Source organism: Thalassophryne amazonica, chromosome 6, assembly GCF_902500255.1.
Source record: "Thalassophryne amazonica chromosome 6, fThaAma1.1, whole genome shotgun sequence".
Lineage (NCBI taxonomy): Eukaryota > Metazoa > Chordata > Actinopteri > Batrachoidiformes > Batrachoididae > Thalassophryne > Thalassophryne amazonica.
In genome coordinates, this window is record NC_047108.1 from 127,991,184 (window position 1) to 128,243,307 (window position 252,124).

The window sequence follows — 252,124 nt, forward strand, 5'->3', positions numbered from 1 at the left end:
TCCTCACAGTCACCCAGTCGGCCTACTTTCCCGGCTGGATTTTCCAAGGTGCGGAGCCGAGTCTCCAATTCGCCCAGCCTGGCCTCCAAAGCTACGAATAAGCTACACTTATTACAAGTATCATTACTGCTAAAGGAGGCCGAGGAATAACTAAACATTTCACACCCAGAGCAGAAAAGTGCAGGAGAGACAGGAAAAGCCGCCATGCTAAACCGGCTAAGAGCTAGTAGCTACGCTAAGCTAGCGGATTCCTAAAAACACGCAAAGTGAATAATGTGTAAATAATTTAGAGGTGATTCAGCAGAAGGAGTGCTTTAGTTAAGGCACGTAAAGATTACACTGGGAAACAAATCGTAATCTAGATAACTAGATCAATCTAACTGCGCAGATTAAACAGCTAACAGATACAGAAAAAACACCGCTGTGCTCCGGAACAGGAAGTGATACAATACCGCAGTGAGAGCCAACCACCAGTGAACCACCAAGTCTCCTTGTTTTCCTTCTGCTGTCCAAATGTCACACCCAGTACTGTCCTAGTTGTCTTCCTCACCACATCTGCAGTACTTTTCCAGTTGTCCAAAATTGCTTCCCCTCCATCCAGTGGCTCTCTCACCTGCTCACTGAATTACACACAAGTCTTCCTCCTTCAGCTTCCACCATTGTTGAGCTCTCACTCTCTTCTTCTTCATTACTTCTAAAGTCATCCTACAAAGAACCATCTCATGTTGTCTAGCTACACTCTCTCCTGCCACCACCTTACAGTCTCTTTCTTTTTGCTTGCATACACAGAATGTAGTCCACCTGTGTGCACCTTCCTCCACTGTTATGTCACCCTGTGCTCCTCCCACTTGTTAAAGAACCTGTTCACCACAACCATTTCCATCCTTTTAGCAAAATCAACTATCTGTCCTCCCACATACCTGTCCTTGATACCATATCTACCCATTACTTCCTCATTACCTCTGTGCTCTTTGCCAACATGCCCATTGAAGTCTGTTGCTATATACGAGGGCTGTCAATAAAGCAACGGTCCTTTTTATTTTTTCAAAAACTATATGGATTTCATTCATATGTTTTTACGTCAGACATACTTGAACCCTCGTGCGCATGCGTGAGTTTTTCCACGCCTGTCGGTGACGTCATTCGCCTGTGAGCACTCCTTGTGGGAGGAGTCGTCCAGCCCCTCGTCGGAATTCCTTTGTCTGAGAAGTTGCTGAGAGACTGGCGCGTTGTTTGATCAAAATTTTTTCTAAACCTGTGAGACACATCGAAGTGGACATGGTTCGAAAAATTAAGCTGGTTTTCAGTGAAAATTTTAACGGCTGATGAGAGATTTTGAGGTGACACAGGTGAATGACGTCACCGACAGGCGTGGAAAAACTCACGCATGCGCACGAGGGTTCAAGCATGACTGACGTAAAACATATGATGAAATCCATATAGTTTTTGAAAAAAATAAAAAGGACCGTTACTTTATTGACAGCCCTCGTATATATATATATATAGAGAGAGAGAGAGAGAGAGAGAGAGAGGAGAGAGAGAGAGAGAGAGAGAGAGAGAGAGAGAGAGAGAGAGAGAGAGAGAGAGAGAGAGAGAGAGAGCACCCAAATGCAGAATGGTTGTTGTATATTAATAAATGAAATGAAGATGACCTCACAAAACATGAATTGTCTTGGGTTCATAGAATCTGCAGTGAAATAAAAGTAAAACTGAATTTAAGTTGTTGTTTTTGGTGGATTTTTTTTGTATTATTTGCATTTTCTATGCCACCCCAACCATTTGTAAGTTGGGGTTGTATGATTCATTGATTGGAAATGTCCTTGGTTTTCATTTCAGAAATCTAGTCAAATTATTGTTGGATCTGGTACCATCACAATCACTGGAATTTCTATCAAGATGATGCAAACAACTGTTTCTTCACCAAATTTAGAAGGGCTTCATCAACAAGAAAAATAGAATGAAAGAGAAAATTGTGCGCACACACACAGTGTACTGAAGGAGCAATTCCATGCCACAAAAAACCAAAGCTTGCAAGAATTTCCACTACATTCCGAATCAGTTTGTTATGTGTCTTTGCCAGTACATTGGCATCCTTTTGCTGTTGTATTAGACTGTTGGAAATCAATGTTTAGGTGCCATAATTATTAGCTATGATCAAAATTGCCAGTTTGATGCACTGGTATGATAATTTTTAAGGCTATAGCACCACCCTGTGGTGGTTGTATGGAGGCACAAATGAGTGACAAGGGGCTGCCAAGGCTCTGCTGTCATTGTAGCAGCAATAGTACCATCAACCCTCTTCCACCCAGCCCTTCTCCATCCCACCCTCCACTCAAAGCATTTGCAGTTTAGGTCAGATAACACAGGATGGTGCTGCAGATATCTGAAATGTAAACTCTTTTTGATACCTATGTTTCCTAAATGACTTCAGAGGTGCCTCAGTGAAGTCAATGTTAAAATGTGTTTGTTGTTGGCATTCAACACAATATGCTCTGTTATTGTTGTTATTCTGCTGATCTCTTCCGAGTGCATGATCAAACGTAGTCTTCAGTCTGTACTCAGTGATGCAAAGTACCCATTCACACTGAAGTGTTTTCAAAGTTTTTCCACAAACTGCAGGGTGTCGATCGGATTAATGTGGAAAACAAGAAGTAAGATGGATGCTTCTCTTGGTAATGGTGTATTATCTTTTTGTATCATGTGGCCCCCGAGCTGTCTCAAAATGATGGGATATAAGTTTAAGCAGGATCCAGAACATAGCTTTATTTTATCTTTCGGCAGGATCATCGCAATAATGTTATGGCACAAGGCAGGACTTCTCCATCCCCGGTCTATTTCTCCGCCTCTCTTAAATATAGAGCCCCTGCACTGACAGTATTGCAGCGCTGAAGGGAATTGTTAATTTGCTTTGCTTTGAAGTACAACGGCTGGCTTGCGAATAGCAAATGCACGTAGCAGCGAGTCTGTATACATTAACGGGTCCACAGGAAAGGAAAAAATGACAGCCTGAGTCAGTATCAGCTGGAGCAGATGTGGAGAAGTAAATGACTTTTGAAAACCAACAGCCAGAAGCAATTTGTTATTTCGCTGTTAATCAAGATTGTCTCATGTTCATCTAATCTTCAATAAATGGAAACGCCATAAACACAAAATCTAACCTTTTGCAGGAGAAGAGGTCGAAGAAAAGAGTCTCTGCTCCTAATGATCGAACTCATCTTGGAACAATAGCTCACCTGTATAGACGTGGCAATATTTATGCCTCGTTCCCGCTCCCTTCAAGGAAGGAATTAATCAGGATTCAGTTAAACTCAGTAGCACTTTCTAAGTAGACAGGCAGGAAATCATTCCTAACGCCTCAGTCGCCACACAGTTTATTGCTAAGATTGATGGTTAAGTGGTAACAACATAATTAAGACTTGAGATCATATAAGTTTTCATAATTGAAGATAAAAGTTCAAGTTAATAAGTGAAAAGCTTTGACTCCCCTCAGTCCATCAAAGGCTGAAGTGGTGTTGGCATCATGTTCGCTGCACATCTGTCCAGCCAGCTGTCCTTCCTCTTCTGCATATCTCCTGCAAGCTGGATTGACCAATCAATGCAGAGTTCTCAGGATATTTTGTGGCCAGTTTATCATTAAACCTTAATTATTTTGTGGTCAGAAGGTCAGTGGTGAAGGCTGCTTGAAACACGTTTTTCTTGTTGTGAGCAAAATACAAGTACATCTTCTTTACCATCTTGATTTTTGTCTAACTTGACCTATTATGAATCCAAAAACCCTATTGTGCAGCAAAATAAATTGCAGGGGTATGAAATGAGAGAAAGAAATTGTGTCTGTCTATTTTACCTTCCATCTGAAGACATTTTATCGATACCATTATTTATTAAGTCCCAAACTGACACCTGTTATGTTCGTTGGTCTGTCCGGCAAACAATTCGTCATTTTTTTCAGCTAACATGTAAAATTACCTGAAGATGTGTAATAAGAATTTTCAAAGCAAAATTGTAACTCAAAGTATGTTTCTGAAAAGCGCATTATGATCAGTGGTGTCAAAAGTACACACATTTGTTACTTAAGTAGAAGTATAGATACTGCAGTTTAAAAACACTCTGGTAAAAGTTGAAGTATCAACTTGACCTCATTACTCAAGTAAAGTGAAAAAGTATGTGCTCCAAAACCTACTTAAAGTATAAAAGTATAAAGTAACCTTTTAAAAAAAAAGGGAGATGCCACTATATGAATTGAAAGCTTAATTTAAAAACTGATTCGTTCTACATGTGGCCCAAGACCCAAACCCCAAATTACCCCCCAACACCACCTGCACGAAAATGTTTCAATTCTAGAAGCTCTGAAATGCAATCTGGGACTATTCCAGACAATAAACTGCAGTGAGTGCAGCATCCATTTAGTGAGAAAAAAACAACTGGATGAAGTGGAGGAGTAAGAGTCACTCGGTGTTCACAGGAAACATTTATGTATGTATTTATTTATGTATGTTCATTGTTAGTTGCTTTTATATTTTCTGTTGTGTTTCTATTCAGGTTATTTTTGTCTCTTTCTCTAAAATTGTATAATCATTAGATTATTAATATATAAACAAAAATAAATTTAAGAAATATTACAATTTGAAAACAAATGCACCCGAATGTGACGAGAGCTGCAACTGCTTAATGCTAAGTTTTAACATTGAAAATGCCATAGACATGCTAACGCGTTAGCATCGCTCCCGTTTTAAAGTTATAAAATACATCTATCAACTGTTTCAGAAGACCATAACAGGTCGGTTTAACATAGAAAAGGTAAATAATACTCACAGAAGTATGCTCTTTAGGGTTTTAGTGGGGGGAAATTAAGCGAAAGAAAGAAAGAATAGACGAAGCAATAGGTCGAAGCATTGCTTCAATCTGCGAACCACTGCTTCGATTGGTTCACGGTTTAAAGCAAAGCCGCGCTGCAGAAAAGTTGATTACAGGCGCACATATGATATATATATATATATATATATATATATATATATATATATATATATATATATATATATAAACATTAAACTGACGCCAAGAGTAACGAGGCTGTTTATTTTAAAAATGTAAATAGAAAGTAGAGATACTTGTGTGAAAATGTAATGAGTAGAAGTCAGAATTAGGCAGAAAAATAAGTAATGGAGTAAAGTATAGATACCTAAAAAGTGTACTTAAGTACAGTAACGAAGTATTTGTACTTCGTTACTTGACACCTCTGATTATGATTCCTGTTGCTCACAATGGAGGCACTCCGTTCATGCTAACATTAGCCCATTAGCTTTGCATTAGGTGACACTAGTGCATTTTCAAGACACATAAGCAAATAAATCCTGGAGGAATCACTGCTTTAAGGTGCTCCCCTCACTCAGGGCTCTGCCACCACAACTATGTCGTTTTTAAAGCACATTATAAAACCCGTTGCTCACAATGGAGGCACTCAGCTCATGCTAACATCAAGGTGCTGACATCACACCTAAGGCCAAGCTAGTGCCAAGCCAATTATATGACATATTATATAATGGCTATAACTTTACTAAAATAAATAAAGACACAGTGCTGCAATGGGATCATTTAACAATTATGAACTGTCAGTGGATTATATATATATATATATATATATATATATATATACACGAGGTCTGTCAATAAAGTAATGGTCCTTTTTATTTTTTTCAAAAACTATATGGATTTCATTCATATGTTTTTAGTTGGAACATGTCTATCTCGGCTTTCAGTGTTTACCAGTCCAGTAAGTATCAGAGAAATTGTGGAGAGCTGGGCTTGTCCTAACTTGTCCCATGACACGCCGAAACGGAGGTGTTCCTTTGTCTCGCTCAAACAGCGAATCGGTCGTTACGCACGAAGCCTCCGCTCGGCTTTCCATGACAAAATCTCTTGTTAAAAGTGAAATCTGCCGGAAAATGGCTGATGTCCAGCTCTTGTGATAACCAGAGAAAGTGCACACAACGGTCTCGTATCCACAGAGCCATCAGCTTAGAAATGATCTGGCGTTTTCTGCCTCATCATCGCAGCTCGGAGCGCAGTGTGCCGAGCGTCATTAAAGCCGTCCTTAAAGCTGTCCTTAAAGGTGTAGTAACAGTCCTTATTATCTGTGAAGCCCGTAAAATTTTCATCAAAAGCCAGATAAATTTTTCTAATGGTTTCCAGCTGCCAGTCTCTAACAGCTTCTGAAAAAATTCTGATGGAAAAAAAGTCCAAATCATTCCGCCATTTCCAGACAATGAAAAATCTGACGAGGGGGCGGGACCACTCCTTCCATGAGGCATGCTCACGGGCGAATGACGTCACCGACAGGCGTGGAAAAACTCACGCATATATATATGTATGTATGTATATGTATGTAGAGAGAAAGAGAGAGAGAGAACTTCAGAACATGGTTCCCAGTATTTTCCCAATAGGTGTTTGAAAGAAAGACTATGATTCAACAGATTACATCCATACTTATTGGCTATAATCATAATAATGTATATTTTATTCATCAACTCACATTCATAAATACAATGATGAAAGAAACTTGGTAAACGTGGTACTTGTGATTTGGGAGAATGAAAATGCTTCATTTATTTAATTTAATAAATTTACTGAAATCTATATTTTAAATATTTTACATTTTGCAAAATGCTTCTGTGTAGGCTCTCAGTTGTCCAGGTGGTTTCCATAGTAGAGAAGCTTGAATCTTCGACTGGACTGGGTTGCTTGACGCGAGGATGTTTTGCTTCAAATTGCAGAAGCTTCCTCAGCTAAAATTCTTGCTCTGGTAGTCTGACTTCTGTCTTGACTCTTGTAGAGAAGAATAAAGGAGAAGTTTATTCTTCTCTACTATTTTGTGAAATGTAATTATTGCGCATATCAATTCAATCAATCAATTTTTTTTTTTATATAGCGCCAAATCACAACAAACAGTTGCCCCAAGGCGCTTTATATTGTAAGGCAAGGCCATACAATAATGATGTAAAACCCCAACGGTCAAAACGACCCCCTGTGAGCAAGCACTTGGCTACAGTGGGAAGGAAAAACTCCCTTTTAACAGGAAGAAACCTCCAGCAGAACCAGGCTCAGGGAGGGGCAGTCTTCTGCTGGGACTGGTTGGGGCTGAGGGAGAGAACCAGGAAAAAGACATGCTGTGGAGGGGAGCAGAGATCGATCACTAATGATTAAATGCAGAGTGGTGCATACAGAGCAAAAAGAGAAAGAAACAGTGCATATGTAGTGCAACAATCCTACATATTAAACAAATATGTAGGACTGCTTTTTTGCATTTACGCAATATCTCTAAAATTACAAAGGTCTTGTCTCAGAGTGATGCTGAAAAACTAATTCATGCATTTATTTCCTCTAGGCTGGACTATTGTAATTCATTATTTTCAGGTTGTCCTAAAAGTTCCCTGAAAAGCCTTCAGTTAATTCAAAATGCTGCAGCTAGAGTACTGACGGGGACTAGAAGGAGAGAGCATATCTCACCCATATTGGCCTCTCTTCATTGGCTTCCTGTTAATTCTAGAATAGAATTTAAAATTCTTCTTCTTACTTATAAGGTTTTGAACAATCAGGTCCCATCTTATCTTAGGGACCTCATAGTACCATATCACCCCAATAGAGCGCTTCGCTCTCAGACTGCAGGCTTACTTGTAGTTCCTAGGGTTTGTAAGAGTAGAATGGGAGGCAGAGCCTTCAGCTTTCAGGCTCCTCTCCTGTGGAACCAGCTCCCAATTCAGATCAGGGAGACAGACACCCTCTCTACTTTTAAGATTAGGCTTAAAACTTTCCTTTTTGCTAAAGCTTATAGTTAGGGCTGGATCAGGTGACCCTGAACCATCCCTTAGTTATGCTGCTATAGACGTAGACTGCTGGGGGGTTCCCATGATGCACTGAGTGTTTCTTTCTCTTTTTGCTCTGTATGCACCACTCTGCATTTAATCATTAGTGATCGATCTCTGCTCCCCTCCACAGCATGTCTTTTTCCTGGTTCTCTCCCTCAGCCCCAACCAGTCCCAGCAGAAGACTGCCCCTCCCTGAGCCTGGTTCTGCTGGAGGTTTCTTCCTGTTAAAAGGGAGTTTTTCCTTCCCACTGTAGCCAAGTGCTTGCTCACAGGGGGTCGTTTTGACCGTTGGGGTTTTTACGTAATTATTGTATGGCCTTGCCTTACAATATAAAGCGCCTTGGGGCAACTGTTTGTTGTGATTTGTAGCGCTATATAAATAAAATTGATTGATTGATTGATTGATTAATTAGAATTAGATACCGATACACCCATAAGAAGTCCTTTTTAGTGAAACATGGCCTTTGGCCTTGGGTGACCTTGAAAGGTTAAATTTAGAAAGAGCATTTCCAGACATTGGCTGCAGACACCTATGGGGCAGCATGGTGACAATCAGGAGCAAATTGGGAGCAGCCAAAAGAAATGTACATCTATGGTCACCATTAAACACAAACTAGCATGTTGACCGTGGGGATCCATGGGCTCTAGATTGGGTAGTGTTTATAAAATCGGTAGCTCACATTTTTCAAGGCTGGTAATAAATTATGCAAAGTTTCTGCAATGAGATGGAATAGCATTTGAGCTGATAATGTTTTTTTAATGTTAATTTGCTGTCTTATTGTATTTATAAATTGTCTTGTCATATCATATATGTTGGGAAGGTGTCGTAGCACGGACCCACAACAGGGGGCGCAAATGAACGGACAATGAGTAAGCCAAAAGGTAACAATTTAATGTTGTGATATTACACAATGAAACGTGTCTTAATGTTCACAGTCAATAAACACCAGGTGACGTGTGGGCAGGCTCGAAGATAGAAGACGCCCGACGAGAGAGAAGCCGCGTCCCACACGGCCTCCACCACCAACGGCCTGAAGAACACCGGAGCCGCCAAGTCCCGAGTCCCCAGGTGGCCTCTGTCTTCGGCTGTCGACCCTGGTACTGCTGGCAGAAAACAGAAAGATAATGTGTGAGTGTGAGTCCGCACACTCAGTAATTAACAGTCCAGACACCGTTAGGAGGGAGCACCTCCACCTCCAAATCACACACACTCGTGCAGCTCCTGATCAACCACTTGTCTGGGACGGGGTGCGAGGTGAAGCCGTCACTGTCACACCAAAACGCCAATCCTCCAGACAAGGAAACACTTCAGGAAAACGGCTGCAACAGAAGTTCAGTTGGTTACACAATGTGTCAGTCAGCAGAGAAATTACCTTAGTACTGGTAGTCGATTTCTCGGCGGGGAGGTGGAGTTGCAGTCCGGCTTATATGGTGGTGTAGATGAGTGACAGCTGGAGTAATGAGTGACAGCTGTCACCTCCTCTGGGCCTGGCGCCCTCTTGTGCTTGGAGCCCGCACTCCAAGCAGGGCGCCCTCTGGTGGTAGTGGGCCAGCAGTACCTCCTCTTCAGCGGCCCACACAACAGGACCCCCCCCTCAACGGGCGCCTCCTGGCGCCCGACCAGGCTTGTCCGGGTGTCGTCTGTAGAAATCGGCCAGGAGGGCCGGGTCCAGGATGAAGCTCCTCTTCACCCAGGAGCGTTCCGCAGGTCCATACCCCTCCCAGTCCACCAGATATTGGAACCCCCGGCCCTTACGACGGACGTCCAGGAGCCTGCGGACCGTCCAAGCAGGCTCCCCGTCGATGAGCCGGGCAGGAGGCGGCGTAGGGCCAGGTGCACAGAGGGGCGAGGTGTGGTGTGGCTTGATACGGGACACGTGGAAAACAGGGTGGACCCGCAGTGAAGCCGGGAGTCGGAGCTTCACTGCGGCCGGGTTGATGATCTTGAGGATGGGGAATGGGCCGATGTATCTGTCCTTTAATTTGGGTGAGTCCACACAGAGGGGGATGTTCTTTGTTGACAGCCACACCTCCTGCCTGGGCTGGTATGTGGGGGCCGGGGAACGTCGGCGGTCCGCATGGGTTTTGGCCCTCGTCCGGGCCTTTAATAGGGCAGAGCGGGCGGTCCGCCACACCCGGCGGCACCTCCTGAGGTGGGCCTGGACCGAGGGCACACCGACCTCTCCCTCCACCAGCAGGAACAATGGGGGCTGGAACCCCAAACATGCCTCAAAAGGGGAGAGGCCGGTAGCAGACGAGATTTGGCTGTTATGGGCATACTCGATCCAGGCCAGATGGTGACTCCAGGCCACCGGGTGCGCGGAGGTGACGCAGCGAAGGGCCTGTTCCAACTCCTGGTTAGCCCGCTCTGCCTGGCCGTTGGTCTGGGGGTGGTACCCGGACGAGAGACTCACGGTGGCCCCCAGCTCCTTACAGAAACTCTTCCACACCTGTGAAGAGAACTGGGGACCACGATCTGAAACGATGTCCGATGGTATCCCATGCAGCCGCATGACGTGGTGGACCAGGAGGTCAGCCGTCTCCTGGGCCGTCGGGAGCTTCGGGAGGGCCACGAAGTGGGCCGCCTTGGAGAACCGGTCCACTATTGTGAGAATCACGGTGTTGCCCTGGGACGGCGGGAGGCCCGTGATGAAGTCCAGGCCGATGTGAGACCAGGGGCGATGAGGCACTGGCAGGGGTTGGAGGAGTCCCGTCGTCCTCCGATGGTTTGCCTTGCCCCTGGCGCAGATGGTACAGGCCTGGACGTAGTCCCGGACGTCGGTTTCCAGGGACGCCCACCAGAAGCGCTGCTGGACTACTGCCACGGTCCTACGCACTCCGTGATGACAGGAGAGCTTGGACCCGTGACAGAAGTCCAATACGGCAGCTCTTGCCTCTGGTGGGACGTACAGTCTGTTCTTGGGGCCAGTCCCCGGGTCCGGGCTCCTTGTCAGGGCCTCCCGGACGGTCTTCTCCACGTCCCAGGTGAGGGTGGCCACGACAGTGGACTCGGGGATGATGGTCTCGGTGGGGTTCGACAGCCCCGCTTTGGCTTCTTCTTCGTGCACCCGGGACAATGCATCTGGTTTTTGGTTCTTGGTCCCGGGGCGATACGTGATCTGGAAGTCAAAGCGCCCGAAGAACAGAGATCAGCGGGCTTGCCTGGGGTTTAGCCGCTTGGCGGTCCGGATGTACTCCAGGTTCCGATGGTCCGTGAAAACCGTGAAGGGCAACGATGCCCCCTCCAGCAGGTTTCTCCACTCTTCAAGAGCCTCCTTCACCGCAAGAAGTTCCCGATTGCCGACGTCATAGTTCCGTTCAGCTGGGGTCAACCTGCGGGAATAAAAGGCACAAGGATGGAGGACTTTATCAGCCTCCACGCTCTGGGACAGCACGGCTCCTATCCCTGAGTCAGAGGCGTCCACTTCTACTATGTACTGGCGATCAGGATCAGGCTGCACCAGAACTGGTGCAGTCGAGAACCGACGTTTCAACTCCTGGAATGCGGCTTCGCACCGATCCGACCAGGCGAAGGGGACCTTGGTGGAGGTCAGGGCAGTCAGGGGGCTAACTACCTGACTGTAACCTTTAATAAACCTCCTGTAGAAATTTGCAAAGCCTAGGAACTGCTGTAGTTTCCTGCGGCTTATCGGTTGGGGCCAATCTCTCACCGCCGCAACCTTAGCCGGATCAGGGGCGACGGAGTTGGAGGAGATGATGAACCCCAGGAAGGACAAAGAAGTGCGGTGGAACTCGCACTTCTCGCCCTTCACAAACAGCCGGTTCTCCAACAACCGCTGTAGGACCTGACGTACATGCTGGACATGGGTCTCAGGGTCCGGGGAAAAGATGAGTATATCGTCCAGATATACGAAGACGAACCGATGCAGGAAGTCCCGCAAGACGTCATTTACCAAAGCTTGGAACGTCGCAGGGGCGTTAGTGAGGCCGAACGGCATGACCAGGTACTCAAAATGACCTAACGGGGTGTTGAATGCCGTCTTCCATTCGTCTCCCTTCCGGACCCGAACCAGGTGGTACGCGTTTCTAAGATCCAATTTTGTGAATATTCGGGCTCCATGCAGGGGCGTGAACACTGAATCCAACAGAGGTAACGGGTATCGGTTGCGAACCGTGATCTCGTTCAGCCCTCTGTAATCAATGCATGGACGGAGTCCGCCGTCTTTCTTGCCCACAAAAAAGAACCAGCACCCATCGGGGAGGTGGAGTTCCGGATCAGCCCGGCAGCTAAGGAGTCCCGGATGTAGGTCTCCATTGATTCGCGTTCCGGACGTGAGAGGTTGTACAACCTACTGGACGGGTACTCAGCGCCCGGGACCAAATCGATGGCACAATCATACGGTCGGTGCGGGGGAAGAGTGAGTGCCAGATCTTTGCTGAAAACGTCAGCAAGATCGTGGTACTCCCTTGGCACCGCCGATAGATTGGGGGGAACTTTGACCTCCTCATTAGCCGTGGTGCCGGGAGGAACCGAGGATCCTAAGCACTCCCGGTGGCAGGTTTCGCTCCACTGCGTCACAACCCCAGACGGCCAATCAATCCGAGGATTGTGCTTCACCATCCATGGAAAGCCCAAAATCACTCGGGAGGTAGAAGGTGTTACATGGAACACTATCTCCTCCCTGTGATTCCCAGACACAACCAAAGTCACTGGTTGTGTCTGATGTGTGATTAATGGAAGCAGGGTGCCATCTAGTGCTCGCACCTGCAATGGTGCCGGCAGAGCCACCAGAGGGAGCCCTACTTCCTTTACCCATCTGCTGTCCAGCAGATTCCCTTCAGACCCTGTGTCTATCAGTGCTGGGGCATGAAGGGTTAAATCCCCACAAAGGATTGTTACTGGGATTCGTGCAGATTTGCGGGGTTTTCCCGCGTGCGTGTTATGACCCACCCTTAGCCCAGTTTCTAAGGACGGGCGTTGTAGATTGACCGTTTTAGGGCAGTCCTTCTGCATGTGCTCGCAAGAGCCGCAGACAAAACACTCCCCGCGGGCCAGCCTCCTTTGTCTGATTTTTGATCTTAATTTGGCCCTGCTCGTGTCCCTAGCCTCCTCAGCAGGGGGAGCCGTAGCCACACGGAGCTCTCTGGCAGTGAAGCGTGGGGACGACGTCACCTTGTCGGAACCGGAAGGGGGAGGGACGGCTCGTGCCCGGTCACGCCCCCCGGCCTGCTCCCGACGATGCTCATTTAAACGGTTGTCTAAACGTATAACCAAATCGATCAGCCCGTCGAATTCCCGCGGTTCATCCTTGGCCAGTAGGTGCTCCTTAAGGACCGGGGACAGTCCATTTACAAAGGCGGCGCGGAGCGCAACGTTATTCCAGCCGGACCTCGCTGCCGCGATGCGGAAGTCGACTGCATACTCGGCTGCGCTACGGCGCCCCTGTCTCATCGACATCGAAGCGGTCTCGCCTCTGTTGGGATGATCAAACACTTGTTTGAATTCCCGTACGAACCCAGTATAAGACGTTAGGAGCCGTGAATTCTGCTCCCAAAGCGCCGTAGCCCATGCGCGTGCCTTTCCTCGAAGCAAATTAATAACATAAGCTACCCGGCTAGCGTCTGATGCGTACATGACAGGGCGCTGTGAAAAGACGAGCGAACACTGCATGAGGAAGTCCGCGCACGTCTCGACACAGCCCCCGTACGGTTCCGGAGGGCTTATGTATGCTTCAGGGGACGGTGGGGGGGTTCGTTGAACGACCAGTGGAACGTCTAATACGGGCCCAGGACCAGCCAGAGGAGTGGCTGCAGCAGCGCCCTGATCGCGCGCTTCCACCCTGGCGGTGAGAGCCTCCACCCTCCGATTAAGGAGGACACTCTGCTCGGTCACAAATACTAACCGGGCCTTGAAGGCGGTTAAGATCTGCTGCAGCTCACTCAACCCGCCTCCCGCTGACGCCTGCGCTCCTGGCTCTTCCATTGGCCGTTCAAGCTGGAGTTGACGCCCCTCGGAGTCCATGACGATGGCCGAGAAATCCTGTTGGGAAGGTGTCGTAGCACGGACCCACAACAGGGGGCGCAAATGAACGGACAATGAGTAAGCCAAAAGGTAACAATTTAATGTTGTGATATTACACAACGAAACGTGTCTTAATGTTCACAGTCAATAAACACCAGGTGACGTGTGGGCAGGCTCGAAGATAGAAGACGCCCGACGAGAGAGAAGCCGCGTCCCACACGGCCTCCACCACCAACGGCCTGAAGAACACCGGAGCCGCCAAGTCCCGAGTCCCCAGGTGGCCTCTGTCTTCGGCTGTCGACCCTGGTACTGCTGGCAGAAAACAGAAAGATAATGTGTGAGTGTGAGTCCGCACACTCAGTAATTAACAGTCCAGACACCGTTAGGAGGGAGCACCTCCACCTCCAAATCACACACACTCGTGCAGCTCCTGATCAACCACTTGTCTGGGACGGGGTGCGAGGTGAAGCCGTCACTGTCACACCAAAACGCCAATCCTCCAGACAAGGAAACACTTCAGGAAAACGGCTGCAACAGAAGTTCAGTTGGTTACACAATGTGTCAGTCAGCAGAGAAATTACCTTAGTACTGGTAGTCGATTTCTCGGCGGGGAGGTGGAGTTGCAGTCCGGCTTATATGGTGGTGTAGATGAGTGACAGCTGGAGTAATGAGTGACAGCTGTCACCTCCTCTGGGTCTGGCGCCCTCTTGTGCTTGGAGCCCGCACTCCAAGCAGGGCGCCCTCTGGTGGTAGTGGGCCAGCAGTACCTCCTCTTCAGCGGCCCACACAACAATATACACACTATTATTATTATTATCATCATCACTATTATTATCATTATTGTCATTATTTCTGTTATTATTATCACTATTATTATTATTATTATTTTATTTTTACTTCTATTTTGTCATTAAATTTTTAAATGGACCATAATGGAAATAAGTGTTTTCACGTTCTTGTGTCATCCATGTATTTTTTATGTATTTGCATTTGTATTATGTACTTACATTGAACTTACTAAATAAAATCATGCATGCACGTACACATGCATGCACACACACACACACAGACACAGATTTTTGTCTTTTCTGCATTCTGCCACAAACAGGTGCTTTTATTTTTACACACCCACAAACAGAGATGGTGGCAGAAGACATCAAACGCACTACACGTCTCACTCATGGTAACAATAACATGACACTTAACTCACTCATGGTAATCGGAACATGACGCTTAACTAAATTGACTAAACCAATTCAACTACAAAGACGAATAAATCAATAACACTAAAAACACTGTTAAACTAACATGAACCACAATAACAACATTTAAAACCCCAAAACCCCTAACTCCCATGGTGCATTGCAGCACAACATCCATTGTTTACTGTTGTTAGCTAATGTCGCTACTTTCTCCAAAAATATTAGTCCTATCAACTTTACGTTTTTGCACCATTCATCCTTGACTCAAAATACATAAGTATACAAAACGGTAAATCTCAGCTCTCCCCAGTTTCCCCACAATCGAAGCCATACACATGCACGCACGCACGGATACAAGCAGAGAGGCCACTTGGCTGTTATAATATAGATGGTGATGCTGCTGCTTTCCTATTGATCAGATGACCTCTGTCCTTGGGTAACCTTGAAAGGCCAAACTGACTAGAATGTGTATTTTGAAGAGTTGGTTACAGTGTACCCAGTGTTATATCACTTTTATTTGGTCACATGACCCTTGTGCTTGGGTGACCTTAACAGGTCAAACTCATTTAGATGTCTACTTTGAGGAAATGGTTACCCCTACCTCCTATTAATATCCTGACTTCTATTGGTCACATGACCTTGAAATTGCAAATGATTTATCAAATCACTATTTTGAATGCTGTTTGGAGACTGGGTGTTGGGAAGGGTTGTGAAAAACAGCAGCTTTGGTGTCTTTGTTTGCGAGGAAAGATTTACTGACTTTGACTTTGTGGGTGATGGTGTGATCTTTGCAGAATCAATACTCCTTAATTGCAGCACTTGAAAAGTTGAGGGAAAAGCTGGAATGTCTGTGCTTGTGAATGTCCAGGATTAAGTCTAAGATCCAGGCTTTCAATGATGCATGTCTGTATGCGGTGAAACTGTCAAACACGTTGAGAGATTTAGATGTTCTCTGATATTCTCTTCGATGCAGACATGCTCATGTCTCTGATCCTGACTTTTGAGCTTGAGAGATGCTTGAGAAGAGTTCAGGGAGTGATGAGGTCAATGGACAGTAATACTTGGCGATGCCGATATCTTTTTCGGTGATTAAAGGTGCAAATCCTCATGGGTCTGGCTCCACATGAATGGGCTGTCAGAAGCTGTAGGGTGGTCGTAGGGACAAGCACCCACTGTCAGAGTCCAACTGCACGCCTACATGCGGTGGAGCTGTTAGTAACCAAAATAGAAGGGGAAATGGAGGGTCATTGCTGCCTTAAAACCACCTGCTCCAGGCAGACAGAGTGAATGGCAGCCTGTCTAGGAGCAGGAAAACTCTGACTTCAAACCTCTGCTGCCTTGTGGCCGAGGAACGACTTTGGGAGTATCGTTAAAATCAGGAGCTAGAGTCCCGAAGGCAGTCCATCAGCAAAACTCTTGTCTCCTTCCTGGTAACTCCCGCATCTCTCTGCAAGCTTCAGTTTGTCCTCAATTTTAATTCAATTTATTTTCATTTATATAGCGCCAAATCACAACAAAGTTGCCTCAAGGTGCCTCGCACAAGTAAGGTCTAACCTTACCAACCCCCAGAGCAAGAACTGTGACCCGCAGACTTCTTATTCACCTTAGGGACACAAAGTAGTCCTGCACCCTGAGAATGTAAAGCCCGGGCCGGTACTTAATTAGGTCAGCTCGGTAGGGAGGTGCCAGCCCATGAATAATTTTATAGACTAGTAGCAGAACCTTAAAAATCTGATCTCACTGGGACGGGAAGCCAGTGAAGAGACACCAAAATGGGTGTAATGTGGTCAAACTTTCTGCTTCCTGTCAAAAGTCTGGCTGCAGCATTTTGAACCAGTTGGAGAGCCCTAATGCTGGACTGCGGTAAACCAGAAAATAGAACATTGCAGTAGTTCAATCTAGAAGAGATAAACGCATGGATCAGGGTCTCAGCATCAGCCATAGACAGGATGGGATGAATCTTCGCTATATTTCGCAGGTGGAAGAAAACACGTAAGCCCTCACTGTCCTGAGTCACTTATGTCTCTGAAAACCCCAATTAAAAGAAGCAGTGGGAGTCGACTTCACTTAAAACAGCATTCCAGCACAAATCCATCCTTCTCAGACTCAGACATCCTCAGAGTCCTGGTGCTTCGAGATTTACTGTATATTTCTGAGAGTTGGACTTTAACCATTGACCAAAGATGATGACTCAAAGTCTTTGGTACTCAGTCATACCAGAAATGTCTTGAAGATGTGACCTTTCAATGGCAGCTAGAAGGCTACTTTTGGGCAGTGGACTGGTTGTCTGCTCGGGTTGTTGTCTTCCAGGACCCAAGGTGGTTCTGTGGTGTCATGTGCACACCCCCAGATTTAAATTTTTCCATTACTGCATCCTTTGAAGCTGTATAACCTGAAGTAAATATGTTCATATATTTATTTATGATAATTATCAGACACTATTTGATATGAGGAATTAATTTAATTGATTTCTGCAGAGATTTCCACAACTACAAGCTACAGCAGAGGCATCTGCTGTTGGAGGTGGGTTTACATTTAATGAGGTGGTTGCATTGTCCCAACAGATGCAGTGAAGCACTTTAATATCTTCATCCCCAGTGCTCAGACATTTACATCATCATCATCATCATCTACCTCGATGTGCAATCAACACGTCCCAGTATTTATAAGCAGCAATCTGAATGGACTCCGTGCAGTCAGATGTGATGTCTCTCACATCATTACATTTTGTAAACAGTCACTGATCACAAGGAGAGCCATGTGGGATTGTCACAGGGGGAGAGGTGAGACTTTGCAACTCACTGGCGGTTTGGTTTGAGAAATTTGATCACAGGAGACATTCTGACCTTGGGGACCGGCACAGTCGGTAGACCTGAGAAAAACAAGCCCAGTGGTCGTTAAAATGGTGTTTCAGCTTGTAGAGGAGGAGTTTTAGTGACATTACATGCAGGTCGAGGATTGGCAGCGTTGAACTGGAGTGTAGGGGAACCAGGGGGAGGGAAGGGGGTCAACTCTACCATAAAAGTGAAGCAACAAATCAGTTTGGAAGAACTGTAATTCAGTAACTGCACACATACATGATGCAGAATCCCTACAGTTTTTGACCCGTCTCACACCACATCCATCTTTAGTCAGGGTTTCACACACAAACAGAAAAGACACACACACACACAAACACATTTTTTTTTTGTGGAGAGAAGACTCAGCCGAGGAGGGAGCAAGTTGCCTTTATCTTGTGCATGCTCGGCTGCTGCTGCATGTGTGGGTGTGTTAGTCCCCTTGGATGAGTGCACACGGCCGAGGATGCATCAGGGAGCATGAGTTCTGACCGAGAGCAGCATGATATGATCTGTCAGAAAGCCGTGACCCTAATTGTTGATCTTTGTCTGCACAACAGCACAGTGCTGGATCAGGACACCTGTCAAGATTTCCTCTTGCTGCTGTCCGGCCAGACATCTGACCGCAAAGACCAGGGTAAGAACAATCATTCACACCTGAGCTCTGTTATAATTGTTACCTGTTAGTGATGACTGCAGCTTTGTGAGTGTTTTTTCTTAGTTTTTCTCATTTTAAAGGATTGAGAAAAAAAAAAAAATAGAACGATCCGCTGCCCTTTTGTTTATTGAACAGGTGGTTTTGCGTCTCCTTGCTTTTGTTTTCCACATCTGGTCACAGAAGGTTACTTGTGCATGGTTTGATTGAGTGTTCCAAGACTTTAATGCACTCTTAATGAATTTTTGTGACCCAAGGGGTAATAGGGAGCAGTCAACGCCTAAAACAAATTCACAGTGACTCCCCAGTTTGCTTCAGAGAATGGAACGTTTATACCAATAATAGACGAGCCTTAAGGCTGACGAATGCCAGCTGATGCTGTTCTGACCACTCAAGCCTAAAAAGAAAGGAGAGGATGGTAAAACAAGGCAACCTTTTCAGAAATGCATGTTGCAGTGCTCGGAGAATCACAAAGAGTGCACAGCTATAAAACTGTGCAGATGGAGCCGTCCTGTGCTGTTGATTTTCTCAGTAAACTTTCTTGACTTTGATAAGTTCATTAGTGATGATTTACACATCTCTTGCTTTGGAACGAGCAGATCATATTGCTGTTTTTAAAGGATTAATCGTCTCCACTCATATGACTGTGTCAGACCAGTACTGTATGTTTCAAGATCTGATATGTTGTTGTTGCTTCTGTTGGCAAATAAGATGATTTAGTGAAAGTCAAAGAATATTCATGTTTTCTGCACACTAGAAAACACTGACTTTTCACTAAATGATGGAGGAGAAGAACATTTATTAAAGCAGGCATGTCCCTGAACATTTACTCTGTAAAGATTAATAAACAGTTGAGCAAACATTAAAATGTTTCTATACTTCTTGAATGATTCCACTTTAGGGGAGAGTGGGGTTGGTTGTCACATTGTTGTACCCTTGTGTGAACTGGTCGTCATCAAAATATCATTCAGTAGTCATTTGCACATGAAATGAAAGCTTACGATCTTGCCTTACAACGTATTACAAGAAGAACCATCAAAGACAGGGTTGGTTGACTCTGTAGTTATCAACGGGGTGTTGATTAGATTTTTCAGATGGAAACATCAAATAAGTTTTGAAATTAGTACCATCTCTGTAATAGTACTCATCAATGTCCCTTGTGCTTAAACCATAAATTTGAATCAGGTGACTGATTATTTGTTTGAATAATCTTCAGTAATGAGAAGTAAAGCGAAGGGATTTGCAGTGTTGACAAAAGATTAGCCTTCATTAAAGCCACTGTTTCATAAAAAAACATATTCTGAAGAACATTAATTCATATTCACTGAACCACACATGTGACAAGCCCCAGACCACTGAGAAAACAATCCCCAGCTGACGCCTTGACAAACATTTTCATCCAGTTACCACATGGCTTTAGCAGGGGTGGTAGAAATGGACACAAACCAAAACTATTACCTTCAGTTTTTTAATGAGGCATTACAATGTTTGATTTTTCAACAATTCATAACGTACAAACTTTAATTTTTTAATACAACAAACAACACCAACATGAAACATGAACATGAAACAACATGAAACACCAACATAAAACTGGGAGATTTGATTATATAACACTTGATTTTTTTGCCAAGAGACAACCTCTGGTACAGTTCTTTGACTAGCATTGTGCAACCAGTAGGTGGTGCTGTGTAGTGAGTAAGCCTCGCTCCCCGATGTACGAGCGATAGATGCGACATCCTTTGGGTTCTAGAGCTGTTGTAAAACACTTGCCTCCTAACCTCATGACTGAGTTCAAGCCCAGTGAAGGTCACAACGCATGTTACACTGGCTCCAAAAGAAAGTCAGTCCCAGTTTTTACAGCAGAAATGAACATGACATGTTTCCAGCCTAATACACAAACTACTTTGGGTCTCTATAGCTGGTTCCCCCTCTTCATGACATCTGTACAAAATTTATACTTAGGAGCTTGTTCACTTTGACAGTCAGTGTGCCAGCTCAAGCGTCCTGCTGGCAGACGCTGCTGTGGACTCAAATTCATTGTGCTTTCTGAGCATTTTATTACAAATATCTGAGATAATAGAGCTTTCTGTGTGGTTAACCGTACTATATATATATATATATATATATATACAGATTAGCCTTCCTGTCCATCATTTACCTGTATTTTGGCATGCTTGGCACCAGAAAGTTATGTTGGATCCAAAGGGATCCAAAAAGGCTCGGACCAAAAGTTATATTGGATTGGTTCCCACTGACCAATAGCATTAGAGCTTACTGCCAACAGCTAGCCAATCAGAGCGTGGCATACAATTATTCATGAGATGACATCACTAATGGCGTAGCGGAGGTCAGGAACTAGCTGACAGACGCTGGTTGAAAAAATGGCAACAAACATGTCAACAACAGCAGAAAATCATCTGCCAGCGAGGTTTGCTGAGTTCACAGAGGAGGAACTGGTGGAAATATTGAACTCCAAGGATGCCAGAAACACTAAGAAGGTAGGCAAGCACGCTACTGATGTTTTAGAAGCATTCATATGCTGTTCACAACAAAATAAATTGATCTAATTTACTTGACTCTTTGTTGTTTGCTTAATTTGGGGGTGGGGGGGGGGCATAACAATTGATGGATGGATTGATGGATTTGGCTACGCCTCGTCCAATATAACTTTTCTTCATCCAATATTTCTCTATGTTGGACTCCTCACCATCCATTATTTATACTATATATATATATATATAAACACACAAACCTACAGTATTGCCCAAATATGCTGCGATGGTGTTGGGCTCATTTGCTTTCTTCACCTCCACTAGATTAGCAGATGGTCCAGCCGTTAGCTGGTAATCGGCTAATCAGAGCATGCGTTGCATCGCAGCCATATAATAAATTAATTAATTTATTGACTTGAACCTTTGGACTAGTGAGATGTTCCTCACCCAAGCCACCTCTTGTGTAAACCACTGCCCAGTGGTTTGGAAAAAAGTTTAGCCTGTTAGCTTTAGCTTGCTTGGTAACTCTGAGATAGGGAGATGCTCGGCCTTCATTCAACCGACACAGGCAGCGCTGGTCTTACCCCCGCTCCACCTCTGGCAAGCAGTTCGGTGGAGTCTGCCACTGCCAAGACAGTAACATTAGGAACCGCCCCATTTGTGCCTAAGCCAGCTCTTTAGAAAACGTATGGGTGACATCACAGATGGTTTGTTATATATGTATATGGACTATAGGTTTTTGTGTTGGCATATAAGGATTTAAATGGTTACATATCAACGTAGCCTACTGAACTTGGTAAGCCTTATGTGCCTTCTCGTGCTTTGCAGTCACAGGATGTTGGCTTGCTCTGTGTCCCCAGGGTTAAAAAGAAGTCAGCAGGTTTCACAGCCCACTGTGCTTCTGCTTTGGGGAACAGTTTGCCTGTTGCTAGAAAGTCCAGTTCCATTGAAACATTTAAGGCTAATCCATCCATTGTTGTTCTGAATTTAAAGCTAATCTTAAAGCTTATATTATATATTTTATGTATATTATATAGATATTATATGCTAGATTTATTTTTCTATTTTTTATCATTAGTGTTATCATTTTATATTTAATTTTATGTACTGTGTGTATGATTTATTTGCACTTGACATTAAATTGTAACTGTTCTTATGGTTATAGAATTTTGATATATTGTTTTGGTTTGATGTTTTATTATGTGGGGCACTTTGGAAATTTGTCCAATACTTCAAGTGCTATATAAACAAATTAGTATTATTACTTTCATATTAACAGCTAGATCTGTTAATGTGAACATACATATGCATAACAGAAGGACAGTAAAGATCACCACATGTCACATGGTTAAACTGTTACAATAATCTATGATTGATTGACTATTTTTGACTGTTCCCATCTTTGTTTGGGATTACCACAATGGATCCTGCACAGAACTGCACATTGATGTGGTACACATTTTATGTCAGACACCCTTCCTGACTCAACCCAATCAAGATTGAGGCACAGGTTAGGGAACTTCCAGTGCCATGCCCCCAAGCCCTTACCTTATTCTGTCCAAAATCAAAAATCAAGTGAAAAATAAAGCAGATTTTATTGCTGGTAAAGTATTTATTTTGGGAGTATTCCACAGCAAATATTGTGAGTTTTCTGCTTGACATTTTATAGACCACATGAAGATGGAAGTATAAGTACATGCACAATTTTTTGAAGTTTATGCTGCATTCAGTGAAAACTAGTAACTCAGAACTTTTACAGCTTAAAATACTCATGAAAGCTATGAAAAAACATTTCCATCCTGATTTATATTGGCAAACCACCAAGCATAAATGTAACAGTAGCTGGGTGATTCTTAGACTACGGGCACTTATTATGTCCTTTGATCATACAAGGGCTGTCCGTAAAGTATAGGTCCTTTTTATTTTTTTCAAAAACTATATGGATTTCATTCATATGTTTTTACGTCAGACATGCTTGAACCCTCGTGCGCATGCGTGAGTTTTTCCACGCCTGTCGGTGACGTCATTCACCTGTGAGCACTCCTTGTGGGAGGAGTCGTCCAGCCCCTCGTCGGAATTCCTTTGTCTGAGAAGTTGTTGAGAGACTGGCGCTTTGTTTGATCAAAATTTTTTCTAAACCTGTGAGACACATCGAAGTGGACACGGTTCGAAAAATTAAGCTGGTTTTCGTTGAAAATTTTAATGGCTGATGAAAGATTTTAAGGTGATACTGTCGCTTTAAGGACTTCCCACGGTGCGAGACGTCGTGCAGCGCTCTCAGGCACCGTCGTCAGCCTGTTTCAAGCTGAAAACCTCCACATTTCAGGCTCTATTGATCCAGGACGTCGTGAGAGAACAGAGAAGTTTCAGAAGAAGTCGGTTTCAGCATTTTATCCGGATATTCCACTGTTAAAGGAGATTTTTTTAATGAAAGACGTGCGGACGGGTCCGCGCATCGGGACGCAGCCGGCGCGGTGCGGCGGCACAGGAAAAACACCTCCGTGTTGATAACCATTTGTAAAATCCAGGCGGCTTTTGATGGCTTTCAGTGGAGTGAATATATGAGAAATTGTTTAACAGGCAGGACATGTTCCAACTTGTCCTTAAGGCTTCCAACAGAGGTGTTTTTCCTGTGGCGGAGCGTCGCGGCGGCTGCAACTTCTCAGACAAAGGAATTCCGACGAGGGGCTGGACGACTCCTCCCACAAGGAGTGCTCACAGGCGAATGACGTCACCGACAGGCGTGGAAAAACTCACGCATGCGCACGAGGGTTCAAGCATGTCTGACGTAAAAACATATGAATGGAATCCATATAGTTTTTGAAAAAATAAAAAGGACCTATACTTTATGGACAGCCCTCGTATTGTATGAAAAACAGAAAAAAGGGGAAATTTCACACTTTTATAGTTATCTTTACAATGAAAGTGTGTTAAGAAATTTGTTCTAGTAGTCTATGATGACTTTTTCACCTTTTTTCAGCGTCATTATATGCAAATATTGCCGTTTTGTGCTTGTCCCACACCCAGACTTTTGATCTTCAATGATAAAAATGAATGGTAAAGAAACGTTTTTTCTAATGTTTTAAAATATATCTCTGAATAAAATATCAGTAAAATAATCAAAACATAATTGGGGTATTCAGTGTCATACAACTGTTGTGATTTTTTTTAAACAAAATGTAGTTGTCCCACACTATTGCCGTAATTTCCACCACAACACTAATGTCCCTTTAAACAGTTTGTATGAATGATTGTTTGGGTAGTTTCTATGGAGATAAACAGTGACATCACAGCACATGTATATAGCGCCAAATCACAACAAACAGTTGCCCCAAGGCGCTTTATATTGTAAGGCAATGGTGTGGTGGAAATTACATTTACAAGGCCAATAGTACCCGTAGTTAAAGAATCACCCAGCTACATTAGTATTGACGAGTGCCAAAGTAAATCCCTGTGTGTTGACTTACCTGAGTCTAGCAAATATTCCACAAAACTTTCATGTGAAATTTGTCCTGATTTTTTTCAAAAGTTCTTCCCAGGAGGATGTTTGGTGTCCTGTTTATTGGCTGTGTCAGTCACCTTGTTTTGGTTTCCATTTTGCGTGATTAATGCATCAATTTGCATTAATGACAGAATCAGAATGTAATTACCAGAAGGGATGCGACACTAACGACATTGCCAATACATCGCCACAAATGTATTTTGAAAATGTTTTTAAGAACCGCCTTGATCACTTTTACAATGTTGTTTGAAATAGCTCGAGGAACTCATGCATTCAGAAATAACATGACATGTTTGGATAAAATTGGAATGTTATGTGCTGTGAATTTTTATTTTCATCCATATCCAATTTATTTGGGAGAAGTGTGGTTAATAATTTGCATTCCAACCCAGGCATTAGGGGGCAGTGCAGACATTTTGCTGTAACCTTTGAGCAGTTGTCTTACTGTACATCTTATTTACGGTCCACTGATGTCACTGAGTGCACGTCCTTGTCTTTTGAAGTGGCCGGAAGCCTGGTTTTGTGTGTGCTTACACATGTGGTGGTTTCCCCTGGTGGTCGTTAATTTGAAAGCTAATTGGAGTCTTCTGTCAGTCTCAGACACTGTGTCCATTCTTCTGTGACCCTTCTCATGAACAGGTTATTATCACCCACAGGTTACCTCTCAGTAGATGTTTCTGTAAATCCTTGACAATTTATTTATTTGTTGTTGTTTTTTTTTTAAGGGGGTGGAGGGAGGGTGGTTAAGGCGCTTGGTTTCAGTGCAGAAGGTTCCGGGTTCAAATCCCACCCCTGCCACATTTCTCCATGTAATGTGGAGTTGCGTCAGGAAGGGCATCCGGCGTAAAACCTGTGCCAATTCAACATGCAGATCCACCTTGGATTTGCTGTAGCGACCCCGAGTGCAAACAAGGGAGCAGCCGAAGGGACTTACAGTTGTTTTTTTTTTTTTTTTGCTCTGAAAATCAAATCCCTGCAGATTAGCAGAAATATTCAACTCACCTCCTCCGGTACCAACAATCATTTCAGCTTCCACCCATGCACATTTGCATTAAAAAACAGATGTAGGCGCCTATTCGAGCAGCTGAATAGGATTTTCAATCTCCTACACAGCATATATGCATAAATGTAAACGATGTGCATATTAAAACTCTTTGCACTACACATGGGTTCGTTTGTTGCACAGCCCTGAAGCTTTATATTTGACTGAGGGCTGATTCTTTGTCTCTGTGAGCAGGTGCCACACTTTGCAAAATCAATAAGATGATTCAACCTCCTTTTTTGACGGTCCGTGTTCACAGAGTGCATGTCACACCAGTCCTGACAAAATCCTGTCACTTCACATCAACCGCCGTGGATGAAGTGTACGTACATTGCCGTGCCACTGGCATCCAGTAGTGAGCTGTGGGCACATGACATGCCATCGGATATTATGTAACCCGTGATGCAAACTGTTTCTGCCACATGGAAGCTAAAGAAAAGCTGTTTTTCATGGCACTGGCATGCATGCAGCCTGGCACGGCTCTGTGAGGTGTGATGTATGTTGTTTTGTATGTATCCTCTGTGGTTTAAGGCGTAGCACCTGCAGAGAGAAACATGGCAGTTTGGAATGAGGCAGTTGTGCTTTTTGTGAACGTATGTTAGAGGTCATCAAACTTTATTACAGCAACAACCAACCAAATAGTTGCATTCTCCACCCAGGGTTGCCCAATTAGCACGAGATAGAATAGAAACGTGCACAACAGACAATCATTAGCTTCTATTCCCTGCAGCATGCTTTCAGGAAAAAGCGTCAAATTCGACTAAATGTTTTTTTAATCAACCTTTTACATTTTCATATAGTTGTAGATTCATATGTAGCATTTTCAAAGTCCCACAGGCCTATGACTGTGCACGTATAGTTTCACCTGCTATAAGCAAAATATCTCAGTGTCTTGTTCACAAATGGGGCCAAGCTGAAGCGTGAGATTGACAGACTGTCAGGTTGCATCTGAGGTTCTGCAGACGCTGCACTGGATTGCCGTGGTGAAGAAAGAGCTGAGCCAGAAAGCGAGGCTCTAGATTTATCAGTTGATTTACGCTCCTATACAAACTATTTTCATGAGCTTTGGGTAATGACTGAAGGAACAAGTTCAAGGACACAAGCAGTGGAAATGAGATTCCTCTGTAGGGTATCTGGACTTAGACTCAGGGACAGGGTGAGAAGCTTGAATATCTGGGAAGGACTTGGATCAGAGTTGTTGCTTCTTCACATTGAAAGGAGCCAGTTGAGGTGCTTTGGACATCTAGTGATGATGCTCCCTGGTCGATTCCCTTTGGAAGTCTTCTGGCCACACCCATCTGGGAGAAAGCCCTGACGAAGACCCAGGACATACTGAAAGGATTATATCTCACAGCTGGCTTGGGAACGCCTCAGAATCCCCTTGGAAGCATTACAGGACCTGGCCAAGGACAGGGAAATGTGGGATGAGCTAGTTGGTCTGCTGCCACTATAACTCAGACCGGGATAAGTGACAGAAAATGAATTATGAATGAATATAAACAAAATTTAGGCTTTAAAGTGGCCAGTCACTACAAGATAGTAATACTACATGGGATTGTTTCTTAGCAATGTAATGCAGCAAACATATTTCAGAAGAAATACAGAACACAAAACACAGTTTATGGTGCAGCATGTTTCTGTGACATGAAGGACAAGCAGGACTTGTGCAGCATTGACCCACCTGTGGCCAGTGCAGAGAGAAACAGAAATAAACATGTTATGAGGCCACGTATTATTCAGCAATGTAAATGTTACAGTGTGTCCTCAACGTATAATTGTTTCCCAAGTTTCATTAATTCCTTTGCACATAATAATTGTCTGTATTTTACCAAATTACTATGTGCACAGAGAATTCAGGTAGAAATTAACACCACGCTTGATAGACATTGTAAATGTTTATGTGGACCAAGGGCGTAGGTTTGGTCTCAGCTTTGGTAGGGACAATACCACCCCCCCACCCGGCCCCCCTGCCCACCACCACCCCCTAACCCACTCATACCATTAGACGCACAAGTACAGCATAATACATAACATATGACAACATAATGCTGAATAATTTAACACTTTATTTACAATATTAAGTGTGTAGGCAAACAAACAAATAGCTTAAATAACAAAATTGCACCCAATATCACGAATCTATTCTATAGGCCTACACCTGAGAGAACAAGACAACAACAACAACAAAAAAATACTTGTGGAGCTAATAAAAAAAAAAAAGTTTTTGCAACCAAGATGTATAATTTATTCTCTTCATCAATAATGCAGTTGTAGGTATCGCAACCTAATTTGCCAACAAAAAAAAGGGATTTCCAATGATATATATGGTGTATTACAGTAAACGTAAGCCTGTGATGTCATAACGCAGAGGAAAAACACGGAAATTTCACACTAGTGCGCCGCTGATTCTCATTACCGTAAGTTCTCATGTAAGCCCTCACTCTGAAAAATTTCAACACTGACAGCAAGCCAAGAACCCGTGCTCTCCAACAGTATGCTATATGTTGCATATATTACGGTAAAGTGCGTTCGGTGACTTTTGAAACGAGAGAAAAGTATGAAAAAGAGCGCAAAAGTGACAGAAAAGTACAGAGACAGACAGCAAACATAAATGTAGTAATTTTTTAGGAAAAGGCAGGGTGTTAGTGTCATTTGTGAAGGTGTGTGTGCGTGTTTGTGTGGGTGTGCAGTTTATTTTAAGTGTGGCGCACAGCATTGTTCACAAGCCCCCCCGCCCTTCTTGTTTTTCTGCACCTTAGCCACCCATCCTCTGCGCTCCGGGACCTCCCACTTTACAAATGAAGCACTGCCTGCCACCATGAGATGCGCTTTGTTTACGTCCATGTGAGAAGAACGTGAGCCAATGAAATTGCAACATGGGTAACCCTGTCACTCTGGCACGTCAAAAACACAAAACGTGACGACTAAAATTATAGTATCGAGTTCGCAAAAAAAAATAGTGAATGATTTTGTTATATAAAAAAAATGCTAAATATTGGTAGGGACTATTTTGCCATCCAAAAATATTGGTTGTGACTTGTCCCTATGGTCCATATGCAAACCTACGCCCCTGATGTGGACAATAACAAACATGGACATACATTTATTGAGGACACAATAAATTTAAACTTACTGTACATACAATAAATTTAAACTTACTGTACATGTGAGCCAACACATTGACTTGCACAGGTGGAAATGTGTGTGTAAATGCATTTATATTGCGCTTTTCCATCTGCATCAGACGCCTTAAAGTGCTGTACAAATAATCCCTCACATGCACCCTGATGTGAGGCTGCTGCCATACAAGGTGCTCACTACACACCAGGAGCAACTAGGGGATTAAGGACCTTGCCCAAGGGTCCTTAATGATTTTCTGGTCAGGCTGGGATTTGAACTGAGGAACTCTGAACTCTGGTTTTAAGCACAACGCTTAACCACTAGTGCAGGGGTGGCCAAGTTCGGTCCTCGAGAGCCACCTTCCTGACACTCTTAGTTGTCTCCCTGCTCCAACACACCTGAATCCAATGAAAGGCTCGTAATGAGCCTTTCATTGGATTCCTAAGAGTGTCAGGAAGGTGGCTCTCGAGGACCGAACTTGGCCACCCCTGCACTAGACTATCACCTCCCCCTCTGTGTGTGTGCACCCCGTATGTCTCTCTGCTTGTAATAGCATCTATGTAATGTCACACAGAACATGTTATGATGTAACAGGGGAAATATGGCACCGGGCCACTTTGCAGAAGTTTTGAATATTCTCAAACTGCTGCTGAGTAACAGTGGAATATGACTCTGTATCAAACAAATGGTTACTTAAGGCCAAGGGGGCCCCCGCACTTCACCTGGCTGAGGCAGATAGATGGTTACTTTCAAGAGGTGGAGATGGACAGGTGACACCAGCACACGCTCCCAGAGTTGACTTGAACTGCTGTGCTGCATTCACAGACAGAGCAAGATGCACATTTGTGATGCAGTTGCTCTATAGTATGCTGCCACACTATGTGCATTTCGATACATTTCTGGCAAAATTCACATTTGTATTGTGTCATCACGTAGCGAGTGACCGCATACGTAAATGGACTGTTTTATGCCTCTGTGACATATGTGGAGAGAAAGAGCAAATCTTTTTCAGGCCACAAGGCCCATAGGGCCGGTGATTTGGGGTCACTGTGCCCAAGGTTGATCAGTTTGGAGTTCACTGTCTAGCCCAAGGGTACTTCCGTTGGTTATTGCCTGTATCTGGTATGTGTCTGTGGACCCCCCTTGTGTACCTTGGGGCCTCAGCCACCACTTTGAATATTTAAAGGGGAACATTACACAGTGACAAATGCAAAACTTTCCTATAAGAAACATATCAAAGAGCTGATATTCCACACTTTTTACACTAGTCCCACAAGTACATACCTTTAACATTTGAACTTCGCGCTCTCCCGAGCGCTCCCAGGCCGCCATCTTTGTAGAATATCCAGGTATTTCCCGCTCGGTGCTGACGTCATTGATGAAAGACTGTACATACGCGCCAATGTCCACTGTTGGAATTACAATTTTGTACATGGCCCATGTCAAACAAGTGTTACTTCTGTACATTAACCCTCTGGGGTCTGAGGGCATTTTTTGGACAGTTCACTCACCTGTCATGAATGTTTCATTATTGTTGTTAACAGCTCTCCCTGCATCCCACAATCATGTTTTATGTCTCTTTTTTCAGGACAACCTGTACTTTCAGAATATATATGCTATAGTGGTGTTTTATAAGTGTAATAAAGGTTTACAATAAGAAATAAGAAAGGAAAAAGTAAAGCGGAAAATAATTTTCACGCATTTATTCAAAACACACAGCAAACTATAATAACTGTTTTGACACTTTATAAAGGTAATTTGGGGTCTTGTGTAAAAGACTGTACAACAAAAAGGTTCAAACAATAAACAAAAATGCACATTTTGAACAATATATACAAAATGGTCTATGCGTTTTGTTTGTCTTCATATCAAAGCAATTTCTGTCTGCTATTGCACAAACGTCACATCACAAACTTCTACTATGAAGTTGCCTTTGTTTTTGGAGTGTTCTGTCCTTACTTCCTTTTCTATCGTTATTTACATCATTGCTTTTGTCCATTCCATTACTTTTTGCTGTGTATTTCTTGTATTATTTTAAACCCTCACACACACATAACATCCCGGTCCCACTTTTTATACTCAGGTCGCCTGCTACGCTTGGCTACATTCAAACCAACGGTCCACAGCAGTATTCCTCTGCAGTATTTGCAAAACATCATGCTATCCTCATGCACTTGCCACGGAAAGATCTTAACCCAGTCTGATCTGAATTTATGAACTTTGCTAGTAGTTCTAGACAAGGGGTGGCCAAGTTCGGTACTCGAGAGCCACCTTCCTGATACTCTTAGTTGTCTCCCTGCTCCAACACACCTGAATCCAATGAAAGACTCGTTAGCAGACTTTTAATGAGTCTTTCATTGGATTCAGGTGTGTTGGAGCAGGGAGACAACTAAGAGTATCAGGAAGGTGGCTCTCGAGGACTGAACTTGGCCACCCCTGTTCTAGACCTACTGCCACTTACACTGCCTGTTGCCATCTCCTCCTGATCCTCCTCACCATTTTCCTCATCTCCCCAGGTTCCTTCCTCTGGTTCCTTGGGTTTCCTTTGAAAGTACGACAAAATCATTTTCTAGTCTCCTCACACACCTTTCGTTGTAAATGTAGCTGCTATGCTAGTGCTCGCTTATCTGACGGCACGAGCTAGTCGCAAGCCAAGACTCAGAGCATAGCGAATCAGTGCAGTGTGTGCGTTGAGATGTCACTGCATCATCACAAGAGCTCTACATTTCCCCGCTCGGTCACATTTTACAAGGGAAGGATAAAAAAGGAAATATTAAGTTGTAGACTTGTCGATTTGTACAGATGTGGGAATGGTTTTCTCTATGGGATATACAGTGGTCCCTCGTTTATCGTGGGAGTTACGTTCTAAAAATAGCCCGCGATAGGCGAAATCCGCGAAGTGGCCAGCGTTATTTTTTTACAATTATTAGACGTTTTAAGGCTGTAAAACCCCTCAATACACACTTTTCTCACTCAGGCTTGAACATTTTCTCACTTTTCTCTCGTGTGTAAACACTGTCAAAGTTCAAACCTGAGTAGAAAAATAAGACCAACCTGTTTTCAGGCCCAAACATTTGTTTGAGAAATAAAAATAGAACGTTCACACAAAATATAAACGCAACACTTTTGGTTTTGCTCCCATTTTGTATGAGATGAACTCAAAGATCTAAAACTTTTTCCACATACACAATATCACCATTTCCCTCAAATATTGTTCACAAACCAGTCTAAATCTGTGATAGTGAGCACTTCTCCTTTTCTGAGATAATCCATCCCACCTCACAGGTGTGGCATATCAAGATGCTGATTAGACACCATGATTAGTGCACAGGTGTGCCTTAGACTGTCCACAATAAAAGGCCACACTCACTGAAAGGTGCAGTTTTGTTTTATTGGGGGGGATACCAGTCAGTATCTGGTGTGACCACCATTTGCCTCATGCAGTGCAACACATCTCCTTCGCATAGAGTTGATCAGGTTGTCAATTGTGGCCTGTGGAATGTTGGTCCACTCCTCTTCAATGGCTGTGTGAAGTTGCTGGATATTGGCAGGAACTGGTACACGCTGTCGTATACGCCGGTCCAGAGCATCCCAAACATGCTCAATGGGTGACATGTCCGGTGAGTATGCCAGCCATGCAAGAACTGGGACATTTTCAGCTTCCAAGAATTGCGTACAGATCCTTGCAACATGAGGTGATGTTCTTGGATGTATGGCACAACAATGGGCCTCAGGATCTCGTCACGGTATCTCTGTGCATTCAAAATGCCATCAATAAAATGTACCTGTGTTCTTCGTCCATAACAGACGCCTGCCCATACCATAACCCCACCGCCACCATGGGCCACTCGATCCACAACATTGACATCAGAAAACCGCTCACCCACACGATGCCACACACGCTGTCTGCCATCTGCCCTGAACAGTGTGAACCGGGATTCATCCGTGAAGAGAACACCTCTCCAACGTGCTAAACGCCAGCAAATGTGAGCATTTGCCCACTCAAGTCGGTTACGACGACGAACTGGAGTCAGGTCGAGACCCCGTTGAGGACGACGAGCATGCAGATGAGCTTCCCTGAGATGGTTTCTGACAGTTTGTGCAGAAATTCTTTGGTTATGCAAACCGATTGTTTCAGCAGCTGTCCGAGTGGCTGGTCTCAGACGATCTTGGAGGTGAACATGCTGGATGTGGAGGTCCTGGGCTGGTGTGGTTACACGTGGTCTGTGGTTGTGAGGCTGGTTGGATGTACTGCCAAATTCTCTGAAACGCCTTTGGAGACGGCTTATGGTAGAGAAATGAACATTCAATACACGAGCAACAGCTCTGGTTGACATTCCTGCTGTCAGCATGCCAATTGCACGCTCCCTCAAATCTTGCGACATCTGTGGCATTGTGCTGTGTGATAAAACTGCACCTTTCAGAGTGGCCTTTTATTGTGGGCAGTCTAAGGCACACCTGTGCACTAATCATGGTGTCTAATCAGCATCTTGATATGGCACACCTGTGAGGTGGGATGGATTATCTCAGCAAAGGAGAAGTGCTCACTATCACAGATTTAGACTGGTTTGTGAACAATATTTGAGGGAAATGGTGATATTGTGTATGTGGAAAAAGTTTTAGATCTTTGAGTTCATCTCATACAAAATGGGAGCAAAACCAAAAGTGTTGCGTTTATATTTTTGTTGAGTGTAATTATAATGGCATTTAGAACTAACAAATTTAATTTTAAAGATCAACGTTATTAATTATTAATAGTAATTAATAGTATTAATAGTGACTGACCAGTATTTCACAGTTCCTCTGATTGCGCCTCTTCGTCCTGGTGCCGCTGCGCTGTCACGTTTTTTTCCACTGACTCACACCTTGCTGCAGGTGTCTTTTTCCGAGTGTAGAACACAGTTATGGGTAGTTGTTGGCGCTCTTTTTTTCTTCTGGGCGAGAAGATTCTTATAAACAGACAGGCAGAACACAATGCGCGTACTCTCCCTTCGTGGTGTCGTGAGCGGCTGCTTGATGAGGCCGCGGAACACAATGCACTGTAAAAAAAAGCATGCAAAATTGGACTAAAAAAAATCAGCGAAACAGCGAGGCCGTGAAAGGTGAACCGCGTTATAGCAAGGGACCACTGTATTTATTTTAGGATCAAAATGCGAATGAAAGTGTTGACATACATTCTCGCACACATGCACCCGTTTTATTTTTTTTCCTCGCACAATCAAATTTTAGGCGCAATATGCGAGCAAAACGCTCGCACTGTACAGCCCTGATACAACTTTTAACTTTGTGTTCTGTCTTCAAAATCGGTCTTTTGCGTGCTCTCCTTCTGTGTTGCCGCACAGCTTCTGCTCTGCTTTTAGCGGCTTCACTGGAGTTATTTCTTCCGTGGCTACACATCCACTTTCACGCAGTCACCCAAATTTTAACTTTGTGTTTGTCCAATATTGACTGAAAAATGACTCTTTTGTGAGCTGGCGTTCTGCCTAAATGCTCGTTTGAAGCGTGATGATGAGTCACTGCCTCAGTGCGCACACACAGCGGAGCTCATGTGATCCATTAACAATACATTAAATCAACATATTTTTACATACAACAGACATCAACATAGAACAGACATACTTTTACAGCTAGTAACTGTTTTATCAAGCTATAAAAACATTAAAGTCAGGCTTAAATCCAGAGGTGATAATGGCTTTTCTGTCGCAGCACCACGACTCTGGAACGATCTTCTGCTGACTGTCAGGTCCTCAGAGTCTGTGGGACAGTTAAGTCCAGACTGAAATCCCATCTCTTCTCTCTGGCTTTCAGCACTGGCTAAGTGGTGTATGCTTTGCTCTGCTATTTTGCTCTGTATTTTTAGATTTTTTAAAATTCTTTTCCTTTGTTAATATTTTACACTTTTGTATTGCTATTATTGTGATGCACTTTGGTCAGCTGCAGCTGTGTTTTAAATGTGCTATATGAATAAATTTGAATTTGAATTTGAATTAAAAATAGTTACCTTAAGCTGTTCCACATGGAGCAGGAAAGAGAGGAAAAAACAGTCCTCTGTGATTCCAGAAGTGATTAGAGGTGTTTTCAGCATCCAAGGTTTGGCAGAACAAGACTACAAAATAATTATTTTATATAGAGTCCAGCGCACAGAGCAGGTGGAATTTTGTGCACAAGAGGGCAGCCGCTCCAAAAACAGCCTCTCAGGTCCTGCGTAGCTTCCAGGCACACGGATAACGGGCTTTTAGCAGCCTCGTAAGCACCACGCACATGCCTCTAAGCCGTCGCAGTAACTCGTACACAAACTGCACCACGCTGTTGTTGCTAAATTTTGAACTTCTCGAAATTAGCGCCACGCTCAGAGAGGAGCCTCGTTAAGTGAAGATAATGTGTCTAAAAGCCACTCAGAGCCATGAAAGTCCCACGATAGTTGAAGAAACCCTCTGGTAGCAAAGAAAACATGCTGCGTGGCTCATTATTCATCCTTCATTATTCGGTGGGACCCAGGCTTTACACTCTGAGGAGCGCCCCCCCACTCCATTGATATGGTAAACAGTGTTTTACGCCGGAGCGAGAGAACTTGCCACAAGCTTATCCAATAATAATTAATAATAATTCACAGATAATGAGGAGTGGAGCATCTCTGAAAGTCACACACTCTGTGTTTGAGCACGTGAGAGTGTATGAGAGGCTGTCCATCTGCTCCCACTGCTCACTTTCACTGATCGCCGTGGGTAATGACGCAGGGCACATTTGGAGCCCAATAGTACATACTCAATGGAGCACCCAGGGGGCTATTCAAACAGGCCAACTAGTAACACATTACTGCTAGAAACAATCTTTGGTTTATCACATGAGCTAAAATTACCCTATGATTGGATATTGGAAAACCATGTGACGGTGAACCAATTCCGATTGGACACTCACATTGCGCACGTCATCACACAGCTTCCATGAGGAGTACAAAGATGGTGGACGGCTGGCCCGAAAGTCCACGGAGTTAACTTTTCAGCAAAAAAAGTAAGTTTCTATCTCATATCATTAAAAAGTTATTTATAATTTAGTAAAACTTGGTCTCAGCTGTCATATACGATGGCGTTGGCCCCAGAGGGTTAATTGAAGTCTCTGTTGCTGTGCTGTAAAACACAGGGCATGACGCGGGGTGTTTGTGGCCAATTAACAAGTGAAGCTTGAATTCAAGGTCCGTTTGCATGCATGTGAAACACACCATTGGCATCAGCCTAAAATTTCTGCATCTACACCGAAGAATGTTCTTCAGGTGCCAAGTTTCTGTCTCAGCATCTTTGCCATCCCAGACTTGAATCCAGTCGTCCATGCTCCTGGCTGGAATAGATTCCGGATCTACCAGAGGAGACTCGTTTATAGCGGGTGCAGTGGCGCCCCCCTCCCCACTTTCTTCGATCTGCTCATTCCTGTTTGTGGCGGCTGATGCGGCACCCGCTGCCTTCTGCCTGGTTATTTTTCCTCTTCTTCTTCTTGTCGTCAGACCACCTCAGCTGGTGACTATATGCTACGATGTCCCGAGGATTGGGATGATCCTCTGTCTCAAACTCGGCTTCCATGGATTCCAGTGTTTTCTGCACAATCACAGACCAGACCAGTTCATTTGTAACCACATGGGCCCGCGCGCTGCAAGAAGACTACAAAAAGATCAGCCTCGCAGTTCAGCGGAGTCAAAGAAAGACATATTGAAATGGTGCCTCAAACAAGAGAGATGACCCTCTGCCCCGTGACCTCTCCCACTTCCTTATTTGGTCACACCAGCTCATGTACAGTCTTTCATCAATGACATCAGCGCCGAGCAGGAAATACCCAGATATTCTACAAAGCTGGCGGCCCGGGGGCACTCGGGAGAGTGCGAAGTTCAAATGTTAAAGGTATGTACTTGCGGGACTAGTGTAAAAAGTGTGGAATATCAGCTCTTTGGTATGTTTCTTATAGGAAAGTATTGCATTTCTCACTGTGTAATGTTCCCCTTTAAACAAAAACAACATAAAGCATCGCATATGGCCCTGGTGTATAGTTTTATATTAGAGGTTGTAATGAAGTCTGGAAATTACCTCTACAGTGAAAGACTAGTGCTTTAAAGCTGCTATGTGGTCTATTTGGATAGCAAAAGATTACCATGTTACTATAGGTATGTGGTGTATTGACCTCGCTTTGCTTTACGATGTTCCTGTTTGTTCTGTGTCACCACAGCAGATCCAGCAGAGATCCACACTGGGTTAACATCAACATGAGAATGTTGGTGATAAACAAAATACAATCAACTTGGTCACAATAACACTGCACATGGTATAAAGTCTCAGGTACATTTAGTTTTGGAAACACAGGCATTCCGCAAAAGAATCCCATCTTGTAAACTACAGTGGAAGGTGTTCAAGGACGTCTGATGGGAAACAGAGTAGACCAGCTGCATGAAGTGTTCTTTACTTATTGGGCAGAAATGAAAATCAATAAGGCATCCATAATGGCCAGATTGAATAAAGACTGATGGCCATTTTTGAAAGGAACCTTGCTCGAGCATCTCCCAATATACCATCAACAAATGGTTTCAATCAGATGATACGCTCTTTAGTTACTGCACGGAAATGAAAATCAAGATGGTGCCTGAGATGACCATACTGGATGACCGATGATCCCCATTTTTGAAAGGCACCTTCCTGTAGCCTCCTTAAATTCATTACTAAGAAATGGTTTCAATCAAATGAGGTGTTCTTCAGACAATACTCAAAAATGAAAATCAAGATGGTGCCCAAGGTAGACAAACCGAATCATGGGGGACCCCTGTTTCTGAAAGGAACCTTACTCTAGCCTCCCCCAATGCAACCACAAAGAAAAGTTTCAGTTATTGAAGTCGTTCTTTAGTTATTGTGCGGAAACAAAAAGTTTACAGATGGACACCTGGACAGATGGATGCAAAGAGAACTCCCACTGAACCTCTTGCTGCCGTCTGAGTATCCTAAAAGTGGTTTCAAGTTGATTGTGATAAAATAAGAAGGACTAATTAGGAAGCATGGGACTTGAACTTCTCTGCCCTGATGCTGCTGAGCGATAATGAGCCTCTCTAGTTATCGCCCGATTTGTTAAATCTTGAGCTGGCTGATTGCTCCAATCAAGACTGAACGTGTGGCGGCGCAGAAGTCACCTGCGGCGTGCACGAACGGGACACACGGCTGATTCACTGAGATGAATGACTCCTCAGATCAGCTCTGCGCTGTCTGCTCGGAACATTTAGTGCTGATACACTGCCTGCCTGAGACGTACAGACCGATGTTCACTTCAGAGCACCGATACAAGTTACAGCACATCCTCACTGTACACAGCCTCATAACAAATTCATTGTCAGCTGCTGCTTCAGGTGTGTGGTCCAGAATTGATAAAGGTGGTTTTTGAAAACATTATTTCTCTCACATCACATCTGGAAGTTGGCAGCGAGCTCTGGCATCACCCGATCACTCATTCAGTTGCTGCTGGTCTGTTCCACTGTCTGTGGTCTTTGCAGGGACGGATGGTGCAATGCAGGTTGAATCCTAAACAGGAAAAAAACCCCAACATTAAATTAACTGCACTGTGGAGATTAGAACCTCAGCCGAACTACGGTGGCTTTCAATAATTCAGACCCTCTGTCTTTGTCTTGTTTCTTTTATTGATACAACATTTCACTGTAGACCAGAAAAACACCGGCGAGCGAGCAGGCTGTTACTGTTATGAAAGATAGCACAAAGAAGAATATCTGAGCTGCCACCACAGCACCAAAAGGCAGGTTTTGTAGTGTTATTAATCATTACAATAATAACATTATTTTATGTTTTTATGGCATCAGTGATGCAAAATGGGGAGGGAAAATATTTTAAGTTTTATGTGCTGTAATGTGGCCACATTTGCTCAGCAGCCTTTTGGCCTGATCTTAAATCAGCAGGTGGCACAATATGGCTGAGTTTAAAGGGGTCATTTTGTCCCAAAATTATTTTTTATTTATTTTTGCTTTTTCACACTGTACAAAAACAAGCAAACAAACTCCTGGAAGAAAAGAAAAAATAACTGTCAACTGTGGTTGCCAGAATAATTTCAGAATAAGTGCCAGATAATAATAATAATAATAATAATAATGTTAGAATAAAAACTCAGCCACATGGGGTGTGCAGCCAGTACATTCTGAGTGCCGGTCCCAAGCCCAGATAAATGAGGAGGGTTGCGTCAGGAAGGCCATCCGGCGTAAAACAAGCCAACCCAACTATGCAGACTAAGAATCGAGTTTCCATACCGGATCGGTCGCAGCCCGGGTTAACAACGTCCGCCACCAGTGCTGTTGCCCAACAGGGTGCCGGTGGAAATTGGGCTACTGCTGGGTGAAGATGACGAAGAAGAGGAGGAGAATGTTTCCACAAACAGTGGGAGAAGAAGAAAACTAGATGTTGGGCAAGTGTTGTGACACGGACCCACAACAGGGGGCGGTAATGAAAGGACAATGGATAAGCCAAAAAGGAACAATTTAATGTTGTGAATCGCACAACGAAGTACAGACAATAACAATATGGTGGAATGTCAATTATACACAAGGTGACGTGTGGGCAGGCTCGAAGATAGAAGACGTCTGGCGAGAGAAGAGCTGGATCCCACACAGCTTCCACCACCAACGGATCTGAAGAACACCGGAGCCGCCAAGCCCTGCGCCCCAGGTGGCCACTGTCTTCAGCAGTCAGACCCGGTACTGCTGGCAGAGAACAGAAACAGTATTGATGAGTGCGAGTTCACACACTCAGTAATCCCACAGTCTGTGTTCTTTAAGGAGGGAGCACCTCCACCTCCAATAACACACTCGTGCAGCTCCTGTCTAACCACTTATCTGGTTGGGGTGTGAAGCGAAGCCGTCGCTGTTCACACCAAACGCCAATCCCACAGATAAGGCAACACCACAGGAAAACGGCTGCAAAGAAGTTCAGACTATAAGTCAGTGTTTAGTTCAGCAGAGAAATTACCTGAATGGTAGCTGATTTCTCGGCGAGGAGGTGGAGTTGCAGTCCGGCCTTTATGGAGATGGTGATGAGTTGACTGAGTGACAGCTGGTGCTGATGAAGAGTGACAGCTGTCACTCCCAGTGGCTCCGGCGCCCTCTCGTGCTTGAAGCCCGCACTCCAAGCAGGGCGCCATCTGGTGGTGGTGGGCCAGCAGTACCTCCTCTTCAGCGGCCCACACAACAGGACCCCCCCCCCTCAACGGGCGCATCCTGGTGCCCGACCAGGCTCGTCTGGGTGCCGCTGGTAGAAGTCGGCCAGGAGGGCCGGGTCCAGGATGAAGCTCCTCTTCACCCAGGAGCGTTCTTCGGGTCCATACCCCTCCCAGTCCACCAAATACTGGAACTCCCGGCCCTTTCGACGGACATCCAGGAGCCTGCGCACGGTCCAGGCAGGCTCTCCATCTATGATCCGGGCAGGACGCGGCGCCGGTCCGGGGGTGCAGAGAGTCGACGTGTGGTAGGGTTTGATCCGTGAAATATGGACTGAGGACTTTGACTATGGCAAAAGGTCCTATGTACCTGTCCTTGAGCTTCTGGGATTCCACCTGCAGGGGGATGTCCTTTGTGGATAGCCAAACCTCCTGCCTGGGCTGGTATGCAGGGGCCGGGGAACGCCGGCGGTCTGCATGGGCCTTAGCCCTCGTCCGGGCTCTGAGCAGGGCAGAGTGGGCGGTACGCCACACCCGACGGCACTTCCTCAGATGGGCCTGGACCGAGGGCACCCCGACCTCTCCCTCCACTAGCGGAAACAATGGGGGCTGGTACCCCAAACACACCTCAAACGGGGAGAGGCCGGTGGCAGATGAAACTTGGCTATTATGAGCGTACTCGATCCAGGCCAGATGGTCACTCCAGGCCGTCGGGTGTGCGGAGGTCACGCAGCGGAGGGCCTGCTCCAGTTCCTGGTTCGTCCGCTCTGCCTGCCCGTTCGTCTGGGGGTGGTACCCAGACGAGAGACTGACGGTTGCCCCCAGTTCCCTGCAGAAACTCCTCCAGACCTGGGAGGAGAACTGAGGACCACGATCCGAGACAATGTCCGATGGAATCCCATGCAGACGCTCGACATGGTGGACCAGGAGGTCTGCAGTCTCCTGGGCCGTCGGGAGCTTCGGGAGGGCCACGAAGTGGGCCGCCTTGGAGAACCGGTCCACTATCGTGAGGATGGTAGTCATGCCCTGGGACGGCGGGAGGCCCGTGACAAAGTCCAGGCCGATGTGAGACCAGGGGCAATGAGGCACGGGCAGAGGCTGGAGGAGGCCTTGGGCCTTGTGGTGGTCGGCTTTGCCCCTGGCAAAAGGTGGTGCAGGCCTGGACATACTCCCGGATGTCGGCTTCCATAGACGCCCACCAGAAGCGCTGCAGGAACACTGCCACGGTCCTTCGCACCCCTGGATGACAGGAGAGCTTGGAACCGTGACAGAAGTCAAGGACCGCAGCCCTGGCCTCTGGTGGGATGTACAATTTGTCCTTTGGACCTGTCAGGGCCCTGTGTCAGGGCCTCCCGGACGGTCTTCTCCACGTCCCAGGTGAGGGTGGCCACGACAGTGGACTCGGGGATGATGGTTTCAGGGGGTCTGACAGCTTGGTCTTGACCTCCTCTTCATGCACCTGGGACAGGGCGTCAGATCGCTGGCTTTTCGTCCCGGGGCGGTAGGTGATCCGAAAGTCAAAACGCCCGAAGAACAGCGACCAGCGGGCTTGCCTGGGGTTCAGACGCCTGGCGGTCCGAATGTACTCCAGGTTCCGATGGTCCGTGAAAACCGTAAATGGTACCGATGCTCCCTCCAACAGGTGTCTCCACTCCTCAAGAGCCTCCTTCACTGCAAGAAGTTCCCTATTGCCGACGTCATAGTTCCTTTCAGCCGGGGTCAACCTGCGGGAAAAGTAGGCACATGGATGGAGAACCTTGTCGGACTCCCCGCTCTGGGATAGCACGGCTCCTATCCCTGAGTCAGAGGCGTCCACTTCAACTACAAACTGGCGATTGGGATCGGGCTGCACCAGTCGAGAACCGGCGTTTCAACTCCCTAAACGCGGCTTTGCACCGATCCGACCAGGTGAAGGGGACTTTTGTGGAGGTCAGGGCTGTCAGGGGGCTAACTACCTGACTGTAGCCCTTGATGAACCTCCGGTAGAAATTTGCAAAACCGAGGAACTGTTGCAGTTTCCTATGGTTTGTTGGTTGGGGCCAATCTCTCACCGCCGCAACCTTGGCCGGATCAGGGGCGACGTAGTTGCAGGAGATTATGAACCCCAGGAAGGACAAAGAAGTGCGGTGGAACTCACACTTCTCGCCCTTCACAAACAGCCAGTTCTCCAACAACCGCTGTAGGACCTGACGTACATGCTTGACATGGGTCTCAGGATCCGGAGAAAAGATGAGTATATCGTCTAGATATACGAAGACAAACCGATGCAGGAAGTCCCACAAGACGTCATTAACCAACGCTTGGAACGTCGCGGGCGCATTGGTGAGGCCGAACGGCATGACCAGGTACTCAAAGTGACCTAATGGGGTGTTAAATGCCGTCTTCCACTCGTCTCCCTCCCGGATCTGAACCAGGTGATAAGCATTCCTAAGATCCAATTTTGTGAAAATTTGGGCTCCATGCAGGGGCGTGAACACTGAATCCAACAGAGGTAGCGGGTATCGGTTGCGAACCGTGATCTCGTTCAGCCCTCTGTAATCAATGCATGGACGGAGTCCGCCGTCCTTCTTGCCCACAAAAAAGAAACCAGCACCCATCGGGGAGGTGGAGTTCCGGATCAACCCGGCAGCTAACCCGGCCAGATGTAGGTCTCCATTGATTCGCGTTCCGGACGTGAGAGGTTGTACAGCCTGCTGGACGGGTACTCAGCGCCCGGTATCAAATCAATGGCCTAAACACTCCCGGTGGCAGGTTTCGCTCCACTGAACCACAACCCCAGACGGCCAATCAATCCGGGGATTGTGTTTTAACACCCATGGAAAACCCAAAATCACTCGGGAGGTAGAAGGTGTTACATAAAACACAATCTCCTCCCTGTGATTCCCAGACACCACCAATGTCACTGGCTGTGTCTGGTGTGTGATTAGTGGAAGAACGGTGCCATCTAGTGCCCGCACCGACAATGGTGACGGTAAGGCCACTAGAGGGAGCCCAACCTCCTTTGCCCATCTGCTATCCAGCAGATTCCCCTCCAACCCCGTGTCCACCAGTGCTGGGGCGTGAAGGGTTAGATCCCCACTCAGGATCGTGACTGGGATTCGTGCAGATCTTCGGGGTTTCCCCGCGTGGGTGTTGTGACCCACCCTTAGCCCAGTCTCTAAGGACGAGTGCTGCTGTTTTGACCGTTTGGGGCATTCTCTCTGTGGGTGCTCGGTTGAGCTGCAGAGAAAACACTCTCCATGAATCAGCCTCCTTTGTCTCTGATCTGATCGCTTTTTGGCCCTGCTCATTTCCATAGCAACGTCAGCAGGGGGAGCTGTCGTCACGTGGAGAGCCCTGGCTGTGGAGCGTGGGGAAGTCGGCTCCCTTTCGGACCCGGGAGGAAGAGGGACGGCTTGTGCCTGACCACGCCCTTCGTCTCGCTCCCGTCGGTGTTCTGTTAATCGGTTGTCTAACCGTATAACCAGGTCGATAAGCCCGTCTAAATCCCGCGGCTCGTCCTTCGCCACCAGATGCTCCTTAAGAACCAGAGACAGTCCGTTTATAAAGGCGGCGCGGAGCGCAACAGCATTCCAGCCGGCTCGCGCTGCTGCGATGCGGAAGTCGACTGCATACTTCGCTGCGCTCCGACACCCCTGTCGTATCGACAGCAGCACGCTTGAAGCGGTCTTGCCTCTATGAGGGTGGTCGAACACCTGTCGGAACTCCCTCACAAACTCATTGTAAATTGCTAGGAGCCGTGAATTCTGCTCCCAGAGCGCCGTAGCCCAGGCGCGTGCCTCTCCTCGAAGCAAATTTATAAAGTAAGCCACCCGGCTAGCGTCTGACGCGTACATGACGGGACGCTGTGAAAAGACGAGCGAGCACTGCATCAAGAAGTCCGCGCACGTCTCCACACAGCCTCTGTACGGCTCTGGAGGGCTTATGTATGCTTCAGGGGAAGGTGGGGGGGTTCGTTGAACGACCAGTGGAATGTCTGTCTCTGGCATTCGGTCAGCAGGAGGAGGTGCTGCAGCAGCGCCCTGAGCATGCGCTTCCACCTGGGCGGTGAGAGCCTCCATCTTTCGATTGAGAACAATGCTCTGCTCGGTGACTAAGTCCAACCGAGCAGTAAAAGCGCTTAAGATGTGCTGCAGCTCACCTAACACGCCTCCTGCTGGCGCCTGTGCACCTCGCTCTTCCATTGGCTGTTCAAGCGATGGTTGACGCCCCTCGGGATCCATGACGATTGGCCGAGAAATCCTGTTGGGAATGTGTCATGACACGGACCCACAACAGGGGGCGGTAATGAACGGACAATGGACAAGCCAAAAAGTAACAATTTAATGTTGTGAATCGACAACGAAGTACAGACAATAACAATATGGTGGAATGTCAATTATACACAAGGTGACGTGTGGGCAGGCTCGAAGATAGAAGACGTCTGGCGAGAAAAGAGCCGGATCCCACACAGCTTCCACCACCAACGGATCTGAAGAACACCGGAGCCGCCAAGCCCTGCGCCCCAGGTGGCAACTGTCTTCAGCAGTCAGACCCAGTACTGCTGGCAGAGAACAGAAACAGTATTGATGAGTGCGAGTTCGCACACTCAGTAATCCCACAGTCTGTGTTCTTTAAGGAGGGAGCACCTCCACCTCCAATAACACACTTGTGCAGCTCCTGTCTAACCACTTATCTGGTTGGGGTGTGAAGCGAAGCCGTCGCTGTTCACACCAAACGCCAATCCCACAGATAAGGCAACACCACAGGAAAACGGCTGCAAAGAAGTTCAGACTATAAGTCAGTGTTTAGTTCAGCAGAGAAATTACCTGAATGGTAGCTGATTTCTCGGCGAGGAGGTGGAGTTGCAGTCCGGCCTTTATGGAGATGGTGATGAGTTGACTGAGTAACAGCTGGTGCTGATGAAGAGTGACAGCTGTCACTCCCAGTGGCTCCGGCGCCCTCTCGTGCTTGAAGCCCGCACTCCAAGCAGGGCGCCATCTGGTGGTGGTGGGCCAGCAGTACCTCCTCTTCAGCGGCCCACACAACACTAGAAGTGTGAAAATGAGAGTGGGGACTTTGAATGTTGGTAGTATGAGTGGTAAGGGGAGAGAGCTGGCTGATATGATGGAGAGAAGAAAAGTAGACATATTGTGTATGCAAGAGACCAAGTGGAAGGGAAGTAAGAGCAGGAGCATCGGCGGTGGGTACAAGTTGTTGTACCATGGTGAGGACAGGAAGAGAAAAGGTGTTGGGGTCATTTTAAAGGAAGAGTATGTTAAAAGTGTGTTGGAGGTTAAGTGAGTGTCTGACAGGGTGATGAGTGTGAAGTTGGAAATTGAAGGAGTGATGATGAATATCATCAGTGCATATGCCCCACAGGTAGGTTGTGAGATGAAGGAGAAAGAAAATTTCTGGATTGTGTTAGATGAGGTGGTGGAGAGTGTGCCCAAGCATGAAAGAGTGGTGATAGGAGCAGACTTCAATGGGCATGTTGGTGAAGGGAACAGAGGTGATGAGGAAGTAATGGGTAGATATGGTATCAAGGATAGGAATGGGGAAGGACAGATGGTAGTTGATTTTGCTAAAAGGATGGAAATGGCTGTGGTGAATACCTACTTTAAGAAAAGGGAGGAGCACAGGGTAACATATAAGAGTGGCGGAAGGTGCACACAGGTGGACTACATTCTTTATAGGAGATGCAAGCTAAAAAATCAGAGACTGTAAGGTGGTGGCAGGAGAGAGTGTTGTTAGACAGCATAGGATGGTTGTTTGTAGGATGAATTTAGAGGTAAAGAAGAAGAAGAGAGTGAGAGCTCAACAAAGGATCACATGGCGGAAGCTGAAGAAGGAAGACTGGGAAGCAATTTTGGACAACTGGAAAAGTACTGCAGATGTCGTGAGGGAGACAGCTAGGGCAGTACTGGGTATGACATCTGGACAGTGGAAGGAAGACAAGGAGACTTGGTGGTGGAATGAAGAGGTCCAGGAAAGCATAAGAAGAAAGAGGTTGGTGAAAAAGTTTTGGGATAGACAGAGAGATGAAGAAAGTAGACAGGAGTACAAGGAGATGTGACATAAGGTGAAAAGAGAAGTGGCAAAAGCGAAGGAAAAGGCATATTGTGAGCTGTACAAGATTGAATAGTAAGGAAGGAGAAAAGGACTTGTACCGATTGGCCCAACAAAGGGACAGAGCTGGAAAGGATGTGCAGCAGGTTAGGGTGGTAAAAGATATACATGGTAATGTGCTGACAAGTGAGGAGTATGTGCTGAGAAGGTGGAGGGAATATTTTGAAGAGCTGATGAATGAAGAAAATGAGCGAGAGAAAAGGCTGGATGATGTGGTGAGAGTAAATCAGGAAGTACAAGAGATTAGTAAGGAAGAAGTGAGGGCTGCTATGAAGAGGATGAAGAGTGGAAAGGCAGTTGGTCCAGATGACATTCCAGTGGAGGCAAGGAAATGTCTAGGAGAGATGGCAGTAGAGTTTCTAACCAGATTGTTTAATAAAATCTTGGAAAGTGAGATGATGCCTGAGGAGTGGAGACGAAGTGTGCTGGTTCCTATTTTTAAGAACAAGGGTGATGTGCAGAGCTGCAGTAATTACAGAGGCATAAAGCTGATCAGCCACAGCATGAAGTTATGGGAAAGAGTAGTAGAAGCTAGGCTTAGAAAACAGGTGAAGATCTGTGAGCAGCAATATGGTCTCATGCCGAGAAAGAGCACTACAGATGCAATGTTTGCTCAGAGAATCCTGTTGGAGAAGTACAGAGAAGGTCAGAAAGAGTTACATTGTGTGTTTGTGGATTTAGAAAAGGCTTATGATAGGGTGCCAAGAGAAGAGCTGTGGTATTGTATGAGGAAGTCTGGAGTGACAGAGAAGTATGTTAGGGTAGTGCAGGACATGTACAAGAATAGTGTGACAGCGGTGAGATGTGCAGTCGGAATGACAGACTCATTCAAGGTGGAGGTGGGATTACACCAAGGATCAGCTCTGAGTCCTTTCTTGTTTGCAGTGGTGATGGACAGGTTGACGGATGAGATCAGAGAGGAGGAGTCCCCATGGACTATGATGTTTGCAGATGATATTGTGATCTGCAGTGAGTGTAGAGAGCAAGTTGAGTCTAGTCTGGAGAGGTGGAGATATGCTTTGGAGAGAAGGGGAATGAAAGTCAGTAGAAGCAAGACTGAGTACATGTGTGTGAATGAGAGGGAGCCCAGTGGAATAGTGCAGTTACAAGGAGTAGAAGTGGTGAAAGTACATGAGTTTAAATATTTGGGGTCAACTGTTCAAAGTAATGGAGAGTGTGGTAGAGAGGTGAAGAAGAGAGTGCAGGCAGGGTGGAGTGGGTGGAGAAAGGTGGCAGGAGTGATTTGTGACTGAAGAATATCAGCAAGAGTGAAGGAGAAAGTTTACAAGACAGTAGTGAGACCAGCTATGTTGTATGGTTTAGAGACGGTGGCACTAACAAAAAGACAGGAGGCAGAGCTGAAGATGTTGAGATTCTCTTTGGGAGTGACAAGAATGGACAAGATTAGGAATGAATTTATCAGAGGGACAGCTCAGGTGGGACGGTTTGGAGACAAAGTTAGAGAGGTGAGATTGAGATGGTTTGGACATGTGCAGAGGAGGGACCCAGGATATATAGGGAGAAGGATGCTGAGGATGGAGCCACCAGGCAGGAGGAGAAGAGGGAGACCAAAGAGGAGGTTCATGGATGTGCTGAGAGAGGACATGCAGGTGGTTGGTGTGACAGAGGAAGATACAGAGGACAGGGTGAGATGGAAACGATTGATCTGCTGTGGCGACCCCTAACGGGAACAGCTGAAAGACAAAGAAGAAGAAGACGAAGAAGAATGTTAGAATAAATAATCATTATTATGGTTAAAATAAATACAGTTAATAAAGATGTTAATACCTTGATTGAACAACCTGTAAACTCACTGCAGTTGTTCTACAGTGAATCCCATTTGATGAGATTTTGTCAGCCTTCTCCCCTTTTGCTCTGGGTCACCACAGGGGGTTTGGTAATGGATTCACATGCTGATTTAGTTTTTCTTAGGGGTCCGCACACCGTGGGTTGTCATCCAGGACCCAGGGTGCATCTGTGGTGTTGTACACCAGCACATGCCCCAAGATTTGACTTGACGCTGAGGAAAAGTCAGATCTTTGTTGATGTTCATCCCACCACATGTTTGATCACAGATCATTTTAGTCTCTGAATATTGTTTGTTCAGGGAAAAGAATTTCTGGAATATTCATGCTGGTCACCATTTTGAATGCACAGTGCTAAGTGGGAGGGGCAGTTGTTTCACAGAGCAGGAATCTTTTGCATTAAACACGTAGTCTGTGGAGCCTTGAAAACAAGGAAAAGAAAAGCTCAGATGACAACACACACAGAAGGAGTGCTGCTTCACTGTCTGAGCAGGATGCTATTATGCAACTACATCTTTACATAGAAAACAGTTGTTGGCTGTTATAGGAATGATTAAAATGTCATTTATAGCACCTTTATTTTTGTTTTTTAAGGTACATGGTGACCTATGTTTACTTAATGAAAAGGTGCATTATATGACTCCTCTGAGGGCGTATGTATGAGGTCAGGAGTTGCAGTCGAACATGGACCCGAGAGTGGAATTGTCTAATTGGCTCAGGAGAAAAGGAAAATAATGACAGCCCAAGTAGAAGGCATTTTTCCATTCAAAGTGATGTGCCAAGATGAAAGTCAAGCAATGGCATGAATACAGATCAGTCAATCTGTAAGCGGTGCATGAAGAGCATTAGTACGTGAAGAACCTTTATCCCACTTTCTCTGATGGCTTCATGGCCTTTCCTCCCCTACACACTCATTTTGAACCTCAATAGCAACCGGACTATCCCCGAAGGTTCACATTTCAAGGCACGTTATGTGCTTTGCAGCTGAACGTCTGCGCTGCTGTTGTGAATGTGAATCTGTCTTTATGAATAATAAAAAATCCTTCTTCTTCTTCCACATCACAGGCACAGCATGCGGCGGTCCGTCTAAGCGATTGCAGTGCTCTTAGAGTGGTGTGGTTATGGCTCCGTCCAGGAAAATGCATCAATATCATAAGTGGTGAAAGTGTTCGGCGGAGGGGTGACGTTGGAACCTGCTTTATGTTGCAGCGACACACTGGGCAAAGGCCTCTGCTGGGTTATTCAGCGGCAACACTGGTTTATTGATCAAATAGTCAAGACCCCAGCAAGCACAGAAATGAGAGTGTGACAGAACCCCCCCCACCCCCACCCCCACCCCGCCCCATCGACCACGCTGGAGAATTACCTACTGCATTTGAAGAGGTGCAACAGTTCTTTTCGCGACTCGAGATTATTTTATACAAAAGAGAAATGCTTAAAATGTAATTTTATTTTCTTCGCCCTTCGTACTTTTCGCCTCCTTAACGTAACCTTCTTCAGCCTCCGTTTGACTGCTGTGTTTGCTTCTTGTAGCTGTTTTGTCGTTTGGACTCTTACTCCGTCTGTCACGCTGAAACACTTCGGCCTGTACTACTGACACGCTTGTCAAACTCACAGTGGGGTAGATGCACGCCTTGTTGGACAAAGTAATTTGCAGTAATCAAGGGTTGTATCATTAAATGGATGAATGCTGAAATATGATAATGTTTGAGCAGCCAATAACAAAAACATGATTTGGTTCTGCAAAGACAGAATCATTTGGACCCACAAATTGGCTTGATGTTGTTAGTGTCCTGTGCGTTTTGTCCGCTACACTCAGAAGCTCATCTTATGTAGTTTAGTCATGCTCCAGATAGAAAATTATACCATTATCCCAGGAAGTCTTCTTGTAGTGTCATAGTAATCTTTATAACGCCTATGACTGTTCTTGGAGTGAATAATGAGGAAGATCTGCTTAAGGGCTAAAGGCAACCTCGTGGAAAAGCGAAATAATAACAGAAAATAATATTGTGAAGCTCAGGGCTGCTGTGTGTATGTGTATTGGAGGTGTGTGAATGCTTCAATCTTGTGGTAATATGACATCCATCCATCCATCCATCCATCCATCCATCCATCCATCCATCCATCCATCCATCCATCCATCCATCCATCCATTTTCTTCCGCTTTATCCGGAGTAGGGTTGCGGGGGCAGCAGCTCAAGCAAAGCCGCCCAGACCTCCCAATCCACATACACCTCCCCCAGCTCCTCCGGGGGAACCCCAAGGCGTTCCCAAGCCAGCCGAGAGATGTAGTCCTTCCAGCGTGTCATGGGTCTTCCCCGGGGCCTCCTCCCAATGGGACGTGCCCGGAACACCTCTCCAGTGAGGCGTCCAGGGGGCATCCGGAAAAGATGCCCGAGCCACCTCAACTGACTCCTTTCGACGTGGAGGAGCAGCGGCTTGACTCCGAGCTCCTCCCAAGTGACCTATGACATACCGAACTATTTTTCGCAGAATAAAATTGTTTGCGATCCCTATGCTGAGAAAAGCTAAAAAGATAACAAAAGGCAGCAAAGGCCTGATGCAAATCCTGCAAACATGACTTCCCTTTATGACTTCATCGTGACACCACTAATACCAATCAATCACAAATATTTTGCTGATCAGTATAAACTTCAGATCATCTCTTTAACCCACTGGAAAATGGTAAATGTTAAGTCAACAGTGAAACCGGCAACACTAAAGTGAGATGCAGCGTGCACCTTGACAGCCCATGAGGTCAGTGACTATTTAGTGTGCAAATAACATGAAGGTTTTTAGCCATGCTAATGATCCCTAGAACCATTTACTGAAAAAAGTATGAAGGACCAAAATGAGATGGTGAGGACTTTCTAGGCACATGAGAGGCAAATAAAGAGAAATGCTTAAAATGGTGGTGGTGGTGGGGGTGGAAGAGGGCTGTAGTTGGGGGATCAGAGGGCAAAGCCCCACAGAAGCTGAAGGGTTTTAGCCATGCTAATGCTCCCCAGAAGCATTTACTGATAAAAGTCTGAAGAACCTAAATGACATGGTTAGATTGTGAGGAGCTTCCAGGCACATGCGAGGCAAATAAAGAAAAATGCTTAAAATGGTGGTGGTGGTGGAAGAGGGCTGTAGTTGGGGGAGTCTGAGGAAAAGCCCCCAGAAGCTGAAGGGTTTTAGCCATGCTAATGCTCCCCAAAACCATTTACTGAAAAAAAATGCTCATTCACATATGCATATTAACTTTTAAGACATTTTTAAATGCTACATAACACTTTCACAAATATGTACTTCTGACAAATTGTTCAGTCAGGTAATTTATAAATTAGAGGGCCTTTCTAGACCCCCATGACACAGAGCTGGGAGGCCAACTGACCCAGTTTCCACCCACACGTGGCACCCCTGGTGAGGGTAACAGAAGAATGACATTTCGTCTTGGTGGTCATAGATTAATCAGTTAATTAAGGGCACCACAGTCTCGTTTGAGGGCGGGCACTAAAGGGGTAAAATATGATGCATATGATGTAATTTCTCTACTTCCGTGGGACCAACCATGACATTTTCAGTGGGTTTTTGCGCAAATTACACGCAAAAAAAGTTGGAAATGCAAAGAAAAAATTATGATGCTTTGGGAAAGTGGACATGTGTTGCAGTTTGTTTATGACTGTTTCTGTGTAGGCTCTCAGTTGTCCAGGTGGTTTCCATAGTAGAGAAGCTCGAATCTTCGACTGGACTGGGTTGCTTGACGCGAGTTTATGACCCGGAGCACAAACGTGTCGAAGCGGTTTTGCAGACAAGAGAACGGAGCTACTCTGGTTAGCTGTGTAGGCTAACACTTACTGACACAACGTCTTTCATCTCCCTTTTCTTGTCCACTGGGAACTGAAAAAAAAAAAAAAAAAAATTGCAACTGCTTCGGTGATTGCACCTGAAAACAAAACAGTGCACCATTTATCTGTGTGGAGTTGTGCTGTTAATAGAGCGCAGGTCCCCATAAGTGGTCAAATCCCACGATATCACACAAGGTTCAGACGAGACTGCGGTGTCCCATTAAAACTTAATTTCTTACCTGTACAATGAGCAAACTAATGACTCCCAAAGTTCAATTTGACCTTTTTCATTACTCAAACATGGAGTTTGTTCTTTTTCCACACAAATAAATAAATAAATGTTATTTTCTTACACAAGTACTTTTAATTCATTCTTTCCCTCACACCAGTGTACTATAAAAGAACCACTCTGAAACTTTGCACTAATTAATTCCATAGCTCTAAACAAAATCATTAAGCAGCTAATCGTCTTCTACCTGCTCTCTTGGTTCCTGAATGAGCATTTCAGTCTTGTTTCATAGACGATATACTGAATGTTATTAAGACTTCTTTGCTTACTCGGTCTTTACCTCCTCTCTGAACGGTGCAAGTTTAGAAAATCAGTATACATCTACTTACAAATGAGATGTACCAAAAAACTCTTGGAGCTTACAGCGTCTGTAGTGTACAAGTACACATGTCTAACAGGCCCGGATCCAGCCCAGTTAAATTTTTTTATGCATCGTTCGTCATCGGTAAAAAAAAAAAAATCTTGAATAAATCAAATCAAATCAATTTTATTTATATAGCGCCAAATCACAACAAACAGTTGGCCCAAGGCACTTTATATTGTAAGGCAAAAGCCATACAATAACAAAAAACCCCAACGGTCAAAACGACCCCCTGTGAGCAAGCACTTGGCGACAGTGGGAAGGAAACAATATCCCAAATAGTGCCGAACGTGTCCCCGCGGTGAACACAGCTTTTCGGTGGTTTTCATGTCAACCTATAGTCCGTAAATTATACGGATTTTTCCGAGTTTCAGAGTCATGTGGACGTACAAATAAAGTCAGATATTCAGGGTTTGGTCTGCAGCGGCTCTGTAATCAACCGTTTCTGCAGCGTGTCTCCACTTTGAAGCCGTCAACCTTTGAAGCAATGCTTCGATCCACTAGCTCGTTGGTTCTTTGATTAGCTGCTCTTCAGAAAGTCCGCTTCTTAACCCCTCTCAAAGCCATTAAAATACCATGAGTCACTTTTGTGTGGATTAAAGTCACTAACTGGGACTCTTGTCTTGTTGCAGTCAACAAACGAGAATCGTCCTCCGTTCCGTCACAGCTCCAAACGCTGTGCGGTTCTGTGCTTCAAAATGAATTGCCGCTTTAAATAAAATGACACCTCTTACAAATGTTGTAATACAGACAAGAAACTACAATCGACTAAAACATTTTTTTTTCCTCCCAAAATGAGACGTGCTGTATTTCTTTTCAAATTACATCCTGACGTGCAGCACAGCAGCTGCAAGAGCTCAGCTCAGATATATGGAAACACATTCAGACCAATAATGTCTGAAAGGAAATGCAGTACAGATTTAGTTTATTCTTATTTATGCCCAGAGATCAAGGATCCACCATGTAGAGTTTATTATGTCCAACGTTTAAGGATCCAGTGACCAATTTCATATTTATTTAAGACTCAATAAAATGTTCAATTTCAGTTCAATCGGCTTATAAAGTGCCAAATCACAACAAAATCTAAAAATACTAAAACAAATACATCACAACTGTACACATATCACAATTGTAATATGTGTACAATTGTGATGTATTTGTTTTAGTATATTTAGTCATGGACATAATGAATACTGTGACCTGCTGGACTGTTTCCAATTTTGATTGGTATCAATGGAAAATGTCTTCTGTGAACTGTCTGTATCAATATATTATTATTAAGAATATATGCAGTTATATTTTTATTGATTTTATTTATTGAAAAAAAAACATAATTCATTTTATGTGTCGGACGCAGGACGGAGAACCGACCAGCGTTTGAAGGACCCAGTATAAAATAAGCAGAGCACGGTACAAAGGATAACTGACTTTAATAACATAACAGTGATGTGATAATACAAACAAATAAGTGCGCGGTCTGGCGTGGTGGAATGCCGGTGTGCTCCCAGCAGCACTAACGGTCCGGAGCCAGAAACAGTTCGGACCCAAGGACCCCGCCGACAACCCCCAGGTGGCCGCGACAAACCGAGTCTGTGAAAGAAGAAACCATCATGTGAGTCCACACTCCACACACAGAGAGACCACTCAAAGGTGTACACAAACAGCAAACACTTCCTGGCTTAATTACTAATCAGCTTCCCACCCTGCAGGCATGGAACACCCAGTTCACATTCTTCACTGCAGTGGAAGCTGAACAAACGACTAACATAACAGCTCAATATAATAAGGTGTGAGGGACACCACATTTATTGACTGTACTCATGTTAGTCACAAAACCTAACGTACCTCAGGAAGTGTGCTGACGAGCGTGAGACCTCACCCCCTCCTCTTTCACAGACCATGGCATCAAACCTGGACGTTCTCTGCATCCATAATGATGAGATGGCTCCCAAGACGACGATCTCACCCGTCTCGTCACAAGGTCGAGTCTCTGGCAAATACACACTGTGTACTCCAGACTTAAATGCCACTATGCTCCAATCCGTGTAGATGCACCACAGCTGTGAGTCCTGACGAGCTGCACATGATCAGCCTCAGGTGATCAGGGTGAGGTCCTGATAACTCAGCCACACAGCCACTCAGTCCTAAACGCGTGCCACCTGGAAGGAAAAACAAAAGACAGAAACAGAAGACAGAAACAAAAAGCAGCCAGGCACCCCCAACCATACAACAGCAACCCACCCTCACGGGAAGCCTCCCGGCGACCACACAAACCTGGCCCAGGAGAAACACCCCCCTCCAGGGACCATGGCTGGAAACCGTATCTGCATTCATCTTCCAACAGAATCTTCATCTGACAGAATGGTTGACGTCTTCTCCTCTGACTGCATCTTTGCCCTTGTTTCTGTCAGTCAATTTGCACAGGTGTGGCCAGGAGTTCTTGAACCTGTGCGGTCAGCCTTTGTCCAACTATGTTTACAGTCTGATTAGTCATAAAACAAAAAAGACAAACACAAACAACCAAACCACCCCCCCCCCCCCCTCCCCAGAGGACCGTTCCATCAAACCCCGGGAAGGGGAGAAAAGAAAAACAACCCAAACGTAAGCTTGCAAATAAAAATGCTAACACCCCCCCCCCCCCCGATGACATGTAGGGACCAACACCCCCCAGAGGACACCCTGCCAGCTCCAGGAGTAATAACCACAGCCGAGGTCCCTCTGGGATCCAAAGTCACCCACGGGGACTCCCGGCGCCTCCCAGAGGACTGTTCCATCAACCCCAGGAGACGCCCCCCCTCATGACCAACGGACCCAGCCCCGGCCGTCTATGGCTAGATGGACCCACAGCCCTTTCCCCCCCAGAGGACACCACAGTCAAACCCTGAGGGCGGAAACTAGGGGGAAAAACAAAAAAAAACATACAAACAAAACAACCCCAACCCCACCCCCTCGGCGCAGTGGAAACTGGAAGCACGTCCAGCGTCACCAACCATGACTATACCCCAGAAGTCAACCGGGAGGAGTGGAACAGCGGTTATGGCAGACGGCACAAAATGGCGCCGCCACCCCCGACTTCCAAACCAGCCACCAGCTGCGGGTATATTCCACTGCCCCAAACCTCAGCCATGCCGATGGCAGATGGCTCAAAGGCGCGCTGAAGCCGGAGGTGGAACAGGGAATCAACAAAAAAAAAAAAACACCCCGACCCCCCCCCCCCCCCCCCCAGGTGCAGAGGTTACCTGGGAAACGCCCAGCATAACCAAGCTGCACCACTCCAGCAACGCCGGCAACCTACGGCTCACACGGCTGGAGCCAGAGGAGAAGAGAGGGAATAAAAAGAAAATACCCCAACCCCCCCCCCCTCCCAGGTGCAGAGGTTACCTGGGAAATGCCCAGCATAACCAAACTGCACCACTCCAGCAACGCCGACACGTACGGCTCACACGGCTGGAGCCAGAGGAGAAGAGAGGGCATAACAAAAACAAAAAAAAGAAAAAAGAAAAAACAACCCCAATTACCCCCCCATCACCCCCCAGAGGACCGTCCCATCAAACCCTGGGAGGTGAAACCAAAAGAAATAAAAAGAAAGACCCAGTATAAAATAAGCAGAGCACGGTACAAAGGATAACTGACTTTAATAACATAAGTGATGTGATAATACAAACAAATAAGTGCGCGGTCTGGCGTGGTGGAATGCCGGTGTGCTCCCAGCAGCACTAACAGTCTGGAGCCAGAAACAGTTCGGACCCAAGGACCCCGCCGACACCGCCCAGGTGGCCGCGACAAACCGAGTCTGTGAAAGAAGAAACCATCATGTGAGTCCACACTCCACACACAGAGAGACCACTCAAAGGTGTACACAAACAGCAAACACTTCCTGGCTTAATTACTAATCAGCTTCCCACCCTGCAGGCATGGAACACCCAGTTCACATTCTTCACTGCAGTGGAAGCTGAACAAACGACTAACATAACAGCTCAATATAATAAGGTGTGAGGGACACCACATTTACTGACTGTACTCATGTTAGTCACAAAACCTAACGTACCTCAGGAAGTGTGCTGACGAGGGGGAGACCTCACCCCCTCCTCTTTCACAGACCATGGCATCAAACCTGGACGTTCTCTGCATCCATAATGATGAGATGGCTCCCAAGACGACGATCTCACCCGTCTGGTCACAAGGTTGAGTCTCTGGCAAATACACACTGTGTACTCCAGACTTAAATGCCACCATGCTCCAATCCGTGTAGATGCACCACAGCTGTGAGTCCTGACGAGCTGCACATGATCAGCCTCAGGTGATCAGGGTATAATTGAAAGATTCTGGCAATAAATTTGATCCTGTTTACAGTCAATTTTTGTTATAGTGTTGTTTTTTTAGGACATCATATTTATACAAATAAGAATGTTCACTATTGTCCATGAAGTATAAGAAATATATTAAAAGAAGTGTGACAGTGTATATTGCACACGAATAAAAGAATGAAGATGATTGAATAACAAGACGCGTATGATTTTTATTTTATCACTGGGCAAAAATGCATCTGTCAGATTTTCACTCTGGATCCAGCCCTGTCTAAGAAGGACTTGTCCCTCTGAAACAACTCAAAATAAATCATTTGATATAGTTCCTGATATACGAGGTCTATTAGAAAAGTATCCGACATTATTATTTTTTTCAATAACCATATGGTTTTGAATCACGTGTGACTGCGTCAGACAAGCTTGAACCCTCGTGCGCATGCGTGAGTTTTTCCACGCCTGTCGGTTGCATCATTTGCCTGTGAGCAGACTTTGAGTGAGGAGTGGTCCAGCCCCCGCGGCGGATTTTCATTGTCAGGAAATGGCGGAATGATTTGGGCTTTTTTTCCATCAGAATTTTTTCAGAAACTGTTAGAGACTGGCAGCTGGAAACCATTAGAAAAATTTATCTGGCTTTCGGTGAAAATTCTACAGGCTTCACAGAGAATAAGCAGTGTTACTACAGCTTTAAGGACGGCTTTAAGGACACTCAGCGCGCCGCGCTCCGTGCCGCCATCGAGAGCCACAAACCACCGGATCATTTCTAAACGGATGGCTCTGTGGAGCTGGGACTGTCGTGTGCACTTTCTCTGGTTATCACAAGAGCTGGACATCAACCATTTTCCGGCAGATTTCACTTTTAACAAGAGATTTTGTCATGGAAAGCCGAGCGGAGGCTTCGCGCGTCACGACCGATTTGCTGATGGAGCGAGACAAAGGAACACCTCCATTTTGGTCTCACAGGACGGCTTTGAGGTGGCTTTCAGACAGCTGTCTGAAAGCGCACAGCAATGCCGTGATGAAGCCTCACTGGACATGTTCTGGCATGTCCAGGCACATCCACAATTTCTCGGATAATCACTCGATGGAAAAACCACCGACAGCTGTCTGAACGCCATCTCAAAGCCGTCCTGTGAGACCAAAACGGAGGTGGTTTTGGCTCGTTCCAGTAGCGAATCCATCGTGATGCGCGAAGCCTCCGCTCGGCTTTCCATGACAAAATCTCTTGTTAAAAGTGAAATCTGCCGGAAAATGGTTGATGTCCAGCTCTTGTGATAACCAGAGAAATGGCACACGACGGTCCCGGCTCCACAGAGCCATCCATTTAGAAATGATCTGGTGGTTTGTGGCTCTCGATGGTGGCACGGAGCGTGGCGCACCGAGCGTCCTTGAAGCCGTCCTTAAAGCCGTCCTTAAAGCTGTAGTAACACTCCTTATTCTCTACCAAGCCCATAACATTTTCACCGAAAGCCAGATAAATTTTTCGAATGGTTTCCAGGCGCCAGTCTCTAACAGTTTCTGAAAAAATTCTGATGGAAAAAAAGCCCATTCCGCCATTTCCTGGCAATGAAACAACGCCGAGGGGGTGGACCACTCCTCACTCAAAGCCTGCTCACAGGCGAATGACGCAACCGACAGGCGTGGAAAAACTCACGCATGCGCACAACGGTTCAAGCTTGTCTGACGCAATCACACGTGATTCAAATCCATATGGTTTTTGAAACAAATAATAAGGTCCGATACTTTTCTAATAGACCTCGTATGTGAACGGAGAGACTTCAGCTTTCATTTGGCCTGTCAGTTCCTGCTCTGGACTTCACAGGAAAGTTTCTGCTGTTAAAGTAACATTGCAGCTGTTCAAAATCAGTTACATAAATTCTCAGTGTTAATTCAACTCCATCAAGTTGATTTAGTACCTCATTAGATTTGATTGAACACAATTAGAAGGTGTCTGTACGTGGTGAAAGTGTATCTGCAGAGAGAATCACTTATCATTCATATCTCTGGGTCCTCTGCCTTTGAGATCGACAGATGTCTGGGAAGAGCTCATGGAGTCAGGAGGGATTTTTGATCTTGATACCTTTGCCATGTTTTAGGGTCCTGGTGCTTCCTGTCTTACTCTATAGTTGTGAGACTTGGAATCACTGAAGGCAACAACTACATTTTTTAGTACTCTGGTCCTTTGGAGTGCTGCTGGAATAACTTTGTGTCAAACAAACGGTTACTTTGGGAGACTCACTTGCAGTGTGAATGAACATCAGCTATGAACGTCTGACAATGAGGCACGTTTTTGGGCATGGGCACGTGTCTCGATGTTGAGGACCTGAGCAACAGGGCAATGCCAGTGGATTGTCCACATTCCACCTGGCTGCAGCAGATATGTAGATGGTTGCCTTCAAGAGACGGGGATGGGCTGGTTGTCTGCCTGGGTGATCGCCATTCAGGTCTCAAGGTGGTTCTGTTGTCTGGTGGACGCGTCCGCACTAATTCATGTTAAGTCCCAAGTCTGTCTGTCTGTCTGTTATGAATTTATCCTAAGTGACTTGACACTGACTTTGGTTCACCTCTGGTTGGGGTTGTCACAGTGCTAGAATTTCAAACGCAGTACTGATACTCAGGAAATTACTTGGTACTCAGTACCATTTTGTTATTATGGGAGGGTAAAATGACAAAAACATTTAAAAAAAGATTAGAACAATATAAGCAATAACTTCAATGACAACACTAGTTTTAAATGCAAAACAGAAACACAGTAAAATAACTGATAAGTATTTTGTAGTATTTTATAGATGTAGAGCAAAAAATGTGAATATGTTACTGCTTGCATCCATATTGTAAGTAATTGAAGGTCATCTGTTCTTCTGAAATGCTCCCCTTTGTCATGGTTCTGGCCCGTCCTGGCGCCTGTTATGGTTATGTCCCCTTTCTTTCTGCACCAACCTTTGTTTAACTGTTGTTTTACTTTAATCACTGGTTTGATTTTCTGTTTCTCATACTTTTGCCATGTGTTGAGTTCCATTCTAGTTTCTGTCTTTATTGTCTTGATGTTAGCTTTTCATTTTTTTTCCCTTCGTTCTTTTCATATGGATGTTTTCTTTGACTTTTGGTTTTGCTGTCCGTGTTTTGGTATGTTTTGTTTGTTGCTGCTTTTAGGTCATGTTACCATCACAGTCACGCCCCTTTTGTCACTACGCTCTGACCAGTCTTTCCTCATCGCTGTTGCGTTCACCCACACCCCCGTTTCTGTTAGTGTCACTGTCACGCCCCCTTTGTCCAACAACCCTCTCTTGCACCAGTCTTCCCTCATCTTTGTTTTGTCCAACCACACTCCCTTCCTGAAGGTTCTCCACACCTGTGTCTCATTTCCCTTAATCACTTTATTTAAGCCTCCTGTGTTTTGTCAGTCTCTGCCAGTTCATTGATTCTCTAGTCCTCGTTCCAGCCTTTTGTCATTGCTCTGTTTTGCCTTGCTGTGTTTTGACCTTTGACCTTGATCTTACCTCAGCCCACGAACTTTGTCTTTGTATTGAACGGTGCTTGTTTTTTTTTTTTTTTTGACTGACACCTGCCTGTACATCTGTCCTCTGACTGTCAAACTGTGTACCAAACCCCAGTCTGATTCCCAGATAAAGCCTTTGATTACTCCATTGTTTGTGTCTCTGAGTTTGCATATGGGTCCATTAGACCTGTTCAAAATGTCAGTTACAAAATCTTTTGGGTTAAATATTCTTGTTCCACTAATAAAATAAAAGGTCTGTGCCAAATTTTATTGTAATCTAGGGTCCATCTACCTTCTGTGCCACAACTCCTCGAATCATGACACCCTTCAGGGGAACTTTTTTATATATATATTTTTTCTTGACAAAGTGAATTTTGATCATACTGGCAATGTTATATTATGAATCCCCTATTAAAATGTTAATATATAAAATTATAGTGGTGCCACAGAACATTGTTTTCATGACTTAAATCTTAAAAAGCATTGTGGCGATATCCTATGGCGAATGTGCACCAGTCAGATTAACATTTACGATAACTGTTTAATACTCCAGTGTCATTGAAATGGGAACTTTACTGACCTCTTCAAAATCTTCATGAAGAGTCTGTTTGTCTGTCTTTAACATGTTTTGCCAAGTTTTTGTATTACTCGACTTTGTTGCTAAGGATGTCGACTTCCTTCGTGTTTCCCTGGTCATTTGCTTCATACACAAAATATTTCCAAATGGCCCTTTTTGCTTTATTTTATTTTCAAGTAAAACTGGGTGAGGAGGCCCTTCATCAGCACCACTTGCCATCTTAAGCCAACTCAGAGCTGCAAACGTCAACTAGCGTTCATGTGTTCACCTGCTTGCTACTGAGGAGGAGGGGCTGTGTGAAGTTGCATGTCAACTGGAGAAGGTGCAAATGGAACTCTTGGTATTGACACTGTTGCAGATGAGTATCTCTTATTTTCCCTTTGGTATGGCTAGCACACTGGCATAGTAGGACACTATGCGTCATACCCCTTCAAATTAATTTTATTAGTAAATGGAGCGGGTCGCGCCCTCAACTTGATCTAAATTCTGGGTCTTTTAGTGAAGCTTAGGGCTAGTGGCTGGAGATCACCTTAGTATTTCTTCTGTTTTTCTTGTTGCTTAATGCTGACAAATGATACCATATTTGTCGTCTTTCTGTCACCTGATTCTGTTTTTTTTCCTCTCTGTCCGAGGTACGGCTCCATCCAGTGGGTGTCTTCTTCTGCAATGGTCATTTCCTATAGTATGCTAACAGAGTTACTTTAGATAGACACCAGTACACTCACACACTCACAGCTTCTGCTTCTACAGCTTAGCCTACTAACTATATTTGATTTTACTACTAGTCTACATACTAATTACCTTAACTGCAATCTTCTCCTGTGATGTCTTATCCTTCTTATGTCTTATTATTTATTATATTATATATACCTTTTTCTTGAGCTGCTTAGGTGTGTAGGGAGAGTTCCCATGGGATATAAAAGCTTTTCAACCTACCATCCCTGGTTGTCAAGACCAGGCACCTAAGTGGCTCTACTCTACTCTTTTATACTCTCCTATTTTACCTTCCATTTTAGATATTTAGATATACCTTTGTATACTGGCATAGTTCCACCTTAGAATTGGAATATAATATATAAGATATACCTTACTGAATTATCATGAAATAGACGGGATCTTGCTTCTGACGGATTGTTTGTTGTTGTGACGCCACTCTGAACTTCACACGGTTGTATACACTTCTTTTATTTCTGTTTAGCACTCTTCTGGTTATTAATTGTATCTACTCTGAACGTTATTTAACAGTCCTGTTGTGAATCACTAGCAGTTAGCATTCGCTAGCGGTTAGCTTTCGCTAGCTAGGTCGACCCCTTCCCCTCTGCATTGTTACTTTTTATAGCTGTTTCTTTTTTTTACCCGTTTAATACTTCTGTTCATTTTTCAATTGAACTGCTCTGAATTTTAAGTAATTATTTTACTCCTGTGTAAAATCTTAGGAGCGGCTAGCGTTTTTGCTAGTGGTTAGCTTGCGTTAGCTATTTCGGACCCCCGTCATCATTTTTTCATTGCATTTTTTTACACTCCTGTTAGTTAATTAACTGTTTAGTGTATTTTATAGCTTCTGCTTTTTTTTACCTGTTTAATATTTCTGTTAGTTTTTCAGTGTAACTGCTGTGAATTTTAATTCATTTATTTGCATCTGTGTGAGCCTTAGGAGTGGTTAGCTTATCCATTATTGGTTAGCTCATGTTTGCTTGGCTACATTCTCGAATTTCTTAGTGCACAAAGTACACTACTAATTCTACTTTACACCCTCCGTAAATCCTGCGTGATGTTGGAAGATAGGGTGGCTCTCTTAGAGAGCCGTGTCCATAAGTTAGAGCAGCTTCTTAACTCAATGGAGTTAGATGTTATGGGCACTCCAGATGAGGTTAGTGTTGGGCCAGCTAGCGAGCCCATTAGCATCAGCTTAGAAATGCCGGCTGTGGAGGACGGCTTTCGGACTGTGGCTAGGCGAAGGAAGCCCTGTAGGGCTTGGTGCCCGGTTGTGGCACCACGATCACACTCACCAGTGTGAACTGTGAATCGGTTCTCCCCCTTGGATTTGCCAGATGTAAATTCCCTGAGCCACTCGTGAGTCACTCGGGAGGAGCTCAGAGTCAAGCCGCTGCTCCTCCATGTCGAAAGGAGTCACTTGAGGGGGCTCGGGCATCTTTTTCGGATGCCCCCTGGACGCCTCGCTGGAGAGGTGTTCCGGGCACGTCCCATTGGGAGGAGGCCCCGGGGAAGACCCAGGACATGCTGGAGGGACTACATCTCTCGGCTGGCTTGGGAACGCCTTGGGGTTCCCCGGAGGACCTGGGGGAGGTGTGTGTGGATCAGGAGGTCTGGGCAGCTTTGCTTAAGCTGCTGCCCCCGCGACCCGACTCCGGATAAAGCGGAAGAAAATGGATGGATGGATGGATGGATGAATTCTCTGAGTCCACAAGTGACTTCCACTCCTGTCTCCAGGCCGAAACACCGGACTTTAGTGATAGGGGATTCTATCACCCGCAAAGTCAGGTTACAGACGCTGGCTGACGTTAAATGTATTCCTGGGGCCAGAGCTCCTGACACTGCATCTCATTTCAGGGTGCTGATGCTGCAGAAGGGAAGATAGACGAAGGAACATGACATGAGATATAGTCATATAGTTATTCACGTTAGCACTAATGATATCAGGATGAAGCACTCAGAGGTCACAAAAATGGACATAGAGAGGACTTGTGGCTTTGCCAGAAAGATGTGTCGGCATCGATTAATAGTTTCTGGTCCCCTCCCCTCCCGGGGTACTGATGAGGCGTTCAGCAGGCTGACATCGTTAAATAGGTGGCTGGCGCAGTTTTGTAGACAGCAAGGCTTTAGCTTTATTGATAACTGGCCTTCTTTCTGGGGCCGCCGTGGCTTGCTGATGCCGGACGACCTCCACCCTACTGGGGAAGGTGCTGCCATCTTGTCTGCGAACATAGATAGAGCTCTACAGGGAGGGTAACATTAGGAATCTACAGCAAGCCACGGAGCAGGTGATTAGAGATCCTGCAAGGCTTATGACAAATGTGGGTGTGGAATCCATTAGCTTAGCGGGAAATCCACTATGGTTTAAGTGCAGTTTATTTGCCAGGGAGGGAATTTCAACAAGTTGAGACTGTGGCCTGCTTCCATAGTCATGTCCATAAAAATCATAGAGGGATATGCTTTCCAAACTTAATAGCCATTACTATATTGGATGATGTTGAAATTGAGGATGGCCCAGTGGTTGTTCCAGCAATAGCAAAGATTTCGTGTCTGCTACCTACAACGCGCGTGGAATGTCTCAAACCTAAACCTACTGTTGTGTGGGCCGCCAGAAGAGGAGGTACTGCTGGCCCACCACCAGAGGGCGCCCTGCCTGAAGTGCGAGCTTCAGGCACGAGAGGGTGCTGCCGCCTCCAGGAACAGCCAAGGTGACAGCTGTCACCCATCAACCATGACAGCTGTCACTGATCATCTACATCACACCAGGAATAAAAGCAGGAAGACACCTCCACCACATTGCCGAGATATCAACTTCATTGATTCATTTTTCAGACCTTCTGTCTGACTTAGTGCTTAGCTCAGATAAGATACTTATAGTGGGCGATTTTAACATCCACACAGATGCTGAGAATGACAGCGTCAACACTGCATTTAATCTATTATTAGACTCTATTGGCTTTGCTCAAAAAGTAAATGAGTCCACCCACCACTTTAATCATATCTTAGATCTTGTTTTGACTTATGGTATGGAAATAGAAGACTTAACAGTATTCCCTGAAAACTCCCTTCTGTCTGATCATTTTTTAATAACATTTACATTTACCCTGATGGACTACCCTGCAGTGGGGAATAAGTTTCATTACACTAGAAGTCTTTCAGAAAGCGCTGTAACTAGGTTTAAGGATATGATTCCTTCTTTATGTTCTCTATTGTCATATACCAACACAGAGCAGAGTAGCTACCTAAACTCTGTAAGGGAGTTAGAGTATCTCGTCAATAGTTTTACATCCTCATTGAAGACAACTTTGGATGCTGTAGCTCCTCTGAAAAAGAGAGCTTTAAATCAGAAGTGTCTGACTCCGTGGTATAACTCACAAACTCGTAGCTTAAAGCAGATAACCCGTAAGTTGGAGAGGAAATGGCGTCTCACTAATTTAGAAGATCTTCACTTAGCCTGGAAAAAGAGTTTGTTGCTCTATAAAAAAGCCCTCCGTAAAGCTAGGACATCTTTCTACTCATCACTAATTGAAGAAAATAAGAACAACCCCAGGTTTCTTTTCAGCACTGTAGCCAGGCTGACAAAGAGTCAGAGCTCTATTGAGCTGAGTATTCCATTAACTTTAACTAGTAATGACTTCATGACTTTCTTTGCTAACAAAATTTTGACTATTAGAGAAAAAATTACTCATAACCATCCCAAAGATGTATCGTTATCTTTGGCTGCTTTCAGTGATGCCGGTATTTGGTTAGACTCTTTCTCTCCGATTGTTCTGTCTGAGTTATTTTCATTAGTTACTTCATCCAAACCATCAACATGTTTATTAGACCCCATTCCTACCAGGCTGCTCAAGGAAGTCCTACCATTATTTAATGCTTCAATCTTAAATATGATCAACTTATCTTTGTTAGTTGGCTATGTACCACAGGCTTTTAAGGTGGCAGTAATTAAACCATTACTTAAAAAGCCATCACTTGACCCAGCTATTTTAGCTAATTATAGGCCAATCTCCAACCTTCCTTTTCTCTCAAAGATTCTTGAGAGGGTAGTTGTAAAACAGCTAACTGATCACCTGCAGAGGAATGGTCTATTTGAAGAGGTTCAGTCAGGTTTTAGAATTCATCATAGTACAGAAACAGCATTAGTGAAGGTTACAAATGATCTTCTTATGGCTTCGGACAGTGGACTTATCTCTGTGCTTGTTCTGTTGGACCTCAGTGCTGCTTTTGATACTGTTGACCATAAAATTTTATTACAGAGATTAGAGCATGCCATAGGTATTAAAGGCACTGTGCTGCGGTGGTTTGAATCATATTTGTCTAATAGATTACAGTTTGTTCATGTAAATGGGGAATCTTCTTCACAGACTAAAGTTAATTATGGAGTTCCACAAGGTTCTGTGCTAGGACCAATTTTATTCACTTTATACATGCTTCCCTTAGGCAGTATTATTAGACGGTATTGCTTAAATTTTCATTGTTACGCAGATGATACCCAGCTTTATCTATCCATGAAGCTAGAGGACACACACCAATTAGCTAAACTGCAGGATTGTCTTACAGACATAAAGACATGGATGACCTCTAATTTCCTGCTTTTAAACTCAGATAAAACTGAAGTTATTGTACTTGGCCCCACAAATCTTAGAAGCATGGTGTCTAACCAGATCTTTACTCTGGATGGCATTTCCCTGACCTCTAGTAATACTGTGAGAAATCTTGGAGTCATTTTTGATCAGGATATGTCATTCAAAGCGCATATTAAACAAATATGTAGGACTGCCTTTTTGCATTTACGCAATATCTCTAAAATCAGAAAGGTCTTGTCTCAGAGTGATGCTGAAAAACTAATTCATGCATTTATTTCCTCTAGGCTGGACTATTGTAATTCTTTATTATCAGGTTGTCCTAAAAGTTCCCTAAAAAGCCTTCAGTTAATTCAAAATGCTGCAGCTAGAGTACTGACGGGGACTAGTAGGAGAGAGCATATCTCACCCGTGTTGGCCTCTCTTCATTGGCTTCCTGTTAATTCTAGAATAGAATTTAAAATTCTTCTTCTTACTTATAAGGTTTTGAATAATCAGGTCCCATCTTATCTTAGGGACCTCGTAGTACCATATCACCCTAATAGAGCGCTTCGCTCTCAGACTGCAGGCTTACTTGTAGTTCCTAGGGTTTGTAAGAGTAGAATGGGAGGCAGAGCCTTCAGCTTTCAGGCTCCTCTCCTGTGGAACCAGCTCCCAATTCAGATCAGGGAGACAGATACCCTCTCTACTTTTAAGATTAGGCTTAAAACTTTCCTTTTTGCTAAGGCTTATAGTTAGGGCTGGATCGGGTGACCCTGGACTATCCCTTGGTTATGCTGCTTTAGACGTAGACTGTGGGGGGTTCCCATGATGCACTGTTTCTTTCTCTTTTTGCTCTGTATGCATCACTCCGCATTTAATCATTAGTGATCGATCTCTGCCCCCCTCCACAGCATGTCTTTTTCCTGGTTCTTTCCCTCAGCCCCAACCAGTCTCAGCAGAAGACTGCCCCTCCCTGAGCCTGGTTCTGCTGGAGGTTTCTTCCTGTTAAGAGGGAGTTTTTCCTTCCCACTGTTGCCAAGTGCTTGCTCACAGGGGGTCGTTTTGACCGTTGGGGTTTTTCATAATTATTGTATGGCCTTGCCTTACAGTATAAAGCGCCTTGGGGCAACTGTTTGTTGTGATTTGGCGCTATATAAAAAAAAAGTTGATTGATTGATTGATTGAGAGGTAATATCCTCAGCCGTTTGTGTGGTACAATATAATCTGTATATTGTGAGTGTTTGCAGGAGTACCGGTCCCTCTGTCGGTGGAAGCTGAGTGAGTGCTGGACGGCACTCTTTTCCACTGAGGAATCACTGCGGTACTCTGCAAGATATTGAGTGAGAGGTGGAGGTGGAATTCCCACCATAATTGTTACTGGGTGTACACACACCCACACTAGACTGTCTTTGTTTTCCGCTAGCAGTACCAGATCCGACATGCCGAGACGGTGGCCACCTGGGGACTTCGGGACTTGGCGGCTCCAGTATCCCTCGGGTTCAGTGGCGGTGGAAATCGTGTGGTTCCGGTTCGTCTCCAGACGGGCGTCTCCTATCGTCGAACCTGCCCACACGACACCTTTATTGATTGACTTGTATTCATTCTGTAATCTGCTGTGTTTGGTTGTGGCATTCACAACAGTAAAGTGTTCTAATTTAACTCCTTCTATTGTCCGTTCATTTACGCCCCCTGTTGTGGGTCCGTGTCACTACACTTTCCCAACACCTACTTCTAGGCATCTTATATATGCTACTCTGGAACCACCCCTAAACCCAAACAGTTCAACAGTCAACCCCACTGAGGTCCTTAGACTGGGTCTCATTAACATAAGATCGCTGTCCTCAAAATCATTGTTGATCAATGATCTAATTATTGATCATCACTTAGATATGATTGGGCTATGTGAAACCTGGCTTAAACCTACAGCTGTCCTCCCCTTAAATGAGGCCTGCCCACCAGCATATACATTTAGTCACATCCCTCGTGATGCGAAGCAAGGCGGGGTTGTTGCTCTTATTTATAAATCTAGGTTTAGCTTATTAGCTGTTAGGGGTTACAAATATCACTCGTTTAAGCATCTGATTCTCCGCTCTGCTCAGGATATTACACATTGCCAAGGTCAGAAGAATAAAAATCAGTCGTATTACTTTGTCACTGTATATAGGCCTCCTGGCCCATATTCTGAATTCTTAGATGAATTTGGTGTGTTCATGTCTAACTTGTGAACTAGTGTAGATAACATTCTGATCATTGGTGACTTTAACATTCATATAAATAAGCCTTCTGATCCCCTCTGCAAATCATTTATGGAAATTGTGGATGCATTAGGATTTCGGCAATGCATTCGGGATTCGACGCACATTAATGGAAAATTGGAGCGGGCCACGGCCTCAACTTTACCCAAATTCTGGGTCTTTTAGTGAAGTTTAGGGCTAGTTTGGGAATCTTCTTCACAGACTAAAGTTAATTATGGAGTTCCACAAGGTTCTGTGCTAGGACCAATTTTATTCACTTTATACATGCTTCCCTTAGGCAGTATTATTAGACGGTATTGCTTAAATTTTCATTGTTACGCAGATGATACCCAGCTTTATCTATCCATGAAGCCAGAGGACACACACCAATTAGCTAAACTGCAGGATTGTCTTACAGACATAAAGACATGGATGACCTCTAATTTCCTGCTTTTAAACTCAGATAAAACTGAAGTTATTGTACTTGGCCCCACAAATCTTAGAAACTTGGTGTCTAACCAGATCCTTACTCTGGATGGCATTACCCTGACCTCTAGTAATACTGTGAGAAATCTTGGAGTCATTTTTGATCAGGATATGTCATTCAAAGCGCATATTAAACAAATATGTAGGACTGCTTTTTTGCATTTACGCAATATCTCTAAAATCAGAAAGGTCTTGTCTCAGAGTGATGCTGAAAAACTAATTCATGCATTTATTTCCTCTAGGCTGGACTATTGTAATTCATTATTATCAGGTTGTCCTAAAAGTTCCCTAAAAAGCCTTCAGTTAATTCAAAATGCTGCAGCTAGAGTACTGACGGGGACTAGAAGGAGAGAGCATATCTCACCCATATTGGCCTCTCTTCATTGGCTTCCTGTTAATTCTAGAATAGAATTTAAAATTCTTCTTCTTACTTATAAGGTTTTGAATAATCAGGTCCCATCTTATCTTAGGGACCTCGTAGTACCATATCACCCCAATAGAGCGCTTCGCTCTCAGACTGCAGGCTTACTTGTAGTTCCTAGGGTTTGTAAGAGTAGAATGGGAGGCAGAGCCTTCAGCTTTCAGGCTCCTCTCCTGTGGAACCAGCTCCCAATTCAGATGAGGGAGACAGACACCCTCTCTACTTTTAAGATTAGGCTTAAAACTTTCCTTTTTGCTAAAGCTTATAGTTAGGGCTGGATCAGGTGACCCTGAACCATCCCTTAGTTATGCTGCTATAGACGTAGACTGCTGGGGGGTTCCCATGATGCACTGTTTCTTTCTCTTTTTGCTCTGTATGCACCACTCTGCATTTAATCATTAGTGATCGATCTCTGCTCCCCTCCACAGCATGTCTTTTTCCTGGTTCTCTCCCTCAGCCCCAACCAGTCCCAGCAGAAGACTGCCCCTCCCTGAGCCTGGTTCTGCTGGAGGTTTCTTCCTGTTAAAAGGGAGTTTTTCCTTCCCACTGTAGCCAAGTGCTTGCTCACAGGGGGTCGTTTTGACCGTTGGGGTTTTACATAATTATTGTATGGCCTTGCCTTACAATATAAAGCGCCTTGGGGCAACTGTTTGTTGTGATTTGGCGCTATATAAAAAAATTGATTGATTGATTGATTGATTGATTGATAGTTTCTCTATTTTTCTTGTTGTTTAATGCTGGCAAATTATACAGTATTTTTTTTTTTGTCTTTCTGATGCCTGATTCTGTTTTTTCTCTCTGTTTAAGGTGCAGCTCCATCCAGAGATGGGAGTTGTATTCGTGTTGGCGATCCTCCTGTCCTGTGCGCCAATAGCATTTCTTGTATATTCGTCCGTGAATTGTTCTCTGAATTATGTTTGTATCATGGCCCAAGCAGAGGGTCACCCCTTTGAGTCTGGTCTGCTTGAGGTTTCTTCCTCAGAGGGAGTTTTTCCTTACCATTGTTGCTCTGGGGGTTGGTAAGGTTAGACCTTACCTGTGTGAAGTGCTCTCAACTCTGTTGTGATTTGGCGCTATATAAATGAAATAAAAAAAGATCTGTGGGTGTCAATTTTATTTATTTTTCGACAACCCTACGTCTGATAAATGAATAGTGGAAACAACTGCATGTCCAAAAGTATTTTCAAATGAATGTAGAGCAAATCAAGATATTTGTGGTACATAAACATAAAATAAATCACACGCTCTGCTGTTATCTCTGAGTTACAGTGAGTAAATGTGACACCAGTTGGAATCATTCTGTCATCTTCGTAAGAACAGTTGTAGGATTTATATGTCAGGCTGCTTCGTATACGCTGTTTTCAGATGGATTGGATGACTGTAATAATCTGTTTGCTGGATTACAAAAAGAAACATTCCACATGCAGAAACTGAATCCTGACAAACACTTGAAAAAGACAACAATGAAGTCCAAAGCGTCACTATCTCTTAGTGTAATGGAGAATCAGCTTCAAAAGTCTTTAAAGCTCTATATGCACTTGGCTCCTCTTTAGATTTCTTCTCTGGCTACAGTCCAGTCAGACCACTGGTCTCATCCAGTGTTGGTTTTGTGTCTCTACCAATAGATCCAGATCAGCTGAGGGAGCATTTACTTACTTTGGGCTCTCTCTGAAACCTGTCACTGCAGTAACTGCATTTAAAACAAACTCTACTCATTTATGTCTCCAAAGCTGGTGACTATAAATGGTTTGAGTATCGGGCTTTTAAATGATGTTGGGTCGAATTTGTGAAATTCCGCATGAAGTTCACACTTATAAAATGCAAATGTAAGATTGGTTTGCCAATTATATACCCGCTATCTGCCTGGGCAAGAGTAGCCTGCACAAATCAAACATGTGAGCAAAGATTTATTGTAGGATACGAGACAAAATAATGTTACCTATCAAACTGTTATCCACTGTTAGGTCCAGTGATAAATGAATGGACCAGTTGCATATACAACCTAGCGCATTACGAAAGTTAGATATGGGTGTTGCTCATTCATTACATGTACAAACCCAAATCAAAAAAAGTTGGGACAATATGGAAAAAAATACAATGCAGTGGTCCTTTGACTTCTATTTCATTGAAGACCATATGAACCCAACATATTTCATGTTTTTTTTGTGGTCAACTTCATTTCATTTGTGAGTCACCATGCATCTGGAAAGTATTCACAGCGCCTCACTTTTTCCACAATTTGTTATGTTACCACCTTATTCCAAAATGGAGTGAATTAATTTTTTCCATCAAAAATTGTGCTCACAACATCCCATAATGACAACATCAAAAAGTTTTTTTTTAATATTTGCAAAACTATTGAAAATAAAAAACTAAGAAATGACATGTTATTCTCAGACGTTGCTTAGTACTGTGCTGATGCACCTTTGGCAGCAATTACAGCTTCAAGTCTTCTTGAATATGATGCCACAAGCTTGGTGCACCAGTTCCTGCCGCTGACAAACATCCCCACAGCATGATGCTGCCACCACCATGCTTCACTGTAGGGATGGTGCCTGGTTTCCTCCAAACATGATGCCAAAGAGTTCAATCTTTGTCTCATCAGACCAGAGAATTTTGTTTCTCCTGGTCTGAGAGTCCTTCAGGTGCCTTTTGTCAAACACCAGGCGGGCTGCCATGTGCCTTTTACCAAGGAGTGGCTTCCGTCTGGCCACTCTACTATACAGGCCTGATTGGTGGATTGCTGCAGAGATGATTGTCCTTCTTGAAGGTTCTCCTCTCTCCACAGAGGAATGCTGGAGCTCTGACAGAGTGACCATTGGGTTCTTGGTCACCTCCCTGACTAAGGCCCTTTTCCCTCAGTTCATCACTCAGTTTAGATGGGCAGCCAGCTCTAGGAAAAGTCCTGGTAGATCCAAACTTCTGCCATTTACGGATGGTGGAGACCACTCTGCTCATTGGGATCTTCACGGCAGTAGAAATGTTTCTCTACCCTTCCCAGACTTGTGCCTCAAGATAATCCTGTCTCTGAGATCTACAGTTGACTGAAAGGGGAAAATGTGTTCAGAAAAGATGTACGAGCAAAAGGGATGACTGTGACCTTGAGAAGATTATCAAGCAAAGCTGATTCAAGAACTTGGGGAGTTTCACAACGAGTGGAATGAGCCTGGAGTCAGTGCATCAAGAACCGACATGTCCATGAAATGGACTCCAAGTGTTGCATTCCTACTCTCAAGCCACTCCTGAACCAGAGACAATGTCAGAACCTGAGCAAAGGAGTAAAAAGTACTGGACGGTTGCTCAATGTTCCAAAGTCCTCTTTTCCAATGAATGCAGCTTTTGTATTCCCGTTTACCTGTCTGGGACAAAGTAGATCCATCCAACCATCCATCCATTTTCTTCCGCTTTATCCGGAGTCGGGTCACGGGGGCAGTAGCTCAAGCAAAGTGGCCCAGACCTCCCGATCCACACACAACTCCCCCAGCTCCTCCGGGGGAACCCCAAGGTGTTCCCAAGCCAGCTGAGAGATGTAGTCCCTCCAGCATGTCCTGGGTCTTCCCCGGGGCCTCCTCCCAATGGGACGTGCCCGGAACACCTCTCCAGCGAGGTGTCCAGGGGACATCCGGAAGAGATGCCCGAGCCACCTCAACTGACTCCTTTCGATGTGGAGGAGCAGCGGCTCGACTCTGAGCTCCTCCCGAGTGACCGAGCTCCTCACCCTATCTCTAAGGGAGTGCCCAGCCACCCTGCGGAGGAAACTCTTCTTGGCTGCTTGTACTCGCGATCTCGTTCTTTGGGTCATGAGCCAAATCTCATGACCATAGGTGAGGATCAGAACACAGATCGATCAGTAAATCGAGAGCTTTGCCCCCCTACTCAGCTCTCTCTTCACCACGATGGTCCAATACAGTGACCGCATCACTGCAGATGCTGCACCGATCCGTCTATCGATCTCACGCTCCATCCGTCCCTCACTCGTGAACAAGACCCCAAGATACTTAAACTACTCCACTTGAGGCAAGGACACGCCACCGACCTGAAGAAGGCAAAGCACCTTTTTCCGGTCGAGAACCATGGCCTCGGATTTGGAGGTGCTGATTTTCATCCCACACGCTTCACACTCGGCTGCAAACAGCCCCAGTGCACGCTGAAGGTCCTAATTTGACGACGCCAACAGAACCACATCGTCCGCAAACAGCAGAGACGAGATTCTGTGGTTCCCAAACCAGACCCCCTCTACACCCTGACTGCGCCTAGAAATTCTGTCCATAAAAATAATGTCCAGAACCGGTGACAAAGGGCAGCCCTGGCGGAGGCCAACGTGCACTGGAAACAGGTTTGACTTACTGCCGGCAATGCGAACCAAGCTCCTGCTCTGGTCGTACAGGGACCAGATAGCCATTAGCAAAGGACCCCGGACCCCGTACTCCCGTAGCACCCCCCACAGGGCGTCCCGAGGGACACGGTCGAACGCCTTCTCCAGATCCAAAAACACATGTGGACTGGTTGGGCGAACTCCCATGAACCCTCGAACACCCGATGGAGTGTGTAGAGCTGGTCCAGTGTGCCGCGACCAGGACGAAAATCACACTGCTCCTCCTGAATCCGAGGTTCAACCATCGGTCGAATTCTCCTCTCCAGTACTCTGGAATAGACCTTACCGGGGAGGCTGAGGAGTGTGATCCCCCTATAGTTGGAACACACCCTCCGGTCCCCCTTCTTAAACAGAGGGACCACCACCCCGGTCTGCCAATCCAGAGGTACTGTCCCCGATTGCCACGCAAAGTGGCAGAGGCGTGTCAGCCAAGACAGTCCCACAACATCCAGAGACTTAAGGTAGTCAGGAGGGATTTCATCCACCCCAGGAGCCTTGCCACCGAGGAGCTTTCTAACCACCTCGGTGACTTCGGCCTGGGTAATCGATGAGTCCGCCTCTGAGTCCCCAGTCTCTGCTTCCTCTTTGGAAGACGTGACGATGGGATTGAGGAGATCCTCGAAGTATTCCTTCCACCGCCCGACAACATCCCCAGTCAGGCTCAACAGCTCCCCACCCACACTGTAAACAGTGCTGGTGGAGAGCTGCTTCCACCTCCTGAGGCGCCAGACGGTTTACCAGAATCTCTTCGAGGCCGACCGATAGTCTTCCTCCATGGCCTCCCCGAATTCCTCCCAGACCCGTGTTTTTGCCTCTGTGACCACACGGGCTGCGGCACGCTTGGCCTGTCGGTACCTGTCAGCTGCCTCTGGGGTCCCACCTACCAACAGAGATAAGTAGGACTCCTTCTTCAGCTTGACAGCTTCCCTTACTTCTGGCGTCCACCACCGGGTTCGGGGATTGCCGCCGCGACAGGCACCAGAGACCTTGTGACCACAGCTACGAGCGGCCGCATCAACAATGGAGGTGGAGAACATGGTCCACTCGGACTCCATGTCTCCAACCTCCCCCGGGATCTGGGAGAAGCTCTCCTGGAGGTGGGAGTTGAAGACCTCGCTGACAGAGGGTTCCGCCAGTCGTTCCCAGCAGACCCTCACGATACGTGTGGGCCTGTCAGGTCTGATCGGCTTCCTCCCCTCCCAGCGGATCCAACTCACCACCAGGTGGTGATCGGTCGACAGCTCTGCCCCTCTCTTCACTCGAGTGTCCGAGACACGTGGCCGAAGGTCAGATGATACGACTACAAAGTCGATCATCGACCTCCGGCTCAGGGTTTCCTGGTGCCACGTGCACTTATGGACACCCTTGTGCTCGAACATGGTGTTCGTGATGGACAAACTGTGACTAGCACAGAAGTCAGTGGTGTTCAGAACAACTGAACACCACTCGGGTTCAGATCGAGGCCGTGCTTCCCGATCACCCCCCTCCAGGTCTCACTGTCGCCGCCCACGTGGGCGTTGAAATCCTCCAGGAGAACAATGGACTCCCCAGTTGGAGCGCTATCTAGTACCCCTCCCAGGGACTCCAAGAAGGTTGGGTACTCTGCACTGCCACTCGGCCCGTAGGCTGAGACAACGGTGAGAGACCTGTGCCCAACCCGAAAGCGTAGGGACGCGACCCTCTCATTCACTGGAGTAAACTCCAACACATGGCGACTGAGCTGGGGAGCAATAAGCAATGCGACCCCAGCTCTCCGCCTCTCCCCGTGGGCAACACCAGAAAAATTAAGCGTCCAGCCCCTCTCCAGGAGTTGGGTACCACAGCCCAAGCTGTGAGTGGAGGTGAGCCTGACTATCTCTAGTCAGTATCTCTCAACCTCCCACACAAGCTCAGGCTCCTTCCCCCCCAGCGAGGTGACATTCCATGTCCCAACAGCCAGGGGCTGTGAGCACGGACCGGGCCGCCGGGCCACCCGCCCTCGACCGCCACCCAATCCTCTCTGCACCCGACCCCCATGGCCCCCTCTGCAGGTGGTGAACCCACAGGAGGGCGGGCCCACGTCGCTCTTTTGGGCTGAGCCCGGCCAGGCCCCATGGGCTAAGACCCGACCACCAGGCGCTCGCGTGCGAGCCCCAACCCCAGACAAAGTAGATGTTCTTTAATAATGATAATAATAAATCAATGAGTTATAACACAACTCCAAAAGTTGTAAAATGTGGCAAGTCAGCAAAATATAGAAACATTTTACAATCTCATAAATCACAATCTCATGCATTAATAACTTCAGTTTTGTTAAACTAAGACAAATTTCATTGTATATATGTACAATAAAGGATCTTCTTTTTCTTCTACAGACAATTCCTCTGACTTCATGCTTGGTTTGTGCTCTGACTGTCAACTGTGGGATCTTATATGTAGACAGGTGTGTGTCTTTCCAAATCATGTCCAATCAACTGAATTTACCCCAGGTGGACTCCAATAAGCCGTAGAAACATCTCAAGGATGATCAATGGAAACAGGAGGCACCTGAGCTCAATTTTGAGCTTCATGGCAAAGACTGTGAATTCTTATGTACATGTAATTTTAGTTTTTTTTGTAATAAACTTGCAAAAATCTAAAAAAAAAAGTTCTATCTGTAACACTGCCCATCACAAAGTACAAACTCAAACTATTCTGCACTTTAAAATGTATTCAAAGTCACAGTGAAAAAAATATCAGGCCAGGATTCTGTAGAACTTCTCTCACAGACGAGATCCGCCCTTACAGAATCCTGAACAATGGACACAAACAGTTTTTATAAAACATTTCATAGGTGTGACAGAGGCGGACCTTATTTTGCAAAATCCTTTCCTTATTGGCCCCCGTGCGCATTGGAGGGAGGGCCAGCCCCCTGACCAGGACCCGCGCATTAATGGAACATACAACTCCTGGCAAAAATGATGGAATCACCGACCTTGGAGGATGTTCATTCAGTTGTTTAATTTTGTAGAAAAAAAGCAGATCACAGACATGACACAAAACTAAAGTCATTTCAAATGGCAACTTTCTGGCTTTAAGAAACATTATAAGAAATCAGGAAAAAAAATTGTGGCAGTCAGTAACGGTTACTTTTTTAGACCAAGCAGAGGAAAAAAATATGGAATCACTCAATTCTGAGGAATAAATTATGGAATCATGAATCGTCACAGACGTTGACTCCAGTTTCCTCCCATTCGTTCCTCATTTGTTTTGTTGTGCATTTTCGATTTTTGAGACATATTGTTTTAAGTTTTCTGTCTTGATGCTTTGATGTCTTCCTTGGTCTACCAGTATGTTTGCCTTTAACAACCTTCCCATGTTGTTTGTATTTGGTCCAGAGTTTAGACACAGCTGACTGTGAACAACCAACATCTTTTGCAACATTGCGTGATGATTTACCCTCTTTTAAGAGTTTGATAATCCTCTCCTTTGTTTCAATTGACATCTCTCGTGTTGGAGCCATGATTCATGTCAGTCCACTTGGTGCAACAGCTCTCCAAGGTGTGATCACTCCTTTTTAGATGCAGACTAACGAGCAGATCTGATTTGATGGAGGTGTTAGTTTTGGGGATGAAAATTTACAGGGTGATTCCATAATTTATTCCTCAGAATTGAGTGATTCCATATTTTTTTCCCTCTGCTTGGTCTAAAAAAGTAACCGTTACTGACTGCCACAATTTTTTTTCCTGATTTCTTATAGTGTTTCTTAAAGTCAGAAAGTTGCCATTTGAAATGACTTTAGTTTTGTGTCATGTCTGTGATCTGCTTTTTTTCTACAAAATTAAACAACTGAATGAACATCCTGCGAGGCCAGTGATTCCATAATTTTTGCCAGGGGTTGTATATGATGTATAATGTAACCTAACTCTCTTTGTCCTAAATGGTAAAAAACTGGTTAAATCCGGTTTGACATGCACATACCAACAGAGAACAAAGGAACGTGAGAATAAGAGTGAAAACTAAGAATACAATCCTAAGTAAAATAACTAATACCAAAACGAGTACAGAAAACAAATAAAGAAAACCATAATTGAACACACAAATATATCTAACAATGCAGTATTTGCCTGCTGCATCCCCATTCACATCTTCATGTTAGAGTAGACAACGATTATAAAACAATAATACAGATCAAATCTCAGCCGGGGGTTTTCCCATATGCCTTCTGCCAAACGCCACCTAAAATGGTTCTTTTTCAAGAAAATCCTCCACTATATCACTTCACCCTGAAGTTGTATAACTGGTGATGCAACAGATAAAAGTTGCACCTCCAACCACAACAGACGTCTGTAACTCCTTCAGAGTTGTTTGGATGTAATAGAATAGAACAGAATGCTTTTTATTGTCATTATACACAAGGTACAACGAAATTAAAAGAGTCTGTAGAAAAAAGTCTGTATAAAAAATCTTAGTGTCTTTCCTCACGAGTCTTCTTCCAGCTTGCCAAGTTAACGCAGCTTTACCATATAGTACTGTACGGCTTGGATTTCTTAGTCACATTCAGTGACTTGGAAATGTTCATGTATCCAATTCCTGACTTGTCTCAACAAAACTGCCTTTAAAAGTGTTGATTTAATCAATAATATTTAGAATAAATTGCCCTTGTGCTAACTTATTTGGAATGTGTTGCAGGTCTAAAACTCAGGAATGGATGCATCTTCTACTATAAACAACAGGTTCATCATCGTGGTTCTTGAAATGGAACATTACCTCCACCTGGTGGACATTTACCATTAATGCAGGTACAATAGAATTTCACCAAGAGCTCTAGTATTAACAGCATTGGCAGCATGGTGGCTTAGTGGTTAGCACTGTTGTCTCACAGCAAGAAGGTTGTGGGATTGATTCCCACCTGTGGCCTTTCTGTGTGGAGTTTGCATGTTCTCCCTGTGTGTGTGTGTGTGTGTGTGTGTGTGTATGGGTTTCCTCCCACATTTAAAAGACATGCAGGTTAGGTGAATTGGAAACTTTATCATTTTCCAAGTCTCCCTTGCAAAAGAGATCTCGCTCACAATGGGACTAACGTGGTTAAATTAAGAAATTTAAAAAATGAACTAATAATAATAATAATAATAATAATTTTTATTTATAAAGCACCTTACATTTGGCAAGCAAATCTCAAGGCGCTACCATAAAAGCACAAAAAACACAGTAAAAAGAAAAAAAATTAAGAAAAAGCTTTTAAGAACAGGCATGTCTTTATGACATGAAATGAAGTTGACCACACAAAACATGGTCACTGCATTTTTTTTTAATTTTTTTTTCCCCATATAATAGCAGCCTTTTCTGATTTGGGGTTGTAATGTGCTGTATGGATTTTGTTTTTGTCTCTGTGGGTGGACAGCTTTAGGATGGAGTGTCACATGACCTACCTAGCAACTCAGCATGATGCTTTGTATTGGCACTGTAATGACCCACAGGCTCTGAGAAAATAATGAATAGTACATCTACCATATTAAAATTTTCATCCACGTATTACGTAGATCTGTGCAGCTGGTCTGCTCTGTGTCAGTCTGACCCCGTCAGATCTCAGAAGCTAAGCAGTGCAGGACCTGGTTAGTACTTGGATGGGAGATCTCTTTGGAACACCAGCGGCTGTGTGTGTTTCTCCAGGTAACACTGGAGTTGAGTCAGGAAGGACATCCAGTGTGAAACTTGTGCCAAACACCAATGTGGATCTGGTACTGTTGTCGTGCGTTACCTGTGCTGCTCCACAGCCTGTCTAGTGTCGGATTCCCTGTTTGGGAATCCGCTAGCTTAGCGTAGCTACTAGCTCTTAGCCGTTTTAGCATGGCGGCTTCTCCTGTCTCTCCCGTACTTTTCTGCTCTGGGTGTGAAATGTTTAGTTATTCCTCGGCCTCTTTTAGCAGTAACGGTACATGTAATAAGTGCAGCTTATTCGTAGCTTTGGAGGCCAGGCTGGGCGAATTGGAGGCTCGGCTCCGCACCGTGGAAAATTCTACAGCTAGCCAGGCCCCTGTAGTCGGTGCGGACCAAGGTAGCTTAGCCGCCGTTAGTTCCCCCCTGGCAGACCCCGTGCAGTCGGGAAGGCAGGCTGACTGGGTGACTGTGAGGAGGAAGCGTAGCCCTAAACAGAAGCCCCGTGTACACCGTCAACCCGTTCACATCTCTAACCGTTTTTCCCCACTCGACGATACACTCGCCGAGGATCAAACTCTGGTTATTGGCGACTCTGTTTTGAGAAATGTGAAGTTAGCGACACCAGCAACCATTGTCAATTGTCTTCCGGGGGCCAGAGCAGGCGACATCGAAGGACATTTGAAATTGCTGGCTAAGGCTAAGCGTAAATTTGGTAAGATTGTAATTCACGTCGGCAGTAATGACACTCGGTTACGCCAATCGGAGGTCACTAAAATTAACATTGAATCGGTGTGTAACTTTGCAAAAACAATGTCGGACTCTGTTGTTTTCTCTGGGCCCCTCCCCAATCAGACCGGGAGTGACATGTTTAGCCGCATGTTCTCCTTGAATTGCTGGCTGTCTGAGTGGTGTCCAAAAAATGAGGTGGGCTTCATTGATAATTGGCAAAGCTTCTGGGGAAAACCTGGTCTTGTTAGGAGAGACGGCATCCATCCCACTTTGGATGGAGCAGCTCTCATTTCTAGAAATCTGGCCAATTTTTTGGGATCCTCCAAACTGTGACTGTCTAGCGTTGGGACCAGGAAGCAGAGCTGTGGTCTTATACACCTCTCTGCAGCTTCTCTCCCCCTGCCATCCCCCTATTACCCCATCCCCGTAGAGACGGTGCCTGCTCCCAGACCACCAATAACTAGCAAAAATCTATTTAAGCATAAAAATTCAAAAAGAAAAAATAATATAGCACCTTCAATTGCACCACAGACTAAAACAGTTAAATGTGGTCTATTAAACATTAGGTCTCTTTCTTCTAAGTCCCTGTTGGTAAATGATATAATAATTGATCAACATATTGATTTATTCTGCCTAACAGAAACCTGGTTACAGCAGGATGAATATGTTAGTTTAAATGAGTCAACACCCCCGAGTCACACTAACTGTCAGAATGCTCGTAGCACGGGCCGGGGCGGAGGATTAGCAGCAATCTTCCATTCCAGCTTATTAATTAATCAAAAACCTAGACAGAGCTTTAATTCATTTGAAAGCTTGTCTCTTAGTCTTGTCCATCCAAATTGGAAGTCCCAAAAACCAGTTTTATTTGTTATTATCTATCGTCCACCTGGTCGTTACTGTGAGTTTCTCTGTGAATTTTCAGACCTTTTGTCTGACTTAGTGCTTAGCTCAGATAAGATAATTATAGTGGGCGATTTTAACATCCACACAGATGCTGAAAATGACAGCCTCAACACTGCATTTAATCTATTATTAGACTCTATCGGCTTTGCTCAAAAAGTAAATGAGTCCACCCACCACTTTAATCATATTTTAGATCTTGTTCTGACTTATGGTATGGAAATAGAAGACTTAACAGTATTCCCTGAAAACTCCCTTTTGTCTGATCATTTTTTAATAACATTTACCCTGATGGACTACCCTGCAGTGGGGAATAAGTTTCATTACACTAGAAGTCTTTCAGAAAGCGCTGTAACTAGGTTTAAGGATATGATTCCTTCTTTATGTTCTCTAATGTCATATACCAACACAGAGCAGAGTAGCTACCTAAACTCTGTAAGTGAGATAGAGTATCTCGTCAATAGTTTTACATCCTCATTGAAGACAACTTTGGATGCTGTAGCTCCTCTGAAAAAGAGAGCTTTAAATCAGAAGTGTCTGACTCCGTGGTATAACTCACAAACTCGTAGCTTAAAGCAGATAACCCGTAAGTTGGAGAGGAAATGGCGTCTCACTAATTTAGAAGATCTTCACTTAGCCTGGAAAAAGAGTTTGTTGCTCTATAAGAAAGCCCTTCATGAAGCTAGGACATCTTTCTACTCATCACTAATTGAAGAAAATAAGAACAACCCCAGGTTTCTTTTCAGCACTGTAGCCAGGCTGACAAAGAGTCAGAGCTCTATTGAGCTGAGTATTCCATTAACTTTAACTAGTAATGACTTCATGACTTTCTTTGCTAACAAAATTTTGACTATTAGAGAAAAAATTACTCATAACCATCCCAAAGATGTATCGTTATCTTTGGCTGCTTTCAGTGATGCCGGTATTTGGTTAGACTCTTTCTCTCCGATTGTTCTGTCTGAGTTATTTTCATTAGTTACTTCATCCAAACCATCAACATGCTTATTAGACCCCATTCCTGCCAGGCTGCTCAAGGAAGTCCTACCATTATTTAATGCTTCAATCTTAAATATGATCAATCTATCTTTGTTAGTTGGTTATGTACCACAGGCCTTTAAGGTGGCAGTAATTAAACCATTACTTAAAAAGCCATCACTTGACCCAGCTATCTTAGCTAATTATAGGCCAATCTCCAACCTTCCTTTTCTCTCAAAGATTCTTGAGAGGGTAGTTGTAAAACAGCTAACTGATCACCTGCAGAGGAATGGTCTATTTGAAGAGTTTCAGTCAGGTTTTAGAATTCATCAAGGTTCATGAAGGTTACAAATGATCTTCTTATGGCTTCGGACAGTGGACTTATCTCTGTGCTTGTTCTGTTAGACCTCAGTGCTGCTTTTGATACTGTTGACCATAAAATTTTATTACAGAGATTAGAGCATGTCATAGGTATTAAAGGCATTGCGCTGCGGTGGTTTGAATCATATTTGTCTAATAGATTACAGTTTGTTCATGTAAATGGGGAATCTTCTTCACAGACTAAAGTTAATTATGGAGTTCCACAAGGTTCTGTGCTAGGACCAATTTTATTCACTTTATACATGCTTCCCTTGGGCAGTATTATTAGACGGTATTGCTTAAATTTTCATTGTTACGCAGATGATACCCAGCTTTATCTATCCATGAAGCCAGAGGATACGCACCAATTAGCTAAACTGCAGGATTGTCTTACAGACATAAAGACATGGATGACCTCTAATTTCCTGCTTTTAAACTCAGATAAAACTGAAGTTATTGTACTTGGCCCCACAAATCTTAGAAGCATGGTGTCTAACCAGATCGTTACTCTGGATGGCATTTCCCTGATCTCTAGTAATACTGTGAGAAATCTTGGAGTTATTTTTGATCAGGATATGTCATTCAAAGCGCATATTAAACAAATATGTAGGACTGCCTTTTTGCATTTACGCAATATCTCTAAAATCAGAAAGGTCTTGTCTCAGAGTGATGCTGAAAAACTAATTCATGCATTTGTTTCCTCTAGGCTGGACTATTGTAATTCATTATTATCAGGTTGTCCTAAAAGTTCCCTAAAAAGCCTTCAGTTGGTTCAGAATGCTGCAGCTAGAGTACTGACGGGGACTAGCAGGAGAGAGCATATCTCACCCGTGTTGGCCTCCCTTCATTGGCTTCCTGTTAATGCTAGAATAGAATTTAAAATTCTTCTTCTTACTTATAAGGTTTTGAATAATCAGGTCCCATCTTATCTTAGGGACCTCATAGTACCATATTACCCCATTAGAGCGCTTCGCTCTCAGACTGCGGGCTTACTTGTAGTTCCTAGGGTTTGTAAGAGTAGAATGGGAGGCAGAGCCTTCAGCTTTCAGGCTCCTCTCCTGTGGAACCAGCTCCCAATTCAGATCAGGGAGACAGATACCCTCTCTACTTTTAAGATTAGGCTTAAAACTTTCCTTTTCGCTAAGGCTTATAGTTAGGGCTGGATCGGGTGACCCTGGACCATCCCTTGGTTATGTTGCTTTAGACGTAGACTGTGTTTCATAATTATTGTATGGCCTTGCCTTGCAATGTGGAGCGCCTTGGGGCAACTGTTTGTTGTGATTTGGCGCTATACAAGAAAAAAGTTGATTGATTGATTGAGTTGATGGTTGTATGAACGAAAAAAAAAAAACGGGAGCCGCTGAAAGGACAACAACATTAGTGAGAGCTGGAGGCTTACGGTGGCTGATAGATGACACACTTCACAATTAAATCAACAACAGCAAAAGCAGAAAATAATTACAAATGAAAAAAACCCCATCTGCATAAATTTAACAAGTAGTTGCACCAAAAACATCTTGCAAATTTCAAATGAATAATATATATATATATATATATATATATATATATATATATATAAACATACAAATTTTAATGTTTTTTTTTTCAGTGCACTAAAGAGTGCACGTCAGTTCAGGTCATCTGGACTTTCTTTTCTTAGTAGTTCCCTTGTGTTGTGAAACTTTGCAAAGTGTGTGTGTGTGTTTGTGTGTGTGTGTGTGCGTGTGTGTGTGTGTGTGTGTGTGTGTGTGTGTGTGTGTGTGTGTGAATCTGCAGCAGACACATGATCAATTTGTTGCAAGAGAGCTTTAAATCAGAAGTGTCTGACTCCGTGGTATAACTCACAAACTCGTAGCTTAAAGCAGATAACCCGTAAGTTGGAGAGGAAGTGGCGTCTCACTAATTTAGAAGATCTTCACTTAGCCTGGAAAAAGAGTTTGTTGCTCTATAAGAAAGCCCTTCGTGAAGCTAGGACATCTTTCTACTCATCACTAATTGAAGAAAATAAGAACAACCCCAGGTTTCTTTTCAGCACTGTAGCCAGGCTGACAAAGAGTCAGAGCTCTATTGAGCTGAGTATTCCATTAACTTTAACTAGTAATGACTTCATGACTTTCTTTGCTAACAAAATTTTGACTATTAGAGAAAAAATTACTCATAACCATCCCAAAGACGTATCGTTATCTTTGGCTGCTTTCAGTGATGCCGGTATTTGGTTAGACTCTTTCTCTCCGATTGTTCTGTCTGAGTTATTTTCATTAGTTACTTCATCCAAACCATCAACATGTTTATTAGACCCCATTCCTGCCAGGCTGCTCAAGGAAGTCCTACCATTATTTAATGCTTCAATCTTAAATATGATCAATCTATCTTTGTTAGTTGGTTATGTACCACAGGCCTTTAAGGTGGCAGTAATTAAACCATTACTTAAAAAGCCATCACTTGACCCAGCTATCTTAGCTAATTATAGGCCAATCTCCAACCTTCCTTTTCTCTCAAAGATTCTTGAGAGGGTAGTTGTAAAACAGCTAACTGATCACCTGCAGAGGAATGGTCTATTTGAAGAGTTTCAGTCAGGTTTTAGAATTCATCATAGTACAGAAACAGCATTAGTGAAGGTTACAAATGATCTTCTTATGGCTTCGGACAGTGGACTTATCTCTGTGCTTGTTCTGTTGGACCTCAGTGCTGCTTTTGATACTGTTGACCATAAAATTTTATTACAGAGATTAGAGCATGCCATAGGTATTAAAGGCATTGCGCTGCGGTGGTTTGAATCATATTTGTCTAATAGATTACAGTTTGTTCATGTAAATGGGGAATCTTCTTCACAGACTAAAGTTAATTATGGAGTTCCACAAGGTTCTGTGCTAGGACCAATTTTATTCACTTTATACATGCTTCCCTTGGGCAGTATTATTAGACGGTATTGCTTAAATTTTCATTGTTACGCAGATGATACCCAGCTTTATCTATCCATGAAGCCAGAGGATACACACCAATTAGCTAAACTGCAGGATTGTCTTACAGACATAAAGACATGGATGACCTCTAATTTCCTGCTTTTAAACTCAGATAAAACTGAAGTTATTGTACTTGGCCCCACAAATCTTAGAAGCATGGTGTCTAACCAGATCGTTACTCTGGATGGCATTTCCCTGATCTCTGGTAATACTGTGAGAAATCTTGGAGTTATTTTTGATCAGGATATGTCATTCAAAGCGCATATTAAACAAATATGTAGGACTGCCTTTTTGCATTTACGCAATATCTCTAAAATCAGAAAGGTCTTGTCTCAGAGTGATGCTGAAAAACTAATTCATGCATTTATTTCCTCTAGGCTGGACTATTGTAATTCATTATTATCAGGTTGTCCTAAAAGTTCCCTAAAAAGCCTTCAGTTGGTTCAGAATGCTGCAGCTAGAGTACTGACGGGGACTAGCAGGAGAGAGCATATCTCACCCGTGTTGGCCTCCCTTCATTGGCTTCCTGTTAATGCTAGAATAGAATTTCAAATTCTTCTTCTTACTTATAAGGTTTTGAATAATCAGGTCCCATCTTATCTTAGGGACCTCGTAGTACCATATTACCCCATTAGAGCGCTTCGCTCTCAGACTGCGGGCTTACTTGTAGTTGCTAGGGTTTGTAAGAGTAGAATGGGAGGCAGAGCCTTCAGCTTTCAGGCTCCTCTCCTGTGGAACCAGCTCCCAATTCAGATCAGGGAGACAGATACCCTCTCTACTTTTAAGATTAGGCTTAAAACTTTCCTTTTCGCTAAGGCTTATAGTTAGGGCTGGATCGGGTGACCCTGGACCATCCCTTGGTTATGTTGCTTTAGACGTAGACTGTGGGGGGGTTCCCATGATGCACTGTTTCTTTCTCTTTTTGCTCCGTATGCATCACTCTGCATTTAATCATTAGTGATCGATCTCTTTTTCCTGGTTCTTTCCCTCAGCCCCAACCAGTCTCAGCAGAAGACTGCCCCTCCCTGAGCCTGGTTCTGCTGGAGGTTTCTTCCTGTTAAAAGGGAGTTTTTCCTTCCCACTGTGGCCAAGTGCTTGCTCATAGGGGGTCGTTTTGACCGTTGGGGTTTTTCATAATTATTGTATGGCCTTGCCTTGCAATGTGGAGCGCCTTGGGGCAACTGTTTGTTGTGATTTGGCGCTATATAAGAAACAAGTTGATTGATTGATTGATTGATGTGCTGTAAGTTCTGTTTGTATTCTGTGTGTCTGCAGGTGTTTCTCAATGTGCAAATTGTTTTTGACACAACTACCTGGAGTTGAACAGGTGTTTTGTTTTTCTACATCTGAATGCTTTCTGCATTTTCTAGTGTCTAGTCTAGTGTTCTAGACATTTTGTCACCTCTATCGGCCTCTAAAAGAGCAACATTAAATGCAAATAATGAGCATTCATGTGTTCATCACTTGCACTGATGCTCTGTCGTGAAGCCTGTGTTACTGATAGAGGGAAAAATGGTTCCTTAAATTTCAAATAAAACAGCACAGACTCATTTTATTAGTATTTAAAACAGTCCATTATACAGTATTTTTTGTTTAAGGCTGGAACCTTTATTCACTAAATGCTGTTTGTATGAACATATGGTGCCTTATATCCGTTCAGACTATATCATTCCCATTTCCTGGAATCTTTGCTGCTTCCCTCTATATTTTATGTTTTCACTTACACTGCCATTAACAGTCCCCTGAGGACACATGGCCCAGAAGATGTACAATCAGTGAGATAGTGAATGGACAAATTGAATAACAACCTCCTGAAAAAAGACCAGGAGGCATACAGAAGTGTGTCTGTGCACACGTCTGTTACTTTGTGAATATGCATGGACTCACACACGAACCTGAGGCCTTTGTATATCAAGATCATCATGTTTCATTAAACATCAGAATTTGAATGTATTTGCCCTCCCTCCTTATGTGGAGTGGAAAGGATGGAGGGGGAGTCTGATGTTTTTGTTGTGACATTTCGTCCGCTGATTGTATTAGCGCTCTCTGCAACGCAGCCGGCATCTGGCAGCATGAGGTGATGTTACCTACGCTGACGGTTATTGATGAAATTACCTTACAGCTTTCGCAGCAACAGAAAATTGCTCCAAAAGTGGGAAATGTGAAAAATGCACATATCCATGTAGCATTTTTATGATACAGACACAAGGAAGTGGTGCAGGAGATGACAGAATACAGAGCAGAGTCCTTGCTGGGACCTCTAAAATTTGCAGGGAAAAAGACAAAAAACATCCCTTTGCAGCATGCAGCGATGTCGTCTTACTTTACTGTTGTTTTATGTGCATCCAAACAAGTACTTACTGTACTGTACCACCACTCATGAATAATTATTTTCCATTATTCATCAGAGCATTCATCTACATAGTTCTTGTGTTTTGCTCAACGCGGTGATAAATCTAAAGCTATAACTCGTCTTCGGCAGCAAAATTACTTGGCATTCATTAACTGTGTGACAAAGATATGAGATGCATGGAAAATGATTACAGGCTCTGTTTTGGGAAAAGTAAAGACAGTATTTTGTGATTGCAACATCACATTAAGAGCCAAATGAGTTCAAAATTGGAAAGCATTTTGTTGAAGTGTCTGCAGGATTTGGAACAAGTTTAATGTTACAGTGTGTAGGATTTAAGAGGGTTTATTCACAGAAATAGAACATAGCAGTCAGCAGCCTGTACCAATGAATCAGTGAGTTTTCATAAACGTAGAATGAGCTGTTCATATGCATATGGGAGCAGGCCCCCCCTCATGGAGGCCGCCAAGTTGCACTGCCATGTTGGTACAGTAGCCCAAAATGGGGAGGGGCCACTGGTCCTACCCTCTTGATAGTATTTGATGGCGTATATGACAACCCCAAACTGATTTTAAAGTTCACAAATAAATGTAATACTTTCAAATAGCTAACAAACCAGATCCAGTTTTGTTCATCACCACCAGATAACATTAAATCTGACACCAGTGGTGTCAAAAGTACACACATTTGTTACTTAGTAGAAGTATAGATACTGCAGTTTAAAAACACTCTGGTAATAGTTGAAGTATCAACTTGACCTCTTTACTCAAGTAAAAGTGAAAAAGTATGTGCTCCAAAACTTACTTAAAGTATAAAAGTATAAAGTAACCTTAAATATATATATATATATATATATATATATATATATATATATATATATATATATATATATATATATATATGAATTGAAAGCTTAATTTAAAAACTGATTCGTTCTACATGTGGCCCAAGACCCAAAACCCAAAATTACCCCCCAACACCACCTGCACGGAAATGTTTCAATTCTAGAAGCTCTGAAATGTAATCTGGGACTATTCCAGACAATAAACTGCAGTGAGTGCAGCATCCATTTAGTGAAGGAAAAAAAAAAAACTTTCCTTATTCAGATTCATTCCAGTAGTATTCTGCTCTTACTAGGATGCAGCAGTTTTCCAGTTTGTCAGATAGTTCTGGAGGAAATAACTGAAGAAATTAACACATTGAAAATATGGTTTGACTGAAACAAACTGTCATTAAATAAGACAGGGATGAAGTGGAGGAGTAAGAGTCACTCGGTGTTCACAGGAAACATTTATGTATGTATTTATTTATGTATGTTCATTGTTAGTTGCTTTTATATTTTCTGTTGTGTTTCTATTCAGGTTCTTTTTGTCTCTTTCTCTAAAATTGTATATAATAATCATTAGATTATTAATATATAAACAAAAATAAATTTAAGAAATATTACAATTTGAAAACAAATGCACCCGAATGTGACGAGAGCTGCAAATGCTTAATGCTAAGTTTTAACATTGAAAATGCCATAGACATGCTAACGCGTTAGCATCGCTCCCGTTTTAAAGTTATAAAATACATCTATCAACTGTTTCAGAAGACCATAACAGGTCGGTTTAACATAGAAAAGGTAAATAATACTCACGAAGTATGCTCTTTAGGGTTTTAGCGGGGGAAAATTAAGCGAAAGAAAGAAAGAATAAACGAAGCAATCGGTCGAAGCATTGCTTCAATCTGCAAACCACTGCTTCCATTGGTTCACGGTTCAAAGCAAAGCCGCGCTGCAGAAAAGTTGATCACAGGCGCACATGACGTGAAATATATATATATACGAGGTCTGTCCATAAAGTATAGGTCCTTTTTATTTTTTTCAAAAACTATATGGATTTCATTCATATTTTTTTACGTCAGACATGCTTGAACCCTCGTGCGCATGCGTGAGTTTTTCCACGCCTGTCGGTGACGTCATTCGCCTGTGAGCACTCCTTGTGGGAGGAGTCGTCCCGCCCCCTCATCGGAATTCCTTTGTCTGAGAAGTTGCTGAGAGACTGGTGCTTTGTTTGATCAAAATTTTTTCTAAACCTGTGAGACACATCGAAGTGGACACGGTTCGAAAAATTAAGCTGGTTTTCAGTGAAAATTTTAACGGTTGATGAGAGATTTTGAGGTGATACTGTCGCTTTAAGGACTTCCCACGGTGCGAGACGTCGCTCAGCGCTCTCAGCCGCCGTCGTCAGCCTGTTTCAAGCTGAAAACCTCCACATTTCAGGCTCTATTGATCCAGGACGTCGTGAGAGAACAGAGAAGTTTCAGAAGAAGTCGGTTTCAGCATTTTATCCGGATATTCCACTGTTAAAGGAGATTTTTTAATGAAAGACCCATCCGCACGTCGGGACGCAGCCGGCGCGGTGCGGCGGCACAGGAAAAACACCTCCGTGTTGATAACCATTTGTAAAATCCAGGCGGCTTTTGATGGCTTTCAGTGGAGTGAGTATATGAGAAATTGTTTAACAGCTGGACATGTTCCAACTTGTCCTTAAGGCTTCCAACGGAGGTGTTTTTCCTGTGGCGGAGCGTCGCAGCAGCTGCGAGCCGACACTGCAACGGAAAAACTCACACATGCGCACGAGGGTTCAAGCATGTCTGACGTAAAAACATGAATGAAATCCATATAGTTTTTGAAAAAAATAAAAGGACCTATACTTTATTGACAGACCTCGTATATATATATATATATATATATATATATATATAAACATTAAACTGAAGCCAAGAGTAACGAGGCTGTTTGTTTTAAAAATGTAAGGAATAGAAAGTACAGATACTTGTGTGAAAATGTAATGAGTAGAAGTCAGAAGTAGGCAGAAAAATAAGTAATTGAGTAAAGTATAAATACCTAAAAAGTGTACTTAAGTACAGTAACGAAGTATTTGTAGTTCGTTACTTGACACCTCTGTCTGACACAGTGTAGCTTTAAGAGAATGTTTACACCAGCTGTCTTTACATGGAGTCTGGAAAAGGCCTGTGAGCTGCTTTTCTTTTGTTTTGTTCATATCATAATGTTTCATTAAATACGGCCTGACTGATAACTTTCAGTGAGCACATGAAACCTGTAAAGATGTGGCCTTATATGTCGGATGTCTCTTATCCTCAGATGTATTGGATGTCTCATTTCCCCGGGTGTATTTCCGAGTGTTCCAGTAAGGTAATAGATCAAATTCAGGACAGCTGTATTGGTTTTTTTTTTAATGCCCATCTATAAATAGGCCCAAGATTGGTGATATAAAAATTACCTCCACCCGTGAGTGTGTAATTTAGTGGAAAAAGCTTTAAAATTTGGTACACTTACTGCAAACAGTCCTGTTGTTTTTTATTTTTGCTATTTTTTTTCAAACCAAGTTTCACTCTAGCACCACCAATAGGTCAAATTTGGAGGTATGTTTGTAATGATATGTGCTAACAAAGATATTACCTGTAGGTGGCAGTGTAACCTCAGCAGACCACTAAGAGAACCAGGGAATACCTGGGAAGGGTACACAGTTCAACATGCACAGTTCCTGAATAAACAGTAATTTCTTGTCCATGTGGTTATATCAGATATTGATGAATAACTGCTCATAATGCTCTGCTGCCTGAGGGATCGGAGATCACAAGTTTTACCTTAGCCTTGAGATCTTGTCCTCTATGTACTGAAATTCCTCCAGATTTCTTTATTATTATATACTGTAGAGGAAGAATTATGCAAATCCCATCCAATCTTTCTTTGAGGAACATTGTTTTAAGCCTTTCAATCATTTTCACATGCATTTGTTGACAGACTAGAGTTTGTCAATGTTTGTCAATGAATGCGTCAGCCTTGCGTGAATACTACGTTTGTGTCAGATCATGATTACAATCACCTGTTGACATTGCTTGATTGAAATCACATATTTACCATGAATAACATATTTATTTATTATAATAGCCCTAAATTGCTCATGTAGCAATTCTTTTTGGAACGTTTTACCCCAAAATTTAGCTTTGAATTTATAGAAGTGAACAAAGCAGTTGAATGCCATGTTACAAATTATGAACTGAGATGCACAAGTGTGCAAATTAGTGCTTTAACTTGGCTGTGATTGCCAAACAACATGAGGTAAAATTAATTCAGGGCGGCACAGTAGCTTAGTGGTTAGCACTGGTGCCTCACAGCATGAAGGTCATGGGATTGATTCCCGGCCTTTCTGTGTGAAGTTTGCATGTTCTCCCATGTCTGCGTGGGTTTCCTCTGGGCACTCCGGTTTCCTCCCACAATCAAATTGTGGCAGTCAGTAGCAGTTACTTTTTTAGACCAAGCAGAGGGAAAAAAATATGGAATCACTCAATTCTGAGGAATAAATTATGGAATCACCCTGTAAACTTTCATCCCCAAAACTAACACCTGCATCAAATCAGATTTGCTCATTAGTCTGCATCTAAAAAGGAGTGATCACACCTTGGAGAGCTGTTGCACCAAGTAGACTGACATGAATCATGGCTCCAACACGAGAGATATCAATTGAAACAAAGGAGAGGATTATCAAACTCTTAAAAGAGAGTAAATCATCATGCAATGTTGTAAAAGATGTTGGTTGTTCACAGTCAGCTGTGTCTAAACTCTGGACCAAATACAAACAACATGGGAAGGTTGTTAAAGGCAAACATACTGGTAGACCAAGGAAGACATCAAAGCGTCAAGACAGAAAACTTAAAGCAATATGTCTCAAAAATCGAAAAATGTACAACAAAACAAATGAGGAACAAATGGGAGGAAACTGGAGTCAACGTCTGTGACCGAACTGTAAGAAACCGCCTAAAGGAAATGGGATTTACATACAGAAAAGCTAAACGAAAGCCATCATTAACACCTAAACAGAAAAAAACAAGGTTACAATGGGCTAAGGAAAAGCAATCGTGGACTGTGGATGACTGGATGAAAGTCATATTCAGTGATGAATCTCGAATCTGCATTGGGCAAGGTGATGATGCTGGAACTTTTGTTTGGTGCCGTTCCAATGAGATTTATAAAGATGACTGCCTGAAGAGAACATGTAAATTTCCACAGTCATTGATGATATGGGGCTGCATGTCAGGTAAAGGCACTGGGGAGATGGCTGTCATTACATCATCAATAAATGCACAAGTTTACATTGATATTTTGGACACTTTTCTTATCCCATCAATTGAAAGGATGTTTGGGGATGATGAAATCATTTTTCAAGATGATAATGCATCTTGCCATAGAGCGAAAACTGTGAAAACATTCCTTGCAAAAAGACACATAGGGTCAGTGTTATGGCATAGGGTCAATGTCATGGCCTGCAAACAGTCCGGATCTTAATCCAATTGAAAATCTTTGGTGGAAGTTGAAGAAAATGGTCCATGACAAGGCTCCAACCTGCAAAGCTGATCTGGCAACAGCAATCAGAGAAAGTTGGAGCCAGATTGATGAAGAGTACTGTTTGTCACTCATTAAGTCCATGCCTCAGAGACTGCAAGCTGTTAGAAAAGCCAGAGGTGGTGCAACAAAATACTAGTGATGTGTTGGAGCGTTCTTTTGTTTTTCATGATTCCATCATTTTTTCCTCAGAATTGAGTGATTCCATATTTTTTTCCCTCTGCTTGGTCTAAAAAAGTAACCGTTACTGACTGCCACAATTTTTTTTCCTGATTTCTTATAGTGTTTCTTAAAGCCAGAAAGCTGCCATTTGAAATGACTTTAGTTTTGTGTCATGTCTGTGATCTGCTTTTTTTCTACAAAATTAAACAACTGAATGAACATCCTCCGAGGCCGGTGATTCCATCATTTTTGCCAGGGGTTGTATGTATATATGTGTGGGAAGGTCATGGGCTCAATTCCCACTTGTGGTCTTTCTGTATTGCGTTTGCATGATCTACCTGTGTTTGCCTGGGTTTCCTCCGGGTGCTCCAGTTTCCTCCCACATCCAAAGACATGCGGATTAGGTGGACTGGAGTCTTTAAATTGTCTGTAGGTGTGCGAGTGGGTGTGACTGTGTTTGTTTGTCTGTTTGTGACCCCGTGACAGACTGGCGTCCTGTCCTGGGTGTACCCCGCCTCGCGTTCTATGACTGTTGGGATAGGCTCCAGTCCCCCGCCACCCTTAATTGGACTAAGCGGTTGAAGATGAGTGTATGTGTGTGAGTCTATATGTGCGATGACAATAAAGGCTCTATTCTATTCTAAAAATGTTGTTTATTATTGTAACAAACTTTCTGATGTCTTTGCTTTATCTTTATTTCCTTTATTTACTGTGAGGCTGCACAGGGTTAATTTTGGCACTGTTGTGTTGCCGTACACAGGAGGTGAGGAGCGACGGGCTCCCGCTTGTGTGTATGTGCGTGCTGACAGGAACACGCAATGAAGGAGCCACGCTGTTGCTGAGCTTTAACGGTCCACAGTCGTCCCGTCTCCTTTTTAATATTTCATGCCTGCCAAGAACCCTCAATGCAGACGGCTACATTGGTGGCAGCGGTGGTCGCTTGTGTAGGTTGTCGCATGTTTGGCGTTTGTGCTGAACGATTATTTTGAGTTGTGACCGTGTTAGCTTAACTTTTTCAGTTTAGCTAGCCTGCTAACGAGTGCGGTGCTTTGGCGACATGTGGCATGGGGACGAGGACCCGTTGAAGCCTTACACGGCGTGGACCACCAGGAACTCACTTGGTGGAGAAGTTAGAGTCGACCTGCCTGCTCCTTTTATTGGTGATGGGAGCCAGAGGTTTTGCAGCTGGGTGCAGCAGCTGGAGGTTTCCGTCAGTGCGACATCTGTCGGCAGTGACTGCAATAATGAACTGGCACGCATTCTGCCTACTTGCCTCAGTAAGTCAGCCTTTCTGCTGTGGGACAGTTTTCCTGATGTGGTGAAGAGAGATTATTCTGCTGTTAAAGATAAACTCGGGGCGGCATTTGGGCAGAGACAGTTCATGGACCGCTTCAGGGACAGCCTTTCTGCTCATGTGCGTGCTCCGGGAGAGAGCTTGGAGATGTATGCAGCTGACGTGAGCCGGCTGGTGGTGGAGGCATTCCTGGACTACGGCAGCAATGCACAGCCAGAGGAGAAGTTTTGACATTTCCTGGCCAGCCTAGATCCAGCGTTGAAAGCTAAGTGCCTCGAACAGGACGCGACAGATGTTGATGAGGCCCTGGCTGTGGCTGAGCGCTGTGAGAACACCAAAGAGGCCCTTCAGAGAGACAGTGTGAGGTCATTCACAGGTGTTTACCTGGGTCAGAGTGCAGCTGTCCAGTCTGTGTCTGTTACAGATGGCCTTCAGAGGTCCATGGACAAATTAAATGAGGACATGTGTGCAATGAGAATGGAGATGAGGGAGTTGTATGGGGAGAACCAGATGCTGAGAGCCAGAGATGCTGACAGGAGGGATCGTGGCCTTCGCTCTACATCTAGGGGGCGCTGTGGCTGTGCTTGCGGGGAGTACGAATGTCAATCCAGAAGGTCTGATGACAGACACTCGGGACGCTCTCCCAGCCGCCCACCTCATGTCTATCCATGTGATAGAGGCTTCTCTCCAGCAGCCAAGCAGTCCTGGGGAAGGAGTCCCAGTCCTGGTTGGAGGTCTCGCAGCGAGGAGGAGCCAAGGAGACGCGGTGTGCGTTTCTTTCCACGACAGTTGTGTTGGACTGTGCGGCCGACAGCATCTGAGGAGGACCAAATTCAGGTGGTGCCTGAGCTCCTGCGACAGTTACATAGGGAGCCTACCGCGGCGCTCTTCTCAGCGGAGTGAGTGTAGGAGACGGCCAGACAGTCCTACTATTGGCCCTTCATGTTAAGAGACATTAAACACTGGTGCGAGCAGTTTGGGGGCTACCAGACCCGCTGGTGCCCTGTTCCCAGACTGAGAGCACCTATGGGGGGGGGTCTCAGGCGGCCCGTCCACTACAGATTGTGGCAGCGGACATTTTGGAGTTGTCTTTGACCTCCAGGGGAAACAGATACGTTCTAGTTGTGGAGGATTACTTCTCCAAATTTGCTCATCTGTATGCCCTGCCAAATCAGACAGCGCAGACAGTGGCTCACTGCATGTTTGAGGATTATGTGTTGGTGCATGGGGTCCCTGAAGTTTTTCACAGTGATCAGGGTTGCCAGTTTGAGGGAGAGGTGATTCAGAGCCTGTCTCAGCGATTGGGCATGAATAAAACATGCACCACCGCATATAACCCCAAGTCTAATGGCATGGTGGCTTTTGCCTACAACACCTGTAAGCATTCCAGTACCAGTTCACCCCCTACTTCCTCATGCATGGGCATGAAGTATGGGTTCCAGCTGACGTGCATGTGCCAGCGGGTATTCAAGACCACTGGGGCGTGGCGGAGTGGTTGAAGTCCGCATTCAGCATGGCTAGAATCAATTTGGCAGAATCTCATGATCAACAGAAACTGTACTATGACGACAGTTGCTGTCACTGCGTCTATGACGTGGGTGCACTGGTGTGACTGATAATGCCACTGAAAATGGCGCCAAGTTGGTGCCGCACTGTAGAGGCCCCTATCAGATCGCTCAGGTGTTGGCTTCAGGTGGGGAAGATGCCCTGACATACTGCATTGTAACCCTCTGGACTCTATGGAATGAGCCCAGGTTGTTCACCATGACAGACTCAAGCCGTACACTCTGCTGTTACCGACGCGTACGCCTCCTGCTGCTCCTCTTTCCTGCAGTCCCATCTGGCCAGCTGCCCGGGCTCCTGGGGTGAAGGGTCAGCCTCAGGCTGTGAGAGGAGATTATGAACTCTGGGGGGATTCGAGAGCATCGGTGCCCACTCAATCTCATGGGGGGAGAGTGGTGTGACCTCCGGTGCACCTCAAAGACTTTATTAGGTTTTGAGTCCGGTGCAGTGTGTTTGTTATGATTTTACAGTGTTTGATTGATGCTAATTAGATCTGGGTATTCGGGAGTCTGTTATGCTGTTTTCTGTTGTTTTGTTATGATATATGTGCTTTATTTACTGTGGCACCAGAAACGAGGATGTTTCATTTTGAGGGGGGCACGTGTGTAACAGACTTTCAGATGTCTTTGCTTTATCTTTATTTATTTGCTTTATTTACTGTGAGTCTGCACAGGGTTAATTTTGGCACTGTTGTGTTGCCATAGACAGGAAGGGGTGAAGTGTGTCGTCTCCTCTGTAAATCCGAGCCGCTGCTTTCAAAGAAAAACTCAGAAGCTTCGTTATTGAACAGAACTGTCATTCGTTTCCCTCCTTCTGTCTGGGATGTTTCTGTTTTGCACTTAACTACATCAGAGGAATTCCGAGAATTGCAGAGTGAGACGTTTTCCAGAAATGCACCTGTTACCTCGCTTCGGGAGAGGAATAAAAAACATCAGAAACCACTAATTATGAGCACATGTGTGCAGGGAGACTTACAATCATGAGTACTTTGATGTTGTGTTGCTAACTGGGACATTAAAAAGAATGCAACATGTCCTTTAAACAGTAAAGTTAACTTGGAATAGTTTCAGTTGTGTAGTCATGATGCAACAGTATCTGTTGAACAAGATGCTCCCGCAGGTGAACTGTTTAGGGAGCGAGCTTCATTTACAAGGTATCAGTAATGGCCTGCAGGTCACTTTTGGAGATCTTTGAATGTAAATACGTTTCACAGATGGTAATTCATCCCCTGGTATGCAATGACGCCCACTTTGGCAATCTAATCCCCAGCCAAGCATGTAATTAAGAACAATCAATCAATCAATCAACTTTTTTCTTGTATAGCGCCAAATCACAACAAACAGTTGCCCCAAGGCGCTCCACATTGCAAGGCAAGGCCATACAATAATTATGAAACACAGTCTACGTCTAAAGCAACATAACCAAGGGATGGTCCAGGGTCACCCGATCCAGCCCTAACTATAAGCCTTAGCGAAAAGGAAAGTTTTAAGCCTAATCTTAAAAGTAGAGAGGGTATCTGTCTCCCTGATCTGAATTGGGAGCTGGTTCCACAGGAGAGGAGCCTGAAAGCTGAAGGCTCTGCCTCCCATTCTACTCTTACAAACCCTAGGAACTACAAGTAAGCCCGCAGTCTGAGAGCGAAGCGCTCTAATGGGGTAATATGGTACTATGAGGTCCCTAAGATAAGATGTGACCTGATTATTCAAAACCTTATAAGTAAGAAGAAGAATTTTAAATTCTATTCTAGCATTAACAGGAAGCCAATGAAGGGAGGCCAACACGGGTGAGATATGCTCTCTCCTGCTAGTCCCCGTCAGTACTCTAGCTGCAGCATTCTGAACCAACTGAAGGCTTTTTAGGGAACTTTTAGGACAACCTGATAATAATGAATTACAATAGTCCAGCCTAGAGGAAACAAATGCATGAATTAGTTTTTCAGCATCACTCTGAGACAAGACCTTTCTGATTTTAGAGATATTGCGTAAATGCAAAAAGGCAGTCCTACATATTTGTTTAATATGCGCTTTGAATGACATATCCTGATCAAAAATAACTCCAAGATTTCTCACAGTATTACCAGAGATCAGGGAAATGCCATCCAGAGTAACGATCTGGTTAGACACCATGCTTCTAAGATTTGTGGGGCCAAGTACAATAACTTCAGTTTTATCTGAGTTTAAAAGCAGGAAATTAGAGGTCATCCATGTCTTTATGTCTGTAAGACAATCCTGCAGTTTAGCTAATTGGTGCGTATCCTCTGGCTTCATGGATAGATAAAGCTGGGTATCATCTGCGTAACAATGAAAATTTAAGCAATACCGTCTAATAATACTGCCCAAGGGAAGCATGTATAAAGTGAATAAAATTGGTCCTAGCACAGAACCTTGTGGAACTCCATAATTAACTTTAGTCTGTGAAGAAGATTCCCCATTTACATGAACAAACTGTAATCTATTAGACAAATATGATTCAAACCACCGCAGCGCAATGCCTTTAATACCTATGACATGCTCTAATCTCTGTAATAAAATTTTATGGTCAACAGTATCAAAAGCAGCACTGAGGTCCAACAGAACAAGCACAGAGATAAGTCCACTGTCCGAAGCCATAAGAAGATCATTTGTAACCTTCACTAATGCTGTTTCTGTACTATGATGAATTCTAAAACCTGACTGAAACTCTTCAAATAGACCATTCCTCTGCAGGTGATCAGTTAGCTGTTTTACAACTACCCTCTCAAGAATCTTTGAGAGAAAAGGAAGGTTGGAGATTGGCCTATAATTAGCTAAGATAGCTGGGTCAAGTGATGGCTTTTTAAGTAATGGTTTAATTACTGCCACCTTAAAGGCCTGTGGTACATAACCAACTAACAAAGATAGATTGATCATATTTAAGATTGAAGAATTAAATAATGGTAGGACTTCCTTGAGCAGCCTGGCAGGAATGGGGTCTAATAAGCATGTTGATGGTTTGGATGAAGTAACTAATGAAAATAACTCAGACAGAACAATCGGAGAGAAAGAGTCTAACCAAATACCGGCATCACTGAAAGCAGCCAAAGATAACGATACATCTTTGGGATGGTTATGAGTAATTTTTTCTCTAATAGTCAAAATTTTGTTAGCAAAGAAAGTCATGAAGTCATTACTAGTTAAAGTTAATGGAATACTCAGCTCAATAGAGCTCTGACTCTTTGTCAGCCTGGCTACAGTGCTGAAAAGAAACCTGGGGTTGTTCTTATTTTCTTCAATTAGTGATGAGTAGAAAGATGTCCTAGCTTCACGAAGGGCTTTCTTATAGAGCAACAAACTCTTTTTCCAGGCTAAGTGAAGATCTTCTAAATTAGTGAGACGCCATTTCCTCTCCAACTTACGGGTTATCTGCTTTAAGCTACGAGTTTGTGAGTTATACCACGGAGTCAGACACTTCTGATTTAAAGCTCTCTTTTTCAGAGGAGCTACAGCATCCAAAGTTGTCTTCAATGAGGATGTAAAACTATTGACAAGATACTCTAACTCCCTTACAGAGTTTAGGTAGCTACTCTGCTCTGTGTTGGTATATGACATTAGAGAACATAAAGAAGGAATCATATCCTTAAACCTAGTTACAGCGCTTTCTGAAAGACTTCTAGTGTAATGAAACTTATTCCCCACTGCAGGGTAGTCCATCAGGGTAAATGTAAATGTTATTAAAAAATGATCAGACAAAAGGGAGTTTTCAGGGAATACTGTTAAGTCTTCTATTTCCATACCATAAGTCAGAACAAGATCTAAAATATGATTAAAGTGGTGGGTGGACTCATTTACTTTTTGAGCAAAGCCGATAGAGTCTAATAATAGATTAAATGCAGTGTTGAGGCTGTCATTCTCAGCATCTGTGTGGATGTTAAAGTCGCCCACTATAATTATCTTATCTGAGCTAAGCACTAAGTCAGACAAAAGGTCTGAAAATTCACAGAGAAACTCACAGTAACGACCAGGTGGACGATAGATAATAACAAATAAAACTGGTTTTTGGGACTTCCAATTTGGATGGACAAGACTAAGATACAAGCTTTCAAATGAATTAAAGCTCTGTCTAGGTTTTTGATTAATTAATAAGCTGGAATGGAAGATTGCTGCTAATCCTCCGCCCCGGCCCGTGCTACGAGCATTCTGACAGTTAGTGTGACTCGGGGGTGTTGACTCATTTAAACTAACATATTCATCCTGCTGTAACCAAGTTTCTGTTAGGCAGAATAAATCAATACGTTGATCAATTATTATATCATTTACCAACAGGGACTTAGAAGAAAGAGACCTAATGTTTAATAGACCACATTTAACTGTTTTAGTCTGTGGTGCAATTGAAGGTGCTATATTATTTTTTCTTTTTGAATTTTTATGCTTAAATAGATTTTTGCTAGTTATTGGTGGTCTGGGAGCAGGCACCGTCTCTATGGGGATGGGGCAACGAGGGGATGGCAGGGGGAGAGAAGCTGCAGAGAGGTGTATAAGACCACAGCTCTGCCTCCTGGTCCCAACGCTAGACAGTCACAGTTTGGAGGATCCCAAAAAATTGGCCAGATTTCTAGAAATGAGAGCTGCTCCCTCTAAAGTGGGATGGATGCCGTCTCTCCTAACAAGACCAGGTTTTCCCCAGAAGCTTTGCCAATTATCAATGAAGCCCACCTCATTTTTTGGACACCACTCAGACAGCCAGCAATTCAAGGAGAACATGCGGCTAAACATGTCACTCCCGGTCTGATTGGGGAGGGGCCCAGAGAAAACAACAGAGTCCGACATTGTTTTTGCAAAGTTACACACCGATTCAATGTTAATTTTAGTGACCTCCGATTGGCGTAACCGAGTGTCATTACTGCCGACGTGAATTACAATTTTACCAAATTTACGCTTAGCCTTAGCCAGCAATTTCAAATGTCCTTCGATGTCGCCTGCTCTGGCCCCCGGAAGACAATTGACAATGGTTGCTGGTGTCGCTAACTTCACATTTCTCAAAACAGAGTCGCCAATAACCAGAGTTTGATCCTCGGCGAGTGTATCGTCGAGTGGGGAAAAACGGTTAGAGATGTGAACGGGTTGACGGTGTACACGGGGCTTCTGTTTAGGGCTACGCTTCCTCCTCACAGTCACCCAGTCAGCCTGCCTTCCCGACTGCACGGGGTCTGCCAGGGGGGAACTAACGGCGGCTAAGCTACCTTGGTCCGCACCGACTACAGGGGCCTGGTTAGCTGTAGAATTTTCCACGGTGCGGAGCCGAGCCTCCAATTCGCCCAGCCTGGCCTCCAAAGCTACGAATAAGCTGCACTTATTACAAGTACCGTTACTGCTAAAAGAGGCCGAGGAATAACTAAACATTTCACACCCAGAGCAGAAAAGTGCAGGGGAGACAGGAGAAGCCGCCATGCTAAAACGGCTAAGAGCTAGTAGCTATGCTAAGCTAGCGGATTCCCAAACAGGGAATCCGACACTAGACAGGCTGTGGAGCAGCACAGGTAACGCACAACAACAGTGCTAAAAAATAAAATAAAAATAAAAATCCACTGGACAGGCTGTGGAGCAGCACAGGCAACGCACGACAACAGTGCTAAAATAAAATAAAAATCCACTAGACAGGCTGTGGAGCAGCACAGGTAACGCACGACAACAGTGCTAAAATAAAATAAAAATCCACTAGACAGGCTGTGGAGCAGCACAGGTAACGCACAACAACAGTGCTAAAATAAAATAAAAATCCACTAGACAGGCTGTGGAGCAGCACAGGTAACGCACGACAACAGTGCTAAAATAAAATAAAAATCCACTAGACAGGCTGTGGAGCAGCACAGGTAACGCACGACAACAGTGCTAAAATAAAATAAAAATCCACTAGACAGGCTGTGGAGCAGCACAGGTAACGCACAACAACAGTGCTAAAAAATAAAATAAAATAAACAAGCCAGTGTGATGGAAATGCAATGCACGTCATGGCGGTGAAGCAATCAATCAATCAATTTTTTTTTATATAGCGCCAAATCACAACAAACAGTTGCCCCAAGGCGCTTTATATTGTAAGGCAAGGCCATACAATAATTATGTAAAACCCCAACGGTCAAAACGACCCCCTGTGAGCAAGCACTTGGCTACAGTGGGAAGGAAAAACTCCCTTTTAACAGGAAGAAACCTCCAGCAGAACCAGGCTCAGGGAGGGGCAGTCTTCTGCTGGGACTGGTTGGGGCTGAGGGAGAGAACCAGGAAAAAGACATGCTGTGGAGGGGAGCAGAGATCGATCACTAATGATTAAATGCAGAGTGGTGCATACAGAGCAAAAAGAGAAAGAAACAGTGCATCATGGGAACCCCCCAGCAGTCTACGTCTATAGCAGCATAACTAAGGGATGGTTCAGGGTCACCTGATCCAGCCCTAACTATAAGCTTTAGCAAAAAGGAAAGTTTTAAGCCTAATCTTAAAAGTAGAGAGGGTGTCTGTCTCCCTGATCTGAATTGGGAGCTGGTTCCACAGGAGAGGAGCCTGAAAGCTGAAGGCTCTGCCTCCCCTTCTACTCTTACAAACCCTAGGAACTACAAGTAAGCCTGCAGTCTGAGAGCGAAGCGCTCTATTAGGGTGATATGGTACTACGAGGTCCCTAAGATAAGATGGGACCTGATTATTCAAAACCTTATAAGTAAGAAGAAGAATTTTAAATTCTATTCTAGAATTAACAGGAAGCCAATGAAGAGAGGCCAATATGGGTGAGATATGCTCTCTCCTTCTAGTCCCCGTCAGTACTCTAGCTGCAGCATTTTGAATTAACTGAAGGCTTTTTTGGGAACTTTTAGGACAACCTGATAATAATGAATTACAATAGTCCAGCCTAGAGGAAATAAATGCATGAATTAGTTTTTCAGCATCACTCTGAGACAAGACCTTTCTGATTTTAGAGATATTGCGTAAATGCAAAAAAGCAGTCCTACATATTTGTTTAATATGCGCTTTGAATGACATATCCTGATCAAAAATGACTCCAAGATTTCTCACAGTATTACTAGAGGTCAGGGTAATGCCATCCAGAGTAAGGATCTGGTTAGACACCATGTTTCTAAGATTTGTGGGGCCAAGTACAATAACTTCAGTTTTATCTGAGTTTAAAAGCAGGAAATTAGAGGTCATCCATGTCTTTATGTCTGTAAGACAATCCTGCAGTTTAGCTAATTGGTGTGTGTCCTCTGGCTTCATGGATAGATAAAGCTGGGTATCATCTGCGTAACAATGAAAATTTAAGCAATACCGTCTAATAATACTGCCTAAGGGAAGCATGTATAAAGTGAATAAAATTGGTCCTAGCACAGAACCTTGTGGAACTCCATAATTAACTTTAGTCTGTGAAGAAGATTCCCCATTTACATGAACAAATTGTAATCTATTAGACAAATATGATTCAAACCACCGCAGCGCAGTGCCTTTAATACCTATGGCATGCTCTAATCTCTGTAATAAAATTTTATGGTCAACAGTATCAAAAGCAGCACTGAGGTCTAACAGAACAAGCACAGAGATGAGTCCACTGTCCGAGGCCATAAGAAGATCATTTGTAACCTTCACTAATGCTGTTTCTGTACTATGATGAATTCTAAAACCTGACTGAAACTCTTCAAATAGACCATTCCTCTGCAGATGATCAGTTAGCTGTTTTACAACTACCCTTTCAAGAATTTTTGAGAGAAAAGGAAGGTTGGAGATTGGCCTATAATTAGCTAAGATAGCTGGGTCAAGTGATGGCTTTTTAAGTAATGGTTTAATTACTGCCACCTTAAAAGCCTGTGGTACATAGCCAACTAACAAAGATAGATTGATCATATTTAAGATCGAAGCATTAAATAATGGTAGGGCTTCCTTGAGCAGCCTGGTAGGAATGGGGTCTAATAAACATGTTGATGGTTTGGATGAAGTAACTAATGAAAATAACTCAGACAGAACAATCGGAGAGAAAGAGTCTAACCAAATACAGGCATCACTGAAAGCAGCCAAAGATAACGATACGTCTTTGGGATGGTTATGAGTAATTTTTTCTCTAATAGTTAAAATTTTGTTAGCAAAGAAAGTCATGAAGTCATTACTAGTTAAAGTTAATGGAATACTCAGCTCAATAGAGCTCTGACTCTTTGTCAGCCTGGCTACAGTGCTGAAAAGAAACCTGGGGTTGTTCTTATTTTCTTCAATTAGTGATGAGTAGAAAGATGTCCTAGCTTTATGGAGGGCTTTTTTATAGAGCAACAGACTCTTTTTCCAGGCTAAGTGAAGATCTTCTAAATTAGTGAGACGCCATTTCCTGTCCAACTTACGGGTTATCTGCTTTAAGCTACGAGTTTGTGAGTTATACCACGGAGTCAGACACTTCTGATTTAAAGCTCTCTTTTTCAGAGGAGCTACAGCATCCAAAGTTGTCTTCAATGAGGATGTAAAACTATTGACGAGATACTCTATCTCACTTACAGAGTTTAGGTAGCTACTCTGCAGTGTGTTGGTATATGGCATTAGAGAACATAAAGAAGGAATCATATCCTTAAACCTAGTTACAGCGCTTTCTGAAAGACTTCTAGTGTAATGAAACTTATTCCCCACTGCTGGGTAGTCCATCAGAGTAAATGTAAATGTTATTAAGAAATGATCAGACAGAAGGGAGTTTTCAGGGAATACTGTTAAGTCTTCTATTTCCATACCATAAGTCAGAACAAGATCTAAGATATGATTAAAGTGGTGGGTGGACTCATTTACTTTTTGAGCAAAGCCAATAGAGTCTAATAATAGATTAAATGCAGTGTTGAGGCTGTCATTCTCAGCATCTGTGTGGATGTTAAAATCGCCCACTATAATTATCTTATCTGAGCTAAGCACTAAGTCAGACAAAAGGTCTGAAAATTCACAGAGAAACTCACAGTAACGACCAGGTGGACGATAGATAATAACAAATAAAACTGGTTTTTGGGACTTCCAATTTGGAGGGAAAAGACTAAGAGACAAGCTTTCAAATGAATTAAAGCTCTGTCTGGGTTTTTGATTAATTAATAAGCTGGAATGGAAGATTGCTGCTAATCCTCCGCCTCGGCCCGTGCTACGAGCATTCTGACAGTTAGTGTGACTCGTGGGTGTTGACTCATTTAAACTAACATATTCATCCTGCTGTAACCAGGTTTCTGTTAGGCAGAATAAATCAATATGTTGATCAATTATTATATCATTTACCAACAGGGACTTAGAAGAGAGAGACCTAATGTTTAATAGACCACATTTAACTGTTTTAGTCTGTGGTGCAGTAGAAGGTGCTATATTATTTTTTCTTTTTGAATTTTTTTGCTTAAATAGATTTTTGCTGGTTATTGGTGGTCTGGGAGCAGGCACCGTCTCTACGGGGATGGGGTAATGAGGGGATGGCAGGGGGAGAGAAGCTGCAGAGAGGTGTGTAAGACTACAACTCTGCTTCCTGGTCCCAACCCTGGATAGTCACGGTTTGGAGGATTTAAGAAAATTGGCCAGATTTCTAGAAATGAGAGCTGCTCCATCCAAAGTGGGATGGATGCCGTCTCTCCTAACAAGACCAGGTTTTCCCCAGAAGCTTTGCCAATTATCTATGAAGCCCACCTCATTTTTTGGACACCACTCAGACAGCCAGCAATTCAAGGAGAACATGCGGCTAAACATGTCACTCCCGGTCTGATTGGGGGGGGGGCCCAGAGAAAACTACAGAGTCCGACATTGTTTTTGCAAAGTTACACACCGATTTCATGTTAATTTTAGTGACCTCCGATTGGCGTAACCGGGTGTGTGCTGTCAGCGTGGTTACTAATCTCCTGTCATGGGTGACATTGACCAAAACATCACCAGTGCCCTCATTGTGCCACTTTTGACAAAGATATGGAAGGGAAGAATTACTAGGTAATAAATGGAGGTGTTTGTGTTATCATAAGTCATTATAACCTTTGACAGAAACGTCTTACACATACAGAAATTGTTTCATCTGCGCTGCACCAAAGCAATGAAATATGTTTCCACAGATTACATAAAGGTTCAGGGAATCATCCACTTTTGGACCCTCTGGCAAAACTAAAGAACTAAAGGAGAGCTAATCCTTCACTCAAACAGGCTCACTGCACGTACAGTGCATCTGGAAAGCATTCACTTTTTCCACATTTTATGTTACAGCCTTATTCCAAAATGGATGGAATACATTTGTTTCTCTCAAAATTCTACTCACAACACCCCATAATGACAAATGAAAAAAGTTCTTTTTTAAATTTTTTTTTATAAATTTATTAAAATAACAAACTCAGAAATCGCACGTACATAAGTATTCACGCCCTTTGCTCCTTTGGCAGCAATTCCAGCCTCAAGTCTTCTTGAATCTGATGCCACAAGATTGGTGCACCTATCTTTGGGCAGTCTGGTCCATTCCTCTTTGCAGCACCTCTCAAGCTCCATCAGGTTGGATGTGGAGCATCGGTGCACAGACATTTTCAGATCTCTCCAGAGATGTTCAGTCTGATTCAGGTCTGGGCTCTGGCTGGACCACTCAAGGACATTCACAGAGTTGTCCTGAAGACACTCCTTTGATATCTTGGCTGTGTGTTTAGGGTCATTGTCCTGCTGAAAGATGAACCGTCACCCCAGTCTGAGGTCAAGAACGCTCTGGAGCAGGTTTTTATCCAGGATGTCTCTGTATATTGCTAAATTCATCTTTCCCTCAATCCTGACTAGTCTCCCAGTTCCTGCTGCTGAAAAACATCCCCACAGCATGATGCTGCCACCACCATGCTTCACTGTAGATTAGATTAGACAGAACTTTGTTAATCCCTTGGGAAGACTCCCTCAGGGAAATTGAGGTTCCAACAGCATTGTATAGCAGCACAAAGGATAAGAAGCACACAGAGTATCAAAAGTGAAAGTAAAAAACAATTAGCAAATATAAATATAAATACTACTGCTGCTCTCTTTCCCATCCTCTGTCTTCCTGTTCCTCCTCCTCCCCCTGAGTGAGGAGTTGTACAGGCTGATGGCCTGAGGGACAAAGGAGTTTTTCAGTCTGTTGGTCCTGCACTTGGGAAGCAGCAGTCTGTGGCTGAAGAGGCTCCTCTGGTTGCTGATGACGGTGTGCAGAGGCTGACTGGCATTGTCCATAATGTCCAGCAGTTTGTCTGGTGTTCTCTCCTCTGCCACTGTCCCCAGAGAGTCCAGCTTCAGGCCAACCACAGAGCCAGCTCGCACGATTAGCTTGTCCAGCCTGGATGTGTCCTTTTTGGATGTGCTGCCACCCCAGCAGCACATCCATTTTTTCTTAAAGAAAAATTAACAGGTCTGTGTGAGCCAGAATTCTTGCTGGTTGGCAGGGGTTCAAATACTTATTTGCAGCAGTAACATACAAATAAATTATTAAAAAATCATACATTGTGATTTCCGGATTTTTTTAGATTATGTCTCTCACAGTGGACATGCACCTAAGATGAAAATTTCAGACCCTCCATGATTTCTAAGTGGGAGAACTTGCAAAACCGCAGGGTGTTCAAATACTTATTTTCCTCACTGTATGTATATATATATATATATATATATATATATGTATGTATATATATATATATATATATATGTATGTATATATATATATATATATATATATATATATATATATATATATATATATATATATATATATATATATATATATGTGTGTGTGTGTGTGTGTGTGTATGTACATATATATGTATATGTAAAGTTTTAACAAATTTGCAAAAATCTTAAAAAACATTTTTTTCACATTGTCATTATGGGGTATTGTGTGTCGAATTTTGAGGAAACAAATGAATTTCATCCATTTTGAAATAAGACTCTAACATAAAATGTGTAAAAAGTGAAGAGCTGTGAATACTTTCCGGATGCACTGTACGCGTGAGGAATCAGTTGCTGCATTTGGAAAGAGATGGCGCCTTGTTCAAGTTTGTTATTGTAATGCAGCAGAGTGTTGCAGTCATATAATCCATTTGAAAACAGAGCATGAAGCAGCCTGAGATATTCAGTAAATCCTACAACTGATTATCTTATGAATAGCTTTACTAATATGACAGAATGATTCCAAGGTTTCACAGTGACTGTAATTTGGAGACAATGCCATTAAGTGTCATTATTAATTAATTTATTATATTTATTCCTGCTATGTAGAAATATCTTCATTATTTGTAAAAATAATTTTTGCACACATGGTTGTTGTCACTATTTGTTTACCAGATGTTTCTTGAATCTTGGTACTAGAAGTCATACAACAAGCCCCAACTTCATGATAAATTCAAGACAGACAAACAGACTTGGGACATAACGTTGGACTTGTAGTGCAAAAATGTGAGAGGGCATTGATGTAGGGTTTGTGCTGTCACAGCAACACACCACTGACTCCACCTTGGAACCTGGATGGCAACCACCCAGGCAAACAACCAGTCCATCCCCACCTCTTGAAAGTTACCATCTACCTGCTGCAACGTTCCATTGTCCTCCTCCAGTTGCTGGGGTCCTCAACATTGAGGCACCTGCATGTTGGATCAGGCTCAGAAAGAGTGCCACAAGGCCACAATATCATCGCTGATCTTTCCTCACAATGCAAGTGAGTTTCCCTAAGTCACCATTCCACCTATACCCAATATATACGTGTTGCAAAATAATTGATAAAAACTTGTAATTTTAGTCTAAATTAAAGCTCCAATGCTTTAAACAGCTCTGACTGGGGACTCCATTGTTCTCCTGGGGGATTTCAATGCCCACGTAGGTGGCGACAGTGAGACCTAGAGGTGGTGATAGGGAGGCACGGCCTCTCCGATCTGAACCCGAGTGGTGTTCAGTTGTTCGACTTCTGTGCTAGTCACAGTTTGTCCATCACGAACACCATGTTCAAGCACAAGCGTGTCCATAAGTGCACGTGGCACCAGGACACCATGAGCCGGAGGTCAATGATCGACTTTGCAGTTGTATCATCTGACCTTCGGCCACGTGTCTCGGACACTCGGGTGAAGAGAGGGGCTGAGCTGTTGACCGATCACCATCTGGTGCTGAGTTGGATCCGCTGGGAGGGGAGTCAGTCCTGGCAGGACAAACGTATCATGAGGGTCTGCTGGGAACGACTGGTGGAACCCTGTGTCAGTGAGGTCTTCAACTCCCACCCCCGGCAGAGCTTCTCCCAGATCCCGGGGGAGGTTGGAGACATGGAGTCTGAGTGGACCATGTTCTCCACCTCCATTGTCGATGCGGCCGCTCGTAGCTGTGGTCACAAGGTCTCTGGTGCCTGTCGTGGTGGCAATCCCCGAACTCGGTGGTGGACGCCAGAAGTAAGGGATGCCGTCAAGCTAAAGAAGGAGTCCCACTTGTCTTTGTTGGTAAGTGGGACCCCGGAGGCAGTTGACAGGTACCGGCAGGCCGAGCGTGCTGCAGCCCATGCGGTCACAGAGGCAAAAACCCGATTCTGGGAGGAGTTCGGGGAGGCCATAGAGGAGGATTATCGGTCGGCCTCGAAGAAATTCTGGCAAACCCTCCGACGCCTCAGGAGGCAGAAGCAGCTCTCCACTGGCACTGTCTACTGTGCGGGTGGGGAGCTGTTGACCCTGATTGGGGATGTTGTCGGGCGGTGGAAGGAATGCTTTGAGGATCTCTTCAATCCCATTGTCACGTCTTCCGAAGAGGAAGCAGAGACTGGGGACTCAGAGGCGGACTCATCCATCACCCAGGCCGAAGTCACTGAGGTGGTCAGAAAGCTGCTCTGTGGCAAGGCTCCTGGGGTGGATGAAATCCGTCCTGAGTACCTTGTCTCTGGATGTTGTGTGACTGTCTTGGTTGACACGCCTCTGCAACATCGCGTGGCGGTCAGGGATAGTGCCTCTGGACTGGCAGACCGGGGTGGTGGTCCCTCTGTTTAAGAAGGCGGACCGGACGGTGTGTTTCAATTATAGGGGGATCACACTCCTCAGCCTCCCCGGTAAGGTCTATTCCAGAGTACTGGAGATGAGAATTCGACCTATAGTCGAACCTCTGAGTCAGGAGGAACAGTGTGGTTTTCATCCTGGTCGCGGCACACTGGACCAGCTCAGCGATTCATGGGAGTTCACCCAACCGGTCCACATGTGCTTTGTGGGTCTGGAGAAGGCGTTCGACCATGTCCCTTGGGGCACCCTGTGGGGGGGTGCTCCGGGAGTACGGGGTCCGGGGTCCTTTGCTAAGGGCTATCCTGTCCCTGTACAATTGCAGCAGGAGCTTGGTTCGCATTGCCGGTAGTAAGTCAAACCTGTTTCCAGTGCACGTTGGCCTCCGCCAGGGCTGCCCTTTGTCACCGGTTCTGCTCATTACCTTTATGGACAGAATTTCTAGGTGCAGCCAGGGTGTAGAAGTGGTCCGATTTGGGAACCACAGAATCTCATCTCTGCTGTTTGCGGACGATGTGGTTCTGTTGGCTTCGTCAAATCAGGACCTTCAGCGTGCACTGGCGTGGTTTGCAGCTGAGTGTGAAGCGTCTGGGATGAAGATCAGCACCTCCAAATCTGAGGCCATGGTTCTTGACCGGAAAAAGGTGCCTTGCCCTCTTCAGGTCAGTGGGGTGTCCTTGCCTCAGGTGGAGGAGTTTAAGTATCTCGGGGTCTTGTTCATGAGTGCGGGGCAGATGGAGCGTGAGATCGATAGACGGATCGGTGCAGTGTCTGCAGTGATGTGGTCGCTGTATCGGACCGTCGTGGTGAAGAGAGAGTTGAGCAGAGGGGCAAAGCTCTTGATTTACCGATCGATCTACGTTCTGGCCCTCACCTATGGTCATGTGATTTGGCTCATGACCAAAAGAACAAGATCACGAGTACAAGCGGCTGAGATGGGTTTCCTCCGCAGGGTGGCTGGGTGCTCCCTTAGAGATAGGGTGAGGAGCTCGGTCACTCGGGAGGAGCTCGGAGCCAAGCTGCTGCTCCTCCACATCTAAAGGAGCCAGCTGAGGTGGCTCGGGCATCTTTTTCGGATGCCCCCTGGACGCCTCGCTGGAGAGGTGTTCCGGGCAACGTCCCATCGGGAGAAGGCCCTGGGGGAGACCCAGGACACGCTGGAGGGACTACATCTCTCAGCTGGCTTGGGAACACCTTGGGGTTCCCCCGGAGGAGCTGGGGGAGGTGTGTGTGGATCGGGAGGTCTGGGCGGCTTTGCTTGAGCTGCTTCCCTCGCGACCCGACTCCGGATAAAGTGGAAGAAAATGGATGGATGGATGGATGCTCTAAACAGCTAAATGCCTTGTTCCATTTCTTGAACAGATTTAAGCATTTTTATTTGGCAGAGTACTTTGAAACAGTTTTTCATTGCTGAGAGTTTCTACTGGTTGAACCCCTTTTCAAGGGTACTCACTACCTGAATTCACTGTGCGCCAATCTCACGCTAAAAAGACCCATCACAATGAACAACAGGTTCTTCAAATGAACCTGCTGCCTCCGTCTTATACTGCATGAGGTTAATGCACATGAGCAGAAGGTATTCAGCCAAAACTGAAGAGAAAAGCTGGAGTGTTGGAGAGGTGTCATGGAGTCACAGTGGAGCAGGTCAATCTGTGAGGCAAAGTGGAACCTTTCTCATTACACAGACTACTCTGAGGAACATCCAAACTCTGCCTGATCGGACACTGATTTAATCCTTTGTAATTTAGCAAAGAACTACCCTATTAGATCAGCCTTATTTATTGATTTATTTTTGCTATAAATATCAAAATAAACCTAATTTTCTTGAATGTGTGTATAACTTTAACATTTAGCTGTCGGGTTGGGCAATTTCTCTCATGTTTTCCTTGTTTCTTATGTATCCAAATTAAGCAGTAACTTTCATCCTGACCAGGTCACGCAGGGTCTCGCCATTTATGGATTAGCTGGTACATGGGGAGGGTAAGCACTGCCAACACGATCTGGTCTGCTTGACGTTTCTTCCTCTAATTATCAGAGGGAGTTTTTCCTTACCACTGTCACCTTGATTTTACTGCCAGAGAAGAGTCAAATAAACCCAAAAAATACTACTTAAGTCACTGAAATAAAAAAAAGTGTAGACAATTTAAAAAAAGACTTGGTTAAATATCCAAATAGTTCTTTAATAGTTTAATCATTGCAGCTCTACTCATGAGCCCTAATGCGCTGTTAGCTTGGCATCAGAATTTTGGCTCTCTGATGGGAATGTTTACACAGAGACTGCTACCTGCTGCTTTGGACTTGAATTAACAGTCTTTTTCAAGACTTTTTTACTTTATTTTTTTTTTTTTTACTTTTTTACTGTGCTCCAACGCCTAAGGAAGACCTCTAACGGTCGAAACATCGCGACGGAGCACTTTTATCAGCTAACTTTCATCAGCGTTGGCAAGCTAACTAGCTTGCTAACGCTTTCGTTTTTATTTTTTTTATTTTATTTTTTTTTTTTCTCTTTTAGCACTGTTGTCGTGCGTTATCTGTGCTGCTCCACAGCGTGTTTAGTTGATTTTTATTTTATTTTAGCACCGTTGTCGTGCGTTCGCTGTTGTCGTGCGTTGCCTGTGCTGCTTCATGGCCTGTTTGGTGCCTTGATTGGGGCACTCCTTCTGCTGAATCACCTTTAAATTATTTACACATTATTCACTTTGCGTGTTTTTAGGAATCCGCTAGGTTGCGTAGCGACTAGCTCTTAGCCGATTTAGCATGGCGGCTTCTCCTGTCTCTCCCGTACTTTTCTGCTCTGGGTGTGAAATGTTTAGTTATTCCTCGGCCTCCTTTAGCAGTAACGGTACTTGTAATAAGTGTAGCTTATTCGTAGCTTTGGAGGCCAGGCTGGGCGAATTGGAGACTCGGCTCCGCACCGTGGAAAATTCTACAGCTAGCCAGGCCCCTATAGTCGGTGCGGACCAAGGTAGCTTAGCCTCCGTTAGTTCCCCCCTGGCAGATCCCGGGCAGTCGGGAAAGCAGGCTGACTGGGTGACTGTGAGGAGGAAGCGTAGTCCTAAACAGAAGCCCCGTGTACACCGTCAACCCGTTCACATCTCTAACCGTTTTTCCCCACTCGACGATACACTCGCCGAGGATCAAACTCTGGTTATTGGCGACTCTGTTTTGAGAAATGTGAAGTTAGCGACACCAGCAACCATTGTCAATTGTCTTCCGGGGGCCAGAGCAGGCGACATTGAAGGAAATTTGAAACTGCTGGTTAAGGCTAAGCGTAAATTTGGTAAGATTGTAATTCATGTCGGCAGTAATGACACTCGGTTACGCCAATCGGAGGTCACTAAAATTAACATTAAATCGGTGTGTAACTTTGCAAAAACAATGTCGGACTCTGTAGTTTTCTCTGGGCCCCTCCCCAATCAGACCGGGAGTGACATGTTTAGCCGCATGTTCTCCTTGAATTGCTGGCTGTCTGAGTGGTGTCCAAAAAATGAGGTGGGCTTCATTGATAATTGGCAAAGCTTCTGGGGAAAACCTGGTCTTGTTAGGAGAGACGGCATCCATCCCACTTTAGAGGGAGCAGCTCTCATTTCTAGAAATCTGGCCAATTTTCTTGGATCCTCCAAACTGTGACTGTCCAGCGTTGGGACCAGGAGGCAGAGCTGTGGTCTTATACACCTCGGAGACGGTGCCTGCTCCCAGACCACCAATAACCAGCAAAAATCTATTTAAGCATAAAAATTCAAAAAGAAAAAATAATATAGCACCTTCAACTGCACCACAGACTAAAACAGTTAAATGTGGTCTATTAAACATTAGGTCTCTCTCTTGTAAGTCCCTGTTGGTAAATGATATAATAATTGATCAACGTATTGATTTATTCTGCCTAACAGAAACCTGGTTACAGCAGGATGAATATGTTAGTTTAAATGAGTCAACACCCCCGAGTCACACTAACTGTCAGAATGCTCGTAGCACGGGCCGGGGCGGAGGATTAGCAGCAATCTTCCATTCCAGCTTATTAATTAATCAAAAACCCAGACAGAGCTTTAATTCATTTGAAAGCTTGTCTCTTAGTCTTGTCCATCCAAATTGGAAGTCCCAAAAACCAGTTTTATTTGTTATTATCTATCGTCCACCTGGTCGTTACTGTGAGTTTCTCTGTGAATTTTCAGACCTTTTGTCTGACTTAGTGCTTAGCTCAGATAAGATAATTATAGTGGGCGATTTTAACATCCACACAGATGCTGCGAATGACAGCCTCAACACTGCATTTAATCTATTATTAGACTCTATCGGCTTTGCTCAAAAAGTAAATGAGTCCACCTCGTAGTACCATATCACACCAATAGAGCGCTTCGCTCTCAGACTGCAGGCTTACTTGTAGTTGCTAGGGTTTGTAAGAGTAGAATGGGAGGCAGAGCCTTCAGCTTTCAGGCTCCTCTCCTGTGGAACCAGCTCCCAATTCAGATCAGGGAGACAGACACCCTCTCTACTTTTAAGATTAGGCCTAAAACTTTCCTTTTCGCTAAGGCTTATAGTTAGGGCTGGATCAGGTGACCCTGGACCATCCCTTGGTTATGCTGCTTTAGACGTAGATTGTGGGGGGTTCCCATGATGCACTGTTTCTTTCTCTTTTTGCTCCGTATGCATCACTCTGCATTTAATCATTAGTGATCGATCTCTGCTCCCCTCCACAGCATGTCTTTTTCCTGGTTCTCTCCCTCAGCCCCAACCAGTCTCAGCAGAAGACTGCCCCTCCCTGAGCCTGGTTCTGCTGGAGGTTTCTTCCTGTTAAAAGGGAGTTTTTCCTTCCCACTGTTGCCAAGTGCTTGCTCATAGGGGGTCGTTTTGACCGTTGGGGTTTTTCATAATTATTGTATGGCCTTGCCTTACAATATGGAGCGCCTTGGGGCAACTGTTTGTTGTGATTTGGCGCTATATAAGAAAAAAGTTGATTGATTGATTGATTGACCTGTGTGTTTGTTCTAGGGGTTAGTAAGGTTAGACCTTACTCATGTGAAGCACCTTGAGGCAGCTTTCTTGTGATTTGGCGCTATATAAATGAAATAAATTGAAATTAGTACACCATTTACAAATGAATGTGTTAGTACGAGGAGCTCTTGCTTTGTATTTAAGAGAATGTCAGAGTCATTTTGCAGTCAATATACTCACCATTTTCGTAGACTCATAGTGAGGAGAGCGTCGGGCCCCAGCTGAGACAGATGCCTAGAGCAGCAATTTATTGCCTTCAAATCGGCTCTTCTGGGTCTCTTCAGTTGACCTATGGGTGCCGTCATGCAGGGTTTGTCCGGTATCTAGAATATGGTTTTAACGGAAACTCCAGAACATAAACACAGCACTCTGACCAGTGAGGGGACAGTGTAGTTGCATGTGACTTTTGCTCACAGGGTTTGTTGGACTGAGAATCATTGCTGTGTGAAAGTAAACCCAATGGTGGGATAAGTACAACACTGTATCAATTTAATGCCTGGATAGGACCAAACAAACAAAATATGAGTTTGATTTTATCTTTTCCTACTTTTCTAGTGAAGATCTACTAGTCCATGGGTTTCTGGTACCACGTAAGGTGACGAAAGGACACTTAGAATCCAGCCTCAGTGTATCATGGCCTACACAAAAATGTATGATAACCATCCCAGGGTGGTGGCTGTCACCAGCGAGGGGTCAATGAAGAATTACACAGAGATCAAAATGTAAAAATGCTCCAATCATGTTAAAAACTATACCACATTATTTTTCTGATCATAACAATTCCAAAAAGGTATAGTTTGGACTATCTATGATGGAATGTTCTGGAGTTATGGGGTAAAAACAGCAACAATGGTGACAAAAGTCAGTTTCAGTTTGTACATACAGGGGTCAAAAGTTAAAGTCGCTCCAGTTTCAGTAAAAAAATGATGCAGATTATTGTTTGGGTTGTAGGGTTCTAAAAAGGAATAGTTTGCAGCATCTGTCATGTTTAGTTATCATGTCACAGGGTAACATATGTCACATGTCATTGAACCCAATAGATGTTGTCCTTGTTTGACCTTTACTTTGCGGACCAAACATTCAACACAGTCAAAACTACTTCATTTATTAGTCCTTTTATTTCAACCAAAAAATTGCATTTTTTTTAACTGAAATTGGAGCAACTTTAACGTTTGACCCCTGAATGTACAAACTGAAACTGACCTTTTGTTGTGAAAAGTGTAATGACACGGACCCACAACAGGGGGCGTGAATGAACGGTCAATGGAAATAAGAAGTAACACTTTAATGTTGTGAAAAGTGCACAACGGATACAGATACAATGCAATACTAAAGTCAATTATAAAGTTGGTGTCGTGTGGGCAGGCTCGAGGATAGGAGATGCCTGTCCAGAGAAGAGTCGGGACCCACACGATTTCCACCGCCAATGGATCTGGAACACTCCAGAGCGGCCAAGTCCCGAGTCACCAGGTGGCCACCGTCTCCAGCTGTCAGATCGGGTACTGCTGGCAGGGAACAGAAACAGTCAAGAGTGGGTGTGTGTGCACACACCCAGTAAACAGTCAGCTGAGTATTCCTGATACAGGGAGAAAACACCACCTCCTAATCCTACTACTTCCTCTGGTTATCTGTGCACTACACTCCACTACACAAGTATAAAAGTGAAGAGTGGAGAATGCCACCTCTTACCACTCCCTTCGACTCGGCAGACCGTGGAGAAGCTGCAAACTCAGAAGGCAAATTAACTACTAATACAGACGTGAAGGACGTCACAACTGAATAGTACGGCTGAGTGTCTACCTGAATGATTCAGACGATTTCTTGGCAGAGGTGTGGTGTCTTCTCCAGGCTTTTATGGGTGGCATGATGAGTTGATGGATGACAGCTGTCAGAGTCCCTGGTGCTCCTGGCGGCGACTGCGCCCTCTGGTGCCTGAAGCCTGACTACAGGCAGGGCACCCTCTGGTGTTGGGCCAGCAGTACCTCCTCTTCGGGCGGCCCACACAACACCTTTGTCACCATTTTTGCTGTTTTTACCCTATAACTCCAGAACAGTCAGTTACAGATTGTCCAAACTATACCTTAAATATTGTGATATAGTTTTCAACAAGACTGGAGCATTTTTAAATGCTTCAGCTACCACCCTGGGATGGTTATCATACATTTTTGTGTAGGCCATGATACACTGAGGATGGATTCTAAATGTCGTTTCGTCACCTTACGTGGTACTGATTAGGTCAACATTCTGCTTGCTAATTTAGAAACACCTGTTGATCTGCAAATTGAAAATAGATTCTTCAAAATAAAGGCACGCTAAGAGGTCCACATGACCCCTACTTTCCCTGTACCACGTCAATCCATGTTTTAAACCTTCCTGTCCTCTTATGCACTCTTCCAGGTCGGCCTCGGTTATGTGGGACATATAGGACCCCTCCCTCAACGGGCGCCTCCTGGCGCCCGACCAGGCTTGTCGGGATGTTGTTGGTAGAAATCGGCCAGGAGGGCCGAGTCCAGAATGAAGCTCCGCTTCACCCAGGAGCGTTCCTGGGGTCCGTACCCCTCCCAGTCCACCAGATATTAGAATTCCCGGCCCCGTCGACGAACGTCCAGAAGCCTGCGGACGGTCCACCCAGGCTCTCCATCGATGATCCGGGCAGGAGGCGGCGCTGGTCCGGGAGTGCAGAGGTTGGAGGAGTGACATGGTTTTATCCGGGGCACGTGAAAAACTGGATGTATCCACAGTGAAGCTGGCAGCCTCAGCTTTGGTGATTGGAAAAGGTCTGATATATCTGTCCTTCAGTTTTTGGAAGTCCACCTGCAGAGGGATGTCCTTGGTTGACAGCCAAACCTCCTGCCCAGGCTGGTATGCAGGGGCCGGGGTACGCCGGCGGTCTGCATGGTCCTTAGCCCTCGTCCGGGCTTTCGGAAGGGCAGAGTGTACAGTGCGCCACACCCGACGGCACCTTTTGAGGTGGGCCTGGACCGAGGGGACCTCGACCTCTCCCCCTACGGCTGGAAACAATGGAGGCTGGTACCCAAACATGCCTCAAAGGAGGAGAGGCCGGTGGCAGATGAGACTTGACTGTTGTGGGCGTATTCGATCCAGGCCAGATGTTGACTCCAGGCCGTCGGGTGTGCAGAGGTGACACACCGCAGGGCCTGCTCCAGGTCTTGGTTCGCCCGCTCTGCCTGTCCATTGGTCTGAGGGTGGTACCCTGACGAGAGGCTCACGGTGGCCCCCAGTTCCCTACAGAAACTCCTCCAGACTTGCGAGGAGAACTGGGGACCACGATCCGAGACTACGTTCGTGGGGATACCATGCAGACGCACGACATGGTGGACCAGGAGCTCTGCAGTCTCCTGTGCCGTCGGAAGCTTCGGGAGGGCCATGAAGTGGGCCGCCTTGGAGAACCGGTCCACTATCGTCAGGATGGTCGTCATACCCTGGGACGCAGGGAGACCCGTGACAAAGTCCAGGCCTATGTGTTACCAGGGGCGACGAGGCACCGGCAGCAGCTGGAGCAGTCCTTGGGCCTTCTTATGTTCTGCCTTGCCCCTGGCACAGGTGGTGCAGGCCTGGACGTACTCCCGGATGTCGGTTTCCATCCACGCCCACCAGAAACGCTGCCGGACCACTGCCACGGTTCTTCGCAACCCTGGGTGACAGGAGAGCTTAGAACCATGACAAAAGTCCAAGACCGGAGCCCTGGCTTCTGGTGGGATGTACATCCGGTTTTCAGGTCCATTTCCAGGGTCCGGGTGTCGAGTCAGGGCCTCCCGGACGGTCTTCTCCACGTCCCAGGTGAGGGTTGCGACGACAGTGGACTCGGGGATGATGGTGTCTGGTGGATCCGACAGCTCTGGCTTGACTTCCTCTTCATGCACCCGGGACAGTGCATCCGACCGTTGGTTTTTGGTCCCGGGGCGATACGTGATCCGGAAGTCAAACCGACCAAAGAACAGTGACCAACGGGCTTGCCTGGGGTTCAGACGCTTGGCGGTCCGGATGTATTCCAGGTTCCGATGGTCCGTAAAAACCGTGAAGGGAACCGTGGCTCCCTCCAGAAGGTGTCTCCACTCCTCAAGAGCCTCTTTCACTGCCAGAAGTTCCCGATTGCCGACATCATAGTTCCTTTCAGCCGGGGTCAACCTGCGGGAATAGTAGGCACAAGGATGGAGTACCTTATCGGACTCCCCACTCTGGGACAGCACTGCTCCTATCCCTGAGTCAGAGGCATCCACTTCGACAATAAACTGGCGATCAGGGTCAGGCTGCACCAGAACTGGTGCAGTCGAGAACTGACGTTTCAACTCCTTAAACGCGGCTTTGCACCGATCCAACCAAGTGAAGGGGACTTTAGTGGAGGTCAGGGCTGTCAGGGGGCTAACAACCTGACTGTAGCCCTTAATGAACCTCTGATAGAAATTCGCAAAACCGAGGAACTGTTGCAGCTTCCTACGGCTTGTTGGTTGGGGCCAATCTCTCACCACCGCAACCTTGGCTGGATCAGGGGCGACGGAGTTGGAGGAGATTATGAACCCCAGAAAGGACAAAGAAGCGCGGTGGAACTCACACTTCTCGCCCTTCACAAACAGCCGGTTCCCCAACAACCGCTGCAGGACCTGATGTACATGCTTAACATGGGTCTCAGGATCCGGGGAGAAGATGAGAATATCGTCCAGATATATGAAGACGAACCGATGCAGGAAGTCCCGCAGGACGTCATTAACAAGGCTTGGAACGTCGCGGGCGCATTGGTGAGACCGAACGGCATGACCAGGTACTCAAAATGACCTAAGGCGGTGTTAAATGCCGTCTTCCACTCGTCTCCCTTCCGGATCTGAACCAGGTGATACGCATTTCTAAGATCCAACTTTGTGAAAATTTGGGCTCCATGCAGGGGCGTGAACACTGAATCCAGCAGAGGTAACGGGTATCGGTTGCGAACCGTGATCTCGTTCAGCCCTCTGTAATCAATGCAATCAATGCATGGACAGAGTCCGCCATCCTTCTTACCCACAAAAAAGAAACCAGCCCCCATCGGGGATGTGGAATTCCAGATCAACCCCGCAGCTAAAGAGTCCTAGATGTAGGTCTCCATTGATTCGCGTTCCGGACGTGAGAGGTTGTACAACATGCTGGACGGGTACTCAGCGCCTGGTACCAAATCTATGGCACAATCGTATGGGCGGTGCGGGGGCAGCATGAGTGCCAGATCCTTGCTGAAGACGTCAGCAAGATCATGGTACTCGGCTGGCACCGCCGCGAGATTGGGGGGGACTTGGACCTCCTCCTTAGTTAGTACACCGGGTGGAACCGAGGATCCTAAACATTCCCGGTGGCATGTTTCGCTCCACTGCATTACAACCCCAGATGGCCAATCAATCCAGGGATTGTGTTTTACCATCCAGGGATAACCCAAAATCACCTGGGAGGTAGAAGGTGTTACACAAAACACAATCTCCTCCCTGTGATTCCCAGAGACGACCAATGTCAATGGCTGTGTCTGGTGTGTGATTAATGGGAGAAGGGTGCCATCTAGTGCCCGAACCGACAAAGGTGACGGTAAGGCCACTAGAGGGAGCCCTACCTCCCTAGCCCATCTGCTGTCCAGCAGATTCCCCTCCGACCCCGTGTCCACCAGTGCTGGGGTGTGAAGGGTGAGATCCCCACTCAGGATCATAACTGGGATTCGTGCGGATTTGCAAGATTTCCCCTTGTGAGTGTTATGGCCCACCCTTAGCCCAGTCTCTAATTGCGGGCGTGGTAGTTTGACCGTTTGGGGCAATTCCTCTGTATATGCTCACTCGAGCCGCAGAAAAAACACTCCCCGCGGGCCAGCCTCTGTTGTCTGTTTTCTGATTTTACTTTAGCCCTGCTCGTGTCCATAGCTTCGTCAGCAGGGGGAGCTGTTGCCTCACGGAGTGCTCTGGCAGTGGAGCGGGGGGATGACGACATCCGTTCGGACCCGGAAGGAAGAGGGACGGCTCGTGCCCGGCCACGCCCCTCGCCTCGCTCCCGGCAATGTTCTCTAGTTGGTTGTCTAGCGTATAACTAGATCGACAAGCCCATTGAAATCCCGCGGCTCGTCCTTCACCAGCAAATGCTCCTTCAGGATCGGAGACAGTCTATTTACGAAGGCGGCGCGGAGCGCAACGTTATTCCAGCCTGACCTTTCTGCCGTGATGCGGAAGTCGACCGCATATTCGGCTGCACTCCGACGCCCCTGTCTCATCGACAGCAGCACATTCGAAGCGGTCTCGCCTCTATTGGGGTGATCAAACACTTGTTTGAACTCCCGCACAAACCCAGTGTATGTAGTTAGGAGCCGTGAGTTCTGCTCCCAAAGCGCCGTAGCCCAGGCGCGTGCCTCTCCTCGAAGCAGATTTACCACATAAGCCACCCTGCTAGCATCAGACAAGTACATAACTGGACGCTGTGAAAAGACGAGCGAACACTGCATTAAAAAGTCAGCACATGTCTCGACACAGCCTCCGTACGGCTCTGGAGGGCTTATGTATGCTTCAGGGGACGGGGGGGGGGGTTCGTTGAACGGCCACTGGAATATCTGTGTCTGGTACTCGGGCAGCAGGAGGAGGTGCCGCAGCAGCGCCCTGCGCGTGCGCTTCCACCTGAGCGGTGAGAGCCTCCATCCTCCGATTGAGGATAACGTTCTGCTCGGTTACCAAGTCCAACCGAGCAGTGAAGGCGGTTAGGATTTGCTGCAGCTCACCTAGTATGCCTCCTGCTGGCCCCCGTGCACCCTGCGTTTCCATTGGTGGTTCACTCGATGGTTGACGCCCATTCAGGATCCATGACAATGGCCGAGAAATCCTGTTGTGAAAAGTGTAATGACACCGACCCACAACACGGGGCATAAATGAACGGTCAATGGAAATAAGAAGTAAGGTAGCTCTGCCAAATATTTACAAAAATGAAAGGACACCCAAATTTCCTCTGAACTAATGAAAACAACATTCCCGAGTGCAGTTTGAAAACAAATGCTGTTTCACCCCTTCAGGGTTGCCAAAAAGCACTCATGCCAAAGATATCAAAAATAGTATCAGATCCAGACACAGTCAGGTTTGCAACCCATGCCAAAAAAAAAAAAAAAGGCCAAAAAGGGAAGAATGGCTCTAATTTTGTAAATAAATTCTACACGGTTCAGGATAAAGACAAATGGTCCTATTGCCAGAACACATGGGACGCTGTTTTTTTGGCAGCCTCGAGGGGCGACTCAGCGGGATGAGGATGGTGTTTGAATTGGGTAAGGACGGCGCTGAATGTGACAAACCAAATCACCTCTGCTTCTATCCATTTTAAGGCACAATACACTTCATGTTTCATGTCACACTGACATTTTTCTGAAATGTGCTTTAAAAAAAACAGTTCCCAGTTCGAATATTTAGGCTCGGACCAGTCGTTTTCTTTTGACTAATGTGACAAGCATTTCCTTCCTTTAGTCGACTGTTGCAGTGTAGGTCGGAGCTATCATTTAATCTATGTCCCCTTGGATACAGATCTATAGCTGCTGACCCTTAATCAGTGTTAATCTCTTTACACAGCACCACAGGTGATGCCTTTCATTATCGCTTAGTGAGATCAATTTCATCCGCTGCTCTTGGATCAGCATGTTCTGTCACGGCTACATTACCTTACAGGCAGAATGACACACTCACCCGCTGCCAGTTGGACCCGACTTTGTAAAAGAATTTGTGTTGTTTCTGTTGTTGAAATCCCAAATCCAACTTCCAAGATGTGCACATGAAGGTGTCGACACTCAAAGAACCCCGGAGTGGCCATAGACAGAATAAAACAAACAACAACAAAAAAACACTATAGTGCGTAAAATGCAATTGTTAATTTGTACATAGCAGGTACACAAATCATTTTGATACACACAGCCAAGACATTCATTCTTACATCTGCAGGCATGGATCTCTCTGAGCAAGCAAAATCCATTCTGTGGTCAAGAAACATATTTCTGGATTTGCTCTGATTAACAAGCAATAATGTTTGTCACTCGCTATCAGTTTAACACACACTGTGTGCACTCAGTGTGTCACAATGCACAAACTAATCAATTATGGGAATGAATTAATTAAATAATGCAAACAAATTTCATCTTGTGCACACACAGCAGCATTTCAAGTGCTTTAGATTTGTAAAATGTGACCTTGTTATATAATTTTTCTCTGTTGCACTTGATAGAAAAATAGGTTCAAATATAATGCAATGCTAAAATACCCTCGGCTGTATTATGTTCTTTATAATTTGCAGTTGTTTATCTAATTATTAAGATCTTATTGTCTTATGTACAATTTGTACATGTTCAGTGAAGCCCCTCTATCACTCAACCAATCAAAAACAGTATTTACATTTTTACAGTGTCTGCAGGAGGCCTTGTGTGTGCGTGTACATGAGCATTTGACAAGAGTGGAAGTTGTGCAAATCAAGAAATATTTATAGATCACCCGCTGTGCATTTGCAGGTATTAATGAGACAAATTTAACTCAATAAAAAGATAGCTTTGAGTTAGCAGATGTTAGCGTGCATGTCTTATAAATCATTCCAGACGTGTTATTCGGTTCCAAAAACAGCATTTTCAGTTTTCAAAGTGTTTATTTCTTGCTAGCTTTTACATAATATATGAGAAAGGTGTTATTTCTAGCCAAAAACAAAGTGGACTTAGCAGCTAGCGACACCAGGAAGTGACGTCTGCGACATCATACCATAAAAATAGGAGCAGAATGTGACTTTTTAACCTCTTAAAATCCCTCTTAAAATAGGTCAAGGTTAACCATCTTTGAATTTGTCCAAGGTCTGTGTCTCAAAAATGTTCCATGTGAATTTGAAGACTCTGGCAGTAAGAGGACTGGACTTAAGCTGAACAGATGAAAATCCCCTTTAAGACCAAAACACTAGAAAGCTAAATGATATACCGCTGAGTTGAATCTCTCAATGTGTTTGATTTTTGTATCACATACAACAACTCATGTCAAAGTGAAATGTCCACTCAACATTGCTGAAAGTGACACTTTTATTGACAGAACACAACTCAGTCACAGCAATATGATGACTTGACAAGTCAAGTGGAGTCACCGAATCCTTTTTTTGCAGCGTACAGAGACATCACATCTTCTTGACGCTGTAACCAAGAGATTTGTTGATTCCACACAAAAAACAACATCCTTTGAAAACACAAGGTCATTAAACCTGTTACAATTTATTTAGCAATGAAGTAAAATGGGCAGCACAACTTTCATGGAAATGTAACTTGTGCTATAAAACCAGAGAGTCATGTTGGGGACAAACTGAAGGCACAAAGTGCATGTCTAAAAGAGGCTTTGCTCACTGTTATCACTGCCTCCAGTGAGGGACTGAAGAGCATAAATAGCTTAATTGCTGAAGCGCTGGGACGCCACAAAGCCCTGCCTCCTCGCACCATTAATGCTGTGCCTGTAAGAGCTACGTAGGACTTGTGATGGTCCTGTCCAAGGAGACCCCGAATCCTTGTACGCTCTGCCTCCAGCTACAGTTATGTCGTGACTGCATTACAAATCCTCACAAGGCAGAAGCTCACAGGGGCTGCATGAGGGAAATACGTCTCTCCCATCTCACGTTTATACCCTGCAGTCTGAGGGACCAGACCCCGTTCTACTGCGCTGCATTCATAATAAGGAAGCAGGAGCCATATTGATACTGACAGTGACCTGTCACCAGCTATAACTGGTCCAGTCACACCTCTTACCAACAGACAAAAGGGGACTCTGGTTCACTCTTGATGGGTCTGCAGGAATCAACAAAATCAGGGACCTGGATCTAGATCTTGACACGGGGCTCCAGGGTTCCGTGCAGGAGTTAGTCAGCCTCAAACAGTGCTGTGCAGTTGAGTCTCTAGATCATTCTGGTAGGTTTTACTAGGTGTGCTACTCCTTATGTTCAAAGTCAGGTGGATCTCTGCAGCAAAAATTAAACTAGAGCACCGCATTCATAGAGCGCAAACCTCCGCCAACTTTTACTTTTACCTTGGAAAAAACTTTGAGGTTAGAGTCCTGATAGAAGTGTCTTTTCGTAAGCTAAATTAGTTGTGATCAATTATCAGGAGTATGTATTGAGTTCATGCATTGGAATCAAAGTTGTTTTTTAATGGTGTTTTTGTGTTGTTGGGGTTTTTGTTTTTTTTTCAACTTTTTGAGATAATTTTCACAGAACATTGGTTGTCTCTGCTATGCACAATTTGCAATTGCTTTTTAAAACTTCGTTTCTGATTGATAACTGAAAGACAGATAAACAGGCATAAAACTGGACCCTCCATCCAGTATTGGTAATGTAGTAGGTAAATCCAGAACCGAAAAATGAGAGTGATTGAGGCACTTTTGATTGAGATATAATGCAAAATGTACACAAAATGGACTTTTCAATATTAAATTCAAATGTCCACAAAATCCACAGTCCAGATCAGATCCAGATCAAACTTTGTCAGGTGAAAAACAATGATCAAACTTTGCAGGTGTATCACGGGATTACATAAGTAACTAGAGCACTGTGCTCTGCTAATTTCCAATTTCACAAATTTTTTACCTTGGGAAAAAATTTTCAAGGTCAAAGTCCTGTTAGAAGTGGCTTTTCAAACAATGACATATAATAAAAAATATAGATCAAAAGGGCTTTTCAATGTTAAAATCAAATCTGCAATACGGATCAAAGTGTGATAGCGAGTGCCAGTCTGCACCTCATTTTTAAATCTGAGAGTAATTGGGGTACGTTTGATTAAGATATAATGTCAAATATACAGTAAACAGGGTTTTCAATGTTTGTTTTTTTTTAAATGGCTACAAAATCTGTAATCTGGATCAGATCTGGATCAAAGTTTGTCAGTCGATAAAGCATATCATCCTACATAACACTCTCAAATATGAAAGAAATTTAATCTTTTTTGACAGTTATGAATTTTTGATAATTCATTCAATGATAAAGATAGGGATTGTCCAATTTTCAAAGATTTTTAATTACTCTGACCTATGACCTTGAAAATTAATTCAGTTCTTGCCTATCAGGATATGAATCTTCAATAAAAATTTCATAATGACATCTGAAAAATTGTGGACTCCAGGCTGTTCACAAACAAAAAAAAAAAAAAATGGGGGGGGTAATAACCTCCTCCAGCTTCGTTGGTGGAGGTAACAACCAAAATTTCAACTTGGGCCATGACCTCTACTTTTAACCAGTTTTCCTCAAAATCAAAGCACTTTGTCATTCATTACACTGAGTTGGGTCTAAATCAGATTTTTTTTTTTGGTTATGGTCAGTTGACTGAACATTAAGCCCCGCCTTACAGCAGCCTGTGATTATTTTGAGTGATGCCATCTTCTTCTTTCAGCTGTTCCCGTTAGGTGTCACCACAGCGGATCACTGGTCTCCATCTCACTCTGTCCTCTGTATCTTCCTCTGTCATGTCCTCCCTCAGCACATCTGTAAACCTCCTCTGTGGCCTCCCTCTTCTCCTCCTGCCTGTTGGCTTCATCCTCAGCATCCTTCTCCCTGTATACCTCAGCTCCTTCCTCTGCACGTCCAAACCATTTCAACCTCACTTCTCTGACTTTGTCTCCAAATCATCCTACCTGTGCTGTCCCTCTGATATGTTCAGTCCTAATCTTGTCCGTCCTCGTCACTTCCAGTGAAAGTCACAGCATCTTCACCAAAAACATGCCGAAGTCCAATGGAGTGAGGACTTTTCACAGTCCACATAACACAAATCATTTATTTTCGTGCATATGATAGATGGTTGAATTCTAATTGTCTTCCAGGACAAACTCAGACAATTTCAGTTTTTGGCAGATTACAAGATGGATTGTTTTTGGTCACTGGATGCTGTTTGTCTGATAGAGATTTGCTTGAAAATCTACAATCACATTTTCAGACGGCTCGTCTTCTCATATTTGTTGTGTGCTGATTAGAGACCTCCTGTGTTTGGACAGAACAAAGAGAGTCCTCAGTCTCTGTCCAAGCCTAAGAACTAAATAAATGACCTGACAGCTCTTACAAAAAGTCACAAAACAATGAATATATTCAAATATTTTATTTTAGAAATATTAACTAATGTGGAATCCAAGATATTTACATATTTACAGGGTAAAAAACTAAACATTGTGTGGTTTGGTGCATAAATCTCCAGCACGGCTCAAACACCCTCAGGACCTTTTTCTCTGTGGAAAAAGAAAAGAAAAAACATTCAGATTTCAGGAGGTCACGTGTATGAGGGATGTGAACATACAACATGCTGATCTGACTGTTTCCTCACTTTTTTGTTGTTGGGCACCCCGTCAGGATGGAACTCGTGGTGCCGTTTTGCCTCCATCCTCGAGAGATCAAATATTTTTCTTTCTCTTCAGATGTCATGGAATTCCACTGCAAACAGACGACAGCACACTGTCAGTTAACACACTCACTGACACAAATACAAGCCTGTGCATGTCCAGGAGCGTGCACGCTCACCATCTCTCCCAGGATCTTATTTATGATGGCGCAGTCCTTCACCTGGGCTGCTGCTCCTTCCTAAAAATCATAAACGCATTTGGCGGCTTTTTAACAGAAGGAGCACTGGCCTGAGCAGCAGACTGAGGGGCGGCAGGGCCAGGGGTCACAGGGGTCACTGAGGTGACAGGGGTCACTGAGGTCACTGGAGGGTGTCGATGGATAGGGATCAGTGACATTACAGGATGGAGCAGAGTGACATATGTCACATTAGTGTCTGTAGAGAGGAAAGTGAGGGGAGGGAGAGGAGCTGCAGGAGGTGCAGGAACCACAGGAGGAGCAGCAGTGTGCTCCTCTCCTGTCCCCGTCTGCTTGAAGATACTGGAGGTCCTCTCCTCATAGAGAATATCAAAAGCCTGTTGAAGCTCCTCAGAAACATCCATCCTCAAAAAAGTCAAAGTGATCCTGAAACAACATGAATAATTATTTTATTCATGTAGAACTTTGAGGTTAGAAAATTACAAAGTGCTCAACAGAATAAAATCACCAAATACAAACAGTTTAATTTAACCATGTTAGTCCCATTGAGATCTGTTTTGCAATTATAAAGTTTCCAGTCCACCTAACCTGCATGTCTTCAAACGTGGGAGGAAACCGGAGCAAACCCACACAAACACGGAAACCCACAGAAAGGCCACAGGTGGGAATTGATCCCATGACCTTCTTGCTGTGAGGCAACAGTGCTAACCACTAAGCCACGAGGCTGCTGGTTTTATGGTTTGGTTGTGTCTAGTTCACAAAATGAATGTGTGCTGCAGTCTTTGCACATTACAGTATTTCCTTTGCACACCTCAAACGGGATGCACTGAGGTGCTGTCTGCCAGCTCCGTGCCTCATTCGGCACATGCTGGCAGGAGCTGACGTGCCTGACTATGGCGAATTTCCCTCGATCAGCCTTTCAAATGCTGTTATGATGCTGTGAGAATATTTAGAATGCTATCAGAATGCAGTTACAGCAACCAAACCAAACCACCCGTCTTGGGGAACCACACGTAGTTAACATCATCATGATTACATCTAGACTTCAACAAAAATGTGTGGCAGACGTGTGGAAAGTGCTTCCAGAAGCAGGTCGATTAAAGTTTACACAGAGGACAACATTTAAAAATGCTCCAATCATGTTTATCTGTTCTGCACCGTGTGTTCTGTGTCGTCATGAAATACGTCATATGTTGTGAAATCCAAAGGATGGTGACATTGTTTGCCCTTTGCAGTCCAAACATTAAAAACTCCTAATTTTGTTTTTTTTTTTAATCCAATGTGCTCAAGCAATAAATTAGATCACGTTTTAATCCAAAACTGGACTAATAACAAAGAAAAATAGGTCTTTATCATCCTTTTTGCTGTATTTAACCTAATAATTACATAATTCTCAGAACCCTTCCACTTTTGTAATCTTTATGATGATACATGAATCATGTGGTACACACCATGGTTGGTGTATTTTTCATTTTTGACCCCTGTGTAATTATGTATTTATGTAATTGTAATATGTAATTGTGCACAGCGACCACTCAGGGAAGGTTGTCAGACATTTTCGTGGCTGATTTTAAAGGACAAATTTGCACTAAAGTGACATCTTTGGGCTGTAACACAAATCAGCAAAATGTGATTAAAAACCATTTGAAACCACATGGGACATAAGGCTCGATAAGATCCATTAGAAAAGAGGACACACGACTAATGTGAGTTTAATAAGTCGACAACAAAACAAAACCCCCAAATCAGCTCTCATGTTCACACAAACAAATCTCTGAGATCCACTTTAAACTCTCTTAGCATCATCAGTTTGACACCAAAATAACTTTCAATTCTGTTCAACAAAGTATAGAGAATGACGTCATCAAAATCTGCACTTAGATCCAACAAACAGCTACAGGTGGAATCTGTATCCTAGCAACAAACGTTACACAAAACAAACGCCCCAAAAACACAATAAATACAAAATAAAACCTCAAATACGGGTATAAACTTTATCCAAAGCATTAATTGGTGCAATTAATAGTCCGAGTTTATCTGTATATTATATTTAAAATCCGTCACAGGATGTAACGGCTCACCTCTGTGATGTGTTCACTGACACTTAGGAAGTTTTCTTTTTCAAGCTGTCCACTCAGAAATTGTGTCAAAAATGACTTTAAAATTGATTTCTGGTCAATAAAAAGGTATTTTTTGATGATTAGTCACTAGTTTGCAGAGGACACTGTTTGCTTGTGCAGCTCTAATGTCTCTTCTGAGTGCTGTGTGACGTATGAGTGCTGAGCTAGCTCTTTTTTGGGTGGGGGGGCAGGGGAGAACTTAGGGCAGCGCAGTTTCTTTTGAATCCTTACGTGATATTGCAGAATTTGATTGATTGATTGATTGATTTAGAAACTGCATATAAAACATACATCAAAATAACGTGTTAAAATATATGCCTAATATTTTTATCATGGAATTGCAAGAATAACACAAAAAGTCAAAAGGCTTATTTCCTTTTGACCACTTATGGGGACAGCCACTGCTGTTGTGCAAGATATATATGTTTATTCACACACATGCACTCAAGGTTTACATGGTGTACTTTAATATATATATATATAAGAATAGCAAAATCAAATCAAATATTATATAACTAAAAACATGAACCATGTACAAAATAGAATAAATGGGCAGCTAAATAAAACCATTAATTTCCACATATTTGTAACAGCTTTAAACCCTTAATATTAATAATATTTGCATATAAAATATATTTGCATATAAAACTAAGAGGAGTTCCTCTCTAGTCTGTGCATACTTGTTAGAAAAACACCTTTTAAGATCAGAGTAATGAAACTTTAGTAAATCATCTGTATCGCAGTCAACTGATTTTGCTATCATAGACAGATTTGAATTTAATATACTATTTATGTCTAATAAGGTCTTATTTGCCACAACATTCACCTTATCAGAGTTTAGCATCAAAGTGACCATTTTAAAAATCAGCAGTATATTTGCTCAAGAGCACTGAGTCTGATGCTGCATTTACACATAGGTAGGACGCGTTACGAATGTCATATTTGCGTCATTCTTGGCACATTCCTGACATTCTTAAAGTGACTTAACGCATCTGAATAGGGTTCTTAATAGTACGTGTTGGTGCAATATTCGTGATTTTCATGGAGCATGTTTTTGACTGTCAAAAAAAATCTTCCATGAATGTCACACACCACCCTCATTTCACCTCATGTCGTGGAGGTCGCAACTGAGCGTGTTGATCCGTCTTGATTAGTGGTGATCCTTAATAGAGCGTGGCAGCGTTCTTCTCTGATGTGCACACAATTAAACCCTGCTGCACCGCATTCAGTTTCATTGCTGCAGTATGCTGAAGAAGGACAGTGACGCCAAGTCAGTTAAAAGTTTCATTCCAGTGCTCCTCAGCGCGCTGCTGCTGCTGTGCCTGATGTTTGGGAAAATGAGTGAGACAAGAGCCACATGGAGCCAAACATCTGGCTCTCTCAGTCTCCTCCTTCTTTCTCACTTTGTGACTGTATGCTTAGTTGGGTGTGTTTGGCAACAATTCACCTCATTCACAACGTGACAGAATGTAACAATGTGTTGTTTCACACAATAGCAGCCAAGAATGTATACTTCATGGCATTTGTGACGTGCCGTCGTTATGTGTAACCGCAGCATTAGATAATATACACAGCATAACTTCACACGGGAAAAGGGCGTACTGTTTTGTTTTTGGCTGCAATCACCGAGGCAGTCGCAAAAAGTGTCATTTTTTTCAGTTTCCAGTGGAGAAGTGAAGACGAGGCAAATGGGAGACGTCGTGTCTGTAAGTGTTCGCCTACACAGCTAGCCAGAGTAGCTACGTTCTCTCGGCTGCAACAACCGCCTCGACACGTTTGAGCTCCAGGTTACAAATAAACTGCAACAGATGTCTACTTTCCACCACATTGTCACTTTTTCTTTGTATTTTCATTGTCTGTGTGTAATTTGCCCAAAATCTGAGAGAAAGTGCCATGTTTCTGTCCCCAAAAGTAGAGAAATATATATATGTAAGGATCAAACAACTCAAAGCCGTGCATTATTCGTTTTGAATGCACGACACAGAGTCTAAAACACCACTACATGAAGTGGAGTGGTCTTACTCCACCAAGTGCATTCAAACCGTATAATGCACAGCTTCGAGTTGTTTAATCCGCTTCTACCATGGTCCCACACAGTCAATCAATCAATCAATCAATTTTTTTTATATAGCGCCAAATCACAACAAACAGTTGCCCCAAGGCGCTTTATATTGTAAGGCAAGGCCATACAATAATTATGTAAAACCCCAACGGTCAAAACGACCCCCTGTGAGCAAGCACTTGGCTACAGTGGGAAGGAAAAACTCCCTTTTAACAGGAAGAAACCTCCAGCAGAACCAGGCTCAGGGAGGGGCAGTCTTCTGCTGGGACTGGTTGGGGCTGAGGGAGAGAACCAGGAAAAAGACATGCTGTGGAGGGGAGCAGAGATCGATCACTAATGATTAAATGCAGAGTGGTGCATACAGAGCAAAAAGAGAAAGAAACAGTGCATCATGGGAACCCCCCAGCAGTCTACGTCTATAGCAGCATAACTAAGGGATGGTTCAGGGTCACCTGATCCAGCCCTAACTATAAGCTTTAGCAAAAAGGAAAGTTTTAAGCCTAATCTTAAAAGTAGAGAGGGTGTCTGTCTCCCTGATCTGAATTGGGAGCTGGTTCCACAGGAGAGGAGCCTGAAAGCTGAAGGCTCTGCCTCCCATTCTACTCTTACAAACCCTAGGAACTACAAGTAAGCCTGCAGTCTGAGAGCGAAGCGCTCTATTGGGGTGATATGGTACTACGAGGTCCCTAAGATAAGATGGGACCTGATTATTCAAAACCTTATAAGTAAGAAGAAGAATTTTAAATTCTATTCTAGAATTAACAGGAAGCCAATGAAGAGAGGCCAATATGGGTGAAATATGCTCTCTCCTTCTAGTCCCCGTCAGTACTCTAGCTGCAGCATTTTGAATTAACTGAAGGCTTTTTAGGGAACTTTTAGGACAACCTGATAATAATGAATTACAATAGTCCAGCCTAGAGGAAATAAATGCATGAATTAGTTTTTCAGCATCACTCTGAGACAAGACCTTTCTGATTTAGAGATATTGCGTAAATGCAAAAAAGCAGTCCTACATATTTGTTTAATATGCGCTTTGAATGACATATCCTGATCAAAAATGACTCCAAGATTTCTCACAGTATTACTAGAGGTCAGGGTAATGCCATCCAGAGTAAGGATCTGGTTAGACACCATGTTTCTAAGATTTGTGGGGCCAAGTACAATAACTTCAGTTTTATCTGAGTTTAAAAGCAGGAAATTAGAGGTCATCCATGTCTTTATGTCTGTAAGACAATCCTGCAGTTTAGCTAATTGGTGTGTGTCCTCTGGCTTCATGGATAGATAAAGCTGGGTATCATCTGCGTAACAATGAAAATTTAAGCAATACCGTCTAATAATACTGCCTAAGGGAAGCATGTATAAAGTGAATACCTATGGCATGCTCTAATCTCTGTAATAAAATGTTATGGTCAACAGTATCAAAAGCAGCACTGAGGTCTAACAGAACAAGCACAGAGATGAGTCCGCTGTCTGAGGCCATAAGAAGATCATTTGTAACCTTCACTAATGCTGTTTCTGTACTATGATGAATTCTAAAACCTGACTGAAACTCTTCAAATAGACCATTCCTCTGCAGATGATCAGTTAGCTGTTTTACAACTACCCTTTCAAGAATTTTTGAGAGAAAAGGAAGGTTGGAGATTGGCCTATAATTAGCTAAGATAGCTGGGTCAAGTGATGGCTTTTTAAGTAATGGTTTAATTACTGCCACCTTAAAAGCCTGTGGTACATAGCCAACTAACAAAGACAGATTGATCATATTTAAGATCGAAGCATTAAATAATGGTAGGGCTTCCTTGAGCAGCCTGGTAGGAATGGGGTCTAATAAACATGTTGATGGTTTGGATGAAGTAACTAATGAAAATAACTCAGACAGAACAATCGGAGAGAAAGAGTCTAACCAAATACCGGCATCACTGAAAGCAGCCAAAGATAACGATACGTCTTTGGGATGGTTATGAGTAATTTTTTCTCTAATAGTTAAAATTTTGTTAGCAAAGAAAGTCATGAAGTCATTACTAGTTAAAGTTAATGGAATACTCAGCTCAATAGAGCTCTGACTCTTTGTCAGCCTGGCTACAGTGCTGAAAAGAAACCTGGGGTTGTTCTTATTTTCTTCAATTAGTGATGAGTAGAAAGATGTCCTAGCTTTACGGAGGGCTTTTTTTTTATAGAGCAACAGACTCTTTTTCCAGGCTAAGTGAAGATCTTCTAAATTAGTGAGACGCCATTTCCTCTCCAACTTACGGGTTATCTGCTTTAAGCTACGAGTTTGTGAGTTATACCACGGAGTCAGACACTTCTGATTTAAAGCTCTCTTTTTCAGAGGAGCTACAGCATCCAAAGTTGTCTTCAATGAGGATGTAAAACTATTGACGAGATACTCTATCTCACTTACAGAGTTTAGGTAGCTACTCTGCAGTGTGTTGGTATATGGCATTAGAGAACATAAAGAAGGAATCATATCCTTAAACCTAGTTACAGCGCTTTCTGAAAGACTTCTAGTGTAATGAAACTTATTCCCCACTGCTGGGTAGTCCATCAGAGTAAATGTAAATGTTATTAAGAAATGATCAGACAGAAGGGAGTTTTCAGGGAATACTGTTAAGTCTTCAATTTCCACACCATAAGTCAGAACAAGATCTAAGATATGATTAAAGTGGTGGGTGGACTCATTTACATTTTGAGCAAAGCCAATAGAGTCTAATAATAGATTAAATGCAGTGTTGAGGCTGTCATTCTCAGCATCTGTGTGGATGTTAAAATCGCCCACTATAATTATCTTATCTGAGCTAAGCACTAAGTCAGACAAAAGGTCTGAAAATTCACAGAGAAACTCACAGTAACGACCAGGTGGACGATAGATAATAACAAATAAAACTGGTTTTTGGGACTTCCAGTTTGGATGGACAAGACTAAGAGTCAAGCTTTCAAATGAATTAAAGCTCTGTCTGGGTTTTTGATTAATTAATAAGCTGGAATGGAAGATTGCTGCTAATCCTCCACCCCGGCCCGTGCTACGAGCGTTCTGACAGTTAGTGTGACTCGGGGGTGTTGACTCATTTAAACTAACATATTCATCCTGCTGTAACCAGGTTTCTGTTAGGCAGAATAAATCAATATGTTGATCAATTATTATATCATTTACCAACAGGGACTTAGAAGAGAGAGACCTAATGTTTAATAGACCACATTTAACTGTTTTAGTCTGTGGTGCAGTTGAAGGTGCTATATTATTTTTTCTTTTTGAATTTTTATGCTTAAATAGATTTTTGCTGGTTATTGGTGGTCTGGGAGCAGGCACCGTCTCTACGGGGATGGGGTAATGAGGGGATGGCAGGGGGAGAGAAGCTGCAGAGAGGTGTGTAAGACTACAACTCTGCTTCCTGGTCCCAACCCTGGATAGTCACGGTTTGGAAGATTTAAGAAAACAGTGAGCGAACACACCCCCGTCTTCAATCTTGTCCAGTTCGTCTGATGTTAAATCTTTATGCCGTTGCTTTTGCTGTTCTTCTCGTTTGCTCTCTTCCTCTTTCCATTCCTCAAACATTTTATTTTGGCCAAAAATATTAAAATTCACTTGGAAATCCATGTTTTATCGTGTTTCTGTCATTCACTTGTCAAAACACAGCTGATCTCCACCAACTGATTTGCACGATGCTATGGTGACGACCAGAGCGGAGTGATTATAACAGTGACTTAACTCGCCGAACTACGTGTGCGTATACACGAAAATAATGCACGCCAGTTAGACATGGAATTCTCACTGACCATGGAATATATATATATATATATATATATATATATATATATATATATATATATATATATATATATATACATACAACCCCAACTCCAGTGAAGTTGGGACGTTGTGTAAAATGTAAATAAAAACAGAATACAATGATTTTCAAATCCTCTTCAACCTATATTCAATTGAATACACCACAAAGACAAGATATTTAATGTTCAAACTGATGTACTTTATTGTTTTTGTGCAAATATTTGCTCATTTTGAAATTTCTAATTTACATTGTTTATAAATGTAACTATTAAATTATTTCTAGCATTTAAATTCTTTCAAAACATTAGTTGTTGAAATTATTATTATTAGAAATAGTATTAGTAGTAGTTTGAAAAATTGGACCTTTAGTCTAGGGGTGTTGCAGGGGGCCATGTCTCCCCCTCCCCACCACGCCCCCGTCTGGATTCACCCCTGATTTGCCTTCTGAGCAGGAAGAATAGATAATGTGTATTTATGCAAAAAAGATGACCAGATCGACAGGTAAGAAAGTTTTATCGGCATTTTTCACTTCATGTCATTCTGAGAAAGAGACTGAGTTGTAGTGATGGGTCGATGAGGCATCATGAAGCGTTTTGACACATTGCCAAACTGTGTTGATACTGTTTCACTGAATACTGACACCTGCTGGACCTTAAAAATCCCTACAGGCAACCTAGTTGACAGACTCAACTGACACTGATTTGATGACCTAGTATATACAATAATACCATTTAAAGTGGATATGACACCTACAAAATTAGGTAAAACTGATATAAATATCAAAATATACATACAGTATAGTAAGTTGAAAGTGGTTTTAATTATTATCACTGAGAAATAAAGTTTGTACAGCTTCTCAAAAGTGTGTTTCTCAGAAAACGCGCTGGCAGCGTTCCATCAGCGGTCATGTGATGCCGTGACGTCACAGCGTGTAGAGTCCCATCTTTGTCTGTTTGATTGACAACAGGAACAGATGGACGTCAGCGTGGACAGTGACGAGATCAAGAACTTTTCTGACTCCTCTTCAAGTGTGGATTATTTCTGACTCAGATCCTGAGGATGTCGCAGCAGTGATTAGACCCTACAGATTGGAGCCGTATCTTTCTGACGAACATTCAAACCAGGAGCATTCTGGAAAATAATGCCGATGGTGCTTATGGCGGAGCCGAAGTAGAGGCAAGAGACGTGCCAATTCCGATGGATTTTGAAAAGCTGCAGAATATGGAATGTAAGGGAGGCTTAGATTTTTGTTGCTGCTGTTTATAACACTCTAATTATAGCATTTTCGATTCTAGCGTCTGTTTACTGCCTTTGTTATTGTTCTGGAGCCGTGATAGTGTAGCTACTACTTGCAGACCACCGTCATTACCTTCGGGTTTTTGCCATTTTCGAGTGCCTGGCATTGCATTCATCCGTGTTTAGTTACGTTATTTTCATGAAAGAATACGAAATAAACGGTGAAAGTTTTGAGAAAGATCGCCGAAAATAACAGTGAACATGTCGCCGCCGTGTTTACTACGTATTGCACTGATATTTTTACAAGTTCCTTGTTCATTTCAAGATTATTGTGAACATATTATTTGGGGTTGACATTTTATGTGTTCCTGTGAGTAGTGAGAACATCGAGACAGTAGAGGAAAGTGTCGGGAGCAAATGCAGGTGTGCGAGCGGAGTGAGCAGCAGGCTGACATTTCGTGCATCGCACAACACCGCGGCTTTCGATCAATCTGCCTGGACTTGAAAAGGCTAAAACCTTTTGCCCTTGTGTTTGTGCAATATGCTGCGACACACTGGTCAGACATATCGACAAACAAGTCCCTGAGAGCTGTGTTTAATCAAAGTTTCTGCCGCTAAACAAAGTGTAAACAACGGCCGCCAGGCGCGTGAGCCGATACGGTCTACAGGCAGTGACATATTTCAGACTTGGTGCTCAGCGGGAAACTGATTACAGGGCGTGCACATTTTTCAGTGGCGGGACATTCAAATGTTACATATAATGGGAGAACCACGTCCACTTTCCCAAAACGTTTAGGTTGAGCGAATTATATAACCGTTGTTACATGTAATAAGACTATGTTGTCTTTAAGTGTCATATCCACTTTAAGTCATTGTATTTTATATTGTATTATTTCATATCTTCATGTAATTTTAAAATATCTTTGATATTCTTAGATACAGTCAGTAAATAATGTGAGCATGTATCATAATGTGAACATCTAAGTGAACGTGTTGTGAATGAGGATGTTTGTGTACTGGGATTATATTTTACAGATTTTTATTCAAAAAAATATGTTTTGCCAATGTTGTGAAATTGAGTCTGTTACGCTTTTTTGATACAATTTCTCCAGCTGTAGAAAACACCCGCTCACACGGCACACATGAGGCTGGAGTGCAGAGAAATTGTAAGGAAAGCTAGAAGAGGTTTGGATAGATTGTCTTTTGGTTGTCCCAGTATCTCATCGGTTCCTGGGACCCTCTGCCAGGTATCTGTACACCTCCTGGGTGGCATCAGCTGTGGCACGTTTGGTCTGCCTGTCCACTTTGATGTTGAGATGTTGACAAAGGTCAATCAATCAATCAATCAATCAATTTTTTTATATAGCGCCAAATCACAACAAACAGTTGGTTTCATCTAACAAACAACAAATTGGCATTTTAGTACATGATTTCCAAACAACAACCAATAATGCTGAATAACATGCCTGAAGTGGGTGCAGACGGTCCCGGCTGGGTCTCATTTGTGTGTCCGATTACAGATCCACATTCTGAAGGCAGTCTACTGATGGCCTCATTGCACTTGAAGGAACTGCGGAACCCGAGTGACTTAAATCTGGGGTCTAGAAGTGTTGCTCGGCGCGGACAGATACGCTTCCTTATCAACACAGTTTGGTGCGTCAGTGTCAGTTCGAAACAGTTCCTGTATCGGTCACGTGACTTTCTTAAAGTGGTACGTGCACCGACATGGGGTTTTGCTCTATCACCTCGAAGCATGCGCTGACACATAGGTGCTGCTGGACCCATCACTACTTAGATGCATTTTGGTGGGAAAAAAATCATTAGTATTAGTCGTTAACACATCGTGGATCTGCTGTTTTTAGCGAGGGCACACACAGCGGCACAGAGTATTAAAGGGGAAAAAAAAAGAAAAAACGAAAAATGTCTTTGTAAAGTTCAGTGCAGGTGTGCTGTCGTCACTGTGCTTTGAGAGACCACAACTGTTCTCTCAACTCGGAGCTGCTGCGCAAAACAGCAGATGAAAAGCTCACAGCTTGCTGAAAGTGGGCACAGTGGGCAGTTCAACCGAACCCCAACCTCCCTCTGCCCACGGGCGAGTTTAATGCTGCAATCAACCTGCAATACAAAAAATAACAGTCACGTGCAGTGACTTGGAGAAGTAACTTTAATCTGATTACTGAATTGGAAAGATTAATGTGTTAGATTACTTTACTCATTACTGAAAAAAGCGGTCAGATTAGAGCAGAGCGTTACTAACCAACGCGTTACCGGCATCAGTGGTAAGCCGGTACAGAAAATGAATGAATTACTGCTCCCTCAGATCTGTCAGGGATGACTGGTGAGTCTGACAATAAATGTGCGTGTAACTGAGGCCAGCAGGGGGTGCTGTGCTAAAGATGTTTGTAAAACAATGAGATTTATAAAGATGACTGCCTGAAGAGAACATGTAAATTTCCACAGTCATTGATGATATAGGGCTGCATGTCAGGTAAAGGCACTGGGGAGATGGCTGTCATTACATCATCAATAAATGCACAAGTTTACGTTGATATTTTGGACACTTTTCTTATCCCATCAATTGAAAGGATGTTTGGGGATGATGAAATCATTTTTCAAGATGATAATGCATCTTGCCATAGAACTATAAAACTGTGAAAACATCCCTTGCAAAAAGACACATAGGGTCAATGTCATGGCCTGCAAATAGTCCGGATCTTAATCCAATTGAAAATCTTTGGTGGAAGTTGAAGAAAATGGTCCATGACAAGGCTCCAACCTGCAAAGCTGATCTGGCAACAGCAATCAGAGAAAGTTGGAGCCAGATTGATGAAGAGTACTGTTTGTCACTCATTAAGTCCATGCCTCAGAGACTGCAAGCTGTTAGAAAAGCCAGAGGTGGTGCAACAAAATACTAGTGATGTGTTGGAGCGTTCTTTTGTTTTTCATGATTCCATCATTTTTTCCTCAGAATTGAGTGATTCCATATTTTTTTCCCTCTGCTTGGTCTAAAAAAGTAACCGTTACTGACTGCCACAATTATTTTTTCCTGAATTCTTATAGTGTTTCTTAAAGCCAGAAAGTTGCCATTTGAAATGACTTTAGTTTTGTGTCATGTCTGTGATCTGCTTTTTTTCTACAAAATTAAAACAACTGAATGAACATCCTCCGAGGCCGGTGATTCCATAATTTTTGCCAGGGGTTGTATATAGAGGTCTGTTAGAAAAGTATCTGACCTTTTTATTTTTTGCAAAAACTATATGGATTTGAATCATGTGCGCTTGCATCAGCCAAGCTTGAACCTTTATGCGCATGCGTGAGTTTTTTCACGGCTGTCGGTTGCATCATTCGCCTGTGAGCACGCTTTGTGGGAGGAGTGGTCCAGTCTCCTCGGCGGATTTTCATTGTCAGGAAAATGGCGGAGCGACTGCCGCTTTGCTGCATCAAAATTTTTTCAGAAACCGTGAGACACAGCCAGGTGGAAACCATTCGGAAACTTCAGATGGCTTTCGGTGAAGATCGTATGGGCATCACACAGATTTAAGGAGCATTACAACCGGATTAAAGACGGCCCACAGCGGCTGAGGGCACGCCGCGCTTCGAGCGGCCATCGACAGGCTGAAACGACCAGATCATTTCCAAAGTGAAGGCTGTGTTGATCCGGGACGTCATCTGACTACCAGAGAAATGGCAAGAGAGGTGGACATAGCACCTTTTCGGCACATTACACTGTTACAGGAGATTTTGTAATGAAAGACGTGCAGCAGAATTTGTGCGTCAGGATGGAGCTGCTAATGGCGCAGAACAAAAAGCACCTCCGTGTTGGAAGTCTTACGGGACATTTTGTAACATGCCCAGCTCTTCCACCATTTGGAAGGTTCAGACGGCTTTGGGTGGCTTTTCAGTCGAGTGAGTATCCGAGAAATTGTCGAAGAGCTGAGCATGTCACAACATGTCCTGTGAGACCAACACGGCGGTGCTTTTGTCCCGCGCCATTAGTGGCTCCATGGCAAATTCCTCCGCTCCTGTTTTCATGACAAAATCTCCTTTAACAGTGGAATGTGCCGGGAAAGTGCTATGTCCACCTTTTCTGACATTTCTCTGGTAGTCAGACGACGTCCGGGATCAACCTAGCGTTCATTTTGGAAATGATCTGGTCATTTCAGCCTGTCGATCGCCGCTTGGAGCACGGTGCGCCTTCTGCCATTGTGTGCCGTCTTTAAGCCAGCTGTACCACTCCTTAATCTATGTAATGCCCATAAAATCATCCCTGAAAGCCATCTGAATGTTCCGAATGGTGTCCACCTGGCTGTCTCTCACAATTTCTGAAAAAATTTGATGCAGCAAAGCTTCAGCTGTTCAGACATTTTCCTCACAATGAAAATCCGACAAAGGGGGAGGACCAGTGCTCACTCAAATCCGGCACCAGAAAAAAAAATATTAAGGGGGCGATGAGTTTATCACCCTCCCCCCACACACACACACAAAAAAAAGTGCGCACGGGAGGGTACCTGCCTCTGAGCATGTGTAATGAATTGGGTGCACTCCTAGAAAGCTTGTGTATTTCGGCTACACCGTTGTAAGAGACTGACTGAGAGTAAAGAGTGATGACAGTATTTTTTAATTATTATTTGAACGTATAGACCCTCGGTCAAGGGATCTCCTACATACCACAAAACCAAACCAACAACTGATCTGAGAAACGACACGAGACAGTAGATTAACCCCACATACAGCCCTCCATCACAAGCACAAACACAGCGCAACTGGGCATGACAGTCACACAACGGGTCAAAGATAAACCTTTCATGTAGATGTACAGTGGTCCCTCATTTATCGCGGGAGTTATGTTCTAAAAATAGCCCGCGATAGGCGAAATCCGTGAAGTAGACAGCGTTATTTTTTACAATTATTATAGACGTTTTAAGGCTGTAAAACCCCTCACTACACACTTTATACACTTTCTCAATCAGGCATGAACATTTTCTCACTTTTCTCTCGTGTGTAAACACTCTCAAAGTTCAAACCTTAGTAGAAAAATAAGACCAACCTGTTTTCAGGCCCAAACATTTGTTTGAGAAATAAAAATAGAACATTTTCCTATAAATAATTATGATGGCATTTAGAACTAACGAATTTAATTTTAACGATCAACGAACGAGGTCGGACACATAAGAAATTATTAATAGTGACTGACCAGTATTTCACAGTTCCTCTGATCGCGCCTCTTCGTCCTGGCGCTGCGCCACTGTCGCGCCTTTTTCCTCTCACACCTTGCTACAGGTGTCTTTTTCTGAGTAAAGAACACAGTTATGGGTAGTTGTTGACACTCTTTTTTCTTCTGGGCAAGAAGATTCTTATAAACAGACAGGCAGAACACAATTCGCGTACTCTCCCTTTGTGGTGCGGCAACAGGTGTCCCGTCATCTCGACAGAACACCGGCCTGTTTGATGAGGACGCAGAGCACAATGCGCTGTTTAAAAAAAAAGCATGCAAAATTGCACTAAAAAAATCCGCGAAACTGTGAGGCGCTATATTTTCCAGTATTTCTTTTTATTTCTTTTTTATTTTTATTTTTGATAACTCTCGCCCGGGTCCGGCTCACAGGCGAATGACGCAACCGACAGGTGTGAAAAAACTCATGCATGCGCACGAAGGTTCAAGCTTGGCTGATGCAAGCGCACGTGATTCAAATCCATAAGGTTATTGCAAAAAATAAAAAGGTCCGATACTTTTCTAACAGACCTCATATATATATATATATATAGAGAGAGAGAGAGAGAGAGAGAGAGAGAGAGAGAGAGAGAGAGAGAGAGAGAGAGAGAGAGAGAGAGAGAGAGAGAGACAGGCAGAGAGAGAGAGAGAGCTCCCTACAAAATGTGTGTGTCCTTTTGGCTGGATAACAGCCTGCAGTCATTTGTTCTAGTTTTCAAATAATCTCAGACATGTCTCCTGAGGAATCCCAACCTGTTCTTCTTTGGAAAATCACACAAGGTCCTCCACATTTTGATGGTCTTCTGTCATGAACCATGGGTCGTTGTCCTTGTGTGTCGATGTATAATTGCCTGCAAAGTTCTGAAGTATTAAAAACACTAATTCTAAAAACTAATAGTAAGTCCCTTAGGCTGTTCCCTTGTTTGCACTCGGGGTCGCCACAGCAAATCCAAGGTGGATCTGCATATTGAATTGGCACAGGTTTTACGCCGGATGCATTACATGGAGAAATGTGGCAGGGGTGGGATTTGAACCCGGACCCTTCTGAACTGAAACCAAGCGCATTAACCACTTGGCCACCACACCTGACCTAATTCTAAAAACTAGTAAATGATATAAATAAATGAAGAAGGGCTGCCTTTAGGAGGCCAAGTCATGTTCAATCAGGACAAAGAAGACCAGAGTCGACAAGATCAGTACAAATCTTTATAAAATAATCAAAAGTAATACATGAGGTGTTGTGGACTCGTTAAAACCTGATACATAATAAAGACATAACTCATGGACAGACAATGATATTTTTTTAACATCATGACCAAAAATAATTTATTATCAAACAAAGTGATAAGCTGAGGGTGATGAAAATAAAATTTTATTTTATTTAAAATAAAATAAAATCAACAATGTTGCCAGGATTATGAACCATAGAGCTTTTTGCTCTCTTCTGACTTGGCAAATATCACATTATGAAAAACACATGTATTTATTTTTCTGTGAAAAACAATGATCAAGCTTTGCACGTGTATTGTGGAACTACTTAAATAACTAGAGCACTGCACTCCGCAACACTAGTTTCCAATTTCACAAATTTTTACCTTAGGAAAAATGTTCAAGGTCAAAGTCCTGTTAAAAGGGGCTTTTCAAAAGATAAACTATAATAAAAATATAGATCAAAAGGGCTTTTCAATGTTAAAATCAAATATCCAGTACATCTGCAATAGAGACCAAATCTGGATCAGACTTTGTTAGGTGATAGTGAGTGACAGTCTGCACCTCACCTTCAAATATGACAGTGATTGAGGCACATTTGATTAAGATATAATGTAAAATATACATTAAATGTGGCTTCAATGTTCATTTTAAATGGCCACAAAATCTGTAATCTGGATCAGATTTGGGTCAAAGTTTGTCAGGTGATAAAGGATACCACCCTACATAACACTCTCAAATACCATCTTCAGTTACCATCACCAAGTACATTGGGTTGTGTTTGTAGTACTGAGCTCCTGAAAGGCCTGGACAAGTTTACTTTTTTGGAACCAAGCCTTCAAGTGCTCTACTCACCTGTAACATTAGCATCACAGGACAGAAATTTCTTTCTATACAAGTTTCTGAAAAGGAAATGCAGAAGTACATGGGTGTCAGCAGGGCACATGTTTTTCTTAACCTTAAAGCTACAGTATGCAGGTTGCAAATGACACAATGCGGTTGCAAGACATGATTTAGTTCCCTTCATGATTTCGTTTCTTTGGTGTTGGGGATCCATGGTCACTTGCCTTCTCTTGTGATAAACAATATGTATGATACTTCAGTTCACAGAAAATTAGGGTTATCAAACTTGTTAGCCGGCACTAGTGAACAGTAGACAGTGTATGGAGAGCAACCACTGATTCAGTTTCAATTCAATTTCAATTTATTTCATTTATACGAGGTCTGTCCATAAAGTATCGTACCTTTTTATTTTTTTTTTAAACTATATGGATTTCATTCATATGTTTTTACATCAGACATGCTTGAACCCTTGTGCGCATGCGTGAGTTTTTCCACGCCTGTCGGTGACATCATTCGCCTGTGAGCACGCCTTGTGGAAGGAGTGGTCCCGCCCGTTGTCGGATTTTCATTGTCTGGAAATGGCGGAATGATTTGGGGGTTTTTTCCATCAGAATTTTTTCAGAAGCTGTTAGAGACTGGCACCTGGAAACCTTTCGAAAAATGTATCTGGCTTTCGGTGAAAATTTTACAGGCTTCACAGAGAATAAGTTCTGGTAGTACAGCTTTAAGGACCCCTTTAAGGACGCTCAGTGTGCCGCGCTCCAAGCTGCGACGACACGGCACAAACCACCAGACCATTTCTGAGCTGATGGCTCAGTGGATACGAGACCATCGTGTGCTCTTTCTCTGGTTATCACAAGAGCTGGACATGAGCCATTTTCCGGCAGATTTCACTTTTAACAAGAGATTTTGTCATGGAAAGCCACGCGGAGGCTTCGTGCATCATGACCGATTCGCTTTGGAAGCGAGACAAAGGAACACCTCTGTTTCAGAGTGTCAGAGGACAAGTTTGGACATGTCTATCTCGGCTTTCAGTGCTTACCAGTCCAGTAAATATCAGTGAAATTGTGGAGAGCTGGACATGTCCAAACCTGTCCTCTGACACGCCGAAACGGAGGTGTTCCTTTGTCTCGCTTCCAAAGCGAATCGGTCGTGACGCGTGAAGCCTCCGCGTGGCTTTCCATGACAAAATCTCTTGTTAAAAGTGAAATCTGCCGGAAAATGGCTGATGTCCAGCTCTTGTGATAACCAGAGAAAGAGCACACGACGGTCTCGTATCCACAGAGCCATCCGTTTAGAAATGGTCTGGTGGCTTGTGCCACGTCGTCGCATCTCGGAGAACGGCACGCCGAGCATCCTTAAAGGGGTCCTTAAAGCTGTAGTAACAGACCTTATTCTCTGTGAAGCCCGTAAAATTTTCACCGAAAGCCAGATAAATTTTTCGAATAGTTTCCAGCTGCCAGTCTCTAACAGCTTCTGAAAAAATTCTGATGGAAAAAACCCCAAATCATTCCGCCATTTCCAGACAATGAAAATCCGACGAGGGGGCGGGACCACTCCTCCACAAGGCGTGCTCACAGGCGAATGACGTCACCGACAGGCGTGGAAAAACTCACGCATGCGCACGAGGGTTCAAGCATGTCTGACGTGAAAACATATGAATCAAATCCATATAGTTAAAAAAAAAATAAAAAGGTACGATAATTTATGGACAGACCTCGTATAGCGCCAAACCACAACAAATATGCCTCAAGGTACTTTACACAAGTAAGGTTTAACCTTACCAAGCCCCAGAGCAAGAACACAGGTGACAGTGGTAAGAAAAAACTCCCTCTGATGATCTGAGGAAGAAACCTCAAGCAGACCAGACTCAAAGGTGACCCTCTGCTTGGGCCATGCAACCAACACACTTGACAATACAATTTACAAAAGAATTTACAAAATGAATATACAGGAAATGCTGTTGGTGCACAGGACAGGAGGGTTACAGAAACAGACACCATACCCATCTCTGGATGGAGCTGCACCTCAAACAGAGAGAAAAAAACACAATCAGGCATCAGAAAGACAAGAAATACTGTATAATTTGTCAGCATTAAACAACAAGAAAAACAGAAGAAATACTAAGGTGATCACCGGCCACTAGCCCTAAACTTCACTAAAAGACCCAGAATTTAGATAAGTTGAGGCCGCGTCACGCTCCATTTACTAATAAAATGAATTAAAAGAGTAAAAGTGTAGTAAGATACTATGCCAGTATTCTAGTAACATAAGTGCGTCTTAGGGCCCCTTCACACACAGCACGAACAAGTAGTAACCAGGGCAAATCACGGCGAAACAACCCGAATGATCGAACTCCGAAAACATTGAGCCGACGTCGGGAGGGACACACGGTCGAGCAGGCGTGAGCGATCCTGCTGCCAAGGTTTTGTGCATGCACACACGAAACTGTATATACTATATATAATATTATATATACGAGGTCTATTAGATAATAAACCGACCCTTTATTATTTTTTTAACTATATGGATTTGAATGACGTGCGATTACACCAATCATGCTTGAACCCTCGTGCGCATGCGTGAGTTTTTTCACGCGTGTCGGTGACGTCATTTCCCTGTGGGCAGGCCTTGAGTGAGATGTGGTCCCGCCCTCTCGGCTGAATTCCTTTGTTTCACACGCTGCTCGAGACGGCGCACATTGCTTTATCAACATTTTTTCTGGACCTGTGAGGAATATCCGAGTGGACACTATTCGAGAAATTAAGCTGGTTTTCGGTGAAAAGTTTAACGGCTGATGAGAGATTATGGGGTGTTTCTGTCGCTGTAAGGACTTCCCACGGAGCGGGACGTCGCGCAGCGCTTCCAGGCGCCGTCGTCGGCCTGTTTCGACCTTAAAACATCCTAATTTAAGGCTTAATTCACCCAGGACATCGTGAGAGAACAGAGAAGATTCAGAAGAGGCCGGCATGAGGAATTTATGCGGACATTCCACTGTTTAAGGACATTTTTTAATGAAAGACGTGCGCGCAAATTCGCCGAGTCGTTTCCGTGACGACTCGGCAAATCTGTGTGCACCGCGACAGGAAGTTCTCTGTTCTCTGACGACTTACTGGGTCAACAGAGCCTGAAATGTGGAAGTTTTCAACTTGAAACGGTGAGACGCTGCCGCCTCGAAGCGCAGATCGCCGTCAGGCGCTGTGGACCGTCCTTAAAGCGACACTACCAGACCAAAATCTCTCATCAGCCGTTAAAATTTTTACCAAAAACCAGCTGAATTTATCGAATTATTATTGAATGGTGTCCACTCAGTTGTGCCTTACAGTTTTGAAACATTTTTATCAAACAAAGCAGCAGTCTCTGAGCCATTCCTAAACAATGAAAAAACAACGAGAGGGTGGGCGACTCCTCACTCAAAGACTGCCCACAGGCGAATGACGTAACCGACAGGCGTGAAAAAACTCTCGCATGCCCACGAGGGTTCAAGCATGTCTGATGTAATCACACGTGATTCAAATCCATATGGTTTTTTGAAAAAAATAATAAGGTCGGATACTTTTCTAATAGACCTCGTATTACAGCCCCAGATCAGAAAAAGTTTGGACAGTATACAAAATGCAAATCCTCCCTGACCCCCCCACCCCCACCCTGACAGTGATTATGGTTATTGATTATGATTATTATTATTTCTTTGCATATCTCTTCTGACAAAGGTCAGAACGAATATACATATATCTCCCTCTACAGTTCACAATATCATTAAACTTTTCAGAGAATTGTGAGAAATTTCAGTGTGTAAAGAGCACAGGCACAAGCCTAAACTGAAAACCCATGACCTCAGATCTCTCAGGTGGCACTTCATCAAAAACAGCTATTCATCAATAGCTGATATAATCAAATGATGAAGGGATTACCTTGAGAAATCTTTGTCAATAACGACCACACAGAGTTACATCCAAATAAACAACAAACAAACAAACAAAACCTTATGTGAACCTTGTCCAGGAGTGGTATAGACTTCTCTGGGCTTGAACGCATCTGGGATGGACGGTCACACAGTGGGAATGTGTATCGGTATTCAACATTGTTTTTTGGGGTTTTTTTTTTTTTTTTGGAAGAACTGGAACCTTCCAGACTGTTACCAGCAACAAGTTTAAAAGCCAGGGTCTGTCACGGCATGGGGTTACGTCAGTGCTCTTGGCAAAGGTAATTTACACTTCTGTGATGACAACATGAATGCAGAAAGTACTGGCTGCAAGATGACATCTTTTCCAAGGACGTCCATGCATTTTTCAACAAGACAATACAAAACCACATTCTACACACATTTCAAAGACATGGGTGCAGAAGAAGAGGGTACAGGTGCTTGACAGTTCTGCCTGCAGTACTCACCTATCCCCAATAGAAAATGTGTGAAGAATTTTGAAATAAAAATAATGCAATAGAAAACGCCATATTGGTGCACACCTTAATTCTCAGAGTTCCATGGACTCTCCTGCAAGTCCACATCAGTTTTGTTTGGATGTTTCCAGGTCTCTGAGGGTTAAGATGTGCTTGCAGGAAAAATGGAACAAATAACTCTGAAATGCTTGGTATCTTCAGCGGTTGTAAAACTACTGCCATCGTTCTTCAGATGTTGTCCCACTAACATGCCCACTATTAGAACATAGCTTGCTAGCATTGGTAGAGTCTATTTTGAGAATATTGTGGATTTTTGTAACTCCCGTTACGGCTGCTCTATTCGCTCACATTCCTTCTTTCCAAAACTCATGTCTTGCAAGCGAACACAATTATTTAAAAGGTGAGTTGAGAACTCACATGCCTGATTGGTAAAAATAAATAAATAAATAAATTTATATATATATATATATATATATATATATATATATATATATATATATATATATATATATATATATATATATATATATATATTTAAGTATGAGCATTATGACAGCTTTATGTGCGTGTGTCTGCACAGGCACACGCACACTCACAGTGCACATGGACATACTGTCACTTTACTGCAGTTGTGTTACTATCTTACTATACTTTTACTATTTGCTATTACAGCATTTGACATCTCAGTGCTGCCTTTTGTAATTCCACAGTGGGTGGAACACATTTCATCACACACACTGTAGCAGATATTTCCTCTGTGTGGGACAATAAACTCTTCAAGCTTGAACACCAAAAGACAATCCCAAAATACATGATCCTCTTCAAGCCAGCTTAAACAAGTGGGACAGCAGTTCTTTGTTTTGTTTAAATCCCAACTCAGACATGCAGCTCTGTTGTCAGCAGCGCACTGCTAGTTGTTTGGCTAACTCCCATCAGCGGCCTACCTTTAGCTGAGCCATCACTTTCCCTGTGCTTAATACCTGTCAGTGTCTCATCAAGTGTCCGTGACACTGTCAGCCTATTGTCATGCTGTTCGCTTCTTTTAAATCAATCTGTCATGCACAGTTAATGTTCACGCTGAAGGATATTGTGCACTGTTTGCTGCCGTTTATGCTCCATCAGCGACAGCACACGACTACAAACGGAATTATGTGATTTGACTGCAGGTCTACTGGATTGTGTGTGCATCTGCTACTGTGACATTAAACTTTGGCCCAGTGGCGGTTAATAAACATTTCTAGGGAACACAGGTATGGTAGTGCAGCCTGGGCAGTTTTAGTCAGCACACCTCCAAAGTTACCCAAAAACTACAAGGTCCTCTAAACCCCAAGCAGTTTCAGATTAACATTAAAATGCCACTAATCCTAAAAAAGTAAGTTGATTTCATTTGATAATTTATGTCACAAAAATTCTTAAGGGGTTATATATTAGCTGAGTTACTTGTTCTACGCATGGGTTCATGTCACTTTACGAGGTCTATTAGAAAAGTATCCAACCTTATTATTTTTTTCAAAAACCATATGGATTTGAATCACGTGTGATTACATCAGACATGCTTGAACCCTCGTGGGCATGTGAGAGTTTTTTCACGCCTGTCGGTTACGTCATTCGCCTGTGGGCAGTCTTTGAGTGAGGAGTCACCCACCCTCTCGTTGTTTTTTTCATTGTTTAGGAATGGCTCAGAGATTGCTGCTTTGTTTGATCAAAATTTTTTCAAAACTGTAAGGCACAACTGAGTGGACACCATTCGATAAATTCAGCTGGTTTTCAGTAAAAATTTTAACGGCTGATGAGAGATTTTGGTCTGGTAGTGTCGCCGTAAGGACGGCCCACGGCGCCTGACGGTGATCTGCGCTTCGAGGCAGCAGCATCTCGCCATTTCAAGTTGAAAACGTCCACATTTCAGGCTCTGTTGACCCAGTAAGTCGTCAGAGAACAGAGAACTTTCAGAAGAAATCGGCGTGAGGAGTTTATTCGGACATTCCATTGTTAACGGACATTTTGTAATGAAAGAACGTGCGGGCAGAGTCGCATGTCGGGCTGGGTCGCGACAGGAAAAAACACCTCCGTGTTGGAAACCTTAACGGGCAAGTTGGAAACATGCCAGCTGTTAAACAATTTCTCAGTTACTCACTTGTTGAAAGCCATCAAAAGCCGCCTGAATTTTACAAATGGTTTTCAACACGGAGGTGTTTTTCCTGTCGCGTCGCACACAGATTCGCCGAGTTGTCACGGAAATGACTCGGCAAATTTGCGCGCACGTCTTTCATTAAAAAATGTTCTTAAACAGTGGAATGTCCGCATAAAGTCCTCATGCCGGCCTCTTCTGAATCTTCCCTGTTCTCTCACGACGTCCTGGGTGAATTAAGCCTTAAATTAGGATGTTTCAGGTCGAAACAGGCCGACAACGGCGCCTGGAAGCGCTGCGCGACATCCCGCTCCGTGGGAAGTCCTTACAGCGACAGAAACACCCCATAATCTCTCATCAGCCGTTAAACTTTTCACCGAAAACCAGCTAAATTTCTCGAATAGTGTCCACTCGGATATTCCTCACAGGTCCAGAAAAATTTTGATAAAGCAACGTGCGCCGTCTCGAGCAGCGTGTGAAACAAAGGAATTCAGCTGAGAGGGCGGGACCACATCTCACTCAAGGCCTGCCCACAGGGGAAATGACGTCACCGACGCGTGAAAAAACTCACGCATGCGCACGAGGGGTTCAAGCATGATTGGTGTACAATCCATATAGTTTAAAAAAAAAATAAAAGTGTCAGTTTCTTATCTACTACACCTCGTATTTAAGGTGTAATACAACCCCAATTCCAATGAAGTTGGGACATTGTGTGAAATGTAAATAAAAACACAGTACAATGATTTTCAAATCCTCTTCAACCTATATTCAATTGAATACACCACAAAGACAAGTGTCTAAGGCAGTCTAAGGCACACCTGTGCACTAATCATGGTGTCTAATCAGCATCTTGATATGGCACACCTGTGAGGTGGAATGGATTATCTCAGCAAAGGAGAAGTGCTCACTATCACAGATTTAGACTGGTTTGTGAACAATATTTGAGGGAAATGGTGATATTGTGTATGTGGAAAAAGTTTTAGATCTTTGAGTTCATCTCATACAAAATGGGAGCAAAACCAAAAGTGTTGCGTTTATATTTTTGTTTGAGTGTGTATATATATATATATATATATATATATATATATATATATATATATATATATACGAGGTCTGTCCAAAAAGTAACAGACCTTTTATTTTTTTCAAAAAGATGGATTTGAATCATGGTGCGCTTGCATCAGACAAGCTTGAACCTTCGTGCGCATGCGTGAGTTTTTTCACGCCTGTCGGTTGCGTCATTCGCCTGTGGGCAGGCTTTGAGTGAGCACTGGTCCACCCCTCTCGTCAGATTTTTATTGTCAGGGAAATGGCTGAGAGGCTGCCGCTTTGCTCCATGAATTTTTTTCAGAAACTGTTAGAGACAGCCAGTTGGAAACCATCGAAAGATTCAGATGAATTTCGGTGAAGATTCTGTCGGCGTCACACGGATTAAGTTGTGTTAAAACCTTTTTAAAGATGGTGTTGGAAAGTGTAAGTACACGGACCCACAACAGGGGGCGGCAAATGAACGGACAATGGAATAGGTCAAATAACAACACTTTACTGTTGCGAACGGCACAACAAACACAACAGATTACACAATAGATCAGCGGTCAAATTACAGGTGTCGTGTGGGCAGGCTCGAAGATAGGAGACGTCTGTCCAAAGCAGAACCGGAACCACACGATTTCCTCCGCCACCAGCCCCCGGGAATACTGGAGCCGCCAAGTCCCGAACTCCCAGGTGGCCACTGCCTCCGCGTGTCGGACCTGGTACTCCTGGCGAGGAACAAAAACACAATTAAACGTGGGTGCGTCTGCACCCAGCAATCTGCACGGCAGGGAAGCTACCTCCACCTCTCGTTGGAGAAAAAGTCTGTTATCAACTCACAAAAAGCACAAAAAAAAGGGCTTTCTATCAAGCAGTCAGGCTGAGGATATTACCTTTCAGGTAGAACGATATCTCGGCAAAGAGGTGGAGATGACGTCTTGCTGATATACCGATGCAGATCAGATGAGTGGTGACAGCTGTCACAGGTGATGAGTGTCAGCTGTCACCCCGGCTGCTCTTGTGAGGCGGCAGCGCCCTCTTGTGCCTGGAGCCCGCACTCCAGGCAGGGTGCCCTCTGGTGGTGGTGGGCCAGCAGTACCTCCTCTTCAGCGGCCCACACAACAGATGGCCCACAGTGGCGGAGGGTGCGGCGCACTGAGCGGCCATCGACAGGCTGGAACGACCAGATCATTTCTAAACTGAACATTGTGTTGATCCGTGACATCGTGTGACTACCACAGAAATGGCAAGAGAGCTGGACATAGCACTTTTGATGCACATTCCACTGTTACAGGAGATTTTGTAATGAACGACGTGCAGAGGAATTTCACGCGTCGGCACGGGAGCAGCTCAGGCCGCGCAGCAAAAAAAACACCTCCGTGTTGGAAACCATTCGGAAGATTCAGATGGCTTTTGATGGCTTTTCAGTCGAGTGAGTATCCGAGAAATTGTATAACAGCTGACATGCCCCAACATGTCTGTGAGACTTCCACGACGGAGATTTTTTTTTGTTGCGCGCAATGAGCGGCTCTGTGCCGACGCGTGAATTCCTCGCACGTCTTTCATTACAAAATCTCCTGTAACAGGGAATGTGCCGCAAAGTGCTATGTCCGCTCTCTTGCCATTTCGGTGGTAGGTACATGATGTCCCGGATCAACACAGTGTTCAGTTTAGAAATGATCTGGTCGTTCCAGCCTGTCGATGGCCGCTCAGTGCGCCGCGCGCCCTCCGCCACTGTGGGCCATCTTTAAAAAGGTTTTAACACAACTAATCCGTGTGACGCGACAGAATCTTCACCGATATCCAACTGAATCTATCGAATGGTTCCAACTGGCTGTCTCTAACAGTTTTCTGAAAAAAATTCATGGAGCAAGCGGCAGCCCTTCCGGCCATTTCCCTGACAATAAAAAATCCGATGAGGGGGTGGACCAGTGCTCACTCAAAGCCTGCCACAGGCGAATGAGCAACCGACAGGCATGGAAAAACTCCGCATGCGCACGAAGGTTCAAGCTTGGCTGATGCAATCACACGTGATTCACATCCATCTAGTTTTTGAAAAAAATAAAAAGGTCTGATACTTTTTGGACAGACCTCGTATATATATATATATATATATATATAATATATATATATATACTAATATATATATATATAGTTCCCCCCTGGCGATCCTGAGCAGCCGGGAAGAAGCAGGCTGACTGGGTGACTGTGAGGAGGAAGCTTAGCCCTAAACAGAAGCCCCATGTACACCGCCAACCCGTTCACATCTCTAACCGTTTTTCCCCACTCGACGACACACCCGCCGAGGATCAAACTCTGGTTATTGGCGACTCTTGTTTTGCGATATGTGAATGTTAGCGACACCAGTAACCATAGTCAATTGTCTTCCGGGGGCCAGAGCAGGCGACATTGAAGGAATTTGAAACTGCTGGCTAAGGCTAAGCGTAAATTTGGTAAGATTGTAATTCACGTCGGCAGTAATGACACCCGGTTACGCCAATCGGAGGTCACTAAATTAACATTAAATCGGTGTGTAACTTTGCAAAAACAATGTCGGACTCTGTAGTTTTCTCTGGGCCCCTCCCCAATCGGACCGGGAGTGACATGTTTAGCCGCATGTTCTCCTTGAATTGCTGGCTGTCTGAGTGGTGTCCAAAAAAATGAGGTGGGCTTCATAGATAATTGGCAAAGCTTCTGGGGAAAACCTGGTCTTGTTAGGAGAGACGGCATCCATCCCACTTTGGATGGAGCAGCTTCCATTTTCTAGAAATTTGGCCAATTTTTCTTAAATCCTCCAAACCGTGACTATCCAGGGTGTTTGGGACCCAGGAAGCAGAGTTGTAGTCTTACACACCTCTCTGCAGCTTCTCTCCCCCTGCCATGCCCCCCAATATACCCATCCCCGTAGAGACGGTGCCTGCTCCCCAGGACTACCAATAAACCAGCAAAAAATCTATTTAAGCATACTCAAAAATTCACACAAAGCAAAAAGAATATAGCACCTTCAACTGCACCACAGACTAAAACAGTTAAATGTGGTCTATAAACATTAGGTCTCTCTCTTCTAAGGCCCTGGTTGGTAAATTTATAATAATTGATCAAACATTTGAGTTATTGCTGCCTAACCGAAAACCTGGTTGACAGCAGGATGAAATCTGTTAGTTTAAATGAGTCAACACCCCCGAGTTCCCACTACACTGTCCAGAATGCTCATAGCACGGGCCGGGGCGGAGGATAGCAGCAATCTTCCATTCCAGTCTTATATTAATCAAAAAACCCAGGACAGAGCTTTATTCATTTGAAAGCTTGTCCTCTTAGTCTTGTCCATACAAATTGGAAGTCCCAAAAAACCAGGTTTATTTGTTTTATTATTCTATCGTCCACCTGGTCGTTACTGTGCGTTTCTCTGTGAATTTTCAGACCTTTGTCTGGACTTAGTGCTTTAGCTCAGATAAGAATAATTATAGTGGGGGCGATTTAACATCCCACACAGATGCTGAGAAATGACAGCCTCAAACACTGCCCATTTAATCTATTATTAGGACTCTATTGGCTTTGCTCAAAAGTAAATGAGTCCACCACCACCCACTTTAATCATATCTTTAGATCTTGTTCTGACTTATGGTATGGAAATAGAAGACTTAACAGTATTCCCTTGGGGAAAACTCCCGGTCTGTCTGATCATTTCTTTAATAACATTTACAAGTTTACTCTGACTGGACTACCCAGCAGTGGGGAATAGTTTCCATTACACTAGAAGTCTTTCAGGAAAGCGCTGTAACTAGGTTTAAGGATATGATTCCTCTTTATGTTCTCTAATGTCATATACCAACACAGAGCGAGTAGCTACCTAAACTCTGTAAGGGAGTTAGAGTATCTTGTCAATAGTTTACATCCTCAATTGAAGACAACTTTGGATGCTGTAGCTCCTCTGAAAAAGAGAGCTTTAAATGCAGAAGTGTCTGACTCCGTGGTATAACTCACAAACTCGTAGCTTAAAGCAGATAAACCCGTAAGTTGGAGAGGAAATGGTGTCTCACTAATTTAGAAGATCTTCACTTAGCCTGGAAAAAGAGTCTGTTGCTCTATAAAAAAGCCCTCCGTAAAGCTAGGACATCTTTCTACTCATCACTAATTGAAGAAAATAGAACAACCCCAGATTTCTTTTCAGCACTGTAGCCAGGCTGACAAAGAGTCAGAGCTCTATTGAGCTGAGTATTCCATTAACTTTAACTAGTAATGACTTCATGACTTTCTTTGCTAACAAAATTTTAACTATTAGAGAAAAATTACTCATAACCATCCCAAAGACGTATCGTTATCTTTGGCTGCTTTCAGTGATGCCGGTATTTGGTTAGACTCTTTCTCTCCGATTGTTCTGTCTGAGTTATTTTCATTAGTTACTTCATCCAAACCATCAACATGTTTATTAGACCCCATTCCTACCAGGCTGCTCAAGGAAGCCCTACCATTATTTAATGCTTCGATCTTAAATATGATCAATCTATCTTTGTAGTTGGCTATGTACCACAGGCTTTTAAGGTGGCAGTAATTAAACCATTACTTAAAAAGCCATCACTTGCTAGCTAAATTATAGGCCCATCTCCAACCTTCCTTTCTCTCAAAAATTCTTGAAAGGGTAGTTGTAAAACAGCTAACTGATCATCTGCACGAGGAATGGTCTATTTGAAGAGTTTCAGTCAGGTTTTTAGAATTCATCATAGTACAGAAACAGCATTAGTGAAGGTTACAAATGATCTTCTTATGGCTCGGACAGTGGATCATCTCTGTGCTTGTTTCTGTTAGACCTCAGTGCTGCTTTTGATACTGTTGACCATAAAATTTTATTACAGAGATAGAGCATGCCATAGGTATTAAGGCACATGCGCTGCGGTGGTTTGAATCATATTGGTCTAATAGATTACAATTTGTTCATGTAAATGGGAATCTTCTTCCAGACTAAGGTAATATTGGAGTTCCACAAGGTTCTGTGCTAGAGACCAATTTTAATTCACTTTATCATGCTTCCCTTAGGCAGTATTATTAGACGGTATTGCTTAAATTTTCATTGTTACGCAGATGATACCCAGCTGTTATCTATCCATGAAGCCAGAGGACACACCACCAATTAGCTAACAACTGCAGGATTGTCTTACAGACCATAAAGACATGGATGACCTCTAATTTCCTGCTTTTAAACTCAGATAAACTGAAGTTATTGTACTTGGCCCCACAAATCTTAGAAACATGGTGTCCTAACCAGATCCTTACCTGGATGGCATTACCCTGACCTCTAGTAATACTGTGAGAAATCTTGGAGTCATTTTTGATCAGGGATATGTCATTCAAAGCGCATATTAAACAAAATATGTAGGACTGCTTTTTTGCATTTACGCAATATCTTCTAAATCAGAAAGGTCTTGTCTCAGAGTGATGCTGAAAAACTAATTCATGCATTTATTTCCTCTAGGCTGGGACTATTGTAATTCATTATTATGCAGGTTGTCCTAAAGTTCCCTAAAAAGCCATTCAGTTAATTCAAAATGACTGCAGCTAGAGTACTGACGGGGACTAGAAGGAGAGAGCATATCTCCCCATATTTGGGCCTATCTTCATTGGTACGGTGAATTCTAGAATAGAATTTAAAGTTCTTCTTCTTCTTATAAGGTTTTGAATAATCAGTCCCATCTTATCTTAGGGACCTCGTAGTACCAATACACCAATAAGAGCTTTGCTCTCAGACCTGCAGGTTAACTTGTAGTTCCCTAGGTTTGTAAGAGTAAAGGGAGGCAAGCTTCAGCTTTCAGGCTCCTCTTGTGTGTGCCGCTGAAAAGGAGGGTACTGCTGGCCCACCACCACCAGAGGGCACCCTGCCTGGAGTGCGGGCTCCAGGCACCAGAGGGCGCTGCCGCCTCACAGGAGCAGCCGGGGTGACAGCTGACACTCATCAACCTGTGACAGCTGTCACCACTCATCTGATCTGCATCGGTATATCAGCAAGACGTCATCTCCACCTCTTTGCCGAGATATCGTTCTACCTGAAAGGTTAATATCCTCAGCCTGACTGCTTGATAGAAAGCCTTTTTGTTGTGATTTTGTGAGTGATAACAGACTTTTTCTCCAACGAAGAGGTGGAGGTAGCTTCCCTGCCGTGCAGATTGCTGGGTGCAGACGCACCCACGGTAATTGTGTTTTGTTCCTCGCCAGCAGTACCAGGTCCGACACGCGGAGGCAGTGGCCACCTGGGAGTTCGGGACTTGGCGGCTCCAGTATTCCCGGGGTCTGGTGGCGGAGGAATCGTGTGGTTCCGGTTCTGCTTTGGACAGGCGTCTCCTATCTTCGAGCCTGCCCACACGACACCTTGTAATTTGACCTTTGATCTATTGCGTAATCTGTTGTGTTTGTTGTGCACGTTCGCAACAGTAAAGTGTTGTTATTTGACCTATTCCATTGTCCGTTCATTTGCGCCCCCTGTTGTGGGTCCGTGTACTTACACTTTCCCAACACCTCTCCTGTGGAACCAGCTCCCAATTCAGATCAGGGAGACAGACACCCTCTCTACTTTTAAGATTAGGCTTAAAACTTTCCTTTTTGCTAAAGCTTATAGTTAGGGCTGGATCAGGTGACCCTGAACCATCCCTTAGTTATGCTGCTATAGACGTAGACTGCTGGGGGGTTCCCATGATGCACTGTTTCTTTCTCTTTTTGCTCTGTATGCACCACTCTGCATTTAATCATTAGTGATTGATCTCCTGCTCCCCTCCACAGCATGTCTTTTTCCTGGTTCTCTTCCCTCAGCCCCAAACCAGTCCCAGCAGAAGACTGCCCCTCCCTGAGCCTGGTTCTGCTGGAGGTTTCTTCCTGTTAAAAGGGAGTTTTTCCTTCCCACTGTAGCCAAGTGCTTGCTCACAGGGGGTCGTTTTGACCGTGGGGTTTTACATAATTATTGTATGGCCTTGCCTTACAATATAAAGCGCCTTGGGGCAACTGTTTGTTGTGATTTGGCGCTATATAAAAAAATTGATTGATTGATTGATTGATTGATATATATATATATATATATATATATATATATATATATATATATATATATATATATATATATATATATATATATATATATACAGGGTGGGGCCAATAAAATGTTACCAATTTTTAATTTGTAGGCAATTACAACAACCCACAGACCATTGAGGCCCTGAAGGCCAACATCCGTCAGGAAATTTGGAGAATCCCTCTTGAGATGTGTGACAGTGTCATCACAAACTTCAGTGTGCGTGTTGCAGCTGTAATCCAAAGAAGAGTGTGGAATGAACATTTCATCAATTATTGAACTGTGCGGAAAACAAGAGACAAAGTGGGAAACCTTTGGTATCAAATATTCATTTGATGCTTCTGTTACAAGTCTGAAATAAAATTTTGAATAAGTTCTCATTTCAGAATGTTGTATACGATCAAAAGTGGTAACATTTTATTGTCCCACCCTGTGTGTAGTGGTGGAGGAGTCCATATAGAATCAATGTATGGGGGGGATCTGAAAATGGTTTATTCTTTGTGATTTTTTTTTTAAATAATTGATTTGAATGAAATATCACTGTTTTAAGCTTAGATTTTAAAGTGTTAGTTTAAGGGCTGTCAGAAATATGAAAATTTTAAATGTTACCATTTCTGGCTATGAGGCAGGGCTGGTCGCCATTAAGTGGTCAGTGCGCTTGGTTTCAGTGCACAGGTTTCTCGGTTCGAACCCCCCACATTTCTCCATGTAATGTGGAGTTGCGTCAGGAAGGGCATCCGGTGTAAAACTTGTGCCAAATCAACATGCAGATCCACCTTGGATCTGCTGTGGAGACCCTGAGTGAAATTTCTGGTTACGGTACACAGTGTAATGTGGTGATGAACTCCAGTATCCACTAATGTCTCTGTAAATCTTTCCTATCAAAAGGGGCTCAGCACTTTAATCATGAATATAGCAAATATCAGCTGTTTTGTATGAAAAAATTTAGTGTTCTGTGTAGAAAATGAAGCAACACTCCCTCTGTGTGTTTTAATTTGAGCTTCTCTGTTTCTTGTCTTCATAACTGTGCTGCATGTTCGGTACACATGACTCCCACACATGGCAACGTAATTTCACACCAGTTTGTGATGACGTCACAAACAGTGATTTAATCTGTTGGTTCATGATACCACTACGAAGTGCAGCAGATTTTCCTGATACCACCACAAAACATTTCCTGAAGGTATCAGGAGTCTCCCCATGATTATGAAGTGATGACACAGATTTTGTTCTTTAAAAAGCTCAAATGATTACAGCAAAGATCACAAAAAGTTCTTTACAGCCAATTTTGGTTCAGCAGCTTCCTCCTTGGTTGACAGCCTTTCAGGCCGTAGATGAAGAGCTCTCTTGAAGGTGGGCGATGTCACATCTCGGTCTGACTCCTCCACCGCCTTCATCAATCCCTTTGTTGGGAACCTGTGGTTCCTCCCCTGTCAGATTCAGGTGATTTGATTTGCATCGTTAAAACATTTCAAATGACTGCAGATTTACTCCAAATGACAGTGATGCAGTTTCTTGAAGTAGTTCATGATGACATCCTTGAGTTGATCCAAAGTTGGTTTTACATCTACACACACAGAAACCTGTTTATTTATTTGATTTTATACTGATATCTAAGTTTGAATGCTGCAGATGAACCTAAGATTGGGAGTTGTTCTGGTTTATTGCAGGATGCAAGCGGTTTGCAGACTTCTAAAACCTTCTGCAGTATGTCACAGTAATGCATAATGCATCAGCTACTGTAAGAGTCTGCAAGGAAACCTTTTTTCCTGATGGATTTGTGCACTTGATCTTATCTGAACTCTCTTTCTAGGATCACAATTGCGCACGTTTGCCAGCAGCGCTGTTCTTCCTGTGCAATTAATTCCTTTGTCTTCTGTCAGTGTTGTGAGTCCAACTGATTTCAAGGTGTTCCTGCAGTGTGCGCCTGTGGTCAGAGACACATCCTCTGCAGATCACATGCCTTTGAGGAACTGATGCTAATCTAGTCAGAGAGAAGACGGGGGGGTGTTGCACTTTCTACCCCCTCCTCCTCCTCCCCCCCTTTTTTTCCCTCTCTGTTGAAGACTGATTGTGCTGCAATATGTCGCATGGCCGCGGTCAGAACGGCGCGCTGAGGTACAACTACTCGCGTTCTTATCACGTCAGCGGCGTACGCCTCTTGAAGCAGCGTGTGGACGAGCACGTGTTCGGTGCAGCGAGCTAACAAACGCTTACTGGACACACAACAAAAGCTAATGCTTGCATGTGCTGCTGATCAAAATAAGAAAAAAGGGGAAAAACCGATTCTTTTGATCTCCATGACGCATTTGCTTAATCTCTTTGTGTGTAGAAATAAAAGAACTCTTTGAATGTTATCTGGACATCTATTCAAAGAAAACCTTTGATATTTATGAGGATGCCTCTATTAATATTCATGCACATAAACTTATGCATGTCCCCTCGCTTTTGCTGCATTGCCTGTATTTTATTTATTTTGCAGCACCTTTCATCGCAGCTTCCTGCAACAGAAGTTGAAGTGGACTGTAGGTGTTTTTTTAGTCCCATGAGAGTGAAGTGATTGAAAGCTATTGAGCTTGTTTGAGTGTTTGCTGGGGCTGAGTGAGGCATCTGCCCTGAGACATTTTTGCACTACGGGATCCTGCTGACTTGCTCGCTCACACTGCCATAGAAACAGGGTTCCTAAGTGCAGTGGAGACTCATTTTGTTCAAGAACAAGCGAGGGAGAGCATCGGGAGGAGAGAGCACAAAGGGGGCGAAGCAGACGCACAGAGAAAAAGAGAAAGCAGAGGGAGGGAGAAGTGGAGGAGATAGTGAGGGATTAAGGGAAGAAAGTGAGACACATAGTCAGAGGTGAGTATACGTAGCTGTCACTGTAGATTGAATCAGCCCGTTCAAATCTTGATGCTTTGTCTTTGTTTCGTCTTTTGGAGATTGATTTTTCTGCTGAGGTGCAGTGAAACAGGTTGCAGGTTATCAGTTTGTTGCAGGATGTGAGGAGAGGAGGAGAAGCAGCGTATGGTGCTTTGGTCTCGGACGCAGAGCCAGATGCAGAACAGCAGTGTTCTTTTGATTTACTCACTTACTCTGGAGTCACCTATTAAATGTGGCACCTTGCACTTTTGGGCAGTGCATGCTGATATCAAATTACTGCTGTGTGTGTGTGTGTGTGTGTGTGTGTGTGTGTGTGTGTGGTGTGTGTGTGTGGTGTGTGTGTGGTGTGTGTGTGTGTGTGTGTGTGTGTGTGTGTTGTGTGTGTTGTATCACACTCTTTTCTATCATTTATGAAGCACCATGTTAATATTTGATTAGATTTAAGGTCTGCAGCTGCACTTTCTGCGACTACGTTACACATCTCTGCCCACATGGTGACATCAGCTACAGATTGACTTTGTGCTGTTTTTATCTATTATTAAACCTCAGGACTTATACTTTATACTCGTTGCTGCAGCGCAGCTGATGGAACTTTGTCAAGTGCATTGTGTAAAATGTGAAGTCAGTAGAGTCCAACTGGTATATTGCTTGACTGATAATGACAGCCGATATGAGTCTTTCTGTATCCACATCTGTGTTTTGGATTTTGCTAATATGAAAACCAAAATTTATTTTACCAAATTAAAAAAAAAGATGGAAAAAAACACATTGGCTGTTGGACAAAGTTTGTCCAGCATAGGGTGATTTGATAGCATTGCTTACATATTTGTCAAGCATGGCTGGGACCTCATCACCCCTTGGTTGCATTAGCTACAGCATAAGAGACAGAGGCAAAGAGACCAGCTGTCATTCATTTGCAATCACAGTCAAGTGACAAGAGATGAGTGGCCGTTATGTGACCAGCTAGACTGTGCTAAAATGGATGAGAAGTTTATTTTATGCAAAGCTGAGCGATGCGACACAGCAACTGAGGTTCAGAGTGGAGGCAACGTAACATACTTTGGTTGGTTGCTGTTTATATTTATAGTTATTTATAATAATGTACTTGTAAAACTGTAAAACATCAAGCCTCAATTACATTTTGTAAAAATTGTTGGGAAAGTGTAGGGACATGGACCCACAACAGGGGGCGTAAATGAACAGGACGATGGATGAGCCAAAAAATAACAATTTACTGTTGTAAATGTGCACAACGGAATACAGACAGAAACAGAATTTAGATTACAGTCAATTACACGAAGGTGGCGTGTGGGCAGGCTCGAGGATAGGAGAGCACCGTCCGGAGAAGAGCCGGGCCCCACACGATTTCCACCGCCACCGGATCTGGAAACATACAGGAGACGCCAAGTCCTGATCTCCCCAGGTGGCCACTGTCTCCAGCTGTCGGATCTGGTACTGCTGGCAGGAAACAAAACAGAAAAAGTGTTGTGAAAGTGTAGGAACATGGACCCACAACAGGGGGCGTAAATGAACCGGCAATGGATAAGCCAACAGTAACAATTTAATGTTGTAAATTGTGCACAACGGAATACAGACAATAACAAGTTTGGAACTACAGTCAATTACACGTTGGGTGACATGTGGGCAGGCTCGAGGATAGGAGACGCCCGTCCAGAACTGAGCCGGATCCCCACACGGCCCTCACTGCCAACGGATCTGAAGAACACCGTAGCCGCCAAGTCCTGAGCCCCCAGGTGGCCACCGTCTCCAGCTGTCAGACCTGGCACTGCTGGCAGAGAACAAAAACAGCACAGGTGAGTGTGAGTACGCACACTCAGTAATCCCACAGTCTGTGTTCTTTTGGGAGGGAGCACCTCCACCTCCAATCACACACTCGTGCAGCTCCTGTCTAACCACCTATCTGGTTGGGGTGTGAAGCGAAGCCGTCGCTGATCACACCAAACTCCAATCCCACAGATAAGGCAAACACCACAGGAAAATGGCTGCAAAAGAGTTCAGACTATTATTCAGTTTTAAGTCAGCAGAGAAATTACCTCCAAGGTAGCTGATTTCTCGGCGGGGAGGTGGAGTTGCAGTCCGGCCTTTATGGTGGTGGTGATGTGGATGAGTGACAGCTGGTGCTGATGACGAGTGACAGCTGTCACTCCCGGTTGCTATGAAGCCCGCACTTCAAGCAGGGCGCCATCTGGTGGTGGTGGGGCAGCAGTACCTCCTCTTCAGTGGCCCACACAACAAAAAGAGGTGAGTGGAGACACTCAGTAATTCCTTGGAATAGTCCAGTTCATGCAGGTGGGAAACAACACCTCCACCTCCGCAAATATGAACACAGTCTTTTACAGAACCTGAACAGTCACTTGTCTCACTGATCGTGAAAGGTGCGATCCGTCACCCTGCTGTCACCGACCAGCTCAGCCTCCAGCTGACGCAAGTAACCAGGTACTCCTGTAACAGACAGACAAACAGTTGGAGTGCGATACGGCACAGATATGGCTGAGGATTATTACCTCGATTTACAGGTGATATCTCGGCAGTGAGGTAGAGATGCTGCCTGGCTTTTGTGGTGATGGCTGATGAGTGACAGCTGGCAGGGGTGATGAGTGACAGCTGTCACTCCCGGTTGGATCTGCAATGCAGCAGCGCCCTCTCGTCCCCGAAGCCCGCACTTCGGGCAGGGCGCCCTCTGGTGGTGGTGGGCCAGCAGTACCTCCTCTTCAGGGGCCCACACAACAGGACCCCCCCCCCCCCCCCAATGGGCGCTTCCTGGCGCCCGACAAGGCTTGTCGGGGTGTCGGGTGTAGAAATCGGCCAGGAGGGCCAGGTCCAGGATGAAGCTCCTCTTCACCCAGGAGCGTTCTTCAGGTCCATACCCCTCCCAGTCCACCAAGTACTGGAACCCCCGGCCCTTCCGACGGACATCCAGGAGCCGGCGCACCGTCCAAGCCGGCTCCCCGTCGATGATCCGGGCAGGAGGCGGCGCCGGTCCGGGAGCAAAGAGGGGTGAGGTGTGGTGTGGTTTCAGTCTGGACACATGGAAAACAGGGTGGATCCGCAGTGCTGGGAGTTGGAGCTTCACTGCGGCCGGGTTGATGATCTTGAGGACCTTGAAGGGACCAGTGAAGCATTCCTTCAGTTTCGGGGAGTCCACTTGCAGGGGTATGTCCTTCATTGATAGCCACACTTCCTGCCCGGGCTGGTATGCAGGGGCCGGGGAACACCGGCGGTCTGCATGAGCCTTAGCCCTCATCCGGGCCTTCAACAGGACAGACCGGGTGGTGCGCCACACCCGACGGCATCGTCGCAGGTGGGCCTGGACCGAGGGCACACCGACCTCTCCCTCCACCACTGGAAACAATGGGGGCTGGTACCGCAGACACACCTCAAACGGGGAGAGGCCGGTGGCAGAGGACACCTGGCTGTTATGCGCGTACTCGATCCAGGCCAGATGTTCACTGCAGGCCATCGGGTGCGCGGATGTCACACAGTGTAAAGTCTGTTCCAGTTCTTGGTTGGCCCATTCTGCCTGTCCGTTAGTCTGCGGGTGATACCCGGACGAGAGGCTCACGGTGGCCCCCAGTTCTCTGCAGAAACTCCTCCAGACTTGGGAGGAGAACTGGGGACCACGATCAGAGACGATGTCTGTAGGTATCCCATGCAGACGCACGATGTGGTGGACCAGGAGGTATGCTGTCTCCTGGGCCGTAGGGAGCTTCGGGAGGGCCACGAAGTGGGCCGCCTTGGAGAACCGGTCCACTATCGTGAGGATGGTTGTCATGCCCTGGGATGGTGGGAGGCCCGTGACGAAGTCCAGGCCGATGTGGGACCAGGGGCGATGGGGCACGGGTAACGGCTGGAGGAGTCCCTGTGCCCGGTGATGGTCAGCTTTGCCCCTGGCACAGGTGGTACAAGCCTGGGACATAGTCCTGGATGTCGGCTTCCATAGACGCCCACCAGAAGCGCTGCCGGACTACCGCCACAGTCCTTCGCACCCCTGGATGGCAGGAGAGCTTGGAACCATGGCAGAAGTCCAGGACTGCAGCTCTGGCTTCTGGTGGGATGTAGAGGCGGTTCTTCGGTCCTTTTTCTGGGTCCGGGTTCCGTGCCAGGGCCTCCCGGACGGTCTTCTCCACGTCCCAGGTGAGGGTGGCCACGATAGTGGACTCAGGAATGATGGATTCCGGCGGATCCGACAGCTCTGGCTTGACTTCCTCTTCATGCATCCGGGACAGGGCATCCGATCTTTGGTTCTTGGTCCCGGGGCGATAGGTGATCCGGAAGTCAAAATGCCCGAAGAACAGTGACCAGCGGGCATGCCTGGGGTTCAGCCGCTTGGCGGTCCTGATGTACTCCAGGTTCCGGTGGTCCGTGAAAACCGTAAATGGCACCATAGCTCCCTCCAACAAATGTCTCCACTCCTTGAGAGCCTCTTTCACCGCGAGGAGTTCCCCATTGCCCACGTCATAGTTCCGCTCCGCTGGGGTCAACCTGCGTGAAAAATAGGCACATGGGTGGAGGACCTTGTCGGACTCTCCGCTCTGGGACAACACGGCTCCTATCCCTGAGTCAGAGGCGTCCACTTCAACCACGAACTGGCGGTTAGGATCGGGCTGCACCAGAATTGGTGCAGTCGAGAACCGGCGTTTCAACTCCCTGAATGTGGCCTCGCACCAATCCGACCAGGTGAAGGGGACTTTGGAGGAGGTCAGGGCTGTCAAGGGGCTAACCACCTGACTGTACCCCTTGATGAACCTCCTATAGAAGTTCGCAAAGCCGAGGAACTGTTGCAGCTTCCTACGGCTTGTTGGTTGGGGCCAATCTCTCACCGCCGAAACCTTGGCCAGATCAGGGGCGATGGAGTTGGAGGAGATTATGAACCCCAGGAAGGACAAAGAAGTGCGGTGAAACTCGCACTTCTCGCCCTTCACAAACAGCCGGTTCTCCAACAACCGCTGCAGGACCTGACGTACATGCTGGACATGAGTCTCAGGATCCGGGGAAAAGATGAGTATATCGTCTAGATATATGAAGACAAATCGGTGCAGGAAGTCCCGCAAGACGTCGTTAACCAAAGCTTGGAATGTCGTGGGGGCATTAGTGAGGCTGAATGGCATGACCAGGTACTCAAAATGACCTAATGGGGTGTTAAATGCCGTCTTCCATTCGTCTCCCTTCCGGATCCGAACCAGGTGGTACGCATTCCTAAGATCCAACTTTGAGAAGATTTTGGCTCCATGCAGGGGCGTCAGCACTGAATCTAACAGGGGCAATGGGTATTGATTGCGAACCGTAATCTCGTTCAGCCCTCTGTAATCAATGGACAGAGTCTGCCGTCTTTCTTGCCCACAAAAAAGAAACCAGCACCCATCGGGGAGGTGGAGTTCCAGATCAGCCCGGCAGCTAATGAGTCCTGGATGTAGGTCTCCATTGATTCGCTCTCTGGGCGTGAGAGATTGTACAGCCTGCTGGACGGGTACTCAATGCCCGGGATCAAATCAATGGCGCAATCATATGGACGGTGCGGGGGAAGAGTGAGTGCCAGATCTTTGCTGAAGACGTCAGCAAGATCGTGGTACTCCTCCGGCACTGCCGTCAGATTGGGGGGGACTTTAGCCTCCTCATTAGCCGTCACACCGGGGGGGACCGAGGATCCTAAACACTCCCGGTGGCAGGTTTCGCTCCACTGAGCCACAACCCCAGACGGCCAATCAATCCGGGGATTGTGTCTTATCATCCACGGGAAGCCCAAAATCACGCGGGAGGTAGAAGGAGTCACATAAAACATGATTGCTTTTTTCACATGATCGCTTCACTCCCCCCCACCTTCCTGAGGTTGATCGCGTGCATCATGACTGATGAAACGTCAGATCTGTGGGCCTAATAAAAGAGAGATGCAGCAGGAGCATCCTGTGCCTCACGCCTGTTTTTAGTTTAGATCTAAAGTACTTGATTTATGTGTAGCAGTCACACACAAATATGTTCAACCTGCGAGCACTTGTATCTCTCGCCTCTCTTCACTTCCATGCTTTGGTGCACTTATAAGCATCTTCCTTCTATTCTTTCAGCAGCAGCTTTGGGAGAAAGACGAATTGCACTGATCCAACCAGCCTTTTCAGTTTTCCGCTGGCTCCTGCCGTGACAGGACCCTGGTGGTCCTTGCTGGCAGGCTTTCCATGTGATGTGTGATGTGTTTATAGATGTGGTTGGTGGCTGCATTCCAGATGTGTACATGCTTATGGAGCACATGTGACCAAGAGCACATGTGTGTGTGCGTGTGCGTGTGTGTGTGGGGTCAGCAGCACTGACATGATTGTGTGTGATGAGGACCGCCGCAAGGGTCCTTCGCGTTTCCTAGTGAGAGGATTCAAAGATATTCTGGCATTTGTCTCCTACCCTCCCTGACATGTTTTATGACTTCTTGTTAAAATGTCACTCACGGAGGGCGGATTGAAGAATGTCCCTGAGAGGGAGCTTAGTGTGGTAACGGTGGTGCACGGCGGTGTGATGAAGTGCACAGTGGGGAGTGTGAGGCTGCAGGATCGGGGAGATAATGCTGCGATTTGTGACGACTGCTTCCAGGCACAATTTGTTTCACTTCAATATGAAATTGGATTGGATTTTAGCAGCCCTGTGATCTGGATCAATACCCGGGCAGTTTGTGAGGGGAAACAATATTGTGTTCGTAACGTAGACGATATGCTACAACAAGAAAGGTGACACTTGTTTAATGGAAGGATTAAAAGTTCATGTTAAGTGCTGTTCCTACGTGCATCATTTTTGACCACAGCGCCCCGTGTTATCAAATCAAAGGGAGTCCTGGGGATAGTTTTAAGGAGTCTTGAAGACTCTTTGATAAGTTTTGGTGTTTTGATTCATTGGACATTGACAGGCGCAGAGAGACTGTGAGATCCAGAGCCTCCTGTGATCATGTGGAAGACTCTGGGGATTACACTCACCTTTTGGGGGTCTTCTAAGGAACAGAACTGTCAACCGTTTGGTGACCCTGATTATGATCCATTTCACAGGTCCTTGATTGATTGCTTGGTCAGATGGTTAATATTTGCCCTATTGTGGCTTCAAATCCAACAAAATCTCATAAAACTTCAGAGAGTTTGCTGCTCTGTGTGTCAGTAACATTGAGAACTGCACTGAGACGCTCTGATCAGGCTACACTTTAACTGCTGCACACGGACAACAGCATGAACATAAACCTCTTTGTATATTGTGCCTAAAACTCTTGTGTCATGTTTAAATGGTCAAAAAAAAAAAAAAAAAGATAAAAAACCTCCTGGATTCAACCCCTTAATCGTATGTGATCCAAAAGTGAATGGTTTCTTTTTTGGTCCATACCCCACCCTTCTGCCAAGTTTCAACAGACAAACAGGAATGAAATATTACCTCCTTGGCAGAGGTAAGCAACAGAACATAAATTTGTTACAAGCATCACCAGAAGTGGACTTTCTAATGTCAAGCAGCAAACTATTCCATAACATATGAGCATGATATGCGAAAGCCCTAAAGCCTGCTGACGTGACACAAGGTAAGCCTGCATCCCGAGTCCACAGGGTGCGAGGGTGCATATGTAAGGCTTAAGGAGATCTGTGAGAGACATGGCTACACAGCTTTATAAATCAACAACAAAACCTTAAAATCTGCTCTTTAATTTGCAGGAAGCCAACAAAGAAACTGGTGTGATGTGATCAAATCTTCAGGTTTTAGTCAAAACTCCAGCAGCTGTGCTTTTACAAATCCCCTTGCTGTCACACTTTGTCTTGTTGCCATCTAGAAGGTAATGAAAGAATGAATGAGTGAATAAATCAATTTGTTTCAAATGCAGAAACCACAAAAAAGGACCAGATAATCCACGAAAAGATATGTCAACTAAGAAACAATGCTTGAAGAAGTAACCACATATGAACTCCGACCCTCTTCTCACTATTTATATATTAATACAAATGACAACTTAATTATAGCAGCATGTTAATTCAGATATTTACAGTCCAGTACCCACCCAGTGTCTATGAACAATCAAAAAGATTTTTATTGTTACATATTGTTTTATCTCTCATTGTGAACCTGCTTGTCTGCATAATTCTTAAACTGTTGCTTCTGTACTTTTTGTAATCTATAAATCCGCCCCACAAACTCTTCATAGTTGTGTGAACACGGTGCTGTTTTTTAAAAACGTTTAACACTCTTCTTAAATTATAACACCCCCCCCAGTCACAAAACATTTTTTGAATATTGTCCAGAAGTAAATTTTTTTTTTTTGCTTTATACATAATCTGTGCTGTTTGAAATTTAACTACATCCCAAAATTTCAATGCATGTGATCTCAAAAACAGTGTGTTTGTGTGCTCCCTGTACCCCACATTATGCACGCTACTAATTGCCCATTTTTGTAGTTTATATAATGGTTGTAAGTTGTTTTTCTAGGTGTTACCGCAGACCTCCACACAGTAGTTTAGATACGGTAAGATAAGCGAACAGTACCTGTCTAATTTTCCCAAAACTGACACATTCCTTGCCATTTTGACTGAATGTAACTTATGTGGGATTTCCAGCTAATTTTGTGGTCCAATGTCACACCCACAAATTTATTTTCATACACTCCCTCAATAATAACATTTTCTATTTTGATTTGCACCTCTGCATCCACAATTTCCAAATAACATAAATTTTGTTTTATTTACATTCATTCATTCATCTTCTACCACATAGTCCAATTAAGGGTCGCGGGGTGCTGGAGCCTATCCCAGCAGTCATAGAGCACGAGGTGGGGTACGCCCAGGACAGGACACCAGTCTGTCGCAGGGCCACAAACAGACAAACACAGTCACACCCACACACAGACCTACGGACAGTTGTAAAGATTCCAATCCACCTAACCCGCATGTTTTTGGATGTGGGAGGAAACTGGAGCACCCAGAGGAAACCCACACAAACACAGAGAGAACATGCAAACTCCACACAGAAAGGCCATGGGAATTGAACCCATGACTTTCTCGCTGTGAGGCAACAGTGGTAACCACTAAGCCACCATGCTGCCCTGTTTTATTTACATTTAAAGACAATTTGTTTTTATCAAACCATATTTTTAATTTATTAATTTCTGCAGCTGTAAACTATAAAAGCAGCTGTAAATTATCTCCAGAGTAAAAAATGTTTCTGTCATTTCATTTCATTTATATAGCGTCAAATCACAACAAATTTGCCTCAAGGCACTTCACACAAGTAAGGTCTAACCTTACCAACCTCTAGAGCAAGCACACAGGTGACAGTGGTAAGGAAATGTTTTGAGGAAGAAACCTCAAGCAGACCAGACTCAAAGGGGTGACCCTCTAGTTGGGCCATGCTACAGACACAGTTTACAATATGAATATACAGGAAATTTTGGGAAATTTTGTCAGTCTATGCTGGTGCACAGGACGGGCAAACATTAGCAAACAGAATAAATTTCAAAGTTTTGGACACTCAACATATGCCATTTATGTACAGAAAGAACAGGTCTGGACCCAAAACTCATCCCTCATGTACACGGCAGGTGATATTCTTACATTGTGATTTATGGTCAGCTGTTTGTACAAATTGCTGCCTGTTTGTTAAATAGCTTTTCAACCAGTTTAGCACAGTTCCCCTGCTGCTATCCCTTTCCATTTTTTCAACTAATATGTTGTGGTTGATGGTGTCAAATCAAATCAAATCAATTTTATTTATATAGCGCCAAATCACAACAAACAGTTGCCCCAAGGCGCTTTATATTGTAAGGCAAAGCTCTGCCTCCCATTCTACTCTTACAAACCCTAGGAACTACAAGTAAGCCTGCAATCTGAGAGCGAAGCGCTCTATTGGGGTGATATGGTACTATGAGGTCCCTAAGATAAGATGGGACCTGATTATTCAAAACCTTATAAGTAAGAAGAAGAATTTTAAATTCTATTCTAGAATTAACAGGAAGCCAATGAAGAGAGGCCAATATGGGTGAGATATGCTCTCTCCTTCTAGTCCCCGTCAGTACTCTAGCTGCAGCATTTTGAATTAACTGAAGGCTTTTCAGGGAACTTTTAGGACAACCTGATAATGAATTACAATAGTCCAGCCTAGAGGAAATAAATGCATGAATTAGTTTTTCAGCATCACTCTGAGACAAGACCAAGTACAATAACTTCAGTTTTATCTGAATTTAAAAGCAGGAAATTAGAGGTCATCCATGTCTTTATGTCTGTAAGACAATCCTGCAGGTTAGCTAATTGGTGTGTGTCCTCTGGCTTCATGGATAGATAAAGCTGGGTATCATCTGCGTAATTAACCTTAGTCTGTGAAGAAGACTCCCCATTTACATGAACAAATTGTAATCTATTAGACAAATATGATTCAAACCACCGCAGTGCAGTGCCTTTAATACCTATGGCATGCTCTAAACTCTGTAATAAAATTTTATGGTTAACAGTATCAAAAGCAGCACTGAGGTCTAACAGAACAAGCACAGAGATGAGTCCACTGTCCGAGGCCATAAGAAGATCATTTGTAACCTTCACTAATGCTGTTTCTGTACTATGATGAATTCTAAAACCTGACTGAAACTCTTCAAATAGACCATTCCTCTGCAGATGATCAGTTAGCTGTTTTACAACTACCCTTTCAAGAATTTTTGAGAGAAAAGGAAGGTTGGAGATTGGCCTATAATTAGCTAAGATAGCTGGGTCAAGTGATGGCTTTTTAAGTAATGGTTTAATTACTGCCACCTTAAAAGCCTGTGGTACATAGCCAACTAATAAAGAGAGACTGATCATATTTAAGATGGTAGGGCTTCCTTGAGCCCTACCATTTTTTAAATAAATCTATGAAGATTCCCACTGAGTACATTTTCTTTTCCATACTGTTTGTGATTTCCTCGATGAGTTCACGTGAAGTTGAGCTGTGGGTTTTGAATCCATGTTGACTATCTGTTAAAAAACTGTGTCTGTCAGTGAAACAGTTGAGTCGAGCAGTGAAGAGTTTTTCAAATAACTTGGAGAATTGCAAAAGTACAGAAATAGGCCTGTAATTTGTAAAACGGTGTCTGTTCCCATTTTTGTATAATAGAATTACTTTGGCAGTTTTCATTTTGTTGTGAAATGTACTGCCTTGAAAAGACAGGTTAGAGATATAAGGTAATGGTTTACTATTTCTTCAATGACTTTCTTAATCACTGTCATGTCAGTGTCATTCCAATAAGTATTTTTTTGTTCTTGCATTTATTATATATGTGCAAGAACAAAACATCATGTGCCCTGCCAGTCAAAAGATTGGACGCACTTTCCTGTTCATTTAATGGGAAAGTGTGTCCCAACCTGTGAGTGGGACTGTGCAGTATGTGGGAACATGACTTTAAATAACGTGTTTGTGAGGGGAGCAGGCGTAGCATTGCTGAACGTGAGGAAGTACTTATTGTTCCTATGAGAGTAGGTAACTCAGTGGGATATGAGTTGGCTTAATACGAGGTCTGTCCATAAAGTAACGGTCCTTTTTATTTTTTTTAAAAGCTATATAGATTTCATTCATATGTTTTCACGTCAGACATGCTTGAACCCTCGTGCACATGCGTGAGGTTTTTTCCACGCCTGTCGGTGGCGTCATTCGCCTGTGAGCACGCCTTGGTGGTCCACCCCCTCGTCGGATTTTCATTGTCTGGAAATGGCGGAATGAAAAGGACTTTTTTTCCATCAGAATTTTTTCAGAAGCTGTTAGAGACTGGCACCTGGAAACCATTTGAAAAATGTATCTGGCTTTCGGTGAAAATTTTACGGGCTTCACAGAGAATAAGGACTTTAACTACAGCTTTAAGGACCCCATTTAAGGACGGTTGGTGTGCCACGCTCCGAGCTGCGACGTCGCGGCACAAACCACTGGATCATTTCTAAACGGATGGCTCAGTGGATACGAGACCATCGTGTGCTCTTTCTCTGGTTATCACAAGAGCTGGACATCAGCCATTTTCTGGCAGATTTCACTTTTAACAAGAGATTTTGTCATGGAAAGCCGCGCGGAGGCTTCGCGCGTCACGACCGATTCGCTGATGAAGCGAGACAAAGGAACACCTCCGTTTCGGAGTGTTAGAGGACAGGTTTGGACATGTCTATCTTGGCTTTCAGTGCTTACCAGTCGAGTGAGTATAAGAGAACTTGTGGAGAGATAGACATGTCCCAACTTGTCCTCTAACACTACAAAATGGAGGTGTTCCTTTGTCTCGCTTCATCAGCGAATCGGTCGTGACGCGCGAAGCCTCCGCGCGGCTTTCCATGACAAAATCTCTTGTTAAAAGTGAAATCTGCCGGGAAATGGCTGATGTCCAGCTCTTGTGATAACCAGAGAAAGAGCACACGACGGTCTCGTATCCACAGAGCCATCAGCTTAGAAATGATCCAGTGGTTTGTGCTGCGTCGTCGCAGCTCGGAGCGTGGCACACCGACCGTCCTTAAAGGGGTCCTTAAAGCTGTAGATAAAGTCCTTATTCTCTCTGAAGCCTGTAAAATTTTCACCGAAAGCCAGATAAATTTTTCGAAAGGTTTCCAGGTGCCAGTCTCTAACAGCTTCTGAAAAAATTCTGATGGAAAAAAAGTCCTTTTCATTCAGCCATTTCCAGACAATGAAAATCCAACGAGGGGGCGGGACCACTCCTCCCACAAGGAGTGCTCACAGGCGAATGACGTCACCGACAGGCGTGGAAAAACTCACGCATGCGCACAAGGGTTCAAGCATGTCTGACGTGAAAACATATGAATCAAATCCATATAGTTTTTGAAAAAAGTGTGTATCATTTCCTTGAGCTGACTTCTTGTTTGCTGCCATCATTTATGGCTCAAGGCTGCAGTCCAGGGCAAATCAGTGTTCTGCTGGCCCTTTAGACAACTGATGTGGTTCTGCTTTGACTGTATGAGTTCACAGGACACACTGTCCTTCTACACAAGAAGCAGGAGAGATGTTAGAAGTTAAGTTAACCCAAATAGATCCAGGGTTTATCAGGTTTAAATAATCTAGTTCAGTGTTGCTACAATTTTTGCACAAATAAATAAATAAAACACAAGTAACATAGTACAACCCCAATTCCAATGAAGTTGGGACGTTGTGTAAAATGTAAATAAAAACAGAATACAATGATTTTCAAATCCTCTTCAACCTATATTCAGTTGAATACACCACAAAGACAAGATATTTAATGTTCAAACTAATAAACTTTCTTGTTTTTGTGCAAATATTTGCTCATTTTGAAATGGATGCCTGCAACAGGTTTCTAAAAAGCTGGGACAGTGGTATGTTTCCCACTGTGTTACATCACCTTTCCTTCTAACAACACTCAATAAGTGTTTGGGAACTGAGGACACTAATTGTTGAAGCTTTGTAGGTGGAATTCTTTCCCATTCTTGCTTGATGTACGACTTCAGTTGTTCAACAGTCCGGGGTCTCTGTTGTCGTATTTTGTGCTTCATAATGCGCCACACATTTTCAATGGGCGAAAGGTCTGAACTGCAGGCAGGCCAGTCTAGTACCCGCACTCTTTTACTACGAAGCCACGCTGTTGGAACACGTGCAGAATGTGGCTTGACATTGTCTTGCTGAAATAAGCAGGGACGTCCCTGAAAAAGACGTTGCTTGGATGGCAGCATGTGTTGCTCCAAAACCTGGATGTACCTTTCAGCATTGATGGTGCCATCACACATGTGTAAGTTGTCCATGCCATGGGCACTAACACACCCCCATACCATCACAGATGCTGGCTTTTGAACTTTGCACTGGTAACAATCTGGATGGTCTTTTTCCTCTTTTGTCCGGAGGACACAACGTCCATAATTTGGTAGAAGATGACGAAGAAGAGGAGGAGAACGTTTCCACAAACAGCAGGAGAAGAAGAAAAATAGAAGGGTGGAAATGAGAGTGGGGACGTTGAATGTTGGTAGTCTGACTGGTAAAGGGAGAGAGCTGGCTTAGACTCTTTCTCTCCGATTGTTCTGTCTGAGTTATTTTCATTAGTTACTTCATCCAAACCATCAACATGTCTATTAGACCCCATTCCTACCAGGCTGCTCAAGGAAGCCCTACCATTAATTAATGCTTCGATCTTAAATATGATCAATCTATCTTTGTTAGTTGGCTATGTACCACATGCTTTTAAGCTGGCAGTAATTAAACCATTACTTAAAAAGCCATCACTTGACCCAGCTATCTTAGCTAATTATAGGCCAATCTCCAACCTTCCTTTTCTCTCAAAAATTCTTGAAAGGGTAGTTGTAAAACAGCTAACTGATCATCTGCAGAGGAATGGTCTATTTGAAGAGTTTCAGTCAGGTTTTAGAATTCATCATAGTACAGAAACAGCATTAGTGAAGGTTACAAATGATCTTCTTATGGCTTCGGACAGTGGACTCATCTCTGTGCTTGTTCTGTTAGACCTCAGTGCTGCTTTTGATACTGTTGACCATAACATTTTATTACAGAGATTAGGGCATGCCATAGGTATTAAAAGCACTGTGCTGCGGTGGTTTGAATCATATTTATCTATTAGATTACAATTTGCTCATGTAAATGGGGAATCTTCTTCACAGACTAAAGTTAATTATGGAGTTCCACAAGGTTCTGTGCTAGGACCAATTTTATTCACTTTATACATGCTTCCCTTAGGCAGTATTATTAGACGGCATTGCTTAAATTTTCATTGTTACGCAGATGATACCCAGCTTTATCTATCCATGAAGCCAGAGGACACACACCAATTAGCTAAACTGCAGGATTGTCTTACAGAGATAAAGACATGGATGACCTCTAATTTCCTGCTTTTAAACTCAGATAAAACTGAAGTTATTGTACTTGGCCCCACAAATCTTAGAAACATGGTGTCTAACCAGATCGTTACTCTGGATGGCATTACCCTGACCTCTAGTAATACTGTGAGAAATCTTGGAGTCATTTTTGATCAGGATATGTCATTCAAAGCGCATATTAAACAAATATGTAGGACTGCTTTTTTGCATTTACGCAATATCTCTAAAATCAGAAAGGTCTTGTCTCAGAGTGATGCTGAAAAACTAATTCATGCATTTATTTCCTCTAGGCTGGACTATTGTAATTCATTATTATCAGGTTGTCCTAAAAGTTCCCTGAAAAGCCTTCAGTTAATTCAAAATGCTGCAGCTAGAGTACTGACGGGGACTAGAAGGAGAGAGCATATCTCACCCATATTGGCCTCTCTTCATTGGCTTCCTGTTAATTCTAGAATAGAATTTAAAATTCTTCTTCTTACTTATAAGGTTTTGAATAATCAGGTCCCATCTTATCTTAGGGACCTCATAGTATCATATCACCCCAATAGAGCGCTTCGCTCTCAGACTACATGCTTACTTGTAGTTCCTAGGGTTTGTAAGAGTAGAATGGGAGGCAGAGCCTTCAGCTTTCAGGCTCCTCTCCTGTGGAACCAGCTCCCAATTCAGATCAGGGAGACAGACACCCTCTCTACTTTTAAGATTAGGCTTAAAACTTTCCTTTTTGCTAAAGCTTATAGTTAGGGCTGGATCAGGTGACCCTGAACCATCCTTTAGTTATGCTGCTATAGACTTAGACTGCTGGGGGGTTCCCATGATGCACTGAGTGTTTCTTTCTCTTTTTGCTCTGTATGCACCACTCTGCATTTAATCATTAGTGATCGATCTCTGCTCCCCTCCACAGCATGTCTTTTTCCTGATTCTCTCCCTCAGCCCCAACCAGTCCCAGCAGAAGACTGCCCCTCCCTGAGCCTGGTTCTGCTGGAGGTTTCTTCCTGTTAAAAGGGAGTTTTTCCTTCCCACTGTCGCCAAGTGCTTGCTCACAGGGGGTCGTTTTGACCGTTGGGGTTTTTACGTAATTATTGTATGTCCTTGCCTTACAATATAAAGCACCTTGGGACAACTGTTTGTTGTGATTTGGTGCTATATAAATAAAATTGATTGATTGATTGATATGATGGAGAGGAGAAAGATAGACATATTGTGTGTGCAAGAGACCAAGTGGAAGGGAAGTAAGAGCAGGAGCATCGGCGGTGGGTACAAGTTGTTGTACCATGGTGAGGACAGGAAGAGAAATGGTGTTGGGGTCATTTTAAAGGAAGAGTATGTTAAAGTGTGTTGGAGGTTAAGTGAGTGTCTGACAGGGTGATGAGTGTGAAGTTGGAAATTGAAGGGATGATGATGAATATCATCAGTGCATATGCCCCACAGGTAGGTTGTGAGATGAAGGAGAAAGAAGATTTCTGGAGTGTGTTAGATGAGGTGGTGGAGAGTGTGCCCAAGCATGAAAGAGTGGTGATAGGAGCAGACTTCAATGGGCATGTTGGTGAAGGGAACAGAGGTGATGAGGAAGTAATGGGTAGATATGGTATCAAGGATAGGAATGGGGAAGGACAGATGGTAGTTGATTTTGCAAAAAGGATGGAAATGGCTGTGGTGAATACCTACTTTAAGAAAAGGGAGGAGCACAGGGTAACATATGAGTGGAGGAAGGTGCACACAGGTGGACTACATTCTTTATAGGAGATGCAAGCTAAAAGAAATCACAGACTGTAGGGTGGTAGCAGGAGAGAGTGTCGTTAGACAGCATAGGATGGTTGTTTGTAGGATGACTTTAGAGGTAATGAAGAAGAAGAGAGTGAGAGCTCAACAAAGGATGAGATGGTGGAGGCTGAAGGAGGAAGACTGTTGTGTGAAATTTAGCGAGCAGGTGAGAAAAGCACTGGTTGGAGGGGAAGCAATTTTGGACAACTGGAAAAGTACTGCAGATGTGATGAGGGAGACAGCTAGCACAGTACTGGGTATCAATCAATCAATCAATCAATCAACTTTTTTTCTTATATAGCGCCAAATCACAACAAACAGTTGCCCCAAGGCGCTCCATATTGTAAGGCAAGGCCATACAATAATTATGAAAAACCCCAACGGTCAAAACGACCCCCTATGAGCAAGCACTTGGCAACAGTGGGAAGGAAAAACTCCCTTTTAACAGGAAGAAACCTCCATCAGAACCAGGCTCAGGGAGGGGCAGTCTTCTGCTGAGACTGGTTGGGGCTGAGGGAAAAAAACAGGAAAAAGACATGCCGTGAAGGGGGGCAGAGATCGATCACTAATGATTAAATGCAGAGTGATGCATACGGAGCAAAAAGAGAAAGAAACAGTGCATCATGGGAACCCCCCCACAATCTACGTCTAAAGCAGCATAACCAAGGGATGGTCCAGGGTCACCCGATCCAGCCCTAACTATAAGCCTTAGCGAAAAGGAAAGTTTTAAGCCTAATCTTAAAAGTAGAGAGGGTATCTGTCTCCCTGATCTGAATTGGGAGCTGGTTCCACAGGAGAGGAGCCTGAAAGCTGAAGGCTCTGCCTCCCATTCTACTCTTACAAACCCTAGGAACTACAAGTAAGCCTGCAGTCTGAGAGCGAAGCGCTCTATTGGGGTGATATGGTACTACGAGGTCCCTAAGATAAGATGGGACCTGATTATTCAAAACCTTATAAGTAAGAAGAAGAATTTTAAATTCTATTCTAGAATTAACAGGAAGCCAATGAAGAGAGGCCAATATGGGTGAGATATGCTCTCTCCTTCTAGTCCCCGTCAGTACTCTAGCTGCAGCATTTTGAATTAACTGAAGGGTTTTTAGGGAACTTTTAGGACAACCTGATAATAATGAATTACAATAGTCCAGCCTAGAGGAAATAAATGCATGAATTAGTTTTTCAGCATCACTCTGAGACAAGACCTTTCTGATTTTAGAGATATTGCGTAAATGCAAAAAAGCAGTCCTACATATTTGTTTAATATGCGCTTTGAATGACATATCCTGATCAAAAATGACTCCAAGATTTCTCACAGTATTACTAGAGGTCAGGGTAATGCCATCCAGAGTAAGGATCTGGTTAGACACCATGCTTCTAAGATTTGTGGGGCCAAGTACAATAACTTCAGTTTTATCTGAGTTTAAAAGCAGGAAATTAGAGGTCATCCATGTCTTTATGTCTGTAAGACAATCCTGCAGTTTAGCTAATTGGTGTGTGTCCTCTGGCTTCATGGATAGATAAAGCTGGGTATCATCTGCGTAACAATGAAAATTTAAGCAATACCGTCTAATAATACTGCCTAAGGGAAGCATGTATAAAGTGAATAAAATTGGTCCTAGCACAGAACCTTGTGGAACTCCATAATTAACTTTAGTCTGTGAAGAAGATTCCCCATTTACATGAACAAATTGTAATCTATTAGACAAATATGATTCAAACCACCGCAGCGCAGTGCCTTTAATACCTATGGCATGCTCTAATCTCTGTAATAAAATTTTATGGTCAACAGTATCAAAAGCAGCACTGAGGTCCAACAGAACAAGCACAGAGACGAGTCCACTGTCCGAGGCCATAAGAAGATCATTTGTAACCTTCACTAATGCTGTTTCTGTACTATGATGAATTCTAAAACCTGACTGAAACTCTTCGAATAGACCATTCCTCTGCAGATGATCAGTTAGCTGTTTTACAACTACCCTTTCAAGAATTTTTGAGAGAAAAGGAAGGTTGGAGATTGGCCTATAATTAGCTAAGATAGCTGGGTCAAGTGATGGCTTTTTAAGTAATGGTTTAATTACTGCCACCTTAAAAGCCTGTGGTACATAGCCAACTAACAAAGATAGATTGATCATATTTAAGATCGAAGCATTAAATAATGGTAGGGCTTCCTTGAGCAGCCTGGTAGGAATGGGGTCTAATAAACATGTTGATGGTTTGGATGAAGTAACTAATGAAAATAACTCAGACAGAACAATCGGAGAGAAAGAGTCTAACCAAATACCGTCATCACTGAAAGCAGCCAAAGATAACGATACGTCTTTGGGATGGTTATGAGTAATTTTTTCTCTAATAGTTAAAATTTTGTTAGCAAAGAAAGTCATGAAGTCATTACTAGTTAAAGTTAATGGAATACTCAGCTCAATAGAGCTCTGACTCTTTGTCAGCCTGGCTACAGTGCTGAAAAGAAACCTGGGGTTGTTCTTATTTTCTTCAATTAGTGATGAGTAGAAAGATGTCCTAGCTTTACGGAGGGCTTTTTTATAGAGCAACAGACTCTTTTTTCAGGCTATGTGAAGATCTTCTAAATTAGTGAGACGCCATTTCCTCTCCAACTTACGGGTTATCTGCTTTAAGCTGCGAGTTTGTGAGTTATACCACGGAGTCAGGCACTTCTGATTTAAAGCTCTCTTTTTCAGAGGAGCTACAGCATCCAAAGTTGTCTTCAATGAGGATGTAAAACTATTGACGAGATACTCTATCTCCCTTACATAGTTTAGGTAGCTACTCTGCACTATGTTGGTATATGGCATTAGAGAACATAAAGAAGGAATCATATCCTTAAACCTAGTTACAGCGCTTTCTGAAAGACTTCTAGTGTAATGAAACTTATTCCCCACTGCTGGGTAGTCCATCAGAGTAAATGTAAATGTTATTAAGAAATGATCAGACAGAAGGGAGTTTTCAGGGAATACTGTTAAGTCTTCTATTTCCATACCATAAGTCAGAACAAGATCTAAGATATGATTAAAGTGGTGGGTGGACTCATTTACTTTTTGAGCAAAGCCAATAGAGTCTAATAATAGATTAAATGCAGTGTTGAGGCTGTCATTCTCAGCATCTGTGTGGATGTTTGGGAAGTTGATACGTGTTCAGATACGTGTTGGTTTACGTGTTGGCATCAGAATTTTGGCTCTCTGTTGGGACTGTTTACACAGAGTCTGCTACCTGCTGCTTTGGACTTGAATTAACAGTCTTTTTCAAGACTTTTTTACTTTTTTACCTTTTTACTTTTTTTTTTTTTTTTTTTTACTTTTTTACTGTGCTCCAACGCCTAAGGAAGACCTCTAACGGTCAAAACATCGTGACGGAGCACTTTTATCAGTTAACTTTCATCAGCGTTGGCAAGCTAACTAGCTTGCTAACGCTTTCATTTTTATTTATTTCTTTTTTTTTTCTTTTTTTTTTTTTTTTTCTCTTTTAGCACTGTTGTCGTGCGTTATCTGTGCTGCTCCACAGCGTGTTTAGTTGATTTTTATTTTATTTTAGCACCGTTGTCGTGCGTTGCCTGTGCTGCTTCATGGCCTGTTTGGTGCCTTGATTGGGGCACTCCTTCTGCTGAATCACCTTTAAATTATTTACACATTATTCACTTTGTGTGTTTTTAGGAATCCGCTAGGTTGCGTAGCTACTAGCTCTTAGCCGATTTAGCATGGCGGCTTCTCCTGTCTCTCCCGTACTTTTCTGCTCTGGGTGTGAAATGTTTAGTTATTCCTCGGCCTCCTTTAGCAGTAACGGTACTTGTAATAAGTGCAGCTTATTCGTAGCTTTGGAGGCCAGGCTGGGCGAATTGGAGACTCGGCTCCGCACCGTGGAAAATTCTACAGCTAGCCAGGCCCCTGTAGTTGGTGCGGACCAAGGTAGCTTAGCCGCCGCTAGTTCCCCCCTGGCAGATCCCGGGCAGTCGGGAAAGCAGGCTGACTGGGTGACTGTGAGGAGGAAGCGTAGCCCTAAACAGAAGCCCCGTGTACACCGCCAACCCGTTCACATCTCTAACCGTTTTTCCCCACTCGGCGACACACTCGCCGAGGATCAAACTCTGGTTATTGGCGACTCTGTTTTGAGAAATGTGAAGTTAGCGACACCAGCAACCATAGTCAATTGTCTTCCGGGGGCCAGAGCAGGCGACATCGAAGGACATTTGAAATTGCTGGCTAAGGCTAAGCGTAAATTTGGTAAGATTGTAATTCACGTCGGCAGTAATGACACTCGGTTACGCCAATCGGAGGTCACTAAAATTAACATTAAATCGGTGTGTAACTTTGCAAAAACAATGTCGGACTCTGTAGTTTTCTCTGGGCCCCTCCCCAATCAGACCGGGAGTGACATGTTTAGCCGCATGTTCTCCTTGAATTGCTGGCTGTCTGAGTGGTGTCCAAAAAATGAGGTGGGCTTCATTGATAATTGGCAAAGCTTCTGGGGAAAACCTGGTCTTGTTAGGAGAGACGGCATCCATCCCACTTTAGATGGAGCAGCTCTCATTTCTAGAAATCTGGCCAATTTTCTTGGATCCTCCAAACTGTGACTGTCCAGCGTTGGGACCAGGAGGCAGAGCTGTGGTCTTATACACCTCTCTGCAGCTTCTCTCCCCCTGCCATCCCCTCGTTGCCCCATCTTCGTAGAGACGGTGCCTGCTCCCAGACTACCAATAACCAGCAAAAATCTATTTAAGCATAAAAATTCAAAAAGAAAAAATAATATAGCACCTTCAATTGCACCACAGACTAAAACAGTTAAATGTGGTCTATTAAACATTAGGTCTTTCTCTTCTAAGTCCCTGTTGGTAAATGATATAATAATTGATCAACATATTGATTTATTCTGCCTAACAGAAACCTGGTTACAGCAGGATGAATATGTTAGTTTAAATGAGTCAACACCCCCGAGTCACACTAACTGTCAGAATGCTCGTAGCACGGGCCGGGGCGGAGGATTAGCAGCAATCTTCCATTCCAGCTTATTAATTAATCAAAAACCTAGACAGAGCTTTAATTCATTTGAAAGCTTGTCTCTTAGTCTTGTCCATCCAAATTGGAAGTCCCAAAAACCAGTTTTATTTGTTATTATCTATCGTCCACCTGGTCGTTACTGTGAGTTTCTCTGTGAATTTTCAGACCTTTTGAAAGGTCCCAAATTCCCTGAAAACTCCCTTCTGTCTGATCATTTTTAATAACATTTACATTTACCCTGATGGACTACCCTGCAGTGGGGAATAAGTTTCATTACACTAGAAGTCTTTCAGAAAGCGCTGTAACTAGGTTTAAGGATATGATTCCTTCGTTATGTTCTCTAATGTCATATACCAACACAGAGCAGAGTAGCTACCTAAACTCTGTAAGGGAGTTAGAGTATCTCGTCAATAGTTTTACATCCTCTTTGAAGACAACTTTGGATGCTGTAGCTCCTCTGAAAAAGAGAGCTTTAAATCAGAAGTGTCTGACTCCGTGGTATAACTCACAAACTCGTAGCTTAAAGCAGATAACCCGTAAGTTGGAGAGGAAATGGCGTCTCACTAATTTAGAAGATCTTCACTTAGCCTGGAAAAAGAGTTTGTTGCTCTATAAAAAAGCCCTCCGTAAAGCTAGGACATCTTTCTACTCATCACTAATTGAAGAAAATAAGAATAACCTCAGGTTTCTTTTCAGCACTGTAGCTAGGCTGACAAAGAGTCAGAGCTCTATTGAGCTGAGTATTCCATTAACTTTAACTAGTAATGACTTCATGACTTTCTTTGCTAACAAAATTTTGACTATTAGAGAAAAAATTACTCATAACCATCCCAAAGATGTATCGTTATCTTTGGCTGCTTTCAGTGATGCCGGTATTTGGTTAGACTCTTTCTCTCCGGTTGTTCTGTCTGAGTTATTTTCTTTGGTTGCTTCGTCCAAACCATCGGCATGTTTATTGGACCCCATTCCTGCCAGGCTGCTCAAGGAAGTCTTACCATTATTTAATGCTTCAATTTTAAATATGATCAGTCTATCTTTGTTAGTTGGTTATGTACCACAGGCCTTTAAGGTGGCAGTAATTAAACCATTACTTAAAAAGCCATCACTTGACCCAGCTATCTTAGCTAATTATAGGCCAATTTCCAACCTTCCTTTTCTCTCAAAGATTCTTGAGAGGGTAGTTGTAAAACAGCTAACTGATCACCTGCAGAGGAATGGTCTATTTGAAGAGTTTCAGTCAGGTTTTAGAATTCATCATAGTACAGAAACAGCATTAGTGAAGGTTACAAATGATCTTCTTATGGCTTCGGACAGTGGACTTATCTCTGTGCTTGTTCTGTTGGACCTCAGTGCTGCTTTTGATACTGTTGACCATAAAATTTTATTACAGAGATTAGAGCATGTCATAGGTATTAAAGGCACTGCGCTGCGGTGGTTTGAATCATATTTGTCTAATAGATTACAGTTTGTTCATGTAAATGGGGAATCTTCTTCACAGACTAAAGTTAATTATGGAGTTCCACAAGGTTCTGTGCTAGGACCAATTTTATTCACTTTATACATGCTTCCCTTAGGCAGTATTATTAGACGGTATTGCTTAAATTTTCTTTGTTACGCAGATGATACCCAGCTTTATCTATCCATGAAGCCAGAGGATACACACCAATTAGCTAAACTGCAGGATTGTCTTACAGACATAAAGACATGGATGACCTCTAATTTCCTGCTTTTAAACTCAGATAAAACTGAAGTTATTGTACTTGGCCCCACAAATCTTAGAAGCATGGTGTCTAACCAGATCGTTACTCTGGATGGCATTTCCCTGATCTCTAGTAATACTGTGAGAAATCTTGGAGTCATTTTTGATCAGGATATGTCATTCAAAGCGCATATTAAACAAATATGTAGGACTGCCTTTTTGCATTTACGCAATATCTCTAAAATCAGAAAGGTCTTGTCTCAGAGTGATGCTGAAAAACTAATTCATGCATTTATTTCCTCTAGGCTGGACTATTGTAATTCATTATTATCAGGTTGTCCTAAAAGTTCCCTAAAAAGCCTTCAGTTGGTTCAGAATGCTGCAGCTAGAGTACTGACGGGGACTAGCAGGAGAGAGCATATCTCACCTGTGTTGGCCTCTCTTCATTGGCTTCCTGTTAATTCTAGAATAGAATTTAAAATTCTTCTTCTTACTTATAAGGTTTTGAATAATCAGGTCCCATCTTATCTTAGGGACCTCGTAGTACCATATTACCCCATTAGAGCGCTTCGTTCTCAGACTGCGGGCTTACTTGTAGTTCCTAGGGTTTGTAAGAGTAGAATGGGAGGCAGAGCCTTCAGCTTTCAGGCTCCTCTCCTGTGGAACCAGCTCCCAATTCAGATCAGGGAGACAGATACCCTCTCTACTTTTAAGATTAGGCTTAAAACTTTCCTTTTCACTAAGGCTTATAGTTAGGGCTGGATCGGGTGACCCTGGACCATCCCTTGGTTATGCTGCTTTAGACGTAGATTGTGGGGGGGTTCCCATGATGCACTGTTTCTTTCTCTTTTTGCTCCGTATGCATCACTCTGCATTTAATCATTAGTGATCGATGTCTTTTTCCTGTTTTTTTCCCTCAGCCCCAACCAGTCTCAGCAGAAGACTGCCCCTCCCTGAGCCTGGTTCTGCTGGAGGTTTCTTCCTGTTAAAAGGGAGTTTTTCCTTCCCACTGTTGCCAAGTGCTTGCTCATAGGGGGTCGTTTTGACCGTTGGGGTTTTTCATAATTATTGTATGGCCTTGCCTTACAATATGGAGCGCCTTGGGGCAACTGTTTGTTGTGATTTGGCACTATATAAGAAAAAAGTTGATTGATTGAGTTGATGTTAAAATCGCCCACTATAATTATCTTATCTGAGCTAAGCACTAAGTCAGACAAAAGGTCTGAAAATTCACAGAGAAACTCACAGTAACGACCAGGTGGACGATAGATAATAACAAATAAAACTGGTTTTTGGGACTTCCAATTTGGATGGACAAGACTAAGAGACAAGCTTTCAAATGAATTAAAGCTCTGTCTGGGTTTTTGATTAATTAATAAGCTGGAATGGAAGATTGCTGCTAATCCTCCTCCTCGGCCCGTGCTACGAGCATTCTGACAGTTAGTGTGACTCGGGGGTGTTGACTCATTTAAACTAACATATTCATCCTGCTGTAACCAGGTTTCTGTTAGGCAGAATAAATCAATATGTTGATCAATTATTATATCATTTACTAACAGGGACTTAGAAGAGAGAGACCTAATGTTTAATAGACCACATTTAACTGTTTTAGTCTGTGGTGCAGTTGAAGGTGCTATATTATTTTTTCTTTTTGAATTTTTATGCTTAAATAGATTTTTGCTGGTTGTTGGTGGTCTGGGAGCAGGCACCGTCTCTACGGGGATGGGGTAATGAGGGGATGGCAGGGGGAGAGAAGCTGCAGAGAGGTGTGTAAGACTACAACTCTGCTTCCTGGTCCCAACCCTGGATAGTCACGGTTTGGAGGATTTAAGAAAATTGGCCAGATTTCTAGAAATGAGAGCTGCTCCATCCAAAGTGGGATGGATGCCGTCTCTCCTAACAAGACCAGGTTTTCCCCAGAAGCTTTGCCAATTATCTATGAAGCCCACCTCATTTTTTGGACACCACTCAGACAGCCAGCAATTCAAGGAGAACAGGCGGCTAAACATGTCACTCCCGGTCCGATTGGGGAGGGGCCCAGAGAAAACTACAGAGTCCGACATTGTTTTTGCAAAGTTACACACCGATTTAATGTTAATTTTAGTGACCTCCGATTGGCGTAACCGGGTGTCATTACTGCCGACGTGAATTACAATCTTACCAAATTTACGCTTAGCCTTAGCCAGCAGTTTCAAATTTCCTTCAATGTCGCCTGCTCTGGCCCCCGGAAGACAATTGACTATGGTTGCTGGTGTCGCTAACTTCACATTTCTCAAAATAGAGTCGCCAATAACCAGAGTTTGATCCTCGGCGGGTGTGACGTCGAGTGGGGAAAAACGGTTAGAAATGTGAACGGGTTGGCGGTGTACACGGGGCTTCTGTTTAGAACTATGCTTCCTCCTCACAGTCACCCAGTCAGCCTGCTTGGGATCTGCCAGGGGGGAACTAACGGCGGCTAAGCTACCTTGGTCCGCACCGACTACAGGGGCCTGGCTAGCTGTAGAATTTTCCACGGTGCGGAGCCGAGTCTCCAATTCGCCCAGCCTGGCCTCCAAAGCTACGAATAAGCTGCACTTATTACAAGTACCATTACTGCTAAAGGAGGCCGAGGAATAACTAAACATTTCACACCCAGAGCAGAAAAGTGTGGGAGAGACAGGAGAAGCCGCCATGCTAAATCGGCTAAGAGCTAGTAGCTACGCTAACCTAGCGGATTCCTAAAAACATGCAAAGTGAATAATTTAGAGGTGATTCAGCAGAAGGAGTGCTTTAGTTAAGGCACGTAAAGATTACACTGGGAAACAAATCGTAATCTAGATAACTAGATCAATCTAACTGCGCAGGAAACAGGAGAAAAACACCGCTGTGCTCCGGAACAGGAAGTGATACAATACCGCAGTGAGAGCCAACCACCAGTAGAGGCAAGCAAGAAAAAAGATGAGAAACACAGCTGCAGAAAAGGACTCTCACCAGAATATAAGCAACTCTTTAACATCATTTCAGGCAAACAACACAGAAAATAACTGATCTCTCCAAATGAATTCAGAACCTGAGCAGAGTGGGAAAAGCAGTTCAAGAACTTATGAAAGGACTCAGCAATAACAGGAGTGGAATTTAATCCCACAAAATGACAGACTTTCTCAGTAGGGGGCACAAAAAATGAAAAGAGCTGGCAGCTCAACATAATACAGATGGCACTCATTAATTCCAGAAAACACTGACAAGTAAACCATCTCAGGCTCTTGGCGTGGTAATTTTAACAAATTCTCAGATTTGCAAGAAAACCATTTTAGGTTAAGTCGTGGTATCTTAAACAGAGAACCTACAGATCCACATGAAAACATTTTCAGGTTTAGGTGCGGTATCTTTAACAGATCTCTGCCCGCTCTATAAACATGGGAACAGAGGAGCATAACCAAAAACAAAAAAGAAAAGTCACTGACTGTCCCGCAGTTACAGTCCTTAGATGATGTCTTCAGGAGGGCAGGAGGCGATAACTCTGGCGATGTAGGCGTGGCAAGAAATCCCGGTGACGTGAGCTCTGACGCCGTTGTGGACATTGCAGGAGATCCCAGAGACATGAGCTCCATTGAAGGCGGAGGAGGCGTCGTGGGCGTGGCTGGGAACGACTGCTTCATGTCAGGCTGAGAAGGCCGTTCTGATGATGTCAGCACTGTTGTGGAAGTCAGCGGCGCATGCTCGGCTGGCACCTCCACCGCCGCACACGCCGAGGCAGGCTCAACGAAAATGCTTGTGGAACTGTAGAGGATTGAGCAACCTGAAGGAGCGGTGTCATTGCTGCCGTTGCTACAGATACCGTAGCCGAGACTGTGGGCTCGCGTGCTGTGATTTGCTGCAGCGGCATGGAATTTCCGGATGGCTTAACGGTGGCTTCAGGAAGCGGAACCGAAAGTTCTGTAGAACTGTCCACCGCGAACACCTCTGTTTTGGAGAGTTCGAGGACAAGTTGGGACATGTACAGCTCTCCACAATTTCTCTTATACTCACTCGACTGGTAAGCACTGAAAGCCGAGATAGGCATGTCCCAACTTGTCCTCTAACACTCCATAACGGAGGTGTTCCTTTGTCTCGCTTCATCAGCGAATTGGTCGTGACTCGCAAAGCCTCCGCGCTGCTTTCCATGACAAAATCTCTTGTTAAAAGTGAAATCTGCCGGAAAATGGCTGATGTCCAGCTCTTGTGATAACCAGAGAAATTGCACACAACAGTCCCGGCTCCACACAGCCATCCGTTTAGAAATGATGTGGTGGTTTCTGCCTCGTCATCGCAGCTCGGAGCGCGGCGTGCCGAGCGCCATTGTGGGTCATCCTTAAAGCTGTAGTAACACTCCTTATTCTCTGTGAAGCCCGTAAAATTTTCACCGAAAGCCAGCTGCTTGAATTTCCAGCTGCTTGTCTCTAACAGTTTCTGAAAAAATTCTGATGGAAAAAAAGCCCAAATCATTCCGCCATTTCCTCGCAATGAAACAACGACGAGAGGGGTGGAGCAGCGCTCACTCAAAGCCTGCCCACAGGTGAATGACGCAACCAACAGGTGTGAAAAAACTCACGCATGCGCACGAAGGTTCAAGCTTGGCTGACGGAAAAACATATGAATCAAATCCATATAGTTTTTGAAAAAATAAAAAGGTACGATACTTTTCTCACAGACCTCGTAGTTGTCGCAACAGGTGTACGAGGTGTCAGAGGTAGCTCCGATTTTACACGTATTGCATACAATTCCTGCTTTGTGTGCAATTCAGCCACATTTGTATTATGTGTGAAGGCATCCTTACAATGAATGATTTTTCTTTATTCTGTGTACAAGGAGGCACCAGCCTTTGTATTGTTGGAACAGCAGTGTGCCAACTGCAATAAATTAAATCCAAGCTTTCAAATTTGCAAAATACAGACGCTATCAGGACCCGCTAAATTTCCTTTTCACCTTGATAAATCATGATGCGTGTGCAACCCTCACTTTTCCATGTTCCCTCCCAGAATTTTGCACACTCATGTGGACAAACCCCAAATTGCATAATTGTAAAAGCAAACATGCTAAATTGACAATACGCACTATTTTGCACATTTGACAGTTACAACCTTTCATTGCGCATTGTTTGTAAGTCAGCATGTAGGTGTATCTGTGAGCGCAGTGGCATTTGAGCACTGATTTATTTTTACATTTCTATTTTAATATAATGATCAAATCAAACTAATTCAGTTAATTCCAGTTTTTGATTGTGATGAAAGAAGAAAGCATTCAAAGAATAATTTAGGGCATTGTGATACATCATGTTTTAACAGCAATACTAACATAATACAATCACTACTAATGATTATACAACTGCTGAAAAAAATTTATTGCTTCACTTGTGTGTAAACTATTAAATATTCATTAAATATCCATTTCACCTATATAGTCTCTCTGCTAAATATTCTAACAGTCAGTTAAGGCTTTTCCAGAATATATTATCATTTCAATTAACCTCCTCCTTTCTATTTTTGTTAAACAGAATTAGAAGCTATAATCTTCTCACTCTGTCCGCATCACTCTGTGCACACAGCGTGGTTGCCGTTTTGCTGGAATATTAGTCATGACTAACAGTGCTGTTGTTCAGGGCAGTGAAACAGTGTCTGGAGCAAAGCTTTCATTGTGCACTTGCAGGTGCTTAGAACTTGTGTGTGTAATGGAAGAAGTGTGTCCATTTAGAATCCCTGGTGATGAAAATTGCTGAGACTGAAAAACAGCTTAATCTATTTTTACGGGGGCCAGATCACAGCCTGTTAGTGTTATTATGATGCCTTTTGGAAATTACAGTATCCATATAGTGGCATGCAGGTAGCATGGAGCAAATCAATGAGCATCCTCCATTGCTAGAAATTGTGATGTGATAATGTCACGCAGTCCGTCTGCTGTGCTGCTCTCATGATGTTTTATATAGTTATATTACAGAACTCCAGCTGCTTTTCAGTATTATTTTTTCTCATATTTTCATATAAAACCAAATCCTATAGCTTGATATAGGATTTTGTATGTACACTCAACAAAAATATAAAGGCAACACTTTTGGTTTTGCTCCCATTTTGTATGAGATGAACTCAAAGATCTAAAACTTTTTCCACATACACAATATCACCATTTCCCTCAAATATTGTTCACAAACCAGTCTAAATCTGTGATAGTGAGCACTTCTCCTTTGCTGAGATAATCCATCCCACCTCACAGGTGTGCCATACCAAGATGCTGATTAGACACCATGATTAGTGCACAGGTGTGCCTTAGACTGCCCACAATAAAAGGCCACTCTGAAAGGTGCAGTTTTATCACACAGCACAATGCCACAGATGTCGCAAGATTTGAGGGAGCGTGCAATTGGCATGCTGACAGCAGGAATGTCAACCAGAGCTGTTGCTCGTGTATTGAATGTTAATTTCTCTACCATAAGCCGTCTCCAAAGGCGTTTCAGAGAATTTGGCAGTACATCCAACCAGCCTCACAACCGCAGACCACGTGTAACCACACCAGCCCAGGACCTCCACATCCAGCATGTTCACCTCCAAGATCATCTGAGACCAGCCACTCGGACAGCTGCTGAAACAATCGGTTTGCATAACCAAAGAATTTCTGCACAAACTGTCAGAAACCGTCTCAGGGAAGCTCATCTGCATGCTCGTCGTCCTCATCGGGGTCTCGACCTGACTCCAGTTCGTCGTCGTAACCGACTTGAGTGGGCAAATGCTCACATTCACTGGCGTTTGGCACGTTGGAGAGGTGTTCTCTTCACGGATGATGCGAAGGAGATGTGTTGCACTGCATGAGGCAAATGGTGGTCACACCAGATACTGACTGGTATCCCCCCCCCCCAATAAAACAAAACTGCACCTTTCAGACAGGCCTTTTATTGTGGGCAGTCTAAGGCACACCTGTGCACTAATCATGGTGTCTAATCAGCATCTTGATATGGCACACCTGTGAGGTGGGATGGATTATCTCAGCAAAGGAGAAGTGCTCACTATCACAGATTTAGACTGGTTTGTGAACAATATTTGAGGGAAATGGTGATATTGTGTATGTGGAAAAAGTTTTAGATCTTTGAGTTCATCTCATACAAAATGGGAGCAAAACCAAAAGTGTTGCATTTATATTTTTGTTGAGTATATTAGCTCCCTGTATGGTAAAAAATTAATTTTCTACAGACTGGTGTTAAGTCTGTGAGGCTGCAGAGCCTGATAGATCTGGCATGCTTGCAGGTGTACACCAGGTCAGGTGGCAGGGGATCGGTGTGCTACCTAACCAGTGAACAAAACTCAGACATTAATGAGGTGACTGAAGGTCGGGTGACCAAACTGACCTTAATGTTTGAAGCAGGAACGCAATTGAGCAACAGCACAGATGTTATAAGAGTAAACACAGTTCATCACATTTTTTAAATTATTGCACGGTCTGCAGGAGGAAAGTGACAGCCAATTTCAAAGTGTTGTAGAATGACACTTTTTGTTTAAGAAAATGTTGTTGCAATCACTTTTACAGATTGAGACGTTGACTTAAGACCACAGCCATGCCTCAATCTAAAATTTAATGGGCAAGAAAAAACAGGCTGTGTTTATTATTAAGGTGCATTTCCCATCAGGCAACATATATAGTTTGTAAAATCAGGACAAATCCATCAGTCTTATTTAGGAATGATATTTCCACTGCTGCAGCATTCATTTTGTGACTGACGTGAACATAACCAGCATGTTTTATGCACCATCACTCCACCCCATCAAACATCTTTTCAGACTATATCATTTGGAGATGGTGTACAGACCATGGTGCAAAGTGGTGGTAGCACAGGGTATTGTTGTAATGGTTTTGGCAGAGGACTCAGTGCAGAGAACCACAACAATGGAAGGTAAAAGCAGTTTTATTGTCCTGCAGGCAAAAAGCCTAGGTCAAAACCAGGCAGAAGTCAGCATCATGGATGTTCAGTCTAATAGGCAACAGTTTTTCTAGGGCAGGAGGATAGTATTGCCCAAAATAGAGACTATTTACCAATGGGTAGAATTAGCCAGATAACATGGAGAACAATTATCACAATAATGCCAGAGAGAGAATAATGTAGAGATCAAACCTAAATGCCAAAACATTTTCCATGACAGTTGTAATCACTCATGTGTATCTATGTACAAAAAAATAAAAAATAAAAACTAAAACAAAACAAAACTCAGAAACACAGGTGGGATGAAGTCACCATCAAGTCACTCTCAAGTCATGAATCAGCAAATCCCAAGTCAAGTCTTTTGTCATAATGACCACCAATTGTTTGCAAACTGACTTGAGACTTGACTTGGGACTTGCAGATTGATGACTTGAGAATGACTTGACAGTGACTTCATCCCACCTCTGCTCAGAAAAGAATGAGACAGTTCTCACCAAACTCAGCCAATATCTCCAGATGATTATCTATTGGAGGAGATCAGTCAAAGGTCAAGTTCTTCTAAGATTCAAGGTTCATCTTCTAAGATATCTGTGCAACCAGTCGGGCTAAACTCCAGAGATTATATGAAACTTATTTTAATCAGTAAATCATTTGTCATCAAATGATATAAGTGATGCTGTGATATAATCAAGAAGACATCACAAAATCCTGTCATAATTGTCCAAAAACACATTTGCGAGAACACCTCCCCAAACCAGTAGAGCTCAAGATGTGATCTTATATCAATCAGCCTATCATTTGTCATTAAATTAAGTGATGATGCAACTAGAATGTCATTAAATGGTGTCACAATTCTCGAAAAAAAAAAAAAAAAACACATCACGCCTTTGATGCCTTTCATTGTTTTCTTTAAGTGATCAGAGATACGCAGTCATTAGAGTGCATACTGTTGTCAGGAACTGTGTATCTGAAAGTGTTTTCTGATGAGCAATACACGCCATTATCAAGCTTTTTGTTCTTACAGGACTCAGAAATACCACTGAATATCTGAAAAATCACTTAATCTGTGTAGTAATTCTGCTAATAACTAGACAGACAGAAGTAATTATAAAGCACTTAAACTCCTTTAATTATATATTGACATACATTATTCATTTACCTACCTTCATGACACTGACAAATATTTAACAGCATTAGAAGCATTAATAATTTAGTTATGGTGCTGCATAGTGTTTGTCCTTGTTATAAAAGACCAGTTGGTCAGTCACTGCAAGAAAAGAAGTTTTAATTGTTTTAAAGCACAACACTGATTTAAATTCACTCACCTGGTGGATATTGAATCTACTGAATGAAACTTTTTAGTGTAATCACAGATAATAAAAAACACAATTAAAAATGCAGAATACAGAGTATTGACAAACTGCTAAATACACATGGTTTAAAATAAAATTTTGTAAGTCAAATGCGTCATCACTTTTCACCTATGAAATTAAAGTTTAGGCCACAAAACTACATAACGTCTTTTAGGTGGTTTCCCACTACTTATAAGAAAATTGGGTTATGATAGTCAGATGTTTATATTGATTTTACTGTTGAGTGATAATCAGTTACTGTCTTTGTGTTGTCATAAACTGAGAGGTGCACATTTTAAAAATGTGCTTTAAATGATTTTCAAATGGAAGTTCAAAAATTCTTTGTTTCTTTCATAAAATAAAAGGTAAAAATAATATTTTCTTTGTTGAATGGGAATGCTTCAGCATTTCAAATTAAAGATTCTGTTTAGAAACAGTATAATATAATATAATATAATATAATATAATATAGTATATGGATGGATGGATGTGCTTTATTGTCATTGTCATTACAAGTGCAACAACGAGATTAAGTCCACACTCACGTTTCCACAGACAAAATACATCAATTAATCCACAATTATTACTTGTTTACCATAATAATGTCACACATCAGAATTAAGACAACACATATACATTTGACATTGTTTATATGTACTAAACTTGAAACAGGCCGTTTTCCAAATTGAGGCGATGTGAGTGTGTGGTAGCCGCTGCAACAGGAGTCGAGCCACCATCAGCTTGGAGGGAACGGGGACCTGCCGCAGCTAAAACTGTGCAGCCCCCGAAGGGAGAAGGAGTGGCTTGAGCGGTAGCCAGGATGGGGTGTGTGGTGGGGGCAGGAGGGGAGGTAGGAGGGAAAGTGGAGCATGCTTCAGTCTTTGTCCATGTGTGAGTCTGTCTGTCCTTGTACTGGAGTTAGAGTGATAAGGAGGCAGCCAGTATTCCCCAAGGCCGTAGAGATTCTTCTGGAGGAAAACAATGGGCATTTTATCCTTAAGAGGCTGATAAGCCTGCCGTGTTTGTGGTTGAGCAGTGAAAAACACTTTTCCAGCTTCACATGAACAAACCAAATCCCAATTATGAAAATTCCCCGGCTTCTGAAATCTTCACCTTCTCCTGCAAGGTGCGCATTTGCTCTGAAATGATATCCAACTTGCGCCTGAGTTCAAGGGTTAATGCAGTCTGAGAATGCATCGCCTTGCCCAACTCATTAATCGTGACAGACAAGCGAGGGGTCATGGTTTTCGTGGCAGCCGTCTTGCCAATCTTCCGGTAGGTCAGGGCAGCACATAAGCCAATAAGTACCAGCCCTCCTACTATGAAACCAAATATGAATAAATCCTCAACGCCCTCCACAGAGAAAGGCGGAAAGCATGCGACCCCCCAAATCTCCCAGGCATCGAGAACATAGCCTCCTCCTCTCTCCTCACATAGAGGAGAGAGGAGGAGATGTGACCGCCCTCGCCGGAGTCCCAAGCCAGGGTCATCACCCCATGAAGGGTGATGACCCTGCACTCGTTCTAATGGCACCATTGGAAGTGTGACAGACAAAAATGTCCAGCAGGTGGTCCTTTACCTGTGCTTTCTTACATAATATAATATAATATAATATAGTAGGCTGGAGATAAGCTCTGGTGCTCAGTGTAATTCTTTTGGTGGCACATCCACTCCAGTCATCAAAACAATGCATGTAAGAATGTGCAATAAATGTGAAACTCTGTTTTAGAGCTTCGACAAAAATAATGGAAAAGTTTCCACAGTGTAGTAATAAGTTAAAATACAGAGGAATAACTGGTGTCAGTTACCTGTTAAATATTTTTTTTGTGTCCATCTGTAACTCTCTTGAGGCGTATAATTCGTTGAACAGTTTTCCTGGGAAAGGCTTTGAACAAAGTGCTTTGAAAAAATCTCACGATGTATTTTGACGTTTAATGCCTAATGGGGCTTGTTTTGCTGCATAGCTGCTAATGTCTTGCACAGTGAAGCAAATAATAATAGTAAAAAATAAATAAATAAAATGCAGCCATCAGAGCATCTGTGACTGTGAGTCTTCTTGCTTTATTTCACGGCTGCTTATTTCTTGTCGTGTGAGAGACGCTGCCGCTTCTGACGCTCTGTGATCTATTTAAATATTTCTTCTCTGCCTGTGGCTCCCAGGAGGACGTGCTGGAAGCTGTGTGACAGAGATAGGGGCTCCTGGTCAACAAGCAGGTTAATTGTCTGATTGGACCAAATGCTACGGCGGCACTGAACTCAACAAGCGTGGCCTCGCGTGATGACCCACTGCTGGTTACTGTTTGGCCACCGAACACAGCAATCACTGAGGAGAACACATGCTCACTAAAATGTAATGACTTCCTTAATGAGTTTAATATTTTAACTTTTCCTGGATGGATGACAAGAGTTTTTGAGCGGTTGGAGCAGGATTAGGAGGCGCGGGGTGGGGGGTCTGCTCTGTGATTAAAGTCACTTTTGTGCAGGAGATAAGCTCTTTCTGAGAGTCTTTCCTGAGTGCTGGAACCTTGTGTGAACCCTCTGAAGTACATTAAGTCATTGCAGGCAGTGAAAATATCAGTTTCTGCAACGTGGGCGAGTTCTCCAAAATTCAGAAGAAATGTGAATGAGAATCATCACGAATAATACAAAGGACAGTGTCTGCTGAAATGAAGGAGGTCCTTCATTTCTTGGGGTCAGTAAGTCAACACACAGCTAACAGTGCAATAGATATATGTGAAATCATTGTGCGTTTTCTGGGGTATTTTTTGTAATATAGTTGTTTTTATCAACTGTGCGTCGATCGTAGACGTCAGCTCCAGTCAGATTGATTAGTGCAGGTGTCAAGCAAAGTACTACCACAAGTAATATATGCTGACAGCAATCGCTCATCTGTAGTTACCTCATTGACTCTGTTCATTTCCTTTTTGACAATTAGTGGAAAAATAAACTTCTGATGTGATCATCAAAGAGGAATACAGCAGTAAGAGTTATAATGGTTATAATGTGGCTAAAAGGTAACAGCAGTATTTCGCAGAGCTGGCAGGCAGCCCTGCCAAGCCTATGGTAGGGGAAGCACTGGCCACAGTTTTCTTTAAAATGTGCACACAAATGAATTCAAACTCAGTGCACAGATTTGTACACAGTTGAGAAACCTGGTAAACTTGATCTGATTTTGTCCAGTTAATGCCGTAGCTTGTCCGTTATGATCAAAATGGATGAACCATTGAAAACACAGATGGATTCAATTCAATTTATTTATTTATAGAGATAGGTGAATGGACCAGTTGGCTGCCTGGCTGGTTGCTATCCAGGACGTGGGGAAGTTCCATGGTGGTGTGGATACGACAAAGTGCTGCACCAGTGCATGCTCTCAGTCTTTACTTGACTGTTTATATAGTGACAAATTACAACAGAGCTGTCTCAAGGCACCTCACACAGAAGAAGGCTTAACGTGACCAAACCTCCTGACCAAAACTCCCTCTGGTGTTTTTGAGGAAGAAACCTCAAGCAGACCAGACTCAGAATCAGAATCAAAATCAGAATCGCCTTTATTGTCATTGTAATTTGCATTACAACAAGATTCGAGTGCAACTCCAAAAAGGTGCTTTCCGTGGTGCGAGTAATTTTTAGCCAAATAAAAGATAGTGAAATTTAACGGTAAATTATTCAGAGTATATGTACAACTAATATAAACATAAGATAAAATAAAATAAAATGTGGACCAAGTAAAATGTAAAACAAGAATTATATACAACTATGGAATCATATTGTACATGTTTTACAGATATTGCACAAGAAACTTGAAGGTGCGGATTAGAGTGATTTGTTATTGTTCAGAGCAGTGATCGCTCTGGGGAGAAAGCTGTTCCCTGAGTCTGTTTGTCCTAGTTTTGATTGACCTATACCGTCGGCCGGAGGGTAGTAGGTCAAACAGGTGCTTGCTGGGGTGGGATGTGTCTTTGCTGATGCTGGCAGCTCTGCTGAGGTAACAAGCGCTGGCGATGTCCTCCAGGCTGGGCAGAGAGCAGCCAGTGATCCCCTGGGCCGTTTTGATCACCCTCTGCAGCGCTCTCCTGTCTGCTGCTGAGCACCCCCCGTACCACGCTGTGATGCAGTACATCAGGATGCTCTCGATGGTGGCTCTGTAGAACAGCACCAGCAGCTTCTCCTCCAGATTGTTTCTCCTGAGCACCCTCAGGAAGTGGAGTCGCTGCTGGGGTTTCTTCACCACCACTGTGGTGTTGGCAGTCCAGAAGAGACTGTCAGAGAGCTGCACTCCCAGGAACCTGATAGAGCTGACCCTTTCCACACAGTCCCCTTGGATGTAGAGCGGGGCTGGGTCAGCCCTGTTCTTCCTGAAATCCAGGATTATTTCTTTTGTTTTTGTGGTGTTCAGCGGCAGGTTGTTAGCTGAACACCACACTGTCAGTCGATTGACCTCGTCTCTGTAGTCGGTCTCATCCCCCCCCCCGAGATGAGCCCAATCACGGTGGTGTCATCCACAAACTTTATCATGGTGTTTGTGGGATGCGTCGGAGAGCAGTCGTGCGTGTAAAGGGTGAACAGGAGGGGGTTCAGTACACAGCCTTGAGGGGAACCAGTGCTGAGTGTGGTGGTGAAGGAAAGGTGGGGGCCAAGTTTCACGGACTGTGGGTGGTTTGTGAGGAAGTCCTTGATCCACTTGCAGATGTGGGTGTAGATGCCCAGATGTGTCAGTTTCTGGACCAGGATCTCTGGGATGATGTGCATGAAGGCTAAGCTGAAGTCCAGGAAGAGCATCCTCACATAGCTCCCCTGGTGCTCCAGGTGGCTCAGCGCGGTGTGGAGAGCTGTGGTGATAGCGTCCTCTGTGAAGTGGTTTGCCCTGTAGGCAAACTGGTGGGGGTCCAGAATGGGAGGCAGACAGGCCCTGATGTGCTGAGAGACCAGTCTTTCAAAGCACTTCATGACCACAGGCGTAAGTGCAACAGGCCTGTAGTCATTTATGCTCTCCACTGCTGACTTCTTTGGGACTGGAATGATGGTGGAGGATTTGAGGCAGAGTGGAATGATGGCCTGTGACAGGGACAGGTTGAAGATGCAGGTGAAAACTCCAGCTAGTTGGTCAGTACATGCTTTCAGTACCAGGTACACCATCGGGGCTGGCCAACTTCCTGAGGTTCACCGCCTTCAGCACACGTCTCACTTCGTGTTCTTGAAGTGTTGGCGTACTAGTGCTGGAGGGTGGTGGGTATGGGGTTGCTGCTGGTCTGTCTGCTTTGAAGTGTGAAAAGAAGCAGTTCAGCTCCTCTGCCAGCGAGGCGTCAGACCTAAAGCATTTCCTGGGTTGCTGCTTCTGTAGGTGGTTATATGATTTATTCCCTGCCACATCCTTCTGGGGTCATTTACAGCGAAGTGGTCCTCTATCTTTTCCTTGTAGGCAGCCTTGGCCTCTCTGATGCCTCTTTTCAGATCGGACCTGGCCACGCTGTACAAGGGCCCTGTTCCCTGATTTAAAGGTGGTGTTGCGGCTTTTTAATAGAAACTGGCTGCGCTGTTCATCCAGGGCTTCTGGTTTGGAAAAACCCTGACCCTTTTGTTGACGGTGACAGTGTCAACATAGTTCTTAATGTAAGAGAGTACGGTGTCAGTGTACTCCTGCAGGTTGTGGCTGGAAAATAAATCCCATACAGTTCATGAGAAGCAGTCCTGTAGCTGGGAGAGCACTCCCTCAGGCCAGGTTTGGATTGTCTTTCGTTATGGCTTTGTTCACCTCAGCAGGGGGGTGTAGGTGGGGGTGAGGGACAGGCAGAGATGGTCGGATCCAGCGAGATGGGGGAGGGGAGTGACTTTGTACGCATGTTTTATGTTTGAGTAAACATGGTCCAATGTATTTTCCCCTCTGGTGGCACACCTCACGTACTGCACGAACTTAGGGAGCACAGTCTTTAAACACGCTTGGTTGAAGTCACCGGCAACAATACAAACGCCATCCGGGTGGGCCAGCTGCTGTTTATTTACACAGGCAAGCAAGAGGCTAAGGGTCGTGCTAACGTTAGCATTGGGTGGGATGTAAACAGCAAACACAACGACTACTGTGAACTGCCTTGGGAGATAAAAAGGTCTGCATGAGGCCAGCACCTCTAAATCAGGAGAACAGTGAGAATCAATGACCCTGCTGCTACAGCACAACTCGCAGAGGAGACCCGTGGGTGGTCAGAGAGGTGACCCACTGCTTAGGCCATTCTACCAAATAACAGTGGTGGATCTGCATGTGGTATGAAAGTCAATAATTATATTGTCCCAAAGCAGTATAGGCCCTCAAGTTTGTCGAGTGGAATAGTCTGTGTTACTCCAGTTCACAACACCATCCAAACAGTGCAGGTAGCACCCCAGCCGATTGTTCAGCATGCGGCTCCGTATGGTCCAAACACTGCCAGAATGCCTCAAACAAGACAGAAAGCAAACAGAACCAACCGGGAAGAGGCATTAGTTTCACTAACAGTAGATCAACAGACACGTACAAAGGGTACTAACGTGATCACCAGTAGCTAACCCTATGCTTCACTTTAACAAAACCGAGAATTTAGATATAATGAGGCTGAGACCTTGTTCTTTGTTAATAACATAAATTAACATGAGAGAAAAAGTCGTTCAGCACTACGCACAACATGTCATATAGATGGAGTCCAGTTGCCCCCCCAAACCCCAAACACTTTCTTTTTTACCTTCTACGACATCCGATAATAGACTCTAGTGCTCCAAATACTCTACACACTTTCAGTCTCTTTGGAAACAGCCAACAGTCACAGAGCAAGGTATCTAGAACATGAGAAAGGGACATCATGACCAAATGCGGCGAGGTCGGAAATGCCCCCTTAGAATATTATGGATCATCTCAGACAGTTGCCCTCTCTTTTCTTTGGGGTTTCACCGCCGTGGCCTCTGTTGTTTTCGCTCACTGTGAAACACTCTCTATGTTCACTTTGCTCAGCAGGCAGCATGATGGAGCTAATATAAGTGCTGCATTCTGCTCTTGCAACTCAAAACAGAATTCATACCACTGGACTTCACATGCAGTTTCTTGCAGTCTAGATCTTGGCTCCAACAGCTGCTGATGCCTCAGAACATGCTCACTTTGAAGGAGGTGACAGCATTGCCACTGCGAATACACATCCTCAGTAACAATATCTGGTTGGTTGCCATTAACTGGCGAATGGGAGTTTGCTATTGAACCCCTTTGCTGCAGAAAATGACCTGTTGGCTTTGAGTTTAGGCTGTCGAAACCACGGATCAGCAGGTCTCTAAATGGCACTGTGACGTAGAGTGTGTTTCATCACGAGACCATTTAATATCATTTCATGTGGGTTAGTCAAGTAGTTTGTTCAGCAGTGATTGATGAAATATCACCCAGTTTTTTTGTCTTAACACAATGAAAAACCCTAAAGTGAGTTTGCCTTCAGTTTTAAAAACTTTATGGATTTATATTTGATGTATTATGCAATTTTTTATGATCTGTAAAAGTGCTGAGTTTTACATAATGAACAATAAAATATTAGGCTCTGTCTTCCACCTTGCAGAAGACGGTGCATAGTGCACGGTGTGACTGCGAGTTAACCCCCCCCGCACGCATCCTCTACATCACTACTACGCTCACGTGGGTATGTTGGTCTCAAACTGAGGTGCAGTTGGGTGCAGAGCTGTTGCATTGATATTACTCATCATCAGAAAGTGTTTATGCAAAAAAAAAAAAAAAAACAGGTCTAAAGTCCAGTACTGTCTCATGCTGCAGAAAGAGCACAGCACTCAGATGCGCCTTACATAAGTGAGTTCACAACACATGTACACCCTGCCTGCCTATGGAAGCAAGCACACAAATATTAAGATGCAGCCATGGTCAAAGCTGTTGCAAACCACTGGTGTAAGCATTTGGTATCAGGGTCTGTGCGGTTACAAAGTGAATCTATGCTGTTTGTGACAAAAAAAAAAACCTTATCTCTCCCTCAGACACATTATGTGTTATAAAAGACACAACAATAGTGAAAAGAGTAAAAACACTTGGAAAACAGAAAACCTACCTTTGCTGCTACACTGCTTCACCTCAGGGAGCTTTGGCAGCCGCTGTCCACTGTGCACTCTGACAGGTTGGTGCTTACCCCTAAAGTCCCAGGATCCCTTTTACTGGTGTGCAGCTAACATTCTCCAGGTGAAAGAACAGATGCCACTCTTTTCCATTTCCCACCACTTAAACAGCAATGTGCGCTCGGGCGTGCTCCAGATGTATTTGCACCCTCTGCATGGTTTGTTTTTGCATCGATAGGGTCCATTTCACACAACAATGATGGAATGGGTTATGAAACAGTATTAAGATGTTTGGGTTACTGTGATTCACCAAATTTTTTTTCATGCATGTGTAACTACCCTGTGCACAGGCAAAGCAGTGAAGGAGGGTATTGTTTGCACTGGGCCACGTGTATGTGTGACTGTGAACAAAATAATTCAGAAATGGCTGGAAAATTTCCTTCAAACTTGGTAGGAATATTAACTTGAGAGATATCTAGAGGCGATTACATTTGGGAGTCATTTAGTCAAAGGTAAAAGGTGAAGAGCCCTTTAAAGCTGAAAAATGGCTTTATTTGTATATCTCAACAGCCTAGATGGAGATCATTGATCAGCAAAATATTTGTGATTGACTGATATGAATGACATCATAATGAAGTCATACATAGACAAAAACACCATTACAGATGTATGTACATTTATAGTGTGATATGTAGAGTGTGCAGGGTATTGACCATCTCTCTGATGCATTTCATTTTCCCACCTTGTTTTTTGCTGTGACCTATTGCACCCTGTTTTTCTGAGATTCCTCTGGACTCTGCAGACTCTACTGTGGTCCAAACTCATCCTTGCATGTGGTGGAGCTTCAGGATTTGAGGATCTGAAGGATTATGGGATTTCCTGATTACTTTGAAAAAGACATGCACATAAAGACAAAAACCTCTAAATGGGTGAGATATCCACATCAAGATGAGAGGGTATTATCATCTCCCCTAGGAAAAGAAAACAGGAAAGCCACTGCTAATGGCCTTAAACAGGAAACATTCGTAATCTAACCGCGCTGTAGCGAAGTGCACATCTTGTTTTCTGTTGCAATACATTTCCAACATCATGAACCAACAAGCAGCAACAACAGTTAATTTGTGGCTTGAAATAACTTTAAAATTTGCAGCTCAGTGTGCAATCCTACTGCTGCACAACATTTGGACGACAGTGGATTTCTGTTTTTTCTATGCAATGAATGATCAGACGCTGCACCTCGTGTGTTTGGAAGCTCTTGTTATTGTGGAAATATTATGTCAGGTGTGGCAGCAGGAGGATGAGTAATTGTGGGTTGCAGGTGCACACAGCACTCACTCATCACCCATCCTCAGACATTGCCCTTTAGGTAAATGAGGGCCAGAGGTGCACAACACATCGCATGACAGGACACACACTTTCTATGCTACTGCACACCAACATGTAGCACTGCAGTATGATGTGTGTCTGTATGACATGCGTTTTGATACGTTTGTAGCATTTAAGAGTCAAACTGAGGGTTTTAAATGTTGCATATTTTTTGGGACACCCTATATATATATATATATATCAATCAATCAATCAATTTTTTTTATATAGCGCCAAATCACAACAAACAGTTGCCCCAAGGCGCTTTATATTGTAAGGCAAGGCCATACAATAATTATGTAAAACCCCAACGGTCAAAACGACCCCCTGTGAGCAAGCACTTGGCTACAGTGGGAAGGAAAAACTCCCTTTTAACAGGAAGAAACCTCCAGCAGAACCAGGCTCAGGGAGGGGCAGTCTTCTGCTGGGACTGGTTGGGGCTGAGGGAGAGAACCAGGAAAAAGACATGCTGTGGAGGGGAGCAGAGATCGATCACTAATGATTAAATGCAGAGTGGTGCATACAGAGCAAAAAGAGAAAGAAACAGTGCATCATGGGAACCCCCCAGCAGTCTACGTCTATAGCAGCATAACTAAGGGATGGTTCAGGGTCACCTGATCCAGCCCTAACTATAAGCTTTAGCAAAAAGGAAAGTTTTAAGCCTAATCTTAAAAGTAGAGAGGGTGTCTGTCTCCCTGATCTGAATTGGGAGCTGGTTCCACAGGAGAGGAGCCTGAAAGCTGAAGGCTCTGCCTCCCATTCTACTCTTACAAACCCTAGGAACTACAAGTAAGCCTGCAGTCTGAGAGCGAAGCGCTCTATTGGGGTGATATGGTACTATGAGGTCCCTAAGATAAGATGGGACCTGATTATTCAAAACCTTATAAGTAAGAAGAAGAATTTTAAATTCTATTCTAGAATTAACAGGAAGCCAATGAAGAGAGGCCAATATGGGTGAGATATGCTCTCTCCTTCTAGTCCCCGTCAGCACTCTAGCTGCAGCATTTTGAATTAACTGAAGGCTTTTTAGGGAACTTTTAGGACAACCTGATAATAATGAATTACAATAGTCCAGCCTAGAGGAAATAAATGCATGAATTAGTTTTTCAGCATCACTCTGAGACAAGACCTTTCTGATTTTAGAGATATTGCGTAAATGCAAAAAAGCAGTCCTACATATTTGTTTAATATGCGCTTTGAATGACATATCCTGATCAAAAATGACTCCAAGATTTCTCACAGTATTACTAGAGGTCAGGGTAATGCCATCCAGAGTAAGGATCTGGTTAGACACCATGTTTCTAAGATTTGTGGGGCCAAGTACAATAACTTCAGTTTTATCTGAGTTTAAAAGCAGGAAATTAGAGGTCATCCATGTCTTTATGTCTGTAAGACAATCCTGCAGTTTAGCTAATTGGTGTGTGTCCTCTGGCTTCATGCATAGATAAAGCTGGGTATCATCTGCGTAACAATGAAAATTTAAGCAATACCGTCTAATAATACTGCCTAAGGGAAGCATGTATAAAGTGAATAAAATTGGTCCTAGCACAGAACCTTGTGGAACTCCATAATTAACTTTAGTCTGTGAAGAAGATTCCCCATTTACATGAACAAATTGTAATCTATTAGACAAATATGATTCAAACCACCGCAGCGCAGTGCCTTTAATACCTATGGCATGCTCTAATTTATGGGCTTTCCCCATAAATCAGCCAATTAACTCCAGTCTATGTTATAACAGCCAAGTGGCCTCTGTGTGCATTTGTGTGCATGCGCGCATTTGGCTTTGATCACAGAGAAACCAGGGAGAGCTGACGTTTGCTGTTTGTGTGCTTATGTATTTTGGGTCAAGTATGAGTGCTGTGAAAACAAAAACTTGATAGGACAAATAGTCTTTATAGAAATAGGGATAGAAATTAGGGATATTAGCTAAGAACAGTGAATAATGGATGTTGTGCTGCAATGCACCATGGGAGTTCAAGGTTGGTTTTTGATATAGGATATAGGTTTCATGAAGTATCTGCACTCTGACCAGCGCATATTATTTTCTGTTGGGTGGATTTTCCCTGCTGAAGATGAAACCATTCATAACAGCTAACAAACAGTGCATATCCTCTCTAATGACCAGGTTACTATGGCAACCAGTTTGCATTTGAAAGTGCTTCAAAAAATCATCAGGCTTCACCTCGCTATGTGACTTCACTTCAAAACAAACCTTAATTAAATTTGCTCCCCCTCAGAAACACCTGATATCATCTAGCAAGACCGCTTTGGGTTGGACTTTGCCTGAACAGGAAAGTCGTCTCCGCTCGCTCCAATGAAACATGCAAAAGTGGCGGCGAAACCACTGGTTGCTCTTATTTGCTGCAGAGCACAAAGCAGAAACGTCAAAGAGGTCAGAGACTGAATTCCCTTATCAAATCTGCACAAATGCTGAAATGCGCCAGCACAGTGCGACAGGTGACATATTGATCGTGAAAGCTAGAAAATTCTCTGCAGCATAGCGTCTTGTGGGCGGGGTCTTCAGTAGTGTGCGAAAGCTTGAGGTTTGTCTCGTCTTATGCTGTCAAGGCAATATGTTCACACAGCTCTGCTCCGTTACCCGTCTGCCCTGAGAGGAACAACAGCAGCTTTTCTGTCTGTGTATCACACACACACACCTCTCACATTCACACCTGTCTTTGTTTCATGATCACTCCATCATCCGTTCCCACACTGTCTGGGCTTTCCAACACTATAAGTAACACGTGCATGTAGAAAACAGAAGTTAAATGTCAAGGCTTCCATTTTTTTTTTGCATGAAGTAGAGTTACAGTAAAAAAAAAAAAAAAATTAATTACTGTGTGGAAAAGAATTGGGATGTTGAATCTGGTTGAGGTCTCTCATTAATCTTATCACACTTAACTAGCTAAGTATAGGCTTCAAGCAGGCATGGACCTCACTCCACAGAGGTTTGAGCCAAAGCACCATCGGTGTATGTATTATGAAGATTTTTTGTTGTTGTTACATTTTTCATCAATTTTTAATTCTTATGTGTGAAAAACAAAACAAAAAAAAACAAGACATTCTCAGTTGCCTATAGCAGCCTGTACTGTTCTCACTGGGAAGAAATCAGCTCAGATTCCCACTTAAATCCATTTGCTTAGGGCCCCTTCACACATAGAACGAATATGTACAATTCAGGGCGAATCACGGCAAAACAGCTCATATGAGCAAACCACGAAAACATCGAGCCGATGGGCAGACATGAATGAACGCGCTTTGATGGTGTCGTGCACGCAACGGTGTCATGTGAACAGGAACGCAGTGCGAGCAGCTGGGACGTGGTGCACCACATCGCACCGCTGATGTGGAGAACAATCAAATAAAAACCAGCTGTATAACTAAATTTAATTGAATATCACTGGGCTGATATAAATAATAAATAAAAGGGGACGCAATTCAGAACCCCACGGTTAAATAGCCCTGGTTAATTAAAAAACAAGTGCCACTCACGGGATTCAAACCGGAAATTTACAAAAGTTCTGATTACCAGACGGAAACTTTACCACTGTGCTACAATCACAAATCTTATTTCACAGGAGCATGAAATGACTAAAATCAACAAGGAGATAAACGTATTTAAAAAAGAGAAAAAGCGCAGTGATAACTGATCAAACGGTGATTGTTACAGCGTATTTCTGCTGATACGTGACTGAAAGTGGTGTATTTGTCACACTGTTAACTTGTCATATATGATATGATATATATCGCTCACAGGACACGCATGCAGGCCAGTCGTGTTGGGTCGGAAATTCAGTTTGTGACATTCAGATTGCCTGCTGCATGTCCACATGAACTGATGGTCCATTTCTCCAGCCTATCGCAAAAGCAATATATGTTTTTATGTATTTCCACGTGAATACACACACGCATATGTCCGTCAAAACACGGTACGTGTTCTGCAGCTGTGACATCCAGGACCACAGTTGTCAACAGCTGTTGGCAGCCAGCCACGCCCCGTCCACTCAGTGCACAGACCAAGGTATCACTCTGTGATTAGCTGAGAGGCGCTTCGCCTGTGGGGGGGGGGCAAACCACATGCACGTGTTGGGGGGGTGGAGCACGTAAAACACATGCACACGTCTCGTGGGGGGAGCCGACACTTTTACAACTTCTCACTTGTGGAGGCACTTAGACAAATTTCACTGCCAACTTGAAAGTGATCATCTCCTGTTTTCGTGCTAATAGAATGGCCACAGAATTTCTAAGGGCCAAGCGAACAGTGTTAGATGTTTATGTGTGTCACCTGGAATTTGGCCAACACCTGCTGCAAGAGGGATCAAATGGGCTCTCAAAGGGTGCACTCTGTTTTTCAGCTGCTGGTGTGCGCAAATAATTGTAGCAACAGGTGTACAAGGCGTTGGAGGCAGCTACGATTTTACACGTATTGCATACGGTTCCTGCCTCATGCGCAATTCATGGGAATCATATCCATCTCAGGCGAAAACCCGATCAACATAGACACAGCATTTGAGAAATAGAGAGACTGCCAGTAAACTAACATTATTGGAAACTATGTGAATGAGGTATGATTTTTACGCTTTCATCAGCTCAAGTTAGGTAACATTAGTTTCCTGCTGGTGCTAATCAGTTGCTAACCTTCTTCTTCTTCTTCTTTGTCTTTCGGCTGTTCCCGTTAGGGGTCGCCACAGCAGATCAATCGTTTCCATCTCACCCTGTCCTCTGTATCTTCCTCTGTCACACCAACCACCTGCATGTCCTCCTTCAACACATCCATAAACCTCCTCTTTGGCCTCCCTCTTCTCCTCCTGCCTGGTGGCTCCATCCTCAGCATCCTTCTCCCTATATACCCTGGGTCCCTCCTCTGCACATGTCCAAACCATCTCAATCTCACCTCTCTGACTTTGTCTCCAAACCGTCCCACCTGAGCTGTCCCTCTGATATGTTCATTCCTAATCTTGTCCATTCTTGTCACTCCCAAAGAGAATCTCAACATCTTCAGCTCTGCCACCTCCAGCTCTGCCTCCTGTCTTTTTGTTAGTGCCACTGTCTCTAAGCCGTCCAACATAGCTGGTCTCACTACTGTCTTGTAAACTTTCTCCTTCACTCTTGCTGATATTCTTCGGTCACAAATCACTCCTGCCACCTTTCTCCACCCACTCCACCCTGCCTGCACTCTCTTCTTCACCTCTCTACCACACTCTCCATTACTTTGAACAGTTGACCCCAAATATTTAAACTCATCTACTTTCACCACTTCTACTCCTTGTAACTGCACTATTCCACTGGGCTCCCTCTCATTCACACACATGTACTCAGTCTTGCTTCTACTGACTTTCATTCCCCTTCAATCAATCAATCAACTTTTTTCTTGTATAGCGCCAAATCACAACAAACAGTTGCCCCAAGGCGCTCCACATTGCAAGGCAAGGCCATACAATAATTATGAAACACAGTCTACGTCTAAAGCAACATAACCAAGGGATGGTCCAGGGTCACCCGATCCAGCCCTAACTATAAGCCTGAGCGAAAAGGAAAGTTTTAAGCCTAATCTTAAAAGGACCCTTCTCTCCAAAGCATATCTCCACCTCTCCAGACTAGACTCAACTTGCTCTCTACTCTCACTACAGATCACAATGTCATCTGCAAACACCATAGTCCATGGGGACTCCTGTCTGATCTCATCTGTCAACCTGTCCATCACCACTGCAAACAAGAAAGGACTCAGAGCTGATCATTGGTGTAATCCCACCTCCACCTTGAATGAGTCTGTCATTCCGACTGCGCATCTCACCGCTGTCACACTATTCTTGTACATGTCCTGCACTACCCTAACATACTTCACTGCCACTCCAGACTTCCTCATACAATACCACAACTCTTCTCTTGGGACCCTATCATAAGCTTTTTCCACAAACACACAATGTAACTCTTTCTGGCCTTCTCTGTACTTCTCCAACAGTATTCTCAGAGCAAACATTGCATCTGAGCCTGGTTCTGCTGGAGGTTTCTTCCTGTTAAAAGGGAGTTTTTCCTTCCCACTGTAGCCAAGTGCTTGCTCACAGGGGGTCGTTTTGACCATTGGGGTTTTACATAATTATTGTATGGCCTTGCCTTACAATATAAAGCGCCTTGGGGCAACTGTTTGTTGTGATTTGGCGCTATATAAAAAAATTGATTGATTGATCTGTAGTGCTCTTTCTCGACATGAAACCATATTGCTGCTCACAGATCTTCACCTGTTTTCTAAGCCTAGCTTCTACTACTCTTTCCCATAACTTCATGCTGTGGCTGATCAGCTTTATGCCTCTGTAGTTACTGCAGCTCTGCACATCACCCTTGTTCTTGAAAATAGGAACCAGCACACTTCGTCTCCACTCCTCAGGCATCGTCTCACTTTCCAAGATTTTATTAAGCAATCTGGTTAGAAACTCTACTGCCATCTCTCCTAGACATTTCCATGCCTCCACTGGAATGTCATCTGGACCGACTGCCTTTCCACTCTTCATCCTCTTCATAGCAGCCCTCACTTCTTCCTTACTAATCTCTTTTACTTCCTGATTTACTCTCACCACATCATCCAGCCTTTTCTCTCGCTCATTTTCTTTATTCATCAGCTCTTTAAAATATTCCCTCCACCTTCTCAGCACATACTCCTCACTTGTCAGCACATTACCATGTGCATCTTTTACCACCCTAACCTGCTGCACATCCTTTCCAGCTCTGTCCCTTTGTCTGGCCAAGTGGTACAAGTGCTTTTCTCCTTCCTTACTATTCAACTTCTTGTACAGCTCGCAATATGCCTTTTCCTTCACTTTTGCCACTTCTCTTCTCGCCTTACGCTGCATCTCCTTGTACTCATGTCTACTTTCTTCATCTCGCCGACTATTCCAAAACTTTTTCACCAACCTCTTTCTCCTTATGCTTTCCTGGACCTCTTCATTCCACCACCAAGTCTCCTTGTCTTCCTTCCACTGTCCAGATGTCATACCCAGTACTGTCCTAGCTGTCTCCCTCACCACATCTGCAGTACTTTTCCAGTTGTCCAAAATTGCTTCCCCTCCAACCAGTGCTTCTCTCACCTGCTCGCTAAATTTCACACAACAGTCTTCCTCCTTCAGCTTCCACCATCTGATCCTTTGTTGAGCTCTCACTCTCTTCTTTTTTACTTCTAAATTCATCCTACAAACAACCATCCTATGCTGTCTAGTGACACTCTCGCCTGCCACCACCTTACAGTCTCTGATTCTTTTAGCTTGCATCTCCTATAAAGAATGTAGTCCACCTGTGTGCACCTTCCCCCCCTATATGTTACCCTGTGCTCCTCCCTTTTCTTAAAGTAGGTATTCACCACAGCCATTTCCATCCTTTTTGCAAAACTGACTACCATCTGTCCTTTCCCATTCCTATCCTTGATACCATATCTACCCATTACTTCCTCATCACCTCTGTTCCCTTCACCAACATGCCCATTGAAGTCTGCTCCTATCACCACTCTTTCATGCTTGGGCACACTCTCCACCACCTCATCTAACACACTCCAGAAATCTTCTTTCTCCTTCATCTCACAACCTACCTGTGGGGCATATGCACTGATGATATTCATCATCACCCCTTCAATTTCCAACTTCACACTCATCACCCTGTCGGACACTCGCTTAACCTCCAACACACTTTTAACATACTCTTCCTTTAAAATGACCCCAACACCATTTCTCTTCCTGTCCTCATCATGATACAACAACTTGTACCCACCGCCGATGCTCCTGCTCTTACTTCCCTTCCACTTGGTCTCTTGCACACACAATATGTCTACCTTTCTCCTCTCCATCATATCAGCCAGCTCTCTCCCTTTACCAGTCATACTACCAACATTCAAAGTTGCCTGCTGTTTGTGGAAACGTTCTCCTCCTGTTCTTCGTCATCTTTGCCCAGCAGTAGCCCAATTTCCACTGGCACCCTGTTGGGCAACAGCACTGGTGGCGGACGTTGTTAACCCGGGCCGCGACCGATCCGGTATGGAAATTCGATTCTTAGTCTGCATAGTTGGGTTGAGTTGTTTTACGCCGGATGCCCTTTCTGACGCAACCCTCCTCATTTATCTGGGCTTGGGAACGGTACTCAGAATGTACTGGCTGCACATCCCATGTGGCTGAGCTTATCATCAGTTGCTAACCAACCTACCAAAATGATGTATTATAGTCTGAAAAGATTTACCTTCAGTGTAACACTGTGAAGAGCCGTGCTTGTTTCTTTTGTTTTTTTTCCTTCTTTCTAAAATAAAACAAACATATAAACAAAGGCAAGGCACCCCGCTGCCTTCATACAAATAAGTAAATAAATAAATCATTTTTGTTTCTATAATGACATACCCAGCTAAAAATAAGCTTGCAAAGCGTACAGAGGTAAAAACGGCAACCTTTAGAGTCCGTCCAGTCTGCTCTCTCTCACCCCAACACTCATCTGGAAATAAAGGATATGAGCTACAAATGTGAGTGGGTGAGAGTAGAAGCTTGAAGATGTATATGCTTTTAGTGGTGACTGTGTGTGATAATGTGGCTAATCATCAACCAAATATTTAATGTAATAGATTATTTAGATATACTGCATCACTTATGGGTTAGAAGACTATTATTATGAACACATATTGACAGAATGCTTTAGTTATATTTGCAACCACACAAAATAAGCTTTTTTTTTTAATTAGTCATGTTAGCTGGCTTGGAGAGACATTTTAGAACTAGCTAGCTTGCAAGAATAGGCAGTTTCTATGTTGATAGCAAGTTAGCAATTAGTTAAAGGTATACTATGTGGAATTTTGTTACAACTAACTGCAGACCATAGATATCAAAATTTTTGTCTTTTCACTCAGGGCTGATGCAAGTGTGTGTGCCAAAGTTTCCCAAATTGAACTTGATGGGAACATCTCCCATAAATCTTTCACTTCTCCAGGGATTGTCTATGCAAGCCCTTGGATCAAGAAAATTCCATTAAAATTTATTGAAATTCATTCTGAAAATTGGTAGTAAAAACAGCCAGCCTTCAACCATAACTGAGTCCAATACTTGTGTAATGTCAAAAGCTGTCTTCAGGTATGTGGACACTCTGAGATGAGAACATGTTGCTCGAACGCCACTAGTTCAATATTTGTATGTCATCCATCACACAATAGGTCATCATTTTCAATTTCAGAGACGACACTAGATATTACTGCAGCTGAGAGCTGAGGTCATCCTGCATTTGTGTGATTTTCTTCACACATGGTGGCTTAGAGGGTTAGTACTTCATATAGTTGGGTAATGCAGTGGAAAAAGTACTGTATTGAAGTTACACACAAAAATACAAATTCCTGACCTCTCAGTGCTCTGGCAGCAGTGAGTTTTTAAGCGAGGGCTTTCACTGCCATGTCTCAGTGGCCTGTGCTGGGATTTCTCCAATTCGGCGTGATTGTGGGTGAAGACGCAATGAGTGAAAGTGGAGTCAAGCCGATGCTCTGGAGAGAGCAGTGTGAAATTACAAATGACATGGAGAGGCCTGGGGCACTGGACAGCTGAGAAATCCTCCTCAGGGATAAATCCTTCCACATTTCAAGTCCTGACCACTGCACAGCTGAGCTATGACTTTGCTTTGGTGGACAAGCTGTTTATTTAGACGTAAAAAGGCATAATGTGTGCAAAAAAGTGAGTAAAATTTCTTTTTTTAAAAGAACGACGGTCATTTTCACTATAAAAGCTCTAGGTTCTTGTTGCAGTCAGTGCATATGATGTTGAAATGTAAAGCTACAGTGTGTGAGATTTATTTGATAGAGCATTCATAATCATCTGTTCATTCATGTATAACTACATGCAACATTGAGTTGATGTATTTTCATGAGCTTGGAATGAGCTCTTCATATCTACTTGGGGGTGGACCCCCTCGTGGAGGCTGCCATGTTGATACGGTAGCCCGATAGGAACATACTTACTCTACCATTTTGCAGTACACCTGCAAAACAAAAGAAAAATAAGAGGTCAACGTCTACTGGTTGTTAGTGCAGGACAGCAAGTTTGAGAACCCTCATTTTTGTGAAACAGAGGATCATGTACATAGCTTAGCACAACAACAGACAAGGGAGTGTGAATCCAATGCGCCAGAGAAGTAAAAAAAATCTTGACAGGTGATGGCATTTTTTCATGCTCCCATCACAAAATGAGTCACATTTTTGTGGCACTGTGTTTTTTCATTTTACTATTTCTAATCCTACCCCATCCCCTAACCCTAATCATAACCCCCCTCCCAGATCCACCGGTGTCACCCCGCATTTAGTGCTCCCATCACAAAATAAATTTGTGCTCCCATCACGAAAATGACAGTATCACAAACCATAGATTCATTTACTTTTTGTGATGCCATCATGAAATGATGTGAGCTTGGGTTGGTGTTTTGGGTCAAGGATGAATGCCGCGAAAATGGAAAGTTGATAGGACTAATATTTTTGGAGAAATTAGGGATATTAGGTAACAACAGTGAACAATGGATGTTGATATCACAATTAATCAGACAAACTCTGAACAAAGGAAATATCTCAACCTTGCCAATTGAAAAATATGACATCAACTAAATGTGCCAAATAATAAATACAATTATTCACAAACTTTCTCATTTTCATTTCATGCACTTTCAGATCAAGTCATTGTTGAACTTTTGCATAATTTGTTAGTACCCTTGAAAAATGTCAGCTACCTATTTTATAAACACTAACCCAATCTAGAACCCATGGATCCCCATGGGTCCTACGCACTAGTAGTGCTCGATGTGCATTCTCTACAAGTAATTTTAAAAATAACTTGCAGGTTGTCACAGCTCACTGCTGCTCATGTACTGCTGCAAGAAAACAACAACAACAAAACCTTTGCAGTCAACTGAAGGTGCCATGAAGCCCCGTCCTGTTATAAGGAGTCAGGAGTATTTTGTTGAGAAACCTCAAAGATGCTCCTCAGCATTATTGCAGGCACATCTGTGTAATTGCGGTGTGAGTGTGGAAAAGAAACAATCTAGCAAAATTCTCAGAATCGAAGTCAATCCTTGCTGTAAAGTGTGAAGACGTTTCCACATCTCGGGTGCTGAGATATAATTACATTCAATAAATAATGGAGCAGCGCTGCCAAGTGTCTTGATGGCAAAGCCAGGAATATGTTTTTGTGTTCTTTTTTCTTCACCCCCTGTGAAGCCTTGCAGAGTGTTTGTCAGCATTCTTGGTAGATCTCCAAGTCTTAAGCTGCTTATTCTCCACTATGTATATTGAGACGGGAAGCAGCACACAGACAGAGCAGCACCTGTGTGCTACATGCTTAATACCAGCTCGTGCAAATTCATCCTTGGTGAAAAAAAAAGTTAACATTTCTTCATTTCTGTCCAAAGTGTCCTTGACCAACACTCAACACCTCCACTTTGTTTAATCCACATTGGCTCCAAACCAGTGGTGGGCACAGTTCCGATAATCCGATAACTGATAATTATCAAAGATAAAGTTTTCATTATCAGATTATCTTTTCAGATAACTTTGAAAATCATTATCAGACTAATTATCTTCCAATAAATTTTTGTTCGATGATTTTTAGACGATTAACGTTGTAAACAAAGGTGAACTGATATGTAGTTCTACCCCCTGCAAACAGAGGAGAGCTGCTTCTACTAGAAACCGCTCCATCCTCTGCATGCAAAGGAGAACTGGTCACCCAAAAAAATAATAATAATAATAATAATTTCTTTTAACCCCATACTGTTACACGGCCAATATCACCCAAGTCATCCAGAGGCATACATTTTTAACTTATGGTTCAAATTTTAATCAAACTAATTTTGGACAAGTTATTTAAATTAACGTCACGTCTGAAGTTTTATAAAGTGAAAATATCAGATATATGTTTTAGTTTTAAAGTAATGTGCTAATTTTTAAGGTTTTAGTGAGCACATGCTATGCCCAGCAGTGCATTATGGGTGATAATCTCAGTACATTCATGACAGGAGAAATACATTTGATCAGGCTCCACGGACAACAGCATTAAACTCTAGTGCCTAAAACTCTTGTGCCTAAAATATATTCTCTGGGTTTATAGATGTTGTTATTGTGTTTGCGTTTATGAAATTCCACGCATCTTAAATGTAGCAGACACAGATTATCTGGAATTGTCTTTTGGCAAGTTTTTAAGGTCTCTACTGCCATCTGCTGGCCAGTAGTGTTCATGGCAGTATTCAAACTGAAGCTGGGCTGATATTTTCAATCTCTGTACTCGGTTCCAGCTCAAACTGTACCACAGAACCGCACGGTGTAAAAGTTCAGCGCAAACGATTTATCTTCTCACACACATTGTATGTTCAAAAACCACACGTCGGACTCGTGTTTCCCGAAGCAAAACATAAACAGAAGCTTTTTTTTCAAACTTAATTTACAAAAACTCTCAATGGGAGACATCAAAGTTAAAAACAAATAAAACAAACAAAAAACATTACAAGACAGGTCTGTGGTGTTTGCACAGGCACAGTGCAAGAGGTTGGACACTTGTAGCTCTTCAGCAGCAGGATACCCTCACGACGGCCAACCAGAATATCAAACAGGTTTGATTTTCATCTGACCATATGATCGCTGATCAGGAGGTGGTTGTGAGATGTTAAATGCAGCTTGTTACTCCATATATACTAAACGATGCAGGATGCACGATTAACCTGAAACTCGGTGCGATCCAAAAAATTCTTGCACAAATGAAAAATCAGCTGAAAAAGGGCCAAAACTCGCACTGGCACCATTAGATCATGACAGTGTTCTATTATTTATTTTGACACCGGTTATATCAGACGGTTATCTAATTACAACTTGGCTTTTTTTTTTTTTTTTTTTTGAAAATGCCTTCTTTTTTTTTTTACAAATAAAAAAATGGCATATTTTACAAAAGCACATTTATCTGTAAACACCAACACACGACACACATTAACACACATTAACGTGTTGGTTTACATAGAATGAATGAGTCAGTCAACCAATCAGTGTAGCGGAGGCACATTTTACCCAGAATGCCATCTGTCTGTGTTTGTTACAAAACTTCAGAATTAGTGCATTATTCAACATTAAAAGATATATGTTATACCGTATCTTAACTTTGCACAAATGACAGAATTGACATTAATGGAGTTATTCTATCAGTATTCATTTTATTTATACCAAACCATAAGTCTGCTGGGCTTTATTTTCCAAGACCTCGGCCTGACGGCACCGTTGTGATTGAGTAGAGAGTTGAGCTTTGTGGCTCCTCTCAGCTGCGTTTGTGCTGGAAGCCATGTAGTAAACAGGAGCTTCCAGCAGGGGGCAGGACGCTCAAAGACAGAAGTGCTGACTCGTCGTTTGGGTCTGTTGTCACCTTTGATGCTTTCAGAAGCGATTGTGGTGTTAAAACTCAAAATCAGCTTGTTAGTAGTTGCAAGTGTACCGGAGACAATACTGGAATTTATCAGTTATCTGTAACTTCCAATACATTTTTGGGTGGTTTATCGTTTTAGCTTTATCGACAATTTTAATAATCACATAACTTTTCAGTTATCTGATTATCTGTTATCAAAGTTAATTTTTTGGTTATCTGTGCCCACCACTGCTCCAAACTAGAAGTTCAACAGTTATGACCTGGACTTTCACCTTTTCACCCACGGTCAAAGTTCATTCAAACAGTATATAGGTGTTATATGACTTTAATATTACGTAGTGTTTCATAGTAACCATAGATGTATCTTGAACCATTTCCTCATCATTGTCATTCTAAATTTTTAGCCTGTCACCTTGATTTTTAACTAATTTTTCTATAAATCAAACTACTTTTTCTTTGGTCCAAATTAGATCAAAACCCTTTGGGTTATGTTGTTCATATACACAGACGCAGAACTGGAAACAGTATCCTCCTGTATGTGCTGCTGCAGCTGTGCATTGGTGTTAATATGTGAAATTAAAATAATTTGACTGTATGTGCTTTATCTGTGTTGTAGTACAAAGCTCTAGCACTGCACCTCTTTCCCAATTTTCCATAATTTTTCACACCTTGTATAATTAATTCTATATGTTTAATGTGGGAGAAAATGTTCTTTTAATATGTACACTCTATGCATGTGTACACACCAAACCTCCAGCTGAATTCTGCTCGCACTAATACGCTGTAAGGGAGAGTTTGTTTTAATCATCTCCCAGTAAAACATAGATCACTGGACATTTAAAAAAAATAAATAAATAAATAAAAACCCATCCTAAAGCACTATTTCTCTTTCTGTCTCTCCTCTCTCACCCTTGTATTCGCCATCTGTTTGTCCATATTGTGTGATCCTCTGTTTCGGGTCCCTGCGGTTCACCACCAGACGTTACTTTTGGCCTCCTGCTCGGTGTGTTTGTGGTTTGCGGCCTGGCTCTGCTGGGTCTTCTCACATTCATCTCCTGGAGGCTGTGCTGGCTGCCTTGGCGGAACAAGGCCCATTTCCACAATCCAGCTCTCAGCCCGGCCCGTGGTCCAGACCAGCGCCCGCTGCGGCCGTCGGTCCAGCTGCCCAGTCCCAACCAGCCAGTGATCACCATGGCAACAGAGAAGGCGAAGGACCCCATGGACTCAATGGGTTTCCTGGAGGCAGCAGTGAAGATAAGCCATACGTCTCCCGACATCCCCACTGACGTGCAGCTCTCCATGAGGGAGCACTTTCTACGCCGCACGCAGCGCATGCAGAGACAAACCACCGAACCTGCTTCCTCCACCAGGTTAGTCGCTCATAAGTATCACGATGCCTGTGTTAGCAGGTTTAGGGACGCATGCAAACTGTTTTACCCTTCAAGTCATGAAAAGGGATTTTCCTCAGCACCACTGTAATTTTATTTGTTAGCATTCAAATAAAGGATTTATATTCATATTGATAGGGTGACCATATTTTGACTACCAAAAAACCAGGACACTCAACCCGGCAATGAGATACTCGAAGTTTACTCAAAGATGCCTTATCATTTCAATGCATTTAAAGTATGCTTCCTCTGTATTGATAGAAAATTGTTATATTACAAAATGTTATGTATAATGAAAGACACAAATTCAGATGAGTTTCTCAGAGAAACCAGGACATGTCCTGGGAAAACAGGACATTTGGTCACTCCAGTCTGTAAACAACAGAATTTTGACCCACAAGACTCAGTGACCTACTTTCTGTTGCAAGACCATAAATAACACGGAAGAAGGGGGTTCTGGAAATCTGTATAACTCAAGGGTTGAACTGCTGCACCCAACACTCAGCGGGTGAAGCTATATGTGCTCACATGTTAACATTGTGGAGCTGAAGAAATCTTTAATTAGATTTGCAGTAAACTTTTAAAAAAAAATAAGAATGCAATGCACTTAATTCCAAATATCTGAGCTTCTGTGTGAGATGCAGCGAAAAAAGAGAGAAATCAGCCACAGTACCAACTCTAGGCCATCCGGTGTTTGAACACGGTGGTGAACACAAATTTAACAGTTGGCAAGCCAATAAATTCTAAATTACACCTGTGCCCACAACATACTGTCTATTCCTGAAGTAGAAGTAAGATCCATGTGGACTCTGAGGCCCGTTGTTGTTCATTTCTGGAGTCCGTAGCATGAAGCAGATGAGAATCTACGACTCCCCTGAATGGGATGTCAGTCCAACACAGGTTCCTTGTAGGTTACTCAGGTTCTATTTGTTGAGCAGGTAGATGAGTGGATAAGGAGTTGACCTGCCAATATGTACATACATGCTCCAATCCTGCTTATGCTTCTTGGGTGTCTGTGTCCTTGAACAAGATACTTCATCTGCATTGTCTTAGCCCATCCAACTGTCAGAATTGGTTCTGCCCTTAGCTAGGGAAGTAAATGTGAGGCATCATTGTAAAGCACTATACAAAAGCAGTCATTCTTCTACTTTCCCAGCCAATACCAGTACCCAGTACTGAGACAATGCAGATTAAGTGCCTTGTCCAAGGACACAGATAGGCAGCCTGAGTGGGAATTGAACCCGGGTCTACATATCAGTATCCCACCTCCTGAGCCACTCATCTACTGGCTCTGTGTATGGTGTATGCAAAATGATCAAGAGTATGTTTTATGTGGCCCTTATGGTGTCGGCTATCCTTTTCCATCGGGAAACAGCAAGGTAATGCACCTCACATATCTTAGATCTGAAATCTGGAATTTCCTGCTTTGATTTGGTTTAGGATGAATGTCAGGCCTTCTGGGAGATCCAGTGTGCTTGGTCAAGAGTCAAGACTACCCACTGGGAGGATCTTTGCACGGGTTTTATGTGGGGTGTCATTTAAAGTGTCCAAAGACAAGCCTTCAGTTCAGTGTGGGACTTCATGATGTCATGTCAGGTAGCTAATGCTGTTAGAAGTCTTGTCATGGAGTTGGTGGTGTTGAACTGTGGTCTCTTGTCACCTGCAACTTTATCAGCAGACATGAGGTGACCTGAGGGGACATGAGGTGATGCAATCAGCCAGTTGTTGTCAGCGCGAGTTCTTTGAGGCCAGCTTGGTGTGTCAGAGCCTTTGAATTTAAATCCCTGCAGACTTTCTTTGCACATCGTCCATAGAGACGGTCTTTCACTCATTTTTTCTGTCCCTGTAGGCACAATTCTTTCAAAAGACACCTGCCCAGACAGATGCAGGTAGGAAGTCTAGACCTGGGAAATGACTATATGGTGGAGAAGGAGGAAAAGTCCACCAGCATCGGCCGCATTCAGCCAGAACTCTATCAACAAAAGGCTTTGGAGTCAGAAGACATGTCCAAAAATGGCAGCAACAAAAACTGTGGCAGAATTAATTTCTCCCTCAAGTATGACTATGAAAATGAATGCCTGCTGGTTGACATCCTCAAAGCAGTGGACCTACCAGCCAAAGACTTATGTGGTACGTCTGACCCTTACGTTAAGATCTACCTGCTGCCTGACCGCAAGAAGTTCCAAACACGTGTCCACCGGAAGACGCTCAACCCCACATTTGATGAACGCTTTCAGTTTTCCGTGCCTTATGAGGAGCTGGCTGTCAGGAAGCTTCATATGAGCATCTTTGACTTTGACCGCTTTTCACGACACGATATGATCGGTGAGGTGGTGTTGGACAACTTATTCGAGACATCAGACCTCTCCAGGGAGACAAACATATGGAGGGACATCCAGTATGCTACCAGTGTAAGAACCTCTTTTTTAATTTGTGACTTTTTTGCAAATTGTTTTATTTTAAACAAGTAATCAAGTAAACACACAGAATTCACCAACTTCCAAGTTAGTGAGATCTCACAACATAGAAACCCATCAAACTATAATAATGACAGTTCTTATCTGTGTGTGTGTGTGTGTGTGTGTGTGTGTGTGTGTGTGTGTGTGTGTGTGTGTGTGTGTGTGTGTGTGTGTGTGTGTGTGTGTGTGTGTGTGTGTGTGTGTGTGTGTGTGTGTGTGTGTGTGAACAGGAAATCTCAAATGGGCATGAACAAATTTAAATCACATTTAATGGAAAAATAGGCCTCGAGGAAGAGTTGATTAAATTTGGGCACAGATCCAGATCAAAGGGTGGTTGTTGCATTTGATCTTGAGTTTGATCTTTTATCCTAGTTCAACTGAATGGGACCCTGCCTTTGATCTTTGATATCTGATCAGGAATTAGGATCAAAGAGCCATCCTGAAGATCAAAGGAATCTGTATTGAGGGGTCGATCTTGCTTTTAATATTTAAGAAGAAAACCCACAAACAAAGATATAAACAGTCAAAATTATTTTTTTTAAACTTGTATTTTATTAAACTTTGTAACACAATTATACAAACACAACACTGACATAAATATAGCTGGGTAGCACATTATTATTAATTATTTTGCTTAAACAATGTCAATTTTTTCCATTTAGTTTTTTTTTTCCTTTTTTTGTTTATTTGTGATTCCTTTTAGTCTCAGTCTGTGTGTTAGTTTTTCCATTGGGAATACGAGGTCTGTTAGAAAAGTATCAGACCTTTTTTTTTTTTTTCCAAAAACCATATGGATTTGAATCACGTGTGATTGCATCAGACAAGATTGAACCTTCGTGCGCATGCGTGAGTTTATTCACGCCTGTCGGTCGCGTCATTCGCCTGTGAGCAGGCTTTGAGTGAGGTGTGGTCCACCCCTCTCGTCGTTTTTTTATTGCGAATAAATGTCTGAACGATTTGGACCACACCTCACTCAAAGCCTGCTCACAGGCGAATGACGCAACTGACAGGCATGAAAAAACTCATGCATGCACACGAAGGTTCAAACTTGTCTGATGCAATCACACGTGATTCAAAAAAAAAAAAAAAAATGAAAAAAAATGAAAAAAATAAAAAGGTCGGATACTTTTCTAACAGACCTCGTATGTCTTCTAGTGTTGTTACCCATTGGTCCTTTGATGGCATATCTGTCTTCCCCCACTTCCTTGTTATGCTTCTTTTTTTCTTTTCTTTTTTTTTTTTTTTTTGCTGCTATTAACATTATCTTTACCAAATATTCATCGCATTTATAAATAGATTCATCTCCAAAACTGTTCAGATAAAGGAATTCTGGTTTCAGTGGAATTGCATAAACTTGATACAGGACATTACAAATTGTTTTCCAAAAATCTAAGAGTTTGGGACATTTCCAGAAAATATGGGAATAAACAGTCAAAATTCAATGAAAGATAGCGTCCTTGCAAAACTTCCACATAGTGGTAATGTAACCTATTGTTTTTTGTTTGTTTGTTTTTAGTTAGTAGTTTTACCATCTCACACTTGTCACCAGTGAGGGTTGAAGGTTGGTAATTTGTAATATTTATATTTGATCTCAGACACCCAGTTGGCGCTACATGAAGATGTTGCCCTGTGAGGTAATGAAACGGCTGCAACAATGTCCTTTACAATTACAACAACACTGCACATTTCCTCACCTTTTACTTTGACAGTTGCCACTATATGTAGCCCTGCTGAGAGACAGTGATCATGAATAGGATTGCTGAAAAATGTCTTTGTTACACGTTACCAGCATACAGTAGTGTTCAGAATAATAGTAGTGCTGTGTGCCTAAAAAGATTAATCCAGGTTTTGAGTATATTTCTTATTGTTACATGGGAAACAAGGTACCAGTAGATTCAGTAGATTCTCACAAATCCAACAAGACCAAGCATTCATGATATGCACACTCTTAAGGCTATGAAATTGAGCTATTAGTAAAAAAAAAAGTAGAAAAGGGGGTGTTCACAATAATAGTAGTGTGGCATTCAGTCAGTGAGTTCGTCAATTTTGTAGAACAAACAGGTGTGAATCAGGTGTCCCCGACTTAAGGATGAAGCCAGCACCTGTTGAACATGCTTTTCTCTTTGAAAGCCTGAGGAAAATGGGACGTTCAAGACACTGTTCAGAAGAACAGTGTAGTTTAATTAAAAAGTTGATTGGAGAGGGGAAAACTTATACGCAGGTGCAAAAAATTATAGGCTGTTCATCTACAATGATCTCCAATGCTTTAAAATGAACAACAACAACAACAAAAAACAGAGATGTGTGGAAGAAAACGGAAAACAACCATCAAAATGGATAGAAGATCAATGGGTGAGCCTTTGCCATTCTGGTTATTCTTCTATGTGCACATTATGGACATTCTGCACAGCTAAACTTGCTCATAATTGCACACCTTCGTAGACAAATAAAAACCTGCCTTAAGCCCCTGCTAAAGGCCACCAAAGAGCTCTGGCAAACATGTTGTTTGGCACATCAAATCTGAACATGCTGCTGTTTTGTTCTGTTTTTTATGACTATTATTGACGTTTCTTTTGCTTGGCTCAGCATCAAGTGACTGTAATTAGAGAGCAGTCTGCAGAGGATTTTTATTTACACTTTATAATATGAGCTGAAATGTTCAAATTTAAGTGGCAGAATATTAACATTGTATCGTATTGATCAACTGCACTGATATGTAAGTTTGTGTTATTACAAAGACTAAATCAAGTACTCTGGTCAAATGCCAAATTATACAATTACTTAAGTTTCATGGTTGGTGTCTAAAGGGCATTTTTGGGAACTAAATGTTTCTCTTATTTGGCATCACATTAGATTCTGTAGAATTCGTAAGTTCACCACCTCAACAGAGTCCTGACCAGACATCCAACAGTTTCTCGCCCTCAAGCTCTTGAACTTCAGCTCCTTCAATAGTTGGTCAATAATCTCAGTGTTATTGCTTGGGAGGCAGAAAAGCAGTCAGCCCGTTCCCTGGCACACAAATCTTATTGTACCACCAAATGATTTTATGACAAATTCCCTTGCTCACATTAAATTTATGACTGGCAAAATAAATAATGCACAGATGGTGGGAGTCCAGTAAGAAAAAAAACATAAAGTGGTGTGCAATATAAGGCTTGGGATCAAAACGCTGTAGAACATAATGACTGCAAAATGACATCAACATTTAGTGGCATAATGAAGGCAATGGGCCAATACGTTCCTCAGTTCATAGATCAAGGAACAATAAGCAGTAGACTTACTGACTTCACACAAATTCTCTGTGCTGTCTGAGTAAGCCAAAGATACTCTTTGAATATTTGTAAAATGATAAGCAGAGAATTGTGTGGGAAAAGATTTTCTATGAAGTGTGCAAGTGACTGAAAATCTATATTTTTTTGTAATAAGGCATCATGTCAAATGAACAGACTAGACAGTATATATATATATATATATATATATATATTTTTTTTTTTTTTTTTTTTTTTTTTTTTACACATACAGTGAGGCAAATAAGTATGTGATCCACTGTCGATTTTGCAGGTTTTCCCACCTACAAACAATATGGAGGTCTGCAAGGTTCCGTCATGGTTTAAAATCCTGCAGGGCAGCAAGCTCCCCCTGCTCACGCCAGCACATGTCCAGGCCCGTTTGAAGTTCACCAGTGACCATCTGGATGATCCAGAGGAGGCATCGGAGAAGGTCATGTGGCCAGATGAGACCAAAATAGATCTTTTTGGCATCAACTTCACTCACCATATTTGGAGGATGACAACAATGTGGGGGGCGCTCCGGGAGTACAGGGTCCGGGGTCCTTTGTTAAGGGCTATTCGGTCCCTGTATGACCACAGCAGGAGCTTGGTTCACATTGCCAGTAGTAAGTCAAACCTGTTTCCAGTGCACGTTAGTCTCTGCCAGGGCTGACTGGTTCTATTCATTACCTTTATGGACAGAATTTGTAGACACAGTCAGGGTGTAGAGGGGTCCGGTTTGGGAACCACAGAATCTCGTCTCTGCTGTTTGCGGATGATGTGGTTCTGTTGGCTTCATCAAATCAGGACCTTCAGCGTGCACTTGAGCGGTTTGCAGCTGAGTGTGAAGCGTCCGGGATGAAGATCAGCACCTCCAAATCCGAGGCCATGGTTCTCAACCGGAAAAAGGTGCCTTGCCCTCTTCAGGTCGGTGGAGTGTCCTTGCCTCAAGTGGAGGAGTTTAAGTATCTCGGGGTCTTGTTCACGAGTGAGGGATGGATGGAGCGTGAGATTGACAGACGGATCAGTGCAGCATCTGCAGTGATGCGGTCGCTGTATCGGACCGTCTTGGTGAAGAGAGAGCTGAGTAGGGGGGCAAAGCTCTCGATTTACCATTCAATCTACGTTCCAACCCTCACCTATGGTCATGAGATTTGGCTCATGACTGAAAGGCCGAGATGAGTTTCCTCCACAGGGTGGCTGGGTGCTCCCTTAGAGATAGGGTGAGGAGCTCGGTCACTCGGGAGAAGCTCAGAGTCGAGCCGCTGCTCCTCCACATTGAAAGGAGCCAGCTGAGGTGGCTCAGGCATCTTTTCCGGATGCACCCTGGATGCCTCGCTGGAGAGGTGTTCCAGGCACGTCCCATTGGGAGGAGGCTCTGGGGAAGACCCAGGACACGCTGGAGGGACTACGTCTCCTGGCTGGCTTGGGAATGCCTCGGGGTTCCCCCGGAGGAGCTGGGGGAGGTGTGTGTGGATCGGGAGGTCTGGGCGGCTTTGCTTGAGCTGCTGCCCCTGCGACCCAACTCCGGATAAATCGGAAGAAAATGATGGATGTATGGATGGATGGATGGAGAACAACCCCAAGAACACCGTCCCAACCGTGAAGCATGGGGGTGGAACCATCATACTCTGGGGGTGTGCTTCTGCAAACGGGACAGGACGACTGCACCGTATTGAAGGGAGGATGGATGGGGTCACATATGGTGAGATTTTAGCAAACAACCTCCTTCCCTCAGTAAGAGCATTGAAGATGGGTCATGGCTGGGTCTTCAGCATGACAATGACCCCAAACACACAGCCAGGGCAACTAAGGAGGGGCTAAGAAGCATTTCAAGGTCCTGGAGTGGCCTGGCCAGTCTGCAGACCTGAACTCAATAGAAAATCTTTGGAGGGAGCTGAAACTCCAAACCTGAAAGATCTAGAGAAGATCTGTATGGAGGAGTGGACCAAAATCCCTGTTGAAATGTGTGAAAACTTGGTCAAGAACTACAGGAAATGTCTGACCTCGGGAACTGCAAACAAAGGCTTCTGTACAAAATGTTAAGGTCTGTTTTTCTATTGGATCAAATACTTATTTCATGCAATAAAAAGCACATTAATTATTTAAAAATCATACAATGTGATTTTCTGATTATTATTATTATTTTTTTTATTCTGTACCTATGATAAAAATACAGACCTCGACATTCTTTGTAGGTGGGACAACCTGCAAAATTGTGAATGGATCAAATACTTATTTGCCTCACTGTGTATACACACAAATCGTTGGTGACATCACCCAGAGGTTTTTTTTAAAAGCTGGCTTCACGCTCAATTGGGGAGTCTTCAAATGTCACCATCTTGGAGGTGCCTCACTCCCGGTCAGCCCAGTGTTTCTTTGGGCAAAGGCGTCATCACCTGGGCGGGATGAATGAATGAAGCCCAAAGTCGCTGATCTCAGTGTTATAAAACAAGCTAAAAGTGAAATGATAACCTCGGTTTGGGTGTTTTATAACACATATTTTTTTTAGGGCATTGGCTTCATAACAGCTGATGCCAGTATTAAAAATTATGACCAGCATATTTCCACAGTAACCGTGGACTAACAGTGCAGGTGATGACCTCCTCAAGCTATTGATGCCTGCTAATTGCTGCTCAAATACAAATTAAATAACACTGAAATCTCACTTCTTGGAAATACCAGCGCACAGATTTTATAGACAGTCCATTAGTACAATTAACCACACAGCAAGCCATATTATCTCAGATATTTGCAATAAAATTCTCAGAAAGAACACCAGCCAGTCCGCACCTCACTTTCAAATATCAGAGTGATTGGGGCATGTTTGATTAAGATATAATGTGAAATATACATTAAATGGTTTTTTTTGACAGAATTATGAATTTTTGAAAATTCATTCAATGTTAAAGATAGGGATTTTTACAATTTTCCAAGATTTTTCCTGACTTTGACGTTTGACCTGTGACCTTGAAAGTTGAATTAATTCTTGCCTAAGAAGATATGAATCTTCAGTAAAAATGGCATAATGATATATGAAAAATTGTGGGCTTCAGGCTGTTGAAAACCATCTCTCAGGCTTGGTTAACAGAGATGGGTGGACACAAATGCAGGACTCGAACAAAGAGCTCTGTGTGTAAAAACAGTTTACTGAAGCACTAAATGGAGTCTGGTACAATCAAAGGCAGTCAAACAAGAGCTAAAGTACTTGGAACATCAGGCTTAGGCGTGGTCGATAATACATGCAGTTGGTCAAAACACACGAGAGGCAAGCAGGTCGAAAATACACAAAACAGAGCTGGAGAAAAGGTACAAGACACATCAATCTGGCAAAGGAGCAGAACAAACTGAAGAGGTTATATACACCCAGGTGTTGAGCTGCAAATTGAGAACAGGTGAGCGTGGAAAGCACCAGAATGAGGGTGTGGCCAGAGAGAGTTTCCCTGGGTTGAGTTTCCCTGGTTGGGAAACCCAACCAGGAAAAACCCAACAAGAGAATAAACATACAAGAAAGCAACCCTAACCCACCAGTAGTGGGCACAGATTAAAAAAAAAGTTAGCTTTGATAACCGTTAATTCTCTCACTGAAAGCTGTCTGTCTGCTCCAAAACATATAACAGACAAGCGCTGAAATCTTTAATTTCAGACTTTGCAAATGTTTTAACTATTAAGCTTTATTCACTATGCCCGCTGATAGTTTTCAAAGTTATCTGGAAAGCTAATCCGCTAATGAAAACGTTAGCTTCGATAATTAGTGGTTAGCAGATTAGCGGAACTGTGCCAACCACTGAACAGAACCATAATAACATAACCCAAAGCATAAAAATAAAACAAGGAAAAAAACTCACGTCCTGACACAAACAAACAGACAAACAAACAAACAGGTGTGAAAACATAACCTCTGCCAACTTCATGGGTGGAGGTAATGAACATGTAATGATATATAAGTTGCACAGGAGTGTAAGTCACAGAATCTCACAAACTAGTAAAAATAAATGAATAAAACGACCCACAACTTACAGAATTAAGTATATGGTATTTAATTTTGAATAAGAGAATAATGCAATATGCACAGCACTATAAAGTGTTTCTGGAATCAGAGCAACACTTTGTACTTGTCGGACGTGTGTAGTTTTGTTGCACTTTCATGATGATCAAACAGAATCTTCTGCTTCCACAGCGAGAAAGTGAAGAGACATTAAGACCCCAGCAGTCAGACAGATGTGCTGGGATTTGCCAGTCGCTGGCTTCTCACCAAACTCTTTCTGGGTGATTAGACATCTGTGTGACTTTAACACTGTTTATGGCATAAGGCTAAGCACCGACATGGGGCAGAAAACATGACCTGAGCCTATTAACTCAGCAGGGTCTCTTAAAAATGACTTTGTCCACAACTAAGAGCTAATATTTGGGTTCACGTCTCAGTTGGTCCATGAGAATGTCAAAGCAGATGAGTGACGGATTTCAGTGAAATATGCTGAACCACTTGATGTCCTCTCATTGGATATTTTCATTGGGTGGTCAGGCATAAATTCATGGTCCAAAATGTGTTTGAAATATGTGCCAAATTGTCAGTGAAGAATGGAAAACTGTAAACTTGTGGTACATTTGATTCCAGCAACGTAGGTTTAGAGCATACAACATCTTTTTTTAGTGGCTGTTGACAGCATGGGCTCTAATGATGTGTCCAGGCCGTGACATGAACTTTGATCATAGCCGGTCCTTGTCTGGATGTGTTTTCTATGTAGTGGATGTTGGGCAGGATTGTGGTATGCAGCAAATTTGGTGCCTTTATTAGTAAAAGAAAGGTTCACTGACCTTTTGCAGCCAATACTCTGACCTTTGTGGAAGTGATGGATGCTCTGATTGCAGCACTTGAGAAACCTAAGTGAGGTGTTGCAGTGTCTGAGTTTGCAATTGTCCTGGATTAAGACTAACATCCAGGCTGTCAAAGACTTCCTGCGGCGAATTGTATCTGTTGGTGGTGAAAAAGTCAAACTTGTTGAAAAATTCATTTATCTCAGAAGTGCTATTCATGTCTCTGGGTCTTCAGACTCAAGTTGGAGAGACACCTGAGAAGATCTTATGGAGTCGCTGGAGGTCACTGGACAGCAGTGTTTAGTGGCATGAATCCCTTTGCAGGAGACTGAACAGCCAAGTCTTTTGGATTCCTGAAGCTTCCTGTGTGGTTGTTAGGCCAGCCAGTGACCTAAGTCTAGGACTCAGTGTCTTTGACACTAGTTCTCTCCAGAGGATCCTTGGGTACCAATGGAATGACTTTATGTTTTAGGAAGATTCAGCAGAGACATTCCACTGCCACTGTGAGGTAACAGCAGCTACGACAGTTTGGCTACGTGGGGTGCTTCTCTGGACCTGATCCAACATACTGATGCCTCAGTGTTGAGGACCCCAGCAAATAGAAAAGCCCAAGGAAATGCCTGCATTTCACCTGTCTGCATGAGATAGATGACTACGCCCAAGATGTGGGGATGGACCCGAGCCGTTTATGTAGGATGGTGGATACGGCAAGGCAGTGCACAAGTGTATGCTTTCTGACCTGAACTAACAGCATTCTGGCTTTTTCTACAGTTGACTATCTGTGAACATGGTGAATTGATGCAAAATGGATATTGCCCTTTTCTTTTGTTGATAATTAAGACTATATAAACAGTCTAAAAAGCTGCTTATTGGAATGGCTTTATGACATCACAGGTCTTGCACTATAGGACAAATTTACAAGTCAGCATTTGGCTGATTTGGCTGAGGGTGATTATGGATATCTATTTTCTCATCTCTAGGTTCAGCAGTGAGTTCTTCTTTGTGTGTATAAATTATATCCACATTATATTCTGGGGAGGTGATGGTCTAGTGGTTAAGGTGTTGGGCTTGAGACCAGAAGATCCTCGGTTCAAATCCCAGCCTGATTGGAAAATCACTAAGGGCCCTTGGGCAAGGTCCTTAATCCCCTATTGCTCCCGGTGTGTAGTGAGCACCTTGTATGGCAGCACTGTGACATCAGGGTGAATGTGAGGCATAATTGTAAAGCACTTTGAGCGTCTGATGCAGATGGAAAAGTGCTATATAAATGCAGTCCATTTACCATTTATATTCTGCAGTCATTTTTTTTAGCTTTGACACATCTCTGTGTTCCTCAAATCTGTGCTGCTGAAACATGTTATGAAACCAAAGTGTCCAGCTATTGACATTTTAGACATTTCATCACTAAGTGGATATCAAAGGTACTTTTTGGTGTCAGTATAGAGATATATGAGAATGAAATTTTTCATTGTTTCAATAGTACCTTCTCTGTCCCCATTTAGTTGCATTTAATAACATTTTATTGACTGCAAACATCATCTCAAGGGATTTCACATATGTAGCAGGTCTAGGGCATCTTATTTGGACAAGTGACAGAGATCCAACATTCTTTACTTTTAACAAGAAGAACCCTGAAGCAGAACTAGAGTCTGTGGGGTGGCATCCACAACTATTTGGAAATTGAAAAACAGCAATGAAATATAAAGATCTGTACTCTATGTGGACACCTTGGGAAAAGCCCACGTGTTGGAGAAAAAAGCATCATGAAAAAAAAAGACAGTCTAGAGCTATTTTACTCTTAATCTAAGCATCAGTTGGATCTGAACATGAAGCCAAAGTGAATTCTTACATGTGCTGTTCCCAAAGGAAAGCGCTGACCTCGGGGAGATCATGTTCTCACTATGCTATCTGCCTACCGCGGGAAGACTCACGCTAACTGTCATCAAGTGCAGGAACCTCAAGGCCATGGACATCAACGGATACTCAGGTAACATTTGCATGTGTGTGTGTTTGTGTGGTTCATCTACAGTTGCACAGACTTAAATTAAATGATCCTCTGAATTTCCCATTTCAAACATGTCAGATAAAATAAGCAAACGGGGGGGGGGGGGGGGGGGGGTGCACCGCTGTGCTCAGCATTTATTAATATTCAACACTTGCAATATTAAGACATTGTCAGCAAATAATTGTGTGCCGTCTGGAGAGTTTCCTTGTCGGTTGTTGCACGTTTTTCAGATCACTTATAAAAATGTGACTTTATAGTGAATTAAACAGCAGGGCTCAGGGGTGATTAAGTGTGACGTTTTCCTTCTCATGTTTAATGACATTCATCATTTTAATCCCTTGAGTTCTTATGGGTGTAGCCGTCTGCCATTATTTGATTCTGCCTTGTGAACAGTAGCTATTAAATTGTGCCTTGCAGCATATTGGGTTTCAACACTGGGCTGTTTACATGTGACTAAAATGTGGCATAATGGATCATACGAGGCAATTTCTGATAATGACTGAAATCAGCACATATCAGGAAGCTTTCTCAGTTTTGACCTCTCATCCTTTTTGTTTACACAAGACCATTGGGTCACTTACTTCACTGGTGCCAGGCCCTCCAGGGTTTCTTTAATATTTCAGTAAAAAAAAGAAGAAGAAGAACATGTTGCATGATAAAATAGATCTTAGACATCTCTGGGGATGCTTTAGCTGTAAAGATAAATGTTTTTATTAATCCTCCCAGAAGCCTGATGCTGCTCATTGTTCTTTATTTAATACAAGCAGAGGGACACAGCTTGGCCTGAGTGAAGCGTAGTGACCAAGTTTTAAACATTTTTCTCAAAAAAAAAAAAAAAAAAAAAATTAAGCTCAAGTGCTAAGTCATTGTGCTACAGCTGTCAAACTTGTGTAGTCTCTTAATTGTGTTAAGATATTTATTATGTTTTGAATTTTTTCCCCCATTTTCTTGTTTCACGTTCTGTATTGTATTGACTTAGAATAACTAATGCCACGATTCCTCACACTCTGATACAGTAGTTAACGGCATGTGCCTTGAAAGCTGATTTGCTCTCTGTCAATAAACACAGATTTATTTCTATTTATGTATAAGTTTTAAGCTTATTTTCAAACTTTGGCTGATGACCTAACCAAGGCTTTTCGGCAAGCACCAATTAAAGCAACAATTCATGATGGATTCAATCGTCCACGTGTCTTGAAAAAGATGTAAACTTTTAGTCAGTAAAATCACAGAGCACAATGTAATGGCTAATGTTAGCATGACCAAACAGCGCCTTTGCGGACATTTCATTATGAATATCTTAAATAATATGGCTGTTGTGCAGTTAATTGGCCTAATGGTTCATCTAAGAGGTGTGTGCTTGTTTTTCCGGTGTGTCAGGTAACAGCTTATGCACACAGAAAACCACTACACCGAGCGCACTGCCTTCACTGCAAACATGGACACACACACACACACACACACACACACACACACACACACACACACACACACACACACACACACACACACACACACATTAATGTGAGTGAAGCGACAGCACCACAGGCACCGGCACACGCTCGCTCTATGGTACAGCAATGCCAAAACCGGTGTTCTGTCGACATGAGGTGCGTCGTCGAGATGAGGTTCCTTGCGTAACTGCATATGTGTGCACTGAAAAAATTACTTGACAAAGTTCACTTATTTTGATGGGCAAGTAAATGTATAAATTGTTCATCCGAACGTAGTAATGTATAAAATCTACTCACTATAAAACGATAAGTATTTTTAACCTGGAGTTAGATTATTTCGACAGGCAAAATATACATATACATACATTTATGCTCCTAACGTAAAATACAGAAAATGTTTTATTTACTAGGCTATAAAAACACTGAATACAATTAATAAAAAAACTTTGACGGAAAAAACAAACAAAAAAAAACAAAATGCGCATGCACAGTTGCACGTCAATCGAGTTACATCATCTCCACATGTGCAGTTGTGCGAAGCACATCATCTCGATGGGTGACGTCTTCAAGTCCGGGGTAGAGCGATGTGCGCATGCACACGCATGCACAGTAGCGCGACGCACCTCATCTCAACGTTCACCTCATCTCGATGTTCACCTCATCTCAACGTTCACCTCATCTCGACGTTCACCTCATCTCGACATTCACCTCATCTCAACATTCACCTCATCTCGATGTTCACCTCATCTCGACGTTCACCTCATCTCGACGTTCACCTCATCTCGACATTCACCTCATCTCAACGTTCACCTCATCTTGACGTTCACCTCATCTCGACGTTCACCTCATCTTGACGTTCACCTCATCACCTCATCTCGATGTTCACCTCATCTTGACGTTCACCTCATCTCGACGTTCACCTCATCTCAACATTCACCTCATCTTGACGTTCACCTCATCTCGACGTTCACCTCATCTCGACATTCACCTCATCACCTCATCTCGATGTTCACCTCATCTTGACGTTCACCTCATCACCTCATCTCGATGTTCACCTCATCTTGACGTTCACCTCATCTCGACGTTCACCTCATCTCAACATTCACCTCATCTTGACGTTCACCTCATCTCAACGTTCACCTCATCTCGACATTCACCTCATCTCGACGTTCACCTCATCTTGACGTTCACCTCATCTCGACATTCACCTCATCTTGACGTTCACCTCATCACCTCATCTCGATGTTCACCTCATCTTGACGTTCACCTCATCTCGACGTTCACCTCATCTCAACATTCACCTCATCTCGACGTTCACCTCATCTCGACGTTCACCTCATCTCGACATTCACCTCATCTCGACGTTCACCTCATCACCTCATCTCGACGTTCACCTCATCTTGACGTTCACCTCATCTCGACGTTCACCTCATCTCGACATTCACCTCATCTTGACGTTCACCTCATCTCGACGTTCACCTCATCTCAACATTCACCTCATCTTGACGTTCACCTCATCTCTACGTTCACCTCATCTCGACATTCACCTCATCTCGACGTTCACCTCATCACCTCATCTCAACATTCACCTCATCTTGACGTTCACCTCATCTCGACGTTCACCTCATCTCGACATTCACCTCATCTCGACGTTCACCTCATCACCTCATCTCGACGTTCACCTCATCTCGACGTTCACCTCATCTCAACAGGGCACCGGAAATGCCAAATGCTGAATGGACACTAAATCCAGAAATGCCAAATGTCAAACTCTTCCTGGAGTGACAGTAGTGGAGATCTCATGAGATTTCAGTGGACAGTCGACACTGAAATAGGAAACGCTAACCTGAGAGGCAGCGCGCACCTTGACAGCCCTTGAGGTCAGTCAGTGATGATCTAATGTGTAAATTACATGTAAAAATATTTGGGTCTTTGAAAGTAAGTAAATTTCTCTACCCTGAATAATCAGAATTGATACTGAAAAAAAGTCTGAAGGAACTAAGGAAGGACCCATGGTGAGATGGTGAGGAACTTCACTCATTAATGTTGGTGACATGAAACATATTACAGATCCACACACATAAGTTTGTTCATAGCATAGATATGTTAAAGTTACAGTGTGTGTGTGTGTGTGTGTGTGTGTGCATGTGTGTGTGTGAGCTTAAAATGATCCCTTTAATGGGAGTGGGCCTCCTTATGGAGCTCACCATGCTGCACCACCGTGATGGTACAGCAGCCCAAAAGAGACACACTTACCTCCATCATTCCCATTTTGCAGTGTGGGTGGACCAGTGAAGCAAAAAAAAAAAAAAAGAAAGAAAAAAAAAGATAAGAAAAATCAGTGATTGCTCCCCTATACACTCCCTGCACAACACGTATCCCAAGAGAAGATACGGACCAGTTAGAGTCCCCATCATCAAAGTAGTGAAAATGTGAAGGGAAACAAAATCATGACAGGTGATGTCATAATAAAATCTGCAACCTCGCCACTAGATGACTCTAAAACCTACACATTGTAGCTTTAACAAACGTTCTTGGGTCCCTGTAATTTTTGTTTCTTTTTTCCTGTTTTTCTCTCCCTGATTAGATCCATATGTCAAAGTGTCACTCATATGTGACGGGAGACGTTTGAAGAAGAAGAAGACGAGCATTAAAAAGAACACTCTGAATCCCACCTACAATGAGGCCATCATCTTTGACATCCCGCCCGACAGCATGGACCATGTCAGCCTACACATCTCTGTCATGGACTACGATTTGTACGTACAACCAAACGTTAGATTTAACACATCATATCATATAAGTATGACTCAGTCACATTTGCATTCATACTATGAAATTTTAGAGTGAATTTCAGTCATTTTCAAAGTTTGCTGAAATATGTGGATTTGTGCAGATTTTCACCAAGCAGACAAATAAATAGTTCAATAATCACACCAAACACAACATTTGGTGATCTTTGACTTTGATATTCACACTGATACTCAGACACAAGCTGTAATCTGACGTCAATGTCCAACATAGTGGCAATTGTTAGCTTGTCATTTAATGTAACCTTTTCTTGTACTTCTCTGGCAAAACAAAAATTCACTCAAAATCAGATGGATATAGTTTGGATTTTGTGTTGTACAAAAAATTAGACACAGTAAATCCATTCCTTGTAGCTGTTAACATGCTATTCAGGTAGAGACTGAGCTAGCTGGAACAGTAACTACCCTTGTCCAGTCGATATTATGGCTCACCAAGCCAGACTAAGTGTTTTTAGATTTTTTTTTGCAAATTTATTACAAATTTTATAAAAAAAAAAAAAAACCTAAGAAATAACATGACCATAAGTATTCACACCCTTTGCTCTGTTGATGCAACTTTGGCAGCGATTCCAGCCTCAAGTCTTCTTAAACATGATGCCACAAGCTTGGTGCACCTATTGTTATGTGTTGGACGCAGCCCGGAGAACCGACCAGCGTTTGAAGGACCCAGTATAAAATAAGCAGAGCACGGTACAAAGGATAACAGAGTTTAATGAACATAACAGTGATGTGAAAAAATATAAAAGTGCGCGGTCTGGCGTGGTGGTTTTGCGGTGCGCTCCCAGCAGCGCCAACGGTCCGGAGCCAGAACCAATTCGGACCCAAGGACCCCGCCGACACCCCCCAGGTGGCCGCGACAAACCGAGTCTGTGAAAGAAGGAATCATTATGTGAGTCCACACTCAACACACAGAGAGAACGCTCAAAGGTGCACAAACAGCAAACACTTCCTGGCTTAATTACTAATCAGCTTCCCACCCTGCAGGCATGGAACATCCAGTTCACAAAACTCCACTGCAGTGGAAGCTGATTGCACGACCAACATACAGCTCAATATAATAAGGTGTGAGGGACACCACATTTACTGACTGTATAAATGTTAGTCACAAAATCTAACGTACCTCAGGAAGTGTGCTGACGAGCATGAGACCTCACCCCCTCCTCTTTCACAGACCATGCATCAAACCTGGACGTTCTCTGCATCCACTGATGATGAGATGGCTCCCGAGATGACGATCTCACCCGTCTGGTCACAAGGTCGAGTCTCACACTGTGTACTCCAGTCTTAAATGCCACCATGTTCCAATCCATTGTAGATGCACCACAGCTGTGAGTCCTGACGAGCCGCAGGTGATCAGCCTCAGGTGATCAGGGTGAGGTCCTGATAAACTCAGCTACACAGCCACTCAGTCCCAAATGCAAGCCACCTGGAAGGAAAAACAAAAGACAGGACAGAAAACAGAAACAAAAGGCAGCCAGGCCCCCCCAGCCACACAACACCTATCTTTGGACAGTTTTGTCCATTCCTCTTTGCAGCACCTCTCAAGCTCCATCAGGTTGGATGGGGAGCGTCGGTGCACAGACATTTTCAGATCTCTCCAGAGATGTTCAGTAGGATTCAGGTCTGGGCTCTGGCTGGACCACTCAAGGACATTCACAGAGTTGTCCTGAAGCCACTCCTTTGATATCTTGGCTGTGTGCTTAGGGTCATTATCCTGCTGAAAGATGAACCGTCGCCCCAGTCTGAGGTCAAGAGCGCTCTGGAGCAGGTTTTTATCCAGGATGTCTCAGTATATTGCTAAATTCATCTTTCCCTCAATCCTGACTAGTCTCCCAGTTCCTGCTGCTGAAAAACATCCCCACAGCATGATGCTGGTTTCCTCCAAACATGACGCCTGGCATTCACGCCAAAGAGTTCAGTTCTTGTCTCATCAGACCAGAGAATTTTGCTTTTCACGGTCTGAGAGTCCTTCAGGTGGTCAGGTGTCAAACTCCAGGTGGGCTGCCATGTGCCTTTTACTAAGGAGTGGCTTCCGTCTGGCCACTCTACCATACAGGCCTGATTGGTGGATTGCTGCAGAGATGGTTGCTCTTCTGGAAGGTTCTCTTCTCTCACAGAGGAATGCTGGAGCTCTGACAGAGTGACCATCAGGTTCTCGGTCACCTCCCTGACTAAGGTTCTTCTCCCCCAGTCACTCAGTTTAGACGGGTGGCCAGCTTTAGGAAGAGTCCTGGTGGATACAGACTTCTTCTACTTATGGATGATGGAGGCCACTGTGCTCACTGGGACCTTCAAAGCAGCAGAAATATTTCTGTACCTTTCCCCATATTTGTGTCTAGAGAAAATCCTGTCTCAGGTGTCTACAGACAATTCCTTTGACTTCATGCTCGGTTTGTGTTTTGTCAACTGTGGGACCTTATATATAGACAGGTGTGTGTCTTTCCAAATCATGTCCACTCAACTGACTTTACTGCAGGTGGACTCCAATTAGATAGACAGATACTTTATTAATCCCGAAGGAAATTATGTGGTGGTCTGTTGCTCCCATTCACACAGATAAAACCCACATATTAAAAATACATATAAAAGTAACAATAAATAATACAGCACAATAAAATTCAAGTAAAAAGTAGGAGTTTAAGGCCTACATGGGACATTTCCAGCATTTCCAGCTCACATCTCCTGCTCCTGACTGAAGTAGCTGCATTATGCAGCCTGACAGCATGAAGGACAAATGAGTTCTTCAGTCTCTCAGAGGAATCTGTTGCTCACGGAGCTTCTCTGGTGAGAGAAGACCGAGTTCAGTGGGTGGTTCTGATTGGACAGGGTCACCCTGATCTTGGAGAGCGTCCTGTGCTCCACCACCTTCTCCACAGAGTCCAGACCCAGTCCACCCACAGAGCCTGCCTTCTTAATGAGCCATTTCAGCCGGAGAACATCTTTTATCTTAACACTGTTCACCCAACACACAACACCATAAAAAAGGACACTGGACACAATGGACTGATAAAACATGTCCAGAAGGTTCAGACTGACACTGAAAAGAAGGCAGCATTCTAAGAAAGTACGTCCTGCTCTGCCCCTTCTTTTACACAGTGTCTATGTTGGCTGTCCAGCTCAGCCTGGTGTCCAGCTGCGGGTACTTGTAGGTGGAAGCCACCTCCACCTCCAACCCATCAATAATGATGGGCTGCAGAGAGGTTGGCCTCCATCGGAAATCGAGCATTACCTCCTTCATCTTGGTGGTGTTCAGCAAGAGTTTATCCTGCTGACACCACGTCCCAAAATCCTCCACCAGGCCCCTGTACTCCCCCTCCTCACCCTCCCTAATACAACTGCAGTGTCATTTTTTTATTTATTTTTATTTATATAGCACCAAATCACAACAGAGTTGCCTCAAGGCGCTTCACACAGGTAAGGTCTAACCTTACCAACCCCCAGAGCAACAGTGGTAAGAAAAAACTCCCTCTGAGGAAGAAACCTCAAGCAGACCAGACTCAAAGGGGTGACCCTCTGCTTGGGCCATGCTACAAACATAAATTACAGAACAATTCACAGAACAATTCACAGACAAATATACAAGAAATGCTGTTGGTGCACAGGACAGGAGGGTCTCCAGCACAAATACCACACCCATCTCTGGATGGAGCTGCACCTTAAACAGAGAAAAAATAGAATCAGGCATCAGAAAGACAAGAAATACTGTATAATTTGTCAGCATTAATCAACAAGAAAAACAGAAGAAATACTAAGGTGATCGCCAGCCACTAGCCCTAAACCTCACTAAAAGACCCAGAATTTAGGTAAAGTTGAGGCCGCGGCCCGCTCCGTTTATTAATAAAATGAATTAAAAGAGTAAAAAGCGTAAAACAAAACTGTACTAGTATGCTAGTCATATGAAAGGGAAAATAAGTGCATCTTAAGTCTGGACTTGAAAGTCTCCACAGAATCTGATTTTTTTATTGATGCAGGGAGATCATTCCACAGAACAGGGGCACGATAAGAGAAAGCTCTGTGACCCACAGACTTCTTATTCACCTTATGGACACAAAGTAGTCCTGCACCCTGAGAACACAAAGCCCGGGCCGGTACGTAAGGTTTAATTAGATCAGCTAGGTAGGGAGGTGCCAGTCCATGAACAATTTTATAGGTTATTAGCACAACCTTAAAATCTGATCTCACTGGGACAGGAAGCCAGTGAAGAGACGCCAAAATGGGTGTAATGTGGTCGAACTTTCTGCTTCCTGTCAAAAGTCTGGCTGCAGCATTTTGAACCAATTGGAGAGCCCTAATGCTAGATTGCGGTAAACCAGAAAATAGAACATTGCAGTAGTCCAATCTAGGAGAGATGAACGCATGGATCAGGGTCTCAGCATCAGCCATAGACAGGATGGGACAAATCTTCGCTATATTATGCAGGTGGAAGAAAGCAGTCCTAGTAATATTTCTAATGTGGAGGCCAAAGGACAATGAAGGATCAAAAATTACCCCAAGGTTCCTCACTTTGTCAGTGTGATGTATGACACACGAGTCGAGGCTGAGTGTTAACTGGTCAAATTCATGCCGATGTCTCACTGGACCAAGAACCATCATTTCAGTCTTATCAGAGTTTAAAAGTAGGAAGTTTCTATACATCCAACATCTCACTGCTGCAAGGCAATCTTCTAAGGATTTTATGTGAACGAGATTACCAGCAGTTATCGGCATATATAACTGAGTATCATCTGCATAGCAGTGAAAGGTAATCCCAAAACGCCGCAATATGTGCCCAAGGGGTGCTATATAAAGGGAGAGAAGCAGGGGGCCTAAGACGGACCCCTGAGGAACCCCAAATTTCATGTCACTAAGGTTAGAGGTAATGTTACTGTACAAAACACAGTGAGAACGACAAGGTCAAGTATGACGTGAGCCATGCAAGGGCACTCCCAGTAATCCCAAAATGATTTTCCAGCCTATCAAGTAGAATATGATGATCCACTGTATCAAATGCAGCACTGAGATCTAACAGCAACAGATATGTTTAACTTAATGTCTTCTATTTTCTTCCCAAAGTAATCCAGGAAATCTTGTGCTGTAAAAGGAGAGCGAACTTCAGGTGGTTGTCCATGAATAAGTGTTGCCACGTGTCAAACAAAAACTTTGAGTTATGCTTGTTTTTGTTGATCAAATCAGAGTAATAGGTCCACTTAGTAGCCAATAATGCATGCTTATAGTCTAAGATAGCATCACGCCACGCAAGGTGAAATACTTCTAATTTCTGTTCTGGACCTCTTGCCTTATGCTTGAGGTCACGCAGATAATCACTGAACCAAGGTGACTGTGATTTGGGGAAGTGCGGTTTTAACACAGGTGGTGCAATCATGTCGAGTGTAGTTTTGAGCACTGAGTTTAAACTATCCACAAGTCTGTCTACTGACTGGGTATTTGCCAAATGTGAAGCTAAGATGTCAGGTAGTCTAGCTTCGAATTCAGTCTTAGTTGAGGAGTTGATGCATTGCTGCAGTTATAAATAAGGTTGTTGTTCCACTAAACACGGCAACGAAACTGTAAACTTAATAAGTGAGTGATCAGAGACCACTGATGTAAGAGGCATGATGTCAATATTTGTGTCAGCAATACCACGTGTGAGAACCAGATCCAGGGTATTTCCACTAATGTGCTTCGAATCCCGAATGCATTGCCGAAATTCTAATGCATCCACAATTTCCAGAAATGATTTGCAGAGGGGATTAGAAGGCTTATTTATCAGAGAACCTCTGCATGTGGCATGGACCTGAGTTGTACTGAAAATCAGTAGTATAGTGGGTGAAGAGAAGGGGCAAGAGCACCGTGCCCTGAGGAGCTCCAGTGCTGCAGATAAATGTGGAGGACCTACAGCCCCCCAGCACGAACAAATAGTCAAATAGTCTGAAATTCAGCGCACAAGGTGAGGGTCCACAGCCATGATGTTAAGTTTGTCCTGCAGGAGGCTGGGATGGATTTTATTAAAAGCACTGGAGAAGTCAAAGAACAACATCCTCACAATGCACCCCCCACATCCAAGTACGTAAGTGCACGGTGTAGGAGATAGAGAACTGCATCGGTCCCTCCCCATCTGTATCTGAGCTCGTACGAGCTGCAGGACCAGTCGCTCCAGTGAGCACGACCGGCCTGTAGTCACTCAGCTCCTGAGGGCGACCCTTCTTTGGGACTGGAACAATACAAGATGTTTTCCACAGTGAGGGGACACTCCCCAACCACAGGCTCAGGTTGAAACCTGATGTAGAGGGAGCACAGGCCCTCAGAAGCCATGGACTGAACTGGTCTGGACCTGCGGCCTTCCTAAGATGGAGATGTTGCAGCTCCTTAACTACCTGATCTGCCCTGATGGAGGGAGGAGTCGAGACGGGAGCAGCAGTCTCTTGTGAGAGAGAGGCACCTGAAGGAGGAGCAGGAAGATGATGATCAAAGGAGCCAGAGGGAGACTGTGGGGACAAGCAGGTGGTCAGGGGGGAACTCAACCGATTAAAAAAAGTGTTCAGCTCCTCAGCTCTCTAGATGTTCATGCAGCAGGCATTACCTTTCCTGTTACAGCCAGTAATGGTTTTCATACCATTCCAGACCTCCCTGATGTTGTTGTCCCTCAGCTTCCTCTCCAGCTTCTTGCTGTCTGCCTCATCAGCTTCCTTCAGACAGAATGTCACTTCCTTTTGCACCTCCCTCGTCATCTCACGGTCTCCACTCCAAAATACCCTCTTCTTCTTATTCAAGACATCCTTCACATCAGCGGTAATCTACGGTTTTTTGTTACCATAGCACTTAACTGTTTGATCCATACAAAAGTTCAAATAGTCAGTCATGCAACCTACTGCACCCTCAAGATCTTCACCATGCAACTTCACCAATACACTCCAGTCAGTGGACTCTAAGTGCTTCCTCTGCCTCAGGGGACCACCTCCTGACCTGTCATGTTGTTACTGTTGTGAAAGTGTAATGACACGGACCCACAACAGGGGGCATAAATGAACGGACAATAGATGAGCCAAAAATACAACACTTTACTGTTGTGAAGCGTGCACAACGAAATATAGACAAATACAGAATTTGGACAGAGTCAAATGTACTAAGGTGACGTGTGGGCAGGCTCGAGGATAGAAGACGTCCGTCCAGAGAAAAGCTGGATCCCACACGATTTCCACTGCCACCGAACCCGGAGAATACTGGAGCCGCCAGGTTCCGAGTCCCCAGGTGGCCACCGTCTCCGGCTGTCGGATCTGGTACTGCTGGCAGGAAGCAGAAACAGTTATGTGTGGGTGTGTTACACCCAGCAATACAATCAGCAACAGTTCCTCTATGGTGGGTAAAACGCCTCCACCTCCGAAACAGGAACACAGTAAGAATTAACAGTAGCACCTACTACTTAACTGAATACGGCTGAGAAAATACCTCGAAGGCAAACGATATCTCAGCAGCGGGGTGGAGATGTCGTCCGGCTTTTATAGAGTGGTTGATGAGTTGATGATAGGTGACAGCTGTCAGGAGTTTATGAGTGACAGCTGTCACTCCCGGCTGTCCTGTGAGGCGGCAGCGCCCTCTCGTGCCTGAAGCCCGCACTCCAGGCAGGGTGCCCTCTGATGGTGGGCCAGCAGTACCTTCTCTTCAGCGGCCCATACAACAGGACCCCCCCCCCTCAACGGGCGCCTCCTGGCGCCCGACCAGGCTTGTCGGGGTGTCGGTTGTAGAAGTCGGCCAGGAGGGCCGGGTCCAGGATGAAGCTCCTTTTCACCCAGGAGCGTTCTTTGGGTCCATACCCTCCCAGTCCACCAAATACTGGAACACCCGGCCCATACGACGGACGTCCAGGAGCCGGCGGACTGTCCACGCGGGCTCCCTGTCGATGATCCGGGCAGGAGGCGGAGCCGGTCCGGGAGCACAGAGGGGTGAGGTGTGGTGCGGTTTGATCCTGGAAACATGAAACACGGGGTGGATCCGCAGTGAAGCTGGGAGTTGGAGCTTCACTGCGGCCGGACTGAGGACTCTGAGGATCTGGAAGGGGCCTATGTACCTGTCCTTCAGTTTCGGGGAGTCCACTTGGAGAGGAATGTCCTTCGTGGATAACCACACCTCCTGCCCGGGCTGGTATGCAGGGGCCGGGGAACGCCGGCGGTCTGCATGGGCCTTAGCCGTCGTCCGGGCCTTCAACAAGGCAGAACGGGCGGAACGCCACACCCGACGGCATCTTCGTAGGTGGGCCTGGACCGAGGGCACACCGACCTCTCCCTCCAACACGGGAAACAATGGGGGCTGGTACCCCAAACACATCTCAAACGGGGAGAGGCCGGTGGTAGAGGACACCTGGCTGTTATGTGCATACTCGATCCAGGCCAGGTGGTTGCTCCAGGCTGTCGGGTGCGCAGATGTAACACAGCGGAGGACCTGTTCTAGTTCCTGGTTAGCCCGCTCTGCCTGTCCGTTCATCTGTGGGTGATACCCGGATGAGAGGCTCACGGTGGCCCCCAGTTCTCTGCAGAAGCTCCTCCAGACCTGGGAGGAGAACTGAGGACCACGATCCGAGACAATGTCTGTTGGTATCCCATGCAGACGCACGACGTGGTGAACCAGGAGGTTTGCAGTCTCCTGGGCCATTGGGAGCTTCGGGAAGGCCACGAAGTGGGCCGCCTTGGAGAAACGGTCCACTACCGTGAAGATGGTCATCATGCCCTGGGACGGCGGGAGGCCCGTGACAAAATCCAGGCCGATGTGGGACCAGGGGCGATGAGGCACCGGGAGCGGTTGCAGCAGACCTTGGGCCCTCGAATGGTCAGCCTTGCCCCTGGCGCAGGTGGTGCAGGCCTGGACATACTCCCGGACATCGGCTTCCATGGACGCCCACCAGAAGTGCTGCCGGACCACTGCCACGGTTCTTCGCACCCATGGGTGACAGGAGAGCTTGGAACCGTGACAGAAGTCCAGAACTGCAGCTCTGGCGTCTGGTAGGATGTATAAGCGGTTCTTTGGACCTGTGCCTGGGTCCGGGCTTAGTGCCAGGGCCACCCGGACGGTCTTCTCCACATCCCAGGTGAGTGTGACCACGATAGTGGACTCAGGTATGATGGATTCCGGTGGATCCGACAGCTCTGTTTTGACTTCATCCTCGTGTACCCGGGACAAGGCATCCGACCTCTGATTCTTGGTCCCGGGGCGATAGGTGATCCGGAAGTCAAAACGCCCGAAGAACAGTGACCAGCGGGCTTGCCTGGGGTTCAGCCGCTTGACGGTCCTGATATACTCCAGGTTCCGATGGTCCGTGAAAACCATGAACGGCTCTGAAGCTCCCTCCAACAGGTGTCTCCACTCCTCAAGAGCCTCCTTCACCGCAAGAAGTTCCCGATTGCCCACGTCATAGTTCCGCTCTGCCGGGGTCAACCTGTGAGAAAAATAGGCACAAGGGTGGAGAACCTTGTCGGACTCCCCGCTCTGGGACAGCACGGCTCCTATCCCTGAGTCAGAGGCGTCCACTTCAACCACAAACTGGCGGCAAGGATCGGGCTGCACCAGAACTGGTGCAGTCGAGAACCCACGTTTCAACTCCCTAAACGCGGCTTCGCACCGATCCGACCAGGTGAAGGGGACTTTTGGGGAGGTCAGGGCTGTCAGGGGGCTAACTACCTGATTGTAGCCCTTAATGAACCTCCGGTAAAAATTTGCAAAACCGAGGAACTGTTGTAGTTTCCTACGGCTTATCGGTTGGGGCCAGTCTCTCACCGCCGTAACCTTGGCCGGATCAGGGGCGACGGAGTTGGAGGAGATGATGAACCCCAGGAAGGACAAAGAAGAGTGGTGGAACTCGCACTTCTCGCCCTTCACAAACAGCTGGTTCTCCAACAACCGCTGCAGGACCTGACGTACATGCTGGACATGAGTCTCAGGGTCCGGGAAGAAGATGAGTATATCGCCCAGATATACGAAGACAAATCAATGCAGGAAGTCCCGCAAGACGTCATTTACCAAAGCTTGGAACGTCGCGGGGGCGTTAGTGAGGCCGAACGGCATGACCAGGTACTCAAAGTGACCTAACGGGGTGTTAAATGCCGTCTTCCATTCGTCTCCCTTCCGGATTCGAACCAGGTGGTATGCATTCCTAAGATCAAGTTTTGCAAAGATTTGGGCTCCATGCAGGGGCGTGAACACTGAATCCAACAGGGGCAGAGGGTATCGCTTGCGAACCGTGATCTCGTTCAGCCCTCTGTAATCAATGCATGGACGGAGTCCGCCGTCTTTCTTGCCCACAAAAAAGAAACCAGCACCCATCGGGGAGGTGGAGTTCCGGATCAGCCCGGCAGCTAATGAGTCCCGGATGTAGGCCTCCATTGATTCGCGCTCCGGACGTGAGAGGTTGTACAGCCTGCTGGACGGGTACTCAACGCCCGGAATCAAATCAATGGCACAATTGTACGGACGGTGGGGGGAAAGGGTGAGAGCCAAATCTTTGCTGAAAACGTCAGCAAGATCGTGGTACTCAACCGGCACCACCGTCAGATAGGGGGGAACTATAACCTCCTCATTAGCACTTAAACAGGGAGGAACCAAGGATCCTAAACACTCCCGGTTGCAGGTTTCGCTCCACTGAGCCACAACCCCAGACGGCCAATCAATCCGGGGATTGTGTTTTACCATCCACAGGAAGCCCAAAATCACGCGGGAAGTAGAATCAATTCAATCAATCAATTTTATTTATATATAGCGCCAAATCACAACAAACAGTTGCCCCAAGGCGCTTTATATTGTAAGGCAAGGCCATACAATAATTACATAAAAACCCCAAAGGTCAAAACGACCCCCTGTGAGCAAGCACTTGGTGACAGTGGGAAGGAAAAACTCCCTTTTAACAGGAAGAAACCTCCAGCAGAACCAGGCTCAGGGAGGGGCAGTCTTCTGCTGGGACTGGTTGGGGCTGAGGGAGAGAACCAGGAAAAAGACATGCTGTTGAGGGGAGCAGAGATCAATCACTAATGATTAAATGCAGAGTGGTGCATACAGAGCAAAAAGAGAAAGAAACACTCAGTGCATCATGGGAACCCCCCAGCAGTCTAAGTCTATAGCAGCATAACTAAGGGATGGTTCAGGGTCACCTGATCCAGCCGTAACTATAAGCTTTAGCAAAAAGGAAAGTTTTAAGCCTAATCTTAAAAGTAGAGAGGGTGTCTGTCTCCCTGATCCGAATTGGGAGCTGGTTCCACAGGAGAGGAGCCTGAAAGCTGAAGGCTCTGCCTCCCATTCTACTCTTACAAACCCTAGGAACTACAAGTAAGCCTGCAGTCTGAGAGCGAAACGCTCTATTGGGGTGATATGGTACTATGAGGTCCCTAAGATAAGATGGGACCTGATTATTCAAAACCTTATAAGTAAGAAGAAGAATTTTAAATTCTATTCTAGAATTAACAGGAAGCCAATGAAGAGAGGCCAATATGGGTGAGATATGCTCTCTCCTTCTAGTCCCCGCTAGTACTCTAGCTGCAGCATTTTGAATTAACTGAAGGCTTTTCAGGGAACTTTTAGGACAACCTGATAATAATGAATTACAATAGTCCAGCCTAGAGGAAATAAATGCATGAATTAGTTTTTCAGCATCACTCTGAGACAAGACCTTTCTAATTTTAGAGATATTGCGTAAATGCAAAAAAGCAGTCCTACATATTTGTTTAATATGCGCTTTGAATGACATATCCTGATCAAAAATGACTCCAAGATTTCTCACAGTATTACTAGAGGTCAGGGTAATGCCATCCAGAGTAAGGATCTGGTTAGACACCATGTTTCTAAGATTTGTGGGGCCAAGTACAATAACTTCAGTTTTATCTGAGTTTAAAAGCAGGAAATTAGAGGTCATCCATGTCTTTATGTCTGTAAGACAATCCTGCAGTTTAGCTAATTGGTGTGTGTCCTCTGGCTTCATGGATAGATAAAGCTGGGTATCATCTGCGTAACAATGAAAATTTAAGCAATGCCGTCTAATAATACTGCCTAAGGGAAGCATGTATAAAGTGAATAAAATTGGTCCTAGCACAGAACCTTGTGGAACTCCATAATTAACTTTAGTCTGTGAAGAAGATTCCCCATTTACATGAACAAATTGTAATCTATTAGACAAATATGATTCAAACCACCGCAGCGCAGTGCCTTTAATACCTATGGCATGCTCTAATCTCTGTAATAAAATTTTATGGTCAACAGTATCAAAAGCAGCACTGAGGTCTAACAGAACAAGCACAGAGATGAGTCCACTGTCCGAGGCCATAAGAAGATCATTTGTAACCTTCACTAATGCTGTTTCTGTACTATGATGAATTCTAAAACCTGACTGAAACTCTTCGAATAGACCATTCCTCTGCAGATGATCAGTTAGCTGTTTTACAACTACCCTTTCAAGAATTTTTGAGAGAAAAGGAAGGTTGGAGATTGGCCTATAATTAGCTAAGATAGCTGGGTCAAGTGATGGCTTTTTAAGTAATGGTTTAATTACTGCCACCTTAAAAGCCTGTGGTACATAGCCAACTAACAAAGATAGATTGATCATATTTAAGATCGAAGCATTAAATAATGGTAGGGCTTCCTTGAGCAGCCTGGTAGGAATGGGGTCTAATAAACATGTTGATGGTTTGGATGAAGTAACTAATGAAAATAACTCAGACAGAACAATCGGAGAGAAAGAGTCTAACCAAATACCGGCATCACTGAAAGCAGCCAAAGATAACGATACGTCTTTGGGATGGTTATGAGTAATTTTTTCTCTAATAGTTAAAATTTGTTAGCAAAGAAAGTCATGAACTCATTACTAGTTAAAGTTAATGGAATACTCAGCTCAATAGAGCTCTGACTCTTTGTCAGCCTGGCTACAGTGCTGAAAAGAAACCTGGGGTTGTTCTTATTTTCTTCAATTAGTGATGAGTAGAAAGATGTCCTAGCTTTACGGAGGGCTTTTTTATAGAGCAACAGACTCTTTTTCCAGGCTAAGTGAAGATCTTCTAAATTAGTGAGACGCCATTTCCTCTCCAACTTACGGGTTATCTGCTTTAAGCTACGAGTTTGAGAGTTATACCATGGAGTCAGACACTTCTGATTTAAAGCTCTCTTTTTCAGAGGAGCTACAGCATCCAAAGCTGTCTTCAATGAGGATGTAAAACTATTGACGAGATACTCTATCTCACTTACAGAGTTTAGGTAGCTACTCTGCACTGTGTTGGTATATGGCATTAGAGAACATAAAGAAGGAATCATATCCTTAAACCTAGTTACAGCGCTTTCTGAAAGACTTCTAGTGTAATGAAACTTATTCCCCACTGCTGGGTAGTCCATCAGAGTAAATGTAAATGTTATTAAAAAATGATCAGACAGAAGGGAGTTTTCAGGGAATACTGTTAAGTCTTCTATTTCCATACCATAAGTCAGAACAAGATCTAAGATATGATTAAAGTGGTGGGTGGACTCATTTACTTTTTGAGCAAAGCCAATTGAGTCTAATAATAGATTAAATGCAGTGTTGAGGCTGTCATTCTCAGCATCTGTGTGGATGTTAAAATCGCCCACTATAATTATCTTATCTGAGCTAAGCACTAAGTCAGACAAAAGGTCTGAAAATTCACAGAGAAACTCACAGTAACGACCAGGTGGACGATAGATAATAACAAATAAAACTGTTTTTTGGGACTTCCAATTTGGATGGACAAGACTAAGAGACAAGCTTTCAAATGAATTAAAGCTCTGTCTGGGTTTTTGATTAATTAATAAGCTGGAATGGAAGATTGCTGCTAATCCACCGCCCCGGCCCGTGCTACGAGCATTCTGACAGTTAGTGTGACTCGGGGGTGTTGACTCATTTAAACTAACATATTCATCCTGCTGTAACCAGGTTTCTGTTAGGCAGAATAAATCAATATGTTGATCAATTATTATATCATTTACCAACAGGGACTTAGAAGAGAGAGACCTAATGTTTAATAGACCACATTTAACTGTTTTAGTCTGTGGTGCAGTTGAAGGTGCTATATTATTTTTTCTTTTTGAATTTTTATGCTTAAATAGATTTTTGCTGGTTATTGGTAGTCTGGGAGCAGGCACCGTCTCTACGGGGATGGGGTAATGAGGGGATGGCAGGGGGAGAGAAGCTGCAGAGAGGTGTGTAAGACTACAACTCTGCTTCCTGGTCCCAACCCTGGATAGTCACGGTTTGGAGGATTTAAGAAAATTAGCCAGATTTCTAGAAATGAGAGCTGCTCCATCCAAAGTGGGATGGATGCCGTCTCTCCTAACAAGACCAGGTTTTCCCCAGAAGCTTTGCCAATTATCTATGAAGCCCACCTCATTTTTTGGACACCACTCAGACAGCCAGCAATTCAAGGAGAACATGCGGCTAAACATGTCACTCCCGGTCTGATTGGGGAGGGGCCCAGAGAAAACTACAGAGTCCGACATTGTTTTTGCAAAGTTACACACCGATTTAATGTTAATTTTAGTGACCTCCGATTGGCGTAACCGGGTGTCATTACTGCCGACGTGAATTACAATCTTACCAAATTTACGCTTAGCCTTAACCAGCAGTTTCAAATTTCCTTCAATGTCGCCTGCTCTGGCCCCCGGAAGACAATTGACTATGGTTGCTGGTGTCGCTAACTTCACATTTCTCAAAACAGAGTCGCCAATAACTAGAGTTTGATCCTCGGCGGGTGTGTCGTCGAGTGGGGAAAAACGGTTAGAAATGTGAACGGGTTGGCGGTGTACACGGGGCTTCTGTATAGGGCTACGCTTCCTCCTCACAGTCACCCAGTCAGCCTGCTTTCCCAGCTGCTCAGGATCTGCCAGAGGGAAACTAACGGCGGCTAAGCTACCTTGGTCCGCACCGACTACAGGGGCCTGGCTAGCTGTAGAATTTTCCACGGTGCGGAGCCGAGTCTCCAATTCGCCCAGCCTGGCCTCCAAAGCTACGAATAAGCTACACTTATTACAAGTACCATTACTGCTAAAGGAGGCCGAGGAATAACTAAACATTTCACACCCAGAGCAGAAAAGTGCGGGAGAGACAGGAGAAGCCGCCATGCTAAACCGGCTAAGACCTAGTAGCTATGCTAAGCTAGCAGATTCCTAAAAACACACAAAGTGAATAATGTGTAAATAATTTAGATGTGATTCAGCAGAGGGAGTGCTTTAGTTAAGGCACGTAAAGATTACACTGTGAAACAAATCGTTATCTAGGTAACTAGATCAATCTAACTGCGCAGATTAAACAGCTAACAGATACAGCAAAACACCACTGTCCTCCGGAACAGGAAGTGATACAATACCGCAGTGAGAGCCAACCACCAGTAGAGGCAACAAGTAGTTCCCAGACACCACCAGAACTACTGGTTGTCTCTTGTGTGTGATTAAAGGGAGAAGGGTGCCATCTAGTGCCCATACCTTCAAAGGTGAAGGACGCGCCACCAGAGGGAGCCCTACCTCCCTTGCCCATCTGCTGTCCAGCAGATTCCCTTCTGACCCTGTGTCCACCAGTGCTGGGGCTTGAAGGGTTAAATCCCCACTCAGGATCGTGACTGGGAGAAGTGTGGAAATACATGTATGTCCCACGTGAATGTCTGGACCCACCCTTAACCCAGTCTCTAAGGGCGGGCGTTCGTGTTTAACCGTTTGGGGTAGTCTCTCTGCTGATGCTCATTTGAGCCGCAGAAAAAGCACTCCCCGCGGGCCATTCTCCTCTGTCTGTAAGATGATGTTAATCTGGCCCTGCTCGTATCCATAGCATCGTCAGCAGGGGGAGCTGTTGCCACACGGAGTGCAGAGGCTGTGGAGCGTGGGGAGGGTGGAACCTTTTCGGACCAGGAAGGGAGAGGGACGGCGCGTGCCCGGCCATGTCCTTCGTCTCGCTTCCGACGGCGTTCCTCTAATTGATTGTCCAAATGTATAACTAGATCGATTAGACCATCCAAATCCCGCGGCTCATCCTTAGCCACCAGGTGCTCCTTCAGGACCGACGACAGTCCGTTTATGAAGGCGGCGCGGAGCGCAGTCGTATTCCACTCGGACCTCGCAGCCGCAATGCGGAACTCGACTGCATACTCAGCTGCGCTCCGATGTCCCTGTCTCATAGACAGCAGCACTGTTGAAGTGGTTTCGCCTCTGTTAGGGTGATCAAAAACCGTTCTGAACTCCCTCACAAACCCAGTGTAAGTGGTAAGGAGCCGTGAATTCTGCTCCAAAAGCGCTGTAGCCCAAGCGCGTGCCTCACCTCGAAGCAAATTAATTACATAAGCCACCCTACTGGCGTCTGAAGCAAAGACGAGCGAACACTGCATTAAGAAGTCAGCGCACGTCTCCACACAACCTCTGTACGGCTCCGGGGGACTTATGTAAGCTTCAGGGGATGGTGGGGGGATTCGCTGGACAACCAGTGGAACGTCTATATTCGGCACCGGGTCAACAGGAGGAGAAGCTGCAGCTGCGCCCTGAGCACGCGCTTCCACCTGCGCGGTGAGAGCCTCCATCCTACGGTTGAGGATGACATTTTGCTCGGTCATTAAATCCAACTGAGCAGTAAAGGCGGAGAGGATTTGCTGCAACTCACCGATCACGCCCCCTGCAGACGCCTGTGCACCCTGCTCTTCCATTGGCTGTCCAACAGATGGTTGACGCCCCTCGGGATCCATGACATTGGCCGAGATATCCTGTTGTGAAAGTGTAATGACACGGACCCACAACAGGGGGCGTAAATGAACGGACAATAGATGAGCCAAAAATACAACACTTTACTGTTGTGAAGCGTGCACAACGAAATATAGACAAATACATATAGACAAATACAGAATTTGGACAGAGTCAAATGTACTAAGGTGACGTGTGGGCAGGCTCGAGGATAGAAGACGTCCGTCCAGAGAAGAGCCGGATCCCACACGATTTCCACTGCCACCGAACCCGGAGAATACTGGAGCCGCCAAGTTCCGAGTCCCCAGGTGGCCACCGTCTCCAGCTGTCGGATCTGGTACTGCTGGCAGAAAGCAGAAACAGTTATGTGTGGGTGTGTGTACACCCGGCAATACAATCAGCAACAGTTCCTCTATGGTGGGTAAAACACCTCCACCTCCGAAACAGGAACACAGTAAGAATTAACAGTAGCACCTACTACTTAACTGAATACGGCTGAGAAAATACCTCGAAGGCAAACGATATCTCGGCAGCGGGGTGGAGATGTCGTCCGGCTTTTATGGAGTGGTTGAGACGTTGCATCAGAATTTTGGCTCTCTGTTGGAACTGTTTACACAGAGACTGCTACCTGCTGCTTTGGACTTTGAACTAACAGTCTTTTTCAAGACTTTTTTACTTTTTTACTTTTTTTTTTTTTTTTTTACTTTTTCAGTTCA

At 43.9% G+C, this 252,124-nt stretch overlaps 1 protein-coding gene and 3 long non-coding RNA genes across 4 annotated transcripts; 3 read left to right on the forward strand and 1 right to left on the reverse strand.

Moving 5' to 3' along the window:
• The first annotated feature begins 18,293 nt into the window (after window positions 1–18,293).
• On the forward strand, window positions 18,294–235,182 carry syt6a (synaptotagmin VIa). The gene is made up of 6 exons (XM_034171554.1): window positions 18,294–18,521; window positions 217,514–217,904; window positions 219,772–220,333; window positions 230,335–230,455; window positions 234,515–234,702; window positions 235,111–235,182. Exons 1-6 carry the CDS (start codon window positions 18,365–18,367, stop codon window positions 235,180–235,182), a joined length of 1,491 nt encoding a protein of 496 aa, XP_034027445.1. The 5' UTR covers window positions 18,294–18,364.
• LOC117513094 lies at window positions 30,023–51,005 on the reverse strand. Its single transcript, XR_004561454.1, has 3 exons — window positions 50,995–51,005; window positions 33,034–33,040; window positions 30,023–30,154 (listed from the first exon to the last, which is right to left on the reverse strand). It is a non-coding gene; the product is annotated as an uncharacterized LOC117513094 (long non-coding RNA).
• On the forward strand, window positions 78,248–93,329 carry LOC117513093. Its single transcript, XR_004561453.1, has 2 exons — window positions 78,248–78,297; window positions 93,199–93,329. It is a non-coding gene; the product is annotated as an uncharacterized LOC117513093 (long non-coding RNA).
• Window positions 196,982–201,505, forward strand: LOC117513095. The gene is made up of 3 exons (XR_004561455.1): window positions 196,982–197,098; window positions 201,139–201,141; window positions 201,494–201,505. It is a non-coding gene; the product is annotated as an uncharacterized LOC117513095 (long non-coding RNA).
• Window positions 235,183–252,124: the final 16,942 nt, after the last annotated feature.

What these genes read in the sequence shown, in the direction of transcription:
- syt6a (XM_034171554.1), top strand. Translation starts at nt 18,365, where the DNA reads ATGAGTTCTGACCGAGAGCAGCATGATATGATCTGTCAGAAAGCCGTG. An exon ending in GAACCTGCTTCCTCCACCAG is followed by an intron (nt 217,905 to 219,771) that starts GTTAGTCGCTCA and finishes CTGTCCCTGTAG; the next exon opens with GCACAATTCTTTCAAAAGAC. An exon ending in ATTTGTACGTACAACCAAAC is followed by an intron (nt 234,703 to 235,110) that starts GTTAGATTTAAC and finishes CATGCTATTCAG; the next exon opens with GTAGAGACTGAGCTAGCTGG.